General features: G+C 41.8%; 5 protein-coding genes and 3 long non-coding RNA genes across 15 annotated transcripts; 2 read left to right on the top strand and 6 right to left on the bottom strand.

The window, feature by feature from the left end:
* Nucleotides 1-43,073: 43,073 nt before the first annotated feature.
* DDX47 (DEAD-box helicase 47) lies at nucleotides 43,074-58,570 on the bottom strand. Its single transcript, XM_058743626.1, has 12 exons — nucleotides 58,441-58,570; nucleotides 57,475-57,568; nucleotides 51,496-51,684; nucleotides 51,176-51,247; nucleotides 50,826-50,944; nucleotides 49,915-49,986; nucleotides 49,703-49,819; nucleotides 49,025-49,171; nucleotides 48,341-48,478; nucleotides 46,328-46,398; nucleotides 45,163-45,292; nucleotides 43,074-43,620 (listed from the first exon to the last, which is right to left on the bottom strand). Exons 1-12 carry the CDS (start codon nucleotides 58,525-58,527, stop codon nucleotides 43,489-43,491), a joined length of 1,368 nt encoding a protein of 455 aa, XP_058599609.1. The 5' UTR covers nucleotides 58,528-58,570; the 3' UTR covers nucleotides 43,074-43,488.
* A 19,592-nt stretch (nucleotides 58,571-78,162) lies between these two features.
* APOLD1 (apolipoprotein L domain containing 1) lies at nucleotides 78,163-139,789 on the bottom strand. 6 transcript variants are annotated; one of them, XM_058743628.1, is made up of 5 exons: nucleotides 136,874-137,245; nucleotides 112,993-113,129; nucleotides 90,622-90,726; nucleotides 83,413-84,913; nucleotides 78,163-81,925 (listed from the first exon to the last, which is right to left on the bottom strand). In XM_058743628.1, exons 4-5 carry the CDS (start codon nucleotides 83,413-83,415, stop codon nucleotides 81,182-81,184), a joined length of 747 nt encoding a protein of 248 aa, XP_058599611.1. In that variant the 5' UTR covers nucleotides 83,416-84,913; nucleotides 90,622-90,726; nucleotides 112,993-113,129; nucleotides 136,874-137,245; the 3' UTR covers nucleotides 78,163-81,181. The 6 variants fall into 6 exon arrangements, with proteins under 6 accessions (XP_058599611.1, XP_058599613.1, XP_058599612.1 ...); XM_058743630.1 differs by lacking the exon at nucleotides 90,622-90,726 and adding an exon at nucleotides 119,254-119,357; XM_058743629.1 differs by lacking the exons at nucleotides 90,622-90,726; nucleotides 136,874-137,245 and adding an exon at nucleotides 139,695-139,789.
* A 928-nt stretch (nucleotides 139,790-140,717) lies between these two features.
* Nucleotides 140,718-145,875, bottom strand: CDKN1B (cyclin dependent kinase inhibitor 1B). The gene is made up of 3 exons (XM_058743633.1): nucleotides 144,886-145,875; nucleotides 144,179-144,308; nucleotides 140,718-142,089 (listed from the first exon to the last, which is right to left on the bottom strand). Exons 1-2 carry the CDS (start codon nucleotides 145,358-145,360, stop codon nucleotides 144,187-144,189), a joined length of 597 nt encoding a protein of 198 aa, XP_058599616.1. The 5' UTR covers nucleotides 145,361-145,875; the 3' UTR covers nucleotides 140,718-142,089; nucleotides 144,179-144,186.
* Nucleotides 145,876-148,104: 2,229 nt separating this feature from the next.
* LOC131519974 (uncharacterized) lies at nucleotides 148,105-148,852 on the bottom strand. Its single transcript, XR_009265892.1, has 2 exons — nucleotides 148,731-148,852; nucleotides 148,105-148,465 (listed from the first exon to the last, which is right to left on the bottom strand). It is a non-coding gene; the product is annotated as an uncharacterized LOC131519974 (long non-coding RNA).
* LOC131519973 (uncharacterized) lies at nucleotides 148,338-153,781 on the top strand. The gene is made up of 2 exons (XR_009265891.1): nucleotides 148,338-148,475; nucleotides 153,215-153,781. It is a non-coding gene; the product is annotated as an uncharacterized LOC131519973 (long non-coding RNA).
* An 8,643-nt stretch (nucleotides 153,782-162,424) lies between these two features.
* On the top strand, nucleotides 162,425-203,509 carry GPR19 (G protein-coupled receptor 19). 3 transcript variants are annotated; one of them, XM_058743637.1, is made up of 5 exons: nucleotides 162,425-162,780; nucleotides 163,862-163,950; nucleotides 181,219-181,375; nucleotides 186,137-186,267; nucleotides 201,918-203,509. In XM_058743637.1, exon 5 carries the CDS (start codon nucleotides 201,940-201,942, stop codon nucleotides 203,185-203,187), a length of 1,248 nt encoding a protein of 415 aa, XP_058599620.1. In that variant the 5' UTR covers nucleotides 162,425-162,780; nucleotides 163,862-163,950; nucleotides 181,219-181,375; nucleotides 186,137-186,267; nucleotides 201,918-201,939; the 3' UTR covers nucleotides 203,188-203,509. The 3 variants fall into 3 exon arrangements, with proteins under 3 accessions (XP_058599620.1, XP_058599619.1, XP_058599621.1); XM_058743636.1 differs by lacking the exon at nucleotides 186,137-186,267 and having other exon boundaries at nucleotides 162,427-162,780; XM_058743638.1 differs by lacking the exons at nucleotides 162,425-162,780; nucleotides 163,862-163,950; nucleotides 181,219-181,375; nucleotides 186,137-186,267 and adding an exon at nucleotides 188,940-189,738.
* On the bottom strand, nucleotides 198,795-205,231 carry LOC131519980 (uncharacterized). The gene is made up of 2 exons (XR_009265895.1): nucleotides 204,615-205,231; nucleotides 198,795-199,071 (listed from the first exon to the last, which is right to left on the bottom strand). It is a non-coding gene; the product is annotated as an uncharacterized LOC131519980 (long non-coding RNA).
* An 8,943-nt stretch (nucleotides 205,232-214,174) lies between these two features.
* On the bottom strand, nucleotides 214,175-241,599 carry CREBL2 (cAMP responsive element binding protein like 2). Its single transcript, XM_058743644.1, has 4 exons — nucleotides 241,288-241,599; nucleotides 221,217-221,414; nucleotides 219,659-219,803; nucleotides 214,175-217,298 (listed from the first exon to the last, which is right to left on the bottom strand). Exons 1-4 carry the CDS (start codon nucleotides 241,300-241,302, stop codon nucleotides 217,294-217,296), a joined length of 363 nt encoding a protein of 120 aa, XP_058599627.1. The 5' UTR covers nucleotides 241,303-241,599; the 3' UTR covers nucleotides 214,175-217,293.
* Between the last annotated feature and the right edge of the window lie 37,653 nt (nucleotides 241,600-279,252).

A 279,252-nucleotide genomic window follows, 5' to 3' on the forward strand; every position in this document is an offset into this window, starting at 1 on the left:
TTGGCTAAGACCCATAGAAGAAAAAGGACTTGCTCAAAATTTACTTGATGAGACAGTGGAACTGAGAAAAAAATACTCCTACCAAGATAAGAAGGTCAGTAAATAACGTCCATTCTCCTGAGTGCGGGAGAAATATTTGGCTTTCCAATACAAGTTGGTCTGAGGTTTTGAAAACACATATATTCTTTAACACAGCCTCCATCACGATTTCCTGAGTCAACAGAAGTAATAATGAATCACCTGAGGGGAGAAACTGGTAAGAACCAAATGCTGATTGAAGGCCTATTTTGTGTCAGAGCCCCCCTTTCAGCACAAAAGCACTAAGGAGACCGATCCATGCATCCATGCGTTCTCTCAATAAACTCATACAGAACAGCTATTATGTGTCAGGTGTGTGTAGTGTTTCAGATGAAACAGAGTCAATGAATAAAAGGACTTTGTCCAAATCAATAAATCACCTTTGCATCAAAATGCCCTCAGTCTCCTCTCCTGAGTTGGAAAATCAGAAGATTATCAACAGATTATCACCTTATCGCCTGTTCCTTTACTTGCCAAGTTTATTCAGTGTGTTGGTGGGGGACCCCAAGGAAAGTGGCCAAAAAGGCTGCATCCCCTGGGTGGTGGGGTACAGTGAGAGGGGTCCCCAGTCTGCTATCCAGTCCCAGGCCACATCTGAATTTGATTCTGGTCTCATGCCAGAGATTGTCCAATGGCTCCAGTGGACACAGGAGACTAATTAACTGACTAATTCCAAGGACAACACGGACCCAAACCAGAGTGAAACTCCTGTGGAAAGATTCTGGGCTGGCACTCAGGGCACACCCCAGGGCCCGCCAGCAGGGACAAACTGCCGTGGCAACTCCCAAGCCGCCCTAGCCGGTGGCAGGTGGAGAGCAGAACAAGGATGCCATTGGGCCCATCACTTGCCTGCCAGCCATTTCCTTATTTCTCTTGTGCTACCCAAACCACAACTGTTTGAAACACCCTTTCAAGAAACTGATGGGTGTGACCTTGGGAGGGAACAGTGTAAATAGGCACTGACAAAGGTGAGTATTGAGAAAAGAAGATGATTTTAAGGGAAAATGGGAAAAGACACAGCCACCTTGGTCTTGTTAAAGATGAGGGCCCCAGATGTCTCTGGGTAAGAGTTTCCCCAAACTAAGGCTTGTCCTAGATCCCCTGGGAAAGAACTTCTGAAGTGAGACCTAGGAGTCCTAGGAAAAGTTTATTTTCCCATTGTAAAGAAATATGGCTCTCTTCCCACAAAATAACTGTGTGTGTGTGTGTGTGTGTGTGTGTGTGTGTTACATACATCTGTGCTATACAATGTTGAACTATTAATATTTGGGGGTATGGGTAGCACTTGGCATAATGTGTTTGGCCCACAATAGACATCAGTAAACAACAGCTGTAGGTGGGAATAAGCTTGACCAATGATAAGCCTGAAGTTCAGAGAGACAAAGGGACATGGTTTAGGTCCCAAATCTAGTTAACTGGGGAGTCAGGACTAGAACTCAGGTCTCCAGACTCCCCTTCCAGGCAGCCAGCTATTTAACACCCTAAACCCACTTCATGACTTATTGAAGGATAACAAGACAGTGAACTCTTTTACATTCTGCATTTTTAAAAATCTGCATTTTTACTCCCCCCTCCACACACACAAAAAATGGAAGAAATTCCCTTGATATTCTCAAAAACCACCAGCATTCCCCATTTTCTGTAGTGCAGGGGCTCATAAACTGAGGTCCATGGACCACACACACACACACACACACATACAAATACGCACACACACACAAATCAAAGGTGGATTTCAAGTTGAAAACCCCTCTCCATTGTCAGAAATGTATTCGCATTTTCCTTGAGAAAATGTCCATAGCTTTTGTCACCTTCCCAAAGGTAGTCATGGAGGGATCAAAGGTCAGAACCACAATTAGCCTATGTCTCCTCACACCGTACTTGCCAGTGCAGATCAGGTTTTCTCTGGCTCTCACTTTTAAAACGGTGTCTCTACAAGTGACATAAAGGGTACAGCAGCGATAGACCAACAAAGTTCTGGCTGAGAAATCCAGGATCAGCCTAAGGGATTAACATTTCCCTATTTTGGCATACAATTGGAAACATTTTCTTACAACCAATAATTCTTTCTCTCTCTCTAAAATACATCAGAGAATATTCATAAAAAGGAATAGTTTCTTTTTCCTAAGTTTATTTATTTTGTGAGACAGAGAGTGTGTGCTCAAGGGAGGAGCAGAGAGAGAGGGAGACAGAGAATCCCAAGCCGGCTCTGCGCTATCAGCACAGAACCCAATTTGGGGATCAATCTTACGAACCCCGAGATCATGACCTAAGCTGAAATCAAGAGTCAGGCGCCTAACCAACTGAGCCACCACGTGCCCCAGGAATAGCTTCTTTTTAACCAGTACTATGAATTGGATGTTTGTGTCCCCCACAAACTTCCTATGTTGAAATCCTAATTCTCACACATGACAATATTTGGAGATGGGGGTCTTTAGGAAGTAATTACGGTTAGATGAGGTCATAAGAGTGGGGCCCTCCTGATGGGATTAGTACTCTTTCGAGAAGAGACACCAGAGAATTTGCTTGTGCTCTGTGTGTGTGTGTGTGTGTGTGTGTGTGTGTGCACAAAAAATTGAGCTCATGTGAGCACACAGCGAGACGCGGTCTCCTGCCAGCCAAGAGAAGAGGCCTCATGTGAAACCACCTTACCGGCTCCTTGATCTCAAACTTCCAGCCTCCAGATGTGAGAAAATGAACTCTGTTGAGTAAGCCCCCCAGTCTGTGGTGTTTTGTCACACAGCAGCCTGAGCTGACCAATACGAGTTTAGTTCCTTGTTCATGACAATGACTGCTGGCATCCAGGGTATTCAGTTTCCACAGCACATGGGCTTTCTCTGTCTCATTTTGAATCTTTACAGACACCCTTCAAAGCAGATGCCATTTTCCTCATTTTACAGATGAGGAAACTGAGGGGTAGGTGGCCCTCACGTCGTTGGACCTTCAGAAAACAGAGCAGCGCTCACACAGCCCAGCCCCCAGTCCCAGAGGCAGCCCGTCCTTCCTCTGCACCCCTCTGCCCTGGCCTCTTGGCCCAGCACATGACTGACTTTGCAGGGACACTGAGGCTGTGCTCTCTGCCATGTGTTCCCCGGTGAGCTCTGCCCTGGCCTCCCTGCTGGCCTCGCCCCGCTGAGCTCATTTGCAGCTGGTGTTGCCCTGCGGCCCTAAACAGTCTGCTTTTTAGACATTTGGACATTTAGGTTTGGCAGGGGCTGCAGATCCTCCCTTAATTTCCCTTTCCCAAGTGAAAATAGCTGACCAACTGACTTCACTGGGGCCAGGCTGGCATCTCTTAGCAAATGTCTCCATTCACAGCCTGTTTTCCATGATTCATATTTGGTGCTATTATTGTATTTCTACACATCCTAAGATGCATAACAGATCTGTCAAATGGTTGTGTCTTTATTTAATAAATAAATAATTAAACCCCCCATTTCTGGGGTTCCAGCTCACCTGTCATGTTCAGGGCTTCTGGTGGACAAGGCCAGGCTAGTCTAGGACAGGCTGGGAAGGGCATGCTCTCAGCCCCGGGTCTCCTGCCCCCAACCCCACTCCTGCCAATGCCACATCCTTCTCCATATCTCCTCTGTTTTCTGAGCACCTTCCCACTTCTAATCTGCTCTTTTGTCTTGTTCTGTTCTAAGCCAACACCTGTTGGGCACCTTCTTATTCCAGGCACTGCATTACGTGTTTTATATCCATAATCACAATCATTTTGCACTCCAAGAGGCTGATAAACACATTCATGGCAAGGGATATAGGACAGATAAGGTTTAATAAGTTACCCCTGGGGCACTTTGGCGGAAACTGGATCTATACCAAAGCATGAGGCTGTCACTGTGAATATGAAAGTATTAGTAAGCCAGGTAAGGAAGGAAATGCATGGTTTGGTTTAGTTTGGTAGCCTGGAGATGCTTTCCTGGAAGACCCTGAGTCATGTTATCAGGTGTTCATTCACCTGTTCCTCTTTTGCGAGACTGTTGGCACATATCAATACTCACTTTGATTCAGCACAATGGTACATATGAAGTACCTACTATGTGAGGGCCTTGTACTACTCTTGCAACACAAAGATCTCTACACAAAGGAGGCCCCTGAACTCCTAAAGCCACAAAAAGTTCATGAATGTCTCTTTACAATTTTCAGGAGAGAAGTTTTGTATCTTCCTGAGATTGTCAAGGTTCTTCTATGCGCTAGAGGATAAGAGCGGCTGCTTTACAGAGTTAAATTATAAGGCAAGCCCTCAGATTGTAAGATATTTTGTCAGAAAAAAAAAGTAAGAAAATAAAAACAGAACTAATATATAAACACACACCTAAATGAAGCCCCCTCTCTCTGTTACAATCTGTCATGGAGGCATGCCATGACCATGTGGAACAGAAGGACCCCGTAGCCACCTTCACTCCCTCCTCTGATGGTCACATGGCATCAGTCTGGACTCTAACAAAAGGAGTGGCTAAGTTATTCTACCTGAGGCACTTGGCTGAACTAGAAGGCTCAGGAGCTGACCCCACTCTCACCCATCTCTTATTTAGCCTTGTCCATTTGGTGTTTATTTATTGTTACTCCTTATAAATCAACTATTTATTTTTCTTGGCTAGGCTTCCCTTCAATGAAAGGAGTTCTCAAGATAAACAGTTTTAAGTACACACACACACACACACACACACAGACATTCATATTGTAACTGAAGACAACAGACCTCTGGTTTAGCCATCTGGTTCATTCATTCACGTATTCAATCAGTATTTACTATCCTACCTGGAACCAAGCTCTGGAGTTAAGGACATAAGTAAAGTAAGTCCTGTGCTTAAGGCCCTCACAGTCTAACAGGAGAAACAGACGTAGAAATACAGGATTGCAATAAAACGTGAAGAAGTAAATAAACTGGGAATTTAATAGAAAGAGAGCAATTTCTCCTGGAGGGTTAAGGAAAGCAGGAAAGATTTCACTGTAGAAATGAGCTGAAGAATAAGTAAGATCAGACATAACAAAGAAGACACTCAATATGTGTGTCTCTCTACAGGGCTGCTTTTCAGTCCTGCCTGCGTTCACTCAGCAAATACTAATCCAGGGGGCCTGGGTGGCTCAGTCGGTTGAGCGACTCTTGATTTCAGCTCAGGTCATGATCTCACGGTTTGTGAGTTCGAGCCCTGCATCGGGATCTGCACTGACCGCACAGAACCTGCTTGGGATTTTCTCTCTCCCTCTCTCTCTGCCCCTCCCCTGCTTACTCTCTATCTCTCTCTCTCTCAAAATAAATAAAAATAAACTTAAAAAAAAAAAACACCAAATACTAGTCTAACACCTATGGGAGCTATGCACTAACTTCCCAGCCTTCAACTCTGTGATGGTAATAATGCATAGTCAAAGCACCCACAGGGTGTGCCCTCGCCCCTTTCACCAGACTGTAAAAGATAATTTGTATTGCAAACATCCTGGTTAGGGTGGAGGGCACCTTATGAGCAGGGGTTTGTGAGAAGTTTATAAAACAAGGTAAAATCTACTTTCACGCCTGGCTAAGTGAAAGCCAGCTTTTGACATGAGCTACGTCAGGAAGGCCCATCTAACCCCCAAATCTCTTGCCTGAACCCTGTCGATCTGCCCGAGGAGGAGGGGCCATGAGTATTAATAAGAGTCTTACTTTGAAATGCTAATGTGCCAAGAAATGGCCAGCACATGAATCTGGCTTTTACTGCTCCTACCTTGTGTGTAAGTATAATGCAATTCTCCCGTCTGCATAGTTGCTAGCCATCTCCCTGCTTTGGAGCCCGCTTTGCCTGCACCTGTGAAAAGCCAGCCATATGCAGTCCTGATGCCTGTCCATGGCGCTGAACCAAAGTCTGGTGACCACTGACGCGTGCGGGTACGGGCGCCGGGTGTGAAAGCTCCAACTTCTTGGCTCCAGTTGGGTCAGGTCTCTTCACCCCACTCCCCACTTTCAGGCAGCCCAGGCAGAGACCGCCCACCTTCCTCGGCTCCCTCCTCTGCCCTGTCCAGCCGTCCCACTGATCTCCCCCTGGGAGCACTTCCACAGGGAGCCTGAACTACAGCTGCAAACAGAGGAGGCACGGCACCAGGAAGCCAGAGAGGGAAAATGGAAAGGCCTGGAAAATAAATCCCCAGTGCTTGACAGTGTTGCCTTGGGAAGGCCCTTTGAGGAGGAACACAGAGGCCTGAGGCAGCGTATGTGCAGAGTGACTGGCAAAGCACCAGTGTCTGGGGTTGTCATTATTGCCACTCTTCCACGTTCCTCTCTAGGCCTGTAAGTGGCCGACAACCACGGCTGCCATCCACGGCACCCTGGGACCAGGGCCACGAGCACGCTTTCTCGTTTAATCCTCACAACAACCCAGTGAGGCAGGAATTACTTGTATTCCCACTTTACAGGGAGGAAACTGAGGCTTAATAAGGTTAATAACCGGCCCAAGGCCACAGACCTGGCCAGGGGGGAGAGCTAGGACCATTCCCAAGTCTCTCTGGGCAGAGACCGGGCTTAACATCACCAGGTCAGTGGAGGCTGATGGTCGCTCTCTCCAGGGGTTTCTGTGGATTGAAACTACATCTCTGCCACAGAGGACAGCCAGAAGGGAGGCCCGGCCCCACAGGTCTAAGGCTGCACTCCCCAGTGGTGCTCGCCATGGCACCAACCTCCTCCCACAGAGCTTCCAAAGGAAGCCAAGAAGTCACATCTCTCCTCACACAACGTTTCTGATGATATCACTCCGAGGGGAGCAGAGGCCCCTCTGAGATCTGTTCTGAAAGGGGGCACAGCAACCTAATCTTCTCAGGGAGACAGCCCTGACTTGAACTGCAAGTTGGCTTTATCACCGACTCTTTGTTCACTGAACATTTCAGTAACGGTGATCTCTGGAACCTCAGCTAGGCATCAGCTTCTGTGCCAGGCCCAGGGTTACCAAGATTAAAGTAGAAACAACGGCCTCGCCCTTACCCTCAGAAAAGGTAGCGGCCTACTTTGCAGAGGACATAGGTAGGTAAACTGGGGCTACGATGTAGGAAGCACTGAAAATGCGAGGCAGTTCTGGGTAGGTTTGGCACATAAGCGCCATGCAGTTCTTTAAAAACTGTAAGCTTTAGTTTCCTCAGCAGTAAAAGGTGGATAATAGGACTTACCTCTTCGGGTTGCTGGAAAAATTAAACAACAAATATATGTGGAATGTGGAATGGAGGACTGTTCCTGGTTAGCTCCTGAATAAATGCCAACCTTCACAACATGGGGTGGGTTGACTTAACACTTTCCTCCTCAGCTGCCCAATCTGTAAATCAGGGCTAACGCATCTTCCAAACTCCTGGCTCTGTCAATCCACAGAGGTCGCCTGAAAACTCTGAGAGGGTTTTCTGGAGACAAGGGACGGAAAACCGTCAACCCTCACAGGGCTTCCTGTAAAGCTGGGAGAACAATATACACCGCATGTGTGAGTCAGTGCAGAGTTATATGGCGCCTACGTTTCCAGCTGGAACAGGGGTGGATCTGGGAGTGACCCACAAGGACTGGAATAGTAACAAGAGGCTTCCACAGAGGTGGGACCTGAGCTGTGCCCTGAAGAACTTGTAGGACTCTGTCAATCAAGGCCCCATATGGATCCAGGATCAAGCATGGGGTGTTGGTGGACAAGAGAAGAGATTAGAGTAAATCCTCTCAGGAGTCACTTAGAATATAATCTAGACCTTCTGGGTCCCCTAATTCAGTGGGTAAAAACACCAGGCTCATTCTCTGCCCTCAGTCCCAGCAGCCACCCTTGCCTCAGATGTGTCTTCTCAGGATCCCATTCCTCCAAGTAGTAGCCACTGGGGTCGCTTGTTCCCAGCTATGCTCAGATCTTCTAAGAACTATGGACTCCATAGCCAACCTGTGTCCACAGAGGATGTTTGAGAAACCCAGCTTGAAAGGGCAAAGATGCCCCAACAGAGTAGCCAATCAGATCTTACTAGTGTTCCACTTGCCAAATAAACTAGGAAAAGCAAACACTCCCAGTCTGACCCAAAGGAGAACAAATGAGGCAGCTATGAGAAAATGGAGTGTGATCCTTCGAATTGAGTTGGAAAAAAAAGCTCTCCTTCAAGGAAAATCACTCTCCTCGTGATTTTTCCCTTGGATGCAGTGATTTCTGGGGGAGCACATCTATTATTAGCCGTTTCAGGCATAAGCAATGGAACTGGAAACCATACCTCCCAGCTGAACTACCCCTGCTGAGTTACTTGTGACTACTTATCTGGTTCCATCAAATGGCACATACTAAACCTCTGCCTATATAAACAAGTAAAAAAGGCTAATTTCCTGGCAGGACATTTCTGTGTAATTAGTCAGCAACTGCAGTCCCTTCTCTGTCACTAACTAGCACCGTGACCTTTATCAGGTTCTTCTCTCTCCATCCCCATTACCATAAGCCAGGCCACTATGTCCCTCTCATGGACCACAGGAGCTTCCAACTCATCTCTGTCTCCCCCAAGTATTCCCCACCCTGGAGACCTTTAATATAGAGATCTTCCTAAAATCCCAAATCTGGCCGGCTCTTCCCTCCCCGAAATCTGCCACATCTCTTCTATTTACTTTCATATATAATTCAAACACCTCTGTACAACTTACAAAGTCAAGCTCTGGCCCCTGCTTCACATTCTAGACTCAAACCTCATCCTCCCCCATTTAGAGTCCTTTGTTCCAGCCATATTTAGCGGTCCATGTTTCTCTGTGTAATACTAACAATAACCAACACTTGCTGTTTTTCTATGTACCAGATATTATTCTAAAGAACTCTTCATGCATTGCTGATTAAATCATTACAGCACTAGTAGATAACAATTATGATGATCTCCATTTCACAAATGGGGAAACCGAAATCTGCAAAAGTTAAATACTTATCCAAAGTCACCTGGCAAGTAAATAGTAGAATTTGACTATCCCATGCTTATCATCCCCCCTTCTTATCTCCATGTCTGTATAAGGGGTTCCCTCTGCCTGGTAGGCCATTTCCTCTCTCTTCCTTTCTCTTCCCCACCATTTCTTCACTTGGCTAACTCCAACTCTTCATCTGAGCATCCCCATGTATATATCTTCTCTGAGTTTTCCCTCCACAGACAGCCCTCTCGCCTCAGTAGTAGTAGTTAGTCTCCAAAGATGGCACCCAATGAATGATCCATCCCAAAACTCCTGCCCTCGTGTAGTTCCTTCACATACTGAATCTTAGCTGACCCTGTGACTCACAACAGAGTATGGTAGATGAGATGCTGAGTAACTCCTGGTCCTCGGTAATAGAATGCCTGACAGCTTCCACCCAAATCTCTTGGAACATTCACTAGGGGGCAAATCAGACACTATGTAAGAACTGTCTCATGCTGTGAGGAAGCCAATGTAGCCACGTGGAAAACGATGTGGAACTGGAAAGATGCCCCACCAATCCTCAGCTGTTTTAGCCACTAAAGGCCATGTACCAGATATATATAAAGAAACCATCTTGGATGTCTAGCTTGGTTGAACTCTCAGATAACACTAGCCTTAGCCATCACCTGACTGCAACTATAGAAAGACTCCAAGAGGGAACTATGTCGCTAAGTCCCATCGACCCACTGAACTGTGATTTGTTATTTTGAGCCACCAATCTTTAGTGTGGTTTTGTTAAGCAGTAATAGATAACCAAAGCAATGGGGATACAGTGGTGAACAGCTGATTGTGTCTGCCCCCAAGGAAGTCTTAGTCTAATGGCAAAGATGGTCAAACAAACAGGCAAGTACAACATGGTGTGATGAGTTTGGGTGATGGAGAAAGAGTAAAGGAATGACAGTCCAGTCAGTTCAGTCCTTAGCACAACCAAGATGAAAATAGATGAAAGAAAGCGATATGGTATGGTTGATAAAAGCATGGGCTTTTGAGTCAGATGAAGTTGTCCAAATCCTGGCCTTATACTTGCTTTCTGAGCGACTTAAGGAAAATTTCTCAAACTTTCTGAGCATCACCTTCATCATTTATAAAATGGGGATAATAATACTTAGTTTAGAAGATAGTAGTAAGGGTTAAATTAAGTATTATTTGTAATGTTTATCACGTAGCTTATTATATGGTAACATGCTATATAACATATGTCACATGTAACTAAATATAGTTAATTACCAAAAAAGAATATGTTGCAACAATAACCTCGACTTGTCAAAGCTCATGTCAAACTAAGGAGAAAATTCCCTCTACACATGGAACTTACCTCCATATTGTACATTTTATGACTAAATCATTAATTATATTCCATTTTCTTGAAAGCCCATATTTGGGGGAAAGAATGAAGAGGAAGATTATGGCTTATACTCTGATGTATACTCAACAAGAGACTAGACGGGCTACTCCTGGAGGGCAGGAAGCAAATCTTATTCATCCTCATACCCCATGCTGATCATAGCACCTGCTATATGGTAGCTGCTTGCTAATATAATTTGAATGAATGATTGAATGAATGAAAAAGAGAACTCCCAATTACTGAGCACGTACAAAGTGCCACAACTAGGCTGAGTATTTTACCTAGAATATCTCTTTGACGTCTCAAAACCACCCTATGACATAGGCAATATAGTCACTTCTGATTGAAACCACTCTCCAGCATTCAACACGTAGTTTAATACCACTTGTACCATAAACTTGAGGCTGATCTTTTTCAGAAAGCAAAAGTGTGGCTTGACCCAACTGGGTAGAGAGAAGACTCACTGCCACACAGAGCTTATCTTCCAATTATTACATAACTATGTGAATACCCTTCGAAAGCTAAAATAAGCTGGTGAAGGCAACGTAGCCGATATAAATGCCCAGTAACTAGAGCAGAATGAGGGCCAGGCATGTAGATCCCTTCAAGACCATAAGTGAATTTGCAATTTATGTACTCCAGGAATCCCAGTCTGGGAGATCAAGCTAGATGTCAGGAAACAAAGAACCTCTCTACAAAAAGAGAAGGCTCTGCATTTTAGCTCCCTGCCAAAGAGGGGAATGTACCTATGTCAGTCTGGGTCCAGTCAGGAGGCAGAAACCACACAGTAATTCCAACAGGGAAAGTTTAGTTTTAAATTTAAAGACTTATGAGACTGTGATAGGAGCATAGTTATCCGATGTAAAGAGAACTATAAAGGGTACTTGAGGGCTGAGGGAAAATATCCAAGGAAAGACAAACTTGAAGGGGAGACCTCGTCCCAAAAGCTGGGCTTCAGATTTCATTGGAGAAGATCTGGTTGCGGCCTACTGGACGGTGGAGAAGTTCACTGGGTTGCCCAGGCCAGCGCGTGTCCACAGTTGCTGCACAGACAGGAAACAACTCCTCAGGGCACACGCAAGCTCAGGCTGCTGGACAGGTGTGCAGAGGGAGTTGGCGCACCACTGCAGGGCTGAAGCATACCAAGCCACATCAGGAAGGCCACAGGAAGGTGGTCACTGGGCCTGCATCGTCTCCAAGAGACTGCACATTCTGAGCACACAACTAGGACAGAACACCGCTGTCTTCACAGATCCACACCACTGACCACCCATCTAAGCAAGAGCAAGACAGGAAAACCACAAGGCACCATAACTAGGAAGAAAAGCCTACAGTTTCCTCTTCAAATTCCCTCCTTTTCCCTCTACTGAGACAATTTAACAACATTCTCAGCACGTACAAGAAATACTTAGAGTCTAGTCCATCATCACAGAGCAGGTACTGAAGGGTGCATTCAGAGCTAAGAGGCCGTAAAGTGATAACTGACATAGTACCTATGTAGGAAAGGAAAGCAAATTAATACTTCACATGGAAAAGAGAATAAGCAGGTGCTCTTTCCATCCTGTTACAAAAACACAATGAGGCATATTCTTAGTAAGACCGCTGTACCAGGGCTCTCTGACAGTAGTACACAAAAGTGGGCATGAATTTAGGTGCCCAAGTTTACCCTGCCTGACAGCAATGTTAGAGTTCTGTTTTGTTTTGTTTTTACATTTATTTTCAAGTTAGTTAACATACAGTGTAGTCTTGGCTTCAGGAGTAGAACCCAGTGATTCATCTCTTACACATGACACCCAGTGCCCATCCTGAAAAGTGCCCTCCTTAATGCCTGTCACCCATTTAACTCACCCACTTTCCTCCCTTCCGGCAACCTTCAGTTTGTTTTCTGTATTTAAGAGTCTCGTATGGTTTGCCTCCCTCTCTGTTTTTATCTTATTTTTCCTTCCCTTCCCCTATGTTCATCTGTTGAATTTCTCAAATTCTACATATGAGTGAAATCATATGACATCTGTCTTTCTCTGACTGACTTATTTCACTTAGCATAATACCCTCCAGTTCCATCCACACTGTTGCATATGTCAAAGATTTCATTCTTTTTCATTGCCAAGTAGAATTCCATTGTGTGTGTGTGTGTGTGTGTGTGTGTGTGTGTGTACATACCACATCTTCTTTACCTATTCATCAGTTGATGGATATTTGGGCTCTTTCCATAATTTGGCTATTGTTGATAGTGCTGCTATAAGCATTGAGGTGCATGTGCCCCTTCAAATCAGCATTTTTGTATCCTTTGGATAAATTCCTACTAGTACAATTGCTGGATCATAGGGTAGTTTTATTTTTAATTTTTTGAGGAACTTCCATACTGTTCTCCGGAGTGGTTGCACCAGTTTGCATTCCCACCAGCAGTACAATAGGAGTCCCCTTTCGCCACGTCATTGCCAACATCTGTTGTTCCTGGGTTGTTAATCTTAGCCATTCTGACAGGTGTGGGGTGGTATTTCATTGTGGTTTTGATTTGCATTTCCCTGATGATGAGTGATGTTGAGCATCTTTTCATGTGTCTGCCATCTGGATGTCTTCTTTGGAAAAGTGCCTATTCATATCTTTTGCCCATTTCTTCACTGGATTATTTGTTTTTTGGGTGTTGAGTTTGATAAGTTCTTTAGAGATTTGGGATGCTAACCCTTTAATCAGATATGTCATTTGCAAATATCTTCTCCCATTCTGTTGGTTGCCCTTTAGTTCTGTTGACTGTTTCCTTTGCTATGCAGAAGCTTTTTATCTTGATGAGGTCCCAGCAGTTCACTTTGGCTTTTATTTCCCTTGCCTCCAGAGTCATGTCAAGTAAGAAGTTGCTGTGGCCAAGATCAAAGAGGTTGCTGACTGTTTTGTCCTATAGTATTTTTATGGCTTCCTGTCTTACATTTAGGTCTTGCATCCATTTTGAATTTATTTTTGTGTGTGGTGTAAGGAAGTGCAACCTTAGAATTTGAAGACAGATCCCAGAATGTTCTAATTCTCCTCAGTGATTTCATATGGCTTTGTCATCACTGTTCTACCTACATGCTTTATCAAGCTAGATATAATTTCAGCCTAAACTGCCGTGCCTCCTATCTCCTTGAATGTTTCTTATGTAGTCGAAACGTATGGATGTCTATATATAGTGATGCTCCCGACAACAAATGTAGACTCCAATGTCGATTATCTGCCATTTCTAGAGTTCTACTTTGCAACTGCACTAAACTTCTGATCACTCTGGTCTACTGAAACGTGGTAGAGTCAGAGCTTCTTTATTTGTATCCTAATTGTTTTTCTGAGCTTTGAGGACTGCTTTGTGTCCAGAGAGGATTGGCTTAGTTTCCTAGGACTGCCATAACGAAGCACCACAAACGTGGATGGCTCAAAACAACAGAAATCTATTCTTTTTTTTTTTTTTTAATTTTTTTTTTTCAACGTTTTTTTTTTTTATTTATTTTTGGGACAGAGAGAGACAGAGCATGAACGGGGGAGGGGCAGAAAGAGAGGGAGACACAGAATCGGAAACAGGCTCCAGGCTCCGAGCCATCAGCCCAGAGCCTGACGCGGGGCTCGAACTCACGGACCGCGAGATCGTGACCTGGCTGAAGTCGGACGCTTAACCGACTGCGCCACCCAGGCGCCCCCAGAAATCTATTCTTTCACAGTTTTGGAGGCTAGAAGTTCTAAATCAAGCTGCCATCAGGGCTGTGCTCTCTCTGAAGGCCCTAAGAGATGTTTCTTCCTGCCTCTTGTTACCTTCTGGGGGTTCCCAGCAATCCCTGCTGTTCATGTTCTCTTACTTGCATACTCCAATCTCTGCCTCCATCATCATGTGGCCTTTCTCTTGTGTGTCTTCTGTCTCTGTGCCAAAACTCCTCTCTTCTTATAGAGACACCAGTCATTGGATTAAGGCCCATCCTTATCAAGTATGATCTCATCAACTTGATTACAGCTACAATGACCCTATTTTCAAATAAGATCACATTCACACATACCAGGGATTAGAATCTAAACACATTTTGGGGGGAGACACGATTCTACCCAGTAGACAGCACTGCTTATCCTTCTGTTTCCTCTATACATAAATATGACAAGTGCAGAAACTACTCTACCATGAATCCAGCAATTACCAGGACTGGCTGAGAAGTGGGAAAAATGAAGAACTAGAATATCCTGGGTTCTAAAACCAACCTCCGTATTTGGTTGAGGCCCATACATTGCAGAAGTGGCAGGGAGAGAAAAATGTGTGCAATCTTGAGCAAAGGCATAACTTAGTGAATAGTTTTTTATATGTGGATATACGTTTAGCAGTAAATGTAACTCCAAAAGTACGGGAGAGACTAACCAACACAATAAGCACTTGACACCATTTTTATGGGTCTATGGATTGCCATTTTCAGATTTTGTTTATTTGTTTTCAGCTCATTTATGTTGCAAGGTCACTTACTAGGTGTCTCACTAGTTCCTCTACCTTAAATGCTTCCTCTCACTTCCCTAGCTCTTGTCTATTTTAGGACCCTCCATGTCCTCCATCCTCTGTGGAATCTTCCTGAATTTAGTCTTCAATTCATTCTACAAATATTCAGCGAGTGCCTATTATGTGCTAGGCACATTGCTTGGTGTTTAACGATGAGTAAAAATGCATTCAGTCCCACCTCTCATTGTGCTAATAATCAAGTGAGAGAAATATATATCAATCAAATAACCAAATATAATACAGTGACAAGTGTTATAGCGATGCAGCAGCATGAAATCACAGTCTCCAATAAGAGGACTTGATCTGGTCAGTGATATTATGCAAGGCTTCCCTGAAGAAGGAATGCTTGAGCTGAGATCTGAAGGATGGGTGGAAGCTGCATAGGTGAAGAGGGTAGAAGAGGAGAGCAGGTAGAGAAAATGGCATGTGCAAGGGTCCTGTGGCAGGCAAGAGCTTAGAAACAAAAAAGGCCACGGGGGAGAGAGGACAAGTAAAAGAGTTGCTGGAGAAGTCAGTGGAGCCATGCAGAGCCTTGCTAAGTGGCTTTGTCTTTATTCTTTCTCCAAAGAGCAACCGAAAGACACTGAAGGTTAGGTGAGTTAGTTGTTGGTTTGTCTTTCTGACAGTTAACAAGGGTTGCTTCACCTAGATGGGAACTCTGGGAAAAGACCAGAATTAGTGACAAACATCTATTTGGGCTGACATGATCTGCCTCCTCTAAACTCATGTGTTTTGTATTATTTGTATCCCCCTTACTTGGTTTACCAACTGTGCAACCTTAAGCAAGCTATACTTGTTTGAGCTTTAGCTTCCTCTTCTGAAAAGGAAGATATTGATAATAGCTACCTTAAAGAACTTCTGAGCTTCTTAAATTAAATTCAATAATGCACATAAAGCACTTAGAAAAACATCTGATACATAGCACGGGCTCAGAAATATTAGCTGTTGTTATTTTATTATTACATCTTAAGCATTATCTGTTGATTTATTCTTTAATTACTTATGCCATAGAATCAGCACTCCAGTTTAATTTTCTTCAATCATCCTTTAATTGTGCCCTTCTGAATCTTTTTTTTTTTTAATTTTTTTTTTTTAATTTTTTTTTTTTAACGTTTATTTATTTTTGAGACAGAGAGAGACAGAGCACGGGGGAGGGGCAGAGAGAGAGGGAGACACAGAATCGGAGACAGGCTCCAGGCTCTGAGCCATCAGCCCAGAGCCTGACGCGGGGCTCGAACTCACGGACCGTGAGATCGTGACCTGAGCCGAAGTCGGACGCTTAACCGACTGAGCCACCCAGGCGCCCCTGTGCCCTTCTGAATCTTAACCTTCCCATTAAGACTGAAAGCCCCTTAAAGGCAAAAACGGGTAGCTCTCTCATCATCTACTATGCTGCTGATCTAAATACGTGTTCATTCGTTAGGTCTTCAGAGTTTGCTCTGCTTCTACTCCCATTTATTTTGAATCACAGAGGCAGCATAGGAAGGTGGAAGAATGATGTGGGCCGGTGGAAGAGGTAGAAGGGAGTGTGGTTCTAATCATGGACGTTCATCTCTAGGGTCTGGTGGCCCAAAGAGCAGATGCCAAGGTGCGCTTAGAAACGCCTCAGGACCCAGAGACAGAAGTCGTCAGAATTGACATTTACTGAATCTCCACGATCAGTACTGAATTCGCTCTTAATCCTCCCAACAACTCTGAGGGTGGTGTTATTACTATGACCCCCCATTTCACAGTAAGAGAAAGTAAAACAGTGCAGAGAGCACTGCGCAGATAAGCACCCAGTGTGCCACAGCCCTCACATGCATAGCAAAAGCATGTCATCGAAGTCAAGACAGAGGACTTGCCGTCTCTGCCCCAGGATACCCCCTAGCCTCCGGGTTCTTCCGCAGTCTCCCCTGCACTGGGCCTGCACCCCAGACAGCAGCGTGCTGCCCAAGTCAGGCAAAGCTGTGTTCTGCCCCACCTGGCTAGTGGCTTAAGGCAAATCACCTGAATCCTCTGTTTCCTCTTTCCCCATCTGACACACGGAGGGGGGAGGGGGATGAAAAGAGGGGACTTTCCTCAGAAATTTACTTTCATGGTGTAGAAGCAGGCTGTAGCTGCTCTCCCTATTAACCTCCTCTCAACCGTTGGGGTGAGGTCAGACAAGCTTCTGTGCCGTACATTTGCTGGGTTTTCCTGGCCTCCATATTCCCACTACACCTCTGGTAGCTAGTGACTTGGTTTAATGCTGTGCTTTGTATAGACTGTGCGCATTTTGGCATCTGATAAAAGTTAAATTAGAAAACCTTAATGTGGCATCACTGCATTTATTTTGGCTTCTAACTTGCAGAAGAGATCCTCATTTTAGGCCTTACTATTTTTCTAAAATCGGGGATGAAAAGGAAAACGAGCCAAGCCACTCTAAGGTAAATCGACAGAGAGCTGGAGGAGGACATAAATGAGTATTGTTAGCACTGACTACTTAGGGAACGCTTCTAAAGGAAAGTGGGATGGTCACATACCATTTAACGTGGTGGTACTCCCAGGTTCAGGTTCAACACCAACCAAACCTGTCTCGGATTTACTAGGTGTGGCAAAAAAAGAAGGAAAAAAAAAAATACTGCCTACAGGACAAACTGAATTGAAAATAATGGTATGAGTTAATTTTTTCATCTTTAAAAGAAGAAAGGGCAAAACAATAGGGACAGAAAACAACTGGGCATGGGGAAACTTTTTGGGGGTGATGGAACTGTTCTAAAACTGGATTACAGTGATGACTACATAAATTTGTTAAAACTCATCAAACTGTATGGGGCGCCTGGGTGGCTCAGTCGGTTAAGCATCCGACTTCAGCTCAAGTCATGATCTCACGGTCTGTGAGTTCGAGCCCCGTGTCAGGCTCTGTGCTGACTGCTCAGAGCCTGGAGCCTGTTTCAGATTCTGTGTCTCCCTCTCTCTCTGACCCTCCCCTGTTCACGCTCTGTCTCTCTCTGTCTCAAAAATAAATAAACGTTAAAAAAAATTTTTCTTAAAACTCATCAAACTGTGCAATAAAAATGGGTGATTTTTTTACTACATAAAATGATACTGCAATAAAACATTAAACATTTTTTAATTAAAAAAATTCTGGGGGTGCCTGGGTGGCTCAGTCAGTTAAGCATCTGACTTCAGCTCAGGTCATGATCTTACAGTTTGTGAGTTCGAGCCCCGCGTCGGGCTCTGTGCTGACAGCTCAGAGCCTGGAGCCTGCTTCGGATTCTGTGTCTCCCTCTCTCTCTGCCCCTCCCCTGCTTGCACTCTGTCTCTCTCAAAAATAAATAAACATATAAAAAATTTTTTTAAAAAAATTCTGAATGATTCCCAGACCAGAAAGAGTAAAGGTGAGATAGAATGGGAGGTGGAGAGTGGGATGGGAGGGGTGTCTAGAACAGGGCCAAAGTCAGCCTAGCATCCTGAATCTGCTAATCAACAAAAATTAAATGTCCCAAGCCATTAGGAAATAGGTCATATAACTAAATAATAAATCATTTGTGAGACATTGGCTTCCACAGATTCTCATCTCTCTTTGATATGCAATTACCATTGCATCAATTACATCATAGTAATCTGCATACTTTTCACTCCAACTAGGTTGTAATCCCCTTAAGAGTAGGCACTGATTTTGTATACTCCACAGTGCCTAGTGAGCTGAGGATAGTCATTCAATGGGTTATAGTTACATGTTATTTATTTTTTTTAATAGGTAAATTCATAGTATTCAAAACTCAAATGTTACATAAGAGTATGTGTGCGCACATGTGTGTGTTGGGGGGGGTGTGTTTGAAGACTGTCCCTTCCTCAGCACCCTCAAAATACCTGGTTTCCCTCCCTGGAGGTACCAATGTTACCTGTTACCTATTTCTTGTATATTCTTTGAGGATATTTATTATATTATATATTATATTATATATATAAAGAAGGTGAAGGTAAATATATATTTTTTATACATTAAAACAGTGATAGTATATTATACTGTACTGTACTATACCTTGCTTGGACTTTAGGCAATGACTAAGGTAAACAAGATTATAAGAAATGATGAGATTAGTACTATACTCTCTGAGGAGAAATGGTTGATCGGTTCTAATTTAGTCTCCTTGCCAGGATAGGTCCCTGGGGAGGTTCAAGATAGTGAGGCAGGCAGAATTATGTCTTAACGACCAGGGGTGATAGTCTCACCAGAAATATGGAACTACGTGGTTTCTCTTAAATCTTGGTACTATGGCTAGAGGAGGTATAGTATTGGACTAGGCTAAACCAGCCTTGCAATTAGCTCTAATTAAATAATATCTAATAGCATATGTAATTGGTATCTAATATCATTTATATATATATATAAATTTATATATATCATTTATATATATATATGGATATCATTTATATATATATAAATGATTATATATATATACATATATATAATGAGTGGCCTGGCATGGGATTGGTTTTAAAGCCCATGTTGGGTGACAGGGGTATCACTGAGCCCTGATATTGGGTCTTAAAGCCCAAGCAGGATTAGAAGAATGTCCCTGCATCATAGCTGCCCAGAATAGCAAGTTGGAAACTAAAAGGTGAGGAAAACATCCTTACGGGGCCAGGGAGGGTGAAGGGAAAGATGGTCCATCGTGAAGAAATGGAGCCTAAGGAGATGAATAGTGTATCCCCACAGAAGGATGTCACAGTGTGAGGTGTCTGAGCCAGAGCAGGGTGAGGAGGGCATATGTGTGAAGGGATGTTCACACATGGGATGTTGGGGCCAAGCAGATGCGTATGTCTATGCTGTGAGATAGGCTGGCACAAGATACCAGAGTCTAAGCTGGGTGATGTCCCCACAGAGGGAGCCTGGAGTAGGGTATTGGAACCCAAACAAGGTAGGGAAGGCATCCACACCTGAAGGCAGCCTAGAGGTGAGAAGTCCAAGAAGGGAGAAGGGAGAAGGGAGAAGTCCAAGTAGGGAGATTAAGATGTCCAAGCAGGGGGATAACCTGGCAGTGTGTGTGAGTGCCCAAATGGAGTGATGAAGTCATCTACTTAGTGGGGTTAGTAGCAGTTATGGAATATTGGTTCTATACAGAGGGATTGATCAGAAAAGGAACTAATATGAAGGCTAATAAGAGCCATCACTGTTGGAGAAGGAAGTTACACAAATAGAAAGGAACAAAACTAGAATAAACCCTGTGCTGTTAGATTGGAATTGGAAATATTGGCATGAACTCATGTTTTCCAATATAGAAAGATAGATGCAGAAATAGAGATAAATGTGAATGTATGTCTAATATATGTATATAATATATTTGTACGTACACAAACATATATTCTTTAACTCTGTCCACTGAGAGGGTCTAGGAACGGTGACACGGCAATAGCAATGACCACACATAGAGCCCAGATGTTGGTTTCTAAATGCCATTATGTACCAAAGGCCCCTTGAAGAAATGACTCTTCCTGGAAAGTATAAAATCTGCCTGGAATGCCTGGTGGTGCCAGAAATAAAAAAGTGCTCAAAGAATCTTGGGGATATATTAAAAGGACACAGAAGCCAGATGAAAGTAGGGCTCCCCTCTGGCCAAGTCTGGGATAGTTTGAGCTTCAACATAAATAATAAACAAAACAGGAAGCCATAAATCTGTACTGATATAAAGAAATAAATTGAAAGCTTCATGAAGTGGGGGTATTATAAGCTTACAAACCACCTCTCCATAAAAGTTACTAATTAAAGGGGGAAAAAAGTAACTGTATAGTGAAGAAGCCTCACAGAGACCACCATAATCAAAGGATCAAAGTGAACACAACAGTAATGAGAAAATCAAAATCAGGAGCCACCTCACAGGCTGCCATGAGAAAAACACAGCATCGATTCTCACATACTCAGTCAAAAGTGCATAACCCAAATCTAAGCAGAGGAAAAACATTCAATTCTAAAACTGAGAAATACTCTACAGAATAACTGGCCTGCAGTTTTGAATGGAGTCTGAGGATTGGGTTGTAATAATGTGTCAGTGTTAACTTCCCGATTTTGATGGTCGCATTTAGGTTATGTAAGAGAATATACTTGTTTCTAGGAAATAAAAACAAAAGTACCCAGGGATGATGAAGCATCATATCGACAACTTTCTCTCAAGTGGTTTAGGGGGAAGATGTTCCTTGCTATACTTGCCACAGTTCTATCAACTTGAAATTGTTTCAAAATTATAATTATTTTTAAAACATGAATGGGGTTGTGGAGAGTCACAAGAGACCCACTCACACCCTAAAGATGAGAATAAGGGGGCTAATCTACAAGATCACAGTTTTGTTTTGTTTTTAAATCCATCAGAAATATGAGGACACAAAGAAACCTAAATAAACTAAATTTCAGTGTTATAAGGGCTTCTTCCTAGGAAATAAGAGAACCATAGAAGCTTTCATCTCTGACAGAGTAGTGAAGGATAAAAAATCTCTGAGAGATAGGAACAGGAAGAGCAGCTGAACTTTCAATGGACTTTTAATGGCTGTGGGTGGCAAGCTACAGAGCAAATCTGCACCTACCCACCCATGTTTTCCCATGGCCTTCACCAAATGCTCAGAGGTAATAACTCAAATTCTGGGGACAGAACAGCAGAGCTGAGAGAGGTCTCCTCAGGTATGCAGGTCTTCCCAAGTGCACAACTGCATAAGAAGAAAGCTGAGAGGAATACCTCTGATGCTCTTGGCCTTCAAGGAGAGCACTGCTGTGGCCCTCCAAAGACTGAGGACAGAGCAGCAAGGCAGAGAGAAGTTTTCTAAGGTGCATAAAGCCAGTAACATGACTAGAAAGCAAAGAGAACTTCCCAGAAACATATACTTAGCAGCTGGGCTAGAAACAGAGCTTTCCATGGTTTGTGAAGCTGGTGGCTAGATATAAAGCAAAAAGAGATCTCTATGGTCTTACTAGTATCAGATCTCAAGCTCTGCTAAAGGGAAAGTCCTGATCCTGCCCTCAAAACATTTGAGGCCAATGGTGATCTAAATGAAACTAAAATAGCAAAAAGCCCAGACCCATTTAAAATTCCAGCCTCTTATTGGGTGTGTCCTTTGTTGAGAATAAACATTACTTCAATTTTTATTTTCTGTCATACATATAATGTCCAGCATACAATCTAAAATTATAAGGCACATAAAGAGGGAAGAAAATATTATCCATTATCAGGAGAGGAAACAGCCAATAATAGCAGGCATAGAGCAGGCCTAAATTTTGTAATTATCAGACAGGGACTTTAAAATATCTTTGATAAATATGATAAAGGAATAGGGGCACCTGAGTGGCTCAGTTGGTTAAACGTCTGACTTTGGCTCAGGTCATGATCTCACGGTTTGGCTCATGAGTTTGAGCCTCACATCAGGCTCTGTGCTGACAGCTCAGAGCCTGGAGCCTGCTTCAGATTCTGTGTCTCCCTCTCTCTCTGCCCCTCCCCTGCTCTCTCTCTCTCTCTCTCTCAAAAATAAACACTTAAAAAAAAAAAGTTTTTGGAAAAAATAGACACCATGTATAAACAAATGAGAAATTTTATCAAAAAGATAAGAGAGAGAGAGGGAGGGTAGGAGGAGAGAGAGAGAGAGAGAAGAAAGAAAGAAAGAAAGAAAGAAAGAAAGAAAGAAAGAAAGAAAGAAAGAAAGAAAGAAAGAAAGAAAGAAAGAAAAAGAAAAGGGGAGGGAGGAAGGAAAAGAGAGAGAGGGAGGGAGGAGGAAGGAAGGAAAAAGGAGGGATGGGGTGTCTGGGTAGCTCAGTCGTTTAAGCATCCCGACTCTTGGTTTTAGCTCAGGTCATGATCTCACAGTTCACAAGTTCGAGCCCTGCATCAGGCTCTGCACTGACAGCGCAGAGCTCTGCTTGGGATTCTTTCTCTCTCTCCCTCTCTCTCTTTGCCCCTCCCCTGTTCTTCATCATCATCATCATCATCTCTCTCTCTCTCTCTCAAAATAAACTTTTAAGAAAGGAAGGAAGGAAGGAATTGCTAAAAATAAAAAATATGATATCAGAAAGGAAGAAGTCATTTGATGGTCTTAATTATGGGCACAGCAGAGGAAAGAATCAGTAAACCTAAAGACATATCAATAGAAATTATCCAAACTAAAACAGAAATAGGAAAGAGTGGGGGTGGAATAAAACAGAGCATCTAAGATGCTGGGATGATATTAAATGGACTAATGTATTTGTATTTGAAGTCCCAGAAAGAGAAGAGAGAAAGAATGAGACAATATTTGAAGAGATAATAGACACAATTTTTTCTAAATTGATTAAAGAAATCAATCCACAGACCACAGCAGCTCAGTGAACTCCAAGCAGGATAAATATAAAGAAAGCCACACCAAGACATATCATACTTAATGTACTGAAAAACAAAGATGAAAATAAAATCTTAAAAGCATCCAAAGGAAAAAAAAGAACAATCATGAATGATGGCTGACTTCTTATCAGAAACAGTGGAAGTCAAAGGACAATAGAAAAGTTCTCTTAAAGAACTAAACAAAAAAAGAAACTCATCAACCTAGAAATCTATGTATATTTCAAACATGAAGGTAAACTGAAGACATTTTCAGGCAAAGCTGGGGGAATTTATGTTCATAAAACCTGCTTTACAAGAAAGGAAAGGATACAGATTGAAGTGTAGGTCTGCAGGAAGGAATAAGAGCCCCAGAGACTATAAATATAAAGCTAAATATAAAAGACATCTATATGTTTTTTAAGACTGTTTAAAGACTGGCTGTTTAAGCAATACGATAATGACATATTGTACAACATATAGCATATGGAAGTAAAATATATGACAATCAGGGCTCAAAGAATGGGAGTTTAGTAAGTGAAATTATAGTGCCACAAGAGTCATATATACATTGTTTAAGAACTAGGATGATGTTATTTAAAGGTAGACTGGGCAAAACTAGAGATATTTGTAATCTCTGGAAAAACCACCAAAGTAACAGGTGATGTTTAGCTAGAAAGTCAATGGTATATTTAAAAACATTCAATTAGTCCAAAAGAGGGCAGGAAAAGACAAACAGAGAAACAAATAGCAAGGACAAACAGGAACAAAATATCACCTAACCAAACTGTTTAGAATTAAACCTAAACATATCCATAGTTACATTAAATATAAATGAGCTAGCCTCCAATAAGAAAACAGAAATGTTCACACTGGGGAGAACACACCCAGGTATCTGCTATTTGAAAGAAACACACTATAAATATAAAGACACAAAGAAGAAGGGGAGACCTAGAAAATTTTAAGAAACACACTCCAAAGTGTGGGGAGTCCTGAGAAGCAGGAGGAGGGCCTGCATGGAGGAGGGCCTCGCTTGTTCAGTTTTAAACTCCTGGGCTGTCCAGGAATCATGATGTGGGATTGGTGCCCCCCACTTTATCCTTCTGAGGAACTCCCTCAAGAAAGAAGGGGAGTTGGCATGCTGGGCAGTCAACAAAGCAGCAAATGTCAACTCCATGCCCATAACTAGCTACATTTCCTTATCAGCATGAGAGGACCACTCCAGCTACTTAGTTATTTCTAACCAACACAAAGCCCTTGACCTTTAAGTTGGCCCATGCAATCTTATTTCAGATAAATATAAGACTTCTCTTAGGCTCTAGAAACAGTGAAAATAACTCACACAACTTCCGTGAACTCTTAGGGAACTGAGGAAAAATCTGTGGTTTGAAACTAGAATTTGGAAGCTGCACTAAATTCTAACAACCTATGTATCTAAAAACGTAAGAGTGGACTTATGTTTTCCCATTTCTACTTCAACCATGTAAGGAGCTTGGAAGTTGCACCCTAATAAGTTAAAGCTAAACACACTGATAAATCAACAATTCTTTTAGGGTCTATAAGAGAGGTGAGGATAATGTCAAACTGCTGCCCCCAAGATTGGAGAGAGATGAGTGAATACAGGAAGTCATGGCTTCCTGGAGGAGAGACTCAAAACAGAAACCATGGTGGAAACCACTGCCAGGGTAAGAAAACCTGAACTGTAACTGAGAGTGTGGATAACTCAGAGAGTTAAAACTCCAGGTGGTTGGAGCGGGGCACCTGGTGGCTTAGTCATCTGAGCATCCAACTCTTGATTTTGGCTCAGGTCATGATCTCACGGTTCATGAGTTCAAGCCCTGCATTGGGCTTTGCACTAACAGCGCAGGGCATGCTTGGAATTCTCTCTTCCTCTCTATCTGCCCCTCCCCTGTTCACTTTCTGTCTCTCTGTCTCTCAAAATAAATAAATTATTTTTTTAAAAGTTTGAAAAAAAAGAGGCGCCTGGGTGGCTCAGTCGGTTAAGTGTCGACTTCAGCTCAGGTCATGATCTCATGGTTTGTGAGTTCGAGCCCTGTGTCGGGCTCTATGCTGTCAGCTGGGAGCCTGGAGCCTGCTTCAGATTCTATGTCTCCCTCTCTCTCTGCCCTTCCCCCACTCGCACTCTGTCTCTCTCAAAAATAAATAAAACATTAAAAACAAATTTTTTTTAAGTTAAAAAAAAAAACTCCAGGGGGCGCCTGGGTGGCTCAGTTGGTTGAGCGTCCGACTTTGGCTCAGGTCATGATCTTGCAGTTCATGAGTTCAAGGCCCATGTCAGGCTCTGTGCTGACAGCTTAAAGCCTGGAGCCTGCTTCAGATTCTATGTCTCCCTCTCTCTGCCCCTCCCATACTCATGCTATCTCTCTCTTGCTCTCTCTCTCTCTCTCTCTCAAAAATAAATAAACATTTAAATAAATAAATAAATAAATAAATAAATAAATAAATAAACATTTAAAAAAATTAAAAAAAACAAAAACAAAAACTCCAGGCAGGCCCAGTCACAGGGGAGCCCCACATTTGTGAGATCTACCTCCAGGAGTTCAACCAGGTTCTCACAATGAATATAAGAGAAAAATTCTCCTGTGCTTCCAGCAGGGGGAAGGGAAGAAGAATGATTGGAAACACATCAGAGTATGCTGTTCTTCTTAATAAGGGCTATCTTCAAGAGAAACTAGTCAAACAGAGCCTACTAGGACGTTATCAGACCTTCAGTAATGTGGTAAGGTATAGGGAAAAGAGAAGTGTTCTATAGTCCTATGATTAGGTTTCAGTCCTTTAGGGAGCCTATGTCTCTGGACTGTGAACTTCAAGGTGTGTCTCAGTTTTTTTCCTCCCCCTTTAGATGAGACAGGATGGCTAGGGTGGGCTGGAGTTGGGTATTCCCCTTCTTCTACACAGAAAGCTAGTGTAGACTGGAGTTGAGCTTCTCCAGCCTTCTATGTAGAAGAACCTTGAAATGCACAGTGCACAGACATAAACTCACTAAAGGGCTTTGATTCAGTACATCCTATCCAGCTATCAAGAAAAAACTACAAGGCATACCAAAAGGAAAGAAGAAAACACAACTTGAAGACACAGATAAGCATCAAAACCAAACATGGCAAGAAGTTGAAGTTATCGGAATGGGAATTCAAATAATTATGATTAATATGCTCAAGACTCTAATGGATAAAATAGACAGCATGCAAAAATAGATGGGCAACGTATGTAGAGAGATATAAATCCTAAGAAAGAACAAAAATGAAATGCTAGAGATGAAAAACACTGTAACAAAAAAGAAGAATGCCTTTGATGGGTTTATAGACTAGACATAGCTGAGTAAAGAATATCTGAGCTTGAGGAAATCTTAGTACAAACTTCCAAACCTGAAAAGCAAAGAGAACACAAACTGAAAACAAAAGAAGAAAATGTCCAAGGACTGAAAAAATACAGACTATGTGAACAGACCAATATCTATTAAAGACATTTAATCAATAGTTAAAACCTTCCAAAACAGACCCAGATGAGTTCTCTGGTGAAGTCTATCAAACATTTAAGGAAAAAAATTACACCAATCCTCTAAAATCTCTTTCAGAGGATGGAAGAGGTAATACTTCCTAATTCATTCTAAGACCAGCCTTACCCCATTACCAAAACCAGACACAGACATTACAAAAAAAACTATAAATATCTCCCATGAACACAGAGCAAAAATTCTCAACAAAACATTAACAAACCAAAGTTCATATAAAAAAGTCAATTGAAGGGCACCTGGGTGGCTCAGTCAGTTAAGCATCCAACTTCAGCTCAGGTCATGATCTTGCAGTTCATGAGTTCAAGCCCCATGTCAGGCTCTGTGCTGACAGCTCAGAGCCTAGATCCTATTTCAGATTCTGTGTCTCCCCCTCTCTCTGCCCCTCCCCCACTTGTGCTCGCTCTCCTTCTCTCTTGCTTTCTTTCTCCCCCCAAAATAAAAATATAAAATTTTTTATAAAATTAAATAAAAAAAATTTTTAAGTCAACTGATTTCCTAAATATCAGCAATGAACAAGTGGAATTTGACATTAAAAACACATTTATATGAGTACTCAGAAAAAAATGAAAAGCTTAGATATAAATCTAATGAAACATATACAAGCTCCATGTGAAGAAAACTACAAACTCTGATGAACAAAATCAAAGAACTCAATAAATGAAGTGATATTCCATGTTCATGGATAAGAGACTCAATACCTTCAAGATACCAGCTCTTCCCAACTTGATCTATAGATTCCATCCAATCCCAATCCAATCCCAGCAAAATCCCCACAGTTACTACATTATTAAATCCAACAGTGTTCAACAACAACAAATCACAAGGCATACAAATAAAAAAGCATGGTCCATTCAAAGGGGAAGAAAATCAACAAAAATTGTCTCTGAAAAAGACAACAGATCTATGAGACAAAGACTTTAAAATACAGAGAAAGTCAAGAAGATGATGTGTGAACAGAATGGAAAGATTAATAAAAATAGAGACAACCTAAAAAGAAACCAAAAAGAAAATCGAGAGCTTAAAAAGTACAAGAACTGAAAGTAAAAATTCATTTGAGGGATTCAAAGGCAGACTTGAGAAGGCAGAAGAAAGAATCAGCAAACTTGAGGAGAGGAAATAGAAATTATCGGGTCTGAGGAACAGAAAGAAAAAAGATTGAAGAGTAAACAAAACCTAAGGGACCTGTGAAACACAACCGAGACAACCAACATTCACATGGAAGGGAGGAATCCCAAAAGGAGAAGAGAGAGAAAAAGAGGCAGAATATTTGAAGAAATAATGGCTGAAAACTTCCCAAATTTGATGAAATACTTAAGTATAAACACACAAAAAACTCAAAGAACTCCAAGTAAGATGAACTCAAAGAGATCCACACCAAGACTATAATCAAACTTTCAAAAGCAAACACATACACACAAAAACAAACAAAAACAAAAGCAAACACAGAATCTTGAAATCAGCAAGAGAGAAGCAAATTATCACATACAAGTGATCTTCAATAAATCCAGCATGTTTCTCATCAGAAACTTTGGAGCCAAAATACAGTATGTTGACAAAAATACAAAAGACAGACAAGATAACAGGGGAAGGGAGGGGGAGGGGAGGGGAGGGGAGGGGAGGGGAGGGGAGGGGAGGGGAGGGGAGGAGAAAAAAACCTGTCAACCATAAATCCTGTGTGTGGCAAACTGTTCTTCAAAAGTGAAGGAGAAATTAAGACATTTCCAGACAAACAAAAGCTAAGGGGCCACTAGACCTGTCCTGCAAGAAATGCTTGAGATTCCTACAAGTAAAATAAAAGGACACTACACAGTAGCTCAAAACCATATAGAGAAATAAAGATCTTAATATAGATAAATTAAGAATATATATATATATATATATATATATATATATATATATGTATGTATGTATATAGGTAAATATATGGGCAATTATAAAAGTTAGCATAATTGTGTTAGTGTAAAAGCTAAAATTACTGTTACTTTGGTTTGTAACTCCAAATTTTGCTTTTTATATAATTTAAGAGTCCAATGTATTTAAATTTTTTTTTTTCAACGTTTTTTATTTATTTTTGGGACAGAGAGAGACAGAGCATGAACGGGGGAGGGGCAGAGAGAGAGGGAGACACAGAATCGGAAACAGGCTCCAGGCTCCGAGCCATCGGCCCAGAGCCTGACGCGGGGCTCGAACTCACGGACCGCGAGATCGTGACCTGGCTGAAGTCGGACGCTTAACCGACTGCGCCACCCAGGCGCCCCCTAATAATTCTTTTAAATACATTGGACTCTTGGGGCGCCAGGCGCCCCCTAATAATTCTTTTAAATACATTGGACTCTTGGGGCGCCAGGCGCCCCCTAATAATTCTTTTAAATACATTGGACTCAGGGGGCGCCTGGGTGGCGCAGTCGGTTAAGCGTCCGACTTCAGCCAGGTCACGATCTCGCGGTCCGTGAGTTCGAGCCCCGCGTCAGGCTCTGGGCCGATGGCTCGGAGCCTGGAGCCTGTTTCCGATTCTGTGTCTCCCTCTCTCTCTGCCCCTCCCCCGTTCATGCTCTGTCTCTCTCTGTCCCAAAAATAAATAAAAAACGTTGAAAAAAAAAAATTTAAAAAAAAATAATAAAATAAAAAAAAAATAAAAGAATTATTAGTTTATGTTTTACATACAAAATGTATAAAGATCTAATTTTGTGACAACAACCAAAAGGGCTGGGGACGGAGCTATAAAGGAGCATAGTTTTTGTTTGTTATTGAAGTTAAGCTGGAATGATTTCAAGTTAGACTATTATAACTGTAAAATGTTAAATGTAATCCCCATAGTAACCACAAAGAAAATAGCTACAGAATATACATGAAAGGAATGTAAACATTTCACTACAAAAAAAAAAAAAAATCAGCTGAACAGAAAAGACCATGTAATAACAGAAATGAGAAATTTGAAAAGGGGGTGCCTGGGTGGCTCAGTTGGTTAGGCATCCAACTTTGGCTCAGGTCATGATCTCCCAGGTCATGAGTTTGAGCCCCGCATCAGACTCTGTGCTGACATCTCGGAGCCTAGAGCCTGCTTCAGATTCTGTGTCTCTCTCTACCCCTCCCCCACTCATTCTCTGTCTCTCTCTCTCTCTCTCTCTCTCAAAAATAAACATTAAAAAAAAAAAACTTTTTTGTAATAAACTTAAAAAGCCATAAGGCATATAGAAAATAGCACAATGACAGAAGTAGGTCCCTTCTTATCAGTAATTATTTTACATGTAAATGGATTAAACCCTCCAGTCAAAAGACAGACTGGCAGAATGGATAAAAACACAATGATGTCAATTAATGCAGAAAAAGAATTTCACAAAATTGGACACCCTTTCATGATAAAAAACATTAAACAAACTAGGAACAAAAGGAAATTATCTCAACGTACCAAAAGCCATATATGAAAAACCCAGAGCAAACCTCATACGCAATGATGAAAGACTGAAAGACTGAAAGCCTTCCCTCTAAGATCAGCAACAAGACAAACATGCCCATTTTCACCACGCCTATTCATCATAGTACTGGAAGCTCTAGCCAGAACAATTAAACAAGAGAAAGAAATAAAAGGGCATCCTTGGAGTGCCTGGGTGGCTCAATTAGGTAAGCATCGGACTCTTGATTTAGGCTCAGGTCATGATCTCATGTTCATGGGACTGAGTCCCATGTCAGGCTCTGTGCTGACAGTGTGGACCCTGGTTGGGATTCTCTCTCTCGCTCTCGCTCTCGCCCTCTCTCTGCCCCGTCCTTTCTTGTGAATGCATGCGACTGTGCTCTCTCTCTCAAAAATAAATAAACATTTAAAAAAAAGAAAGAAAAGGCATCCAAATTGGAAAAAAGTAAAATTATCTCTGCAGGTGATATGATCTTCTACATAAAAATACCCTAAAGATAATCCTAGAAAAACTACTAGAGTAAGTGAATTCAGTAAATTAGCAGGATACAAAGTCCAACACACAAAAATCAGTCGTATTTTCTGTACACTATTAATGAATAATCTGAAAAGGAAATTACAAAAACAGTTCCAGTTATAATAGCATCAAAAAGAATAAAATTCTAAAAAAATAAAATGAAATGAAATGAAATAAAATAAAATAAAATAAAGTAAAATAAAATTCCTAGGAATCAACATCACCAAGAAAGTAAAAGTCTCATACAAGAAAACTATATACTAATTCTAAAAGAAATTAAAGAACACATATATAAATGGAAACACATCCCATGTTCATGGATTAGAACACTTAAAATTGTTAAAATGTCAATACTTCCTTGGGGTGCCTGGGTGGCTTAGTCAGTTAAGCATCCGACTTTGGATCAGGTTTTGATCTCACAGTTTGTGAGTTTGAGCGCCACATCAGGCTCTGTCCTGATAGCTCAGAGCCTAGAGCCTACTTCAGATTCTGTGTGTCCCTTGCTCTCTGCCCCTCCCCCACTCATGCTCTATCTCTCTCTCTCTCTCTGTCAAAAATAAACATTAAAAAAATTTGTAATAAAAAAAGGTCAATATTTCCCAAAGTCATCTATAGATTCAATGCAATCCCTTATCAAAATCCCAATATTTTTTTTTTTTTTGCAGGAATGGAAAACCCATCCTAAAATTCATATGGAATCTCAAGGGACCCTAAATAGCAAAAACAATCTTTTTTTTTTTCAATATATGAAGTTTATTGTCAAATTGGTTTCCATACAACACCCAGTGCTCATCCCAAAAGGAAAACAATCTTGAAAAAGAAGAACAAAACTGGAAGATTCACGTTTCCTGATTTCAAATCTTAGCACAAGCTACAGTAATCAATACAGTTTGGTATTGGCATAAAGACATACTTATAAACCAACGGAATAGAATAAAGAGCCCAGAAATAAATCCTCACATCTATGGTCAAATGCTCTTTGACAGGATGCCAAACCTTTCAATGGGGAAAGGATAGTCTTTTCAACAAATGTTGCTGGGAAAACTAGCTATCCACATGCAAAAGAATGAAGCTGACCCTTACCTAACACCACATACAAAAGTTAACTGAAAATGAATCAAGGACCTAAATGTAAATAAGACCTAAAACAATAAAACCCTTAGAAGAAAACATAGGACAAAGTCTTCATGACATTGGATTTGGTAATGATTTCTTAGGTGTGACACCAAAAGCACAGGTAAAAGAAGAAAAAGTAGACAAATTGGACTTCATGAAAAATTTTAAAATTTGTGCATCAAAAGACACTATCAGCAGAGTAAAAAGGCAACCCACAGAATGGGAGAAAGTATTTGCAAATCATATATCTGGTATGGAATTAGTATCCAGAATATACAGAAAACTCCTAAAACTCAACCTCAAATAAAACAAAAACAAAAGCAAAAAAAAAACCAAAAAACCAAACCCCAATTCAAAAATGGGCAAATGGAGAAGCAAATGCAGTCTATACATACAATGGAATATTATCCTGCCTTTAAAGAGGAAGGAAATTCTTTAATATTCCATAATATGTATGAAACTTGAGGACATTGAACCAAGTGTAATAAACCAGTCACAAATAGACCAATACTGTATTATTCCACTTACGTTAGGTAGTAAGAGTAGTCAAAACCATAAAGACAGAAAGTACAATGGTGGTTGCCAGGGACTGAGAGTTGGGGAAGATGGGGATTTATCGTTTAATGGATAGAGACTTTTAGATTTACAAGATGAAAAGAGTTAGGGGGATGGAGATGGTGGTGGTGTTTGCACAATAATATGAGTGTATTTAATACCACATAATTCGTAACTTTAAAATGGTTAAGATGGTAAATTTTGAGTATTTTATCACATTAAAAAAGAAGTGGGAGGGAAAAACCTGCACAGGGATGTTTACAGCAGCTTTATTCATAATTGCCAAAATGTGGAAGCAACCAAGATGTCCTTCAGTAGGCAAATGGATAAACTATGATGCATCCAAACAATGCAATATTATTCAATACTAAAAAGAAAAGAGCTCTCAAGCCGTGAGAAGACATAGAGGAAACTTAAATACATATTATTAAGCGAACCCGGTCTCAAAAGGCTAAATACTGCACGATTCCAACTATATGACATACTGGAAAAGACAAAACGATGGAGCCAGTAAAAATATCAGTGGTTGCCAGGGTTTGGGGTACAAGAAGGGATGAATAGGCAGAGCACAGAGGATTCACAGAGCAGTGAAAATACTCTGTATATTATAGTGGTAGATACATTTGTCCAAAGCCACAGAATGCACAAGCCCAAGCATGAACCCTGAGGTGATCTACGGACTTTGGGTGATTATGACGCGTCAGTGTAGGTTCATTGATGGTAACAAATGTACCTCTCTGGTGGGGGATGTTGATAATGGGGGATGTGTGTGTGAAAGGAGATATATGGGAAATCTCTGCACCTTCCTCTCAATTTTGCTGTGAACCTAAAACTGCTCTTAAAAAAAAAAAAAATTAAATTAAATTAAATTAAAACAAGTCAAAAAAGGGCACCTGGGTGGCTCAGTTGGCTAAGCGTCTGACTTCAGCTCAGGTCATATCTCACGGTTCATGGGTTCAAGCCCTGCATCAGGCTCTGAGCTGACAGCTTCAGATTCTGTGCCTCTCTCTTTCTGCCCTTCCCCTGCTCATGCTCTGTCTCTCTCTCTCTCCTCAAAAATAAATAAAACATTTAAAAATTTTTTGGAAATAAAAAAAGTTATATATAGATGTAAGGATTTATCAAAGTTTTATTTAAAAATTCATTTCAGGTGTGGCGCCCGGTTGGCTCAGTCGGTTAAGCGGCTGACTTCGGCTCAGGTCATGATCTCACAGTCCGTGAGTTCGAGCCCCGAGTCGAGCTCTGTGCCGACAGCTCAGAGCCTGGAGCCTGTTTCAGATTCTGTGTCTCCCTCTCTCTCTGACCCTCCCCTGTTCATGCTCTGTCTCAAAAATAAATACATATTAAAAAAAAATTTTTTTTTAATTCATTTCAGAATGAAACATGAAATAATTCTTTTAAAGGAGTGTTGTCAGAATAATTCCCTAGAGGGGTGCCTGGGTGGCTAAGTTAAGCATTTGACTCTTGATCTCGACTCAGGTCATGATCTCACAGTTCATGAAATCAAGCCCCTCGTCAGGCTCTGTACTGACAGCACAAAGCCTGCTTGAGATTTTCTCTCTCTCTCTCTCTCAAAATAAAGTTAAAAAATAAAATAAAATAAAATAAAATTCCCTAGAGCTTTAGTCTTAACCCTTCCTGATAGTATACCTCTATTTAACGTCACTTTAACAAACTTCCATACTTGTACATATTCATTATAAATTGGTATTCCCATACTTTTATGTACTTTATAAAACACAAAAATAGAAATTAGAGGATGAGTTTAAAATAGGTACAAAAAATTCTAGTATTTTCTTCCCACACCCCAACGAACTGTCATACACTCCCCTAGATGCATGTGCCCCACCATGGAAACCACCCTTCTAGGCCATAGGGGAGAGAGAAATGAGCCCTGGCCACAGGCCACTGGCCAGTGGGAAACCCAGGAAGTGAGGAGAATGGAGGAGAAGGGGCAGGAAATGACTGTACTGCTGCTGAGTACCTTAAAACTCTGCAGTTTATGTACAGGCTATAACTCCTACAGGACACGCTTCTCCCCCTCCTTTCCTCTCTGTCCCTGCACCCTACCCAGGTGATCAACATAGAGGTGAGTCGCTCTTCTCCATTCCCACAGAAATTTCAGTCTGTCCCTTGTCCTCGTAGGAACTTTTGCCTCCTTCTAGGCTGCCCTTGGTGATCACACACGATTGGAGTTCACCTGGACAAAGATGCTGAAGAGGTGAGGTATGAATACGACTTACCCACACTCCTCCCAACACAGCACCTACAGCCTGGTTTGGGACAATACTGGCATTTATTAGGAAAATAGGTTAGGCCAATCAGGGTTTTCTAAAACACACTTCTGTCCCCCAACATCTTCCACTACTCTTCTCAAAAAAGAGACTCTAGTCTTAAGACATTAGTCCTGAAAAGCAAGTATTTTCTTCCTTAGGCAGGGATTATGAACAAAATTCCACTAGAACTTTTTTGAAGAACAGGAGTCTATTTCAGTGTCTCTCTTTAAAGAGCTATAACCTCATAAGCACAATACAAAACCTATCCAAACTTACGGGGGTGCCTGGGTGGCTCAGTCAGTTAAGCATCCGACTCTTGATTTCCACTCAGGTCATGATCTCATAATTCGGGAGATCAAGCCCCCACATCCAGCTCCGCACTGACAGCTTGGAGCCTGCTTAGGATTCTCTCCCTCTCTCTATGCCCCTCCCCACTTTCAAAATAAATAATCTGAAAGAAATACTCAAACTTATAAACATGCACATACTTTCCTTTACTCTAAGGAAAAATGAACAATCTAATCTGGTTCTTCGCCAAGATCCTCTCAACCCTAAAATTCTGATTTTGTGTGAGGTTTTGCACGTGAATAGAATGGCAGAGTCCAAATGTCAGATTTATTCATTTTGTAGGAATGTGGTGAAAATATAAAACTATAGTGCCGAGAGGCATCTTCCTCACTTCCCCCTCACCCCCAGCCCTTTGAATTCCACCACAAATCGATGAAATGGAATCAGAAGCCACAGATTAACTATGATGTAACCGAATCTCTACTTCATTTTATTAGCCTAAGCCCACCGTGCAAAAGTGCTTGAACACCCTTCGATGCATGCATGAAATCGTGGAAGATGCAGAATAAGAAATGACAAGGTTGTGGTTTTAACATATCGTAAACAAGCTTGTCCATGTTTCCTCACGAGATGAGTCATTACCTCCAGTAAATGCAGTGATATATGCCAAGCCCCTAGCAAATGCCTAGCACACAGCGGGCTCTCCACCGCCTTATGGTAAAGAATCACAAACAGACCATTACTATGTACAGAGTACGTCAAATAAGAAATCTTCTGGCGGTCCCCACTCTCTTGACCCACCCAGAAAACACAACAAGGATGTTGGCTTGAAGTTGGCGCTGCATTAAATAGGTTGGGTTAGAGTTTCTAAGAAGGCAGGTATTGAGCAGGAGTCACCCGCAGCCTCCGCCCGCAAAGGAATGCTTGGAGAAGAGCCAGCACAGAAGTGAGAGAGAGCGGAGGTAGCCCAGTATTTCTGACCACCATGCCTTCTTATGGAACCAGAGGGACATTTCCCCATCACTTGGAGCCTAAAGACATCTTTAGGACAGAATGGACAAATGAGTGGCTCACCAGCTAACCAGCACCAAGCTGATGCGACAGAAGAGGGAGGGCAATAGATAAAGCTTATTAGATGGATATGCAGTAAGATAGAGGGATACAACAGAAGGGGATTAATGGCTCAGAGAATTTACATTCATAAACACAAAGCACATGTACTGGGTAGGAAGGGGGTGAATAACAGCACCCATAGGTTACAGGCTGGGGTGTGGGTTGAGGGAGGACATAAACAGAGGGCAAGCGACTTCATCAAAATCCCAGGAGGGAAGGGCACACTTCTGTAAGAGAACAGAGCTGCTTGTAACATGAAAAGGGAATGTAGACTGAAACTGTGAAGACAGAATAGCAGAAGGCAACTTTGTGTTCTTACTACATCTGAACTTCAGCTTACTTCAGTCTCCCAAGGCCTGTCTTGTGGGTCAACCTAGATCTTGAAGGCTGAGCCTTTTACATACCTGTGGGGAGTTCTCATATGCACTCTGGCCCCCTTTCTTCACTGTGGGCCACACATGACATCAAGAGCCCTTGTGATCAGCCACCATGTCTCAGTCCCTGCTCAGTATTTATCCTTCTGCTCAGGATGAGAACTCCTGCCCATTCAGAGGTATCTTTTCTTCCTTCTGCCATCTACTGGTGGAAATGAAAATTTCATATTCTCCCCCCAGACTTCCCAATAGGTTAAGTCTGAAAGCTCATTTAGGTAATACTTATTTGCTGGTAGAAGAGATTTTTCCAAAAGAAAAAATATATATTATGGTTCAATCATTCATTCAGTAAGCACTTCCTGAATGAATAATATGAAATTATAGACACACACACACACACACACACACACACACACACACACACCACACACACAGTGTATATAGTATCAAGAGCAGAGTCCTGAAACCAAATTTTGCTTGACCCCTTATGTGCTATGTGACCTGGGCAAGCTACTTAGCTACTTTCCATCTGTAATCACAGTAACAATAATGATAATCATAATGGATAACACGTATTAATCATATGATAAGCCACAGTCTACCTCACTTAAACCTCACAACCCCGTGAGGAAGGTATATCGCTATCTGCATTTCTTCAGGTAAGACTGAAACACAAAAAGGCTGAAAAACTTGCCCACAGTCCCAAAACTTTTTTTTTTTTTAATTTTTTTTTAATGTTTATTTATTTCTGAGACAGAGAGAGACAGAGCATGAGTCGGGGAGGGGCAGAGAGAGAGGGAGACACAGAATCCGAAGCAGGCTCCAGGCTCTGAGCTGTCAGCCCAGAGCCCGACGCGGGGCTCGAACTCACGGACCGTGAGATCATGACCTGAGCCGAAGTCAGACGCTCAACCGACTGAGCCACCCGGGCGCCCCCCAAAACTCTTAAGGAGCAGATTTCACAGTGTGCCCTTACAGCTTATAATGGGAACAATAATATCTACCTTTCAGGATTATTCAAGGAACTAGAGACAACACATGTAAAATTGCCAAGAGTATGTTCCAGAAAATGACAGATATTGAACAAATGCTGTGTGCTGGGACCTATGAAATGTTAAAATTACATCCACAAATAAGCCATGGTCCCTGCCCTCTAGACAAGCATAATCACAACACAATGCTAAGACAAATCCTGAATTTACCTAAGGCTGAGTTCAGCAAAAACAGCATCTGACTTTTTTCTTCAGTGTTGTCTTCCTGGTACCCGGCACTGTAGCTGGGATACAGCAGACACCAGAAGGGAGACAACAGAATTTAAAAACACAAAACACAAAAACTAGGTTCAAGACTCTGTGAGGCAGATAGGACGGATGATCTTATTTCCATGTTAGCGAAGAGAAACTGAGGTTCAGTAAGTCCCATGAGGTCACATAGTAACAGTCAATAGGTCTTTTGACTAACATTTTGCCTATATACTGTTGCATTCCCCCATCCTTCTGGCTTCTTCCAGCACCAACATGGCACCCATAGGTTAATGAAAATATCAGGTGGAGGGATAGCTTGTAAGCAAAAACTTCCAAGAGTATGAGCAGACATCAGGGCCCACATCCTAGAGATTACATGGTCCCACATGAGCCCATTTTCTTCCTGTCTGTCTTCCACTTGGCATAAACCAGCTCTTCGCTCTAGGGTAGGCTGTTCAGTGCTACTTCCCAGAGTTCGAGTTTCTGTAGTTATTTTTAGCTGGAGTTTTAGTGCATTCCTGGGACAGGTGAGGCATGAAAAGGAATGTGGGTGTGGGTAACCCTTGAATCTCTAGTGCCAAGGTCTGGGTCTCTTGTCATTCCAACTAAAGAGATGACTCACACCCTGACTTATTATCTGCCCTGAGGCTTGATTTCACCTTAAGAAGTGTGTGGATTAAAACTTCTTGTATATTCTCTAATTTCAAGATCTTGGAACATTTTTTTTTTTTTTTTTTGATGGTTATTTAGAGACAGGGGCAGAGAGCATGTGTGTGCATGCACACAAGTGGAGGAGGCAGAGAGAAAGAGAGAGAATTCCAAGCTGCGAGAATCGGACGCTTAACTGAGCCACCCAGGTGCCCCAGAACATACTTTCTTGATGTTATTTTGTTACCTGCTTTTGATAACACGGATGCCTTCACTTTTCGTAACCAATGCCACAGGCTGTGGTTCTTTCTGATCTCCTTTTCCAGGGCTTTGAGGGAGCTGGGGTAGACAATCTCTGATTTAGACTTTTGGATATTATCTACAGATAGAAAGCTACCTGGAAAACATTTGGCTGTAAGCCAGATAGTTTTATAGAAGTCAGACAAGTTTTAGGATATTTATCACATCTTTCAGGGACTAAGAAACAATAATCATAACCTAGTTGAGTCTAGACCCTTCTTGGCAACCACTGGAATCCCTTCAGAGCACCCTTAAGTTCCAGAGTGCCTGGAATTCTGGACGTGCTTTAAGCCTGGAATAGCCTACCCAACTAAAACCCTATCCTGGGACCCTTGCACCCCTTCCTAAGGCAGAGATATTTTCCTCCTCTCACTGTAGCTCTGGACAGAGGAAGTAAAACCAAGTTAGCTAGTATCATGAAGCCATGATACAACGAATGTAAAGTGGCTTCATGATTCAGGTGAAAAATAAGGGGGAAATTTTCTCTGGGCCAGCATCACATGACTATCACAAGCTATTTCCTTTATTAAGGCATTCAAATTAGGCACACCTGGGTGGCTCAGTCGGTTAAGCCTCCAACTCTTGATCTCGGCTCAGGTCATAATCTCATGGTTCATGAGTTGGAGTCCCAAATTGGGCTCCGTGCTGACAGCTCGGAGCCTGCTTGGGATTCTCTCCCTCTCCCTCTCTCTGCCCCTCCCCCACACATGCACCCACATGTGCTAAGTAAATAAATAAACATTAAAAAAACATTTTTAATTTTTTTTAAGTGTATTTTTGAGAGAGAGAGACAAAGAGAGCACGCATGGGTGAGGGGCAGAGAGAGAGTGAGACAGAATCCCAAGCAGGCTCCATGCTCCGAGCTGTCAGCACAGAGCCCAACGCAGGGCTTGAACTCACAAACCGTGAGATCATGACCTGAGCTGAAGTCAGACTTAACCAACTAAGCCACACAGGCACCCCCTCTCAAAAATATTTTTAGGCAAGGGAATTAAAAGCAAAAATGAACTACTGGGACCTTATGAAGATAAAAAGCTTCTGCACAGCAAAGGAAACAACCAACAAAACTAAAAGGCAACCAACGCAATGGGAAAAGATATTTGCAAGTGACATATCGGACAAAGGGCTAGTATCCAAAATCTATAAAGAGCTCACCAAACTCCACACCCGAAAAACAAATAACCCAGTGAAGAAATGGGCAGAAAACATGAATAGACACTTCTCTAAAGAAGACATCCGGATGGCCAACAGGCACATGAAAAGATGCTCAACGTCACTCCTCATCAGGGAAATACAAATCAAAACCACACTCAGATATCACCTCACGCCAGTCAGAGTGGCCAAAATGAACAAATCAGGAGACTAGATGCTGGAGAGGATGTGGAGAAATGGCAACCCTCTTGCACTGTTGGTGGGAATGCAAACTGGTGCAGCTGCTCTGGAAAACAGTGTGGAGGTTCCTCAAAAAATTAAAAATAGACCCTATGACCCAGCAATAGCACTGCTAGGAATTTACCCAAGGGATACAGGAGTACTGATGCATAGGGGCACTTGTACCCCAATGTTTATAGCAGCACTTTCAACAATAGCCAAATTATGGAAAGAGCCTAAATGTCCATCAACTGATGAATGGATAAAGAAATTGTGGTTTATATACACAATGGAGTACTACGTGGCAATGAGAAAGAATGAAATATGGCCCTTTGTAGCAACATGGATGGAACTGGAGAGTATTATGCTAAGTGAAATAAGCCATACAGAGAAAGACAGATACCATATGTGTTCACTCTTATGTGGATCCTGAGAAACTTAACAGAAACCCATAGGGGAGGGGAAGGAAAAAAAAAAAAAAAAGGTTAGAGTGGGAGAGAGCCAAAGCAGAAGAGACTGTTAAAAACTGAGAACAAACTGAGGGTTGATGGGGGGTGGGAGGGAGGGCAGGGTGGGTGATGAGTATTGAGGGCACCTTTTGGGATGAGCACTGGGTGTCGTATGGAAACCGATTTGACAATAAACTTCATATATTGAAAATATATATATATATAATATTTTTTTTTTTTTTAAAGGCATAAAAATTAGATGTGGGAATTGTTTGCAATTAGGGGAGGGAGAGAGGTTGGTGGGTTATTTTGAAGCACTGTTTCTTAAATCAGGAAAGCAGAACTAAGGGATTATATCAAGAAGGAAACAGAAGAAAGGCCAGAAACACCCTTCCTACTCATGAAACTAGAGCCTCTGGTACACTGACTGCAAAAATAATTTACATTTCATTTAAAAGAATGTCATTTTAAACTTCTATACGTCTACCCATCTTACTATTTCTGAAGACCTACCTTCTGTCTTTTCTCTACTTTCTTTGTAATCAACTCTATCTGCCATTTCTATTCCACAATGCAGTCTTAAACCCCAAAGAATATAGCAATACAGAAAGATGGTCTGTACTGGATTAATAATCTCCCCCTAAAATTTGTGTCTACCTAGAACTCCAGAGTGTGACCTTATTTGGAAATAGGGTCTTTGCAGATATAATTGGTTATGATGAGGTCACACTGGATTAGGGTGCACCCTAAATCCAATGACTGGTATCCTTAGAGGAAGGTCATGTGAAGACACAGACACATGAGGAAGAAGGTTACATCGAGAGGGAGGCAGAGATTAGAGTTATGTTGCCACAAGCCAAGCAACACCAAGGATTGCCAGCAACCACCAGAAGCTAGGAAGAGGCAAGGAGTCTTCTCTAGAGGTTTCAAATGATGCATGGCCCTGCTAACACCATCTCAGACTTCCAGTTGCCAGAACCGTGAGCCAATCAATTTCTGTTGTTTTAAGCCACCCAGTTTGTAGGACTTTGTTATGGCAGCCCTAGGAAACTAACACACATCTTGATGAGGGTTTCAGCAGCAAGACTTCGCAACATTACCTTAGAGGATAAGGGAACATGAAGAACAGATCTAAATAATAGCACAAACTCACAGCTCTGTCCCCATTTACTAACAGATCACATTCATTTATTTCTGTGCCTCCTGTCCTCCATAGTAATATCTTTATTTGTTCTGTGTAGGACTCTAGCTTACAGTCTGGACCTACTAATATGCCTAAAGATGCATCATCCACATTTCTTTGCTTAGTATCCTATCGTCCCATCCTAGCAAAGCATAATTACATGTATAATTTAGAGACAACAGCTAAGCTTTAGAGCAGTTTTTAACCCTTTCAGTCTCCCCAGAAATAGGCACATACTTCAGGGGTCCACGGACCCTATGTGAGAGACTCCACTTTTTTAGAAAGTTCAGACACCTTCAGGATAATTCCAATCTCTTCTCCTTACCCACCACCCACACCCCAATTCAATGTCAGCTTGCTTCTGAAGTCCTCCAATGAATGACAACAGCAACCCTCCATTCACTTTAACCAAAGGCTCAGAGAGAAAGTGTTGCTATTATCCAAGCCACTGCAGAAAGTTCCATCTGGAAAATACAACATTCAGGGAGAATTAGCCTCCAATCATACCCACAATTCAAAACAAAGTCACAGTTATGGCCCTCACTCAACTACTTGACTCCTGCTTTTCTTCTACCCTTTTTCTCCTTTCCTTCTTTCTTACTGACTCCTAATTTTTCTAATTTAACCTTCACTCAAATGCACCTTAACGAGGAGCAATGAAATTTGGAGCAACCTAAACAAAATAATCCATGTGTTTAGATTTCAATTAATTATAAATGCCTTATCCACAGGCATTCCTCTTAGGATACGTTTCTGGCAGAATGTACCCTATATTTATAAAGATCTTCCTGCAAGTAACCATCCACACCTGACTACCACAGAGAATTTTACTGACATCTATTTTTCACTTCTTGCCAGATACTTTGACTCTAAGACGCACTTTCCATTAAGATATACATAGAAAGTTTCTCTTCAAAACTCAATCTTAAACCACTGGAATCTCTTCACCCTGGTTCTGCCAATTCAGACCCTTTCTCTTCTAATAAAATTGTTACATTTGACAAAAATGATTAGGCATCTTCTATGAGTTGAAAGTCTTCAGGGCACAAGACTATTCATGACCGTGAAGCTCACAGCTGTTTCTGATTCCATCAACTTTCCCCTATCTGACCCAGTCTCTACAGAGCCATGGTCTATTTTCTCTCCAGGAGCTGATGATCCAGCTTTACATATTCTGAGTTATGTAGCCATATAGATGGAGACAAAAGAAAAGAAACCAGTCTTCCTAACCCGAGCAGTCTTCTTCCTAACCCGAAAACAGTCTTCTTAAACCGAGCAGTCAGGGAAGTGAATGTACCTAGGGATCTAAGAGACTCTGCAGTCTTACTTAAGGCCTTTGATCCATCCCCAAGAAAAACACAACCACCTTTTAAGCAGGACTTCCCATTCAAAGCCATCCATCACCTCGTTCCTTTGCAGATCTTTAAAAATCATAAATAATGTTTACCTTAATTAAGAACAAGCAATGATTTCACCACATAACTGCCACTGTCAATTTCTTAAGATCTTACTTAAATCTGTAAAGTCCCTCAACCCGTAAAGGTTTTCAAGGAGTTTGAATCTTTTAAAAATAGTAGGTAAATTTATTAGTCCACATTTGGTCTAATGAAGCACAAGCTGAGATTGCTTAAGTATCACCAGTTTTACAAATATAGAAGCTTCTTCCCTTTACAAATACAGGTCCAGAGCTCCATCAACCTAGTCCTTGACTTGCAGCTGAAAAAGCAAAAGGTCTGTGTGAAGTGATAAAAGAACACATCCTACTCATCTCGTGACCAAGAAACCAAAGCTGACACGAGCACCGTAAAGAGCGGTGTGCAGTAATGGCACCCTACGGAAGGAAAGCAAGTGCTCAAGTAGATGAGCAGGTTCTCGACATCACTGTGACAGATTTCGGTCTGAGGAACTGTGCTGGAGGGGGCTTCATCCTCTTCTACAATCCCCTTATACGAAACAAAAGGCTGAAATCAAGTCTTTATAAAAGAAATTAACGGCCTTTCCGTTTCTTCATTTTCCCTCCAGCGACCTTGTTCCTGACACCCATAGCACCCTCCGTGTCGTCATTGTCCCCAGTGTCCTCCCGCACACGTTTCTTCTTTTCTCCATGCTCCCTTAACTCCTGCAAGAAAAGAGAAAGGATGGGATTGAAAATGAATTACTGTCACTGAGGGTAACACATCCTGCTCTCCTCTCCTTAAAATCCAACACCGGGGCACCTGGGTGGCTCAGTCGGTTAAGCAGCTGACTTCAGCTCAGGTCATGATCTTGCAGTTCTTGAGTTCAAGCCCCGTGTTGGGCTCTGTGCTGGCAACTCCTGGAGCCTGCTTTGATTTCTGTGTCTCCTACTCTCTGCCCCTCCCCCACTCACGCTCTTTCTCTCTCAAAAATAAACATAAAAAAAAAAAAAAAACCACTACATAACTCCCTAATACCTCACACTAACAAAGGGAGAAGACCAAAACCCCAATACACAAAAATGTTTACATGAAAATTAAAACAATAAGCTATTATTTACACATGGCAGGCCAGCAAAGATTTAAGAGAATGGTAATATCTAGTATTTGTCAAGGTGTGGGGACACCCACATAAACTGTTGCCGACAGCTCTTCTGGGTGGGAGAGGGAGGAATCTGGTATTCTGTATGAATTCAAATTTTAACTCCATTTACTCCTTGGCCCGACAACTAATTCTACTTTTAGGAATTTATTCTAAGGAAACGAGTACACAAAGCTGTACATACTAGGATGTCCAACATGGTACTAGTTAAAACACAAAACATATGAAAAGACATAAATATACACCCATGTAAGTCATGTTATATATTTATAATGGCATTTTTGGTAGCCACTGAGAAGTGATCACATTGCTCTATATTTGTTAAAATAGAAAAAATGTTAATCATATACAATTAGATAACATCTAATTATGGCTAAAAAAAGAAAAATAGCCAAATGTTATCAAGAGCCAAATGTTCACCGTGGGGGATAACTCATATGTCTCATTTACTATTTTAATCTTTTCCATATTTTCTGAAATTCTTTCCAATGTATATCTAATACTTTTATAAACCAAAATACCAAATGAGAGTTCTATGTGAGCAGAAAAACACAAGTCCACGCCTCAGCTACTCAGAAAGCAGCCCAGGGGCAAAGTTTCTTCATCCCCCCGACTAGAACTCTAGGGAGCAGATAGCACTTGCTAGGATTCTCTTTTACAATCTTCCCATCCTCACCATTATTATTACTGCTACTTACTGTTAGTTACTATGCAGTTCACGTTAGCTTATCCGATGCCCAAAAAACCCCTATAAGGATCAAGGTAACTGTTATTTCCAATTTACAGGCAAGGAACTGATTCCGAGAGGTCAGACGCATTGTTCAAACCACAATGTCCAATTCACAGCTGGGTCTTCTGATCTCGAGTCCAGAGGTTTTCTTGCCACATGTGAAACATGAACAGTGGCTGAGCACGTGGTCACTGTGGTCAGACTGAGTCCAGACCTCGATTCAAATTACCTACCATCTCTACACGTTAGTATGTTCATCTTAAATTTAGAATAAAATAATACTTCCTGCAGTTAGTTATGAGGATTAATCCAACAGCGTCTAGCACGTAGTTACCATTATTTGCATAAAAGTTGGTGAAAAAGTAAGTTGCATACCATTCGGGCAAATCTTTGGGCTTCAGTGACACGCTCTGTCAGCATCATAACCTCATCATCCTGTGTTGGAAAGACAGGCAGTTTCTTCCCAATTAAGTGTTCTATGCGCTGGAAGAGTTCTACATCATACCTGAGGAAGGAAAATTGGTGTGGTTTTGGCTGGCTGACAACGCGGATGTCTGTCCATTCCCAAACTACACATTATGCGGTATGAGGCAACTGACGCAAGTTTTAAACAATACTGAATCCAGAATACTGATTAGAGCAACCTTTGGTACACAGCCCACTAGAAGATCACCCAACATATTTTTACTCCCAGAAAAGCCAAAATTTTGTCTCTCTAAAAACAAAATCGGGGCGCCTGGGTGGCTCAGTCGATTAAGTGTTTGACTTCGGCTCTGGTCATGATCTCGTGGTTTGTGCTGGAGCCCCATGTCGGGCTCTGTGCTGACAGCTCGGAGCCTGGAGCCTGCTTCGGATTCTGTGTCTCCCTGTCTCTCTGCCCCTCCCCTGCTAATGCTCTGTCTGTCAAAAATAAACATTAAAGTTTTTTATTTTTATTTTTTTTAATTTTTTTAACGTTTATTTATTTTTGAGACAGAGCATGAACGGGGGAGGGTCAGAGAGAGAGGGAGACACAGAATCTGAAGCAGGCTCCAGGCTCTGAGCAGTCAGCACAGAGCCCGACGCAGGGCTCAAACTCACAGACAGTGAGATCATGACCTGAGCCGAAGTCGGACGCTTAACTGACTGAGCCACCCAGGCGCCCCTAAAGTTTTTTAAGCAAAATCAAAATAATTATTCTAATACTCTGAGTTGAGGGAAAAGTCACTACTCTCCAGCTTCAGCAGTTGAAAGAAGGAGCAGAGGTTTGTGTGTTTCTATGTGCCAAATGCTACATTAGATCATACATATATATATATATATATATATATATATATATATATATATATAGGATACATGTATATATATACATATGTATATAATCTTCATTAATGCTCTGTTAAGTAGATACCATTATTTCCATTTTACAAATGCTGAAAACAACATGAAGGAGGTTAAATGACTATTACAGTAAGTGGCAAAGTCAGGCCACCAAGTCAGTCTGCACCAAAGCTCTGCTCTTTTCTCTGCATTGTTCTGCTCCTGAAGTCAACTTACTTACTGTGTGACAAAGGTGATAGCCTTTCCAGAACGCCCAGCTCGAGCGGTTCGACCTACTCGATGGATATAATCCTGAGAAAAAAAGCATAAATAAATCTGAGTTACATAAAATTTAAATAAAAAACTATGAACACAAAGTCTTACTGCAAACTTCTGAAAGGAAATAAACTCATGTTGAAACATGGAAAAATGGACTGGGCAATTTGTTCAGATAAATCTACTTCATCTTTTTTATTTTCCTTGCAGCACAAAACTCTCTTTTCTTTACAGAAAGACAAATCTAAAGCATATCTACATGGCTGCCGACAACATGGTCTAGAGAAAAACAGCACTGGATCTAGAGGCAGACCTGCATCATGGCTCTGGTCTTACCACCTACCAGCTACACTACTATCTACAAGTCACACAGCCTCTTCGAATCTTGGTTTCTATTTATAAAACAGGGATAGAAACACATGCCCACAGAGTTATTGGGAAAATCAAATGAGACAGCACCTTGTCTACAGCAGTTAAATACAAAGCCAAGAGATACTAGTTGTTCTGGGGGCAATTCTGTCCTCCCCAGGGATATTTGGAAATGTCGGAACACATATGCGGTTGTCATAATGTCACCTATGGGTAGAGGCCAGGAATGCTGCTAAGCATCCTACAATGCGAAGGACAGCCCCACAGCAAAGAATCTGCTGGCCCAAAACATTAGTAGTGCCAAGGCTGAGAAACCCTGAGATACACTGAGAACCACAAGCTGACGACTCTGAAGAAGTAAGACTGACAAAGATCAGCACGTGCTGCATCTACTCCTGTGATCTCACACCTCTCTTTGGCTACCTTCATTCACATTTATTAATATCACATCCTCAGGCACATGCAAGATAACGAGAATAAAATAAATCAAGAGCTTTCCCAGTTTTTGATACTTAACCAATAAAGGATTAAGAAGAAAAAAAAAGGATACAGAAAACATTCCATTAAGAAACACCGTTTGGAGGGGCGTCTGGGTGGCCCAATCAGTTAAGCATCTGACTCTTGATTTCAGCTCAGGTCATGATCTTGAGGTCATGGGATCGAGTCCCATGTAGGGCTCTGCTCTGACAGCAACAGAGCTTGCTTGGGATTCTCTCCTTCCCTCTCAAAATAAATAAGTAAACATTTAAAAAAAAAAAAAAAGAATATTTTTAAAAAATACACTTTGGACGCATTGGAATATTATTCAGCCATAAAAAAGAGTTGAATCTTACCATCTGCAATAATAGAGATGGACGTTAAAGACATTATGCTAAGTGAAATAAGTCTGAAAAAAATAAATAGTGTATGATCTAACTTATATGTGGAATCTAAAAAAAAAACAAACTGAGCTCATAACATAGACAACATATTTGGTGGTTTCCAAAGGTGGAAATAATGGGAGTAGGGAATCAACTGGGTGAAGGGAGTCAGAAAGTACAAACCTCAAGTTATAATACAAGTAAGCCATGGGAGTGAAATGTACAGCATAGCAAAAACAGTTAATAATACTATATTACACATTTGAAAGCTGCTAAGAGAGTAGACCCTAAAAGTTCTCAGTGCAAGAAAAAAAACTCATATAACAATGTATGGTAACTAGACTTGTGGCAATCATTTTTTGATATATACAAACATCATACCATTATGTTATACAACTAAAACTAATCTTTTATGTCAATTATACCTCAATTTAAAAAAAAAAAAAAGAAAGAAAGAAATACAGTTCAAAACTAGAAAGTCAAGTCAGCAGGGACACCTGGGTGGCTGAGTCAGTTGAGTGTCCGACTTCCGCTCAGGTCATGATCTCATAGTTTGTAGGTTCAAGCCCCACATGGGGCTCTGTGCTGACAGCTCAAGAGTCTGGAGCCTTCCTCAGATTCTGTGTCTCCCTCTCTCTCCTCCCCCCCCATTCACATTCTGTCTCTCTCTCAAAAAAAAACATTACACATCAAATCAACATTAAAAAAATTTTTTTTTTAAAGAAAGTCAGGTCAGCAATGGGACTCACCTTGGAATGGGTAGGAATGTCAAAGTTAACAACTACATCCACATGAGGTATGTCCAAACCTCGGCTTGCAACATCAGTTGCTAGAAGAATAGAACGAGCCTTTGCCTTAAACTTATTAAGGGATCCTAAGCGTTTGCTCTGACATGATGAAAAGAAATGAAAAGAATGTTAATCTTGATAAACTAAGGAATCTCAGAATCTAAGACACACAAACTAGAAACACTAAATATAAGAACCAAGACAGAAATTTTTAAAAGGATGTTTCCCCTAAGTCCAAACTAGGCTCCACAGATCAGAAGGAAACATGGAAGCAACAAAAAAATATTTAAGACGAGGCTAGAAAATACTAACAGGAAACGGGGATTGTTTAACATGACACATAGTTGAAAAATAATTTATGAAACATCTTTAGAGACCAAAGAATCAACGTTAGCACTAGAGCTGAATAAATCAACTGAAAAGCTTCCATACCAGACAAGTAACTATGAAATCTTCTAATTTGAGCCTCTTACTATCCTAAAAGGAGGAAGTAAGCAACTAGAGCAACACTTTAAAGCCCATAAAATCAAAACAATTCTGAAAAGATGCATGAACACCTCATGTTGTTATTGTATAGAACTACTGCTATAAGCTTTACCCTTTTCACACCACGTTTCACCACTAATGATGCCAAAGAATCTTTACCTGACTCATCTGTCCATGGAGGGGAATAGCAGTGAATCCAAGATTTCGAAGCAGCAAAGCTGTTCTCTGAGTATTGTTACAGGTGCTGCAGAATATCATAAAGGAGTTTCCAGCCAGTTCATTTAGAATGTAAACCAGGTAGGTATCCTAAGTTACAAACCCAAAACAATCAATGTAAGTAACTGATCTGAAGAAAAGACTGGAGTCCCGGGAAGATAAATTATCTAAAAAACTAAGCCTATAGTTGACTCTCAATTACCCAGACCCCAGCTGCCAGTTTGCACTCCTGAAGCAGCATTATCATCTCTGTGAACCATGAATTTCACATGCCTGGAGCCAAGCACAAGGAAATCTATACTCGGCAACCAGGAAAAGTCCCTACACCAAAGCATAAAACGAGGGTCCCTTGCCTATAAAAAAGCCACATAATCAGGAGACAAAAGAAAAACTACTTCAAGAATGGGGCTGGAAAGGAATTACATCATGACTTCATTATTGTGGTTTAGCATGCTGTGAATTCCCGGAATGTTTGACTTTATCAGTGATAAATATAAGCACAGTATGTGTTCTAAAACAAACAGTAGCACAACTCTTAGCTAATCAAAAGTGGACACACTTTCAGATGCTGTAGTGAGGAAGGAGAGGGAGAGGCAGGAACGATCAAAGTAAACACTTTACCTTGAATTTAGAAGGAATAAAAAGGTAATATTGCTGTAATTTCTCAACTGTCTGGTATTTGGAGGAAACAGCACATTTCACAGGATTCTTCAGTGCTGCTCGCTGAAGTTTTTGCACCTGCAGAAAAAACCTGGAATAGTACACTGATTCCTAAATGCTGTTTTTACTTATCACTTAATAAAGAAGAAATCAGAAGTGCTAGAAAACTTCACCTTCTTGGTCATGGTGGCTGAGAAGAGAAACGTTTTCCGATCTCGGGGAATCACTTTGAGAATCTTGTCAACCTAAGGCACAAAGAAAGGATACCAACGTAACATTTAGAGTGGATATTTACAAATGCTCTTTGTGAAGCAGAGAATGAAAAACTAAATATATCACTGTGGGAATTTGGGAACTCAAAAATTCCATTCAATTCAGCTAAAATTTATTGAATATTTATTATTTGTACCATACTATATGCTGTTTTAAAAAAATGCCACTCGGGGCGCCTGGGTGGCGCAGTCGGTTAAGCGTCCGACTTCAGCCAGGTCACGATCTTGCGGTCCGTGAGTTCGAGCCCCGCGTCGGGCTCTGGGCTGATGGCTCGGAGCCTGGAGCCTGTTTCCGATTCTGTGTCTCCCTCTCTCTCTGCCCCTCCCCCGTTCATGCTCTGTCTCTCTGTCCCAAAAATAAATAAATAAAAAAAAGTTGAAAAAAAAAAAAATTAAAAAAAAAAAAAAAAAAAAAAAAAAAATGCCACTCAGAGAAAAGAACAGTTTAAATTACAGTAGAGCTAATCTAAGAGAAAAGTCAAAAGTGTTCATCAACTAAGTTATGAGTGGGTCAGCTATGATGACAGAAAATAAAAATATTTCAAGGTATACGAAAGAGGTATATATCAAATAAAATAGAAACGAAATCTGGTAGAAATTTCTCATCTCTAAAACTACAGTCAGACTATATTCTCTAGAGGATACTGAGGCACTGACAACGTGAGGAACACCAAGACTGAAAAAAAGGCAGCAGAAATGTTTAAATTAACTGATAACGATATAGTATTCCACAAAGCAGTTGTGCAATGAACCAAAGTTTGAAAGAGGGCACTTGAGATGTCCTACAATGAGGAAAGAAACTGGGTGCTCACCTCTGTCTCAAAATCCATATTCAATATTCGGTCTGCCTCATCCATAACCAAGTATTTGAGGGCTCTTAAGTTGAAACCTTTTGTATTTTCCAAGTGGTCTATCAGTCGACCAGGAGTTGCTATCAAGAAAGGTTGAAGAGAAAGGGCAATGTTTAAGAACTAGGACAAAAAGAAAAGTTACCAACCACCCGACCCACCAAGCCCCCCAAAATTTCGGAAATTAAAAAATAAAACAAGACCACAAAAATCCTTTCTTCAAAATCTTTCTACACAAATAAGTTTTATGCAACATGGACAGATCTTCTCCAATTCATCGTTGTCAGTGCCTTTTACCGTTGTCAATTACTCACCTATTATTACATGTGGTTTTTTCGCCAGGGCCAGAGACTGGGACATTGAATCGATTCCACCTACAATCACAGCTACAGAAACAAAAAGAATACAGAACAGAGACCCTCAATTTTTTCCATAGTTCACTGAATACGTTTTAAGCCAGAGCTAGATTTCTACTTAAATTTTTCTTCCCGTATAACTTTCCCTAAAGCTAAAATACCAAATTCGCTCTTAAGGTCAATAAAGTCATGTTAATAATATTTGCTTCTATTCTCCTTTTCCATTCATTTTCAACTTATGAAGAAACTCTACAGTTCCTTTCCTGTCAGACACTTACCGCTTTGCACACCAATGGAAGACCCCAGGGCTTCAAACTGCTCTGAGATCTGAAAGGCCAACTCCCGAGTGGGCGTGAGAACTAAGGCAAACAATCGCTGGGGCGTCTCCAACAGTGCATTCAGAATGGGCAAAGCGAAGGCCCCCGTTTTTCCAGAGCCAGTTTCCGCCAGCCCGATGATATCACGACCTAGGAAGAAAAAGAAAACCTCTAACAGCAAAGAAACGCTCTCTGCATTATTTCCCTTTTTCTACAATGACACAACGTGGGCACAAAGTAGACAGTGAATAAATATTTGATGAACTGGAGGGAGAGGAAGGTTGAACAGACAGAAGACATAGTCTCTGTCCTAGGTAAGCTTAAAACCCAGGGGTGACATACACAAATATGATATAATGTGATAAGGGCTTTACAACAGGCCCCTACAACATACAGTGAGAACACAACGGAAGGAGTAACTCACTGCCCAGGGGAGTCAGGAAAGGCTAACAGACCTGATGAGTAAATTAAATCTGGAATTAAGCAAAGAAAGAAAGGAAGCACATTCCTATAAGAGAACAGAGGACGGAGGCTGTAAAGAACACAGCCACGTGCAGGGAGAGTGAGAAGTACAATGCGGCAGGAACACAGAAATGTTAAGGAGGGAGAGGGAGAAGAATGAGGCTAGAAAGCCATGATAGGGTGTTTTGATGTCTTCCTGTAAGACAGAGAATTAAAGGATTTTAAGCAGGGAACATGACGATCAATGTTACTCCTTAGGAAGATAATCCCTATGCCTGATGGCATAATGAGCCAAGGAGCTCAACAGTACATGCATTTACACTGCTTCTTCTGAGGGAAGAATGCCGTAAGTAATCCCTTAAGAAGAGGTCCCCATGGTCTGTTATCACCAATCAAGCCGTAACTATAAGATTTGGAAATTAACTCCCAAACCAAGGCCACCATCTCTAGGCTGGCTGGCTGCAGCTCACAAGGTAGCTGTGCACTCCAACAGCGCCTGCTGAGATTGCTTCCTAGTGATAATGACCTCCACGGTTGATGCTCACATTGTTCCCTGACTGTATATAACTGCTGAGATTTCCTTACCTAGGGATTAACCCTACAATAAACCCCTTTTCTCCAAGGTTACCTGAGTGACTCTCTTCCTTATGACCTAAGATGACCTTAACAGAATGGGGAACACACAGGAAAGTAAGAGCTCAGTTAGGATACCAGGGGAGTTAGTATGGTGGTCTGAACTGAGGCAAGACAGTGAGGATACAAACAAGTGAGATGTACAAAGTAATGAAAGAAAATGTGGTTGACACATGGGTTTCTAAGGGCATATAGAAAATTAGCTCTGGTGAGGAAAACAATGACTCTGGTTTGAACATAGGAACTTGAGGTTTCTGCAACAGGCTCAGAGAGAAATATCTAAAAACCAGTTGGACGCACTTGTTTGGAGCTCAGCGGAGAAGTACAGGCTAGAGACACAGAAGTGGGAGCATCCTAACAGTTTTGCTCCCCCAAGGGCAGACACATCAGAATAACCTATGGGATTCTTATACCTATACATGCCCAGGTCACACATGTGGAAATTCTGATTCAGTGACTCTAGAAATCTCTACTGTTTTACAAGTAAGACAGGTAATTCTGATGAGCACTGGCTGAGACTCACTGATGCAGATAGTGTTAAAGCTTCAGGACTGGATGAGAAATCTTAGTAGTGTTTTCAGAGTGAGGAAAAAAAGAAGGATAAAGATAGAATTAACCTTACAAGGAAAAAGGAAAGGAACCAGAAGAATCTCATAAAGAATAGCTGGAAAGACAGAAGATAATACTGACTTGAAATTGAGGAGGAAGAGAGCTCAAGAAAGGAGAGTGATTGATATCAAGTAGAGCAGACTTCTCAACATCCGTCTTTTAGACATTGATCACTTAAACTAGGATCCTGCCAAGCCACAGCAAACAACGCCATAGTCTAGTGAACTCTACCATTTACCCTTCTAAACAGTAACATCGATGTTACCTATAAAAGTACAGGTGAGGTTGTGAATTATAAGTCAGACCAGACAATGCACTAATTTTGTAAAGGTCAGAGCAACAAATGACAATATACGGATAAAATTTCTCCCTCATTTACTAACTTTAATGTTCCTCTTGGTTGTAGGGTAAGTGATAATGCATTGCAACAGCCTCTACCTATTTGTGAGCTAAGGGCTTCCAAAGCCTTTTATTCCCCAACTTTGTGGGGATTCTGCCCTCCCTGCCTGGGTACAACACACCTTCTAGAACAGGAAAATAAAAACAAAAACAAGAACAAGAACAAAAACACACCCACTGGGATCTGTTCCCCTTTTCTTTCAAGGGAAGTCTTAAAATTTCAGAAGAAAGGGGTATACAAGAAAGATTTAGGGAGATAAAGGAGCTTAAGTCTCTCAATCCATGTGGCTGTAACGCCCACCGCCCACAAAGCAATATTCACTTTGTGAAATTATTTTTCTCTATTATCTCTTTTCTTCTTCTCACAACCTGTAAGCCTTTCCAGTGGTAGCATCTGTGTAGAATGAACACCCAGTAAGAGGAGCAGGAATAAATTCATTCACCTGCCACACTGCTAGCACCTAACACAACTACTTGGTATATGGCAGCCATTCAAAAAACTGTCTGAAATTCCTAGAGGACTTTGAGTGATCTCTGAATTAAAAATAAACTTAATATGGAGTGTCTGGGTGGCTCAGTCGGTTAAGCGTCCGACTTCAGCTCAGGTCATGATCTCACGGATGGTGGGTTCGAGCCCCCATCGGGCTCTGTGCTGACAGATTGGTGCCTGGAGCCTGCTTCGGATTCTGTGTCTCCCTCTCTCTCTGTCCCTCCCCCGTTCGTGCTGTGTCTCTCAAAAACAAATTAAAATGTTAAAAAATTTTTTTGAAAAATAAACTTAATACATGAAACAGATGCGAAGAAAAGCATCCTCAAAAATCATCAAAAGATTTTGCTCTCCCCACTATAACACTATAATATAGGGCCAAGAACACAGGCTTTTCACTAGAACATCCTATTATTCAAATTCTAGGTCTACTGATAGCAAGTTATGTGCACCCACCCAAGGTACTTAATCCACTGGCCATCACCAATAAAATAATCATTCCTGCCTTTCAGAATTGTTGTAAGTTTAAGAACAATGGATGGACCCAGGATGCCATAATTTTGTAGAAACTGACACCATCATTAGTACTCAAACTAAATTTTAAAGTTAATTTAAGAGAAGACAAAAGAAAAACTTTGTTAGATTATTTAAATCTCTTGCTTAGAGCCAGTGTCTATAGGTTTTTTAAATGAAGCATTTGTAAACTGCTCCTTAGAATGAGATAACCTCAAGAATAAAAATACTTTCCATGATGATTATATCAGTCACATCACTCAGTTCCTAGTAATCTTTCATGGACTCCTACTTTCTCTGCATTAAATACAAACTTTTTACTGAAAACATTATAAATAATTTAAGAATTATTACCACCACCTAATTTGGGTTCATTCTTCCAACACATGCTGTAGGGCAGGCAGGAAAATGCCAGAAAGCACCAACCCTTCTTTTTGCTTTTTAAAGCAATTCCAGTACTTCTGGCTGCCGAAACTTCTTCCCCACTAATGGTCTTTACACAATCCTCATCCTCTTAGCGTCTCTAGACAACTTGAAAGTGTTTACGACCCCCTCCCTAAAACACTCTCCCTTACCTAATTTGTATGAAACTGTCCTCTCATGATTTTCAACCTGTTATTGAGTCTCCATTTCTCCCCTTGTCATCTCTTGACCCTATGTGGCAACCTCAGCCATTTCCACAGTTTCAGCTACAACTTCTCTTTGGATGTGGTATCTGCATCCAGTTCTGGACTCTTAATCAAGCTCTGATTCCCAGATTCCACCTGTGCGTCAGTCAAGTCTATTTCTTTGATGCCCAAAATCAATTATTTCCAACTGAACTCCTCTTTCCTGAAATTATTTTTCCTCCTATGTTCCCTTTTTACACCAGTAATATGTCCTAAACACACAGGCAACGATCCTAGATTTCCCTACCCCTTGCCTTCCATTAACTAACTAGTTATAAAATCATGACTCCTTTTCTATCATTTTTCTTTCTTTCTCACTACCTCTACCCTACCCTTTATTTATTGCCAAAATTACCGCGATGCCCTCCTAATTGGTCTCCCAGCCTCTTGTCTCTCATCTCTAAATTTCCTTATAAAGCTATGAGATTAATAGTCCAAGAAAACAACTCTAAGCATTTCATTCTCCTGCTAAAAAAATAATCCCCGGGGCGCCTGGGTGGCGCAGTCGGTTAAGCGTCCGACTTCAGCCAGGTCACGATCTTGCGGTCCGTGAGTTCGAGCCCCGCGTCGGGCTCTGGGCTGATGGCTCGGAGCCTGGAGCCTGTTTCCGATTCTGTGTCTCCCTCTCTCTCTGCCCCTCCCCCGTTCATGCTCTGTCTCTCTCTGTCCCAAAAATAAATTAAAAATGTTAAAAAATAATAATAATAATAATCCCCAAAGGCACTCCACTGCCCATGGAACAAAGACCAAATTCCTTTACCCACATTTAAGTCCTGCATAATCTGGCCCCAAAGACTTTACTAATCCTTTCCCTATTCTCTATTAAGTAGTTGCAAGCCTCCACACATGCCCATGTGTTCCAGCCTCCTTAGCTTTTTTTTCATATTGTTCCCTATGCCTAGAAGGTCCTCCCCTCCCATCATGCACGAATGTCTAAATCTTATTCAGTCTTCAAGGTTCCGCTTGAATGTCTTTCCAACCTTTCCAGCCAAAAACTAAAGTTTACTCTAGTCCATTCCAATGAGTAGTAATCTCTTCTCCTCCCTCAGTGCACTTGGAATGTAACTTTCTTATGTCCCAGTTCACTTTGTAATAGATTTATAATTATCTCCTTACTAGACTCTAAGTTCTTAGAGTGGGCAGAATCTTAACTTCTGGTGCCTTACACTTGTATCAGATACTTACTATTTATAGAAGGAGCAAATGGAATTTCATAGAGTAAGTCTAATTACTTTCCCACATGACAGCTCTCCAAATCACTGAAGTCAGTTACCATATCCATCCAGATCTACTCTTCTGCAGACTGAATGCACTCAGGTCCTTTAACTATTTAGGACTATTCTTGTTACTATACCACACTCACTGCCACTCTTGGTCCCTCAAAACTGGGCCCCAGAAGTAAGCATAATATTCTAGATGTGTTCTAACCAGCAAAGGCATTTCTCTCACTAGAGCTAGTTCAAGAGTTCTTAACCTGGGACATATGGGAGAGGAATTCAGAGTGAGGGGTAAATTCTACATACGGATACGTTCATACATTTTTTTTCTTTTTTTTTTTTTTTTTTTTTGCTTGCCTGGAAAATCTCTTATACTAATGTAGCTAAGATTCCATTCATTTTCTCTATGGAACTTAATGAATTTCAGTGAACATTGCTAGGTCTCTTTTACCACCAACCCTAACACTGTGAAGCTGGGCTTTGGGAATCTAAGAGCAGGACTTTACCTCTACTCCCATGAAAGTTCACCCTGTTAGTTTCAGTCCCACTAGTCATCAAACACGTTAGCCATTCTTCTGAAAATGTGATAAACACGTCTCACAAAGCGAGAGCTCCCAACTCCTCTAGATACTGATGTGTGTTCCAGGCACCCTTATGTAAATCTGCACTTACTGATTCATAATTCCTAACAAGTTTCTTGTTCATACACTTTAATCCAGTGTGTCCTTAAAGTTAGCACCTGTTGCAAACAACAAATCTCCTTATAGAAAGTAAGCTCAGTAGAACAGAATTACTTTTTCAAAAGCCAATACGCCACAAATTTTGTATCTTTAGTGACCATATTTTTATTACTTGAAGTATACAACAACAGCTCTCAAAAGTGGTTAAGTAGTTGATTGAGTATAACTTCATACTGAACCTGTATTAAGCCACATGTTTAATTTCAACCTACCTTGTAAGGCCAAAGGAATAGCTTCAATCTGGATCTTTGTGGGCTTTGTCCATCCCAACTGGTCACAAGCTTCACACAACACATCTGTCACACCCTTAGAATTCAGAAAAATACACTTTAGCAAAGAGGAACACACACACTTGCCTCCCAGCTAATTTTTTTTTTTTAATGTTTATTTTATTTTTGAGAGAAAGAGAGAGCATGAGCAGGGGAGGGGCAGAGAGGGGGTTAACACAAAATCCGAAGCAGGCTCCAAGCTCTGAGCTGTCAGCACAGAGCCGCAGCCAGGCTGGAACCCGGGAACCACAAGATCGTGACCCGAGCCAAAGTCGGCTGCTTAACCCACTGAGCCACCCAGGCGCCCCTGCCTCCATCCTAATTAAATGACTATCGGAGCCACCCTGCTGGTGACATGTGCATCCCTCACGCTTGGATTCAAGAAGTATTGCGAGCCTACTCGGTCCGCTCTTTATGAGCACTAGGAGACAGCAGTACTTCAAGACTTAACACTTTCTACTCAAAGAGACAAACCCAAGCTCTTCACGTGCACTATTTCATTCAAGCCTCACAATTCGCTGAAGTACGTATTATTACCCCCAATTTACAGATGTGGAAAGTGAGGCACCGCGAGGTAACAACGTGCCTCTAGTAAGTGACTTGGGTCAGCATCCAAACCCGTTGCATCTTACTCCGAGGGGGGGAGGGGGGAACTTACAAATACAAACGTCGCCACACCAAAAGGGAGAAAAGCGCAAATGGGGACTCTCAGGGACGGGCAGCCCTCCCACCATCCAAACCCAGAGGCTTAGGGAGAGCGTCTGGAACCCAAGTTTCGGAAATTCTGAAGGAAACCCAAGCTAGGCCCCAGCTGCGTCTATACACTGTTAGCCGGAACCTAAGGCAAATGGACTCTGCCTGCGCCCAGTGTCAGCAGTACAAAGAAAAGCCTGAGTCATCCACGCTCACCAGATCTTTAAAAGTTTTAGTTTCCTCCTCTTGCACCGCCGGCTGAGGCGCTTCAGTCGGAGAATCGTGCTCCTCGGGCGCCGCCATGTCTTCCGCGCACTCCGGAAGCGGGTCACCGGCGCGCGGGGTGCCGGGAAATGTAGTTTTAGTTCTCCCCGGCCAGCGTGTTCTGGGCGCCCCCCTGCGGACTGGTTGGGACTTGCCGGCCGGAGGGCTGAGGCCCTGTGGAACTTAGTTTTAAAAAGGGGGTGGGGGATGGATATTAACGTGTAGGCTTGTGGAACTGAGAGGAGTGCAGAAGGCGCTGATGACCTGGGCCTCCTGTCTGTCCTTTAGGATCCTTATAAGAAGTTATTCCCACCTCTCACGCCTGTTATGTTGCTTGCTTCTCCAATCATACAGCATTGAACAGGGTGATACTGCAATATTATTTATTTATTATAATTGTTTCATTCATTTACTCAGTTGAACCCACCATATGCTAGGGCTATACTAGATGCCTAGTGGCCAGGACAGCATCCGTTGCTGTGGAGAAGACAGATAATGAATAAATGATCACAGATAATTTCAAACTGTGAAAAATGCTATGATGTAACAAACAAATAAAAATGATGGAGAGTAACCTGGGGAGGACAGGTTGTGGGGACAACTGTGAGCTTGGGCAAGGCCTCTGGGAAGCAGTGATAATTGAGCTGAGATCTCACTGGTGAGAAGACAGTCTCTTGAAGAGTCCAGGGGACAATTATTTCAGACTAAAGGAACAGCAAACGCAAAGGTCCAGAGGAAGTGTAGCCAATGAGGCTGTTCTGGGAAACAGTCTGCCACTACTGAGGCAAATTAAAAGTTATTTTATGTTGCAGGTGGCTGTGCCCAGCAAGCACAATCCTCCAGCATGCAGGTTCTCACACGGAGCCACAGTGCTCATATTATTGGAGGCAGCTGGTATGCATCCTTGGGAGAGTGGATAATTAAAACGTGTCCACGGTGTGAGCAAATGGGCCTATAACAATAAAGCTAGATCTCAAAAACCTAGTGCTGAGTGGGAAAAGTATAAAATATGTCATGTGCATTTAAAATATATACCCAGAGGGTGCCTGGGTGTCTTAGTTGGGTCAGCATCCGACTCTGGATTTTGGCTCAGGTCAGGATCTCAGTGTCGTGGGCTCGAGCCCTGGGTCCACGCTGAGCATGGAGCCTGCTTAAGATTCTCTCTTCCTCTCTCTTTCTCTCTGTGCCCCTCTCACCTGCTCTCTCTCTCTCTCTCTCTCTCTCTCTCAAATTAAAAAAAAAAAAAAAATTAGGGGCACCTGGGTGGCTCAGTAGGTTAACCATTCAACTTCAGCTCAGGTCATGATCTCGTGGTTCGTCAGTTCAAAACCCAGGTCAGGCTCTGTGCTGACAGCTCAGAGCCTGATACCTGCTTCGAATTCTGTGTCTCCCTCTCTCTCTGCCTCTACCCCACACACACTCTGTCTCTCTCTCTCTCTCTCTCTCAAAAATAAATAAATGTTAAAAAAATTAATAGTAATAAAATTTTTTTAAATATTTTTTATTTAAAAAATAATTTCTAAAGATGTACTCCATTAAAAATAAAATAAGGTAAAAATTTTGCCCACAAAAATATCACTTTCTGCTAGAGCACATACAAATAGGATACACTTCAGACGTTTGAGAACGGTTACCATGGAGAGAGAGGAACTGTGATAAAACTGGGAATGAGGGAACTGGAAATAAAAGAATACATACACAAAGCAGGAGAAGGGACTTGTGACAATGTGCCTTGACCTGAGAATTGTCAACTCAGCTCAGTGTGCCTGAGGCCCTCCCCACCACCAAGTGAAAAAAGGTCCTGACTTAGGAATCACATTGCTGTCTGCAAAAACAAAAACAGGTAGGGTGAAGTCAGAGAAGCAGGCCCAGGTCAGACCCTGCAGGACACTGTTAGTAAAAGAGTTTGGGGTTGGACGTTATCCTGAATACAAAAGGAAGCTTCTGGAGCGTACTGAGCAGGGAGGCATGTGACCTACATGAGCTAAAATATCACTCTAACTCTTTATGAAGACAGATAGTAGAGAGGAAAGGGTGGAAAGAGAAACTCCCTAAGAAGCAAGAGATGATCTTCATACCCCAAGCTCTAAGCACGCTGCCTGATGCAAAATGGATGCCCCGTAACTGCTTGGTGGGTGAATTACAACTCGGCAAAGCACCGGGGTCAAGTATGATGGCAAATCGGAGAGAACTGCACTGGTGTTTCTTTCGGGAGTGAAACTGCTTCCAGCTTTGAGATTACCTCCTGCAGAATACACTAGGGTCTTTCCTCTTTTCATATCCGTGTCTCCACCTTAAAGGGAAGGAGAGAAGACCCACAACGGGTCACCCTGAAACTGGGTCTATCATCACCCGCTTGGGCCAACACAGTCTGAGGCCTTCCAGCTGTCTGTTCAGCTACCTTCCCACCCCCCCCACCCCCCCATCCCCGCCATCCTCTCCATCTTCCCAGGACAGGCAATGAGGCCGCCTTAGGTGATCTCCAAAGCAGGTAATGCGATTTGAGATAAGGGGAAGTTGACTTATCCCAAAGAAGTTCTCCCAAACTAGCGCTGTCTCCTTTTGTAGACCTGATGAGGGTCAGCATGAGGCAGGCTGAGGGACAAAGCACAAGCTAGCACCCGCACCCGCCCCTCTTCCCCCAGGTGGAATATGTGATATTCCTCAGACACTCCTGGCTACCCAAGAACAAAGCACAGGGGTCTAAGTGCTTGCCATGGTAATGTAGGAAACAAAGGCAAATGAAAAATTAAATTCCCTTCTGCCTATAGCCCATTGACAAGTCCTTGAGATAGAAGAGTGACCTCCCTCTAAGAGCTCAGCTGCCTCCATGATGACACTTTGCTGAGGCAAAAGAGAACCTTAGCTTAACATTATCCCAACCTGGAGGATCCTGTAAGTCTATTTCCTTTATCTCAACTGCCCCAAGATATATGCTGGCAATCATACTCCAAGCTTATGCTCCCCCCCCCATATATATCTGAAGGGTCTCATGACTGAGGTTTTATTAAAGGTAACAAATAGCGTTTCCCTAGCAACAGCTAGCCCTTCAAGATCCTGGAAACCTTGCTTCCAAAATTCCTCAGAGACATACTCTATCCCTGATCCCCTCCCAAGCTGAGGGTATATAATGAGTTACCCATCAGGCCCCCAGTCCAGCTCTTCCTGCCCATGGGTCCTGTCCCCGTGCTTTTTTTTTTTTTTCAATATATGAAATTTATTGTCAAATTGGTTTCCATACAACACCCAGTGCTCATCCCAACCCCGTGCTTTCATAAATCACCTTTTTACACCAAAGATATCTTCAAGAATTCTTTCTTGGCCGTCGGCTCTGGCCCCCACAAACCCCCAGCACCCCCAAAACTTCATCAGACCTGCTGGAAATTTTGTGTTACTTGTTTGACAAGTGAGAAACTCGAGTCATATCAAGCGACATGTGACAACGCAAGGTAGCAAGAAACAAGAGGAGAACCCAGGCCTCTGGAGGCCCAGACAGTGTTTTCACCGCAGAGAACATCATCTCCCAAGACCACGAGCAGCTCTGTCCTGCAGTCACACTCAGATTCCTCAGCCCCACAGAGTTTTCTGTAAGAACGACAGAGCAGCTAAAGTATTTATTCAGCCTCTCTGACATTTGTTTTCTGATTTCATTTAAGAGGGGAATGGGGAATGAAGTGTTGAGGGAAGGTGGAAGCCTGGAAAGGGGCCGCAGATGGAAGCAATTGTAAGGACTAAAAAATTGCATATCATATAGGGTCTAAAGTTACCCAAGTTTTGTTAAAATGTGTTACAGGAAAGAAAAAAAACCTCACACAGAAGATTTGTAATGGGAAATCTGTTTAAACTACTCAGCTGCTATTATAATATAAAACTAACCTCTTAAAAAAATATATTTAAAAAGAGGCGCCTGGGTGGCTCAATCTGTTAAGTGTCGGATTCTCAATATTGGTCATGAGCTTATGGTTGTGAGTTCAAGCCCCGCATTGGGCTCTGCAGCGCAGAGCCTGCTTGGGATTCTCTCTCTCCCTCGCTCTCTGCCCCTCCCCGATTCGTGCACTCTCTCCCTCTCTCAAAATAAATAAATTTTTAAAACATATTTAAAAAAAATTTTTTTTAACGTTTATTTATTTTTGAGACAGAGAGTGACAGAGCATGAGCAGGGAGGGGCAGAGAGAGAGGGAGACACAGAATCTGAAACAGGCTCAGGTTCTGAGCAGTCAGCACAGAGCCCGACGCGGGGCTCGAACTCACAGACTGTGAGATCGTGACCTGAGCCGAAGTCGGATGCTTAACCAACCAAGCCACCCAGGCGCCCCTAAAACATATTTTTAAAAAAAACAAAAAAACCTGTCCTTTTCAGCCAAGCAAAAATTTTTTGTTTGTTTTCAGATAATTCAAGCATCAGCTATTGTTAAAACTTCCTCTCGTGCCGGCGTCCCCGAGGTGCACAGGGATGTCAAGACGACATGGCCTGCTTGCACCATTCCTTGGTCCCGGGGTGTGCCGGCAAGGTTTTGGCCTCAACCAGCACCCACCTGGGTGACACGATTCATGTCAGACCAGCAGGGTGACCACAGAAGCTTCCACAGAGAAGAACCTGCTTCAACTGAGGGCACTGTCTGCTTCTGCCTATTCCTACCAGGCTTGGAGTAGCTGGGATATTTATACTCTGGTCAGGGATATAATAGAGGTCGTTCTAGTAACTGAGCGGTGTCACATCCTGTACTCTAGAACAATGAGGAAGATTGAAGAGGAAATCCAAATAAACACTCAAAATGGTGAGGGGGAAAAGCAAGCCTGAAACAATATACTGGCTCCAGAAGGACAGGGCAAAGTGACTGCCCCCCAACCCCCACTCTGAAAGCCTTTCGCAGGCTCCCACACACTCCTGCTTTCATATGCCCCTTTCTCCACAAAAAAAAAAAAAAAAAATCACTGACAAGTATATTTTAAGGCTGCATGAGCATGAGGACAAATACATAAATATTCCGTATTAAAATAGTTCCTCTGATTTAAAAGTCCTTCCCCCCCCCCCATTTGATGTTAAAAGAAATTAAAACCTTTTTTGGGGCGCCTGGGTGGCTCAGTCGGTTAAGCGTCTGACTTCGGCTTAGGTCACGATCTCGCGGTCCGTGAGTTCGAGCCCCGCGTTGGGCTCTGGGGTGATGGCTCAGAGTCTGGAGCCTGCTTCCGATTCTGTGTCTCCCTCTCTCTCTCTGCCCCTCCCCCATTCATGCTCTGTCTCTCTCTGTCTCAAAAAGAAATAAAACGTTAAAAAAAAATTAAAAAAAAAAAAACAAACCTTTTTTGTGGGCCTCTAAAAGTATGTTGGGCTCCAGACACTGTGGCCACTGTACCTGGCAGATAAGGGGAGGACCATGGCACAGCCTCCAGCAGGACAGGGACACTGGGCTGCTTGTGGGGCATAAGGACAGCAGGGGCTCCTGGACCAAACGCAAAGTGAGCTCCCAAACTTAGAGACAAGGCTTCCGTGGAAGACGCAGACAAGAATCCGTTGCTCATCAGTTTCTGCTCAAAATCCGCCCTCCCCACTGCCGCAGCTGCATTCCCCATAGTCTGTTGTGGAGACAGACGGCTCCCATTCAGTTCTGAAAGTGTTCTGTATTCGTCAAGAAGGATCCAGTGCCAAACTTAATCAGTCAGAAAATTATGTTTAACTGATGAATTAAAAATCTGTTCTGAGTCTTATAATGTTATAACGAGGGTAAAAACAAGAGGACAGTCTACGTGGAATTCAGAAGAAAGAGAGTTGACGTACAAATTACTTAGTGACATAACCAATCTGTGTCTAGAGGAAAAAAGGTAACTAGTCCCAGTTGTTTGTTGCTTTCTTTTTCTTTTTGATTCTAGGTTGAAATTCTCAAATGCTTCTTAAAATGCAGAGGAATCGGTGTTTGTTTCTTTTTTTGTTGTTCAACAAAAATTCTCAAACATTATGTCAGACCTTGGGCCAGACATCAGGATCCAGAAGGAAGCATGAAACCTATGCTCCAGTTGGGCAGACGCCTGTTTAAAAAATAAGAAAGTTGGGGCGCCTGGGTGGTTCAGTCAGTTAAGTGTCCAACTCTTGATTTCAGCTCAAGTCACCATCTCTCGATCCATCAGTTTGTGCCCCTTATCAGGCTACATGCTGACGAGGCAGAGGCTGCTTGGGATTCTCTTTCTTTCCTTCTCTCTCTGCCTCTCCCCCTGCTCACACTCCCTCTTTCTCTCTCTGTCTCAAAATAAATAAATAAACTTAAGAAGAAAGAAAGAAAGAAAGAAAGAAAGAAAGAAAGAAAGAAAGAAAGGGAAAGAAAGAAAGAAAGAAAGAAAGAAAGAAAGAAAGAAAGAAAGAAAGAGAAAGAAAGAAAGAGGAAGGAAGGAAGGAAGGAAGGAAGGAAGGAAGGAAGGAAGGAAGGAAGATTACACAGAAAAGTAATCACAAGTGAGATGAAAGATACCGAGGAAAAAAGCAAGGGGATGACCTAATCTTTATCTGTGAATCATGGCCATTTTCCCTATGGAAGTGGCTTTTAAACTGAGACCTGAAATTGACCAGCTGTGTGGGAATAGGGGGTGGTTAGGCTTCTTCTATCTTTGGCTCTGTGGTGGGAAAAAATAAAAGATCAAATGAAGCTTACAGAGATGATAAGATGACGATTTGGGGGGAAGCTGGCAGTCTAGGTAGGGAACTGAATGTCTAGGACCATATGGGCCATGTAAAGGATCTGGCGATCTGGGGCTTTATGCTAAGGGCAATGGGAAGGAAGCCTTTGAAGAGATTTGGACAGAGACGCATTTGAAAAGATCACTCAGACAGGCAGCTGCAGTGCAGAACAGATTGGGTCAGGGGAGATGGATGCAGAAATATCACTTACCAGTTATCAAGCCAAAGATGATGGTATTTTGGACCAGGAAGGGGCAGGAGAGAAATGAGTTGGAGAGAAATGGACAAACTCAAAGGGTGTGGAGAGGTTAGATAAATCCTCATGATTGATTTGACCCAGAAGATGAAGGCCGGGGAGGCGTCGATGGTCCCCAGTGTCTGGCTTAAGCGAGGAGAAATGGGCTGGAACCTTTACATAGCTAGGAAGCACTGGAAGAGGGGCAAATACGTGGGCAGATAAAGGGAGTGAGGTCATGTTCAGAAGGGAATGGTTACTGAAGGAACTAAGACTCAAACCCAAGCAGACAGGCTCCAGAGCTCCCAATCTTACCACCACACTGTATTGCCACTAGGTTATCCTTAGTATGGCTAAGGGAGGTAGAAATATAAGTAATATGTCCTTAAATTTTTCAATTAGCTGAAGCAAATTATTCTGTCTCCTGTGTGGTGTACATACCCCAAAAGGCATCTCTTCTGTGGATAGTTTTGAATCTCAACTAGACCTTATCTCCCAATGAACATTACAACGTTGGCATCTGGATTTCTCCCCACCAGCTTCTCCCTCCATCCTCCCCCTCGCACCTCTTCTTTCCCTCCAGCCTCCGCATCAGCAAGTCCTACAGACTCCTTGAGTCCCTCTACTTCTCCCTTCCCATCACTACCACCGTGGCCCAAAATGGACTTTCTCCTTGTCTGCTGTCCCAGCAGACTATATGCTCTATAAGAGCAGCAACCACAACTGTGCTATTCCCTTGCAATGCCCAGTGCCTAGCAGAGAATAAGCATTCAGCAAATAGTTGCCCAGTGAATGAATGAGACTGGTTTGTAGATTAGTCTCCTATGAGTGAGCTTATCATGAGCAAATCCCCAGAGCCTACTTATTTCCTAATTATATGGATCACGGGAGTTTCTGAATCCAATCTGACAAGGCTGCATACAGCCGCTCCCGTGATGGGCACCACCCCATAAGCGGTGGCTAAGAGCAGCTAGCTCAGTGTGGCAGTAAAGCCACCCTGCCATTTGGTCCCTTGAACATTAGCCAGAACCCCTTGGTCTACTACCATCCTTAGGCCTTTCAGATAAGAGATTTTTATGTCCGGGACCCGAAAATAGTCTGCTGTTTCAGACTTAAGAATTCAAGTGCAAAGGACGATATTCTAAGATGTAAACAAAACATAGAAAGAATGGAATTAACCTGAAGTCGACAACAAGCAGGAAATTCAAATGGTATGTTATAATCCTTACGTAGAAAACCACAAAGGCTAAAGCTTCAAGGTCAGTTCATACTGTGGGGTGGCTGACAAAGGAAAGGCAGCTTTGTGTCATTTCCTGGTTTCCTGGCTGTTTCACAAGCCTCTTACATAAGTGTTTTATTGTTAATGCATGCACAATTTTTTTTTTCAACGTTTTTTATTTATTTTTGGGACAGAGAGAGACAGAGCATGAACGGGGGAGGGGCAGAGAGAGAGGGAGACACAGAATCGGAAACAGGCTCCAGGCTCCGAGCCATCAGCCCAGAGCCTGACGCGGGGCTCAAACTCACGGACCGCGAGATCGTGACCTGGCTGAAGTCGGACGCTTAACCGACTGCGCCACCCAGGCGCCCCAATGCATGCACAATTTAACAAATTGCTAGAAATAGAGGTGTTTTTGTAATTCCTTGGCAATGCAGGTACCATTGCCACAGTGAAATAATAATACACGGCAGCTTCCAGCTGCACTTTTAAAAACTTATTTTTAATGTTTTTATTTATTTTAAAGAGAGAGAGAGAGAGAGAGCGCGAGGGGCAGAGGGGCAGAGAGAGAGGGAGACACAGAATCCGAAGTGGGCTCCAGGCTCCGAGCTGTCAGCACAGAGCCCAAAGCGGGGCTCCAACTCACGAACCAAGAGATCATGACTTGAGCCGAAGTCAGACGCTTAACCGACTGAGCCACCCAGGCACCCCTCCAGCCACACTTTTAAATAGAAGCATGTGAATTTAAGTACAATGAGTTTGATGTCTAAATGTTTGAAACAAACATAAAATAAAACATTAACTGCTATCCTGGACATTTCTCATCCCAGTGATAGTCCAACATCTTTTTTTTTTTTTAATGTTTATTTACTTTTGAGAGAGGCAGAATGCGAGTAGGGGAGGGGCAGAGAGAGAGGGAGACACAGAATTCGAAGCAGGCTCCAGGCTCTGAGCTGTCAGCACAGAGTGGGATGTGGGGCTTGAAATCATGAACGGTGAGACCATGACCTGAGCCAAAGTCAGAAGCTTAACCCACTGAGCCACCGGGGTACAATTCATCTCCTTAAGTAGAAACCAGACACTCACTCACCCACCCTCCCTCACTGCTAGGGCACAGTCTCTACAAACAGGAATACCCCTGCCAGGGCTTAGTTTAGAACAGAGCAATGCAAGGAAGTGGTCCCTGGCATTGGCAGCTAAGGGGGCAGTGGGGGGAAGGGGGGGGGCAGAGGTCCTGGGGTCAACAGCCTGTTCAGGTCACGTAGATGCAGTCTGAGGTGTCATAGCTTAGCGACAGCTGCGGAGGAGTTTCCGCTGGTGTGGTGACGTCACAAGGTTTGAGTATTGTTCCCAGCAGCATTACCCCCAAGCCTCGCTTGCACCCCTTTGGAGATTCTGTGAGCTTCCTAATATGTTTAATAAGTTTCTTTTCTGCTAAATTGGCTGGAAGAGCCTCTATTGTTTGCACCTCAGAACCTAAGTGGCAGGACTGCTGAGAAGAAACCACGCTTCCCCGATTCTACACAATTAAAACACGCTCCTCAGCCGCCCTCTGTAAGTGGCGCCGCACGCGGCCTGGTGAGCCTAGCACGTTTCCTGTGCCTGTCTGCTGTCTGTCCCGCTGTCCTAGACATCCTCCCAACCATTCAATACACCCTCTCCCATTGTTAGTCTCAACCGATGACCTTGCTTCCTATTCGGGGAAAAATGAAGAGACCTTCCACGAGTTCCCACACCAACCTTATCACCTGCCTGCCCCACGGCCTTCCCTCTTGTTTGGAGGAGGTGCGCTCAGCGCCTCTACGAGTGAAGGCCAAACCCTACTGTGCACCTGGGCCAAACCCCGTCCTCTTACTTTCTCAAGAACACTCCTCTAAAGTCTCCATTTTCTCTCCCGCACCATCACTTTTTCCCTCTCTCCTGGATCATTCCCACAGCACACACCACACGTACTATGATTTCTCTTCGTCTTACAAAATATTTCTCATGACCCCATATCCCCCTCCAGCTACTGCCCACTTCTCTGTTCCCCTCGACAGCAACACCCTTCAAGAGAGTTGTCTGTACATGCTGTTTCCAATCCTGTCTCTCAAATCCACTTCAGTAAGGCTTTTGTCCCCATTGTTTCCACAGATAGTTCTCATGTCAAGGTCATGAGTGACCTCCATGCTGCTAAACGCAATGCCCAATTCTTATTCTTCATTTTACTTGATTCTCCAGAAACCTTTGGCTCCCTCCTCCCCGAGAAATCCTTTTCACTTGGCTTCCAAAGTTTTTCTTCGGCCCTGATGACCACTCCTTCTATCTTCTTAGCTAGCTCTCCCTCATCCCCACCAACTCCTCACTCTAAATAGTTTTCTTTTAATGTGATTTGAGAGAGAGAGAGAGAGGCAGAGGCAGAGAGAGAGAAGAGAAAGAATCCCAAGCAGGCTCTGTGCTGTTAGTGCAGAGCCTGGTGATGGGGGGCTCGATCTCACAAACCATGAGATCATGATCTGAGCTGAAATCAGGAGTCAGATGCCTAACCGACTAAGCCACCCAGGCACCCCTCATTCTAAGGGTTGGCAAGCCCTGAACTGAGTCCTTAGAGCTATTCCTTATACAGTCTATGTCGACTCACTCCTGAAGTGTCTTATCCAACCTAATTGCTCAACTGTCACCTATTTGCTAAGGATCCTTACATTCATAACTCTTGTCTAAGTCCTCCTAAAGCTCCAGACTCATTTATTCAACTGTCTACTTGTCTTTCTTCTTGAATGTCTCCAGTGTGTCAAACTTAACGTCTCTAAAATGGAACACTCCTGATCCCACTCCTCCCCACCCACAGCTGTCCCCAGGTGAGGAAATGGCAATGTCACCCATCTCAACCGTTCAGTCCCAAGTCCTTACTGTCTCCCACTTCCCACATCTAAACTATCAGCAAATCCTGTTGGTCTACCCCGATAATATACCTAGAATCTTACTACTCTTCTCCACTGCCAGCTACCAACATCTCCCACCTGCCATATTGCAGTAGCCTCCCATTTGGTCTTCTTGCCTCTACTCTCGTCCCTCTGCAGGGAATTCTCAACGTAGCACTAAAGGGATCCTTTTAGAACATAAGTCTGATCAGATCCTTGCCCTGCTCAGAAATTTCCAATGACTTTCCACCTCCCTCAGAGTACAAGTCAGTCCTCCAGCAGTCCACTCGGCTCTGAACTCATCGCCCACCTGCTCTCCTTCCCTGCCCCACTGCAGCCACGCTGAGCTTCTTCCCTCCCCAAATCACATCTAGCATGCTTCTGCCTCAGAAGCTCTGTCCTTTCTGGTCACCTCAGCCTGGTGTGCTCTTTCCTTGGGCGCCCGCATGGCTCTCTCCCACACGCCAGCGTCAGGTCTTCACTCGGATGTGACTTTCTCGTTGAGGCCTTGCAGCACCTCCCCTGCCCTTGCACTGTCTCCCCTGTCCCTGCTTGGCTTTTCTCCATGGCACTTATCACCATAGAGTAAGGAGAATAATGGCCCCCAAAGATGTGCACATCCTAATCTCCAAAATCTGTGAACACATTCTCTTACATGGCAAGGGGGAATCACACTGCAGATGGAATTAAGGTGGCTAATCAGCTGACCTTAAAATAGGAGATTAGGGGGCACCTGGGTGGCTCTGTCGTTAAGCATCAGACTTCAGCTCAGGTCATGATCTCACAGTTCATGAGTTTGAGCCCCGTGTTGGGCTCTGTGCTGACAGCTCAGAGCCTGGAGCCCGCTTGCAATTCTGTGTCTCACTCTCTCTCTCTGCCCCTCTCCCACTCACGCTCTCTCTCTCTCTCTCTCAAAAATGAATAAACATTTTTAAAAAATAGGGAGATTATGATAGACTGTCCAGGTAGGCCCAGTGTAATCACAAGGGTCCAGGAAAGTGGAAGAAAAGGCAGAAGAGGAATCCAGAATGATGTAATAGAAGGACTCAACCCATCATTGCAGGCTTTGAAGAGGAAGGAAGAGGGTCCCAGCTTAAGAATGCAGCAGCCTCTAGATGACAGAAAAGGCAAAAAAAAAAAAAAAAAAAAAAAAAAAACAATTCTCCCTTAGAGCCTCCAGAAAGAATCCTAGCCCCACCAGCTACTTTATTTTAGACCAGAGAGGCCCATGTCAGACTTCTGACTATAGGAAAATAAATGTGTGTGGTGGTTTGTGTTTTTTTTTTAACGTTTATTGATTTTTGAGACAGAGAGAGACAGAGCATGAATGGGGGAGGGTCAGAGAGAGAGGGAGACACAGAATCCGAAACAGGCTCCAGGCTCTGCGCGGTCAGCACAGAGCCCGACGCGGGGCTCGAACTCACGGACAGCGAGATCATGACCTGAGCCGAAGTCGGCCGCCCAACCAACTGAGCCACCCAGGCGCTCCGTGTGTGGTGGTTTTAAGCCACTAAGTCTGCAGCAATTCATTACAGCCCCAATAGGAAACAAATACACACTATCTTACAAACTAGATATTTACTTCTTTTCTTATGTCTGCATTCCCTATCATCATTAGACTACACGTTCCACATTCCACGATAGAAGAGATATTTGTCTATTTTGTTCACAACTCTGTGCTCACGCCCAGAAAAATACCTAGCATATAGTGAGCACTCCATAAATACCTTGTTGAATGAATGAATATCTACTTGTCTATAGGTGTGTCATGTGTCTGGGAGGGAACAAGGAAGAGGAACGACAAAACAGCCGTTCTCACGTGAAAAGGTTATATGCTTGTGTGTAAAAGAAGCAGTAAATTAGATTGCACTTCTGGAAACAGATTATATTACCCTGGGCCCAGATTGGTCATCCTGGCGAGGAGAGGAGAAGCCCAACATCCTTCCACTTATAAGGCAAGTGTGTGGGGACAAGCTCCAACCTGACCATGGTGTAGAGAGGAAAACTCTCTCTCTTACTAGCTCCCGCACACCAAAGGAAATGGTGTGAAAGACCCCACACTCCAGTGCTGTCCTGGGTGGTCAACGTGGATCAACAGCTACACGAGAAAGCTCAAAGAGCTGGTCATACTAAAGAGGTGAGAAGTGCTACCTGAAGTCTTCTCCCCTTTAGGAAACACCCCTTTTAAAGGAGGCCACTCTAGGGAGGAAAGCTTTCAGAGGTCAGCACCACAGATTTATGATTCAGTGGTGACCTAGGGCTGGGCTTGGGGTGTTTGTGTATGTGATATATATACATATATACACAACAGTATTCTATTTAGCCATAAAAAAAAAAAATATTGCAATTTGTGACAACATGGATGGATCTTGAGGGCATTATGCTAAGCGAAATAAGTCAAACAGAGAAACACAAACACTGTATGATCTCACTTATATGTGGAATTCAAAAACCACGCGAGAGAGGCAGGGGCAGGAGAAGGGGGATTGGATTAAAGTAATCAAAAGGTGCAAACTTCTGGTTATAAGATAAATAAGTAACAGGGATGTAATGTACAATATGACAACTATAGGTAACATTGCTGTAAAGTATATTGGAAAGTCGCTGAGAGATTAGTAGATCCTAAAAGTTCTCATCACAAGGAAAAATATTTTCTGGGTTTTTTTTTTTTTTTTGCGTCTATATGAGATAATGGAGGTTAACTAAACTCATTATAGTAATAATTTTGCAATATATGTAAGTCAGTTCATCATATAACTTAAATGAGGCTGTTTGTCAATTATATCTCAATGAAACTGAAAGGAAAAAAAAAACCAAAACCACCAAGCCTGCAGTTTCATGGAGGATATCCACCTAGTTCTGGCCTGAGTCTGCCCATCCCGGCTCCTCTCTCTCTGCTTTCCTCCTTCCTCCCCCTCACAGGCTTCCTCCCACCACCACTCTTCTTGGACCTTTTCTTCCTGATTCAGCTCTTCTCGTAAAGTCCCCAAACTACATCATCATTTTGTCATTAAAACCACAGAATCAAGTTCATCTTAGCCCTTCACAGTATCACCAGTCGTAGTATACTGTTAAAACATAACAAATACCACAGCAACTCAAAACCTTTCTGGATGTATACTCAAATTCAGAGTCAAGTTTTAAGGTTACATTCCCTTGGGTTGGAATATGAGAAAAATCTGTAATTCATGTAAATGAATCAAAGACTGGAGTATAGCATGAATTTGAGCAGGAAGAACCTCAAATCAGGAGAACCAGATAGAAGATGGTTGCAGGTGTTGGGGGTAAAAGCCTAGATGAGTCGTGGTAGCAGTGGAATTGATCAAAATGGAGTTGAGAGACATTTAATAGGAAAGCAATCCTTTGGCAAAACCTTATCATAGAAATAAGGAAGGGGAAGATTTAGAAATGAAGTGAGGGGTGCCTGGGTGGCTCAGTCAGTTGAGTGTCTGACTTCAGCTCAGGTCATGATCTCGTTCACGATTTCGAGCCCCACATCGGGCTCCGTACTGACGGCTCAGAGTCTGGAGCCTGCTTCAGATTCTGGGTCTCCCTCTCTCTCTCTCTCTGCCCCTCCCCCACTCATGCTCTGTCTGTGTCTCTCGCTCTCAAAAATAAATTTAAAAAAAAATTTAAAGAAAAAAAAAGACAGTGAGATTTCAAGGTAGGCGCCTGGGATTCCACTGCTACCTTTGATAGACGTGGAAGCGTTGTGAAACTGCACCAGTTTTGCTGAGGGGGAGGAGATGATTAGCGTTAGGTGTGCTGGGAAGCAATGCCAGCCAATCCATGAGGACAAAGAGCCTGGTTCATTTGTTCATTCATTCAGTAAATGCTTATGGAGCATGTCCTGTAGCAGGAGCTGGAGAGACGCCGTGGGGAAGCTTATCTGAGATACTGTGTCTGTCCTTCAAGAGCCTTGAGGTGTGCACAAATATCTCTAATAAAAGGCACCATGTGATAAGTCTGTGTAAGAGACACAAACAGATTGCTCTTAGGCGTTCAGTCAAGAGCAAAACCATGTCTGGCTGACATCAAAGTACAGCACTCTGATGAGGAGGAATCAGCTAGGGCTTTCAATTCTGCACACGCTCCTGTAATCTGTTTTCTTCCGTCAACGACCTCCACCTTTGTTTGCACTTCATGGAATACACACCAATTTCAGTTGCCCTAAGAGAATTCTTTGACACTGGTTTCATCCATACCAGCATCCACTCCAGGACTGTGAGATGCTAGGAATAAACACGTAGGACTCAGTGAAAGCCTCTATGATAGAGGCAGGTCTGTGGCTCAGAGAACCTTCGAATCTCAGGAATGGAGGAGAAAGCGATCAAGGAAGCTAAACAGAGAGACAAATAAGAAAGACCAGCATCACAGAATTCAAGAGAGAAGGATATTTTAAGACTAGGTAATCAACAATGTCAAATGCTACAGAGAAGTTAGAAAGAATGAAAGTCCAACAATTAATAGTGTTGGGAGCCTGGGTGGCTAAGTCAGTTAAACGTCTGACTTCAGATGAAGTCCATGAGTTCGAGCCCTATGTTAGGCTCTGTGCTGACAGCTCAGAGCCTGGAGCCTGCTTTGGATTCTTTGTCTCCCTCTCTCTCTGCCCCTCCCTCGCTCTCTCTCTCTCTCTCTCTTTTTCAAGAATAAATATTTAAGGGGCGCCTGGGTGGCTCGGTCGGTTAAGCGTCCGACTTCAGCTCAGGTCATGATCTCACGGTCTGTGGGTTCGAGCCCCGCGTCGGGCTCTGTGCTGACAGCTCAGAGCCTGGAGCCTATTTCAGATTCTGTGTCTCCCTCTCTCTGTGACCCTCCCCCGTTCATGCTCTGTCTCTCTCTGTCTCAAAAATAAATAAACGTTAAAAAAAATTTTTAAAAAAAGGATAAATATTTTAAAAAACAATTAATTGTGTTTACTATGCAAAATCCCAGGGAACAATGTTAAAAAAACAAGTCATCCTGGGGGTGTCTGGCTGGCTCAGTCAGTAGAGCACACCCCCTCCTAGTCTTGGGGCTGTGAGTTTGAGCTCCACATTGGATGTGGAGGTTCCTTAAAAAAATAAAATCTTAGAGGCGCCTGGGTGGTTCTGTAGGTTAAACGTCCGGCTCTTGATTTCGGCTCAGGTCATGCTTAAATAAACATTAAAAAATAATAATGGAGGGGTGCCTGGGTGGCTCAGTCTGTTAAGCGTCCGACTTCAACTCAGGTCACGATCTCGCAGTCCGTGAGTTCGAGCCCCACATCGGGCTCTGGGCTGATGGCTCAGAGCCTGGAGCCTGCTTCAGATTCTGTGTCTCCCTCTCTCTCTGCCCCTCCCCCGTTCATGCTCTGTCTCTCTCTGTCTCAAAAATAAATAAACGTTAAAAAAAAATTTTTTTTAATAAAAAATAATAATGGATAAAAAAAGTTTAAAAATCTTAAAACAACAACCACAAATCATCCACAAAGTATTATCATTTTGGATAGTTTCATGATACCTAAGATCTCATTCATACTCACACCTATCTACTCACCCACAAACCTCCAGTAGTTTTAGGCCATACAACTGCAGTGGAATTGAGTACATACCCCTAACGGGAAGAAAACCAACAAGCAGGTTTTATGGTGGTTTCAGTGGCATGACCCCCAGAAGTTTCATTTGCAGAGGTTTTTCTACAAGAGCTGGAAAAGCCTGTTGAACCAGTCATTTCTTCATTTGTGTCTGTGTGGTCTCTGAAGATGCCTTCCCGGCACATCAGCAGTTAGCAAAAAGTTCTTATTAATCATGTCCTTCCTTTCTAGACGTTTTGTTCCCAAGTATCTTGCCATGATTGGGACATCTGGGACAGCATTACAAAATATCTATGCACAAGTTTTTATGATCTAAGCTGAAGTTTGATCATTTTCAAATCATACATTGGTTTTTGTTTTTGCTTTTGTTTTCGTTTTTGATTTTGTTTTTTGCAAATACTAGCCATTTGCAAAGCTACATTTTAGTTTCTTATTGATCAACCTAATGGCATAAGATTACCCTACCTAGCTTACTGGATTGTTAGCACTGTAAGATCTAGAACACAGTCTCCGTTGCTGACAAATGACAGGAGGCAGGAGGTTGGTAGGTTAGTACTCAGTAAGTGTTTTCTGGATGAATGAATGAATCTGTCACCCTGTTGTTAATAGTGTTGTCATTATTGTGAGCTATCTCATGAATACAGTCACTCCCGGAAGTGCTAAAGAGCCTAATTCTGTAGTCAGGCTGCCGGGATTCAAAGCCTGGGCCACCTCTTGCTAACTCTACAACTTCCCACTTCCTTACTTTCTTTATCTAATAATATGGGGGTAATCGTTGCATACACTGTGTAAAATTTTTGTAAGGTAAGTGTGATAATGCCTGTCAAATTGTACTTACAACAAGTAAGTTTTCAAGAAATGTTAGCTATTACTGTTATCATTAAATATCCACATTTTTATTTATCATCTAAATGTCATTTTGTTAAGCACTAAGGAAAGTATGGTTCTTCAACGACATTTCACAAGTGCGTTAAAAAAAATTTTTTTTTAATGTTTATTTACTTTTGAGACAGAGAGAGACAGAGTGCGAGCAGGGGAGGGGCAGAGAGAGAGGGAGACACAGAATCTGAAGCAGGCTCCAGGCTCTGAGCTGTCAGCACAGAGCCCTACATAGGGCTTGAACTCGTCAACCTGAGCTGAAGTCGGACACTCAACCAACTGAGCCACCCAGGCGCCTCTATGAGTGCAGTTTTAATAACAAGGTGAGGGCAGAATAAATGTCTGCATGCCAACCAGGGAGGCTGGAAAAAGAAATTTGAACCTAAAAGAAAGATTTGAGACATCACCAACCCTTGCCTGACTCCATCTACAAAAATTTTGGTAAATTTGGCAACTGTATCCACACAAATGCTGGAATGAGCCATACTCTGACTGCTCCCGTGTACTTGGGAGGCAGAGGCCTCGGCTGTGAGTCACTGCTAAGGTTCTGGGGCAAATCAGGTCACGGGCCTGCCTGCACTCCCAGCCCTGGGGTTGCGCTGGAAATACAAAATGGGATTAAACTCCGTCCTTTGCAGATATAGCTTCGTATAGACAAGTTTTACCGGTGCAGGCAGGGGCACGTTGGAAGACCTTCTCCCCACAACCTAATGCTAATGCCAGTCAGGATCAGGGGTGCTGAGGGTCCCTAATGTTCCTTCATAGCCCCTACAGGGGTCTTGCTTCATCAGCATGATTTGCCCTCTCCTTAAAACTCTCTGTTTGTTAAAGGAACATTCAGATCTTAGGGCTCACTCTTGGTCCTATTCCAGACCACAGCAGGATTTACCTTCTCTCATTTGAGTTTGCCAGGAGCCAAAAGCAACAACATCCCAACCTCCTGTCAACTCAACAAGGAGAGATTTATTGCAATTAACTAAAAAGACACTTGTCACGACAGGAACACCATATGCTTCAGCAAAGATAGGATCCCAGCTTGTGGCTGGCCTTTGCAAACAATCCTACCAACACAGACTTTTTTTTTTTTTTTTTTGGTTGCACAGTCATTAATAACGCAACATTCAGCCCCAGGGGTGTTTCCAAGGTGGAGACTCAGAGGCTGGCACTCAGAGATCACCTCCAGGACAGAAGTTCTCAAAAGATTGCAGCAACCATTACAGACTCTTTGCTTAGATTGCTGGACCTCTCACTCGATGTCCAGCCTCCTTTTCTTCTTTGCAAAAGAATCCTAGGTATATTTGGAGCAGCAAATTTGTAGCTAAAACTACTGCATTTCCTAACAGGCCTCCCATGGTCAAGATCAGCTACTTGCAAGGTAAAATCTCCTGGAAATTTCTGGGACAGTTTTGCCTTCCTCATAGAGATCCTGCCCCTCACCCTTCCTTTCTGCCTTTTTCTAGTGCTTGGCTTTTGTGAAGGCTGATTTGGTTGATTCTAGGTTTCTTTTCAATTACTTCCCAGGTTGTAATTGTGTCCAAAGGCTTTGAAACTTGCTGAGACTTCTAGATAATAAGAAAATTCCTGTAATACGAGTTGATTACTTTTTAAAAATTATACAGCTTGATATGGAATATTCTAAGTGAAAATAATTACACATCTGCCCCTTTTCAAAGTTATTAATTCATACACAGGCAGACATGAGATTAGGTAATTAGTTACAGAAAGGTCAAGAAGTCTGAGGAATGGGTAATTTATTTCAATGAAAGGAAAGAACTTATTTTGCTACAGTGGGAAAAAAATGTGGAATTCAGAAATCGCTGCATTGAACTGTATCCCCATTTATCTCTGCGCAATGTTTTTATCTCAATGTCTCACTTCCCTCTACTTTCTTTTCGCACTAAGGTATTGAATGAGAAATATATCAAGTTGACTGACTTTAACTTATCTGATGTAGGGTGGCTTCTACAGCACTCTTCTCTTTTTTCTCTCAGTAAATACTTTCGACTTTGACATTTGCCATCTTGGAAATGACAGGTGACTGAGGGCAAATGCATCAAAGTGATTAAGATCAGAATATTTGCTAAGGACCATTTTTTTTAGAGAGTAAAACATAGTTTTACTGAATCCTTGAAATGCAGAGCTAAATAAACCTCCTTTTTTTGTGGGGGAAAAAAAACAATCCGAACAATTAGAAACCCAAGAAACTAACAGTCACACTTAGACCCGAGTACCAAATTTTTATTTTTCAAACTCGGACATTTTCCTGAAATACACTTATAATCCAAATACTCCTCTCCCTTCTTCCTTTTACAACATACCATTTCAATCTGTTTGTTTATAGAATGAAGGCCTTAAGGAAAAGCCTTATTCACATTCCCACAAAAGAAATAAATAAAAATTTATCTCTAGGATCCATTTAACTGAAATTGACTAAATCCTGGTAGAGGCTCCAATCTTTATAACAGACACATAAGAGGGTGGATAAGCTTTCATTATCGACAAATTCCTATTAATGTAGCTAAACAGTTCATTAAATTATTCAAATGCATTTATTGTGCTCCTATTATGTGCGGAGTGTTGTTCCAAAGTAGACACTCTTCCTTAGGTGTAAAGAGGGCCACTGAAATGATAACTGGGAGTTTATGACTTTGATATCCCCTAGTGATAGGAAGAACCCTAATGATAGGAAAAGCTTGCTATTGCTGCTTCCTGAAATGCCCAGTTTATTTTTAGGGAAGGAACAACCTACCCACTGGAAGACTATAACTCAAACTTAAGCTTTAACAAAAGCTGGAGTTAGGGAGTGGTTGTACCTGTGTGATATAACACAAACGACAATGCAAAGTACATTCTGGTGATCTACAATGCTAGCTATCTGTGCAAGGTAGCCTAAGAAACGACACCAGTTTAAAAAGAAACCAGTACCAACTTCAAAAGAAACCAGGATACAGAGCAATTGCAATTTGTGGTAAAAATAAAAATATACAACCACTAACCCCTTCCCCCAGCACTGAAAGTACAGTTCCTCAGACACCCGGCTATCATTTGGGAAAGATGGGGGTAGACTGGATAAATTTAAAGCATGTTAAATAATTAAATAACACAGCCAAGTATTGCGTGTGTGGTCCCAAAGACTTTTCGACATATTTTTTAACATTACAGTTGTAGGAATGGAAATTGAAAAAGTTATACGTATTTTCTTAGAGACAGCTTACAGATTCCTTACAGATCTCAAGGTGAAAATATGACACATCGCCACCATGACACAAGCTATTTTGTCTGTCATCCCTAAGACATAACTTCACAGGACATCAGACTTCCCATGGTCTGTTTCCTTCACGTGCCTCTAAATTGGGGTTCTCCCCTGAATAAAACAGGTTCACTTTTCAGATCAAGTGTTATTTGCTGGCCAACTGCCTTCAGGATAAATATGCTTGCATCATTTCTAGAGCCGCAAGTCAAACCTCCACTGATTAGCTTAAATTCGGCCCCATCTCTCTGTTCAGAACTTCCCACCTTTGCTGGGGAATGAAAGTCCCCTTTGACGGAGAGAGACTTATTCAAGGAGAGCGATGCTTTTTCCAGCTCATGAGCCACCTGACGAAGGCAAACTCAACCTCATCTCCTTAAAAGAGCGTCCATAGTCTCCCATTCAGAAGTCTGCTATTCCTATTACTTCCTAAATGTGGTGTGTTGATTAAATAAAATTAAATGCAAATAATAAACGGTAATTAAATAACAAACTTAAAATAAATTAAAAACACAATACATGGTCTGGCGGTTTTCACAGAAGGTAACAAAGGTCAATTTGCATTAAGTTCACAGCCCTTCAGGTACCAGTTTCTACAATGATTGGGCAACACTGCCCTCTAAAGGGGTTATTATGTTATATCCCTTACTTCACATGGTGGGAAATTGCCCCAGGATGCACTGACGTATCTCACGCACAAACACATTCTTTCTTTTTCACTGTCTGTCCTTGACCTTCTGTGAATGACTCTGAAGACCACGGAGCCCCTAGAGAGGCCATAAAACTTCATGAATGCCCACAAGGGGGTCGGATACCAGTATCTGCTGCGGTGATTTTCAAACCTTAATAGGTATCAGAATCACTCCCCCCACCCCCCCACCCCGTGGGCCTGCTTACACACAGGTTGATGGGCCCCACCTCCGGTTTCGGATCCCTTAAGTTGACAGTTGGGTCCAAGAATTTGCCTTTCTGACAAGTTCCCAGGTGATTCTAACGTTGCCAGTCCAGGGGCCCGCACTTCGTGAGCCAGACACTGCCCTTGGCACCTTAATCTCACTTAATACCTCGCAACAGGGTGAGGGTTTCGCATCTGTTCTACAGACCAGGAAGCCAAGTCTCGGAGAAATGAACTGGCCAAGGTCACACAGCAGCAACAGAGCCAGTAACAAACCCAGCACTGTCTCACTCCAAGCCACTGCTCTCTTCTGTACACCAGAATGTCAGTAAATGAAGCTGTTAGACACTTCATCTTCCTCGGCCTCTGCTTCTTGTTGCGAGGGGGCAGGAATTAGAGGAGCGTTTAGTTGGTTTTTCTCCCAGAGTATCTGGAGGTCTGGATATGATTCCCTCCCCTACCCAGGAAGATGCACTCTGCCCCAGGCTGGATTTGTGAATGTGTACAAGTAGAGGGGAGGGAAGGGCACATCAGTGGGAGAGGACCCTCTTGGGTCATGAGCCCTGCCCGTTCAGAGGGGGTCTGATTTGCTCTGGATTCTGGAGCTCTTTTACACTCAGAAACTCTGAAAGAGAGGTTTCAAAGCCAGTGTCTCCTCTCACAGGCATTCTGAGGACCTCAAAGCCTACTGGGGCTTGGAGAGGACCCAGAGGGTGGCTGCGTGGCACCCTCCCAACCTGCTCAAACCACCTGCGCTGTGGCAGGGACCCTGAAACAACTTTAATAGAGTAGCGCCCACCGTTGCGGAGACTGAATCGTTTTGATAAAGGAAAAATAATTTTCGGGTCACATGTCCCACAGGATATGGCAAGTAAAAAGTCCCTAGCATTCAGCCCCAGGCAGGATGTCCTAGTGTTAGGGAAAGAAGGTCTGTGACTCCCTCCTTCCCCCAATTTCAAGAACAGTTTTTCTCATCCTTTGCATTCAATTCAGCTCCTAATCCAACTTGGTGTTTTCCTGAGGGAGCTACAAATCTGGAGCATCCCATGGGGATGGTTTCTGGCCTCGGTCACAAGGGGGAAAGGATGTTCTCAGAAAAACAGCCCCGCGGGCTGGTCCGCAGAGATCTTGAGGTCGGGGCCACGGCCGCCCTTCGTGCGTAGCTGGACTCTGGACTCCAGCTGCTGGCTGAGTTCGTCCAGGGCCCCGGTGCAGGACTCCAGGCTCTCGGCCAGTTTCTGAATCTTGGCCTTCAGCACGGCCTGGCTAACCTTGGTGGCCCCCTCAGCCCGCCTGGGGATGAGGAAGCCACGTGAGCCGAAGAAGACGATGAAGTAGACAGAGTTGTAGAGGGCGATGGAGGCGTTCTGCCCGCACTGCAGCAGCTGGCGGTCCCCGCGGCCCTGGCAGCGGCAGAAGAACTCCAGGCAGCTCAGGATCTCGCGCATCTGGTCCTGGCAGGCGGCGGCGATCTCCTGCACCCGGCGCAACTCCCGGGAATTGCAGAAGATCAGGGAGAGGTCGGACGTGATGGTGACGGCCCCTCCGGCGGTGGCCACCCCCAGCCCCACGGCCGACGCCACCAGCGAGACCCCCAGGGTGAGCGGGCTGAGCGAGAGCCCCACGATGGCGGCCACGGCGCCCGCGGCGCTCAGCGAGCTGCCCGCCACGTTGGCCGCCAGGGAGCGCCGGCGGAGGCGCTCGAGGCGCCGGGCCACCTCGCGCAGGCGCAGTACCTGGCCGTGCAGCCGGCCGCGGCGGTCCAGCAGCAGCCCCTGGAAGCGGCGCAGCGCGTCGGCGCCCTGCAGCTCCCGCGCCGCCGGCCTCTCCATGCCCTGCGGGGACACAGACGCGCGGTTAGCGCGGAGTCTCGGTGCTCCCCCCACGCCCCAGAGGCTCCGCAGCGACTGCCACGCGAGGGGGAACGGGCGGGGCATTTTCCAGCGAGTCCTGTGGGTCAGGTGCGCAGGGACCAGTTCTGTACTCTGGGACAAGGCACCCCAGTTCCCGGGACCTTAAAAACGCGTATGCAATGCCCTCGTCCGCTTCTCTCCCCCCGGGGAACGCTAAGGGTGGGCTTTATTAACTGTTAAATAAGAGGTAAGCTCAGTGAGGAGGGGGTGCCGGCATTACTCTGCCGCAATACTGAGGCCTCTGCTCTGTTTAAAACATCACTTTACAGGTGGTGAGTTGTACCAGTTCGCAAAGCCCTGTCCTTACCTGAGGACTCGGATCCTAACACTTTTGCAATTCATTGTTTTGCGTCTGGGATGAGTGAAAAAGACAAGTCCCCCCAAAACTCAAAAATCACATTGTCCATCAAATGTAAGGGACTAATTTTGCTATATTAGATGCTTCCCTGAAGCAACTCTTGTGCTTATTGTTTTTCCAGGCTCTTACCTTACAATCAAGCCTAAAATGTTCTTTGGGCTATCTTTTCTAAGTCTCACTCTTTGATGGGTGCTTCATTAAAACTAAGTTCCAGTAGGGGCGCCTGGGTGGCTGGGTCGGTTGGGCATCTGACTTCAGCTCAGGTCATGATCTCGCGGTCTATGAGTTAGGGCCCCGCGTCGGGCTCTGTGCTGACAGCTCAGAGCCTGGAGCCTGTTTCAGATTCTGTGTCTCCCTCTCTCTCTGCCCCTCCCCTGTTCATGCTCTGTCTCTCTGTCTTAAAAATAAATAAGCGTTAAAAAAATTAAAAAAAAAAAAAAAAAACCTAAGTTCCAGTAAATGAATACTGCTATGTTTCTTTATTCCAAAAGCTTCCTTAAAAAATGAGTAGCCACTGAATAAAATAAAGTGTCCAACATTTTTAACAACTCACTGAGGGCTACCTAGTACCAAGTTGAGTTGAAGCCAATTGGAGATGACTAAGAGAGACAACTGTACATCTGGGGTAAAAGTATATCCTTCCTAGTTGCCAAAGATCCCCACCTTCATAACCACTGTACTCATCATTATTAGGACCTTCTTAAAAGTGGCATATAAGCCATAGCAATAGAGCATTTCAATACTGTGACATATCAGCATAGAATCATTATTCTCATCTGAAAGATGAGAAAATTGAAACACAGACACATTCTAGATACAGCTGATTCTTCACAGAACCATCTAGAATCTTGGTCTCCTGACTCCTAGGTCTTAATTGTATTCACATGCCCCCATTATTCCACTCACCAGTGATAAATTTCCAAGTAAAGAGACCTCTTAGCAAAATGAGGTAAAGTCACACAAAATATATAGTGGACCAAGGATATAACCCCCGTATTACAATCCCAATGGCAATCTTTCAGACAGAATCCTTCTAGGCTCCCCCACTTACCATTCACTTCTGGCTATCTCCAGGAAAGAAAAATCTGAGGCTGTTTCTGGATGAGCATGCTTTATAGTTCCAGAGAACCAATGATTGCTGTGGGAAAGCCTGGTCTCATTCTCAGAATTTGCCATTTCCTGTCCTGGCCCCTGCTGCCTTCAACCAGAAGGATGTGACATGGTGGAAAATGACCTGCCAGCCACACAGCACATCCCGTATCTAGGAAATGAACATTGTGTGTTCGCTTTCCCCCAAACGCAGGAAAAGAACCACAGGCTCTTCCCCAACTTGAAACAAGTGTTGTCATTCTCCCAAGGGGCATACCCTGCCTTTCCTCTCCTGAGAACAGCTAATGACGTTATCTGGGAGGACAACTAACGTACCCCAGGCTGACCAATTATAGTGTTTCTTGAGAGGGCACCATCACAAAATCATTTTTTACAAAGAAAAAGAAGAGGGAGAACCCTCTTGTGTTTGAGGTAGCTACTCATAATCCACTCCCATATTTTAAAAATCACTGTGGATCTGAGTGGTTGAAAGGCGATTCATTCAGCCCACAGCCTTAAGAATGTAAGACCACACCCACAGGAAGTGCTGCGTGCAGTTTTGGGCATCTCCAGCTGTGGAGAAGTTACTGGAGGTCTCAGAAAGGGCACACTGCAGACCAAATGCGTCAGAAAAATCAGTGGGGTCAGGCTGTACAAGGAGCTAATTATACACTTTCAACAGCCTGGATTTGGCTTCCTGGGTTTTCATTTGAAGTGGCAATTATAGCCCATACAGTAGTTAAATGAATGGATCCTATCCCTAGGTTAGCGAAGCATGGGCTGAAGGGCAATCATCTGGATAATTCAGAAGGGAAAAACACATACAGCATCTGTGGATACTTTCTGGGGCATTCAGATATGTGGTTGGAGCTCAGCCTGGAAGCCCCAAATACATCATCCTTCTAATATTCCCACCTTCGAATAAGAAGGCCAAATTGGTTTTTCACTTAAATAATTATGGTCTCAACTCTCTGGTTCATCTGGAAAGTCTTAACAGCCATATCTTTCTGGAACATAATGAATTTCTCCATCTTTATAACTATGCTTTGTATTTATCAACACGACACCATTTGCTATGACTCACAACCGCAGTCCTTTTGAACTTGATTTTTCAGAATTTGGTCCATGTCCAAATATTCCAGCTACAGCTCCTCAAAGGAGAAATATGAACTCAGTCAAGATGCCTTCAGTGTCTCCCTGTGCTTTTCAGGTAAAAGGTAGAAACATATCTTCCTCTGTCCCCATAGACATAATCACTCCAAACGGAATGTGAGCCAGAGTGCACTGGGGCAGGGGGCAAGGTGGGAATGTACCCTGGTTCTTCAGCTCCCAACTTCCCTGGATATTTCCTTGGGTGCTTGGGTTTAGAAGACCACAGTTAAGCTTGTATTTCTTGGGCGAGGAATCTTATTGGGGTACAGGAGGGTCGTCATCTTCAGAACATCAGTAATCATAGTACAGACCTATAGTGAAGAAACAGAAGGTAGAGGAGAAGGGTCAACATAAGGCTTTGAATTACTTATAACAATGGACACTTGAATATAACACTTTCATCTCAGCATTTACTTTCATATATTTAAGCACAATAAGAAATCTGAGGAATGATTGAAAACTTTTGATCAAAAGTTTTGTCCTCTTCTCATTGTGCTGCAAATCTTTATAGCCTTTACGACACGGACTTCTGTGTATATGTTATACTGATTCTTTTTTTTTTTTTTAATATTTATTTATTTTTTAGACAGAAAGAGACAGAGCATAGCAGGGGAGGGGCAGAGAGAGAGGGAGACACAGAATCTGAAACAGGCTCCAGGCTCTGAGCTGTCAGCACAGAGCCCGACGCGGGGCTCGAACTCATGGACCGCGAGATCATGACCTGAACCAAAGTCGGACGCTCAACCGACTGAGCCACCCAGGCACCCCATATGTTATACTGATTCTACTCTCTGCTTTTATCCTTTGGAGACTGGGAGACACCCCAAAAAGGTAAATGCTGTCAAGAGTAGAACTTTGGAGCTGTAGATTAGTTATGTTTAAAATGCCTACTTGCAAATCTTGCTTCTTTTGGATATCAAAATGTATTTTGTGATGTATTAAGGATACCGGTCCTGAAGTCTACCAAATATTATAGTGCATTTTAGCCTAATTCATTATCTGTATGAAGTTATAAAAGTAGCCATAGATGACTAGGAATGACGTCATTTGTATTAAACCCAGATCTATTTCTGAGTATGTGGTTCATGCTGTTGTGAAAAATGTTTTACCTTTTACCTTTGTCAGTTTGTAATGAGAGGATTTCCTTTTACCCTTTGTAGCTCAGAGAGCACCTGATGTATCATCTCAGACACAATAAACATGCTCCTGAAGGCCAAAAAAAAAGTTTTGTGTGAGTTGTTCCCGCAAAAATCTGTGGCCTGTATCCTCAAACTTCTATTCTAAATTATGTCTGGGGCACTTGTAACACATTGTCCCAGAGAGACTACATTCAAAATGGTGGCTGACCCTCAGATTAGCCTTCAGATCTGTTAAACCTATGATGCAGATAAACCATACTATGAACGGTACTAACTTGAATTCTGAGTTCTGGAACCATAAGGAAATACAGGGGAGGAAAGAAGAGAGGAAGAGAGCCTTTTTTAAGCATAGTCATTTCCAGACTCCAGTCCCGAAGAGTCTAAATCAAGAGGCCCAGAGTGGGGTCTGGGAAAACATAGGTGATTCTGATCTGTAGCCAAGGTTGTGAACCTCTGCTCTAAAAGGTGTGAATGTTCTGACTGCTGGTTACATGGCAGCAGAAACAGTAGGGCTAAGTGACAGCAGTTTGTGAGTTAGGTGATTTTTTTTGTTTTTGTTTTTAATGTTTACTTACTTATTTATTTATTTTGAGAGAAAGAGAGAGAGAGAGAGTGTGTGTGTGTGTGTGTGTGTGCATGAGTGAGGGAGGGACAGAGTAGGAGAGAGAGAATCCCAAGCTGGCTCCACGCTGTCAGCACAGAGCCAGACACAGGGCTTAATCTCACAAACCAGGAGATCACGATCTGAGCCGAAATCAAGAGTCCGATGCTTAACCAACTAAGCCAGCCAGGTGCCCCTGTGAGTTAGGTGTTTATACAGTTATTAATAGCCATTAATTTGGGGACCCTTGTTAAAACTATCACATTTTAAGATAAAGTGATGATTATAACCAGGGGTCTCCCAGAGATCCAGGGACACCTGGACCACCTCCATGTTTTTGAGGATCTCAGTGAATTAAAAAGGTAAAAAATTTCTCAAACAAGATATAAAAAAAAAATGTGGTTTCTTTTCATTGCAATGTAATGTATATTGCAATGTCAATATTTTGCTATTCACAAGTTAATCACAGGATTTATAAAATATTAATTCACAGTGCCCTACACTGGTAAAGCAACACAAGTTTAGAATTGTATGATGATAATTTTTTCCTTTTAATCTTTACCAGCATATCTTAGTGACTATACATAGAACCTCTTTTGGAGTCAACATCAAAAGTATAAAATTGAAACAATTTGTGAATGAAAGGTTTAGGCCAAAGGTCTTTCAAACTTTCCTGTGTTAATGGTCTTAATATGTACAGTCACTCAAATAAATAAAAGTAGGTTAAAATAATAACACAGATCCATCTGAGCATTTTTGCCCATCTGTTTTGTAAATGTCATGAGAACATAAGCACTCTAGCACATAGTTCTCAGAATTGCTTGTTGAATTAAACTAAAGAAAAATATTTTGCTCTCTCAAAGAAATATCATTATTTTCATAATGATTTTATGAGAGTTTAGCATGAAATTATCTCTTGGAAAATACAACCTGGTAGGTTACTCAGAGCACTTACACTGCAGAGGACTTTCAGGATATCTATGTTGCAACGATATCTCAATATTATTTCATCAACTCATGGAAACGCACAAGAAAAAAAGGGCCGAGTGAACTCTAGCCATTTTCATTTCTCCAAACTGGCCTCTGATCTTTGTTAATGTACACACTCCTCGTTAACCACTATTGTTTAAACACTGTCTGTGTTCTTTTTTCCACTTAATGTTCCTGCAGATACACACTTCGTGTTGACATAGTCCTCACCTTGTCATTTTTAATAGCTATGTAATAATCCCACTGTTTGCTTAGTCATTTCCCTATTAGACAGTTGGATGGCTTCCAGGGTTTTTTTCTTTTTTTCACTATTATAACTAGAGTTGCCGGGAACATCTGTGTACATTTCACCCATTTGGATTATTTCTTTGAGGCTATTCACAAATGGGAAAATACCAAGTGGAGGAGGAAGAACATTTTCATAGTTTTTGTTGCATGTTGCTATACTTCTTTCCAGAAGAACCACTTCATAATACCATTAGCTTTTAGGAATCCCAGCTGCAGGATTTAAGACAATTTAATTTTCTGGGGCGCCTGGGTGGCTCAGTCAGTTAAGCCTCTGACTCTTGATTTTGGCTCATGTCATGATCTCCCATTTCATGAGATCGCTGGCAGCCTGGAACCTGCTTGGGATTCTCTCTCTTCCTTTCTCTCTGCCCCTCCTCTGTGTTCTCTCTCTCTCTCTCTCTCTCAAATAAATAAATAAACATTTAAAAAAAGACAACTTAGCTTTCTTATATTAATTTGCTTGGTTTATTTCAGCTCCATGGATGTGTATTAAATACCTACAGTGTGCCAGACATCATGCTCGATTTTGAGGATAAAAAGCTAAATAAGATACCTTTCCTGCCCTCCAGGAAATGGCCATCTATTAGAGAGAAATATCAGAACAGATCATTTCAATTCAACATGGAAAGTGCCAAAGGTGTGTGCACGAAGGAAGCACAGGGAAAGTGCATGTCTAGGAAGTACCAGGGAAGAATTTCTGGAAGCACTGGTAGAAACTAGAGAGTTGAACAGATATTATATGGATAAGATTAGAAGGAAGAGGAAGACAGAATAAGGAAACAGAATGGACGAAGGCGTGGAGTAGCATTTGGGATGCTTCAGGCAGTTTCATATTGCTAAGCATAAAGTGGGAAGCTGGGAACGTCCAGGGATGAGGCTGAGAGGATGTATAGGAGTAAATCGTGATGGCTTTCTTTTTTTTTTAATTTTTTTTTTTTACATTTATTTATTTTTGAGAGAGACAGAGCATGAGTAAGAGAAAGGCAGAGACAGAGACAGAGACAGAATCCGAAGCAGGCTTCAGGCTCTGAGCTGTCAGCACAGAGCCCGATGCGGGGCTCGAACCCACGAACCATGAGATCATGACCTGAGCCGAAGTCGGACGCTTAACCGACTGAGCCACCCAGGCGCCCCTCGTGATGGCTTTCAAATGCCATGTCGGGGAGACGGAGGCATTGAAGGCTTTAATTTGTGGCTTTACAGTTGTATGAAGGATGGTTTTCAGAGGTACACAGCTAAAAGGCCAGAGATGAGTTAGAAGGCTGTTAAAGTAAATGAATGTGAGGCGCCTAGGTGGCTCAGTTGGTTAAGCATCATCTGACTTCAGCTCAGGTCACGATCCCATGGTTCACAGGTCCAGCACCACGTGGGGCTCTGTGCTGACAACTCAGGGTCTGGAGCCTGCTTCGGATTCTGTCTCCCACTCTGTCTGCCCCTCCCCCACTTGCGCTCTGCCTCTCTCTGTCTCTCAAAAATAAAATAAAAACACTTTAAATGTTTTTAAATACATGAATGAGATTATCATGGATTTATACAGTGTTGGTAAAATGGAATGGAGCAGATAAAAGAAAATATATATTTTGGAAACAAAATTGACAAGTCATACTTAAAGCCTCTCAGACCATCATATCCACTTCCATTCTATTGGTCAATCAAGTCAGGTGGCCAAGCCAACATCAATGGGCTAGAGAAGTATACTCCTGCCATAGGGGAAGGCAAGAAGAAGAAATGCAAACCATCAGGTCATGTCCCAGAATGCTTTTCTTATGGAGGAGATATGTATTCCAGGATGAACCGCAATACTACCAACCATCTCATGTCTCATATATTCTCTTCCTCCCTAGTTATTTCTTTGGAATTATAGCCTCTATGTGGATATAGAAAAAAATCTCACTCTGGCTAATATAATCAAACTATTGGTATGCGTCTGCAGGAATATGCTTGAGAGTGAACCAAGGAGGTCTGGCGAACCAAAGCTGGAAGGATATTAGCTGTTTTATAGTTGGAATAGGCTGTTTGGATGCCCTGGACCAACCCCTGTTCTTTCTTGTAGTAGCATCAGTTTAATATCAAAATTCTAGGAGTCAACCCGGAGTAGCTGAGCTTAGGTCAAGTGCCCATCCCCTGGCTGTACTGGGTAGAGAGAAGGGGAGTGAATAATTTCAGCTTCCAAATGCAACATGGTAACAGAACTTTACCCTCCCACTAACACTACATCTAGTCAGGGAGAAGAAATTTCACAGTAGGAAATTATGGTGGGGTGTTGCGGAGAGGGAAACCGATGCCTAAGGAAAAAAAGAAAAAAGAAAAAGAAAGCATCCACCATAAACATTTTCATCTATCTTGACCCACCTGGAGTTCATTTTAGTGCATGATGGGAGTGAAGCTAAGCAGAAAGTGAGAAAGCATTTATGCTTTTCTATAAATGTGTTATTTCTGATTTGTCTTGTGTTGGTTTGTTACTATTGTCTACATCTGTTTCTAGAAACTCTATTCTGTTCCACTGATCAATTTCTCTGTTTTTGATTCAATATAATATAATTTTGAAAATCACTGCTTCATAATAGGATTTTTATTTTTTATTTTTAACGTTTATTTATCTGAGAGTGAGAGCGTGCATGTGTCATGAGTGAGAGGCTGAGAGAGGAGAGAGAGAATCCCAAGTAGGCTCTTACCCATTAGCACAGAGCCCAATGCGGGGCTTGATCCCACAAACCACGAGATCATGACCTGAGCTGAAATCAAGAGTCGCACACTTAACTGGCTGAGTCACCCAGGTGCCCCAGGATTTTTATTTTTAAAGTGAGAATCTCTCATCATTGTCTTTTTCTGGAAAAAAGATATAATCTTACTTATTTTTCTGGCAAAATCTGACTGGGAGCTCTTCAACTGCCCCAATCTCCCTAAGGTGATCAATTGAAGACACTTTAATTTTGTTCCACTTCCCCCTCCACAGGTGTGCACAACACGCCTGGGATCATGTGAGTGAAACATACATTACCTCATTAACATAGAAGCATTTACCCCATGGGCTCTATTACAGCATATCTTCTTTACCACATGCCTTTTCCTCTGGTGCCAGAAAGACTGCAGCTGAGTCCACACCCTGCCAGTAGCCATAAAGATTCTCTTATCTCCCAGGACAGGACACCAGGAAACTATTACCTTTGTCTCTCTTTTTCCCAAGCTTAGTCATTATCTCTCAAGTTCTCAGACATATACAATAATCATTGCAACCTAGATTAGAGCACCTGCTGGCTTTGTATGTACAGAGGCATAATAAATCTTAAGCTCTCTCTCAACTTTTAGACGCCTTGAATAGTTTCATTTTTAGCATGTCTCTTACAGGCAAGAGAATGTTGGATATTAGTTTTCTATTTTGACTTTGCTCAAAGCCTGTTTTTTAATGAAGAATTTAGTCATTTCGCAGTAAACATTATAGTGAAGCAGGGATGTATCTTCCAATACGCTGGAAGTTGATTGTTATTGTTCTAGTTATTTGTTATTTTATTTTATTTTATTGTTATTTTATTTTAGAGAGAGAGAGAATGCATGTGAGCAGGGGAGAGGGGCAGAGGAAGAGAGAGAGAGAGAAAGACGGAATTTCAAGCGGGCTCCATGCTCAGTGCAGAGACCAATGGGGGCCTCGATCCCACGACACTGGGATCATGAAGTGAGCTGAAATAAGAGTCAGACGCTCAACGAACTGAGCCACCAAGGTGTCCCTAGTTATTTGCTTTAATAATAACAATAATAATAAACCCTTCAATGGTAGGGTTTCAACTCTATTTGCTTTTGAGTTAGGTGAGAAAATAACTTTTTAATCCACCTCTCCTAAAATTTAGCACTTTAAAAATTATTTCTGCTGCTACTTTCTATGAAAAAAAAAAAAAAAAAAAAGGTTAAATTACCTTTGAAAAACAGGCAAAGCAGATTCTATAAGGTGGGGCCCTGCATGTAGAGTAACAACATTGGCCTTGAGTCCTGAGCCTTTGGTTCCCGTATGACTTTGAGCAAATAACTTAACCTCTTTGATCCTCAATTGCCTTTAGAGGGTTTTCTTAAATGAATTATAAAATACATGTGGAATCCTTTTGAGACCTACAAAATGTGTTATAAATACATTATTAGTACCTATTTTCAAAACAGTGACTGTGATTTCTGATTATCTGTAACCTTTTAAATAGTTAAGGGGCGCCTGGGTGGCTCAGTCGGTTGAGCAGCCGACTTCGGCTCAGGTCATGATCTCGCGGTCAGTGAGTTCGAGCCCCACGTTGAGCTCTGTGCTGACAGCTCGGAGCCTGGAGCCTGTTTCAGATTCTGTGTCTCCCTCTCTCTGACCTTCCCCCGTTCATGCTCTGTCTCTCTCTGTCTCAAAAATAAATAAACGTTAAAAAAAATTTTTTAATAAATAGTTAAAAAAATGTATACTTTATTATTCTCATAGTATAGCATTTGATTTACCAAATGATTTCATTTTATATCAGTGTTTTACCATTGCCTTTCTATGGCTCCCTCAGAATATCTTTTTTACTTTTCAGCTATGGCCTAATCCAAAAGTGATTTTTAACTCATCAATTTATAATATTCTCTGCCTTATTTGCAACCGTAGTAGGTAGCCTAGGAACATATCCCCTATCCTTGATCTAGCAATATCTCTTCATCTCCTTGCAGAGGATTCCAGGATCTGTGTTCGCACTACATTGTATGATCCTGCACCACTGACCATAGCCAACTGGACCAGAGGTGGCCATCTAAACCCAACTTAGCCAATCAGATTCTTTCTCCTGGGAGGTTGGAATAAGGACCCAAAGAGAGTTGAGTTAGTCTTCTCTCAGTGGCTGCAACTGAAATATGGAAGTCCAGATCTGTGAGGCAGCTACATTTTGCCTATTATGTACACCAAAGAGCAGAAAAGGTGTGTTTGTGGGGAACAGCATAGAGACAGGGACCTGGAGGGAAACAGAAAGAATCACTTTTTCTTTCTCTCCATCCCTATGTTCCATGAGCCATCTGTATATCCTTAGTTTTTTTTTAATTTTTTTTATGTTTATTTATTTTTGACATAGAGAAAGAGCCAGGGCACAAGCGGGGGAGAGGCAGAGAGAGAGGGAGACACAGAATCCAAAGCAGGCTCCAGGCTCTGAGCTGTCAGCACAGAGCCTGACGCAGGGCTCGAACTCACAGACTGCAAGATCATGACCTGAGCCGAAGCTGGACGCTCAACTGACTGAGCCACCCAGGTGCCCCCTTAGTTTTTTTTTTTTAACTCCCCTTTTACTCCTTGAGTGATCTTGATTTGATTTCTCATCTTTGCAAACAGAGAACCCTAACCAACACCAAAGCATACAAGATCTATTCTTTGAATTTCACATTAAAATAATTAACGTGGATTTTGGGAGGTGTTTCTCTGCAGTGCCCATGAGTGAATCAACTATTTAATAATCATGCAGGGGTTTCTCCTACTTTGTCTTCACTTCAGGGATAACAATGCTTTCTTTTCATGGAAAATATAATTTATCATTATTTCCCTCAACACAAAAGAAATACTTTTTGTAACATGTTTATATAATATAAAAATGTAGAAGGTTAGAAAGGTTTCCCTCTCCATTTGTTTGCTTTCACCCTCCAGAAGTAACACTGAGGTTTATAGTTTGCTATGTATTCTTACATAATGCTTATGATTATACAAATATGCATTGTGGCTTTCTTTTACAAAAATAGCATACTGCTGTATGTATTGCTATGCAACTTTTTTTTTTCCACTTAAAAAATATAACATAAACATTGTGTTAGTCATTTCCCTACCCCCATAGATCATTTTTTGGCTTTTCTGTCTGCCCTGCTCTGTGTCCCAGCCGGCTGACCCCTGTGGATCGTTTCACCAGGCTCCCTTGCCAGATGCTTCTACAAGGGTTCAGCCAATGGGAGGCACCAGCAAGATATCCGAGCATAAGAGAAAAAAATCAGAGTGTTCCTTCCCTGCATTTACCCACTTCAGCTCTGTCTTTTTGCAGTAGATGTATCCCCTCTTTGGCTGAGTTCCACTTGTGGCCCTGCCTGTATGGTTCCAAATTTCACCGGGTTCCTGTTAATGTCTTCTCCTTTGTACCTTCAACCCCATGGATTAGCTTCCCACTATTGCTAATCTGTAGGCATTTCTCCACCTCTTCTTTGCTGGCCTAACGCTGCCCAACCTCCATAAGTAAATCCTTCCTTAAAATCCCTTCATTTGACCATCTGGGGTGAGTTCTTTTTCCTGCCAAGACCTTCTTGTATACAGATATTTTACCAAGATGATACATGTAGCTGTCGCTCAGCTTATGGGCAGGTCATGATTTATTTATCCATTCCTTTATTGATGGGCATTTATCATATTTTCAATTGAATTGTTTATTACAAACAGTGGTACAGTGAATATTCTCATATGTGGTCAAGAGTGTGTTCATGTCTATTCTTGGTGAGTATTTCGGTAGGAGAGATTCCTAAAAGTGGAATTTCTGAAACAAAGGCATACATATTTTGAATTTGATAAATATTTTTTCTCCCTCCTGGGCAGAGAGTCAACAATTTTCTCTCCTGTAACATATTTACATACAATGAGCAACAAATAACTATAGCTATGGTAAATAAAAAAGTAAGGCCCTGGTAAAACATGCATGTTTAGACCATTCATCCAAAAGAAATCATGGATATTTTTAAACCTAAAAAGAAAGTAAGTCTTTATAAAGGAGTTTCTGAATCCTGCAGCTATTCAGACAATGTAATCCTTCAATCAGCTTTATTTCAAGGAAAGAGAACAATTTCTGACTGTTCGAACTAATCTGACCAGAAAAAGTTCCAGTGGTCCCTAAGTGTATTAGATTAAGCACATGATTAAGAATATAATCCAAAGAACATTCTGATGGTAAGTTTCAGAGGACATTCGCATTATACGCAACTTCTGTTTGGGGCCCAGACACCAAGATGTCTGCTATCATGTTCTGAAGTTTAAGTTTACCGGGTTTAATTTCTCAAAAGCAGAAATAGATTCAAGGAGGCAAGACAGATGTTTATTGAACACTGTAATAAATTAAAAATAATCTAAATTTCCACCATGTAGGGAAATGGTTAATTACACTGTGGTACATCCATGCTATGGAACCCTATGCTGCAGTTTTAAAATGTACCTTCTTGATTATGAGTGAACTGGTGCACTTTTCATATCTGGGTTTTTTCCCCTTTCTGTGTCCTCCTATGTGGATTATATGCTGATATCATTTGCCCATATTTCTACTGGTTTGCCTTTTTTCTAATCCCCATGCAGAAGGTTTGCAATGATCTGGGTACTAATTCTTGTTTTGTATGTAGGAAATGTTTACTTTCATTCTGTTGCCTGTCTTTGAATTCTGTTCATGGTGGCTTGTAGTCCTAACGTCATGTAACCAAATTATCAATCTATCAATATGACTTTTTACCTTTCTGTGTCTTCTAATAATTGATTCTTCTGAGTTTTTAATACCACTTCAGTTAATATGTATAAATGGTAAGAAGTAGAAATTCAATATCTCCTTCCAAAAGGAAGGCAAATTATCCCAACATCTCTCCAAAAGACCCCGTGAATGTCTTCGTGTCTTTCATGGACCCTGGTCATGCCTGTCTCTGAAACAGTCACTGTGAAAAATGCAACTAAATAGGCTGATTAGCTTAAATCAATCAAGGTATCAACTAGAGCTGAAGATGTGGTCAATCCCTCTCAACACACTTCAGTAAGGCTGAATGCATGAGGAGTGAAATCTAAAATGAACTCTGGATGGGGCGCCTGGGTGGTGCAGTCGGTTGAGCGTCCGACTTCAGCCAGGTCACGATCTCGCGGTCCGTGAGTTCGAGCCCCGGGTCGGGCTCTGGGCTGATGGCTCGGAGCCTGGAGCCTGTTTCCGATTCTGTGTCTCCCTCTCTCTCTGCCCCTCCCCCGTTCATGCTCTGTCTCTCTCTGTCCCAAAAATAAATTAAAAAATAAAAAAATAAAAAAAACGTAAAAAAAAAAATAAAATGAACTCTGGGAAACTTTTCGTAGTATAAAATGCAGTAAACGCTGGCAGCAAAAAAGAAAAAAGATGTCCACTATATAACCTTATGACTAAGTCTCCATATTTTTATTAACTCATTTGCTTATTCCCACATGGTCTAAATTACCAAAGTCTTGGGGTGCCTGGGTGGCTCAGTCAGTTGAGTGACAGACCCTTGATTTCAGTTCAGATCATGGTCTCACGGTTCGTGGGTTCAAGCCCCACGTTGGGTTCTGTGATGACAGTGCAGAGCCTGCTTGGGATTCTCTCTCCCTCTCTCTCTCTGCCCTTCCCTGGCTCTCTTGCTCCCTCTCTCTCTCTTTCTCTCTCTCTCTCTCTCTCTCTCTCTCTCTCTCAATAAAAAATAAAAAATAAAAAATAAAATTACCAAAGCCTGACATGCTTTGTAGCAGCTGATCATACCAGATAGCAAGAAAGCTATCAAACACAACTAGAGTTATGTCAAAGGGAACTAGGAGGCAATGTTGGTCAAAATGAGACAATTTGGGCTTCACTAATAATTTGCAATGGATTGAAACTCATCAAATATATTTGAAACCATGAGTATATAATGGCTTAAAAAACCCAACAACATGGGGTGCCTGGGAGGCTCAGGGTTAAGCGTCCCACTCTTGATTTCAGTTCAGGTCATGATTTCACTGTTTGTGAGATCGAGCCCCGAGAATCACTCTGCACTGAGAATGTAGAACCTGCTTGGGATTCTCTCTCTCCCTTTCTCTCTCTCTCTCTCCGCCCCTCCCCTGCTTGTGTGTTTTCTCTTTCTCTCTCTCTTTCTCTCTCAATAAATAAATAAATAAACAAACATTTTTTTAAACCCCAAAACAAAAAAACCCCAACTAACTGGTCGTATTTGAAAGATGGAAGAAAATTAATTCAATATCTTGAAAACTGATAAATTAAGGGACAGAACAAACATTTACCCTGCCTTTCCTATATGTACTAGGTATAAGAAAGTGCTGTAAAAGTCAGGAGACGGTTGCATGACTCTGTGAATATACTACAAACTATTTAATCATACCCTTTAAATAGGTGAATTATATGGTATGTGAATTATATCTCAATAAAGTAATTCAAAAAATCAAAAGTGGTTACTTTTGGGGCAAGGGAGGAGGTTGAGATGGGGACAGGACACACAAAGGAGTTTCTGGGGTGGCTGACAAGGTTCTGTTTCTTCTTCTTCTCCTTTTTTTTTTTTTTTTTTTTTAGTTTATTTATTAATTTTGAGAGACACAGAGACAGGATGAGCAGGGGAGGGGCAGAGAGAGAGGAAGAGAAAGAGAATCCCAAGCAGGCTTGGCATTGTCAGCACAGAGCCAGCCACGGGGCTCAAACCCACGAAACCGTGAGATCAGGACCTGAGCTGAAACTGAGAGTTGGATGCTTAACCAACTGAGCCACCCAGGGGCCCCTACAATTTTTAAAAAATACAAAAAAAAAAAAAGAAAAGGAATAGAAAGCAGCTGTAGAGGAAGGAGGGGAAGCTTGCTCTACTACTTAACAAACTAATTGGAGGAAAATGTAAAATTCTTGAAGAGATTAGCCATATTAAGAAATTAAGACAGTGCGGAGCTATCCTTACAAGATGCCAGCCTTTGTAAAGAGTCATGGGGAGCAGCAAATCTGGAGGCTACTGATGGAAAGCCACACGGGTCCAGTTCTGCATTCTGTGGTGGTGAAGCAGGTTTGATGGAAAAAGAACCAAAAAAGAGAAATCTGGGAAACTGATTGCTGGCATTGCAAGGAGGATAAAAACACCAGAACATAAATCCAACTCCCTGCAATCACTCAGGCTTTTCCATCTGGCACTAAATATTCTCCAATACATTTCTTCGCCACCGGGTCAGCTTCCTCTGAGAGCAGATCTTTTCATGCCTTTCCATTCAGACTCTCCTTTGCTCTTCTGCCTTGTAGTAGGATTCTCCAGAGAAACAGAGCCAGTAGGATATATACAGAGGGAGAAAGATTTATCTTAAAGAATTGGCTCACACTATTGTGGGGCAGACAAGCCTGAATTTTGTGGAGCAGACTGGCAGGCTAAAAATTCAGGGGAAAGTTGATGTTGCAATTTTGAATGTGAAATCTGCAGGCTGGAAAGTCAAGTGGGAATAGACAGTGCAATCTGGAGGCAGACTTACCTCTTGGGAAAACCTGTCTTTGCTTTGAAGGCCTTCAACTGATTGGACGAGGCCCACCCACATTATGGAAAGTAATCTGCTTAACTCAGAGTCTATTGATTTAAATGCAAATCACATCTTTAAAAATTACCTTCATAGCAATATCTAGACTGGTGTTTGACTAAACAACTGGGCACCAAAGCCTAGCCAAATTGACAAATAAAATTACCACAGGGGCGCCTGGGTGGCTCAGTTAAGCATCCCACTCTCGATTTCGGCTCAGGTCATGATCTCTCGGTTTGCGGCATCAAGCCCCGTGGCAGGCTCTGTGCTGACAGCATGGAGCCTATGTAAGATTCTCTCTCTCCCTCTCTCTCTCTCTGCCTCTCCCCTGCTCACACACCCTCTGTTTCAAAATAAACAAATAAACATAAAAAAAAATTTAACTATCACATACCTCGTTCTCTAATTCACAATCCTGGGTTCCAGTGTGTTCAGAGGCATCACTGCTTCCTCCTGCTTCTCCAGAAAGCACATATAGGCCGCCCCAAAATCCTTTCCATTGGAGGATCCTTCAGAAGCAATGAAAAATACCTATTCGCCAAAATGTTTGCCTCCTTTTGTTCTCTCGTGTACCGTTTCAGTCCGCCATCCCTCTATCCTGACGTGGTGAGTTCTCTTCAGAGTGGCTTTCACTTTCAGTCAAACCTACTGCTGAACTAGAGACTTTTTTTAAGAAATCTCTTTTCAAAATTAATTGCGAATTGTTGCTCATTTGTAGTTTAGGAAATTGCTATTACCGAAGCGGTTATATATTTTTTTTATTTTTTTAATGTTTATTTATTTTTGAGAGAGAGAGAGAGACAGAGCGCGAGGGGGGTCGGAACAGAGAGAGAGGGAGACACAGAATCCGAAGCAGGTTCCAGGCTGAGCTGTCAGCACAGAGCCCGACGCGGGGCTGGAACCCATTCACCATAAGATCATGACCTGAGCTGAGCCACCCAGGTGCCCCAAGTGGTTGTACTTTTACTCAAATGAAAGATTTACAGAATTATGATAGGTTTTTGGGTAAAGTTGACTTAAACGTCTTTTTTTTAAGTTTTGGTTTACTGCTGTTTTCCCAGTTCCCAGTACAGTGCGTGGTACGTGATAGGAGCTCAGTAACCATTTGTCAAATGAATCTCTTAATGTAGTAGATTAGTTAACAATTTTAATTTAGATTATTCTTACATTCTAAGATAAACTTTAATTACTCATGATGCATTATTCTTTCAAAATACACCTAAATTAGATTTGCATATTGAGTGACTGACTGACTCTAAGGGATTGGGCCTGTTTCTTCTCTTGTGTTGTCCTTTGTCCTCGCTGGTATCAGAGTTATGTCAGGATTGTAAAATGAATCACATAGCTTCCCATCTGATTCTGTGCTCTAGAAAGGCTGGGATGGGATGGGAATTATGTCCTTTAACTGCTTGGAAGAATTCACTGTAGAACACAGACCACGTTGGGACCGTGTACCTTTTCGGTAGGTATTTTTTTGACAACGATTTCAATTTCTTTTGTGGTTATTGGTATATTCGGGTTTTTTCTTTATTGTGGATCCAATATTTGACATTTAGGTTATCTTCAATAATTGTCCATTTCATCAAATATATTGGCATAAATTACACATGGTACTCTGTAATAACTCTTAAAATCTCCTCTATATATCTGTAATATGTCTCTTTCTATCCCGATGTTAAGTTTATCTTTTTTTTTAATTTTTTTTTTAACGTTTATTTATTTTTGAGACAGAGAGAGACAGAGCATGAATGGAGGAGGGTCAGAGAGAGGGAGACACAGAATCCGAAACAGGCTCCAGGCTCTGAGCTGTCAGCCCAGAGCCCGACGCGGGGCTCGAACTCACGGACCGTGAGATCATGACCTGAGCCGAAGTCGGCCGCTCAACCGACCGAGCCACCCAGCCGCCCCAAGTTTATCTTTTTTAATTAAACTTTATAAAAGTTTATCTAATTGCTTTTCCCCCCCAAAAAAAATCTATCTTTATTTTCTATTTTCATTAATTTTAGAGTTGCCTGATTTATCAAATAAAAATGTAAGATGGGGCGCCTGCTCAGTCCATGGAGCTTGAGACTCTTGATCTCAGGGTTGTACTTCTGAGTCCCACACTGGGTGTAGAAATTACTTAAAAATAAAATCTTAGGGGTACCTGGGTGGCTCAGTCAGTTAAGCCTCTGACTCTTGACTTCAGCTCAGGCACTTATTTTCTGTCTTCCTTGTTTTCCAAAAAAGTGCATTTAAAACTACAGATTTCTGGGGCTCCTGGCTGACTCAGTTGGAAAAGTGTGCAACTCGATCTCAGGCTTGTGAGTTCAAGCCCCACATTGTGTTGGGCATACAGATTACTTTAAATACATACATACATACTATGGATTTCCTTGTTTGGTCCCATTCTGTGGATCTTAATATGTAATGTTCCATTCTAAATAATTTGTATCTTTTTTTTAATGTTTATTTATTTTCGAGAGAGAAAGATTCAGAGCACAAGCAGGGGAGGGGCAGAGAAAGAGGAAGACACAGAATCTGAAGCAGGCTCCAGGCTCTGAGCTGTCAGCACAGAGCCCGACACAGGGCTCGAACCCACAAACCGTAAGATCATGACCTGAGCCGAAGTCGAACACCTAACTGACTGAGCTACCCAGGTGCCCCAATAATTTGTATTTTCTATTTTGACTTTCTCTTTAATCCAAGAGTTATTTACGTGTCTCTTTTTATTCTTAATTTTTAAGTGTATAGGTTTGGGAATGGTTCTTTTTATCCTCAATTTCTAATTTTATTACATTGTGATCACTGCATGTGACTTGAAATTTGTTAAGCTTTTCTTTATGGTCAAGTATCTGCTTCCCAAACTTTCTTGGTGTTGTGGTACATGTAAAAAATGATATTTGTGCATCTCATTAGGGTAAAAGGAATTTGGATCCCCAGATTAGGATGCTGGTGGGAGTCAGGCTATAATACCCAATCCTCTGGCCCATGGGACACAGGTCCCACATGGTATACAGGTTGGGAAACTGGCCTACTACATGCTCAATTTTTGTCCATGTTTTATGTGTATTTGAAGAAAATGCTATTTCTCTGCCTGTTGGATATATATATATATATATATATATGATACATATATTTGCATATGCTTGATTAAGATTTTAATGTCTGGGGACGCCTGGGTGGCTCAGTCAGTTATGCGTCTGACTTCGGCTCAGGTCATGTTCTCCTGGTTCATGGGTTCGGGCCCGGCATCAGGCTCTGTGCTGACAGCTCAGAGCCTGGAGCCTGATTCAGATTCTGTGTCTCCCTCTCTCTCTGCCCTTCCCCACTTATGCTCTGTCTCTGTCTCTGTCTCTCAAAAATAAACATTAAAAAACAAAAAGCTTTTAATTGTCTGATTCAAATCTTCTATAGTTACTTCTTTGGCTCTGTTTTTCTCTCAGTGATCACATCCTCCTCCTTTCCTTCTTGTGGCAAACACTATCCTTTATTTGGTGCTTATCATCCTATACATTTTGTTAGGTTTTAACTACTACAGACGTATCCGGAATCAATACATAGGATTCTTGGGGCGCCTGGGTGGCGCAGTCGGTTGAGCGTCCGACTTCAGCCAGGTCACGATCTCGCGGTCCGTGAGTTCGAGCCCCGCGTCAGGCTCTGGGCTGACGGCTCGGAGCCTGGAGCCTGTTTCCGATTCTGTGTCTCCCTCTCTCTCTGCCCCTCCCCCGTTCATGCTCTGTCTCTCTCTGTCCCAAAAATAAAAAATAAAAAAAAAAAATACATAGTATTCTTCTACAGACTATCCGGAATCAATACATAGTATTCTTTTGGTTGTTTTAAACTTTCTATAAATGATATCTTACTAGGTGTATTTTTTTGCCAATTTGCTTTTTCATTCAACATTACATTTGTGAAAGACATCCCTATCCTGAAGGTGAAGCTCAAGCTTAATCATAATTTAATCAGATTTGCTTGTAGTACAACTTTTTATTAATAGAATCCGAGCTAACTACTCATTTTCCTATTGATGTGTATTTCTTTTTTTTAATGTTTATTTATTATTTTTGAGAAAGAAAGAGCGCACGAGTGGGGGAGAGGAAGAGAGAGGGAAAGAGGATCCGAAGCAGGTTCCGTGCTGACAGCAGCGAGCCTGACACAGGGCTCGAACTCATGAACCATGAGACCACGACCTGAGCTGAAGTCAGATGCTTAACTGACTGAGCCACCAAGGTGCCCTTGATGTATATTTCTAATGCAGATTTCTAATTTTTTTACTTGTACCGTGTTGCTCTGAACATTCTTGTGCAAGTCTTGTTGACTTCCTAGAATGAATCCTCAGAATGAAATCCTAGGCCTTAGGTTATGTGCATTTGTAATTCTTCTAGACATTACCAAATTGTTCTCCAAAGTGGACATACTAGTTTACCTTCCTGCCAATGGTGCAGAATAGGTCCTATGGCTCTACGTTCTCACCAACAATTGGTATCACATTTATATTCGTTTTTGCCAAACTGGCTAAAAAAATGAATCACATTATTATTTTTCTTTGCATTTTTATGAATCTTAGGAAGGTTGATCATCCTATTTGTCATTTGGTTTTACTTTTCTGTGAATTTGTTTATATTTTTGTCTTTTTCTAATGGGTTATTTATATTTTATTGATCTGTACGAGTTCTTTATGTAATCTGCACACCAATCTTTGTGGGTTATATCTGTTACAAATATCACCTTTTGGATTGTAACTTCTCGATTTTTTTTTTTTTTTTTTTTTTTTTTTTTAATTGAGAGAGAGAGAGGGTGCACACATGAGCAGGGAAAAGGCAGCAGGAGAGGGAGAGAATCTTAAGCAGGATCCACACCCAGCATGGAGCCTGATGTGAGGCTCTATCTCACAACCATGAAATCATGACCTGAGCTAAAATCAAGAGTCCGATGCTTAACCGATTGAGCCACCCAGGCACCCCTGTAACTTCTCAATGTTTATAATGACTTTTAATAAGCAGACATTTTCTACATGTTAATGTTGAAATTACCAATTTTTTCCTTTATGGCTTGGGTTTTCGGCTTCGTTTTATCCTAAAGAGCAAGACCATAAAAACATTCTCCCATTTTCTCTTCTAAAAGTTACTTTTCGGGGCGCCTGGGTGGCTTAGTCGGTTAAGCGTCGGACTTCGGCTCAGGTCATGATCTCACGGGTTCGTGGGTTCGAGCTCCGTGTGGGGCTCTGCACTGACAGCTCAGAGCCTGGAGCCTGTTTCAGATTCTGTGTCTCCCTCTCTCTGCCCCTCCCCTGTTCATGCTCTCTCTCTGTCTCAAGAATAAATAACCATTAGGGGTGCCTGGGTGGCTCAGTCGGTTGGGCGTCTGACTTCGGCTCAGGTCAGGATCTCGCGGTCCGTGAGTTCGAGCCCCGCGTCGGGCTCTGGGCTGATGGCTCAGAGCCTGGAGCCTGCTTCCGATTCTGTGTCTCCCTCTCTCTCTGCCCCTCCCCCGTTCATGCTCTGTCTCTCTCTGTCTCAAAAATAAATAAAACGTTAAAAAAATTTTTTTTTTAATAAAAAAATTAAAAAATATATAAATAAAAGTTACTTTTCAGTTTGAGTCCTTATCTAGAATTCATTTTTGGTATATCTGTGAGCTAGGGATCTAATTATGTATAAGGGGTTATCAAGCATCACTAGTATAGTTCTTCCTTTCCCTATAGATCCAGAGTGTCCATTTTGTATAAATCATTTTCATAAATAGTTTGGTCTATTCTGAGCTTCTGTTCTGTTCCTAGTTGTCTACTTGTCCATCCATGCACTAATGTCATTCTGTTTTAATAACAATAGCTCTATATTAACGGTGCATGTCTGGTAGGAAATGACCCCCATCCTTCTCTTCTGTTTCATTGGGCCTTGGAAAATCCTAAATTAAAAGTTATTGTCCCTTCTGAAAGAATGGTGGCTGCCAGGAGCTGTGGGGAGAAGGGAATGGGGGATTAGTGTTTACTGAGCATCAAGTTTCAGTGGGGATGATGAAGAGGTCTGGAGCTGGATAGATTGGATGGTCACGCAACAATGTGAATATACTTGTATGCCACTGTGTACAATTAAAAGTGGTCAAAATGCTCTAAAAAGTCAGCGTCTCTTAAAATTATGAAGATACCATTGCACCGATATTTTTTTTTTTTAACGTTTATTTATCTTTGAGACAGAGAGAGACAGAGCATGAACGGGGGGAGGATCAGAGAGAGAGGGAGACACAGAATTGGAAGCAGGCTCCAGGCTCTGGGCCATCATCAGCCCAGAGCCCGACGCGGGGCTCGAACTCACGGACCGTGAGATCGTGACCTGAGCTGAAGTAGGACGCTTAACCGACTGAGCCACCCAGGCGCCCCTGCACCGATATTTTTTAATACAGTGTTTTTGATGGGAAATCTGATGTCTGTTTGATTCTCCCTCCCTCCCTCCTTTGTAGGCATTCTGTTTATTTTGTCTGGAAGATTTTAAGGCTTTTTTCCTTATCTCTTCTATTCATACATTTCATACTATTTGTAGGTCCTTTCAATCTGAGGAAGCAAGTCTTCTCTGAATGACTTATTTAAATGCTCCGCCTCGCTTCCATATTCTATAGTCTTTCTCTCTGGAACTCTGATTAGATAAAACTGAAAATCCTAGATCTTTCACGTATCTTGATTATGTAGAGAACTTTCTAGCTTTGTTTTCCAGTTCGTTAATTTGTTTTCCAGCAAATCTGATGGAGCCCTTTTATTATTTCAACAATCAGATTCCATAATCTCTGGCTTATTCATACTTATGTGTATTCAGCGTTCACAAGAATGTGAACACAAGTCATAACTTGTTGCAAAGCCCTAATCTTCTTGCTCTACGGACTCCATTTCCTCAGGTGGAAGTTTGACCGTCTCTCTCTGTCGTGGTGGCATTCTTCAAAGTTGGACATTCTTGATTTTTCACTCATCTCTGTAGAGGGCATCTGTTAGATCTACGTCACATTGCTTTTCTTGGCCTGTTTTTTTTTTTTCTTCTTTTTTTTTTTTATGTTTATTTATTTTTGAGACAGAGAGAGACAGAGCATGAACGGGGGAGGGTCAGAGAGAGAGGGAGACACAGAATCGGAAGCAGGCTCCAGGCTCTGAGCTGTCAGCACAGAGCCCGACATGGGGCTCGAACTCACGGACCGTGAGATCATGACCTGAGCCGAAGTTGGACGCTTAACCGACTGAGCCTCCCAGGCGCCCCTCTTGGCCTGTTTTGAGGAAGGATAGGATTACCACTGGTTATACCTCGGTGGCTAGTGTTCTGGTACAGATGCTCCTCATTCTTCCCAGATGTTGCCAGACACTGAAGGTGGGGCCCTGCCTTATCTTTCTTACTGTCACCTTCCTCCCCATTTTTCTTCACTGGAGATAGACACTACCATTACTATTATCCGACGGAAGGGGTAGGAGAAGGGGGTGCTAAGGAGGGATCAAACCATCTAGACATTCCTGCTGCGGTACCCGAATCAGTCAACTTATTTGAACTTTGAACTTTTTCCTGCTGCTAGCATCTACCAGTTTGGGGCAGTGAGCATTCAGGGTGTCCTTCCTATATTTTGCAGCAAAACAAAAACAAAAACAAAAAAACAATATTCAAGTTTTGGCTATCATAGATCTTTTTCACCTGCGCCTGTATCATACAGGCATTTGTCACAATTTCTGGTCCCTGGAAATTTCCCCCTCTTGTTTCCCATGCAGTTGTGATTTTCTTCATCTACCTTTTCCATTTCTTATAGACCTTATAGAAATTTGGAGCTGGAAGAAAAGGTTGTGCCACTTTTGTTCAATCTATTATCTTCAAGTTCACCCTTTTATCATGCTTGAGTTATACATAAAGAGAGAAATAAGACAAAGAAGTGATCCATGGGAACCAAAATATCACCTTTTCTGATAAAAGTCACTGAAGGGGCACCTGGGTGGCTGAGTTGGTTAAGTGTCTGACTTCGGCTCAGGTCATGATCTCGCGGTTCATGAGTTCAAGCCCCGTATCGGGCTCTGTGCTGACAGCTCAGAGCCTGGAGCCTGCTTTGGATCCTGTGTCCCCCTCTCCCTCTGCTCCTCCCCTGCTGACTTGCTCTCTCTCTCTCTCTCTCTCTCTCTTTCAAAAATAAATAAACATTAAAAAAAGAGCCACTAGAGAATGTAGCTTAGCATGGAAGGCAAATGAGCTTACTAATACTGAACCACACAGTATTATACCGACTGAACCAGCCAAACCCAGCAGCCCCAAGAGGGGCAGATCCCATCATCTGGGTGGCCCTGCCCTGCAAATAGCAGAGTGGGTGCTTTCTTGGGCTGCCTGGCTCCCAAAGAGGAAGAAGAATGAAACCAAGCCATTCATGCTCAATTTATTATTCTGGAATTTACCAATCAGATTACATCACCCTCTCCAAGAACACAAGGAGATCTACTAAGTCAGGTTCCTTCACAGATGGAAGTGGTATTCATTCCCTGTTGGGACTGTAACAAATTACCACATTGTTACTTAAAACAATGCATCTTTATTCTCTAGTAGTTCTGGAGGTCGGAGGTCCAAAATCCATTTCACTTTTCAGAGGTAAAGTCCAGGTGCTGGAAGGGCTGGTTCCTTCTGGAGGCTCTGAGGAAGAGGAAGAATCCCACTCCCCCCCCCCTTTTTTTTTTTTTTGTCATTTTCAACATTTAGTGGCTGCCTGTGCTTGTTGGCTGTGTCTCCTTCCTCCGTCGCCAAAGCTCGTCATTCCCATCTCTGGCTTTGTCATCACATCACCTTCCTCTCTGACTCTTCTGTGTCCCCCTTTAAGTACCCTTGTGGTCACATCAGGCCAACCAGATAATCCAGGATAACCTCCCCATGTCAGGATCTTAACTTAATCACATCTGCAAAGTCGTTGGTACCACATAAAAGAATATGTTCGCAGGTTCCGGGAATTGGGACATGGATATGCTTGGAGAATCACTCAATCTATGGCAGAAGGTAATATCAAAAGTCAGTTAAGAATTATCCCCCCACTAATATTCCCTTGATTTTTGTTCTCTTAAACCACTGGTTTTAGCCACTAAGCCTATGTCAGCAGAGGTATGTGTGACATCCTCAAGAGAGGACCTCAGGAGCCTATCAGAACAGTCCTGCCCCATCTTCATGAGACTACTCCTCCCTCTTATATTACCCAACTTTGTCCCCTCCCAGGAACACTGGTGGGCAAGACAGATTTCACTCACAAAAGGTTCCAAAATAGTTCCCTATATGCATTGATTAAATAGTTCAATGCCATTTTGTACCCAAATCTAAAATTTTCATTTTTCTATTATCCGTTTTTATCATGCCTATCCATGTTTTCCACATAGCATACCAGAGGATCAGGATTGAGATTTAAAGAACATTTTTTTCCAATGTTTATTTATTTTTGAGAGAGACAGAGCGTGACTGAGCAGGTGAGGGACAGAGAGAGAGGGAGATACAGAATCTGAAGCAGGCTCCAGGCTCTGAGCTGAAGCAAGCTCCAGGGCTTGAACCCACAAACCATGAGATCATGACCTGAACTGAAATCGGACGCTTGACAGACTGAGCCACCCAGATGCCCCGGGATTGAAATTAAATGACAAAGGGGTGCCTGGGTGACTCGGTTGAGCTTCGACTCTTGGTTTTGGCTCAGGTCATGGTCTCAGGGGTTCATGGAATTGAGCCCCCGTCAGGCTCTACACTGCCAGCACAGAGCCTGCTTGGGATTCTCTCTCTCTTCTGCTCTCTGCCCTTCCCCCACACATGCTTGCTCTCTCTCTCTCAATAAATAAATAAACGTTTTTAAAAACTGATAAAACTGGGCTCCTGGGTGGCTCAGTCGGTTAAGCGTCTGACTTTGGCTCAGGTCATGATCTCACTGTTCGTGGGTTCAAGCACCACATTGGGCTTGGTGCTGACAGTGCAGAGCCTGCTTGGGATTCTCTCTCCCTCTCTCTGCCCCTCCCTCACTTGTGTGCACTCTCTCTCTCTGCCTGTCTCTCTCTCTCTGTCTCAGAGTGAATAAACTTAAAAACATTAAAATTATTTAAAATAATAATAAAATTAAAATAAAAATGACAAATGCACTATTCCCATTATAATATGCACAACAAAACCTCAATAACAAAATGCTAATAATGTTGAGGGGAAAAAATTTTAACATAAACATCTTCCCTTTATCAAATGTCTAGAGAGAAATTAAGGTCCAAGGCATGAAGTAAAAATCATGAGACATTAAGGTTCAAAGAAAGCAAGGTTCAAAACAAAATTATCCTGTTTTGGTGAATTAAAATTCAAAGAAATTGAAGTCCAAAATTCATTTCCCCCAACTTTTTATTCGAGCTGCTCTGTCTCAGATGGAGGGGATTTCGATGCTTGGGTAGAGGCAGGGATCTTTTAAGCTACATTTTAAGCTGGATCTCACTGGAATGGGGGCAGCTTCTAGAGGGCCTCCAAATTAGAAAACAATAGTTACCCCCAGCAAGTCTGTACTCTGCTTTTTCCGAGAGTCTATAGATTTACAGAACATGCAAAATGATCACAGCACCCACTCTACACACACCAGAGGCAGAAAACAAGCCAATTTTTCAAGCAAATTATCAAGCAAAATACATTCCCAGAATCAGTAGTGTGGGTCGCCAACAGTATTTTGGGTCGCCAAAAACTGTTGCAGAAATAACAGCCTCACCAGAAGCCAGTTGAGTGAGACCAAGAATCCAGAATTGATGGACTGTGAGTTAAAACCCAGTTAGGAGGGGGGCGCCTGGGCAGTTCAGTCCGTTGAGAGCCGGACTTCAGCTCAGGTCATGATCTTGCGGTTCATGGGTTTGAGCCCCGGGTCAGTCTCTGTGCTGACAGCTTGGAGCCTGGAGCCTGCTTTGGATTCTGTGTCTCCCTCTCTTTCTGTGTCTCCCCTGCTCGCTCGCTCTCTCTCTCTCAAAAAAAATAAATAAAGACTTTTTAAAAATAAATTTAAAAACCTAGTTACGAGAAATCTACTAGCTACAGGTTAATTTCCGCACAATGGCACCTTGCATTTTTCACATCCAGGAAGTTCCACCTCTGGCAAGGCATTTGAGGGGCTGCTGCCTCCTTGCCAAGTTAGAATCGCGCAGCACTGGCAACGTCTTCGTTGATCAGATCTTATCTGTGGAGCTGTCCTTTCCCACCCAGATATTAGAAACCTCTTAATTTCCGAGTCCCTTTTGAATTTTAGTTGTCTGCACTGCAGTGTTGCACTGAAGGTGAATTCCGTCCAGTGACAGAGCTCCCAAAGTAACCAGTAAGCATTTTTATTCCTGTGCTGCCGTGGCTTTTTCCACCGCCTGTTTCTGTGGCATTCCTCAGGCGGAAGAAAACCATCACCTGGGGAGGATTTCTCCATCCCATTTCCGTAACCAGTTTCTAGCAACCTCGAGGACAAGTAGAGGGAGTGATTCTTGAGCCACATAAATGCAAACTTAGTCCATCCACTTTTGCCCTTGAAGATAGTTCAAAACAACATTAAAAAGGAATCAAAATTAGGACAGTTTGTTTACATTACCCACCTAAACTTAGTACTAGCACATTGAAAACTAATCTCTCATTAGTGCTCTGCGGTCCAAAGAGAACCCAGCTGCCCCCACGGTTTAAAAACAGCAAATATTTTTCTACTCCTTCAATATCTAAAAGGGCAGTATATGAAAAGACTGTTTCTTTCTCCCTATAATTGAACCGTTGCCTCAGCTGTAACTGCTTATTAAGACCTCTTCAGCCTGCTGGCCCCTGATAAGTCTCTCTCGTGGCCCCTGTGCCATTGCCAAAGTCCTCTTACAGCCTCAGAGTGGCTTTTCTAAGGTCTTTTTTCCCAGGCCACAGCTGTTAAGAGCCCACTGCACCACCATAAAAACCTACCTGGCTCAATGTAAGACTGCCAAGATCGAAATGTCCTGCACACACACACTAAAGAGCAAGACCACAGGGCCAAGGCCAATCCCATGCCACTCCAGAAGCCTCAGTCACTCCATGGGCATTCATTCGCTTCTCCCTAATTGTGTACCTTATTTCTCCCACACCAATTTTCTGGCCAATGTATCAAATGTCGGAACACTGAAGCAGAGCCCGATAAATAGCACCCCTTCCTCCTTTTCTGAGTTCAAAACAAACTGAGATAAAGGAGTGGAAGGAGAAGGCCAAAGTCGTACCTAGTTCCTGATAAAGCTGGGTTGAGAGTCAGAAAAGCTTCCCAGCACCCAGCTGCAGAATAAAATCCAGCAGTCCAGGTCCAAGGGGGATTTGCCTTGCCGTGAGTGGAAGCGTCAGCCCGCCCTGAGAGCGGACCTCATGCTGGCTGGATTCCAAGGAGGAAAGTGGGTGGGAATGAACTGAGCATGCCCACTTTATTTTCCCCAAATCTGCCCCTCAAATCATGCCCCTTTTCCGTTCAGGGCTGAGTTAAGAAAGGGCAGAGAAAATGCAACTGCCTTCACTCGGAAGGGTGGTTTTGGCTTGAAAAAAAATTTTTTTTTACTAGTAAAAATATTATATGTATTACTTGAGTAATTAAACAGCATGACCTTTTAAAAATTTTTTTTAATGTTTATTTATTTTTGAGACAGAGACAGGGGAAGTAGGGGAGGGGCAGAGAGAGAGAGAGAGAGAGAGAGACAGAATCCAAAGCAAGCTCCAGGCTCTGAGCTGTCAGCACAGAGCCCGACGAGAGAGAGAGAGAGAGAGAGAGAGAGAGAGAGAGAGAGAGACAGAATCCAAAGCAAGCTCCAGGCTCTGAGCTGTCAGCACAGAGCCCGACACGGGGCCAGAACCCACCAATGGTGAGATCGTGAACTGAGCCGAAGTCAGACGCCCAAGTGACTGAGCCACCCAGGCGCCCCCCCTTTTTTTTTTTTAATTTTTTTTTAATGTTTATTTATTTTTGAGACAGCATGACCTTTTAAAAATCAAAATGCTAGAAGCTTCCCACCTGTTAGACTGCAGCACTATGGCTATAATTTGAAATTCTAAAGATGAGATTTCTAGGGCATTGTTAATTAGCATTAGGGAATGTTTCCTCAGTAGTTTTTCATATGTCTTTATGAAAAAAAACGTAAATTTGGAGTGCCTGGGTGGCTCAGTCAGTTAAGTGTCCAACTTTGGCTGAGGTCATGATCTCACAGTTCTTGAGTTGGAGCCCCACGAGACAGCATTGGGCTCTCCGCTGTCAGCACAGAGCCTGCTTTGGATCCTCTGTCCCCCTCTTTCTCTGCTCCTCCCCTGCTCACTCCCTCTCTCTCTCTCAAAAAATAAATAACCACTAAAAAAAAAAAAAAAAGCAAGTTCATACATTTATTAGCTGTGCACTTGAAAACATGATTTACAATTTGGAGCGAGTTTTTTTTTTTTTTTTTTAAATAGAAGGTATGGCTTCTTTTTAAGTTTTTATTTATTTGTTTCGAGAGAGAGAGAAAGTGTGAGTGGTGGAGGGCAGAAAGAGAGGAGAGAGCAAGAATCCCAAGCATGCTCTGCACTGTCAGTGGGGAGCCTGATACGGGGCTTGAACTCACTAACCCGTGAGACCATGACCTGAGCCGAAGTCAGATGCTTAACCGACTGAGCCACCCAGGTGCCCCTAGAGCCAGATTTTAATAAAAGCTTTTCTCATCACGGAGACAAATGTTTTCAGCCTTCTCAGATTCCCTCCACTGCCTCTTCTGTTCTTTCATTTTGTCAGTGCCCCACCCATGTGAGTCACTGCCCATTTCCAGACTTCAATGAAATGGCAGTGTGTGAAATCAGTTTCTGAGTGGTCACAGAGTGGCCAGACGACACTATCTAGGAGTTCAGGAGGTGAACCCTGGCCAACGGAAATGGAGACAGGAGCGTGCAGGCAGGTAAATGCCCTCATGTGTCCCTCTTGGACTGCTCTGAGGGACAGCTACTTCCTGCAGCCTTTGTGAAGGATCCCTGCTGAAAGGCCTTCCACTGGGAAGACCATTTCCGTCCCTTTCCTCATTCTCTCCATCTGAAACTATTTGGGCCGTTTGGGGTCATCCTGCCCTTACCTTAGGGCAGCCCTCAGCACTTACCGCCTCCAAGCTCCCACAAAGCCAACATTTACTGAGTGTTTCTCAGCGAAGCAAAGACAATATTACATTACATACCATATAGGAAACCTTCCTCTTTTTTCTTCATTTTCCTTTATTTTTTATTAAGTAATCTCTACATCCAACATGGGGCTCGAACTCATGCCCCCAAGATCAAGAATTGCATGCTCTACCAACTGAGCCAGCCAAGCGCCCTTAGGAAACCTTCCTTTTAAATATTTGTTCAGTTTCTATTTCCTCAACATCTCCAGGCTTATAGCTCACCCATCTCTACTGCTTATTCAACCTTCTCATCAAATTTTCTTCCAACGATCCCCCTTAGCCTGTGGTAGGTGGAGAACTTTGGTCTTCCCTCACATGTTAATTCTCTTCACTGCCAGCCACCCTGCTTAATTCAGCAAGCCCTCTAGAGTGAGCTGAGTATACAAAGCATGCATTCGTCCTGTGGACAAGAAGGGAGATATTGCCAGTACATCATTATAATACATCTTTCCCTCTGTCGCATGGGCATAAAAATCCCAAGCAGAGGGAAGAAACAGTTGTGTCAGGGGTGATGCAAGTGTGGGGCCTCGGCAGGCTCAAGTATATAGTACAATCTGGTGGAGGAAAAGGAGATCAGGAACAGGGATCTCAAGGCAGGGGCAGATACGACCTGAAATTGGGTTCAGAATGAGGTGAGTCACCTGTGCTGAAGGAGGGCAGGAGCTGGGAACGTGTTTCAGGAAACACTGGCACAGGCAACAGGAATGCAGTTTAATACACGATCTTATATCAACAAACACCCCGTATGTTTACTGCCAGGATCAGAACTGATCCCAGTGGCAATGAGACTGATCCTGAAAGTAGACAAATGGATCCCTTGCCTGGACTCGAAGGATGAAGAACCAGGAAGCCTGGTGAATATTAACATCTCCCCTCACACTTAACAATACATTCTCCTTATGTATTGGTTTCCACTGTTGCTATAACAAATCACCACAAACCTAGTGGTTTGAAACAACACAAACTTAATCCCTTGCAGGACTGTGGGCTAGAAGTCTAACCTGGGTCTCATGGGTGGCAATGAAGGTGTTGACGGTGCTGCATTCCCTACTGGAGCCTCTAGGGGAGGCTCCTTTTCCTTTCCTCTTCCAGCTTCTAGAGGCTCTGTGTTCCTTGGCTCCACGGTTCCTTCCTCCACCTTCAAAGCCAGCAAAGGCACGTTGAGTTCTCTCATCCCGTCACTCTGATGTCTTCTGCCCTCCTCTTCCACCTTTCAGGACCCTTGTGACATTGGATCCACCCAGATAATCCCAAATAATCTCCCTATTCGTGGGTCAGCAAATGAGCAAACTTAATTCCATCTGCAACCTTCCCTCCCCTTTAGCCATGTAACATATATTCACAGATTCTGGGAATTAGAGTGTGTGCATCTTTGGGGATCCATCATTCTGCCTACAATACGGTACTGAGTGCTATGGAGAAAAACAAAGCAGGGATGAGGGAGAAGGAATGACCAGTCTTCCATAGGCGTGTCTCTGACCACAGCTGCTTTTGCTTTGAAGGATTCATTTGATTAGATTGGGCCCAGCTAGATAATCCAAGCTATTCTCCCTGTCTCCAGGTCCTCAACATTAATCACATATGGAAAGACCCTTTTGCCACTTAAGGCAACACTCATAAGTTCCGGGGAATCGGATGTAGACATCATGGGAAGCCATTATTCTGCCTTACACATCTTATCTGTGATAGAATTTTCTAGGTGTCTAGGCTTCTCATTGACCCTGAAATTTCCAGCTGGAGCTCTGACAGAAGCCCTTGAGAATTCAACTAGTAGATACAACGACCTCAATTTAGTCAGAAAGCAAAAGATTCTTCCCTCTTAACTCCCTAGATTGTAAAAATATGTGTCCTCTTCTCTCTGCTTGGAAGTAAAGCAGCAGCATGATGCCACTACCACCATTAAGATACAGAAGAGTTACATCAGCCCCAATAATCCCCTGGTGCTGCGTCTTTATAACCAACGCATCTCAGCCCAAGTCCCTGACAACCAAGGATCTGGTCTCCATCTCTTTACTTTTGCCTTCTTGAGGATGCCATACAAATGGCATCACACAATCGGTAGTCACTCAGATCTGGCTTCTTTCACTTAGCAAAATGCATTTGAGATTCACCCGTGTTGCTGTGTGTATAGTTCATTCTTTTTTACTGCTAAGTAGTATCCCATGGTATGGTTACACCACAGTGTGTTTATCCATTCAATTGGGGTTTTTTTTTTTAATTTTTTTAATGTTTTATTTATTTTTGACAGACAGAGATAGAGCATGAGCAGGGGAGGGTCAGAGAGAGAGGGAGACACAGAATCTGAAGCAGGCTCCAGGCTCTGAGCTGTCAGCACAGAACCCGATGCGGGGCTCGAACTCACAGACCGCAAGATTGTGACCTGAGCCGAACTCGGATGCTCAACCAACTGAGCTACCCAGGCGCCCCATATCCATTCAATTGTTGGTGGACATTTTGGTTTCCAGTATTTGATGACTGTGAATAAAGCTGCAACAAATACTCATGTACCATTTTTTTTCACGTGAACTTCAGTTTTCATTTCTCTTGGGTAAATACCTAGAATTACTGGGTCATATGGTGTGTGTTTATCCTTGTAAGAAAACTCCACACTGTTTTCCAAAGTGGCTGCACCATTTTGCATCCTACCAGCAATGTATGGGAGTTCCAGCGGCTCCATAGACTCATCAGCATTGAGCATTTCAGGTTTTGTTTTGTTTTGTTTTAGTTTGGGTTTAGTTGGGTTGGCTTGGCTTGGGTTTTTAGCCATTCTAAGAGGCATGTGGTATTATCTTATTGTGTTTGAATTTGCAACTCCATAATTACTGATGATGTTGAACACACGTTCATGTGTTTATCTGCCATCTGTGTGTATCTCCTTTCATGATGTATCTGTTCAAAGCCCTTTGCCCATTTTTTGAAGAACAAATATTGTTAAAATGTTCATACTACTCAAAACAATCCACAGATTTAATGCAATTCCTATCAAAGTACCAAAAGCATTTTTCACAGAACTAGAACAAATAATCCTAAGATTTGCATAGAACCACAAAAGACCCCAACGAGCCAAAGCAGTCTTGAAAAAGAAGAACAAAACTGGAGGTATCACCATCCCAGATTTTGAGATATTCTACAAAGCTATACGAACCAAAACAGTATGATACTGGCACAAAAACAGACATATAGATCAAAAGAACAGAATAGAGAAGCCAGCAGTAAAATCACGATTATTTTATTATGTTAACCTTCAACAAAGGAGGAAAGATCATGCAATAGGAAAGACAGTCTCTTCAACAAATGGCATTGAAAACACTGGGCAGCTACATGCAAAACAATGAAACTGGACCACTTTCTTATACCATGCCCAAAAATAGACTCAAAATGGACTAAGGACCTAAATGTGAGACCTGAAACCATAAAAATCGCAGCAGAGAGCACAGGCAGTAATTTCTCTGACATCAGCCATAGCAACATTTTTCTAGATATGTCTCCTGAGGCAAGAGGAACAAAAACAAAAATAAACTATTGGGACCACATCAAAATAAAAAGCTTCTGTTCAGTGAAGGAAATAACCAACAAAATTAAAAGGTACCTACTAAATGGAAGAAGATATTTACAAATGCTATATCTGTTAAAGGGTTAGTATCCAAAATATATAAAGAATTTATAACACTCAACACCAAAAAGCCAAATAATCCAATTCAAAAGTGGACAGGAGACATGAACAGACATTTCTCCAAAGAAGACATATAGATGGCCAACAGACACACAAAAAGATGCTCGATGTCACTCATCATCAGAGAAATGCAAATCAAAACTACAATGAGATATCATGTCACACCTGTCAGAATGGATAAAATCAAAAACACAGGAAACAACAAGGTTGAAGATGTGGGGAAAAAAAAACAACTGCTGTGCACTGTTGTTGGGAATGCAAACTGGTATAGCCACTATTGAAAACAGTATGAAGTTTCTTCAAAAAATTAAAAATAGAATCACCATATGAGGGGCGCCTAGGTAGCTGAGTCTTGATTTCAGCTCAGGTCATGATCTCATGGTTTGTGGGATTGAGCCCCACTTCAGTCTCCACACTGACAGTGTATAGTCTGCTTGGGATTCTCTCTCTCCCTCTCTCTCTCAAAATAAAAAAACATTTTAAAAAGAGAAGGAGAAAAAGAATTACCGTATAATCCACTAATTGCATTAATGAGTGCAATTAATGTAGAAATTAATTCTACAAAGAATATGAAAAACACTAATTTGAAAAGTTTGATAAGCTCCCCTATGCTTATTGCAACATTATTTATAATAGCCAAATTATGGAAGCAGCCCAAGTATCCACCAATAGATGAATAAAGAAGAGCTTAAATATATACATATATTTATGTATACATACATATACATATATGTATGTATACATACATATATACATACAGCTCCAGGCTCTGACCTGTCAGCACAGAGACTGACACAGGGCTGGAACTCACGAGCTGTGAGATCATGACCCAAGTTGGATGTTCAACTGACTGAGCCACCCAAGCACCCCTGTAATAGTAAAAATTTAATGGCAAGACAGAAGAAAAACTTTTTTTTCAGTAAGTTCATGTCAATTATTTGTTTGGCTCGCTTAGATAAGAAAAATAGGATAAGTATCAGAAAGGCAAAAAATCAGCGTGTCTGGGTGGCTCAGTCAGTTAAACATCCAACTCTTGATCTCACCTTAGGTCTTGATCTCAGGGTCGTGAGTTCAAGACCTCACAATGAGCTCCATGCAGGGTGTGAAGCGTACTTAAAAAAAGGGGGGGGTGGGCACCTGGGTGGCTCAGTCTGTTAGGCATCTGACTTCGGCTCTGGTCATGGTCTTGTGTTTTGTGGGTTCAAGTCCCGCATAGGGCTCTGTGCTGACAGCTCAGAACCTGGAGCCTGCTTCGGATTCTGTGTCTCCCTCTCTCTCTACCCCGCCCCTGCTCGCACTCTGTCTCTCTCTCTCTCAAAAACAAATGAACATTAAAAAAATTTTTTAAAAGGCAGAAAATCACTATATATATTTTCACCTTGTAGTGTGATAAATAACAAAAGCAGCCTCTAAAATTGCTCAACTATTTGAAATTTTTAAGTTATCCCCTTAATGCTTATGTCATGGAGAAAATTCAGATTATAACAATAAAGTATTATTTAAAGATAATATATATATATATATATATATTTCACATATAGAATAAAAGAATAAAATAAAAATAAAAGAATCTTTTGCTCATTTTTAATTGGGTTATTTTCTCATTGATAAGTTTTGAAAGTTCTTATATATTCTGCACACAAGTCCTTTGTCAGATATGTGATTCGAAACTATTTCTCCTAGTCTATGGTTTGTGTTTTCATTCTCTTTTACAGTCACTTTCACACAGCAAAAGTTGTTCATTTTGATGAAGCCCAATTTAGATTTTTTTTTTTGATGGATCGTGCTTTTTTAGCTTCATATCTAAGAAACCTTTCCCTCATCCAAGTTCACAAACATTTTCTTCTATGTTTTCTTCTAGAAGCTTTATAGTTTTACATTTTACATTTAGGTCTACGATTCTTTGTGAGGTTTGGGCATATCCATTTTTACACAAGGTAAAAGGTGTAAGTTGAGATTTTTTTTTTTTTTCTTTACTTTGGCTTTTTTTTTTTTTTTTTTTTTTTTTTTTTGCATATGGTTGTTATTTGTTTCAACATCATTTACTGAAAAGACTATCTTCCTACATTGACTTTTTGCACTTTCATTAAAAATTGGTTGGGGTGCCTGGCTGGCTCAGTCAGGAGAGCATGCAACTCTTGATCTTGGGGTTATGGGTTCAAGCCCCACATTGGTGTAGAGATTACTTAGAAATAACATCTTTAAAAAATTGGTTGACAATGCATGGGTGTGTCCATTTCTAGACTCTGCATTCTGTTCCATTGATCTTTGTGTCTGTCCTTTCAATAAACACCACTCTCTTGATTACTGTGGCTTTGGTGATTAGATAAATCTATTTTTAGTAATCTCTACACCTAACCGGAACTCATGAGCCCAAAATCAAGAGTCACATGCTCTACTGACTGAGCCAGCCAGCCACCCTTAGGTATATCTATTTTTTTAAATTAATTTATTTATTTTGGTTGGGGGTAGAGGATGGGGGTGAGGGTGAGCACAAGCAGGCTAAAAGCAGAGAGAGGAGAAAGAATCCCAACCAGGCTCTGTGCTGAGCCAGACACAGGACTCAGTCTCCTGACCATGAGATCATGACCTGAACCAAAATCAAGAGTCGGTTGCTTAGGGGCGCCTGGGTGGCGCAGTCGGTTAAGCGTCCGACTTCAGCCAGGTCACGATCTCGCGGTCCATGAGTTCGAGCCCCGCGTCAGGCTCTGGGCCGATGGCTCGGAGCCTGGAGCCTGTTTCTGATTCTGTGTCTCCCTCTCTCTCTCTGCCCCTTCCCCGTTCGTGCTCTGTCTCTCTCTGTCCCAAAAATAAATAAAAAACGTTGAAAAAAAAATTAAAAAAAAAAAAGAGTTGGTTGCTTAGCTGCCTAAGCCACCCAGGAGTTCCTAAAGCTATTTTTTTAATCCAAAATTTCTATCATTCAAGATGGGTCATCTTGAGCAAGTTACATAACCTCTCTTAACATCAATTTTCTCAGCTATAAAAAGGATATTAGGGTGGCTCAGTGGGTTAGGCGACCAACTCTTGATTTCAGCTCAAGTCATGATCTCACGGTTTGTGAATTCAAGCCCCACATCGCACTCTCAGCTGTCAGCGCAGAGCCTGCTTGGAAGCCTCTGTCTCCCTCTCTCTCTCTCTGCCTCTTCCCTGCTCTCTCTTTCTCAAAAATAAACATTAAAAAAAAAAAAAAAAGAGGATCTTAGGAGTACCTATGTGAAAGAGTAATTATTAGGGCTAAGAAGCCAAGGCATGGGAAGCATGGGAGTAGAATTGTTCTGTTTCTAGCCTCCTCCTTTCTTCCTGGATTAGCATCTCCTTCTTTTGGGGAAACAGCTCTTCTTACTCACATCAAGCACGTAGTCCTATTGTAGCTGCCAATCATACTACCATGTCCCACCCTGGCCACAGGGAATGGTCAAGGGATGAACACAGGTGCCACACATAGCTAATTGGAGACTTTCTCCCCTTAGTACTATGGGAGATTGAATTCCTAGCCCTAACTTTTGCTTTTCCCTCTACCCACATACTTTACCCTGTAATTTCAGTTTTTCTGACTCAGGAATAAGTATATTTCCTTGGATTTTACCTTTGGGGCTGACCATGTGACTTGCTTTGGCAAACAGAATGAAGCAGAAGAGACAGAGTACCAATTTTGTCTAGAATTGAAGAGGCTGTAGGATCTTTCTTGTCCTGGTCAATAGGTAAGGAGAAGAAAAGTTTTTCACTTGAATGAAGATTGAGTTTTTTTGTTTTATTTTTTTTTAATTTTTTTTTAATGTTTATTCTCTTGAGACAAAGACAGAAACAGAGCATGAACGGGGGAGGGTCAGAGAGACAGGGAGACACAGAATCTGAAACAGGCTCCAGGCTCTGAGCTGTCAGCACAGAGCCCGACGCGGGGCTCGAACTCACGGACCACGAGATCGTGACCTGAGCCGAAGTCAGACGCTTAACTGACTGAGCCACCCAGGCACCCCGAAGATTGAATTTTGATTAAGCATCAAACTGGACGATTTTAGTTACTGAATTGACACTGTGAAAGAGGGTTTTTATTATACAAGAGTGAGCTAGTAAGCTCCAGAAGCCCAAGACTGAGACTCAAACAGGAACAAGTGAAGGCTAGTGACTCCCACTAAACAGACCTCGGTGGGGGGCGGGGGGGGGGGGCGGTTACCCCACGTGATATTGCATTTTTATTATACCTTCCTCCACGTCATGCTCATTCAAATATTTTTAAACCATTGCATCTTCTTGTATCTCATTCCTTATTGTCCCTATTTTATTGAACTTTAATCCTTTTCAACAGCTTTCTCTTGCCTTATTGGCACACTTTCTGTTCTCCCTTTTCTTTTAAAATTTTTCTTTTGATCAAAGCAATATATTTTCCTACTGGTGAATCTCAGTAGTAAAGAGCATAGAACTAAAATCAGCATTCTTTTGCTCCTTCCATGCAGTATTGTTCCAGGTCCTCCAAAAAGGAGCCACCAAAATATAGTTAGACATGCAAGACATTTACCAGGGGAAACATCTGTAGAGGAAGTGAAGAGGAGCCAAGAGAAGTTGGGGAAGCTGTCCAACCATGATGCATATCTGACCTTGAGTGAAGGACAGCGGGAAGGAAGGAAGGCTGAGTGAAAGTGTCTTGGATCGCAATGCGGTTGTAAAGAAAGTTCAGCAAGGCCACTGGGGAGTCCTCAAGCCAGTCACCTGAAACCCATACTTGACTTCACGTTGAGGCCATGCTTCCCAAGGCTGCCTCCAGCCAATGATTGAACGCAAGCCATACTGAAGTACGACCATACCTGGGAGCCATGAGACTCCTCTGGCTGTTCTTTCCACACCACTCAATCCATCATGGCTTTTCCTATCTTAAACCTGTCACTTCTCATACCTCCCTTTTGTGCATCCTTCCACACCCAAAGTAAGATGGTCCAGGGCCTGCTTGTACTTCTGGGGAAGGCTCAGTTGTAGGCAGTCGGTAGGAAATAGATTGAAGCACAGGAGAAAAGAGACGGAGGAAGCCACTTAAACTCGACCTTAGTCTAGGTAAAAGGAGTTGGTGTAACTCTTGAAATCTAGCATGATTTACCAGAACAGGTCATTCAAATGAGATAAAGTAATTTTATCCCGGAGTCTACTCTCTGCACATCTCCCATCTCATGGCAGTAGGCAACTGGTAGCTGACTCAGGGTTCAGAGCTTCCCTCATGTCTATCTCCATGCAGAGAATTGACCGAGAAGTGCTCTACTGATCCTCCAGAATTCCACACCATGAAGTAGAGGGAAAAGAGTTGTGGCCTGCCAAAACCAGATTGTAGCGGATGATTACCACAGCTGTGGAGACACCTCAGGAGCAGGTCCACAAAAATGTTTGCTGCTGTAAACTGTGCATCTGTGCACTGGTAACACCAGACTATGACAAGACTACTATGAGTATTAGCGGACTATACATCGTACGTCCCAATCACCTTCCTCCACACCTTGGTGCCTTTGTAGATTTTGTTCAGCCACACGGATACCCCTTCTGCTACTCTTGTTTGTTGGGTTTGGGCTCCGCAAATTCCTATTTATCCTTCAATAGTTAACACAACATCTTCTCTTCAAAGCCTTCCCAGAGCTGCCCTCTCCCACGTGTATGCTCACAGAGGGTTATTCTAACCTATCTCATTGTTCATAACTTATTGTACTGTGGTCACACATACACCTTTGAGCTCCTTAAGGGCTTGAGAGCAGGGATGATTTTTTTTATACCTAATGCTTAGCATACAGTAGGTGCTTAATACATGTTTATTGAAAGAAGGAAGGAAGGTAAAAGAAAACAGACGCAGAAAAAAAGAAAAGAAAACTGACACAGAACTTCTTTCCATATCGACATTTTCCAGAACTTTGTGCAAATGAGCATCCTCAAAGCTACGTTAGGTAATTCTTCCTCATACCAGGTGTGAGAGCCATTGTTCCTACAGTTATTTTAGCTATCTTAATGATTCAGCCAGATGACCAGAGAAGAAATTATGCCAAGCACTAATGCAGTGACATCATACCAACATGGCCTGGTTCTCATTTGATTAATTAAGAAATATTGTGCTTAGTAATGAGGCTCTACCCTAGGAAGCAGGTCTAAGACACCAGCCCTAAAGAAAACATACCTATTATTCCGAGAATGGGCCATGTGACATCAGATTATTAAGTAGTGTTACAACATGCCCTTGGCTTTGAATTGTTCCCAGCCTTCCCAAAGTAAAGAATAATGTGTGGTCAGTGTTCACTTCACACACAGCAGAGCAACTAAGGAAACCACACTCACACTCCCAACGGCTAAAACGGAATGGATAAATGTATTTATATGAATATACTATGCAAAGGGGAGAAAGCAGGGAGGAATGAGAATGGATGGTGAGGAATATCCGTGAACAGGCAAGGAAAGGATATATTTTGAAAAGTTGCCCCATGTGTGCCCCATGTGTGGGCCCCATCAGCCGTGTCCAGTTAGACCTAATATTGAATTACACTCTCATTAATAATAGCTGACATTTTGAAGCACTTCCTTTAGCCACCATTTCCACACAGTATAACAATGTTTTTATAAAGCACTCTCAGATACGTTATTTCAGTGGCTCATGTAGACCACCTTGTGGGGAGGTTATTCCTTTCCCTCCTAAGCTTAGCCTAGACATCGTGACGCGAAGATGACGACCCCACCTACAAGTCTGTGGTGGCTCATTAAGGAAGACCGTAGACTTCAGCTAATCAGATCTGCCTCTGCCCACCCAACCCACTCCCACCCCCAGCTGTGGGTATATTCCCATCCACGAAGCAACTGGCTTTCCCAGGACCTACCTCGCAGGCTCAAAAGAAAACCTAAGGCTTAATTATTCTTTACAAAATTACCTTCAAAACCCAAAGGACAGAAAACCACCCTAAGAGCTTCTTATCCACACAAATGAAATGGACTTTTTAAAAAAATTTTAAGGGTATTTTATTTTATTTTATTTTATTTTTGAGAGAGACAGGGCTCAAGCGGGGGAGAGGCAGAGAGAGAGGGAGACACAGAATCTGAAGCAGGCTCCAGGCTCTGAGCTGTCAGCACAGAGCCCCATGCGGGGCTCAAACTCACAAACCGTGAGACCATGACCTGAGCTGAATGAAGTTGGTCGCTTAACCGACTGAGTCACCCAGGCACCCCATGAAATGATCTTTTTGGTGAGTCCTCTCACCAAATTAACAAATTAGCTAACTTCACTTGGCTCTTATCTTGCTACACTTCCCCCAAAACAAGTTGGGCGGCCACCCCCCCGCCCCAGGCAAATGAGATAGGAGGTAGGAAACTAACACAAACAAGTTTAGCAAATATAAAGCCTTGGATCATGTCTTCCTACCTAACTCGCAAGGTGGCCTTGGAGAAACACCAGAATCTATATGGATCTTCAGAGGCAAGCTCATGCTTTAATAATAACCTCCCTCCTTAGGCCTTCCGAGCCTCTTTTACCATAAAATGGCCTTATCCCCTAAAAAGGGGTTTCCTAACCCTAAAATGTCCCATGGTAGTTGTAGCCTGCCACAAAAAAAAAAAAAAAGTCTACTGATCAAAACTAAGTAGCATCCTCTGTCTTCTTCCTAAAGCAACTTTGGAAAATGATACTATTCTTTCCTTGCTGAGGAGAGAGGGAGACTAAGGTGGAAGAAGTACTAAGATTTTCCTATAGTCATTCCAAAGTTTAGCAGGAGCTTTGTTTTTGTTCTTAATGAAACAATTATTAAAGATTAGGGGGTATCATTTTTCCATAAATGGCAAGACATTGCTGGCCAGAAATATTTAATCACTATACAGTCTTCCAATCTGGCAGAAAGTGAAAGAGAATGACTTGGGATCGAGTGTCACACTGAGCCAGCTGGCCTTGTTCTCATTGAGATTATTTACAAGAATAACAGGACAGCCTCTAAACCCAGGCGAGAGTCAGAAGAGTCAGCGAGACCTAGATCTGAGCCCTCGTTCAGCTGCTTAATGTGACGGTGAGCAAGAGTTAGTTCCAAAAACTCAGTTTCCTCATTGATATAGCTATTTCTCAGAATTTTTGTCAGGGTTAAAAGGAAAAAATGTAGATAAGTGGCTTAGCACACATTGAGTGCTCCATAAAAGTTGGTTCCTGTTATTATCTATCTGTAGGGAGAGAACATCTGCTTATCAGACTATTGGGGATTGTTTTGCCTATGTGCAAAATTCAACCTAGGCACTTCAGGGAGGTATAAATCAAAACCTAATATTTGCAATCATTTTTTCCCCTATTTTTTCCCACTATGAACGAGGGACAATCATAGATACTATTAAAATTGAGCTGGCATGAAGTTTGCAACAGATAGTTCACGTACAACCTACTGTTCAGTTACTTGCATTCTAATGTATTTTTTCCAAATGAAGGAAAGAGCAGGGAGACATAATTAATGAACAAGGATTTTCAGGTAACATCGGGCACATCTGCCTTTCTATGTGCAGGGAGAGAAAGACTGAAGGTAAGTGCCTTAAGGGACCTTGAGATTTGTAGTAAGCTTCCAATTACCTGTTTGAGCCGGGTTGGGAAGGAACTTTGGAACGGCCAACCCATTTTCAAGGAAACAGAGACCTAGATACTAAGTTAGCACATCTAGTTCACAGGAACGCTATGCTCTATTATAGCTATACTCTTATATTTTTATAAGCCTTTTAAACAAGAATGAAATGGCTTCTAAAAGATGTGAAATTATCTGCCCAACCTGAAGATGAAAAGTTCACTAGGAAGATGTGATGTGAAGCTTAGAGTAAGTTAATAGATTTTCCCCTTTTAGAAATTTTTAGCATATGAAATGTATCTCTACCCTGCAAGTTACTCCAAGACATATTTTTTAAATATTACTTACAGTTGCTCCCCAGGAAAGGATACATTTCAAATGTATCTTGATTAGACAGTCCCGTGTAACAAAAGTTCCTTTCCTTGAAAAAGTCTGCAGGAGTTCAGAAAACATAGTAACTTCACTTTACTGTAACACTGATACTCTTTTCCTGTGCCAGCTTTTGCCTGCTCCTTTTTAGAACACAAAGAATACCCATCTTCTCAATCTCCCTAGCTTTCAGGCCACCTGACGATAGCACAATGCAAATCACTCAGTAACTACATATTTAAATAACCGCTATAGAACAGGAGTTCAGCAGAGGTGTCCTGGGGGGAAAAAAAACGAAATCAATGACCCTGTGCAAGATCTGTATTCTCCTCATTCAAAGCCTCCCCAACTATCCGTCCCCACCTGCCAAGCCAACTTTATCTCTCTGTATGGCCCGGAACAACCCCCCCAAATCTAGCTCTTGCATAGCTACCAATCAGAATCAATCCCTTGCTCAAAAATCCTCAAGGACTTCTATATCAGTTAAGATTTGCATTTGGCAGCTAGTAACAGAGACCAGAAATAATAGTGGCTTAAACAAGATAAAAGTGTATTTTTCTTTTACTTAGAGGAATTCGGGAGATAAGCGGTACAGAGCTGGTGTGGCATCGCCTACAGTTCCTGTATCTTTGTGCTCCACAATGCACCTTCTATCCTCAGAAACAAAGGATGCCTCCTCAAGTTCCATCCATCTTATCCACCCTCCAGGCAGCCAGAAGGGGATGGACGGGCAGATGTCAAACTTTTCCTCAAATGCCGCAGATGTCGAAAACTTTTTTTCAAATGCCTTCAGGGGCCTAACGCAGTCCAGCATACTTCAGGAACACTCTTTAAATAACTGCCAGCCCCATGAATGAACAAATTCTGCGGCAGTACTCAAGTAGGGCGATTTATCACTTAGAAAACTTTGGCAAATGTTAACAAGTAGACCCAGGGCACCATATTAGAAACTATAAGTCACAGATTGAAACTCTTAAGAGAGGACACCCTGCTTTAAAATAGCTGTATAATTGGCTTTCCACAGTACTAAAATTCCCAGAGTTAGAGATTTACTCTGTTGGGTTAAGAGACTATGTTTCCAGTCAAAGGCACTGTGTTATGCTGAGGAATCAGAGAGTGTTAAAATAAGTAAAGGCAGCTTCTGACACACACAAACTTAAAGCACGCATGAAATATAACTCGAGACTACCTAGCAGCACAGGAATGCCAAAATCAATAGGCATTTCAGAGCAGGGTAAAAGGTCCATGAATGTCACTTGGTAAATGTGAGTCAAGTGATTTGTTACTGCACTAACAAGGTGCAAACAGAAGAGGTTAGTTTAGGGGAGGGAGGGAAACTGCCCCGGGGCTGCTTGGAGCGGCGACAGGTGGCTGTACTAATTGGCCCCGGGTTGCCCCTGTGCAGTATGAAGGAGTGGACCCCTTAGAAAAGGGGGTGGCTGACAGGCGACCAGAGAGGAGAAGCAGAAAGGAAAGTCAGAAACCATCTCTTGCACGATGGACAGCAAGGACGGGGTGGGTGTCATAAAACGAGTGCCGCATCAAGACCCCAGCTCTGGGTTCCAGTCCTGCCTCAGCCACCCACCCCTAGCTGGGTAACTTTGGGCAGCCGACAACCTCTCTGGGCCTCAATTTTCCCCAAAGAGGGGCTTGAACCAGATGATTCAAGGTCCCCCCAACAGCGTTAAAGTGAACGTTATTTGATAGTAAGAGCTCCTACTTCAGCCCATCCGGAAAAGGCTGTTGAAATCTACGAGAATTGAGTGTTTAAGGAGCAAGAGCAGGTTAGACAGGGAAAGACAGAACGTGTGGGAAGAGGGGACGTGGAACCAACGTTGGAAACAAAGCGCCAGACCAAAGAGGCCCTTTTGCTGCTCTGTACCACAGGCCCGAGGTGTCATCTTGGATGTGAGCTTAGGACTTAGCCCAGTCAGCACAGGGAAGGCCTCTTCTCCTATGCGGGGGCTGGGGGGGTAGGGGTGGGGGGGGGGGAGGTGGATACTCCAGAGTCGAAAAAATACTAATAAAATGGCAAACACACACATAGCTATTATTTTTATGCGGGCTTTGTCCTAAATTCTTTACCTATTTTTAATTTTTTTTCTAGAGAAAGAGGACTTTTAAATGGTAAAGACAGAGGGGCGCCTGGGTGGCTCAGTCGGTTGAGCGTGTCCGACTTCAGCTCAGGTCACGATCTCATGGTCTGTGAGTTCGAGCTGGGCTGACAGCTCAGAGCCTGGAACCTGCTTCGGATTCTGTATCTCCCTCTCTCTCTGCCCCTCCCCCGTTCATGCTCTGTCTCAAAAATAAATAAATGTTAAAAAAAAAAAATTTTTTTTAAATCGTAAAGAGAGGCAAAGCAAGAAGCAGAATTAAGGTATGTAACATGCTTGGCCCAGGGCCTGGCACGTGATAGGCACTCATCATCGTTGTTGTTGCTGACAAACCAGGGGCTCAAGGAGACGATTCCCCCCACTTCCTTCTCCCATATAACCACCCTCTATCTTCTGCAGCAGAGTAACGGGTGTCCCACTGATGATGGAGCTCCACTCCACTATCCACGGGGTTCCCAGCGCTGCTCAGGTATATATATAACCCCACCTCTGGGCCCCCAGCCACAATCTTCAGTGGAGGATATGCTACAGATAAGAGGTTACTTCCTCCTCTCTCTCCATCACGGCTGCTCCCTTTTCAGTGAAGATTTGTTTTCCTGGCAGAGGGGAGGCGGGGAGGTGAAGGGCAGAGAAGAGAAAGGAAACAAAGAGAAGGTGTAGGAGTGATTTCAGACCCCAGTGCTCCCTGGTGCTGCTATTTAGAGCTTTTGTTTTCAAGCAGTATGGAAGACGGACCCTCTTCCTAGAGACTGAAACCGAAACAACCATGACTGGGACTGGGAATTACAGGTCACTTAGATTCACTCCAAAAACACCTGAGTTGACAGCTGAAGAAATGAACAGGGAGCCGTGAATTTGCGAACCCCCCTCGCACAAGCTTAAGGGACAGCTTCTTGCTGGGTCGCAGACCGAATGAATGCAGGTGGTTCTATCGGCTTAGCCAGCAGAGGTCTCTCTTTTCCTAAGCTTCAGTTAAAAAAAAAAACAAAAAACAACAACCCAACTCCATGGGCTGTCCGTTTTTATCATCCCTCCTCTGAAGTCTCTTTCCAAAACCAAATAAATAGTGACTCCTTCGGCCAAATTATTTGTAAACATTCAATCCAGTCGCCCAGTGAAAATGGAAGACAAAAACTGTTGAGCTATTTGAAGAAAGCGATTCAGTATCCACTCCTAAACTGTTCACCTGCTTAGAAGATTCACACCACCTGTACCGGCAAACGGCAAAACACGGGCCAGCACCCAAAACAAGTCAGGCAACCAGCTTCCGTGAGGAGGCAAGGTGAACCAGCAGCTAGTGGGTGTAGGCAAAGTGGGGAGATTCACTTCTTCAGCTCCATCATTTAAAGACCCATAGCAGGCCATAGTATTTTCCAGGAGGAGGGGAGGAGTCCTGCATTGAAGCTGCAATATATTAGTTGTGGCCAGTATCCCCCCTGATAGTCCCAGGACTTCGTGTCCCCTTCATTTACTGAAGCCAGGATTTTTCTTTTAATATTTGTTTATTTTTGAGGCAGAGAGAAAGAGAGAGCAAGTGGGGGATGGGCAGAGAGAGAGGGAGACACAGAATCCAAAGCAGGTTCCAGGGTCCGAGCTGTCAGCACAGAGCCTGACACGGGACTCCAACGCACAAACCATGAGATCATGACTTGAACCGAAGTCTGACGCCTAACTGACTGAGCCACCCAGGCGCCCCAAAGCCAGGGGTTTTTTTGTTTTTTTGTTTTTTTCTTTTTAATGTTTATTGTTTTTGAGAAAGAGAGAGACACAGAGCGCGAGCAGGGGAGTCCCCAGGTGCCCCTGAAGCCAGTTTTAAAATGTGTTTTATATGGTGTATGTTTAAACAGCATCACAGAGAAACATAAAGGTGCAAGCCTACAGGTCATGATCTCACAGTTCGTGGGTTCCAGCCCCACATGGGGCTTGCTGCTGTCAGCCTGTCAGCATGAAGCCTCCTTTGGATCCTGTCTCCCTCTCTCTGTCCCTTCCCCACTTGGCTCTCTCCCCCCAAAAAATAAAATAAAAAATAAAAAGGTGCAAGCCTAAACATTCTTTCCCACCTCTTATGGAAATTTTTAAAAATTTTTTAATGTTTATTTATTTTTGAGAGAGAGACAGAGTGTGAGCAGGGGAGGGGCACAGAGAGGGAGACACAGAATTTGAAGCAGGCTCCAGGCTGAGCTGTCAGCACAGAGCCTGACGTGGGGCTTGAACCCATGGACTGGGAGGTCATGACCTGAGCCAAGGTCGGCCACTTAACCGACTGAGCCACCCAGGTGCCCCCCACCTCTTATGGAAATAATCCTGATCAAGACTAAGGGCTTTGACCAGAATTAGATAAAATGAGGAAATAAGCAAGTTTAACTGAAGCTGCACAAGTCTCTTCAAGTATCCAATGGCTTCCCATTGCTCTTAAAGTCAAGTCCAGAATTCCTAATGTGGCTTCCTTCAAAAGCCCATCTGGACTTGCCCACAGGTCCCCCACAGCACTCACTCCCAGCCACAAGCACCTTTCTTCACTTCCTCAAAGTCCTTCCCTGCCTTGGAACTTTGGACTGGCTCAGCCTGGGTCTCTCTTCTTCCCCTCCTTCCTTAGACTGGTTAACTCCCGCTCAGCCTCCAGATCTCAGCTGAAGGTCATTTCCTTAGGAGAGACTTGATAGCTGCCACCACTAGGTTAGGCCCCCTGTTTCTTTTTTTAATTTTTTTTTTTCCCAACGTTTTTTATTTATTTTTGGGACAGAGAGAGACAGAGCATGAACGGGGGAGGGGCAGAGAGAGAGGGAGACACAGAATCAGAAACAGGCTCCAGGCTCCGAGCCATCAGCCCAGAGCCTGACGCGGGGCTCGAACTCACGGACCGCGAGATCGTGACCTGGCTGAAGTCGGACGCTTAACCGACTGCGCCACCCAGGCGCCCCAGGCCCCCTGTTTCTAACGCTTACAGCATCCTACATGGCAACGACTACAACACAGGGGACTTCTGGCCAACGACAGAAGGCCCCTCGTGGAGAGACAGGTTTTTCAAGACTTGTTTCTTTTTGGTGAACACAGGCTGGCTAGGGGAAAGAATTTGGATTTCAGCCCCCCTTTGCTCTCTCAGCTAGACACCTTTGTATGGGGCCCAAACCATGGGAGCCTAAGACAGAATCTTTGAGATCCCTTCACAACACTTATCCTTCAGAACACTCACCTAAATTGCACGTAATAATCATGGCTGTGATGCCCTGTCCATCTCCTCCAACAGCCTGAAGAGGGCAATGCTCCCATTTGTTACGCTGAAACCAGAGCCTGGCCCTTAGCACGCAACAATGAAGCAGTGTTTGGCATCACTAAGCAACCATGAAGTTATCACATGCTTTTTTTTGAAGCAAGATAATAAATGTCCACCGTTCAGCCTGTACTGTTGTACTAGCATCTTCCTTTGACTCCTGCGAATATGTGGTTTTCAACCAAAAATCAGGATTCTAGCTTCCCTGGAAAATAACCTGATCCGCAGGGATAGACTACGTGATCCTGACTAGGAAACAGAAATCACAGAATTGTGCACCAGAAGGAACCTATAAATCAACTTGTTTAACTTCCCCACTTTACAGGAAATCAAGGATTAGAATATTTTCGTCTGTAAAGTGAACACTGGATGCAGTGATCTTCCATACCTGGTATTCTGAGATCCTAAGATTTGCCTCAAACCAGTCCCATGGAGAGTGACAGCTCAAGGTTGGTCTGGTTAGCAAACTAGAAATTTAAAACAATCTCCTGAGCACTACGTCCTACATAACAAAACTAAGACAGGGAGTTAGTTAATCTGTTGAATTCCGGGCAGAATCCCTGGGTGTGCCAAATCCCAAAGATCTAGGAATGTGAGGTTTGGGATAATGTTACCCACAGGATCCCTTGTGCCAAAAAAGATGGAATTGGCTCAATTTTCCATGGTTTGTTAAGATATTCCCGACTTAATGGGAATGATATTTATACCTCGTTTGTGTGCCCTGGAAAGAAAACCATATACCCAAAGACACACGCTCCTCATAATTCATATATGGATTTACTGATATCTGAAACTAGACAGAAATAGACAGAAAAGGAGGGGATAGGCATTATAGAAATGCTTGTTCTCCGCCAATGTCTGAGAAAAGAGACTAAGACACAAAGAGAAACTTATTCTGCATTAAAGAACTGTAAGGATAATTATTTTTCAAATTCGAAACATGTTTATAGTTGTTTCTTGTTAAAAACTGTTTACAAAAATGAGGTCATACCATAAATATTGCTCTGTGCCTGCTTTAATATTATTGACAACTCTCCGTATTAATGCAGATAAAGCTACCTGGGGTGTTTTAATGACTGCGATCTATGTCATTCTTGGATATACCATATTCAAATAATCAATCCCACGTTCCTATATCTAAGGAGTTGTTCAGTTGTTTACTTTTTTGTTTCTTTTTATAATCAAATATATAACTTCACAATGGTCATTCTGGTAATATATCTTTAGTCATTATTTCCCAAAAGTAAACTTGTAGAAGATGAATTGTTAAATCAAAAAGTAAACCCACAGTATATAATGTAAAATATAATGTGTGTGTGTGTGTGTGTGTGTGTGTGTGTGTGTGCGCGCGCGTGTGGGGAGGGGCATGGGAGAGATTTAACATTTTTCCCATGTGGTTGGCTATAACCCTATAACCTAACACCATTTATTCCATAATATAGTCTCTCTCTACTGATTTGACATTTTGCATTTTATCATATAATAAATTCTGCTTGAAGCTTTTCAGAGAATAGAGAAATTGAAGCAAAAGCCAGTTAAGGTGATGACTTATCAGCTCAGATTACCAGCTGATATATAGAAATTAAAAGCAGGAATGGATGGGGACAGCTGGGTGGCTCAGTCAGTTGGGTGTCTGACTTCAGCTCAGTTCATCTCACAACTCGTGAGTTCAAGCCCCGAGTCAGGCTCTGTGCTGACAGCTCAGAGCCTGGAGCCTGCTTCGGATTCTGTGTCTCCCTCTTTCTCTGCCCCTCCCTTGCTCATACTGTCTCTCTCTCTTTCAAAAATAAATTAACATTTAAAAAAAATTTTAAAGCAGAAATGGATGAAATGTGTCAAAAAGGTGGTTGTATTCATTTTAAGAGGCTGACTCAGCTAGAACTTCTAGTATGATGTTGAATAGGAGTGTTAAGAGATAATATTTTTGCTGTCTCTCAGCTTTAGTAGTAAAGCATCCAGTTTGTCATCAGTAGGTATCATGTTAGCCCTAGGTAATTTTTGGAGATGTTCATTATCCAATTTAGGAAGTTTTCTATTCCTTTTTTTGCTGAGTTTTTATCATGAAGGATGTTGGATTTTTCCAAGTACTTTTGCTGCATCAACTGATATGATTTATGATTTTTCTTTAGACTGTTAGTGTGGTAGGTTATATTGATTTTCAAATGTTGAACCAAACTTGCAAACATAAAATAAATCCACCTGGCCATAGTGTTAAAAAAAAAAAAAAAAAAAAAAAAAGGAGGCTGATTCAGGGGAATGTCTATGGGCAAAAAAAGGTGATGGCACTAAGCCAAAGACTAGCAGGTTTGGATTGAGAGGAATCTTACACTGAATTTGAAAGGTGGTCATGGCTTCCACACATGCAAACTCTTTGCTTCTCTGGTCACCAATGAAGCCAGAAAAAAAAAAAAAAAATCACTCAGCCTTGGATAGAAAGGAGGGAAGAAAAGGTTAAACTATCAAGAAAGGATGATGGCGATCTTTGTATCTGAGTGATGCTAATTGTGAATATAGTTGCCTAAACTTATGTATTCTATATGTAATTTATATCCCAATAGTTTTAAGCTACAGTTGAGTATGTTCTCATATTTTAAGAGCCTTTTGTTCTCTTTCTGAAAACTGTGTTTATATCCTTTCTTATTTTTCTGTTGGTTTGCTTTTTCTCATTGATTTGTAGGAACTTTATATTTATCAGGGAAATTAGCCCTTCAGTATATGGGTTGTGAACATTTTCCCAGTTTGCCATTGTATTTGTGTGAGTGTGTGTGTATGTTATTGACTTAGTACCACAAACAAATCTATACCAGGTCCTTTTTGAGATAATTAGAGATGGCCCTAAACTGAACAAATGCCTTACTTTTTAAGCTTTTTTAAAAATTGTGTTAAGTATACATAACAAAAATTTGACCATTTTAACTATTTTTTGCAATATATTAATTCTGTTTATTAAATATTCCATAAAAAAATTGTTCTTAAGAGTGGTAACAGCAGCAGGGTGCCTGAGTGGCTCAGTCAGGTGAGCATCTGACTTGATCTTGGTTCAGGTCATGACATCATGGTTTGTAGGATTGAGCCCCATGACGGGCTCAGGCTTGGCATTGGTAGTGCCCAGCCTGCTTAGAATTCTCTCTCTCCCTCTCTCTGTCCCTCCCCAGCTTGTGCATGCTAGTACTCTCTCTCTCCAAATAAATTTAAAACCTTAAAAAAAAAAAAAAAGTGAGAATTAAAACTGAGAAATAGGAGCGCCCGGGGGGCTTAGTCCGTTAAGCATCTGAATCTTGGTTTTGACTCAGGTCATGATCTCATGGCTCATGAGCAAGCGCAGCATGGGGCTCACACTGACAGTGCTGAGCCTGCTTTGGATCCTCACTCTCTCCCTCTCTCTCTGCCCCTCCCCCCATTCACACGCGCACTCTCTGTCTCTGTTGAAAATAAACATTTTTTTTTTTAACTGAGAAACATATTTACAAGGTTAATATAGCAGATTGTGGATGGTTACTTGAGAATCCAAGATAAGAACTGGATGTCTCTGTTAATTATATGGTTTATAAATATATGGAATGATTAGTATTTATTATATAACTGGTACTGTGGTAAGTACTGCCCATACATTATCCCACTGAATAGATTAATAATCCTGTGAGAGAGGTAAATGCATCCTCATGATATAGCCAAAGAAATAGAAACTTTAAAAGGTGAAGTAACTTGCAAAAGGTCTTATAGGCAATGAGTTAGGTAACTGGGACTCAAACCCAAGCAGTCTGATTTCAGAGCCTGAAGTGCAACCACCATACCCATGTCTCACAAAGGATTCACAGAACACTGTGTAGGAGATTCTTTTAGACAGAACATGGACAGACTTTAAAATGTTTCCAGTAGTTGTGTGCGTATGTATGTGTGTGTGCCTGTAGAAGTGTACGTAAGTATATATGCATGTATGTATGTATTTAAATACGCACATAATTTGCCACTTTAACCATTTTTTATTTATTTTTAAGTTTATTTATTTATTTTGAGACAGAGAGAGTGCAAGCAGGAGAGGGGTAGAAAGAGAGGGAGATTAAGAATCCCAAGCAGGCTCTGTGCTGTCAGCACAGAGACCAATGTGGGGGTTCGATCTCACGAACCGACCCGTGAGATCATGACCTGAGCAGAGATCGAGAGTCAGTCGCTAAACCAACTGTGCCACCCAGGCACCCCTAACCATTTTTTAAATGCATAGCTCAGTGGAATTAAGTATATTCATGTTGTTGTGCAACTATTACCCCAAGCCATTGTCTCTGACTTTGCTCTGAAAGCCTTTGCCATACAGAACATTTTTAGTCTTATGTCATTGAATTTAACAATACTATATTTAATAGATTCTGCTTTGTTTCATACCTAGAAAGACCTTCCCCGCTCTGAGATTATATTTTTGAAAAGTCCCCTGAAGTTTCTTCTAGTGTGTCTCTAATTTCATTTTTTTACACTTCAGGAAAAAAGTGTAAGTTTTTACACTTCTTTAATCCTTCAGGAATCGATCCTAGTATAAAGTATGAGATAAGGATCCCACTCCATTTTTTTTAAATGCTAGTAGGAATTACATTTCCAGCTAGACAAATTCACTTTAAAACCAAATAGGAAAAAAGTCAAGCAAAAGCAGCCAAATTCTGGGAAAATTCTGGGAAAAAAGCAGATTAAAGGGGCTGGTTGGATGTAGAATATTAGTGTTACCAGAAATAAAATTACAGTAATTAAAATAATATAGTCCTGAGTGCATAAACAAATAGAACAATGGAATGGAATAGGATAATCAGAACTTAACAGAATTTAATATAAAAGCATAAATTTAATTATCCCCTTTATCATCTTGAGTATTTCTATCCAAGAATATGGGGCACACTTTCATTTGTTCAAGTCTTCCGTTAGAGATACATCCACAGAATGAGAACCTTACTCCATCTGCCCCCTGCCTTCCTCTCCACTAAAGAGTGACAAGTAGTGAAAAGTTACCTGTGGAGGCTTTGTTTGGGGTCTAAATTGCTTCCCAGCATCATTCCTAACATATTGGATTCCCCAGTGTCTCTCTCTATTCACATAATGTGGAAAGCTGTTATCAAGTCAGATTTAATCAGACATATCTGTACCATAGGTCCATAGTCTGGGCCCAAACCCAATACTAAGTGTTAAAGATGAAACAGTAGGTGTTCGGTGTTGGCAGAATTCTTTTTAAAGTTTCCAGAGGCTGAGTTTGGGCCTTGCTTTCAGTTGGGAAGTTAGGACGGCAATTGGAAGTTACCAGCTACTCTCAAAGATAGTGCTTCAAGTGATCATAGGTGTTGGTCTAGAACAGCAATGTCTAACGGAAATATAATGGGAGTCATATATGCAAATTAAAATGGTCTAGGGGCGCCTGGGTGGCGCAGTCGGTTAAGCGTCCGACTTCAGCCAGGTCACGATCTCGCGGTCCGTGAGTTCGAGCCCCGCGTCAGGCTCTGGGCTGATGGCTGGGAGCCTGGAGCCTGTTTCCGATTCTGTGTCTCCCTCTCTCTCTGCCCCTCCCCCGTTCATGCTCTGTCTCTCTCTGTCCCAAAAATAAATAAAAAACGTTGAAAAAAAAAAAATTTAAAATGGTCTAGTAACCACACTAAAAAAAGGGGGAAAAGAAACAGATAAAATTAAATTTCATATTTTTATTTGATCCAATATATCAAAAATATGATCACTTCAACATGTAATCAATACAAAAATTATTGAGATATTTAACATTCTTTTTCATACTAATTCTTGGAAACCTGGTGTATATTTCACAGTTACATCTCAATTTGGACGAGCCACATTCAAATGCTCAATAGCTACATACGGCTTCTGGCTACCATATTGGAAGGTACAACTCTAGAAGAAATCTTCCTTGAGTGCAACTCAAGGAAAATTGCTTAATTTATTGAATATCCATAAAGTCCAAGATTGGAAATACCATATCTCAAGGGTCTAGAACAGACTTTGGAAGTAACTAACTAGTCCTCATACTCACTTGATATTTTTCCCCTGTCTACAATGTCCTTATCAAGGGGTCATCCAGACTAGTGCCTGACTCACACTTCCAGGGATGATGAGCTCACTACTTCCTGAGGCTAGCCAGTCCATCTGGGGACTTTCTTAACTCAAACAAATTCCTTACTAAGGGCACAGGCAGGTTAGTTTACGGTGGTCCAAGTTAGGTTGTGTAAGTAAAGGATTGATTGGGTTAGGAAGGACTGGAGGAGGTAAGAACTAAAAAATGGCTGGGGAGTTAAGTGGAGTTAAGAACTGTTAAGACTGAAGGCTGGGGCTGGACGTCAGGTTAAAATCATTAGTTACACTGCCACAAGAGTAAGAGACTCCCAAAATGTAGGCATATATGCTAGTTTCACTAATGTGAAAATAGAGTGATTTAGAGAGTAATTTGAATTACTATAAACTTTTGAAATTTTCACAGCAAAGTAAAACATAATTGAGTTACAATTAATGCAGGATATCGTCTCAATTAGACCCGTAATACAACCAACATTCTCCTAAATCTTAAAGTACTTTATCAAAAGAATTAATTTCCAGACCCAGAAATCAAAAGGCACTTGAAAAGTCATATTTCCTTTCTTAATTTTTTTCTCAATTTTATTTTAACATTTTCCTTACTCAAAAGCACTCTGGAAATCAAAGAGAGAAAACTTCCTTTAAATTTTTTCAATAAAAATGACAGCGACTTGGCTGAATTATGATGGAATCTGGCTGGGTAGCACTTGAAATAATAGACCTGATCTGTCTTTACATCTCCCCGGTTTCTTTTCTTTCCTTTCTTTTTTTTTTTTTTTTTTTTTTTTTCCCTCTAGGTTGTAAGGTGCTCTTTTCCGGGCCACCTTCATCCCCAGCCCCCTCCCTCCCCAAGTCTACCTTTCCAAGGCAGGGGAAGGTGCATCTTCTCTTGGGCTTCCGTCAGCGCCTCCCTAGCACCTCTGGCCAGCAGCCGGCGAAGCGGCGTGCCCCGGACATCCATTAACGTTTTATACTACATCTCTGCCCCCGCCAAAGCTGCTCGGGTTTCTTTACCGCGGCCCCACGCTCCCCCACCCGCCTGCACACTGTCAACGGCACTTTGGGGCAAAATTTTGGAACAGACAGATGCTCCGCCCACCCTCCTCCCCAGAACCAGCTGAAGCTCCCCAGTTCGGGGCGCCGAAATAGGTTTCGTCACACGATGTGGGGTACCGTATTTTTTACAAGCAAACAAGCATCCAAAAAAAAAATTCAAACTGCACCGTCGGGCCAATGGGGAAGGAGCGGGAGGTGGGCGGAGGAAGAGCGCAGCGGGCGGGCGGGGCAGGCGCGGGGGCTGGTACCGCAGGGGATTCGTGAAAACGCGCCGGGCGCAAGGTTTGGGGCTTTTTTTTTTTTTTTTTTTTTCTTCCCTTTCCTCCCAAACCAGCTAAAGCGCGAGAAGCTGGAGGCTTTCGGATCCACCTTAAATTTTCAGTGGACTCGGCGCAGGGGTCAGTGGGCGCAGCCAATGCCAATCAAGTTTACAACCACCAGCCCGGGAGGGAAAAAAGAGAGGAAAAAAATAATCTTCAAGTTCCCTAGTCCTATACACACTCGGACGGACGCACGCACTCACATACGCGGGCACACAAAAGGAAGCGGGGGTGGGGGGGGTGGAACAGGCGCCCGAGGGAGGAGGGTGGGGGTAAATGTTTGCAAAACGCTCGTTTGGGGCTCGGTGCCCGCGGCCCGAGCGCTCGGGGAAGGCGCGCGGGAAGCGCGGCCCGACCCGAGCGCCATGATGGTCGCCGCGGTTCGGAGCCCATTTTCTGGAGGGGGAGCTGCAATGATGCAATCCCCCGGCCCCGCGTCCCGGCTGCGCGCCCTTCTCCCTGCCTTTTCTTAGCGTTCCTTTGAGGCGCGTCGACGCTTCGCGCCCAACACGCATCGATTTCTTGTTGTATTTTGTGCTTTCTGATTCCTGCCTACTGTGTGTCCCCACGCGAGACAGGCCTGGGACTTGAGTGTCCGTGTAAATACTTTCGCTTCTGCAGGGTCTGACTGAGGCTGACCCCACCCCACCCCCACGCGAGCCAAGATCCGGGAGGTTTCCTCCCCCTTACCCCGCCGTGGATGAGGCGGGGGTGGGGGGGATCTAGCCTGACTGTGGGCGCTTCTTCTCTGCCGCCGCCCCCCTCCCCAGTTGCGCTTACAAGATTTTTACCTTACTGTTGGCCGGGAGGGAGGGGAGCGGGCGTAGGGTGTGGCTCAGGTAAAAGAGATGGCAAATTTAAAAAAGAAATTCGCACTCTGAAAAACAGATTGGAGATCCAGATAGGCTTTTAAAACACCTTTTTCAGTCCTAAAAAGCTTATGAAGAGCAAGTGTTACGCTCACAATGATGAAGATGAAATGGCGAAGACGGCGTTTCCCGGCCGCCGGGAAAGGTCGCCTGGCGCGGCCGGGGCGGTGGGCGCACCGGGGCCTGAAAGGCCGCGCGCCCCGCTCCCATCCTGTGGATTTCCACGGTCCCTTCTGTCCCCCAGTCATGCCCCTGGCCCCACGTTTTCCTATTTCTTCCCTGCCCCAGTCCGACGCGTTGGACAGCTGGGGATGCGATGGGGGGTGGGGGAGCTGGATTTTGCAAAACGGCTGTAGAGGAGGAAGCGACCCCGCAAGCGGCTGTGGCGCTCGGCCCCTCCTGCGCGTCGCTGCGGTCCTCCTTGGCCGCCGGCGAGCCGGGAAGCCTTTCGAAATGCGCGGGGCTGCGGATCATTGGAGCCCAGGGTGGGGGTGGGAGCGGGCTGCTGCCCCGGAGGGTCCGCAGATTCGGAAAGGTTCTCCCCTTCGCTCAGATCCCCCCACCGATCTGGAATATGGCAGGGTGCTTGGTGTAGAGGGTCTGACTGTGGAGAGAAGTAGGGGCTTCCGCTTCTTTCTCAACCCAGAGGAGAGATGATGAGGGAGGAAAGTTTCCGAGAAACCGCCCCGCGCCGCTGCGCGGGCCGGGGAGCAGCCGCCCTCCACGGCCTGCGGGGCGCCCCGAGCGCGGGAACTGCGCGCAGCCACCCCGGCGGCGCGGGCGCTGCAAGTGGCAGAAATGCAGCGAGACTTGATGGCCTTTTCGTCGCGGGGCGCCAGCCAGCCCGACGCCGCAACTGCCGCGGCAGGCGGGAGCGGGGCTTCGGGGCAGTTTGGGGAGACGACGGCGCAGTGGCCGGGGTAGCGGAGCAGGGTTTGGCTGGCGCCGGCTGCCGCGACCCCTCAGAGGGACGCCTGCGGCGGGCCCAGCGATCCGGGGCAAGGGAAGGGACGCTCCGAATCTCGGAGACGCACTTGGAGAGTTGACACAGACGTGTAAAGGATCCACCCGGTGACTTGGGGGCTGCGTTCCTGTGAACGTGCCTGGCGCGGCCAGCATCCACTTCTTCCTGGCCCTACACTCCTAAAACGCAGTCTCTAAAAATTCACATTAAGGATGCCGCTTGAGGGAAGGAAAATAGGGTGCAGGCAGCAATTAAGAGGATTTTTTTCCTCTGTTAGAGACACTTTTTAAGTACTCTTTTTGGTTCAGAGAAACTAATTTTATTTCATTATTTCCTGACTCTCCATTCCTTCCTCCGCATTTTGAATTGTTTTTCTTGCTTTCTCAGTGTCTTCCTGAAAAACACCCTGTATGCGTGTTTTGAATAGAATCACAAAAACACCTTTAGCCTTTAATTAAAATAATACCTACTTGGAAGATGTAGCTCCGCCACCAAAGGACCTTCTTTTCTCCTTCCCGGCAGCCCAGCCGAAGAGAGTCAACTCTGCTTTTTTTTTTTTTTTTTTGCTTTGCTTTCTTCTTTTTTTTTTTTTTCTTTCTTTAACAGCTTCAGGTCAAAATAAGTTTTAAAACTGTCTTGTGTAGAGCCCCCTTTGGGGTGCAATAATGTAAATGCTAGTATTTCAGGTAAACAATTTAACCCAAGTTCAAATGTTTGCGATTTAACCATTTGCAGAATCCTAGAAAAAAAAATTTACACCTTAGCCACATTTTTAAGAGAATGTGTAATAACAGGAATCATTTTTAGTAAATTTGACTTTAAAATACCTTGTTTAAGTTTTTCTTATTAAAGTAAAAAATATCTACCTCTGCCACGTCAACATGGGCCCCAAACCCTCAGATTTGGTATTTAGATTAACCAGTCTTAGGTTGTGTAGATTATAACCAGGAAATTTCAGAATTGAAGGATTTGTTATGACCAGTTTGAAGAATACCTGTTCCGTCTAAATTAGTGTGGAATTCCAATTTCTAAAGGACCTATATATATCTAAATATTTTTGACAAGAGGTGTAGATTAGGTGGTCTGAACAATCGCTCTAATTTCCCATAACACTTGCATGTGTAAATACAGAATTTAGAGAAGTCACCATGTTACTTTCATTTTCAGTCCTGCAAATGCATGAACAGTCTACACTTATGTAAAAATGTTTGAGTCGGACACATATCCTAGAAGATATAAATATTGGAACTAATGGAGATTTGACAATCTTATTTATATGAAAATGTGGCTTTTCCACTTTCCACGTCTAAAGCTTTGTTCACTCATACAGAACTAAGTGGAAAATACTATCACATTCAGAACCACATAGACATCATCTGAGATGTGGGCCTAAATTATCAAGATATTTGCCACTTCATATTATATTTGTGTAAATACACCCATAATGCCAGGTCAAATACCTCAAAGCTTAGTAAAGCACATTACAGTTCAACTCGATAGCTATGGAAGTTTTCTTTATTGATTGCTTGATGTGTAACAATAATTGGCATCTTTTTCACACATTACAAAAAATTATACTTGGCTCAGTATGCAACCTTTTAAGCATAGCCATATTATTTAACAGAAGAAGGGAAAAAATCTATTCTACCCAATACAGCATTTACAAATGCACAAAACATGCCACTTTGGCTTGTATATGGTCTAGATTAAAAAAAAAAAAATCTCTTTTTAACATAAATAAGTTAGTATAATTTTTCAGTGTCTTTACAGAGTTATGTACACAGGTACACTTCAAATGGTTTTGTTTCATACACATACACAGGCAATGTAAAAATACTGTTTAAAGATGTAGTATCCATTTCAGTAATTCCACGTATGCTTTTCTCTATATGCACTTTCCTTTAAAAACACCATTTCCTTGGGGCAAATTAACAAATAAAATGAGAACCTTTAAATTAAAATTATTTCATTATTTTTATGTGAAGTTACTGAAAGATGTTTAAAAAATATCCAAGGTATTAGAATTATTTTGACTGTGTCTACACAGCTCAAAGTCCAAAGAAAATTAAGAAATCTCAGCAAACCTGATAAAAATTAGATGGTTAAATCTGAGCATTTAGAACTCCCCCATACACCCCAGATATTTGCCCAGAATTACCTGAAAGGATTACCTAACTGCTGAATAATTAAATGGTAAATTCCAATTTTAAGAGAAACTGAAGGGGGGGGGGGGGGGGGCGGGGGGAATAAGAGGATAGTTTTTTGTTTAAAAAAAAAAAAAAAAAGCCATTTGCCACTACATAACGGAATCATCAGAGCTCCCAAATGAGAAAAAGCTTCATGTACAAAAAAATTAGCAATTATTTGCAACCAGTGTTCAAATTTGGATGATTTTTTAAAAATGAATTATCAGTTTTCACTGAAAGAGACATTACATCTTTAAAGAAAACAATTCAAACCCTTCCCCAAAACTGCTTCTCTTCATGCAAGTCAAATATTTTTCTCCTTGCTCTAAATGGAAGCAAGCTCTTCAGAACCCCCCCCACGCCAATTCCTCAGCCCCACCCTGCCGTCCCTCCCCCCAAAGTTTATGTGCTACATAAAAGGTAAAAACTATATACACAGGTAGTACAATGAAGCAAATAAGGAAAAACCTAATTGCACAATGCTACATCCAATGCTTTTAGAGGCAGATCATTTAAGAGTGCCTAAAATTTTAGTGTTATTGTGTTGTTGCTTTTCAGTGCTTATACAGGATGTCCACTCCATGGAGTCAGAGATATGTATTTAAAATTTTTAATTTATATCTTCCTTGCTTCATCAAGCAGTGATGTATCTGATAAACAAGGAAACGTGCTCTTAATTCTGCAAAAGAAACAAAAAGAAAGAATTAGGAGAAAAAGCACTAGAATAGCATTACCAATAAAGTACAGGAATTATTTCGTCACTGTCTTAGTTGTGAAATACCTGAGCAATGGAAAAGAAAGTGTGTACTAAAAGCTGATGACCATAGTCCTCTCCATCCAACGTTTCCTTCACTGGATTTTTTACTTTTCTCCGTGTTGTTTATTTTTGTTTAGAGGAGTGGGATCTCAACAGTGGGGAGATTTGTCCCCCAGGGGACGTGTGGCAATGTTTGGAGACATTTTAGGTTGTCACACTGGGGGTGGGAGGTTGCTACTGGCATCTGTTGGGAAAGGCCAGGGCTGCTGCCAAACATTCTACTAATGTACAGGACAGCCTCCCACAACAAAGAATTATTCAGCCCAAAATGTCAATAGTGCAGAGGTTGAGAAACCCTGGTCTAGAGAATCGGGGTCAAAGACAGTGAGAAAGAAAGGAGAATTAAGAAACTGTAACACTTAAGAGTATCAAAGTTTTCTAAATTTGAAAAATAAGTGGAACTGTAACTTATAAATGCTCTCCAAAGAAAATTCTATTAACTTTTTTTTTTTCAAAATATTCTTGTTTCTCAGTCATATGCAAAATATACACAAGAATGCTTTTGAGGAGGTCCTTACCACTATTTCTAGTATTCTCTGAACTGGCAATGTTTACTAACAAATGCCTCTCTCTATGTCAGAATGGGACCAGATCAAAATCCAATAGGTGTGATTCACTGTGGCTCATCTGATGAGCTAAGCTTCAGGTCACAAACCACAAGTCCCAAGCTGCAGGTGGCTTCAGAAAATTTTTTTCATCTACTTTTCCCACTTCGTATACAGCTGTAATATAGAAGTCCTATAGTGATGTTTTGTATAACCTTTGAAAAATGTCAGATGTGTGTGAAGAAGTCATATATATGACACTATGATTTAAAAACACAACAAACTTGAATCTCATCTTAATCTCTAGGTTCCTTTATTTTTTTTTTATAAATGAGGATTTTTAAAAGCCAGGATCAACATGTACTAAAATCTCTTTATGTGCTAAGCTATGAGTGCATTGGGGGGGGAGAAACACGGTTCTTATCAGTAAGAAGTTTACAAACTATTAACATATGCACTTTGATCATTATGGATAGCCAATCCACGGTAAATTGAGGGCTGAATTATTCAAATTAGCTGTCCATATTGACCAGATTTTAGTATATGGAAAAAGTCTCCACTTCTCTTCTGTGGGGTAGACCTGCCCTTGCCGGCCCTTATGACTATTCACAGTTTCCCCTAAAATATCCAAATCATCCTGTTATAGCACAATTAGCATACACATGCTGACGTGTTCCTGGATTGCTTACTCCAGCACAGTTAATTTAACTTCTGCTTTGTGACTTCGGAAGTTATCATCAGAAATTCTGTAGGAACCTTAGTATTTTTGAGGTTTCCAGTTTGGTTTTTTTAAATACACAGTGTTCCTTTCCTGTTCCCAAAACTTGTAAGAAAACAGGGAAAGCGGTAGTTTATGAAAATGACAAAAATAAAAGCATGTAACCATTGGGTTAACCAAATAGGAACCATTTGTACCTAACTTTTCCCTCAAATTTTAATCATTTACTTGCCATTTTCCCCACGTATGGCTCGAAATCTGTTACAGACTCAACTTGAATCCCTGGGAAATGAATTCTCATGAAGTGAGACTGGGGCATACCCCAGTTCTTGTTCAGAAGAAGTTAAGAACCTACTGTTCCCCAACATGTTTTGGTGGGATTCACAGGGAATTGGCCTTCTATCCATTGGGCCTTGGTCACAAGTACTTGCCGAGGACACTTGGTCTAGTCATTCCATGTTTCAAGGGAAAATTATGTCAGGACGTGGAAAGCGTGAAGCACCACAGTACCCCGGAATCCAGTGATGCCCCAGCTTTTCCCATTCCTATTTTTTGACCTCACAAAATATAAACAAAAACAAAAACCCACAAACTCTATAATCTGCCAGCAACCACTAAGATCAGGTTATCTTGGGGTTTGAAAGCCCAATTCGGGATGTAAGTTACTTGCGCCTAGCCATCAACCCACCGATGAGTTTACGTTTGACGTCTTCTCAGGCCAGGCTTCTTGGGCGTCTGCTCCACTGAACCCGCGTTCGGGGAACCGTCTGAGACATTTTCTTCTGTTCTGTTGGCTCTTTTGTTTTGAGGAGAGGAATCTAAGGGCAGGAGGGAATTTTAAAAAGAACACACAATCTTTATTAGAAAAACAATGGCTGACAGAAGTTGGCACAATAGGTAGGGGATGAAAAACCCACACCTCCACCCACAATCCTGGATCCGTCATTCCCAGTGGCCTTTAAGGGCACAGAATGAGGTTGTTTTCACATAACAGAAAGTGTATTCTACGCCCCAAAGCTCTCTGTCCATTGCGAAGACGGAGGCCGTGGATACACATCCCAACGTTGTCACAGACCCACCGCGGGCTAGCGGAGAGGAACTGCCATGTTTTCGGTTAGAGAAATTATCAGATAATACCATCTCAGGCTCCTGACTTAAAAATAATAAACAGGCAAGCAGTCAGCCGGATAGCATTTAAAACCCAAGATTAGGCCACTTCGCTCCCCACAAGCTAAATCAGAATACGCTACAAAAGTAAGTAAATAAATGAATAAACAAACAAACAAATAAATAAATAAAAAGCTGAGGTTAAGACCCTCAAGCAGGCAAAGCGGTGCCCCGGACAGACAGACACACAGACAGACAGACATTTTCTACTTGGGGAAGGGTCATTACCATCTGTAGCAGGTCGCTTCCTTATCCCAGGGCACTGCTCCGCTAACCCCGTCTGGTTGTCCGATGTATCAGTCTTTTGGTCTACCAAATGTGTGTCCTCTGTGTTTGCCTGAGACCCAATTAAAGGCACCGCCTGGCGGTTCCCGCTGACATCCTGGCTCTCCTGCGCCGGCACCTTGCAGGCGCCTTTGGGTGGCCGCGGGGGTCTGTAGTAGAACTCGGGCAAGCTGCCCTTTTCCACCTCTTGCCACTCGTATTTGCCCTCCAGGGGCTTGTGATTCTGGAAATCAAAATTCCACTTGCGCTGGCTTGCCTCTTCCATGTCTCTGCAGTGCTTCTCCAAGTCCCGGGTCAACTCTTCGTGGTTGACCGGGCCGAAGAGGTTCCTGCAGGCGGAGGGCTTGGGGTACTCCGCCTGTCTGGCGTCCATCCGCTCCAGGCTCGGGCTCCCGTTAGACACTCGCACGTTTGACATCTTCCTCCCGGGTCTCTACGACCGCCTCGCGCGCGCTCTCCGAAAACAAAACTGAACAAAACAAAACGCCCCGACCCAGCCCGAACCCCTCTTATAAGCCCTGCGACTGCGCTCCGAGCCAAGAGAAACAAACACGGACAAGTAACTGCCCGAGCGTCAGGGGCGCGCTGGCTCTGGGGGAGGGGTGAGGGGAAGCCCCGGCCAGGCAGCCGAGAGCCGCCGCCGATCAAGTGTACCGGCGAGCGGGAGGGCGGGGAGGGGAGGGGAGAGGAGAGAGGAGGGGGGTGGCAAAGCCAGTCCAGGTCCCGGGCTGCTGCGAGCCCGCGGGTCCCGCCAACCGAGCGGCTCTCCAAACCTTGGCGGCGTCGGAGTCGCGGAGCGGCGAGGCTCTGGGGACAGGGGAGGGGGAGAAAAACACCCCGAAAAGACGAGCCCCCTTTTTTTAGTTGCCCAATATGGCGGTGGAAGGGAGGCTGACGAAGAAGAAAATGATTGACACCGCAAGTCTATTTAAACAGAGGAGGAGATCCATTGGTTGCGGCGCCGGGAGCCGCCCCGCCGCGGCTGGCAAGCCCGGCCTTAAGGTGGCCCGGCGCGTCCCCGCCCGCGCGCGCGCGCGCGCCGACTCCGACAGCGCCGCCCGGAGATTGGCTGAGTCGCGTGACTGCCGGAGGTGCGCCGCTGCCAGCAAACCTGCTCCGGCTGGCCTCGGAGAAATTAAAAACGAGACAAACAAACTAGCCAAACGGCCGGGGAGCCGGGGAGGGGCGGGGGCGGGGGCGGCGGGACCTCGGGTTCAGGTCACCGCGCTGCGCTGGCTGGCGCGCCCACTCCGCGCCCGGGAAACCGAGGGGCTGGATCAGATGATCTCCAAGGTGGCTGGCGGCTCGTTTTACGCCTCGGTGGCGATCGTGTTTTCCCGGCACTCGCCGGGCCGCGGGTGCGGGCCACTGGGGGCGGAGGCGGACAGTGGGAGTTCTGCCCCCAGCTGGGCTCTCGCCGGTGGCCCCAACCTCTGGCCCTGCGGGGCTGGGGGCGGGGGAGCCTTCGTCGAGGGCCTGGGAGCCCCCCTGCCTGGGTGCCTCGGCTGTGGGTGAGCAGTGGTTAGCTCACCCTTAACCTAGAAGTCTCTGCTCTTCTGGGGGTGGCGGGAGGTTGGGGAAGAGGCCAAAGCGAACGTGGGCGCAGCATTTGTAATCTAGTCTGAACCCAAGCTCTCTCCCTCAGTAAAAATAAGGATTTCAAGATCAAAAACTCGACTGGTCTCCCAGGTCCCTAATAAAACCTGTAGCTGTCTCAGACACAGGTTTCAAAAGCGGGGTCACACCCCTGACCCAGGTTCTTGCTTCCCGAGCACATTTAAGGCCACTGACATGGGCTGCGTGTGGGAACTAGTCTCCTCTTTGTATTTTTCACTTCTTTCCCGGGTTGTAGCAGTTTCCTCTACCTGAGTCCCGCCGCCAAATACAACAGCTCCTTCCTTCCTCCACCTTTCCCTCCCACTAGATTCACTGCTACAACCCACCCAGAGCAAAATTTAGATGCAAGTGAATGCCCTTACATAGCTACAAATCGTTGAAGGGTGAAAGTAATCTGAAAGTCCAGATTATGAAATGATTCATAAAACCACAGCAACCCTGTCCTCACTTCTGATACTATTATTTGGGCGTTTCTCTGCTCCCCGTTACAACTTGCAATTATCTATCAACATGATCCTGAGCAGGATGGTGAGAGTTAAAGATGTATGGGGAGGGCTGTCGTTTCTGAGACACCGGACTCCACCACTCGCCCATACATATAATCTTGGTTTGGGTCAAAGTGGATACATTTTACTGGAAACTAATCTCCTTCACTTCTAATAGTACACAGCAGCAATGTTTTCTTACGCATCTATGCTACAGATGAGTTTGATTTTTAACTTTTCTTAACCACGTATTGTTCCAAAGTGTGTTCCACTTTGTGTGCCTGCCTCACCTCGGCACTCCAGAATGTAAGAGCTGGCAGGGACCTTCAGAACCCTGTGGCTCAAACCCTTTCTTTCCACCACTGAGGAAATTGAGAGCAGGAGAGGTTTCCTGTCCAGGGACACACATCCAGTAGACGGCAGAGCCAGGTCTCCTAACCCTCAGGCTGGTTCATTTTCTCTTTCTTTCCTTCCTAATGGTTCAGGTTTTGCCTGGATTCGCCTGTGCTGTAGTCTGCAGATCCTCCTCTCTTACAAGGGATTCAAAATGGCTTCTGCTCATTCCCTGGGCTGCCTGCAGATGTTTCCTAGATGTGGCCTGTGGTCACTGATATTTATATACAGCTGTCATGGGCCTTTGGTATCACTATGCACTAGTTCAACTAAAACGCAGATTCCAGAAGGCCAAGGGTGATGATACCCAAGAGAGCAGTGAGAGAGGCAGTGCCCAAAACTAGTTTCAAAGTCAGGACTTTCCACCTGATTGACAGAAAATATTTCACCTGCGATCCACATGAGAGGTCTCACCTTTATTTTTGTACACCTAAGGAGCTATACTTAATTTCCTGGATTAGAGAAGGGGGGAGAGGGACAGGAAAATTAGGGTAGGCCTCAAAACCATATTTTATACACTATTCCCGGAATTATATCACTGTTGACATTTTAACATAATTGCTAGACTACCCAGGAATTCTGTATTATACATAAGCATAAATCCACATGTATAAATACACAAACTACCACATAGATGTAAAAGGAGATATTCTAGAGTATTACAACATACCACAAGAGTTTGATTTTATTCATGGAATTAATATCTTACATAAAAGTAGAAAATTAATATTTCTCTCCCCTACACACCCTGAATCTTTCTTCAATTAATATGTGGGAGCACCATTTTGTTGCTTTGTTACTCTGGAAGAGTAAATGAGTCACAGTCACGCCACCTTAAGAAAGGCTGTGCTTAAATCGACCTTGCTGCGATCTGAAAGCGTTTTGGTTACAGGCAAGGCACCGGAGATCGGTAAGGCAAATAATGAGTAGTAGCGACGAAGCGTGAAAAAAAATACTATGGAGTCCCCAAGGGAAGAGGGAACGCGAAGATCTGAGCGAGCGCCATCCTCCTTGCGGAAAGTGGGCGGCTGCAAAAGAGTAAGCCAGGGTGAAAATTTTCAGAAAAACACTGCGAAGGCGGAGCTTGGGTAGAAGACAGAAAGTTCCCCTCGCACTGCTTTAAAATGGGCTCTGCTTCCCCAAGACCCAGAATCTAGTCCTGAGCCGTGTTTTTGTCGTTTTCACCCCTGACGGTTTCCTACTTAGAGCTGAGAAGTGTCGCGTAAACCAGCCAAGATTTCTGTGTCCTTCACAAACTGACACAGAAGCAGACACCAAAATAACTTTAAACACCTGCGTAGTAGACAAGGGTCCAAACGGGGTGGTAGGGCCAGCTCGCCTCCCAGATGCAGTCCTAGGGGCGAGGATGGGGTGTGGGTACTTGGGCAGCCCCGAATGTTTCTGCGAAAGTCCGAGTTTCCTGGCCCAGTTGCCCCTCCCACCACAAGTACGAGCTTTTAATCCTTCCTGGACGATGTTGATAATAAGGCAGCTTTCACTCAATTTCACTATCCTCCTAAACCCACATACTTTTACAGTTTGAAGATTTCACGGTCATCTGTTTCTGACGTTTGCATTCAACTTAACAAATATTTATTAGGCCCCTTCCATTAATTTGCTTATTCTTTTTTTCTTTCAACAAATAGTTACAGACTGCCTTGGATATGCCAGGCCTTATCCTAGGCTCTGGGGTAGAGAAGTAAACAAACAGATTTAGACTAGGATGAAGCTTACTTCTAAGTAGGGGGAGGGGAGACAGAAAATAAACCCCAAAATACATGACTAAAATACATACTATGTAAGGAAGTGATACATGCTATGGAGAAACCCTAAGCAGAGGAAAAGAAAACAAAGGGTTTGTGAAGTCCCTGTGCGAACAGAGTGGCAGAGAAATGCCTCATCGAGAAATTGGCCTTGGAGAAGCTCAGAAGGCTTGAGAAAGCAAGCCGTGCGGGTAGCTGGGGAAAGGGTATCCCAGTAAAAGGAACAGCAAATGCAAAACCCCTGATGTGAGATCTTTGTCCGATGTCTTCCAGGAACAGCAAGGAGCAAGGGGAGAGTGGTAGCAGAAACTCAGGTCGTACAAGACCATGTAGGCCTGTGTGGAGTTTTTATCATGGGAAGCCACTGGGACACTAGGGAGTTCTGAGCAGGGGAATGATGTGATCTTACCGTGTTTAAGGTATTCCCCATGGCATTATTCTCAGCAGCAGTGGGGGTAAAAGGATGACTTAAGTCACAAAGCCTGCCTTTAGGGAGTATACTTCATAGGTGTGGGAGGCCACCAGGTGCACAAAAAGCTACAGAGGTAGAAGGCAATACATGGAAGAACAGAAAGAGGAAGTCTTCAAGGAAGTGTTCAAGTCAGTTCTTGATAAAATAAGAAAAATGTCAAGATTATAAGGATGTATTGGTGGGGCTGGTAGTTGGGGGATGGGATCAGACAGTTGGCAGGCCATGGATGGCATGCTGAAAAAAAATCTGTTTATTCAACAAGCAAGGGGAACTGATAGAGCTTTTGGTGCAGTAAATAATGTGATCACTGTCCAGGCTTGTCTCTTGAACAAGAGCAAGCCTGGGCCCTGAGAGACAGTGTCCAGGGACCGAGCTAAATGGAAAGCTGGGTAGACAGCCCCATTATGGTGTTAATCCAAAGGAAGCTGGTTGTTGGGCAAAGTGTAATGTGAGGCAGGAGGGTAGAAGCATGGACCATGAGACCAGGATGAGAGTATTTGGAACAGAAGGTGGGAGGCAATCTGGCATGATCACCTGAGCTACAGAGGCATAGCTCTAGATGCTTTGTATGTGGTGATTACAGCCCCCAGAGTAAGTGGAGACGTAAGTGTTAAGGGGCCCAAACTATCTTGAACAATCAGATCTCTGTATTAAGAAGTGGCATCTGACAAGAGTAAAACATGGGTCCGATGAACCTGGAGAGGCTGACTCAGTGAGGTAATTTTGGAGCCTGATTGCAGTTGTTCAAGCAAGAGACACAACAGCATTAAGCAGGGCTGTGGAGGAGGGAATGAAATGTACAGAACGAATGTAGGATTGCCTCGGTAGTTAGAAGGGATAAGGAGATTAGAGAAAGACAGAGAAATGGAGGACAACTTTAAGGACTCAAGCTTGGGTATTTCAGAAATACTGTCATTAACGAAGAACAGTAACACAGGGGGTCAATGTGACACAGACTGCTAGCTGTCCACCAAAACCCATTCTTTCTCCCTTAGTATCAGAATTATAACTGGGCTGACAGCTGCCCAGCCACAGTAAATTTCCCAGCCCCTGTGCAAATAGATGTGGCCTTGTGGATTAGGTATTTCCCAACAGAATGTAAGAAAAAGGGATATGTGTCTTCCCGGCCTAGCACATAAAACCTGTCACATCAACCTCCTACTTCTGCCTCTCTCTCTTTCCTTTCCTATGGGCTATGAAGGTGAATACTACCGCAATTTTGGAAGCCACATTTTTTTTACGTAAAGCTCTGCACCCAATGTGAGGCTTGAACTCATGACCCCAAGATCGAGTCACATGCTCTACCAACTGAGCACCCCTGGCAGCCACATGTTGAAGAACATAGAACTACATCAGCCTGGGTCCCTGGCCTGACTTGAGAAATAAATAGATAGATAGATAGATAGATAGATAGATAGATAGATAGATAGATGATAGATAGATTTCTATTTCGTTGAAATTTTGGGTCTATTTGCTATAGCATTTTGTAGTCAATTCTAATTAACGTAGAGGGGGAAATCAGGGAATAAGGAATAGGGAAGATTCAGAATTTGATACAGTCAGTGTGTGCATTGAAACTGGATCCCCCGAGAAAAGAAAGAGAGGCTGTGTTCCTTAAGAGGGCAACAGAGGGGCGCCTGAGTGACTCAGTCGGTTGAGCATCTGACTTTGGCTCAGGTCATGATCTCGTGGTTCGTGGGTTCGAGCCCCGCGCCGGGCTCTGTGCTGATGGCTCAGAGCCTGGAGCCTCCTTTGGATTCTGTGTCTCCCTCTTTCTCTCTCTCTCTGCCCCTCCCTTCTCTCTCTCTCTCAGAAATAAATAATAAACTAAAAAAAAAAAAAAAAGAGGGCAACAGAGATGGTATTAGAAACACAAATCTGAACCATAATGTGAAGGGGTGTCATGGTTGGTGGGGCTCTGTAAGACCCGTCCATATTTACAAATATGCCATTAACCATATGGCCACATCAGATACTTTGTTACAAAGGTATGGGAATAAGGATGCATGTAGCTTCTCGATCCCTTGATGTCTATGTCGCACTTGAGGTGTGCAACACTGTTTCTTCACTGCCCCAGGCTCTCTTCTCAGAGAGTCTGTCCTCTTACTTAACCTCTTCTGCAGAGGGACAGCAGATTATATGACACTGTTCCCATTCTGATCCTGAAGTTGACCAGATGAGGGGAAAGCAGGTGTCCTATCTGACCTAAACTTGGCCAAATTCCTCTAATGAAAATTTGGAATCAGGTCTCAGAAACCGGTTAGTAAATTGTCAGTCAGAGATTAATAAAGTGATGCAGATTCAGAGTTGAAAGAGTTGTTTTAAGAAAGGAATCTTCAGGGGTGCCTGGGTGGCTCAGTCGGTTAGGTGTCTGACTTCAGCTCAGGTCACAATCTCACAGTCTGTAAGTTCGAGCCCTGCATTGGGTTGTGTACTGACAGCTCAGAGCCTAGAGCCTGCTTCAGATTCTGTGTCTCCTTTTCTCTCTGCCCCTCCCCCACTCACACTCTGTCTCTCTCTGTCTCCCAAAAATGAATAAGTTTTTTAAAAAAATTTTTTTAAAAAGGGTATATTCAGGAGGCACCTGGGTGGCTCAGTCGGTTAAGCATCTGACTCTTGATTTCAGCTCATGACATGGTCTCACAGTTCATGAGATCCAGCCCCTCCTCAGGTTCTGCACTGACCCCACAGAGCCTGCTTGGGATTCTCTCTCTGCCCCTCCCCCACTGTGTGCCCCCCCCCCCCCGTAAATAAATTTAAAAATTATTATTTTTTTATTTAAAAAAATTTTTATGGGGGTGCCTGGGTGGCTCAATCGGTTGAGCGACCGACTTCGGCTCAGGTCATGATCTCACGGTTTGTGAGTTCGAGCCCCGCGTCGGGCTCTGTGCTGACAGCTCAGAGCCTGGAGTCTGCTTTGGATTCTGTGTCTCCCTCTCTCTGCCCCTCCCCCACTCATGCTCTGTCTCTCTCTGTCTCAAAAATAAATGTTAAAAAAATTTTTTTTTTTAATAAAAAAATTTTTATGTTTATTTATTTCTGAGATCATGACCTGAGCCGAAGTCGGTCGCTCAACCGATTGAGCCACCCAGGTGCCCAATAAAAATTTTTTAAAAAGAGCATTGTTATAAAAAAAAAAGAGAGAAAGATATCTTCAGCCCACATGTGATGGAGATGCAGATAATGATCTTCTGTAGAGTTCCAGAAGAAAGAAACGGACATGCAAGGAGAGGCAGTGAAGAGACCATGGGATTTAGAAAGACAGATAACCCTTAGCAACCAAAGACTCCCCAGGTTCTGGATCCTGCAACTCATGAGGTTCCTCTCCCTGGACTTAAGTTTTGTGGGACATCCCTATGTTTATAAAACAATTTCCCCCTTCTTTTCCAAGCTAGTTTGTTATGGGTTTCTGTTAGTTGAACCTGAGATGTTCCTGATGAACTCAATGGTTTACATATTTGAAAGCAGCTTCTCTGGTGTTACCACATTTGGCCCTTATAAGACAACCGTTACGAGGCCAATGCTATCATGTTGTCTTTCAGATGAAGTCCTAAGATGGAAGGCTGAGTGTTCCAAAGCTAAGGAAGAGAGTGAGGAAGGTACTAGAAGCAGCATGCCTGTTCTCATGAAGCAGAGTCCAGAGTCCATGGTGACGATACTTGAAGAAGATGCAAGGACTCCATAAATTTTATGACTGAGGCATCATTGCCTTAATTTACCTACAATGCACTACACTCCCCCCCATCTCTGGGGGAAATGAAAGTTAAATTCCTGGAAAGAAAAATAACATCTTTGAAAGAAATTGGGTTGCAAGAAGGGTATCAAACTGATATGGTGGGGTCATTCTTTAAAGAAAAAAGTGCATCAAGCATTTCTACTTAGAGAAAAATCTTCATTTTCAAGTAAAATATGGTAAGCGAGGGCAGATTTACTAGTATTGCTGGTTTCAAAAGAATGGGAAATAAATAGAAAAACCTGGAGTCATAACCACATACCTGATTTACATGATTTATTTACCTGATTTATTCAGCTTCCAAGACTGGAACATAAGTGGCCAACTTCTGTGAGTAGAATATGGAATTTGGGACAATAAATATGTTCACCACCAATTCACTGTTTTCAATTACATTCTATTCTTTAAATTGAGAAAACATGATGGGGAAAACCTCCTTCGATTATGATCTGTATTTAATTTATGCAAAATTACACCTAAAAAGGGAGGGGAGTGCTCTTTTTCTACTCCTGATCACTCTCTGAATAATTATTCACATGAATATTTGTTCATTCCTTCATTCATTAAATTTTTAATGAGCCCTTACCAGATGCCAGCCTTTCTGGGGACACAGTGGAAAACAAAGATAGCCAAAGTCCTGCTTTCATGGAATTGAGCTTACACTCAAGTGTGAAAGGCAGACAATACACAAACAAATAAGCATAGTGTGTCATGTTGTTACAAGTGCTAAAAGGAAACAAACTACTTTAGGGTACAGAGAGTAATGACGGCAGATGCAATATTAAGAGGAAAGGATTCTTTGATAAAGTGACATTTGAATAGAGACCTGAATGAAATGAGGGCATGTACTATGTAATTTTCTATGTTCCAGGCAGAGGAAATAGCAAATCCAAGGGCCCTGAGGTAGGAATGTGCCTGGAATGGCTGAAGAACAATAAGGGAATGGTAAGCCAGAAATAAAGTAGGGCCTGGGAGGTAGGAAATGAAATCAGACAGTAAGTAGGAGCCCAGATTAAAGATTTTAGATTTTATTCCAATCAAGATAAGCCATCTTTGAGCTGAGAGTTTTGATTGGACTTTGGCTAACTTTAATCACTTTGCTGAGTGGGAAGCACTACAAAGAAGCAAGAGAGAAGCAGAAAGACCAGTGAGCAGACCATTGCAGTAATCCAAAAAGGAGGTCATGTCATTTGAGACCAGAATGGTGGCAGTGTAAGGAGAAAAAGGATAGACTTGATAGATGTGTTTTTAAAGACACAGCCCATGGGATTTGCTGAAGGATTGGAAATAGAGCGTGTGCATGAGCGAGAGGAGTCCATAATGATGCCAAGGCTTTTTGGCCTAAGCAACTGAAGAAAAGTTTGGCTATTTACTGAAACGGGGTGGGCTGAAGGATGGACGAATTTTGCTTTGTGTTAAGTCTGAGATATCCATAGACATCCAAATGGAGAGGCTGAGTAAGTAGATGTATACATGAGTCTGGAATTCAGGGGAGAGAGGTTTGTGCTGGAGATACAAATTTGGAAATTTTCAGCATTTAGATGATGGGACTAGAAGCCACAGGACCAGATAAGATCACCAAGGGAGTTTAGACAGAGAAGAGAAGAGGCCTGAACAGTAAGAAATCAAGAAGATGGGGAGGATCCAGGCAAAAGAGACTGGAAAGGAGACACTGATGGAGTAGAAGAGAGCCTAGGGAGAAGTGACCCAGAGAGCAAGTTAAAGAATGTGTCTCAAGGAGGAGAGAATTGCTGGTTCAAATGGTTCAATTGCTGCTGACAAGAAATAGGACTGAAGACCTACCACTAGATTTAGCCATGGAGGTCACTGGTAATCTGGACAAGAGTAGTTTTGCTAGACTGGAAGATATGAAAGCCTGACTGCTATCTATCCACATGAATAAAATATGCACACATGTACCTAGTCTAAGCAGAGGGTAGCTAGGTTCTAATATCAGGCATCAGTCTGGAAGCAGGCCAGGGGTGGGGTCTGAGCATTGGCAGATGGGAAGTAAACATATTATAAGGGTGCCTCCCATTGCTTACCTGCCCTACTTATTTCTTTGTATGGTTTCACAAGGCTTCCTTCAATATCTTTTCTTAACTTTCTTAAAAATTATCACGTCAACAAACTTCCTTAAACTTCTTTGAAAGGAATAGCTTTGGGAGCCTGTGCTAAGAGAATTAGTATGGAATTAGCTTTGCTTGGGAGTCTCATATTTCAACTAGCTAGTGTTCTGCATAGAAATTCATTGTACAACAGCATCTTCTGTTCCCATCATAATAGACTGTCTTATTTACCAAATAAACAATGTAAGGCTCTAGTATAAATTCTTGGCGTATCAAAAGGGCAATGAGTTGCATTTTTATTTATTTTTGACAAAAAGCCTTTCCTTACTCTGTCATAATGGTATTCTACAAACCTCAATAATCTGCTTAGGATATTCCTGTGTCAGTGGAGTAATTAGATCTCCAGTGTCAAATGCAATTTGTTACCTTTTTCCTTAACTCAGGATTAGATTTTCTGACCTAGAATGTTTCAGAGTAGTTTTCCATCTCTTCCTTTATTGAAGAAACAGAAACATTCAGAATAGTTAGGCCCTCTGTGGCCACATGAGGACAGAAGAGGGTAAGTAATAAGATAGAATTCCCCCTCGCCCCCCCCCCCCCCCCCAACCAGCATTCATCAGGCAGGAATGTAATTGACCTGCTGCGCTATTTAAACAGCACAGGAGGGCAGCACAAGGCCAGAACTGTCAGCCCTAATCCTGCAACTATGCCAAACCACAACCATATTTGTAATCTACTTTTTTTTTTAATGTTTATTTATTTATTCTGGGGGAGAGAGAGAGAGAGACCAAGCGCATGAGCAGGGAAGGGCATAGAGAGAGGGAAAGAGAGTATCCCAAGCAGGCTCTGTGCTGTCCGTGCAAAAAAACCCAACTCCGGGATCCATCTCGTGAACCGTAAGATCATGACCTGAGTCAAAATCAAGTCAGAGGCTTAACTGACTGAGCCTCCCAGGTGCCACTGTAATTTACTTCTTAAAATGCATACACAAGAGTTTCAATCCCCACCAAATTTAACTGAACTATAAATTTACATAGATCTTATTAAATGTTTTCAGATTATTTTATGTATTAATAATACATACATTACACAGTGATCTGAATTTAACTTTTATCAAAGCAGAGTGTTTTAATAGCTATGCAATCAAGGTAAGTATTATAACCCTTAACAAGTGAGGAAGTACAATAAAGATAAAAGGTGACTTATCTATGGTCACACACAATTAGGCATAAGGTCAATGTAACAACTTAAATCTGATTCTTTTCTACTAAACTTAGCTCTTTCAGAAAGTCAGCCTCTCCAACATATAAAAACGCATGTACTGGCTCCATGACATATTCACCTTGAATTCAGATATAAATTGACAGCCTTTTTTGTGTCTCCAGTGAGGCCAATTCTTATGCTCTAAACAAAATAAATGCAAAGTAGATAGCACCCAATAGGTATTAGTGACCAATACGCATGATTCCAGTATAGCTCAAAGAGATACCTCCCACTGCATTCTAGTAGGGGTCCTAGATACGGTAGTTATGGAACCCATCAAGTCTACAGCCCCACCAAAGGTTATGGCATGGGCTCCTGACCAAGAGCTATGGTTTATAATGGGGCCTGATACAGAGAGCTCTGCCTGAAAGAAACAAGATGGTAATTAGCTAAGTCAATCTTATACTTTCACTCAAGATTTAGAACAAGGAAGTATAGCAAGAACCATAAGGTCATGGTGAAAAGAGAACAGACAGATGCAGAGAGAAGACATGTAGGGACCCTGTAGTCACTATGTGCTAGAATGACAGGCCATGGACTTCCTAGGCATACGTGTCTAGAATTCCCAACATCCCAAATGAACTTTTGATTCCTGTTTACCTGGGACCCTTTCAAGGCCCCACAGTTTTGGCTTTGTAGTTTCTAAGGACTTGGCAGTATGGCTAAGAACATGTGAACACACATGCACACATATCCCACACATTCAAGGTAACAAACGGGACTGTTCCTCACAACCAAAAGACTATATACCATCACCCACAGATATTCTTCATAATCAATATAAACCCACATTTAATCCCAACCAGGGTCACACGGAACATATGCTTATATGATCAAAGCTGTACTTCATTCACTCAGTATCTATTGATTATTTATGACATGTCAGGCATTATATGAGTGCTGGAGTTACAGAAAGAAATAAACAACAGAGACAAATAAGGCAAGGTCTCTACTTGAGGGGCTCCAAGCTCAGCAGGAAAGACATAGGAAGATTATACAAGAAACAAATTATACAAAATTTGGAAAAATTGTATACCGATTGCCTAAGTGGTAGATTCTCTTTTGCTTGTTTGTCATCCTGATAGGGCTCTTCTATCCAAGTCCAGTTTATCAGTTAACACAGATTTGTGTCAGCATATTGTACACCCAAGTGAATAGATGAGAACAGAATTAAATCATCATTCTTGAGTGCTTTGCTCATTGGGATGTAGAATGGTGTAATTAGATGGACACGGTTAATAATTACTAATTTCATCATGACCATTATTTAACATGAGTGCTGGCTTCTCAGGAGTTTAAATGTGGTTTGATGTTTTAGATTTAAGAGTTAGACAACCCTTGGGGCACCTGGGTAGCTCAGTTGGTTAAGTGTTCACCATCTGCTCAGGCCATGACCTCACAGTTTGTGGGTTCGAGCTCTGTGTTGGGCTCTGTGCTGACAGTGTGGGGCCTGCTTGGAGTTCTCTCTCTCCCTCTCTCTTGCCCCTAGACTTCTCGCACACACACACACACACACACACACTCTCTCTCTCTCTCTCTCTCTCTCTCTCTCTCTCTCTCAAAATAAACTTTTAAAAAATTCAACAAATATTTAAGTGTGTGTAATTTTGTGAACCATAAGGGCAATCACTAGAGGAATTTTGAAAAGTGAACAAAATACAATCACTACCTTCAATGGGGGGAGTTTTATTCTATATATACAAACAAAGAGACAATAACATTAATGCAAAGCCAAATATGTGTGCTTTAAAAAGATAGTACAAGCAAAGTGTTAACGAAGTTTTTAGAGGAGATCAGGGAAGGCTTCAGAGGTTGCTTTTGAAATGGGTCTTGAAAACTCAATGGGTTTTAACTAGAGGGGGGGGGAGTAACTGAATTAATCAAATGGTACAGTTTATTAAATGTTAACTTGGTAACTTGAAGAGTCATTTTATTCCCCCATTATTGTTTATTGTCACTGTCCAAGATAGCTCACAAATTTACCAATCCTTTAAAAATATAGGAAATTCTTTCTTCGTTTTGCCTACTGACAATCTTATTTCCTACCATAAAAGCTTTATATGCTAGATATAGTCACTATTAGCACATTGCAATTGGTAAATAGGGAAATAATGTCAATATAACTCAGAAATCATGTTGGTTCATGGGGCACCTGGGTGATTCATTCAGTTAAGCATCTGACTCTTGGATTCTGCTCAGGTCATGATCTCACGGTTCATGAGTTGAAGCCCCAAATTGGGCTCCATGCTGCTGCTTGAAATTCCCTCTCTCTCTCAAAATAAATAAATAAACTTAGAAAAAAGAATTATTAAGAAAAGAAAAGAAAAAAGTAGACAATTTCTCGGAAATGCCTTTCCTTAGGATAAATAGAGGTTTGGTAGCTTCAAGAGTCTTTAAGTTTTTCACAATAGTAACATATATGGTGAAACTGCACAGTGTAAATGAAAGTATAAAAGCATTTTCTCCTATGTGTGTGTGTGTGTGTGGGGGGGGTGCTGATTGAGAAGGCTAAATCTTGGATCACATATATTTTTTAATGTTTATTTATTTTTAGAGAGGGGGAGGGGCAGACAGAGAGGGAGAGAGAATCCCAAGCAGGCTCCACACTCAGCAAGGAACCCAATGTGGGGTTCGATCCCATGAATCGTGAGATCATGACCTGAGCTGAAATCAAGAGTCGAACGTTTAACCAACTGAGTCACCCAGGCACCCCTTGAATCGTATTTTTAATTTTGATGAAACTGCTTTTAGTTGGAAGCAGCGTCCTCTAGGACCTACATGTTACAAGAGGGAAGCCCATGTCCCAGGGTTAAAGGTTCTAAAGAAATGCTATATAATAGAAATATGAGACACACATACAATTTTAAGTTTTCTAGTAGCCACATTTTTAAAAAGCAGAGTAGAAAGAAACAGGTGAAATATTTCAACATATAATCAACATGAAAACTATTAATGAGATATTTTACATTCTTTTTTTCATACCAAGTCTTTGAAATCTGCTGTATATTTTACATTTACAGCAAGCACATCACAATTTGGATTAGCACATTTATTTTTAATTTTTTTTTGGATTCACACATTTAAATGCCCAAGAGCCACACATGGCTAATGGATACCATATTGGGCAGTATAGCTTTAAAGGATGACTGTGAGGTTGAATACAAAGGCCAGTGGAGATTTAATTGGTATTGTTTTTTATTAGCATAGTAACTTTTATTGTCCTCAAGTAACAAAGTTGCGTAAGTTTTGAGGGTCTGCTCCTAAACCTATATTTTCTCTAAGTCCTGTTGTTTTTTAGTACATCACTTTGAAGAACCTTGTTTTCCCTGTACATGGTTTCTTAGCCTTCCTCTCAGCTATGGGTACTCATATGATACAGTTCTGAGCAATGTAAAGGGAAGTCTGTTAAGTCACATGGGAAAATGTTTCACCCTGATAAGAGAGAGGCCACAAGGAGAAAGCTTACCTAGCACCCCCACCCCACCCCAACCCCCACCCCATCCCGCCATATCCCTTTCTTTTTGTTTGGAACATTTGATAGAAGAACATGATGTTTGACGCTATGGCAGCCATCTTGTGACTATGATAGACGAATCTTTAATATGTTGAGGATGGCAGAACAGAAAGGCATCTTTCCTTATCAGAGATTAAAATGCAATGAAGCAGCTAGCCATGCAAATACGGGGGTGGGAGGGAGGTCGGAGCAGAGTCACCTAGCAGAAGGGTGCTTCAGTAGAGAAGATATCCTCAATGGGCATTGCTTAATATTCACAACTGAAGTTCACCCTTTTTTCTTCCATTTCCACCCCCCTCCCTTTTTAATCAGTTCCTTCTGATGAGAACATTCTTGTAGGTATGACAAGAGTGCTAAAATCACTCCCAACACTGAAGAGTGGAGAGTTAGAAGCAGAAGCAAAATTTCCTTGAAGTCCCTTATTTTATCATTAAGGTTTCATGCACAAACACTGCAATTTGGCTGTTATATAAGTATTTAACACTTAAAAAAAATTCTTACGGTTTTCTATCCTGAAAAAGATTTCCATCACTCAGTTAATAAGATCATATTCTTTTGATTCAACCAATTTTGAGTAATTGGTAATGCATATCAGATTCATTGTTCATCAATTTCTTATGTGTCTTGAGGTCACAATAATTCAAGAACCCAGATTCACAAAAATACGTGGATAAAAAATGACAACAGTTTTTCACTGCTTTATAGTGTCAGGGTAGTTACAGGACACACTGCCCAGAATACTGCTAAAAAACTTTTTTTGTTTTAAATTGTATGGGTAGCTTTTTCAGCTGCTGATTGTGGAAATTTTGGTAAGTGTATTTCCTGAGTCATGTGACAGACTGAATGGATAACCAACCGACTAATGACTTTCTTTTACTCATCAAAGGATTTTTTTCCGGGAACAAAGATGAAACTTTATTTGACCACTTACCAGTGTTACACTAACATTTTTATCACATGTAAATGAACGAGGAGCCTCAAAGGATTCACAGTTCTTTATCAACTCTTCATCCAATTCCCATACTTAATTTTCATTAGAGCCATCTCATCTAGTGCAATAAAAGTATTCAGTTTGTTTTACAGTTGTTGATTGCCTTGACAAAGTAAGCGAGCCGTCTTTATGACTCAGTCTTAATCATTAAGGTGAACAAAGAATCAATTCACCTTATCTACATTTCTTTTCCTTCATGAAGAAAATGTCAATTCAATCCTGGCTTCGAAAACTGGTTATCACCTTCCTCAACCAAATAAGTGTACTTTTAGATAACAGAGCAGGATTTTGAAGTCACTTCTGACTTTGGCACAAATTTGCTTTAAAAGGTAGAGTATCCAAACTAACAAGATTTACTAAATTTTACTATCATTTTGAACATAGAAAAATCCAGGGGCCAGCTTTTTAAAATGGAGGTTCTATGTGAACCTTGCTGGAAACTGTCCAAAGCCTTCAAAATTTGGCCGCACCTGCACACATCCATACGTTTTCCTCTACTTAATTTCATGCTACCTAAAAATCACACTTTCCTTTCTAGAAATCTTCTTCTGTCCCAAATCCAAGTCTTCAAATTCATCACTTAAAACTTAACAAATAGAGCGCAATAAAGTTGCCAAATTACTAACATCTATGTTTTTATAACAGTTCTAAGATTCGGGTTTAGCTCAATCTACCAGTTATGTAAGTTTGCATCTGAGCACATTAAAATGCATCGTTAGAAATTCTTCCATAAAGATACTTAAAAAAAAAAAAATCAGCTTGCTTGCCTTTTTTTTTTTTTTTTCTCCCCAAACAGATCCAGTCATAACATTAAGTTCCACCAGGTCTTCTCATTTTTTTCTTAGTATCACAGACTTCTAAACCATCTGAAACGGATTCCGAAGGGAACTTAAAACCACCTTTTAACATTTGGCTATTGGTTTGTGCTTTTGATGGCTATTGCTTCTAGAGTTGCCTCTCTTTTTGGTTTCTAAATTTGCATGGCTGCCTTTTGACTTTGCTTCAAAAGTCAGTCTTAATCCTGAGGCATTGCTCGAGCAAGACAGCCTTGGGGCTAGGTTTATTTGCATCTTTTCCATAACAGAGCCCATATTTTAAATATGTACCTAAATACTACCTGAGCTTTTGGATTTACTGTTGCTGCCTGTCACTTCTCAGTAATGGAGAGAGTGCTGCTGTCACCTTCGTCACGTTCATTCTAAAGCTCTTCCACGACAGGTCTGACAAGGCAAAGATTTCTAACTTTCAGGGTTTTCATTACCGTTCGTATTTTCGCTAGTTTCGGAATTACACTTAAAATGGCCTGTTCTTAACTTCCAGTCCGCCTTCCTGACTGAAAACATGACTTTCAGTATGAATTACAGATCAAGACTAAACGCCGGCGCCCAGGAAGCGGGACAGAGCGGTCGCCCGAGTTGGTAAACAAACGCCGCGCAGGCGCACTGACAGCAGGAGGGTAAAGCGGTGGCCTGGTAGCCAATGGGGGATTTTTCGTATAGCGAAAAGTGGAGAAGCAAAACAAAACGCAGCTTCTTGAGGTGATAAACTGGTTGGCTTTTTCTATTTTTATTTCTTTCTGGCTTTGGTTCCTGAGTGTCGCAGCCTTGGGGCCTTGCAGAGAATTCCGTAGAATACCTCGACCCCCGAGAACTGCCGCTAGCGTGTCAGCTAGTTATACCGGCTTCATTTGTTCTCGCCGCAGTTTTGATCTTCTGTACACAACACTAATCCACCCGGCTTGGGAGGGTTTAAAAAAAAAAAAAAAAAAGGCCTCACAACGCCGCACAAAATTTGCTATTCTTGGGCGCTTCCCCAAACAACGCGAGATCTGCCCGAGAGTAAAGCGGCACTTCCAAGGGCACGATTGCGCATGCGCCTGACTAAATCCTTTTTCGCGGGAACAAGGTTTGAAACTTGGAAACTTTCTGTGGGTTAGTAGTAAACCAAATTTGGCCCTCCAGAAAGGTCCGAGGGAGTCAAGCACACACCGCTATGTTCTTCAAGATTTTGCAGTCATAACTCTGTATGACTGCGTAGTCGTCCCTTCTTTCCCTTGTATATTGGGTGTGAATTCTGTGTGAGAGGAGGGTTTCAGCGAATCCAGTAATAAAGGAGTGGGCGTGAGAGAGCGGATCAAGGTTTTAAAATAAGGATGACTTTTATGTGTTTGGAAAGATAACCCGGGGAGCGACTTAAAGGAATAAATCTGAGGGGGCTAAGATTTTTTTTTTTTTTTTCTTTACTGGAACCCATGGGAGACTGCTGAACTGAGGTAATGCAGTGGGAAGGAGATGGGAAAATTTGAGAGGTAAATGAAGGCAGTAACTATACAGCACACGCGAGAGGTGAGACTAGAAAGACAGGACAATTGGCAAGGAGAAGAAGTTTTCCCGAAAATAGTGTGAACCTGTGCATGTTTGTAAACAGGCAGAAATGATGAGGCCGTGATTCGTAAGGTGAAAATTGGGAAGTCCCTAAATGGGTGGAACAAGGAGGATTCTGAAACGCGTAGCCGTGAACAAGGGCTGAGGTTAGGCTTAGAAAGAACAGTTAAAGTAACAGGAGTCAGGAATTTGGGAACTGTCTTGAGAGAACTGACTAATCTTACCTCTTTCTCAGGATACATGGGACACCTGCACAAGCATTTGATTTTTGTCCTGCAACGTCTGAAAGCTACCACGCAGACACCTGCAGGACTCTCTCTCCCAGTAAGTCCCCTGGTCCCTGCCACCTCCCACCCACCCTGTATGTCAGCCGGGATGCAATGTGGATTTCATGGAGTGACACGGTGGAATGGAAGTACTTCAATAAAGAAGTAGACCCCTGTTGGGGCGCCTGGGTGGCTCAGTTGGTTGAGCGTCCAACTTCAGCTCAGGTCATGATCTCACGGTTTGTGGGTTCGAGCCCCGTGTCAAGCTCTGGGTTGACAGCTCAGAGCCTGGAGCCTGCTTCAGATTCTGTGTCTCCCTCTTTCTCTGCCCCTCCCCCGCTCATGCTTTGTCTCAAAAATAAATAAAAAAACATTAAATTAAAAAAAAAAAAAAAAAGTAGACCCCTGTCAAGGAGCTCTCCCTTGGAGCACTTCACTTCATTTTGGCAGCTTAAAGTATAGCCTAGTAGCTGGGCTATATGTATGCAATTCATGGAAAAATGTTCCAAGAAAAATTCATGGATGCAATAGAATAGTATTTCTGGGATAAAGCCTGGGTGTCTTATTTTAGGGAGTGGGATCATCCAGCTGTAGGAGGCATTGACATCTCAGTATGGTGTCACAGAAAGTGTGTGGAATTGGAAATCGGACCTGGGGTTTGCCTTAGTCGGTTATGCAACCTCCCTGTGCCTCAGTTTCCCTGTTTGTAAAATAAGAATAACAGTGCCTACCTCATAGGATGATTGTAAAGATGAAATGAGGTACTGTTGAGATGGCTGCATGAATTACTATATAGAACATATGTAATTTATGATCATCAAATGAGAATTTCTTCCCTGAGCCTCCCACATTTATGCATGTCATCTACCCCTCAAATATGGAAGCCCTATGTAGCATTGGGCCATCTGTATTTAAGAGAGGTTCTCTATGTTGCTTTCACATTAGAATCATCTGGGGAGGTTTAAAAAAATCCCGAGGCTTCATTCTAGACCAATTATAAATCAGAATCTCTGGTAGTGGGGTCTGGACATCAGTACTTTTTAAAGCTCTTCATTTTGCTACTAAAGTTAAGAACCACTGCTTTAAGGGGCACCTGGGTGGCTCCGTCAGTTGGGCGTCTCACTTTGGTTCAGGTCATGGTCTTGTGATTTGTGGTTTTGAGCCCCACGTTGGGCTCTGTGCTAATGGTTTGGAGCCTGGAGCCTGTTTCAGAGTCTGTGTCTCCCTCTCTCTCTGTCCCTCCCCCACTTGCACTCTGTCTCTCTCAAAAAATAAATAAACATTAAAAAAGAAAAGAACCACTGCTTTAAGAGTTCTCTCTAGAAGAAAAAGAAAATTAGACTTGTGGTTTAAGACTACCCATCTGTATAGCTATATATTTGAAAAATTTCTAGAGGAATAAAGGCTAGTGCCTGAGATGGGCAAATGAGTAGGGCATAGTGAGCTATATTCAGGAAAGAGGACACTATGAGAAGAGTGTGGTAAGCATCTTGATTTGGGGAGAGGAAAGTGATGAGGTCAATAATATAGGCCCCAGGAATAAATGGGTCTTGCTGTAGAGAGAGAGGACTTCGAGCCTCCCAAGTTGATTTTTTGATCTAGGACAGGCAACGCAGATGATGATGTCTTTATTGCTTTACCATGTGGTAAATCTTGGGCTGATGTCTGTAGTGGGGTGGGGTTACCTTCCTGACTCTGCTCCATTAGTTCGGGGTCAGGGGGGCATCATGGCCTCACTGAAGTGTATGATGTGAAGGTGCATGTGGGGAAGTATGCAGCAGGCCATTGGCCATGAATCCTATCAGGGTTGTGGCTGCTTTGACTACACAAGTAGTTTTGTTGGTAGTAACAGATGACAAAGGTGAGATGTAAGCCTATTTTTGTAGCCTTTTAGTGAATAGAAAATCACTTGGAACAGGAGGGATGGCATGTCTGGGTCAAGAATTTGAGCTTCTAAGAGATAAGTGACTTTTTAGTAGGACAACTCTTGCTTCTAGGGATATAAGTGATTCAGAAGTTGAAACCACCTTATTACTTCAGTCTTTGGATGGCTAACTCCAAATGTAGCAGTAATGGCCAGAAATATCTTCTGCCACATAAGGTAACCTGTCTTTAATCGGGTCCCTTTTCTTGAGAAGCAATTCGTTTGTCTAGTCATTTGCAAGAGCATTGGGGAAATGGCTCAACATTATTGGCTAGGTAAGGAGAGAAGGGAGTCAGAGACTCTCCAGGGGTCAATAGAGGTTATGAAGCAGAAGCGAGGAGTGGAATGGGGTAGGAGGATAGGGAACTCTGGTTAAGGAGGGAAGTATGTTGAAAGTTAGAAATAGAAAAATCCCAAGCAGTGACAGTTTAGTCCAACTGTTATAAAAATATGTGAAGGGGCACCTGGGTGGCTCAGTCGGTTAAGCGTCCAACTTTGGCTCAGGTCATGACCTCATGGTTCGTGGGTTTGAGCCCTGCGTTGGGCTCTGTGCTGACAGCTCAGAGCCTGGAGCCTGCTTTGGATCCTGTGTCTCCCTCTCTCTGTCCCTCCCCCACTCATGCTCTGCCTCTGTCTCTCAAAAATAAATAAACATTAAAAAAAGTTTTTTTAAATATGTGAAAATAGGAGTGCTACCTACCTGAGATTCTATGACAAGAAATACCACAGACAGACCACTCGGTAGGGCTTCCGCAATTTATACGGGGGTGAGAATGGATTAGAGTATTCTGGAATGCTCACCCTTATCAAGGGCATAAAAAGGCAAGGTGGTGACTGGGAAAGGGGTCTCAAAAAGGATATTTGAGTGAAGTTCTTGGAATGCCGCTAGACAAACAAATCAGGGAGAGAGAGGTGGCACACTCTTACCCAAAATGTAAGCTTCCCTATCTGTAGCAGGCACAAACAGGGGGGAGGGGGAAAGCCTGGACTTTAAGTTAAGGGGCAAATCGTGACTAATATACAGGACTGGATATTTTAATTGCTATTTTTACCTAAAAGAGAGCAGAAAAAGGATGGGACTGCCCAGGTTTTCTTTTGGGGATGGGAGAAGACCCAACCCCTGCAGAGTGTTTTTAGATGGACAGTGGAGAATAAAAATTAAGTTGTCTTAAGTCAGTCCCCAAAAGTCATGTTTGTTCAATGTGCTGGAACATTATTGTTGAGCACCTACTTTGCTTTTAGATTTTTATTTTTTTAATTTTATTTAAATCCAAGTCAGTTAACATACAGTGTAATAATGGTTTGAGGAATAGAATTTAGTGATTTATCACCTACATATAACACCCAGTGCTCATCCCAACAAGTGCCCTCCTTAATACCCATCACTCATTTAGCCCATTCCCCCCCACTCAACACCCCTCCAGCAACCCTCAGTTTGTTCTCTGTATTTAAGAGTCTCTTATGGTTTGCCTCCCTCTCTGTTTTTATCTTATTTTTCCTTCCCTTCCCCTATGTTCATCTGTTTTGTTTCTTAAATTCCACATATGAGTGAAATCATATATTTGTCTTTCTCTGACCAACTTATTTTGCTTAGCATAATATGTTCCAATACCATCCATGAAATGGTATGATTTCATTCTCTTTGGTCGCCAAGTAATATTCCATTGTATATATACCACATCTTCTTTATCCACTCATCAGTCAGTGGACATTTGGTCTCTTTCCATACTTTAGCTATTGTCAATAGTGCTGCTATAAACACTGGGGGGGGGGGGGGTGTGCCCCTTCAGATCTGCATTTTTATATCCTTTGGATAAATACCCTGTAGGGCAATTGCTAGGTCATAGGGTAGCTCTGTTTTCAATATTTTGAGGAATCTCCATACTGTTTTCTAGAGTGGCTGCACCAGTTTGCATTCCCACCAGCAGTGCAAAAGTGTTTCCTTTTCTCCACATCGTCACCAACGTCTGTTGTTTCCTGAGTTGTTAATTTTAGCCATTCTGACAGGTGTGGGGTGGTAACTCATTGTGGTTTTGATTTATATTTTCCTGATGATGAGTGATGTTGAGCATCTTTTCATGTGTCTGTTAGCCATCTGGATGTCTTCTTTGGAAAAGTGTCTGTTCATGCCTTTTGCCCATTTCTTCACTGGATTATTTGTTTTTTGGGTATTGAGTTTGATAAGTTCTTTAAAAAAAATTTTTTTTTAACGTTTATTTATTTTTGGGACAGAGAGACACAGAGCATGAACAGGGGAGGGTCAGAGAGAGAGGGAGACACAGAATCTGAAACAGGCTCCAGGCTCTGAGCAGTCAGCACAGAGCCTGACGCGGGGCTTGAACTCATGGACCACGAGATCATGACCTGAGCTGAAGTCGGGCGCTTAACCGACTGAGCCACCCAGGCGCCCCAATGAGTTTGATAAGTTCTTTATAGATTTTGGATACTAATTGTTTGTCTGCCATGTCATTTGCAAATATCTTCTCCCATTCCATCAATTGCCTTTAAGTTTTGTTGATTGTTTCCTTCTCTGTGCAAAAGTTTTTTATCTTCATGAGGTCCCAGATAGTTCATTTTGCTTTTGTTTCCCTTGCCTCCAAAGACATGTCTAGTAAGAAGATGCTGTGGCTGAGTTCAAAGAGGTTGTTGCCTGTTTGAAGTCTGGAATTGTTTTGCCTTCAGCTTTGTTTTTCTTTTTCAACATTACTTTGGCTATTCGGGCTCTTTTGTGGTTCCGTACAAATTTTAGGATTGTTTGTTTTAGCTCTGTGAAGAATTCTTGTGCTTTTTTGATAGGGTTTCCATTGAATGTGCAGTATAGACATTTTAACAATATTTGTTTCTCCAGTCCGTGAGCATGGAATGTTTTTCCATTTCTTTGTGTGTTCTTCAGTTTCTTTCATAAGCTTTCTATAGTTTTCAGCATACACATCTTTTACCTCTTTGGTTAGGTTTATTCCTAGGTATTTTATGGTTCTTAGTGCAATTGTAAATGGGATTGATTCCTTGATATCTCTTTCTGTTGCTTCACTATTAGTGTATAGAAATGCAACCAATATCTTTACAATGATTTTATATCCTGCGACTTTGCTGAATTCGTGTATCGGTTCTAGCAGTTTTTTTTGTGAAATCTTTCAGGTTTTCCATGTAGAGTATCATGTCATCTGTGAGGAGTGAAAGTTTGACTTCTTTGCCAATTTGGATGCCTTTTATTTTGTTTTGTTGTCTGATTGCTGAGGCTAGGACTTCCAACACTATGTTAAACAACAGTGGTGAGAGTAGACATCTCTGTCATGTTACCGATCTCAGGGGGAAGCTCTCAGGATGTTATTAGCTGTGGGACTTTCATATATGGCTTTTATGATGTTAAGTTATGTACTTTCTATCCTGACTTTCTTGAGGGTTTTTATTAAGAAACGATGCTGTATTTTGTCAAATGCTCTTTCTGCATCTATTGACAGGATCATATGGTTCTTATCCTTCTATTAATGTGATGTGTCACGTTGATTGATTTGCGAATATTGAACCAGCTCTGCAGCCCAGGAATGAATCCTACTTGATCTTGGTGAATAATTTTTTTAATATACTGTTGAATTCGATTTGCCAGTATCGTGTTGAGAATTTTTGCATCTGTGTTCATCAGGGATATTGGCTGTAATTCTCCTTTTTAGTGGGGTCTTGTCTGGTTTGGAAATCAAGGTAATGCTGGCTTCATAGAATCAATCTGGAAGCGTTCCTTCCGTTTCTACTTTTTGGAACAGCTTGAGAAGAATAGGTATTAACTCTGCTCTAAATGTCTGGTAGAATTCCCCTGTGAAGCCATCTGGCCCAGGACTTTTATTTGTTGGCAGATTTTTGATAACCTATTCAATTTCTTCGCTGGTTATGGGTCTATTCAAATTTTCTATTTCTTCCTGTTTGAGTTTTGGTAGTGTGTGAGTGTCTAGGAATTTGTCCATTTCTTCCAGGTTGTCCAGTTTTTTGGCATATAATTTTGCATTGTATTTTCTACTAATTGTTTGTATTTCTGAGGTGTTCGTTGTAATCTCTCCTGTTTCATTCATGATTTTATCTATTTGGGTCCTCTCTCTTTTCTTTTTGAGAAGTTTGGCTACGGGTTTATCAATTTTGTTTATTCTTTCAAAAAACCAGCTCTTAGATTCATTGATCTGTTTTGTTTTGTTTTTGGATTCTATGTTGTTGTTTATTTCTGTTCTGATCTTTATTATTTCTCTTCTGCTGGCTTTGGGCTTTCTTTTCTGCTTCCTCCTTTAGGTGTGAAATTAGGTTCTGTATTTGAGACCTTCGTTACTTTTTATTTTTTAACATTCATTTTTGAGAGACCGAGAATGCAAGTGGGGAAGGGGCAATGAGAGAGGGAGACACAAAATCCAAAGCAGGCTCCAGGCTCTGAACTGTCAGCACAGAGCCCGATGTAGGGCTCAGACTCACACACCGTGAGATCGTGACCTGAACTAAAGTCGGACACTTAACCAACTGAACCACCCAGGTGCCCCAGAACCTCTCTTACTTCTTGGATTGCAGTGTATCTTAGGCCTGCCTGTGCTGCATCCCAAAGGGTTTGGACTGTTGTGTTTTCATTTTCATTTGTTTCCATATATTTTTAAAATTATTCTTTAATTTCCTGGTTGACCCATTCATTCTTTAGTAGGATATTCTTTAACCTCCATGTATTTAGGGGCTTTCCAAATTTTTTCTTGTGGTTGGTTTCAAGTTGTGATCTGAAAATATATATAGTATGATCTCAATCCTTTTATATTTGTTGAGGGCTGTTTTGTGACCCAGTATGTGATCTATTTTGGAGAATGTTCCATGTCACTTGAGAAGAATGTGTATTCTGCTGCTTTTAGATGGAAAGTTGTGAATATATCTGTTAAGTCCATCTGGTCTAATATGTCGTTCAGGACTGTTGTTTCCTTATTTATTTTTCTGCCTACGTGATCCGTCCATTGTTTTTTGTTTTTTTTTTAATTTTTTTTTTTCAACGTTTTTTATTTTTGGGACAGAGAGAGACAGAGCATGAACGGGGGAGGGGCAGAGAGAGCGGGAGACACAGAATCGGAAACAGGCTCCAGGCTCCGAGCCATCAGCCCAGAGCCTGACGCAGGGCTCAAACTCACGGACCGCGAGATCGTGACCTGGCTGAAGTCGGACGCTTAACCGACTGCGCCACCCAGGCGCCCCGATCCGTCCATTGTTGTAAGTGGAGTATTGAAGTCCCCTACAATCACTATTATTATCTATACATTTATTTATGTTTGTAATTAACTGATATATATATTTGGGTGCCTCCATGTTGGGGATGTAAACATTTACAATGGTTAGATCTTCTAAATGGATAGACCCCTTAGTTATAATGCCCTTCTTCATCTCTTGTTACAATCTTTGTTTTAAAGTCTAGTTTGTCTGATATAAGTATGGCTATTCTGGCTTTCTTTCGCTGTCTAGTAGCATGATAGTTCTCCATCTCCTCACTTTCAATCTGCAGGTGTCCTCAGGTGTAAAATGAGTCTCTTATAGGCAGAATATAGATGGATCTTGTTTTTTTTATCCATTCTGATACCCTATGTCTTTTGATTGGGGCATTTGGTCCATTTACATTCAGGGTGATTATTGAAATACATGGATTTAGTGTCATTGTGTTATCTGTAGGTTTTATGCTTGTGGTGATATCTCTGGTCCTTTGCAGCATTCCACTCACAGAGTCCCCCTTAGGATCTCCTGCAGGGCTGGTTTAGTGGTTGTGAACTCCTTCAGTTTTTGTTTGGGAAAGTCTTTATCTTTCCTTCTATTTTGAATGACAGCCTTGCTGGATAAAGGATTAAGTATGTTGAATATTTCCTGCCACTCCCTTCTGGCCTGCCAAATTTCAGTGGACAGGTTTGCTACTACCCTTATGTATCTATCCTTGTAGGTTAAGGCCCATTTGTCCCTAGCTGCTTTCAGAATTCTCTTGTTATCTTTGTATTTTGCCAGTTTCAGTATGATATGTCATGGTGTTGACCTTTTTTTGTTGTTTTCGAAGGGAGTTCTCTGTGTCTCTTATACTTGGATGCCTGTTTCTTTCCCCAGATTAGGAAAGTTCTCAGCTATAATTTGTTCAAATAAACCTTTTGCCCCTTTCTCTCTTCTTCTAGAACTCCTATGATATGGATATTATTTCATTTCATTGAATCGCTTAGGTCTCTAATTCTCCCCTTGTGGTGTAGTAACTTCCTTTCCCTCTTTTTTTCAGCTTCATCATTTTCCATAATTTTATTTTCTATTTCACCTGTTCTCTCCTCTGCTTCTTCTGTCCTCACTGTCACTGCACCTAGTTTATTTTGCATCTCATTTATAGCATTTTTTAATTCATCATGACTATTTCTTAGGTCTTTGATCTCTGCAGCAATAGATTCTCTGCTGTCTTCTATGATTTTTCCAAGCCCAGCTATTAGTCTTATGACTGTTATTCTAAATTCTTGTTCAGATATATATTTTATATGTTTTAAGCAGTTCTCTGACTGTCATTTCTTCCTGGAATTTCTTTTGAGGAGAATTCTTCTGTTTCATCATTTTGGCTAGTTTTCTGTCTTTTACATGCTTTAATAGCTTGTTATATGTCCTGCACCTGCAAGTAATACTATATTAAAAAGGGGTCATACACTGTCCAGGGCTTGGAACTTCAGGAAGTATTTTTGGAGTGTGTCAGTGCTCTCTGTTGTTGTGTATTGCCTGCTCTATCCCACTGGTCAGTCTTCTACAAAGCTCCTCCTTACTCGTAGTAGTGGATTGTTTAGACTTTCCATCAGGTATGCTTTAATTTTTTGTTGAAGTAACTCTGGAAAAAAGGAACGGGCAGGCGACCTGATCTCATACGAGGAGAAAAATGAAAGGGGCAAAAAAAAAAAAAAAAAAAAAAAAAAAAAAGACCAAGCAGAGAATCAAAGAAACTTTAAGGCTTAATCCAGAGAAAGGAAAATAAAGAAGGAGGTATAGAAGAGGTATAAAGGAATAGAGTAAAAATGCCTGATTAAAAAAACCAACAAAGAGAAAGAAAAAAAATAAAGAAAAAAAATATATAATAAGAATTGACCAAAAATCAAAGCAGAAACTATGAGCCTGATTCTAAAGGAAAAAAAAAAAAAAAGAGAGAAGAGGGTAAAAAGAAAAAGAAAAGGAAAGAAAGAAAAGAGGGAAAAAAAAGAGCAACAGACTAACATACAAAACCACAGGACAGTTGTCTGTTGGTGCCTGGGACCTGCGGCTGTGCTGGTCTGGATGAGATGCTGCTTGGTTTGGGTCAGTGTCAATCTCTCTAGGAAGCAGGTCCCGCCTCCACTGGGGGCTGCTGTCCTGTTCTCTGAAGCCCCACCATGTTGGTAATGGAGATAAAAATGGTAACACCCCAATCTCTCCTCCCTTGACCAGTGTCTCAAACCACACGGTTTAGGCGGTCCTCACAGAGTAGTCCCAGTGGTCAGCCTATCCTGCTCCACAGTCTCCCACACCTCCTAGGCAGTGGGCTGGGATTCAGCACCTGTTTTTAAACGATCCTGCACCATGCAACCCCGTTCTGGGGTAGCGCTACTCCACTCTCCCAACATGTTGGGCGCCTGCAGACTCTTTGGTCCTTGGCGGGGCAATAACCCCTCTTCCCACAGTACTCCAGGAAGGGGATTATTCTCTTCCAGTGTGCCCCTGAGATTGCTACCAAGCTCTGGGGCTGGCTCCCCACCCCTAGGTGTTGTTTGGAGAAAATCGCACACTTTTGAAAATTAGGATCTTCAGCTCCTAAGGCTGTTTACAAAGTAAAGACTGGTACTCTGTATTTCTCGTTCCTCAGTCTGTGATCTGGAGATGTTTTTCTCTCGTCCTAACACACAACCACAATATACAGCTTCTCTTTCTCTCCCCTTTGTCTCTCCACATAAGGGGATCCCTCCCCTCCGTGCCCACTCTGTTATATGTCCCCCAATTCACCTACACGCACCTCTGTCTGGGCAAGCTGTCTCCCTCCACCTGTGGAGATTTTTCTGTCACTCTGCAGATAGATTTCCTGGGTGTTTCAAGTGTTCTGGCCTCAATACAGCTGTGTTTGAGGGACGAGGGAAATCCCAGTCCTCCTACTTCTCTGTCATCTTCTGAAGTCTGTATCATATTTTCTTTATCCATTCATTTATTGACAGACACTGAGATTGTTTCCATATCTTGACTACTGTGAATGATGCTTCGTGAACCTGGAATGCAGTTATCTTTTATTTATTTATTTATTTATTTATATTTATTTATTTATTATTTATTTATTTATTTATTTTATTTATTTATTTATTTATACTGATTTTATTTCCTTTAGAGATAGAGATATTCCCAGAAATGGGATTGCTAGATTATATGGTAGTTTGTTTTTAACGGAAATTGGGTTACTTAGATAGGAACATTGAACTGGTAAGGTTGTGTACATTTCAGAGCCAGCTGGGCCTGTTGGGACCAGCCATTTGGGGGCCAGTAATGCAATGTAAAGCAGGATGAACTGATACCAAAAGAGAAGCAGGTGTGGGGCACCTGGGTGGCTCAGGCAATTAAACATCCAACTCTTGATTTCAGCTCAGGTCATGATCTCACAGTTCGTGAGATTAAGCCCCACATTGAGCTCTGTGCTAACAGCATGGTGCCTGCTTGGAATTTTCTCTCCCTCACACATGTGCACACTCTCTCTTTCTCTCAAAATAAATACATAAATACGAATTTTAAAAAAGAGAGAAGCAGGTGAACATAGCTGATGATGAGAAAGTAAGAGATGATAGGCATTGTAGCCTCATAGAGAAAGAGGTAGAGTCGGTGCCAGTCTTGGCTCTGACAGCTTTCTGGTCACTTGTTTCAGTCCCGTCTTAGGTCTGTCTTCCTGTTCTAGAATTCCCTACAGTTCTTCTGAGTCTTTATAACCTACTTCCATCGACTTAGCTTTTCTTCCCCCAGACAACACTGTTAAGTGGCTAATTGTTTCTCCCCTTCCTAGTGTCTTGACTTAATGAAACCACATAACTTCTGTATAAGGAACATACACATATGTAGTAGGGACACTTAATTTAACTTATTAATCAGCTATGCCAAGAAAGAATAGGTATCTTGTTTTTTCCAGAGTTTTCACTTGTGTATTAGTTATCTATTACTATATAACAAAATACCTCAAAACATAGTAACTTGAAACAATAATAAACATCTCATAATTTCCATGGGTCAGGAATTTGGGAGCAACTCAGCTGAGCAGTTCTGGCTTCGGGTGTCAAACATGGTTGCAGTCCTAATATTGATGAGAACTGCAGTCACCTGACTAGGGCTGGAGGATCTGCTGCCATGGCAACTCACTCATGGTTGCTCCTTGGTGCTGGTTGGTGAGAGGCCTGTTTTCCATATGTGGGCCCCTTCATAAGATAGCTTGAATGTCCTGACATGGTAGCTGGCTTCCTCCAGAATGAACAGTCCAAGTAGTTAGCGAGCCAGGCAGAAACTATCCTTATTATGACCCGGCTTTAGAAGGTACATAGAATCCCTTCTGCCACATTCTTTTCATTGGAAATAGGCTACTAAGTCAGGTCCACATTCAAGGGGAGTAGTATTAGGTATCACCATTTGAAGGGAGTCCTATCATATTTTAAAACCATTGTTAGGTTACAGGGAAAAAAAAAACCCTAAGTGTCTAATTCAGTCTCAGATATAGTTCAATTTCATTGAACAATTCCTTTAAGTAGTATAAGTCTCCTTTGGATAGAATATGTTTCATGTTTCACAATGCCTTCCAAGGAGTTCTTGCATCTTCTCTGAAGATAACGTCCATTTGTATGGGGGGTGGGGAAGGGTAACGTACACATTCTTGTGGAATTGATGAGAGATGGAATCCCCTGGCTTCATTCTGGATCTAGAGTATGTACTGGCAGTTTTCTGGCATGATGTCCCTTGTTGGCCTGATCACCGGGGAATCTGCTGGCCTGTGATGCTGAAGCCTGGAGCTGGTGAATTCATGGCCCATTTTTGGCTTCAGGCAAAGTTCCCAGGGAGTACTGGCTACCTCCCCAAGCTTCTTCTTGGCCCATGCTATGGAATCACCTCATCTGTCCATGGTAGCCCCCTGGCTGTTAGTTCAGCATCCATGCTTCAAGGGAATAGGAACAGCTTGGGATAGTTGACTGCTCTATCTCTGTCTGACTACACTGTTGGAGACTTGCCATTGGCCCAAATAGCTATGGAAAGTGCAGAGTGTGGTATGAGGGACCTGGGCAGTGGTCCCCAAAGAGGAGCAATGGTAGAGATCCTCTCAACATGGAGGCAATTCACTGTGGTATGCAGAATAAGGGCTCCCTAATGATGTCCATGTCCCAACCCCTGGAACCTGTGAATATGTTACCTTACAAAGCAAAAGGGACTTTGTAGATACAATTAGGTTAAGGACCTTGAAAGGGGAGATTATCTGAGTGGGCCCAATCTAATGACATTGGTCCTTAAAAGAACCTTTTCAGTCTGAGGTCAGAATCAAAGGGAGATGTGACTGTGGAATAATGGTTAGAGAGGTACAAAGTTGTTGGTTTTAAAGATGGAGTGAGAGGGCTACGAGCCAAGGAATGTGGGGGGCTGGAAAAGGTAAGGAAATAGATTCTGTCTCTGTAGCCTCCAGAAAGGAATGCAGCCCTGCCATCACCATGATTTTAGTCCAGTAAGACCCATGTCAGATTTCTAAGCTATAAAACTTTAATATTTGTGTTGTTTTAAGCCACTAAGTTTGTGATAATTTGTTATAGCCACAGTAGAAAATGAGTACACTCATATCCAACTTCGTCCTAGAAAGAGGTCAAGTCCAGTTTTCTGACTGCTTTATTCTCCTTTATCTCACTTTCTTTCTCACTAAACCTGACCTGGAAAGGGACAGACTCCATGTGGCATGTCCTTGTTCTAGCATAGAACAGTATTTACTACTTTTTTATTCAGATGACAAAGTTTAAGTACAATAAACACCCATACACTCTTCCCCTAGATTCACCAATTGTATTGTTTTGCCATATTTTCTCACATTTTCTGTATATATACATACATATATTTTCTTGTTGTTGAACTATTTGAAGGTAACTTGCATTCGTCTTGACACTTTATCCTGAATACTTAAGCATTTCCTAAGAATAAAAAAATTCTCCTATAAACCATTTCCTACACCTAATATAAATAACAATTCTGTGATGTCATCTAATATCCATTTCACAATGGAAATTTCACCAATTGTCCCCAAAATATTTTTAATTAATTAATTAATTTTTATTAGAGGAAGAGAATGGGAATGGAGAAGAAGGGCAGAGGTAGAAAGAGAGAAAGAAACTCAAGCAGTCTCCACACTAAGCAATCATGACCTGAGCTGATATCAAAAGTCAGATGCTCAAGCTGACTGAGCCACCCAGATGCCTCCCAAAAATATTTTATAGCTACTTATTTCCATTCTCTCTCCCTCCCCAGTCAGCACGTCAGCAAATCATATCCTTTGCAACTGTGGTCTTTAGTCTCTTTTAATCTGTAACAGCACACCCTTCAAGCAGCACACCTGTTTTTTTTTTGTTTTTGTTTTTTTTTATTTCTTTTGAGAGAGAGCATGTGTGCACAAACAGGGAAGGGGCAGAGAGAAAGAAAGACAAAATCCCAAGCAGACTCTGTGCTGAGCCCGATATGGGGATGGAACTCATGAACTATGAGATCATGACCTGAACCAAGATCAAAAGTTAGATGCTTAACCGACTGTGCCACCCAGGTGCCCCTGTTTTATTTTCATTTCATGACATTGACTTTTGATAAGTCTAGATAAGCTCCCTTGTAGAATAGTCTGTATTCTCGATTTGGCTGATTATTTCCTCATAACATCTTATGACTTGTTCTCCAACGCCTGCCCTTAAAAAAAAACTAGACGCTATGAATAGAAGTTTGTTTAGATTCAGGTTGAACATTTTATGAAAGAGTACTTCATTAGTAATATTGGGTAGTTCACATTGCTTCATGTTGGCACATAATTGCAAGTTGTTTGGTGGCATAGTCAAGATGGTGACCAACCCCCCCCCCCCCCCCCCGCTTCCAGAATACATTTGCCTTTGCAGTTTGCAAATCATCTACAAACAATCTGTCCTCATTTAATAGTTTGAATACCCATTTTGGTCCTTTACTGAATAGGTTATTTCATTGAGGGCTGCTCCTAACTATTATACTTTGCACTCATTAGCTGGCATTCTTTTGTAAAAAGAGCTCTGTTTTAAGAAAACTATTTTAAAAAAATTTTTTAATGTTTATTTTTGCTAGGGAGAGAGAGACAGAGCGAAAGCAGGGGAGGGGCAGAGAGAGAGACACACACACAGAATTGGAAGCAGGCTCCAGGCTCTGAGCTGTCAGCACAGAGCCTGACACAGGGCTCAAACTCACAAACCGCGAGATCATGACCTGAGCTGAAGTTGGATGCTTAACTGACGGAGCTACCCAGGTGCCCCTTAAGAAAACTATTTTAATAAATCTCTCAGACAGTTGGACAGTAGTTTGCTTTCGATTTGGTTTAAAGCAATCAGAAAGTTCATGATTTTTTTTTAAGTTTATTTTTATTTATTTTGAAAGAGAGAGAGCATGCAAGCAGGGGAGAGGCAGAGAAAGGGAGAGAATCCCAAGCAGGCCCTGTGCCATCAGCACAGAGCCCAATGCAGGGCTTGATCCCACAAACCATGAGATCATAACCTGAGCCAAAATCAATTGTTTGATGCTTAACTGACTGAGCCAGGTGCCCTGGTCTCAAATAATTTAAAGCAATCTTTTTAATTTCTCCTGTCAGAGGCCCTTAGTAGTGAATCACATTGCAATCAATTGACAAGTAATTTTAGTCTAGTCCATTATTCATGATGCAGAATAGTATAGTATAGTGTGCCTGCTCTGGAGTCAGATTAAATAGTTCCAAATCCTTATTCCCACGCTAAGTAGCTGTGTAGTTTGGGGCACATTACTTATCCTCTTTAAGCCTCAGTCACTTCTATAAAACAAGAAAGTCTGTAAGAGTACCTGTCTCATGGTTTGGGAGGAGGATTAAATGACATGTACTAAATAACTGGGACATGTTAAACATTAGCTGTTTTTCTTGCTGTTCTCATTATTGTTATTGACTAAGAAAAGATAGATGATATCTAAGTCACCGTCCTGCTGGCTTTCTAAGAATTTCTTCAAACACCTATCGGCTTTCCTGATAAATGAATTTTCTGAAAGCTTACAAGCATTAGAATTAGCCAAGTTGAAATTCTCCGTCTTATTTAGAAAAACGAATTAACCTGGCTCTTCTCCTAAAATAAAAGAAGTAAATACATCTTAAGCTGTGAATGTTGAGCCAGGAAGGAATTTTGATTTCTTGAAATTATACTCCAGCTTCCTTGTGCAGCCTCTTTTTTTTTTTTTTTTTTTTTTTAACAGAGTTTGCATTCCTGCACATTAGAAGTATTTCTGCCAGGGTGCCTTGGTGGCTCAGTCGGTTAAGCATCTGGCTTCGGCTTGGGTCATGGTCTCACGGTTTGTGGGTTTGAGCCCTGCATCGGGCTCTGCACTGACAGCTTGGAACCTGGAACCTGGTTTGGATTCTGTTTCTCCCTCTCTCTCTGCCCCTCCCCGCTCACACTCTGTCTCTCTTTCAAAAATAAACATTAAGAAAATTTTTGAAAGTATTTCTGTCCCCCAATATAAATATCTAGAATTGCCATGGTAAGGACTCTGAGTTAGAAACAATCAGTTATATGCCAGCCTAATGACATAAACGTAGAGCTTGCTTAAATTCCTGGTGGAGGTAGCCCAAATTCTATCCAAAGGATTGACTTTAATCAAATTTATTTTTATTTAATATCATTCAGCAACTCACATTCAAAAATATTTGTGCTTTCTCCTATAACATTGTAAAACATTCACAAATTGTTCCTTGTGTCAACAATCAGGTGTGGTTGTAAAGTTAAGGCTGTTAGGACTTAAGATGAATGGCTTTGTAAAAATCAGAAGTCCCAACCTGAGAAAAATATAGATTCCTGTGTCCTTCCCCCAACTCTGTGATGGCACTCCACAGTCACCCTGTGAAGCTGGCATTTTCATTCAGTTGCACCTAAATAGATTTTTAGGGAAAAAAGCAGAGGAGTATGGAGGGAGTTAGCATCACAGTGTCCATACTAATTTCTAGAATCCTTTTAGGATTTAGGGTCAGCAACAATTTAATAAGGAAAGGGCCCATTAGGTAAATTTGGCTCTGAAAATGCTAATTGAAAGTCCTCCTCAGCAATTCAGTCCTTTTTCCTCTTCCTTTCTTTAGTCAGCAGGGTCCCATGGTGACCGGTTCTGAAAGAAATCATCCCCTTCAGCTGTTACCTAGCACCATGGCAACAGGGACGTCAGCAAAGCAGGATAGACCCTGCACAAAAACAGTTTCTACTAGGCTTCCTCCCTGCTTCTCTAATTCAACCCTGCCTGAGGCCTAGGAATGGGGGGCTAAGGACATCTTGATATACACACTTAAGAAATCCTGTGTGTTTCTGTGTTTTATTTTGTCTTGTTCATGAGCATAGATATATGGGTGTATAGTAAACTATGTTATGAGAATTTCCCCTCCCCCTAAAACATGGAGCATATCTAAAGGGTGGGGATGGGTGATGGGATGGCAACAGGGAGGTAGGTACGCATGGGATGGTCTTTGTAATGATATGTAAAAATTGTATTTATAAAGTAGCAATAAATTGATAGTAGGAAACATCAGGACCCTAAATATGTGGTCTGACTTATATTTAGACACAAGACCTCAGGGAAATATTTTTAAAATATTTTTATTTACCTGAGAATGAAGTAGACAAATGGCTTTAATGAACGCCAAAGGGGGTGCAATGCTGTCCTTGGTGCTGAACACTCAGTTGTCTCAGTTATGCTAAGTGGGTTCCAGACGGAGGTTAGGGAACACCTTGTCACATTAGGGTATTGATAATAAGAAAGAAAGGGGCTGGGAAGAAAGCATCATTTCCCTCACTACCAAGCAACTCTGAATGTCCATAATAAAACGTTCAGATGAGAAATAAAACAAAAAAAGAAAGTGGAGAAGGCTGGAGGTTTGGTTGAGTCTTTTCCTTTTCATATGGAGATTTTTGGTCAGAGCCAATCAGGTCGGAGATTTCTGCTGCTTTGCTCCTGAAAGGAAAAGTGGGGGAAGGGAGATAGAAGATGGCCACATTCCCCCCTTGAACCACATGATCCATTTCCCATGTGACACATTCCAGAGCCTTGGAAAGGATAAGGGAGGGGCACCAAGAGAGTGGGGCTGGGGGCGGGAAGATGGTTTAACCGTCAACCCAGTACAGCGTCATCTTGTCTTCATACCAGGAAGCAGGCTACGAGCCAAGGGGAAGGCAGAGGACAGAAATGAATGTGTTCCCAAGCTTTCCTGGTGGTTTATGGAATTCTCCAAACTCCTATGCAAGGGTTATGCCTGACGGAGAAGACCAAAGGAGACCATCCCTGAAATCAAGTCCAGATGAAGGTATGCGCTAGGGATCCTGTGGTATCGCGGCTGAAATTTGGCTTAGAGAACATAATACCTTTTTTTTTCCAGGCAATTTAGAGATTTTTGTCATGGCTTAGATGTTGGTTAGGGGCTTTAGATTTGTTGCAGGTTTAGAAAAGATGCCTAGATAGTTCTGTAAAAGGAACAATTTACCAGAGTAAGTGCCTGTTGAAGAAAAATTGATGGAAATTTTGTACAATGATAATTAGTAAAACAAAGTACTAATTGATGAAAACGATTTTTTCTTTGAGTCCTGGAAAGAAGAAAAAAATAATATTACTGAAATCAACTAGATTTCATTGTCATGGCAATAAAATCTTGTTTCCTCCCTTGCTTATTCTGTGCCCATGTTCCCAGAGGTTATTGGCAGTGGCTTAGGGAGCCTGAGCGGGCAGGCGTGCTGTTTCTTTGTGCTGTGCAATTGTCTTCCTTCTGATGTTCCTGATACAAGGAGAGCTTATGATTATTTCCAGCTCTGGTTTTAGATAGTAGAGTGCTACTGACTTCCAAATCTTACAGAATAGCCATCAATAAGGCTCCCAGGAAGTTCTTAAAGGAATCTTCTAAAGTTACAGGCTAAAATAATCTGCTATGTACTTAAATCTTGGTATCTTTGACCATTTCTACCTAGCACAAAGAGGGAAGTTAGCAAATTTAAATTTTATTTCATCTTTTAAAAAATACTTACAAAGTTATTGCTATGTGCAAGACATCATTCTAAGCACAAATAATCAGTCATTTAATCTTTATAATAACCCTCTGAGGGAGGTATTATTAGTACCCACATTTTGGTAATGAAGAAACTAAGGCACAGAGAAATCAGGGAATATTCCCAAGATCATACAGCTAGCAAACCCTAGAAATAGGGTTTGGAACCAAGGAAATTGACCCCAGAGTCCATGATTTTTAACTACTAAACTATGCTTCTTTCCTGCTTGTGTTATTTCAAATGATGTCAACAGTTGATTTGGCTACAAATTTTGTTCAGCTGATGCTACTAGAAGATCAAATTAGCTTGCCTGGCTAAAATAGATCCCCGGTGGAATCTATATTTAATCTTGAATTATCCCAATAGTCATATTCTATACTCCCAAATAACCAGTAAGTAATTGCCTGTTCTTCTCTTCCCTTTTTGCTGTATAGATATTTGGTAGTAAAGTACTGTGTTACTATGGTGACCAAATGATGTCTAAAGGCAAAAAAAATCTAGAATTACCTCATGGTTGATTTTTTTTTTTTTAATCGAACTGAACATATTTTCATCCTCTGAACCTAGTAATAAGACCAGTCTAAACATGTTATCTTTAAAAGGACTTAACTTGGTTTTCAAAATAAAACAAAGAGATTAAAAACTTTAGAAATTATGACCACAAACTACGGTATCAAACAGACTAGATTTATTGCTTTAAAATAATATTATCATACTGCAAGGTAATAACAGATCACTCTCTTTACAAATTATTTTAGGTTTTTAAGGGAAAAATAAGTTTTTCCCTTAACTCTTAGAAATTTCTGAAATATAAAGATTTCCTCTTTTTGTCTGTGTAGTTTCCCTTTTGGCTCTTGACAGTAAATGATGACTGATCTCATACTTCTGTGCTATGGAAAAACTACGAGCAATTACTAGGTCAAAGATACAAAGAGGAAGAGAAGGGATAGAAATCTAAAATTTGTAAAATTCTTCACTAAATGAGGTATTCCCCTTCAGGGTTTCATCGAAGAATACTTTGAAGAGTGATTGTGTCTCCTACGATACTGAACTTTAGTCCTTTATATTAAGCCTTGGATCCCTGCTAAAATCTATGTTTCCCTGGGACAAGTACCACTTTTACACTATTATAGTCATCTAAAATGAGCTCCTTGAGTGAAGGGACCGTATCTTCCATCACTGGGTTTCTGGCACTTAGCACCAGGCCTGGTTTATGGTAAGCTCACACTATATATTTGCGAAAGCTCTAGAAGCTTTCTGCTGGAGCCAGTTTAGGGGCCCACGTCTATTTTATGCTGCATGTGCTTGTAGAGAGGACAGTGAAGAGGTGAATGTGTAGTGGGAGAGAACTTAGCAACTACATATAGTCAAAACTATGCCTGAAATTTATATACGCTAGTCAGGCTGACCCTGAAGCAGTAGCACACTAGAGTTCAAGAAGTATTCATAAATTCCTACCTGGGGATATCCAATCCCCCTGACATTTTATTTATCTTTAGAATGAGGTTCTCCTGATATTTTTATTTGTGTCTAGATATAGAGGCACCCTAATGGTCTCATTTTACTCTGATGCTTTGCCTGGCATCATCTCCCAACACTGAAATAGTTTATCTTGGGTTGAGGCTGAATGTGATGAGAAGGTCAGTTCCTGCCCCAGGCAGGCCTCTCCTAATCAGCTGTGGCTCCCTGTCCCCAGAACACTTAGCCAAGAGCTCACACGACTATAGGACCTCCCCCAGAGAACCCTGGGATCTTTAGTGTCAGAGTAGATTGGAGCCACAGTACTTTTTCCAAACCATGGCAGTTAGGACTTGAGTACAAAAGATTGTCTCAGGTTATCTTGAAAGTTTGCTTAGGATTTGAATTCAAGTTAGCAGGGTAACTAGGGTTTAAACAGTCATCCCTCTTGGAGTACCTGCCTGGCTCAGTTGGTAGAGAATGGAACTCTTGATCTCAGGGTCATGAGTTTGCGCCTCATGTAGGGAGTGGAGATTACATTAAAAAATAAAAATAAAATAAATAAAATAGTCACCCCTCTTTATAATATTCAGAGACATATCCTATTGTTCCCATCTAATTCAGTCATTAAGGAGAGGAAGAAAAGGGTTTGTGGATAAACTTCTCCTCCTTACCGCCTTACCTCCGGTGTTACCTGCTGAGTGAGTTGTGCAGAAGAAAAGCTGTGCTGGAAGCACTGCACAGCCAGGCAAGTGCAGCATGCCCACCACACTCATGCAGGGCTTCTCAGGTAGGTAGGGCTGGTGTGCTCGAGAGGCTTAGGTTTGGAAACCTAGCTGGGCTTCCTACTCATCCCTCTCAAGTCTACCAGCTCTACTCTCCCAGCTGAACAGGAGAAGGTGGAACAGAGAGACAAAGCAGAGAGGCTTCCCCTTAGGGAGAGGCCTTGCCAACCTGGAGGCTAGGAATGGAAGAGGAAATAGGAGGCGGGACACTGAGCCTGGGTGAAGGATATGAGAAAGTGAGACCGGGGCCCTGCCTTTCAGTCACAGTAACTTGCCCACTGCTCGTAAACCCTGCCAAATGAGTCAGGCCCTGCCAGCCAAATTACTGAATCCTTTCCTAGCATATGTGTATATAGGGAAGGGGAAGGAATAGAAGGACGAACCAGAATGTGGATGCAGCGTCTCCTTTATGAACCAAGGCCAAAAATGACACGAGATGGGAGGTCGTCTCTCTAAGAGGACAGTTTAAAAAGCAAAAGAGGCGTTAGCATGATGAATATATTTTCCTGTTTATGGAGTCATTTTTCCCTGGCTAAACTTTTAAAGCGGTCATCTCATGGAACCTCTCATTCAGCATACTTTCCTAGGCACTGGATGTCTGTCATGTGTAATCCTGATACAGACTCTGTGACATAGGTTATTAGCCCCAATTTCTGATCAGGAAATTGAAGCTCATAGAGATGGACTAACCTGCCCAAAGTCCCACGCAGCAGATAGAGCCAGGATCTGAATTCTGTCCTCTTTCCGCCATATCACAAGTAAAGTTCTTTCCTCTGCATTCTTTAAAAATATAGTATATGTTTTTGGATATTAGGTTAATATAAATACAGTTCTAGGAAATTTGGAAAATATGAAAACTATAGAACTGTAATGAAAATAAAAATCAGTCATGATCTTGCCACCTGGAAACAACCCTTGTTACAATTTTGTTATATTTCTTCTCAGTCTTTCTCAATACATACAATGATAACAGAAGTCAGTGTTTGTTGAACACTTGCTTTGTTCCAAACATTGTTCTTAGCTCCTTTCCTGCATCATTTATTTTATTCTCACAACAAATCAATAAGGTGGGTACCATTATTATCCTAATTTTATTGGTAAAAAGCACTCAGTAAGGACAAAAATGTTAAGTAACTTGGTAGAGGCTACATAGGTATTGAGTGATCTGAAACCCAGGCAGGTTGCTTTATAGCAGGGTTTCTCAACCTCAGCACTATTGGTTTTTGGGGCCAGCTAACTCTGTGTTTGTGGAGGGCTTTCCTACATTATTTTAGAATGTTTAGCAGCATACCTGGCCTCTACCTACCAGATGTCAGTAACACCCTCCTCCCCCAATTGTGACATCAAGAATGTCTTCAGACATTGCTAACTGTCCCCTGGGAGGCAGAATTAACTGTGAACCACAGCTCTAAGAGCCCACGCTCCCAATCACCACATTATACAGCCTCTTCATATTTGAAATGTGTGAAGAGTCATTTTCTTCCACATCTAAGGAATGTAACACAACTTCCAAGTTTGGGTGTAGCCTATGAAACCTTTTAGAATGTCAGTGGCTTTATAGATCATGGGTAGGAGATTAGTTACTTCCAGAAAAAATGCTCATTGGTAGACTTTTATAACAGGTTTATCATATCCCCACCATTGCCCAGTTGGGAGAATAACTATGTTTTTCTTCCGTATAGTCTTTTCTCTGGTTCTCTGTGACAGGCACCCTTAGCCTTCAAGAATTCAGATTTCAGGGGCACTTCGTTGGCTCAGTTGGTTAAGTGTCCGACTTCTGTTCAGGTCATGATCTTGCAGTTCGTGAGTTCGAGCCCCGCATCTGTGCTGACAGCATAGAGCCTGCTTGGGATCCTCTGTCTCCCTTTCTCTCTGCCCCTCCCTGCACATGCTCCCTGTCTCTTTTTCTCTCAAAAGTAAGTAAAACATTTAAGGAAAAAAAGAATAAAAGAATTCAGATTTCAGGTGTACATTTACAGTATATAGCATGCTCTTATCAACTATGGTGTCAAAATATATGCCAAGCAAAGGATATCTGTTGCAAATAATTGCTTGCTAATGTATCAAATACCAAGATTTGCCAGTGATTAATTTTTTAAATTAATTAGAATAAATTTAAGGATATCTACACAATTATTTTCTTTTCCACATGATTTCTTAGTTGAAGACTCAGTTTTGGAGTTATAGGTCAGGCTCGTAGAGTTGCACATAATTCTGGATACATCTGTAGGGGTGTGTCACATGTAAAAACACATTTGTCACATCTGTCTCTGAGGACGAAAAGCTAAAAATGATTGGTGTAGGTGACTTGGGTCAACCATGGCTGATGTACAGAGAGGATTAAAGTATGAACCAATGAGAAATGATTAGCATCGTTTTAACTTATAAAATGTCTAAAAATATATGGTACTAAAATATATATTAACCATGTGAAAAAAAGCAAATACATGTCAAACATATTTTCAGTGACAGCTGGCTACATATAGTTGCATAATTTGTCCATGAAGAATGCACATTAATGCAAATTCAAATCTAAGTTCTGCTCCATGAACTTATAGGTTTGCTTTCTTGGAAAAACCCTGATTGAGGACAAAATTTACCCAGAGTATTGATGTTAATTTGATGTGAGACAGAATATAAATGCCTCTGAAAAACAGAGTTCTTAGTAACTCTGTTCAGTGTTTGCACTCAGTTCTTAAGGAAAACCATCTTCTTTTCAAATGACTGTAAATCGCATCTACTGTATCGTTCTGTGCTTTGAGTGTAATGCGTCTGGTCTTTGCCTCCTCCTTCTTTCCTGAGTTTCACTAGAGATTTTGATACTGAAATCCAAGCTTGGAAATGAAACTGAACGCTTACCTCCAGAACAACTGCTCGCCTCTACTTTAACTCAGTGAGCACCCAGCAGCTATTCAAAAACCATTTGCTGCAGTGAATTACATTGAATTTGGGGAGGTGCAAATCCCTTGGCCAAATTGTTTCCTTCAGAATTTGAAAGACTCCATACTGGGAAGAGAGGTGTGGGAAATTGGTAGAGGATGCTAGTAAGTTCTTCTCCCCTCTGAGAAGCTTGGTTTAGATAGAATGGAAGGCAAACACATGTGGCAGGTCCTCCCTGACCCATCACTTCTTGCAGGGAATCTTCAAGAGGTTGCTGGCTCTTCCAGGATAATTATTGGAGCACCTGGGGGTGGCAGGGGCAGGGTGCTTAGCTGGCCCATAGGGGAAATTCATCTCTTCTTTGGAGACCCATACTGTTCTTGGTTATCAGAAGCTCACAGAAGCCTCAGCAGCCCTAACCAACTTCCCTCTCCTCCCATCAAAATGCCCTCTTGGGATGAGCTCTCTGCCGGGTGAAAGTAGTGGGTTATATATTAAATGAATGTGTGTTGTTCCTTGAAACATCTATCAGTTTTAGTTCATTACACTAAAAGGAACTTAGAAATCATCTAGGCCAACTCATTGATATTGCAGACATGGAAATGGAGAGTCAGAGAGATTGATTTACTTAAGGTCCTTACAGGGATCTAAAAATAAGACCTGTTTCTCATGACTTTCTGTTCAGTGCTTGTGATCAGAATCAGAGCCCTGGTTTTAGTCCCTGGTCCAATCTTTAAGGTAAAATACACTCTTTAAGCTTTTCAAGGTTTCTACTAATCTAGATGCTGGTGGGGTAGTGGAAAGTGATAGTGTTCACACCCAGTTATCTAAGAAATGCCATATTGAATTAGTTCCTATTACTGCTTAACAAATTAACACAAATTTAGTAGCTTAAGATAATAGCTATTTATTATGTCACAGTTCTGCAGGTCAGAGGTCTGGGTGGGTTGGCTGGTTTCTTTGCTTAGAGTCTCACAAGGCTGAAATCAAGGTGTGGGCAGGACTGTGTTTCTTTTTAGAGGATGATTCCCCTTCCAAGCTCTTCTCAGTGATTGGCAGAATCCAGTTCTTGTGGTTGTAGGACTAAGGTCACATTTTCTTCATGGCTATCAGTTGGGGACCATCCATCACTCCTAGTGGCCTCTCTGGTTGTTGCACGTGAGCCTCTGTATCTCAGAGCCAGCAACAGCATATCTGCTTCCTTGTCATGCTTGGAATCATTCTCTAACTTCTTTTGCCTCATCTGTCTGTCTTTTTTTTTTTTTTTTTTAATGTTTTATTTATTTTTGAGACAGAGAGAGACAGAGCATAAGCAGGGGAGGGGCGGAGAGAGAGCGAGACACAGAATCCGAAACAGGCTTCAGGCTCTGAGCTGTCAGCACAGAGCCCGACGCTGGGCTCGAACTCACAAACCGCGAGATCATGGCCTGAGCTGAAGTCAGACGCTTAACCGACTGAGCCACCCAGGTGCCCCTCATCTGTCTGTTTCTAACCAGAGAGGATTCTCTGTTTTTAAGGGCTCATTCATTTATGAGTCTCTTTTTCTGTGTGGCATGGACATCTTTGGTGGGGGGGGGGGGGCATTTTGCCTCCTACATATATTATTTCCTTTAAATAACGGCAGGGCTCCATCCTACCAGGCTAAGTGGAAAAGTCAGTGACAAACTTTACTGGGACTGGGAGTGGGAGTCTCTTTCTCTTCCTACGTCATGGGGTTCTTACAGCAAAATGTATCGGATGGTCGCTCTAGCCTTGGATCCCTTCTGATTATAGCAGAAATGTAATTATGATCTGGGCCACCACGTGTCCTTGGAAACTGGTAGATCTGTGTTGGTACCACCCCTGGGGCAGTGGACTTTATTCCCAGCTAGGAACTCTATGCCTTGAGTCCACCCTGCTAGCTGCACTCCTCTATTACCACTTGTCAGTGGGGAGCAGTAGGGAAGTGAGTGCAGTGGGGAAGTGAGGCAAGGGTTCCAGGCCAACATTGTTTTTTGTTTTTTAACAACTTTATTCATATACCAAAACATTCCCTCATATTAAGTGTATAAGACAGTGATTTTTGTTATATTTACAGCATTGCACAACCATCACCATAATCAAATTTCAGAACCTTTTCATCATTCCCAAAAGATCTTTTGTGGCCATCTAGGCCTGCCTTTCACATGACTCCAGGGGCCACAGCCACATCCTGGTTCAGCCATCCTTGTTTTTCTCTCCTACCCTCTATAGAAGTCCCCTCAGAGAACTCAGCCTCCAGAAAACAAAAGCCAAGGAAACAGTGTTGTCTCAAGTCCGGTAATACAACTCTCCTGCAAAATAAGGCAGAACTTAGGGTCTGGGGTCATTCTCAGAAGGGGACAGAAAAAAAAAAAAAATCTCAGCAAAGAGCACAGCACAGATCAATTCTTGAGTGACTTATTATCTTGCCTCCGTACAATGCGGTGGAGTCTTCCAGTTGCAATTATCAATGGGCAACACTGACTCTGTGGAACAGTGACCTGCATGTGAGTGAATCAGGCCTCCTCTTTTCCCCCTCCTCTAGGCAGAAATGAAGGCATTCTTTGCTCCCTGCTTAAATGACCGGGTGGGGACATATTGTGGAGTGGGATAGGCGAATAGGGGAACCAATCTGGTACAGAGTCAAAGGAAGTTCCCGGAGGCACTTAGGCCCTCTAGGCCCCGCTTACCCCTTTTTCTCTCTTTCTTGTCCCCCACCCCCTGTGAGATAGGTTCTTTTGACTGCAGAGAAGTCTGAGTTGCTTCAAGGAAAACAGCCTATCACAAGTACTAAGTCCAGGTCTTAAGGAGCCTGAAACATTGTTCAAGATCTGGAAGGTAGCTGGGGATCCAGGGCAGCTTAGGGACTGGGTTTTCTTGTCTTGTCATCTGTCTGCAGCAGGAGTCCTAGGGAGTCTACTAGCAATGGCTTGCTCTTCTCTGTCATGGCTGCTACTGCTTCCTTTGGTTCCCCAACCACCCAGCCCTAAAGAAGGTCCTCCTACCATGCTCTGCTCTTTTCTTTCACAGAACTCACTACAACTTACTGGTTTTATTTGTACTTATTTATTCCTCTTCTCTCCATCCCTCCACAGCATAGTCATAATTAGACTGTGAACTTCCTGAAGGTAGGGACATGGTTTTATTGATCATTGTATACATAGTTCTTAGCACAGTACATTCTGGCACATAGTATGATCTTAAAATGGATTTATGGAATGATGAATGACTTAATGAAAATGGGCAAAGAATCTCAATAGACATTTCTCCAAACTTAATCTATTTATCTGACAACTGGATGTCTCTACTTGGGTATCTGCTAAGAATGTAACTCACCCAAAATAGAGTTACTGATTTCCAGCTCCCCAAACTTTTTCTTCCTCCCCCCCCTCCCCCCATCGCAGACCCTCAAACCTGGGAGTCATCCCTGTTCCCCTAACCCCATCACACACCAGCAGATATTCTTGGCTCTGTCTCCAAAATATTTTCAGTAGCCATCTACTTTTCTCCACCTACATTGCTACTAGGTCTAAGCCATCATTATTACTTAGCTTATTGTAATAGTTTCTTAACTGGTGCCCCCACTTCTCTCAGCCACCTACACAGCAATTAAAGTTGTATTTTTAAAACATAAATCAGGTCATACTCCTATCACTCTTTTGCTTAAAGCCTGCAGTGAGTCTCACTGCAATAAGAATAATATCTGTGCCCTACAATGCCATATGTGATTTAATCCACTGCCTACCTTTCTGATTATATCAGGTACCATTTTATTCCACATTCATATGCTCCAGCTACATAACAGGCTTATTACTGCCCCAGGGTCTTTGCACACATTGCTTCTGCCTAGAATGTTATTCTGACTTTCCTGTGGCTGGCTTGCCATCACTGGAGTTTCAGCTGTAGTATCACTTCTTCAGAGAACTGTTCTCTGGCCACTCCATCTAAAATAAGACCCTAGGGGCGCCTGGGTGGCGCAGTCGGTTAAGCGTCCGACTTCAGCCAGGTCACGATCTCGCGGTCCGTGAGTTTGAGCCCCGCGTCGGGCTCTGGGCTGATGGCTCGGAGCCTGGAGCCTGTTTCCGATTCTGTGTCTCCCTCTCTCTCTGCCGCTCCCCCGTTCATGCTCTGTCTCTCTCCCAAAAATAAATAAAAAACGTTGAAAAAAAAAATTTTTTTTTTAAAATAAGACCCTATGTTATGATGATTTTAGAGGCAAGTAATAGAAAACTCAAAGGGGATTAAAGCCATACAGAAACATTGCTTATTTGAGAAGCCTAGTGGTGGCTGTTCTAACATTACCTCAGTGTCAGGACACTGGGTAATATCTTTTTGAGTCTCAGGACTTGCCCTGCCCTTATTACTGGGTGATAAGATACCACCCAGTGCCCTGACCTCTTCACATGACAGTTTACAAAGGTTAAGAAGTAAGGGGCAGCCAGGCCCACAAGATAGAACACTTTCCACGTGCTTCTTTCCTCTTACCAAGAGAGAAACATTTTCTCAAGAGCTTCCCAATATCCACCTAGAGATTTCCTCTTGTCTCAGTGCCAGAAGCAATGATGATGTGACCATCCCTAGCTGCAAGGGATGGCAGAAAGTTGTTATCTTGCCTTTTCATCCTCTTGAGAGAGGAAGGCAAGGGAGAAGTTGGGAATGGCCATTGGGTAACCAACCAGTCATGTGCCATCCCATTTTTCATGGATGCTTGGTCCCTCATTTTGCTTTATTTTTCTCCCTAGCACTAGCCATTACTTTACTCTTTATGTATTTGTTTAGCTGTTATTTGTTTTCCTTACTAGAGGTAAGCTCCACAAAAACAGGGACCTTGTCTGTCTAGCTGACTTCCATATTTTTAGCAATTAGCACAATCCTGGTTCACATTGAGTGATAAAAAATACTGGGTAATTGTATAATTGAAGACTATTTTGCATATACCATTGTAAGAAAATAGTCATTTCTTAGGGTGATGTTTCTTGATATTTCTTCCCCCCCCCCCCATTTTGTCTGATTTTATAGATTTTGTGTGAACAGTAGAGAGAGGGAGAAGTTCAGTATTATTAACCTTGGAGCTGCATCCCTCCTGCACAGAACTTTACTAAATGGCAGTGGGGTGAGAGAGATTGGCTAGTGTCCTTTATATGCACCTATAGTGAGATGCCAGGGTAACCTAACATTTTCTCCTGCAACATTGTTTGTAAAGAATTTGGGGAGGACTGCAGCTCATGACCAACAGAAACGTTCATGTGGGGTAGAGCTTGGGTTCCTTTCTGTTATATTCTTTTGGGTGTGACATTTATTCCAGTGCTAGCCATCCCTACACAAAACTGTCAAGTAGGTGCTTCTTCACCTTCAGCCTTTCACCCTTCACCCACTCCCTCCCATAATGGCACCCCATCTTTATTCTCTCAGGTGTGACTGTCCTCAAGACTTTTGTTTTGGCACCTCTTCTTTTTTCCTTCCCACTAAGATCATTGATCTCAGAGATAAAAGGGGTCTCTTCTGCTTATAATAGTAAAAATATTTACTCTTTAAGAAGCATTTACATTTTAATAGGGACCTTGACTTTAAAAGAATGATGCTCTAATGGTAAGAGAAGTTGAGAAAGAAGCTTTCCTCATTCCCAGAAATCACTCCAAGGATGCTGACTCTGTTTATTTCTGATATTTTAGAATTCATGTGAAGGACAAAGAAAGGTAAAGGTGGTAGAAGAGTAATACAGGTCCATGGACAACCAGTATCCAGACACAAAGATGGTGTGCCCAGGCTGCTCTTAGGACACTGCTCGATCCCAGGCCGGAAACAGATTGAAAGGCACAGAGCTGGAACTATTATGGAGGAATATTTATATGTTATATGACATACAATAGAAAAGGGGGAAAGGGCAGTAGAGAAAATTCCAGGTTAGTAAGCATGTGATACTGGGGGTCTCCGATGGTGGAGGAGAAACTGTTTCACTGGAAATATGAGGTTCTTTTGCAATTATTCACAATTACTTAATGGAAATAATTTAAGTGGAGTAGATTTCACATGTTTTTGAGAAAGACATTCAATTCATTGTATTACATATTTTGGTTTAAAGTATAGAAAAAGGTTTTATTTGGCTAATCTGTCACTAAAAAAAATCATGCCCAACTTGGAGAAAGGTTGTGTTGATTTATTTGGATCTCAATGATTTTTCCCTTAGAATCAACAATGTGAATAATGATTAGGTGCCAAGGCCCCTCTGCAAAAGCCATTCACTCTTAACACAGTTAAATTATGTGACTGATGTTAGTATTATCACTACAGTATGAGATGTGGTTACTAAAATTTGCTTGTCATATGGCTTTTGAGACTTCCATGGGCTAACAGTAGTAAGAGTGCTAATTTTTTTTAAAGTTTTAAAAAGTTGATATTTAAATTCCGTTTAGTTAACATACAGTATAATGTTAGTTTTAGGTGTACAGGATAGTGATTCAACACTTCCATTCATCACAAAGTGCTGATCAGAAGTGCACTCTTTAATCCCCATCACCTAGGTCACCTGTCGCTCCGGCTCCCCTCTGGTAACGATCAGTTTGTTTTCTATAGTTGAGTCTTTCTTGGTTTGCCTCTCCTTTTTTCCTCTTCACTCATTTGTTTCTTAAATTCTATATATTGTGAAATCATATGGTGCCTGTCTTTCTCTGACTGATTTACTTTACTTAGCGTAATGCTCTCTAGCTCCATCCTTGTTGTTGCAAGTGGCAAGATTTCATTCTTTTTTATGGCTGAGTAATATTCCATCATATATATATATACACATCACATTTTCTTTATCCGTTCACCTATCAGTGGACGCTTGGGCTGTTTCCTTAATTTGGCTATTGTGATAATACTGCTATAAACATTTGGGGTGCATGTATCCCTTCAAATTAGTATTTTTGTATTCTTTAGGTAAATGCCTCATAGTGCAATTGCTGGGTTGTACTAGTTCTATTTTTAACTTTTTTAAGAACCTCCATAAGAGTGCTAATTTTTTAAGCACTTGCTATGTGCTAGACACTGCATTAGATCATGTATAGACCTGCACAAGGATAAGGCTTATTGACAATTTTCCTCATACTAGGCAGATTGGTTGGTATTAGCTCATTTAACTCCTGTGCATATATTATCTCATTTTATCTTCATAATAATCAAATACGATAGGAATAATTATCCTTATTTTACAGATAAGAAAACTGGAGTTCAAGAAGGGTTAGATCATTTGTCCCGGGTCACACAACAACTTAGTGAGCAACAAAGGTGGAATTTACACTTGAGCTTTCTGACTTCAAAGCCTTCATACATGTACACTTTGCAATATTCCTATATTGTGAGATGAGAAGATTTTCAGCACAGGATTATGTTCTGGGTGTAGGTTTGCCAGATTTAGCTAATAAAAATATAGGATACTAGTTAAATATTGTATGGGATATATCTATGCTAAAATATTGTCCTTTATCTGAAATTCATCTTTTACTGGGGATCCTGTATTTCATCTGGCAGGCATATCTGGGTGGCACATTGTGAGAATGTGTCTTATCCTCTCTGGTTTTTTTGTTCCCCCACCACAGTCTTGCTGGTGGCTACCTGGGCCTTATGTAGTTCCATAAAGCACTGAGCTCAGTGTCCACACCAAAGCCATAGCTCAGAGCCAGAAAGCAAGATAACCATTCAGGAAGCTTCTGAAGAGCCTGTGTGGCCTCCTTAGCCATTTGTAAACTCAGGGATGTAAATTCAGGGCTTCAGGGTATGTTGCCCTGTAAATCCTGCCCTACTGGAGGCAGTAGGCTGGTAAATGTTTAACATCTAGTTGAGCAGGAGAAGAAAAAAAAACAAAACCTGATTTGTGGTGTTTGTCAGTTTCCATGGTGTGAATATTCCTGCCAAGGCTGATTTATACCAGCATGATGTCATTGAACTTGGAGTTGCGAAGAAATGTGCACAGCTGGCTCTGGGGAGCTCATGCAAGCCAGTCACCCACTACTGTTTTGGGTATTTCTTATTTTCACATATACAGCCTACTAACAATGCAAGGTTTAAGAGAAAATATCTACCACCATGGTATTTTCTAAGTTACAAAAATTAAAATTTAAAGGAGACATTTCCCTACTTGGGGCACTACCATTGATCAAACTTTTCCTCACTTTCAGTTCAAACGGGTTTAGAGTTCTGCTTTCATCCTGTGTTTAAAAGCCAATAACGGTTAATCATGTGTTATAATGAATTTCCAATCGTCTCACATTTTTCATTCTGAAGAAAGGCTGTATTTCCAGACCAACATGTCTTACTGTACTTTTGATGCCAAGCCTCTGTGCAGTATATGGTGGGAGTGATTTTTTTTTCCCCCAAATGTTCACTGTGTCACATATTTCTGAGCTAGCATATTGAACAGATGTATCTGTGGGTAGGCAAGAGGCTGTGGCGGAATAATTTTACATTCCTGTGTTTGAGGAGTCAAGAAAGACCTATCCATGTACAGCCAGTGTGAACCTCTGAATTCAGATCCAGCCTTTTGTGGCCTCCCTAGGCATGAAGCCCCAGTGGTGGTTAAGAGCATGGGCTTTGGAGTGAGGCAGTCCTGGGGTGACTACTTTATAACTATATGATCTTGGGGAGGAACTTCAGTTTTTTCCATTTGTGAAACACGGCTATTACCTACCTCAAAGGGCTATGTGTATGAAGTACCTGACATATAGTAAGCACAAAATAGATATCAATTCTCAGTGGTGTTAATGCTGTAACTACTGTCATAATTGTAATTAGTCTTACTGCTCAGTAGTAAACAACCTTATCTTATTTATCTGCTTTGGTCCAGCAGAAGCTTACCATGGTACAAGAAAATGTTTCAGGTTGGTTTTTTTTTTCCCCAACCAAATCATGTAAAAAAAAAATTCAACATTATAAAAATTCTAGTTTGACATTAAATGTTTAAACAGATTTCAGAAATAAAAATGGTCTTTCTATATTGTAAGAATGCCTGTGAATCTTTATAATTCCATGAGGGAAAAGAGATCAGTTGTTAGGGTTCTTTGAATCTAGAAGCCGAAGCAGCAGTTGATATGCTTGGCAAAGGAATGGCCCCTGGTACAACCCTGAAGTAAACCAAGTTTGTCAGCTGTGTGCCTCTGTTCCTCTTTTGGTCCTTTTGTTTGTTTCTCATCTTTCATGCATTCATCCACCTATCAGTGTGATTTTCAAAAAGCTAAAATCATGACTCACTCTTACACAAATAGGGGATGAACGTAGGTCAAAGATTTATCAACTTGCTACTGAAGAAACCAATGAGGTAATAGGGCTGGTTCTAAGAGCATTTGAATAGATGGGTATTTATAGGGTTTTGTTATTGTTATTGTTTGTTTTTTTAAAGAAGATGGACATAAGATTGCTAGACAGACACAAAACTGATGTCCTACAGAGCAATAAGTTCATAACTCTTGGAGTTATTTTTTCTGCTAGACAGAAATCTGCAAGTTGACATGTACTTTCACAATGTCTGGGATTTAGTCATATAGTAAATAGCAAAATCAAGCACAGATACATTCTCCCAGAGAATTAAATAATTCTTTGGGGGAACCCCCTTTAACAGTGTCTTAGCATGACATTAAAAAGATATGCTATACTCTCTTTGCTTTATTTTCAAGTATTGGGTACTTTTTATTAACACATTTATCCATTTATTTATTCAGTAAACTTTTAGTATCTATATGGCCCAGGGATGCAGAGATAAAAACACAGTCCTTGCCCTAAGGAACTCATAACCTTATGAAGCAGAGCAACATTCAAAATAAAAGTTGCAGGGTGCCTGGGTGGCTCAGTTGGTTGAGCATCTGACTTCCGCTCAGGTCATGATCTCATGGTTCATGAATTTGAGCTCCACATCGGGCTCTGTGCTGGCAGGTCAGAGACTGTCTGGGATTCTCTCTCGCCTTCTCCCCTTCTCAAAGTAAATAAACTTGAAAAAAACAAAAACAAAAAACAAAACAAAATAAAAATTGCAATATACAGTGACAGGCATTTACCCCAGGCTCCTGAGGGGGGGATGGAGGTCCACCCAGTCCCTAGCTCTATACCATGTCAACCCATCCACCATTTCCCCACCTGTATATTGCAATAGCTCTCCTAGAGCCTGATAGATGAATGATAGTGTATAGAGATATATTCTAATAAGGGCCTTCAGTGCTCAACTCAGTGGGGTGTATCACGTGGCAGTCTCAGAACTGAAGGGGAAGAGAGAGGTGGAGCAGGAAAGAGGTGAATAAGTTTTTCCTGTTTTGTTAAAATTACTGCATATGGATAACCCAGACATAATAACTAATTAAACAACCCTTGTATTTCAGAAACACTCCCCTGAAGAAGGATTTATTTCCAAATTAATGGGGTAGGCGAAATTTTACTTTGGAACCTGAAATTTTACTTTGGAACTCTAGAATTTAGTCATAACATGGCAGACTATTTTTTGGGGTTGGGGATTGCAGAAGCCTGTCTGAGGACAGACGACGTCTCAACTACCTTCACTCTCCCTTAAATGAGAATTCTACTGCATGTAGCAGTCGATGGAGGTGACTTTAGTTTCACAGTCTGTTTTCCCTGTCTCCATGGTCACCAGTGTTTCACCTCCATGAGAAGACACAATGACTTTCTATCTCTGGGTTTAATTCTCCTAGCAGAGCCCCCTATGGTAGGAGTCCTACATTTCAGTTCTTTGTCCCTATGGATTTGATTCAGTAAATATTTAATGGGCAATTGTTAATGTAAAGACAAAGAATAGCATTATTCACCTGGGAGCCCACAGTTTGATGGGGGAAGTCAGAAACATGAAAGCAATTCTGAAGCAGGGACTCCTGATCTTGGCTGCACGTTAGGATCACCTGGGGGGTTGCACTCCAGGCCAATTCAATTAGAATCTCTGGGGGAGGACCAGGACATCGGTATTTTTTAAAAGCTCCCTGAGAGAGTCCAATGCGTTGCTAAGCTAGAGAACCATTGTTCTAAAGGAAAGTACACTTGGAAAATGCTGCAATAAAGGACTAACAAAGTGCTGTGTGAACAAGGATACCACAGCCATTCTGGCTTTGTTCATACTCTCATCCACTGTTGACCACATTTCAGCCCATGAATGCAGAAAATGTAATCTCTCACTGTAACCTTGGGGAAATTTTAGGTCAGTTTGATTGTAGGACATTTAGAAACTGTGTATACTCTAGGAGATGTGGTTTGTAGGAAACTATGTCCCCTAAGGGAAAGGGGACCCAAAAAAAGATGACCCCCAAATTCATTCCACGTGCTCTCTCTCTTCTTTGGAATGTTTTTTTCACTCCCTGTCTTCCTAAAGAAGTCCTAGTCTCTAAATCCCCAACTCAAACATCACCTCCTTTGTGAAGTGTCTCCTTTCTTTTTCATATCCCATGCAAAATTGGGTCCTTGTTTTTCTCTGCCACTTAGCTGCTTGCCTTTTTAGCATCAATTATAATTATTACAGAATTTAGTTATGTCAGGCAGCTGTTTATCCATTTTCCCTCTTACGGGCTTTACTTATCTGTTTCCCTAGTACCTAGCATAGTGTCTTGTCTTGGTTTATTGAATGAAAAAACAGAGCCGTAGCCGTTGTACGTAATGTCCAAAAAGTCGTGCCATCGTTGGGGAGACCTGGACTCAGGACCTCCTCAAGGCTCCCTCATCCGATTTCTGAGCTTTAGGAGCCTCTGCTTCCGAGTGGTGGGGCTAGAGAAGTGGGCAGACACACTCGCTGGTGTAATACAGCTGGAGGAAGTGATGGAAGGCCTCCTGGTGCTTTAGTTGTGGTGGTGAACTTGAGTTTCATCTCCAGAATTTTGCTACAAGGGAGAGAGAAACAAAAGTAAGTTCACAGGTTCAAAGTGTGTGTGTTGACTACGGAGAAGAGGCTGTGCCACCAAGTCCTGTTTTATTTACGCTGCAGGCATCCCCCAAAAGTTGAGCACAGCCTGGGAAGATTCCTCGTCTGTTTTACTTTTAAACTTTAAATCTTTATTATATTTTATTTTATTTGTAGGTAATCCCCACACCCAGTGTGAGGCTCAAACTCCCAACCCCGAGATCAAGTCACGCACTCTACCAACTGAGCCAGCCAGGTGCCCCTAAAGTTTAAATCTTTAAAAAAATAATTTTTTTTGGCATTTCGTAGGTTTTACACATATAAAGGTGAAGAGATCATTTCAACTTTATAAGTACAAGGGTTATGCATTCCATATTTTCTAGGGCATTGCTAATTTTAGATCTTATATTCTGTTTTCAGACTGCATATCCTGATTTTTTTTAGATGGAGAGTGTGGTTGGTATTCTTATAATATCACACAGCCAGCCATGCTTAAAGGCCTTCTAGTAGTCAAATTTCTAATTATCTTACATTTCTTTTGAGAAATCACGTAAGGCTGCCTTATGGACAAAAAAGCCTGAAGGTAATATGGGACTGGCATTTACTACATCACACTGAGCTCCAGATTTTTGTTGAATGTGGTTTCAGGGTGAGAACAGTATATATTAACACTCATCTCCCTACCACAAATTAGTGCAAAAGTCCTTCAAGGAAAAGTGGGCCATTAAGAACTGTTCTGCCGTTAAAAACTGTTCTTTTGGGGCACCTGGGTGGCTCAGTCGGTTGGGGGTCCGACTTCGGCTCAGGTCACGATCTCGAGGTCCGTGGGTTCGAGCCCCGTGTCGGGCTCTGTGCTGACAGCTCAGAGCCTGGAGCGCGCTTCGGATTCTGTGTCTCCCTCTCTCTCTGCCCCTCCCCCACTCATGCTTGCTCTCTCTGTCTCAAAAATAAAGGTTAAAAAAATTAAAAAAAAAAAAAAGAAAAACTGTTCTTTCATTAAGAACTGTTCTTGGTAGGGACCTGAATGGCTCAGTTGGAGGAGCATGTGACTCTTGATCTTAGGGTTGTGAGTTTGAACCCCACGTTGGGTGTGGAGATTACTTAAAAAATGATATCTTTAAAAGAAAAACAATAACGAAAACTGCTCTTTAATCCCACCTCTAAACTTCAGAAACGCTTCTGTGTGAGGCTGGTCAACAGGAGCCCACCAACAGGGACACGGGGCCCCGCGGGAGCTGCCGGAGGGCCCCCCTGCTGTGCCACAAGCTACATGGGACTGCTCTGGTTATTTTGGACATAGATGCTTTGTTTTCTCTTTCTGCTTAATAGATTCAGACCAAATTAGACCTTAATAATCCAACTACAACCAAAGTCATGCCAATTTTAATTGAATAGCCCACAATTATATAATTGTTTTACCTATTAAAAAGTATAACTTTTATTGTCGCCAAATAGTACCCTAAAAAGTTAAAGGCTAAATTTATAATAATCTTCTATATCTAAGGATCATAAGCTTTTACTTAACTTATTTTTTTAAATTTGTTTTGAGAGAGACAGCATGAATGGGGGAGGGGCAAAGAAGAGGAGAAAGATAATCCCAAGTAGGCTCCACGCAGTCAGCACAGAGCCTTATGTGGGGCTCAAACTCACAAACCATGAGATCATCTGAGGTGAAACCAAGAGTCGGACACTTAACTGACTGAGCCATCCCGGCGCCCCAAGGATCATAAGCTTTTAAAAAACCAGCTGAGGGGCACTGAGTGGCTCTGTCGATTAAGTGTCCGGCTTCGGCTCAGGTCATGATCTCACGGTTTGTGAGTTCAAGCCCCACATCAGGCTCTGTGCTGATAGCTTGGAGCCTGGAGCCTACTTAGGATTCTGTGTCTCCCTCTCTCTCTGCCCCTCCCCTGCTCATGCTCTGTTTCACTCTGTCTCTCAAAAATAAATAAATGTTTATTTACCCAGCTGAGTAACAGTTACAGTTGGCTGGTTTTAATCATCCATTTGCCACAAACTTTCTAGTAATCTGGTTACATTCTATAGAGAACATCTTGTATGTTCTTTAGTCAATATGTTATTCTATGAAACAGTAACAGCAGAATAGCCTCAAGTTACATCATTTGTAAGTAGCAAGCTATTAGAACAGGGATCATGTCATCTTTTGGAAGAAGCAAGCTATTTTCAGATGTCATTAAATTAGAAGCTACTTCTGGCTCCTATGAAAGCGTTACATACAGTTGCTCCGTGCCTTTCATAATGCTTCTGTACTGGAAATTCTGCATAAGTAAGAACGGGGCCATCTCTGGGAACCAGCCAGGCTGTCTGCACAGATTCCTGTTAGCTGTTTCCATAGCTGAAATCCGTGTGTTTCCATCTGTCCGAGTCTTCTCGTCGCAGCCTCACTGCTTTAGTGTCCTGACATTTAGGAACTTCTCACCTGTTTGCCGTGCATTCCATTTGGGAGTAGCACCCTTACCATGAGCCAGATTTGAGTGTCTTAACCCTTTGTGGTCCCCAGTGGGTGAAGGCAACAAGGATATGTCTAGGGGTGGGGCTGGGCAGGAGTTCTACCTCACTTGAGCAAGGGTTGAGAAAGGGAGAGGCCAGGGACAGCCTGAGCTGGGATCAGCCAAAACAGCTCCTAAAACAAAAGAGAAGTGGAACCAGAGCTCTTTCTGGATGGTAGTCCAGGGTTCCTGCCAGTCCACGGGTCCTACTCACTGACAGACGACAACAGTCTCAGTCTCCGATAAGACTGTTAGCCTTAGGATTCGCTCTTTATAACACCATTTTAACAGGAGGCCTCATTCTTCTTTTCTTATCCAGAACTAAGAGGAAAAAAGTGAATATGGTTTTTGCTCACAGAATGGATAACAGCAAGTCGCCTTTGGTCATCCCCACGCTCCTGGTGCCCCTCCAAAACCACAGCTGCACCGAAACAGCCACACCTCTGCCAAGCCGTGACCTGACAGACTTACATGGGGAGCACGGCTGGATGAGCAACAGAACGGACCTGCAGTACGGACTGAGACCCGGGGAAGTGGCCACAGCCAGCATTTTCTTCGGGGCCCTGTGGCTGTTCTCTGTATTTGGCAACTCCCTGGTTTGTCTGGTCATCCACCGGAGTAGGAGGACACAGTCCACCACCAACTACTTTGTGGTCTCCATGGCATGTGCTGATCTTCTCATCAGCGTCGCCAGTACGCCTTTCGTCCTGCTTCAGTTCGCCACGGGGAGGTGGACACTTGGCAGTGTGATGTGTAAGCTGGTGCGGTATTTTCAGTATCTCACCCCGGGCGTCCAGATCTACGTCCTCCTCTCCATCTGCATAGACCGGTTCTACACCATTGTCTATCCCCTGAGTTTCAAGGTGTCCAGAGAAAAAGCCAAGAAAATGATTGCCGCGTCGTGGGTCTTCAATGCAGCCTTCGTGACCCCCGTGTTCTTTTTCTATGGCTCCCACTGGGACAGTCATTGCAATTACTTCCTCCCTGCCTCTTGGGAAGGAACTGCCTACACTGTCATCCATTTCTTGGTGAGCTTTGTGATTCCTTCTGTCCTCATCATCTTATTTTACCAGAAGGTCGTGAAGTATATCTGGAGAATAGGCACCGATGGTCGGACAGTGCGGAGGACGATGAACATTGTCCCGAGGACAAAAGTGAAAACTATCAAGATGTTCCTCATTTTAAATCTATTGTTCCTGCTCTCCTGGCTACCTTTTCATGTGGCTCAGCTGTGGCACCCCCCCGAACGGGACTCTAAGAAAAGTTCCCTTGTTTTCACAGCTATCACATGGATATCTTTTAGTTCTTCAGCCTCTAAACCTACGCTCTATTCCATTTATAATGCCAATTTTAGGAGAGGAATGAAAGAAACTTTTTGCATGTCCTCAATGAAGTGTTACCGAAGCAATGCCTATACTATCACAACCAGTTCAAGGATGGCCAAAAAAAACTATGTTGGCATTTCAGAAATTCCTCCCACGGCCAAAACTATAACCAAAGACTCAATCTATGATTCATTTGACAGAGAAGCCAAGGAAAAAAAGCTTGCTTGGCCCATTAATTCAAATCCACCAAATACTTTTGTCTAATTTCGCAGAGTTCTGTCAATTATTGTTATGTTGCCAGAGATTAAAAAGCTTTAACTCTAAAAACAGAAGCTATTTATATGCATTTTTTTTTTCTGTCAACTTTCTGAGGGAAATGTTTTATTTTGTAAAAATGCATTTAACTATTGATTGGAATTTCTGTGGTTTTCTTTTGGTTGCCTTTTCTTTTAGGGGAAGCTTTCACCTTGAGCTATAGTTAAGAGTTCTTTTACTCTATTAGTTACGTGCATAAAAGAGAGAATGCGTTCCTACTTTTTAGTTACCATTAGGTCCAAAAAGCATAAACCATACACACAGCCTTTGATTAATGACTCAAATTTGTTTTATTCTGTCTCCTTTTTCTCCTCCCTACTGAAATTTTATAACTATGGGCTTCTGTTCCAAATGAAATCTTCTGTCACACACATTTCAGAGACTTGTATTTCTGCGACTAAGTAACATTGAGGGAGTGTTAATATTGTATATGTTTTTACATTACTTTCTTCCAAGTAATTGCTGTCCGGATCTCCTGTGGAAAGCACCCCGTATGATGGAATACACTGGAACTTTCTGGGAAGTCTTCTGTGATTAAATTTGACTCAGGATTCTTAGAGAAAGAAAACTTATAAAATTGCCTAATATCTCTCTCCCTCTCTCTTTCTCTCTCTCTCTCCCCATCTCTCATTTTCATTCTCCCTTAACCTAAGCAGTTGATGAGGTCTTGAAAATTCCGAGGTCAATATGTTTTTCTCACATCTGTGTCCCATCTGGGCTGTGTCTAGGATGTTTACTTCCCTTCTATGAGTTAAACTCAAGCAAATGAGTAGGTGTCCTTGCTAGGCAAGCCCTTTAGAAAATGCCAGTGGGAGAAATGACACATGGCGTTTCTCTGTGCTCTGCGCTTCAGGCAGAGGGCTTTGGCTGCCTGGCCCGACCTCTACAAATAGATATAGCAAGGATGAGAAGCACCTGCTTCATCCTCCTTGATACTCTGACCTGAGGCCATACGTCCAACCAGCGCCTTTTCCCCCTCATCTCTCTCCAGGATACATCTTCATAGCCTAGCCAAATTCAGACTCTTCTTTGCCTGTGCTATCTCTAGGTTTTCTTCTCTGCTTGTCAGCTTTCTGTTGTTTCAAATCTAGGTCCAGCACATTTTAAAAATGTTCCTATTTAAACAGTAAAGGGCCTACATGGGGCACCTGGGTGGCTCAGTCGTTAAGCGTCCGACTTTCAGTTCAGGTCATGATCTTGCAGTCTGTGGGTTCGAGCTCCGCATCAGGCTCCATGCTGACAGCCCAGAGCCTGCAGCCTGCTTCAGATTCTGTCTCCCTCTCTCTGCCCTTCCCCCACTCATGCTCTCTCTCTGTCTCTCAAAAATGAATAAATGTTAAAAATAAATAAAAATAAATAAACAATAAAGGGCTTACAGACAAGACAGTATGCATTTTCACATCCCAGTTAAGAGCTGCAAATAATAATTCCAGTTCTTCAGCAATTTTACCCGCATTATCTTATTTTATCCTCTTGGGAATTCTGTGATGTACTTCTTGTCATCTGCGCCTCATAGATGAGAATCTGGAATGCTATGTTTTGTGACTTGCCCACATTGGAATGTGACAGAGCTGGTATTCACACTCAGGGCCTCTAACTGCGTGTATATCACTCTTTCCTTGACACTACAGATGTCTCTCTAAGGAACACACGAGTGGCCAAACCCGTCCAGGCCTCCGGGGGTCTTCTGGCTGCTGCTTTGGTAGAAATCTAAGGTCTAAGAGAATCCGCCCATTCTTAAAAGGAGAGTCTAGGTGGAATTTAATGAGCTGGCCCTCACCTTTTCTTTGGCTGTGGATAGGTTGTTGGACTTTCGCTGAATGTCAGAGATACAGACAAAGGGAAACGAGACAAGACTGGGTTCAATAATTAGGACAAGGAACAAGAACAAGAAAGCGTTTCATCTACGAAACATCTACAGAGCCGGTGTTTTTAAATGGAGCTGCTTCCTTCAGTCAAGTTCAAAAGGCAAAAAGAACATCTCATATTTTCCTTTTTCTTTTTCCTCCTCACCTTCTTCTTCCTTATCCCATCAGCAGATGGCACTCTAAAATGACAAAAGAAGCTAGACATTTCTCTCACTTAGCCCTCGAATTCTATGGTTCAGACTTGTTAAAAAACAGAGAAAACCCTTGCATTTTTGTCCATTTTTTGGTCCATACTGTTGGTCCATTTAAAAGGAATATTTTTAAAAGATTGTAAAAAGTTAAATTTAATTCGTCTCAATTTTGTTTATATTTTTAGGTTTTAGTTTAAACTAAAAGAGTTCTAAGCTCCATTCTATCTATAATGTTCTGTGAGTTTATCCTAGTCGGTGGAAATTCAGTGAGACAGTTTCATAGCTGAATTATTATAGGTCATGAGACTGATTTGGTTGATACTTCCAGGTTTTTTTTTTAAAGAATCTCCCAAATAATGACAAATTAAAAGTGTCAACCAAATCATAGTCTCATGACCTATAATAATCCAGCTATATTCTCTGAGCATGTTGATAATTCACTGTATTTTTGTTTAGTCTGTTTTTAAAAAATTTTTTTCAATGTTTATTTGTTTTTGAGAGACAGAGAGAGGGAGACAGCTTGAGGGAAGGAGCAGAGAGAGAGAGAGAGAGAGACAACAGAATCCAAAGCAGGCTCTGGGCTCTGAGCTCTCAGCACAGAGCCCAATGCAGGGCTCAAACCCATGAACCATGAGATCATGACCTAGCTGAAGTTGGACACTTTACAAACTGAGCCACCCAGGCGCCCCTAGTCTTATTTAATATTCAGGATTCCTGTTGTCTCACTTGATCCTGAAATAGAGGAAACTGGATATAATTCACAGATTGATGAGGCTTTGTATAAGTCCCAACAGTACAAGAACAACATTTTCCATAACTCATATCTGCCTAGCAAGAATCAGTTAAATCACAGGGAGGCAGCCTATTGGAGACAGTAAAAACATCACCCCAGTCTCCTTACCAGGTACATATGAGGCGCGCCATGAATCTGGATTCACGTAGCCTCCAAAGCGGAGTTCAAGAAAAATGATAGTGGGGAACAGGGTTCAGAGTAGAGGTGATGCTCATACCTGGCTCCCAGAGACTGTCAGAGGAAGGGACAGGGACGCATCCTTTAAGGTGGAATTCAAGTTGTTCCTTTTCTTCTAATCTTCAGTGAAAGCATTAGTCAAATCAGCCTGCTGCTGAAAGTCCACAAGCACATCCTGCTCATATGTGCTTCTCAGTTGACCTGACATGCCAGGTTTTTACCCAAGATGGCTGGAGCTGATTCCCTGGGCCAGAATTCCTTGCTCAGGAAGGACAATTTTACCCAGGGGGACCTCAACCAAATATGTGGGAGCAGTCATTTGCCAGATAAGGTGGGCAGTTTTGTGTCTTGGGGTGGGCACAGTCTTTCCCTTTTCCCTTCCAGTCTTGCTGCCCCCTGCTCAAACTCACTGTGAAACAACATAACTGAGATCTATTGGAGCTACTGGACCAGGATCAGCTTCGAGGATGAGCTCCTCTGGAAGAACTGCATGTAAAAGCAATGAAGAATTACAGATTTTTGGATTAGAAGGGACATTGAGAGACCTAGCCGATGCCCCTTATTGTTTAGGAGAGGAAATTACAACCAAGGGAGGTCAAATTAGGGGTAAACTAAAATGCCTTCTACCAACCAGTCCAACATCCTTTTATATATATAAAGTTTGTTTGTTTGTTTGTTTGTTTGTTTGTTTTGAGAGAGAGAAGAATGCACACTAGTGGGGAAGGGGCAGAGAGAGAGGGAGAGGGAGAATCCAAGCAGGCTCCATGCTGTCAGTGCAGAGCCCGACGCAGGGCTCAATCTCAGGAACCGTGAACTCATGACCTGAGCTGAAATCGAGTCAGACGCTCAACTGACTGAGCCACCAAGGCGCCCCCCAGTCCAACATTCTTTTAACTTCACCATTCTGCTTGCCGTGGCATGATTCATTTATTGGAGAAAAAATCCTCCCTGTGTGCAGAAGTCTATGAAGAGAATAAACAATTCCCCACTGTTCAGTTAACCTGCTAATTCATCTGGAACAGAGACTACCTCGGCGTACTCTAATTAGAGAACAGGGGAGACAAACGGACTTTGTCTAAGTGTTTTGCAGAATGACCACTTGGCGGCACTGTGGCTAGTAGGTAGAGCCCACCACCTCTTCCTGATGCCTGTCACAAGGGCAATTTCTGAGAGGTCCTGGTCTCCTAGCAACAAGTCAGGGAAAATTGCTGAGCACAAGAAGCAGCTGTAGATTAACTGATCAATCAGTGTGTTCAAAAGACAGAGCATCTAAACATTTGGAGGAAATTCCAAAATAATTAATACTCTTTACAGACATGAAATCACTTGTCAAAATATTATTTTAAATCCATTTTGCAAATGGCATCACTTTCGCAAAACCCCATCAGACACCAAACTGGCGGGAGTGCCACCCACACTTACCAAGGCCTCTGTCTTTTCTGTTCCCTTTACCATTTGACTCTGAGAATTCATGGCCCTTTTCATAGAAGTGCAATCTAGACTTTTCCTAAAAGTAAATGTCCCTATGCTCCTAGGCAGTTAAGTTTATTTTAGGTTGAATTTATTTTAGGGCCCTCTCATTTCCCTCAGACCGTCTTTAATTTTTTGATCCCCTATAATCTGGGCCATTCTGCACTTTTTGCTCAACCGAACAAAGCTCTGTATTCTTTTCCAGAAGAAGCCTCTTTAAAAGATTGCCTTTTAAAACTCCCCATCAACCCTGAGTTATACAATTAGGGCTATACAATTAGGATTCACCTATAATTTGAAGAATGTGTGATTTCACTTCTGCAGGAAAATGACTCCCAAAAAATCCTGGCCTCTGCAATGAGGGGTATATGTATCTCTGGTTCCAGGATTATAATGTAGGTCTGGAAGCTTGCGAATATAATCTGGTTTTCAGCAGGCAGCAATAAAGTAGTCCTGGGTATTTGCCCACAATAGCTAAATACAGATTAACACTCCTCTAAGGGAATTTTTTTTTTTTTTTTTTAAGTCTGCAATCTAAACTGTAGCTGTAACATTCCCTGATTCCCCTTTAAGTGTTTGAGGATTCTGGTTCTGGCAGCCTGAAATTTTTTTTTAAGTTTTATTTACTTATTTTGAGAGAGAGAGAGGGAGAGAGAGAATCTCGAGCAGGATCCACATCATCAGTACAGAACCCGATGCGGGGCTCAAACTCATGAACCATGAGACCATGACCTGAGCCGAAACCAAGAGTCAGATGCTTAATCAACTGAGCCACCCAAGAGTTCCTCTAAGGGAATTTTGAATGAATCTTCTCTACTCTCCTTCCCTGACAGGTCTTCCAAAGAACAGTCTAAGAAGACTATATTCCCAGGGCACCTGGGTGGCTCAGTTGGTTAAACATCTGACTTTGGCTCAGGTCATGATCTCGTGGTTCATGAGTTCAAGCCCCGTGTCAGGCTCTGTGCTGCCAGCTTGTAGCCTAGAGCTTGCTTTGGATTCTGTGTCTCCCTCTCTCTCTGCCCCTCCTCTGCTCATGCTCTGTCTCTGCCTCTCTCTCAAAGATAAAATAAAACATTAAAAATTTTTCAAAAAATGAAAAAGAAGACCGAGTAGTCTTAGGTCTTCTGAGGTCTTAGGTATATTAACGTTCTGCTAATAGGACCCTGAGCGTGCTGGATGAGGACATGGCAGAGACACCTGGACAACAGAAAAGTAGATGCAGGATTTGTATGGTAGAGACAACGGGCAGCACACTAGCTGAGAAGAAAAGATACATACTCTGTCCATCAGTCTAGATTCATGTACACTTCTGGGCTATCTGATTGTCCAGGAAGATGTATTCTACGCTATTCAAAGCGTCAAAACGACGCTTTGAAAATTAGGCACAACATTCCAGCGATACATCCAGCCAGCAAAGTTTTCCTTAGTCATAAATAGTATTATGGTTGCTTTCAAGGGCTCGGAAGTCAACTTCTGGGTTGAAGTTTGGATTCTGCTTACCACCCGTTTACCCAGAAAATTATTCTCAAACCCCAGCTTCTCCATTTTTAAAATGGGGAATGTAGTGGTATCTACCTGTACTAGACTTCTCTAGAACCCTAATGACAGAACTAATAGGATGTAGTTAGATGATAGCTAGCTAGCTAGATGATAATATTTGGAGGAAGTGGCTCAGGCCATTGAGGGGACTGACAAGCTTGAAATGTGTAGGGCAGGCAGGCAGGCTGGGGTTGCAGTTTATGAAATCTATGGGCCGGGCCAGCAGGCAGCATTTGATGTTGTAGTCTTGAGGCAGAATTGCTTCTTCTCTGGGAAACCTCATTTTTTGTTCATAAGGCCTTTAACTGATTCAATAAGGCCCACCCAGATTATCAAGGATAATCTTTATTTAAAGTCAACTGATTGTAGATGTCAACCACATCTACAAAATACCTTCACAACATCTAGATTAGTGTTTGATTAAATGACTAGGTACTATAGCTAGCTAAATTGACATGGGAGACTAACCATCACACCACCTTACAGAATTGTTGCAGTAATAAAATGAGCCCAAACTCATGTAAATCATCAGTGTATTACTGAACACATGTGAAGCCCTTAATAAAGGTTTTCTAATGCTATTTTACTTTAGTCACTGCTAACCCGGTGAATTTTCCCATTTTTCAAGTTACTTGGCACCTATTGCCATGTGTTAACATTAGTAGAAATGGGTTTTTAATGTTACTGTCAAATTGTGGCATTGTTTTCCTTCTGTAGCTTTTTTTTTTCTTTTTTTTAAGTTAAGATTTTACAGACTCAAGGTGGAAGGAACAATTGGAAGCAGGAACTTGAATGGAAGGGACATAGGTGGTAGGGCTACTTCACTACTCACCCCAAAGGAAACTTATCCCCCTGAAAATATTTCTTAAGAAAGAATGGTCCAGGGGGTACCTGGGTGGCTCAGTCACTTAAGCAACTGACTCTTGATTTCAGCTCAGGTCATGAGCTCACGGTTCCTGAGATCAAGCCCAGGGTCTGGCTCTGCACTGGCAGCACAGAGCCTGCTTGGGATTCCCTCTCTCCCTTGCTCTCTGCCCCTCCCCCGCCTGCATACTCTCTTACTCTCAAAATAAATTAATAAAATTTAAAAAAGAATTTTAAAAAGGAGGAATGGTCCAAAACAGGATACACAAAATACTTGAGGATGTAGACTTTTATTGTCACCCTTCTGTTGGGATTTCCACTTTATACAGAAGAGAAAACTGATGGGGGTGGAGGGGAATCAGTTTTGCCTGTTAGTTTAACTATCATTCTAGCAGAATATGAAAAACCAGTGAAACGGACCCAGGTCACTCTTGGTCATAGTTAATCATATGCAACTGTGTAGCTAAAACATGTAACAGTTGTACATTTTTGGTTAAACCATATGAATTATACTATAACTAGAAATCAATGAAATTTCAGTGAAATCAAATTTCAGTGAAATCAAATGAAAGCGAAATGAAGGTATTGAAAAAAAGCTTCTTGGTAACTGGGGAGTTGAAGGGGAAAGAAACACAGGGAAAAGCCATAGACTCAAACTTATGAACACAAACATTGTAAGCAACATTTAAGTTTATTTTGAAGAAAAATTTAGCAGAATGGTTTATGGCTTAAAATTTTTTTTTAAAGAAAAGATATATGGGTTTACTGTTGGGGATGTTTATGAGAGGATTAAACCAATGGTGAAAGCCAACCTACTGACAAGAACCTAGAGCAGAAGGAAATATTGTGTCTTTAATGACTTTAAATGTCTTTACTGACACTGTCAAGCCACTATAGCTTTCAGTCTCCTTATTGTTTATACCAACTTCAGTCGGGTATTTACTTGTACCTGAAAGAGTCCTAACAGATTCCCTATTCTCGTTCTATATAGATTATCCAGTGGTGTGAAGGTGGCTCATACATGTTGCAAGAGTCAATTTTTAAATTTTCAAAAATGTTGGTTGCCGACTGACAACATAGTAGCATGAAATCAATCATGGTGGGAATATTTCCACCCCAGAAATGGGTAAATACTACAAATCGGACCTCCCCCAGCCAAGAGTCAGTTGTTAAACATCTACCAGCACACAACTGGCTACTTCTTTTTACTCAACAAAAATGTTCCTAAAAAGCCATCTTACTCAGAATGCGATTGTACATATTACACTTGTAGAGATATTCTATTTTCATTTTATCTGATAACAAATGAATGAGCACATTTCAGCTTGATGTTTTTCTGTCACCCCCAGGTATAGAATGATGTGGTTAATGATCTATGAAACATTTATCTCACCAAAGGAGTGCTAATGTAAAGGAACTCCATGATGAGTCCTTTGTATTTGAAAAAGAACCTTCTCTCATCTCATGCTTCCAGCAGCTCTAGCTGGGTACTGCATTGTCCTCTAAATGAGTCAGCATCTCCGGAGCCCAGATGTGTTGTGTTTGTGTGCTTCTGATTTGTACTGAAGACTCCTTTCCCCAGCAGGGCTGGCCCTCTTCGCTCCAGGAAGAGTGATGCTAGTGTAGCTCTGTTTAAAGACACTGCACTGGCTGCTGCTAGGTAGAGTTCCTACTCTGCCTCCCTAAAAAAAAAAAAAAAAAAAAAAAAAAAAAGGCTCCAGGGCACATGGGTTTTCCTTTTTCTGTCTGGAGTGGGAAGAACACGGGGCTACTCTCACAAGGGAAGAGGCACTGCCAGCTTTCATTTTGTACTTGACGTCAATGAGAATGCCTTCTTCTGGGAGAAGGCTTGGCCATCATTTTTTTTGGATTTCTTCCTTCCTTTTTCAATGCTCTTTCTTCCCTTTTTGTGGCACTTGGGGCTCAGGGCTGTCCTGACCTGAGGTTTGAGGGGTATTATTATTATTAGCCATAAATCCTATACTTTCTTGTCTTGTGGTGCTGGGAGGCATGGTCTTCATTCCGTTGAAGCGGTACGATCCAAAAGTCAATGTGGGCCTGGAATGGCCATTTAGCCTGTTTGGTTCTGGACTATCCAAGTCTGCCCAGTGTACACATAGTTGTCATTTTCAGCCTGCTAACTTGATTCCATGTTGGGTTTGGGGCTGTGAAGCGCTAATCAGGCATTGCTTTCCTTCTCAGCAAAGGGGCACTGAGGCATGGCAGGTTCGGAATCGGTTCTGTTGGACCACAGGAGAATTTTCTTGCTCAAATATGTATCTTACAGAATCAAAATGGCCTGCAAGCCAAAGCTCACTGTCCCACTCCAGCCCAACCCCCAGCCAAGGAGTGTTTGGGGGACCTGTCACAGCACAATAGGTGAAATTAGTTTGTCCACTTTGACCCCAGGGCTTGCTTTAAGAATCCAGCTGATTTACCTCTTAGTCATTTTTAGAGTTGGGCTGGGTATCTCTCTGCAATCCTTAAGTTTCTAAGTCACAACTATCATCTGTCTCGTGAAGTACAGTTGATCTTTGAATAATGCAAGGGATGGGCTGCCAACATTCCACAAAGTCAAAAATCCACATACAACTTTGGACTCCCCCAAAACTTAACTGCTAATAGCCTACTGTTGACTGGAAACCTTACCACTGATCACATAAAGTCAACACATGTTTTGCATATTATATTCTCTATTCTTGCAATAAAGTAAGCTATAAGAAAATGTTAAGAAAATCAGAAGAAAAGTGCGTGCTGTGCTGTATTGAAAAAGGTGTGACCTGAACAGTTCAAACCTGTATTGTTCAAGGGTCAACACAAATCTGAATTTGATATGGACATCTCCAAGCTGCCTACAGACTTACAAAAAGAGCACTTCCAGCTCCATAGGACTTCTAGCCATCTATTTTCCAGGCCTCCAATATGCCTGGTTGGGCCATTCTAGCTTATACTAGGCCTTTTTCAGTGGTGTGCTGGAAACCAAGTCTGGCAGGGGGCGGGGATCGCTGATTTGTAGCATTTACTGATTTCTATGTGTCAACACTCCAATCATTGCCAATTAAAAGCTACGAAGTTGATGTCACTCAATGTGGAGTTGAGAAGAGATGCACACAATTGGCTTTCCTCTGGGGAGCCTGCCATAAGCCAGCTGCAGCACAGCACTGTTTTGCATTTTTAAAAATGCACCCTCTGGGTGGAGGAATTAAGAAAGGTTCCCCGCCCCCCCCCCCCCCCCCCCCCCGCCAACCCCGTGAGGTCCAATTAGAAAAAAGCACCTCTCTGGGCAGACCAATGCAAAAGGTGCCCTGGTGAGCAGATAGCAGGTGCCCTTTCCTCTGCACATGGCCTGTTGTAGGAAATGTGAGCTAGATTTTAGATCCATTCACCTCCTCAACTGGGTGCCTTTGTGCAGTGCACAATCAGCCCAACCTTACATGGCAGTCTTGGCTCTGACTCAGGACTACTCTATAGTTAAGTAAAATGGATGGAATAAGGGAAAAGAGAACCAAGTTACCTAGCAGTCTGAAAACCTGCTTTATGTAGATTATAGGATTACTAGTTGGAACACTAACTGTTCTTAAAATTAGTTTAATTAATCGAAGGCTATTATTGCTAAAAATGCCTTCCAACTACACCATTCCAGGGATAGACATAGTGATAAAGCTTAAAAGACTTCAGAAATGTGATACCTACAACCCTACATGTTTAAATTCCAGCTCATTAAATATATTTATCTTCCATGATTTAAATCCTTACAATAGTCAAATGCAGGCATATGCTAATATTTTAAATTTAATATAGTTCTTTACTACTTAAGAAGCAGTTTCTCATATCTCCTATTTACCCTGCCAGTTACTCTGTGAAAGTTACCCTCCCCCCTTTTTATAGATGAGGAAAACAGGCCGAGAGATCAAAGAATTCAAGGTGACTCGAAAAATGAATCCAAGACCAGTGCTTCTGCCTAAATCTCACTCTTTTTACTGTTCTGTGCTCACACAAACATATTTCAGTATTGAGAAACAGACCACTTGAGATTTCTCTGGTGAAGATATTTTATTTTTCATAAAAATATAATTGTACAATGCTCTTCAGAGAAAGAAAATACCCTCAATGCCCCCCAATACCACATGGATTAATAATCTTCCTCTCTTTCAAAACTAAATATGTAATTGATAATATGCAACTGATTTCTTGTGAAATATAGCAATGATGTTTTAAATTTCTTTGCCTTTGTTTGAACTAAAAGTAAATCCAGTTTAAACCTATGCTTTTTGTAATGAGCCAAATCAACTCTATCATAATTCAAAGATGATGAAATAAAATGCTAAATGGTGATGCTGATAAATACTGTCAAGTAGCTGAAAAACAGTGATATGAATTTGCTGCAGTAAGACAGATTCTGATTTAGATACAACAGACAGGTTTTAGACGAAATAGAAAAAAAAAATTTAAGAACATCAACTATCTCCTAAAACGTGACCTGGCCAAACTTATTCCATCTTATATTCAGTTGCTCTAATATATGGCAGGTCTATGCTAGGTTAATGACAGAATATGACTGGTCTAAATACACAAATATATACTTTCCCTTTACCTTCCTTTCTTTGGGAACAACAACAACAACATTACTCTTTTTACTCAGGGAGCAAAGAGAACAGCGCTGATCCAGAGGGACCGAGCTCAGTGATTCTCTCCCCCTCTTCTCTTCTCTCTCAGCCTGTATGTTGTCATTACAGAAAGTGAGAGATGCTAGGATTTCAGTATTGCTGCTTTTTAACTGGAATGGGAAAAGAAATGCTCCAGCTGTTTTAATCAGTGACATTTATTAACATGCTTCAAGTGGCCAAAGCGTGCAGCCAGCACAACACCCAAAGCAATCAAAACATTCCTTTTTAAGACCAAGAAACTTTGTCTTGGTATGATCTACTTTAAAATACCAAAAAGATAGGTTTAGGAATAAACTTTATATAAGTTGTAATTTACTTTCATCCAAAATTACACATCCTCTACCTGAGGACAAAGTCACTGCTCTTGTAAAGATACTGGGGGTGGGGACAGAGGGTAGCTCAAATGACCCTGTACTTTAAAATTACAACCAGAGAAGAAATACTTCAAGCACAATGGAGACATTCCATTGAAGAGCCACATTCATTTTGGAATGTTTGCTTTGAAAACAACTCTTCTGGGGAATTCAAAAGGTACTGAACAAAAAGCAACACGTAGTAAATCTTGGGTTGTTTTGCAAAATAAAAATATACATTTGAGTAGACCAGATGGCAAAACCATACCCATTACAATCTGAACACTATATTTAAAACACTTAAACTCTGAAGGTCTGGATATTAACAATCCTCAATCTATCTATATTTGTGATCCTAAAAAGACATTAAATACTCTTAAACCCCCAGTCCTCCAAAACACAGAGAGACCCAACAGGTTGGGCTAGTGGTATATCAGTAGTCACACAGGACTAGACTAGATCTGAGTTTGCAACCTACACACAAGAGATCTTCAGGAACTTAGGCTAAGGGGAAGCACTTTATTGAAACATGGCCTAAGAGAAGAGGGGAGAGTACCTTGTAATCTGAAACTATGTGGTCCATCTCTTGTTCCACCTCAGTCTAGAGTGTGATGCCTCCTCTTAAACTGCCATTTCGTAACAAAACATACTGTGTAGAAGCCAAATATTTGCCTCAGTAGAGCAAAGAACAATTATAATTTAGCAGCAACAGAGAACACAATTCCTGATTTAACTATGGGACAGAGAAGAAAGAGTGATAGGGTGTCTCACTGGGGAAACTGAAAGATACCTAGTCTATTTGCATGTAAAATATTATGAGCTTGATTCCTCAGCCATTGCTCTGTTGGGTAGTCAGGAAGAAGGTCAATGTAGCTGTAACCGGAGCTGAAAAGAACTACTCTGCCGTTCTGTGCTCCCACCAGGCCATCTGGCCGTGGTGCTGTGACAACTCTAGCTCAGTGCTTCATTCCAGAGTGTAGACACGGTCAGGGCTGAACCAGAGGCACACCCACAGTGTGTTTCTTCCTGGCTCAGAACACATTCATCACGAAGCTCATGTCAGGGGAGAAACTAAGTGTTCTGGTTATGCCTACAGCCATTAGATCTACCAGCAATTTCTCCCTCATTTTGTTCCAGATCTCTTGAGGCAGAAACTCGATCTCAGCAGCTAATTTCATCCTATTTTCTTTAGAAAAAGTGTCCGAGTTAGTTGACTACACAAGGAAATGTGTGTGAACATTCACTCCTACCCTCCCCACATACATATATAGACATACAATAGAAACACATACATACATACATTCTCTAAGTTGTCAAGATGGTGTATGCTGATGAAATGCCTAAAGGGTTACTTCTTGCTTAAAAAGAAAATTTGACTAATTATTCTCCAAGTATGGATTAGGCCCTAGCAAACTTTTATAAATATAGTTCGAGAAGACAGCAACGAAAGTTTTAAATAGAGGCTGTCTTGAGGGCTTTCCTGATGGATTTTGTTAACACGTACATTATTCAAAACAGGCATATCATTATGGATTATAAAAATAGAACTGTATATATTTGTTAATACATATTCACAGCTTATGCTGGAATGGCTCACAGGAGAAATCATGGTTCATGCAGAAAATAAACATTACTCAAGTAAATATAAACAAATAAGATTAGGTCCATTAAGGCTGAGAACTTAATAATCAGCCCATTTGGTTTCTCTTTGTAGGGCAGTCAAAAACATAAAAGAAGGTGACACCTAAACATACATACACATACAATGACATGAAATACATGGAAAGAATATAAATTAACCAATAAAGCAATGTGGAGTTAAGGTGCAAAAATACAATCTTCACCCACTTCTCTCTACTCCTGTGTTTTCAAGCATTACAACATGTTAACTGCCACCGGTGGCAATACCAACCAGAACAGGTCTGAATGTTTATAAATTTTCTAAGTGTTGAAAGTTAAAGCAAAATCCTTTGGGATCTATGATCACACATTTTGGTAGAAACTGCAGATTTACAGAGATGACTACTGAGCAGTAGGTAGTAAATGGAGCCAAGAAGTACAATCTTGCCCATTCATCCTCCATAGGAATCAGAATATTGGCTTCAATCAGCTACTCATCATTTTATATAATCTTCACCCTAAAAAATAAATCATAGTTACCAATGTAAGAATGTTTGTAAGTCAATGAAGTTTGTTTAATCTGTTTTAAAATGTATGAATTTTTTGTTTGTTTAGGATCTACAGAAACGCTTTTTAAAAATACAGATTGCAAGAAAATTGAGCTGATTTGGCTTTTTTTCATTAATTCAATTTAGATTAAAACAAATGTTACCTCATGTAATAAAAGCTATCAAAAACCAAACCGTTCGCTTTTACAAAAATATTTTAAAAGATAAAAAATTTACAGCATTTTCTTATAACTGTTTCAAGTGCTCCCAAAGCAATCACAATGATAAAGAAACCAATCCATGACATCTTCATTATAAAATCTTTACAGTGTCTTCAACAAATGGTCCTGGAACAATTGGATATTCACATGCAAAAGAATTAAGTTGGACCTCTAACTCATACCATATAGAAAAATTAACTCAAAATGGATCAGTGACCTAAAATATAAGAGCTAAAACCATAAAACTCTTAGAAGAAAACATAGGGGTAAGGTTCTTCATGACCTTGAATTTGGCAATGAATTGTTAACATATGACACCCAAAGCCTGAACAACAAAAGAAAAAATAGATAAACTGGACTTCATCAAAATTTAAATGTTTTGTGCACCAAAGGACACTATCAAGAATGTGAGAAGGAGTGCCTGGGTGGCTCAGTCAGTTAAGCGTCTGACTTTTAATTTTGGCTCAGGTCATGATCTCATGGTTTGTGAGAGTGAGCCCTGCATCAGGCTCTGTGCTGACAGTGCAGAGCCTGCTTGGGATTCTCTCTCTCAACATAAATAAACTTTAAAAAAAAAAAAAAAAAAAAAGAATGTGAAAAAAACAACCTACAGAATGGGATAAGGTCTAGAATCTGGGAAAAATATAAACTCCTACAACTCAACAACAAAATGAAAAACAACTCAATTAAAACTTGGGCAAGGGACTTAGACATTCATTCAAAGAAGATATACAAATGGCCAATAAGCATATGAAGAGATGCTCAACATCATTAGTCTTTGGGGAAATGCCAATCAAAAACACAATCAGATACTACTTCACATCCTAGGATGGAAGGCTATAGTTTTTAAAAATAGAGGGGCACCTAGCTGGCTCAGTCAGTGGAGCATGCGACTTTTGATCTCGGGGTTGTGAGTTCAAGCCCCATTTGGGTGTAGAGATTACTTAAAAATAATTTTTTTTTAAATAAGGGAAAATAAAAAGAGTTAGCAAGATGTACAGAAATGGGAAGCTTCATATGCTGCTGGTGGGAATGCAAAATATATCAGCCACTGTGGAGAACAATTTGTGGTTCCCTTAAAAGTTAAATATAAAATTACCAGAAGACTCAGCAATTCCACTTCTAGGTATATAAGCAAAAGAATTGAAAACAAGTACTCAAACACATACTTGTACACTCATGTTTCATATCATACTGTTCGGGAGAAACAAGCATCAACAGATGAATGAACAAATAAATTGTGGTACACATACCTAGCAGAACATTATACAGCCATAACATGGAATAAAGTACTAATATAGGCTACAGTGTGGATGAACCTTGAAAATATACTAGGTGAAAACAGCCAGACACAAAAAGTCACATATTGTATGTTTCCATTTGTATGAAATATCCAGAATAGGTAAATTCATAGAGACAAGTTGCCAAGGGCTGGAGGGAGGGAGTAAGAACAAGTAACTACCTAATGAGTTCAGGGCTTTCTTCTGGGGTGATAAAATGTTTTGTAACTAGATAGAAGTGGTGGTTGTACAACACTGATTGTACTAAATGCCTCTGAATTATTACTTTAAAATGGTTAATTTTATGAATTTCATATGAATTTCACCATAATGAAAAAAAAAACCCCTGCAGTGATGGGCTCCTGTACTAGATACAGCCTGGACTAGGTGAAGACAGGTTTTTCCCATTATAGCTGTGTGACCCTGGGCGTCTTAACCAACCCCTCTGCTATTTCTTCATCTACAAAATAAAAAGTGTAATTCCTTAACACAATTATTGGAGGAAAAACATAAGATAAATATAAGTGAAAGGATTCTTTAGGCTGTAAATCAAAATACAAATAAAATTCTTATTAACAATAACTAGAATGTATACTCCCATTTATGGACTAAGTTTACTTTAAGAATTTTCCATACATTTTTCAGTTGCTGTTCATCGAGCCCATGTAAAATTCATCTCAATATTTAGAATCTAGCACCATTTCACTTGCTTATTAGTATATTACAAATGACATCAACATTTTATTTAATGACATAAGGAAAGTGGTCAATGGAAACCCTACCTTAAAACGCTCCTCTAAATATAAACTCTCCCACTCATGGTACTCACAGGAATTGCTGTTAGCATCTGTCTTCCCAGCTTTCATGTGCCTGCTTGAGTTCTGCTGAGATTTGCTCTGCTCTTCTCCAGTGAGTAGGGCCTTTATTTCAGAAGGGATTTTTCCTTGGTCCATTGCCATGCACCACTGCTTGTACTGAAATATGTAAAATATATTTAAGTAAAATTTTACTAGCCAGAGTTCAGGAACCAGGGGTAGAAATCCCAGACAGAAGAACTCCCATAACTAGAGGTCACACTGGCTGGTGGGAATCCTATCCCTCCACTGTATTTTCTGTTTGTAACCTAGGACATGTATGAGGCCTGCCATCTTTCAGAAGAGGGTAGGAAACTGCTGCTGAATCTTCTAGTGATAAACTGTGGGTAGTGCTCAGATTAAGAAGGCCCTTCTGGGGAGGTGCTTGAGTGGCTCAGTCGGTTGAGCATCCAACTCTTGATTTCGGCTCAAGTCATGATCTGGCTGTTTTGTGGGTTTAAGCCCCGCATTGGGCTCTGTGCTGTGTGTGAAGCCTTGGAATTCTCCTGCTCTCTCTGCCCCTCCGCTGCTTACACTCTCTTGCTCTCAAAGTAAATAAACTCAAAAAAAAAAAGAAGGCTCCTCTGGTTAAAAGATTCTCTCTTCCCAGTGTGCCACTAATTAGAATTCATCTCTTTTTGCTGTCACATTATCATTTCTACTCCTAAAATAAATAATTTTATAATTTCCCTTCTCTTTCATAAACATTCACTAAACATCTGCTTTCTGCCAGACTGTGTAGTATGGACTTTGACGTATACAAAGATCAGTCAGTTCAAAGATCATGCCCTCAAGTAGCTTACACTGCAGAAGGTAAGAAATAACTTGCAGCAGGAGTCAAATTCAATATATATATTTTTAAATCTATTCAATAGTGTTTATCTGGACTCTCTTCAGACCCCAACCTTATTTTCTTACCATTTAAAATGCTGAGGTCCTAGTTTTGTGATGATCATAGTAGTATTCTCTCTCGTCTCCAACCTGTCACCTCCTCCCCTGAGCTTATAGTGAGATTTCTATTCTCTTTTACATTTCTACAGCCACCACCCAAAGTCTGGATGAATAAATGACCAAAACATGACAAATAAATAAATACGTTGAAACACAAATGGTATATATACTATGCATATTGTTACATATTGTTATATTGCTTTTTCCACTTAGCAATATATTGTAAATGCCTTTCTACATTAGTAAATATACATGTGCATTGTGATTTTTACTGCCTGCAAAGTAGTCCAATTTATGAATGCAGTATAATTTAACTAATCCCCTATTATTGTACATTTGTGTTATTTTCCATTTTTTTCCTTCAAAAACAATCCCTCAGTGAAATAGTCAGGCACATTCTGCTCCCACCAGCTACTATGCAAAACTGCTTCCTTGCTTACGTCTTGGCTAACAGACTAATATTCTTTCCTGTATTTGTCAAACACATACGTGAAAATTGGTACCTTCATATTTTAATATATATTTCTTTGACTACTAAGCTTAGGTTGATTTTTTCAGGTGTTTACTGGCAGACTTTCTTACCATTTCCAGTTCCTCTCTGAGGGCACATATGGCTCTTTCCCGACTGGATACCAACTCTTCCAAATACTGGTATCTTAGTTTTTTCCTGGCCCGGCATTCTCTTGCACTCTGCCGGCTCCTCTCAAGTTTTGCCTTCAAGTCAATTTTGGCTGGCTTCCGACCACGTTTGCCGGGCTTCTTAACTTTACCTCCAACCACCTTCGGCAAGAGAGAGAAGAAATGGTTTTTTTCTCTCAGTTCTGTTTCTAGGAAAGTGACTATGGCTGCACATTAGCAAGGAAAACATTTACAAATAATACATGAAGCCAATGAAACTAAGAAAGCATAATCCCATGACATGCCTCATGAGTCTTTGCTTCATGTTATTGTTTTCTTTCTGATACTTCTAATACTATGAGTGTGAGAGAAGAAATTCTGTAAGTTTTCATTATTTCTTCAATGATAAACTTTAAGTCATTTAACAGTAAATTTTATGAACCATGTATGACTAGATGCTACAATCTAAAAGATGGCCGCTGAATATTGTGTTCACAAAGAATTTCTGACTTGTGAAAATAATAGGTAGAAAAACCAATATTTAAAATTGTAGGGGTGCCTGGATGGCTCAGTCAGTTAAGCATCCGACTTCGGCTTGGGTCATGATCTCACAGTTTGAGAGTTTGAGCCCCATGTCGGGCTCTGTGCTGACAGCTCAGAGCCTGGAGCCTGCTTCAGGTTCGTTCGTTCTCTCTCTCTCTCTCTCTCTCTCTCTCTCTCTCTCTCTCCCTGCTCCTCCCCCATTCATGCTCTGTGTCTCTCTCTCTCAAAAATAAATAAACATTAAAAAAAAAGATTTAAAAATTTTAAGTTCAGTGTAATCTCAACCTTATAAAACAACACATAGAAGAAAGGATGTTTATTAAAAATTCAATGAGGATTTCTTTGACAGCTTTCTCTCATCTATATTTTTTATTATTTCTAAATGTTTATAGTTAGAAAACAACATAAAATTTGTACAAAAATTGTGTACAAATATATATACACACATACACACACACACACATATATATATATAAATGTATCCTAAGAAATTTGGCTATGAATTCCCTCTTCAACATTGATGAGCCCAAAGGAACACACAGAAGTCCCTGACATCTTCAGGATAATTCTCTCCTGATTTTAGAAGCCTATAATTATAACCTTAGACTGTCTCAAGAGATTTCAACTTGCTCCCACTGGTCATAAGACATCTTTTCAATATCTCTGCTATTCATTTACCTGCACAGGCACAATTTTTTGGTGACTAGCAAAGTAATTTAATCTTCTTCACTGTTTAGCTTTGGAACCTCCCCAAGTTCTTACACAAGATGTAACTATGAGGTAAATGTGATGATTTTTTATTTATTTTTTTTTTTTTTAAAGATGGTCTTTTCTCTTGAAGGCAAGGATTCTACAGAAACCTGACAGATCACTCCATCTTTTTTTTTTTTAATTTTTTTTTTCCAACTTTTTTTTTTTTTTTTTTTTTTTTTGGGACAGAGAGAGACAGAGCATGAACGGGGGAGGGGCAGAGAGAGAGGGAGACACAGAATCGGAAACAGGCTCCAGGCTCCGAGCCATCGGCCCAGAGCCTGACGCGGGGCTCGAACTCACGGACCGCGAGATCGTGACCTGGCTGAAGTCGGACGCTTAACCGACTGCGCCACCCAGGCGCCCCATGATTTTTTAAATACACGAACCTGAACTTGTACATCAAATAAATTTTCTTTAAAGCAATTACCTTGAAAGGGGTTACATTTATTCCAAAGAACAAGCTTTTTGGGAAAGTGCTTTTAGAGCTAGTTTCTTACAAGCTACAATACAGTCGAGTTGGCCTCAGATTATTTACTTTATCTGACAAAATTCTGAATTATGGTCTAGTTCTTTCTGAAAACTACCCTCAGAAAATAAAAATGACATAACTTCAGTATTTTGAAAGGAATACTGCTGAGGAATACTGCTGAGGCTTTAAAGGCAATTATAAAAGAGAAGATGCAAAACTCAAATACTGACAAATCATTGGAATACAGTAGGGGCGCCTGGGTGGCTCAGTTGGTTAAGCATCTGACTTCGGTTTGGGTCATGATCTCACAGTTCATGAGTTCAAGCCCCGCGTTGGGCTCTGTGCTGACAGCATGGAGCCTAGAACCTGCTTTGGATTCTGTCTCCCTCTCTCTGCCCCTCCCCTGCTCGTTTTCTCTCTCTCTCTCTCTCTCTCCTCTCTCTCAAAATAAATAAACTTAAGAAAAAAAAAAACTCTTAAAAAAAAAAGTAGAAGCATTCCCAGTAACAAAACTCAAACGCAATATTCATGTGGGTATAAAAACTCTCATTTACTTGTTTGTTGCGATCACTATTAATATCACACATGAACAATGCCCAATACCCTATAAAGATCAGATCATTACTAAGTATAATGGTTAGGTTGAAAACCAAACTGTAAATATGAATGAACCACTTGACCAGACCCTGTGTCATGTAACATGATGGCCAACCACTCCATCAAGCATTTTATAAGGCAGCTCTGAAATGAGACTGAATTCTCCAAGACTCTGGGGAAAAAACTTTCTTTTCCACCACTCTTGTAAAGCTAGCTGCTTCAGTACTCCCAAATTAGTTTCAACTTTTCAAAAACAGATCTTTTAAGCTTTTTATATTATATACCATGTTTTTATTCCAACATAATAATATACACCTCAGGAAACTGCACAATTTTAATAAAATATTTTGAAATCATCCTACATTAAACCAAAGTATATTTGCTATTGCTACAGTTTTTAAAAAGCAATATATTTACAGCATAAACTCGAGTCTACAGAGACATAAATGATAATCATATCTATTCTTTATGTAGTAAAGTGAATCGCCAATCATACAACACTGTAATCTAATACCTCGAATATTGCTGTTTTTAATTAATTCAGGAGAGGCTGCCTTTGAGAAGCCAGCAAGAGGACACAGTGTACTTAAGAGACTTCAATGATTTTTGAAACAAACTGAGCACAGTCATAAAAATCAAACAAAAGTTATATCCTTTTGTTTAGTTTTCATGATAGTAAAATTATTTCACTACCTTTTTTTGAATTAGAAAGCAGAGTAAATGAATCCAGGGTTCCTGTATTTTATGTCACCTCCTGTAAAATTACGTTAAAACCGTATGTTTAATTTTTCCTCAATGGTAGACTGAATTTTTAGCTTTTGGTGTCAGCTAAAATCTGATTAGTATACCGGTTTTCAAGCGAGGTACATTGCAGGATTACTGTAAGTCTTAAGTATAAAAGCACCAGGTAAAGAAAAAGGTATTATACAAATGTGGGTTAGTAGACTACTTGCCTTAACAACTGAACTTCATATATTCATAAGCCATAATGATTAGGGGAAACTTAGGAGAAGTTAGTGAAAGGAACCAGAAACTAAAACTGAAATCAGTCTCACAAATTCCTTAAATATCTCTGGCCAAAAATCATTCTTACCAATTTTCATTAAATTTTCACAAACTCAGTGACAACCATATTGTCCCTTTGCTCTCCTATTTCTTCTGTGAGGAAGCACATTAATGTTGCTAAGTAAAAGTACTGATTTTTATGCACCAACACAAACTCCAAAGAAAACTATGAAAATGATATAAGATTTAGCTTTTTCTATTCTAGTCTTATTTCTATTGACATAGAGCCACATGAAAATATAAATAGCTGTCTTTAAAACAGTGGAACCTCTTTATCCATTACCCATTTTACTTCTTTTTCCTCCCCCAAACACATTTGTGAGCTGGAAATAGGAAGCCCCAAGGGAAACACTCAGAAAGTCTGTCTCCCTAGCTCTCATATAAAGTAACTTGCCAGCCATTGATTTTTTTCTTACTCTCCAGAGAATTTATTACACGAAGGTAAAACAGTAGAGATGCTAGATTTCACTAGGGCTTTTGCAATACCACATCTGTCTTCGTTATTATGTTTAAAATGTTCAAGTCTGTTTATTATAAGCAAGTAAGAGTGAAGGTCCTACTTTTATGTTAACTACCTGTTTTTTTATAAACACTTTCTCCATTGAGACAAGCTAAAACTGGATGTTCTGATTTTTAGAAAGTAAGCACCAGGGACTGTCATATAATTCTTAGCACACAGCAATAACTATCTAATAAATATGGCAGATAAAAAGACAAAAGACATTCCTAAGTAACTAATGGGTCAAAGAAGAGATCACAAGGGAAATTAGAAAACTGCTTTGAAATGAAAAGAAAACACAACATACCAAAACTTTATGAGATGCAGCTAAAGCAGTGCTCAGAGGGAGCTGTAAATGCTTAAACTAAAAAGAAGATTTGAAATCAATAACCTAATTTTCCACCTTAAGAAACTCGAAAATGAAGGACAAATTAAATCCCAAGCAAGCTGATGGAAGGAAATAACAAGTATCAAAGCAGACATAAATAAAATAGAGGATGGTAAAACAATAGAGAAAATCAATGAAACCAAAAGTTTCAAAAAAATCAACAAAATCAACAAACCTTTGGCTAGACTGGCCAAGAGAAAACATTCAAAATACTAAAGTCAAGATGAGGGGCGCCTGGGTGGCTCAGGCATCCGACTCAATTTCGGCTCGGGTCATGATCTTGGGGTCGTGGGATTCAAGCCCTGTGTTGGGCTCCGTGCTGTTAGTGTGGAGCTTGGTTGGGATTCTTTCTCTCCCCCTTCTCCTCCCCTCTGCTGCTTGTGCTTATACTCTTTCTCTCAAAATAAATAAACTTAAAAATAAAAAGACTGGGTTTAAAAAAAAAAAAAAGACTGAAAGAGACATCATCCTTATCAACTTTACAGAAATAGTAATGGTTACATGAGATACTATGAAAAATTATATGCCAAAAACAAGATAACCTAGAAGAAATGGACAAATTTCTAGAAAGACACAAAGTAGCAAAACTGACTCAAGATAAAATAGAAAATCTGAATAGACCTATAACAAAAAAAGAGATTGAATTAGTAACAACAACAACAACAAATTCCCACAAAGAAAAGTCCAAGTCACTTCACTGGTGAATTCTACTAAACATTTAAAGAATTAACACTAAGTTTGGTCTCTCTATGTCCCAAAAAAAAAAAAAAAAAAAAAAAAAAAAAAAAAGTTGAAAAAAAAAAAAATTAAAAAGGGCGCCTGGGTGGCGCAGTCGGTTAAACGTCCGACTTCAGCCAGGTCACGATCTCGCCGTCCGTGAGTTCGAGCCCCGCGTCGGGCTCTGGGCTGATGGCTCGGAGCCTGGAGCCTGTTTCCGATTCTGTGTCTCCCTCTCTCTCTGACCCTCCCCCGTTCATGCTCTGTTTCTCTCTGTCCCAAAAATAAAAAAACAAAAAAAAAAACGCTGAAAAAAAAAAAAAAGAATTAACACTAAGTTTGTATAAACTCTTCCAAAAAACAGAAGAGAAAACAACATGTCCCAATTCATTCTACGAAGCCATTATTAGCTTGATATCAAAACCAAAGATACCATAAGAAAACTACAGACCAATATGTTTTCCGAATATAGATGCAAATATCCTCAACAAAATGCTAGCAGATTGAATCTAACAACATATAAGGAGGATTTACACCATAGCTATGTGCAACTTATCACAGGAATAATGGTAGGTGTAACAACCCAAAAATCAAATACTGTAATAACAGATCATCTCAAAAGAAAAAAAGGGCCAAAGTTACATTTTCTTCTCAAAAGACTCAGAAAAAGCACCTAACAAAATCTAACACCCTCATATGATAAAAAAAAAAAAAAACACTCAACAAACTGAATAAAGGGAACTTCTTCAACCTGATAAAGGGTATCTATGAAACACCCACAGCTAATATCACACTTAAAGGTAAAATATTGAAAGCTTTCCCCGCAAAGATCAGGAAAAAGACAAGGACCTTGCCTTCTCTCATTACTTCTATTCAACATTGTATTATATTAGAGGATCTAGCCACAGCAATTAGGCAAGAAAAAGAAAGAAAAGTCATTCATACTGGAAGGGAAAAAATAAAACTACTTTTACTTGAGGATGGTATGATCTTGTATGTAGAAAATCCTAAGGAATCCACAAAAAACTATTAGTGCTGATAAATGAGTTGAGCAAGGTTGCAAGAGACAAGATCTATAAACAAAAATTAGCTCTGAACAATGAACAATCTGAAATGAAATCATAAAGACATTCATTGAGAATAGCATAAAAACATACCATTTAGAACAACATTTTAGGGGCACCTGAGTGGCTCAGTCAGTTAAGCATCTGACTCTTGATTTCGGCTCAGGTCATGATCTCACGGTTCATGAGATCAAGCCCCAGGTTGAGTCGGGCTCTGTACAAACAGTGCGGAGTCTACTTGAGATTATCTCTCCTTCTCTCTCTGCCCCTCCCCTGCTTGCTCTCTAAATAAACATTTAAAAAAGGAACAGCATTTTATTGAGGGTATTTGCATCTATATTCAGAGAACATATTGGTCTATAGTTTTCTTATGGTATCTCTGGTTTTGATACATGCTACAATATTGGCCTCATAGAATGACTTAGCAATAATTTAACAAAAAAAACCCTGCAAACCTTATGCACTGAAAACCACAAAACATCATTATAAGAAACTAAATATCTAATAAAAAGAAAGACATTACATATTCATGGATTGAAAGACTTAATATTGTTAAGATGACAATATTCCCCCAAATTGATCTGCAAATTCAACAAAATCCCAGCTGGGGTTGCCTGGCTGGTTCAGTTGGTAGAACATTTGACTCTTGATCTTGGGGTCATGAGTTTGATCCCCATATTGGGTGTAGAGATTACTTAAAAAAATACCAGCTGCCTTTTTGCATAAATTGACAAGATAATTTAAAAAATTATATGGTCTCAAAAATAAATAAACGTTAAAAAAATTTTTAAAAAATGCTCTGCCTCTGTCTCAAAAATAAATAAGTGTTAAAAAAAAATTAAAAAAAATGCTCTGTCTCTCTCTGTCTCAACAATAAATAAACATTAAAAAAAATTTAAAAAAATAAAAATAAAAAATTATATGGTAATAGAGGGACCCCAAATAGCCAAACAATTTTAAAAAACAAAAAGGTGGAGGGCTTGACTTACTGATTTCAAAATTTATTAGAAAGCTACAATAATCAAGATAATGTGGTACTGGCACAAGGGTAGACACACATATCAAATGAAAAAGAATTGAGAATCTGGAAATAAACCTTAGATTTATGGTCAAATGATTTTCAGTAAGGTGCCACAACAATAGAGAAACGGGAAAAGAACAGTCTTTTCAATAAATGGTGCTGGGACAACTGAGTATCTGCAAGCAAAAAGAATTAAGTTGGACTCCTACAACATGCCATATACAAAAATTAACTCAAAATAGAACAAAGGCCTAAATGTAAGAGCCACAATAACTCTTAAAGGAAAACATAGAGATAAATCTTGTGACTTTGGATTAGGCCACAGTTTCTTAGATATGACATCACAAGCATACTCAACAAAAGAAAAAAATTGGACTTCAAAATTAAAAATTTTGTGCTTCAGGGGCGCCTGGGTGGCTCAGTTGGTTAAGCATCCAACTTTGGTTCAGGTCATGATTTCACAGTTGGCATGTTCATGCCCCACGTCAGGCTCTGTGCTGTTAGCTCAGAGCCTGGAGCCTGCTTCAGATTCTGTGTCTCCCTCTCTCTGCCCCTCACCCACTCATGCTCTCTGTCTCTCAAAAATAAATAAACATTAAAAAAAAATTTTTTTCTGCTTCAAAGAACACCATTAATGTCAACACATAGAATGGGAGAAAATAATTGTTAAGTCATACGTATGATAAGGTATTTGTATCCAGAATATACAAAGAACACCTACAATTCAACAAAAAGATAAACTGTCCAATTAAAGTGTAGGCAAAGTATTTGAATAGACATTTCTCCAAAGAAGACATATAAATGACCAATAAACATATGAAAAACATTCAACATCATTAGTCATTTGGGAAATGTGAATCAAGGCCAAGAGATACCTCTTTATACCCACAAGAATGGTTATATGATAAAAAACAGCCAATAACATGTGGAGATGTGGAGAAATGGAACCCTTATACATTGCTGGTGGGAATATAAAATAGTGGCCACCTTGGAAAACCATTTGCATGTTCCCCAAAATATTAAACCTAGAATTACCATACGACCCAGCAGTTCTGCTCCTAGGTATATCCCCCCAAAAGATGAAAACATATGACCACATAAGAATTTGTACAATGCATGTTCATAGTACCGTTTTTCATGATAGCTTTTTAAAAAGTGGAAACAACCCAAATGTCCATCAACTGATGAGTGTATAACAAAATGTGGTGTGTCCATACAATGGAACATTCATTATTCAGACACAAAAAGGAATGAAGTACATGGTTCAACACAGATGAACACTGGAAACATTATGCCAAGTGAAAGAAACCAAACACAAATGGCCTCAAACTGTATGATTCCATGGAGCTAAAATGTCCACAAAAGGCAAATCGATAAGAGATAAAAAGTAGATTAGTAATTGCTTAGGGCAGGGGAGGAGAGAATGAGGAACGACTGCTAAAGTGTTTCTTTTGTTCTTTTTTAAATTAACATAGTTTGCTTTTCAGAGGTGTTTTAGGTTTACAAAAAATTAAGCAGAAAGTAGAGAGTTCTCACATATCTCCTCTTTCTCCACTTTCCCAGTGTCCCCTATCATTATTTTTTTGAGAGAGACAGAGAGACAGACAGAGACAGGGCATGAGCAGGGGAAGGGCAGAGAGAGAAGGAGACACAGAATCTGAAGCAGGCTCCAGGCTCATAGCTGTCAGCACAGATCCCTATGTGGGGCTTGAACCATGAACTGTGAAATCATGACCTGAGCCAAAGCCAGATGCTTAACTGACTCAGCCATCCAGGCATCCCCCAGCGTCCCCTATTATTAACATCTTGTAGGGGTGCCTGGGTGGCTCAGTTGGTTGAGTGTCCAACTTCAGCTCAGCTCATGATCTCGTGGTTTGTGAGTTCAAGTCCCACATTGGGATGGATCTCTGCTGTCAGCACAGAGCCTGCTTCAGATCCTCAGTACTCCCCCACCCTTCCCCCACTCCCTCTCCCTCTCTCAAAAATAAACATTAAATTAAAAAAAAAATCTTGCATTAGTGTAGTACATTCACTATAACTGATGAACTAACGTTGATATGTTATTAATAAATCCATAGTCTACATCACTCTGTGTTGTATGGCTCTCTGGATTTGACAAATGCACATATCATGTATCTGCGATAAAGTATCATACAGAATATTTTCACTGCCCTAAAAATCCCATGTCCCACCCCTTCTTTCTTCCTCCAAAATGCTGGCAACCATTTATCTTTTTACTACCTTTATAGTTTTGCCTTTTCCATAGTGTCATATAGTTGGAATCACATGGTAGACAGCCTTTTTAAACTGGCCTCTTTCACTTAGCAATATGCAGGGAAGTTCCGCCATGCCTTTTTGTGGTTTAATAGTTCAGTTCTTTTTATTGCTTGATAACATTACTGGGGTGCCTGGGTGGCTCAGTCAGTGGGGTGTCCAACTTCGGCTCAGGTCATGATCTCACGATCTGTGAGTTTGAGCCCCGCGTTGGGCTCTGTGCTGACAGCTCAGAGGCTGGAGCCTGTTTCTGATTCTGTGTCTCCCTCTTTCTCTCTCCTCCCCCGCTCATGCTCTGTCTCTCTCTTCTCAAAAATAAACATTAAAAAAAAAATTTAAAAAAAACAATATTACATTACATGGATATACCACAGTTTGTTTACAAGGGTTTCTTTTTAAGGTAATGAAAATGTTCTGGGAAGATAGCAGTAACCATTGCACAACTCTGTGAATGTACGGTTGGCCCTTGAACAATGCAAGGGTTAGGAGCACTGATCCCCAAGCAGTCACAATTCCACACAAAACCTAACTCTTAATAGCCTACTGTTAACTGGAAGCCTTACTAATAACATAGTTAATACATATTTTGCATATTATATGTATCATATACTGTATTATTACAATAAAGTAAGCTAAAGAAAAGAAAATATTATTAACAAAATCACGAGGATGGGGTGCCTGCATGGCTTAGTCGGTTAAGCATCTGACTTCAGCTCAGGTCATGATCTCAAGGTTCATAGGTTCGAGCCCCGCATCAGGCTCTGTGCTGACAGCTCAATGCCTGGAGCCTGCTTCAGATTCTGTGTTTCCCTCTCTCTCTCCCCCTCCCCCACTCATGCTCGGTCTCTCTTTCTCTCAAAAAATAAATAAACATTAAACATTTTTTTTAATTAAAAAAAAGAAAATCATAAGGAAAATACATTTATAGCATGGCACTGTATTTATAAAAAACAAATCTGTATGTAAGTGAGCCCACATGTTCAAACCCATGTTGTTCAAGCGTCAACTGTACTAATAAAAATCACAGAATTGTACACTTTAAAAGGATGAATTTTATGGTATGTGAATTATTTTTCAATAAAGGCATTATCTTAAAAAGACAGCTGTTATTAAAAAAATATGTGAACCTTAAAAAGCGGAAAGAATAATAGAAAAGGAAGAATCAATGTGGCATAGAGACACAAGCTTATGAGGAGAAAGAATATTACAGAGGGGAGGGGTCAAGCATAAGGGTTCTAATTTTGGAGCTTAAAAAGGCTGAGAATTAACACACAACGACTGGATCTAGCCAAGAAGGAGTTCCTGATAATTCTAAATTTAACCATTACAGAGAAAAAATAGAACTTAGCCTGCAAAGGCCTGAGTGTGGATGGCACAGGCTTCCCAGTCAACAGGTTTAACTTTTGTAGAAAGAGGAGCTGCATGCTCTCCAGGGGTTCTTATTAGGAAGGCTCCAGTGTCCAGATTAAACCCTATTCCAAAGATTCTTGGATCATTTTACTTCTAGCTTTTTAGGAGCTAACAACAAACACTTACACTCAAGGCCAAACTGGAGTATGCAGGAAGAGAGCACTCACCATGGACAAGGCCTTGAGTGAGGCACTCTACCTGTTACCTCATGTTATTTCACACCATTTCAGTGAGGGAAAAGCCATCTTCTTCAGGTAAAGAGGGGAAAATTAATTCCTCTATTCAACAACCATTTACTGAACACCTGCCATGTCCCCAAATTCTGTGAAACTACAGGAATATTGATATAAGAACATAGGGTCCTAAACTGTAATGTATATAGACTCATAAGACGCAGAAGACATGAAAAAAGCAATAACATAATAAAAGACAGGATATCAGGATATACAGGAGTGATGGTGGTAGGAGGATACATGTATACACAAACATACCCACACACAGATATGCACAGTGATCTCTTTTGTTTTATAGATGGCAACATTTTAGTTCAGAGAATTTCAGTGTCAGAGCACGGTCTAGGACCTAAGACCCCTGATTTGCATCATAGCAACTTGTCACAAGGTAACTCACTATCATAAGCATAACTATTCCCCTCCAGATTTCATGGTAGGACTCATTAACTTGATCACATCATGCCCTGCAAAGGCTCGAAAACTGACAGGCGCTTTATAGGCACTGCTCTATTAATGCCATATATCTTTCATTTACTCCAGCTCACTGTGGCATTAGGCACTTGATGGAGGGTGGTGGTGAGGAGGTTAACTAACAAACTTTCTCATTTTATGCTTCCTTGAAATCTCCCTCTACTATTGTGGCTCTCCATACCCACCAACTGAAGTCATGCCAATCTATTCCTTTATAAAATCTGAGTTAGCTCTTCTTCTCTCCTCCTACTGCCTATATTAGTCAGAGCTCTACTCACAGATTATCACAATAAGTTCTCAGTAGGGCTCCCTACCATCTCTCCTTTTCCACTCCCACCTTCCTAGTTAATCCATCCTGCAAAGAGCTACCAAATTAACCTTTCTTTTCAGTTTATTAAAATAACGTTGGTGTATTTTCCTTCATTGTAAAAACGCAGTTATCTGATCATTACAGAAAGAACAAACTCCCTTTGGCCATGTCACTCTCCAGCTCAAGAGAAGACCTCTGACTCAACACTGCTTACTAGGTCACTATATCCAGTATATCACTTTCCTGTGGCTGCTCTAACAATTACCGCAAACTTGGTGGTGATGAAAGCAATAGAAATGTATTCTTTCTGTTTGTTCTGCAGGCCAGAGTCTGGAAGGATGGCACTACTTCTGGAGAGCACAGGGGAGAATCCATCCTTGCCTCTTCCAGCTTCTAGGAACTATCAGCATGCCCTCATTTGTGGCCACATCAATCCAATCTCTGCCTCTGTGGTCACACAGCCTCCATATCTGTCTGCCAAATCTCTCTCAGCCTTACTCTTATGAGGACACCTGTCATTGGATTTAGGCCCCACACAGATAATCCAGGATAAATTCTTCCTCTCAAAACCATTAATTTAATCACACTCCCCCCCCACCCCCACCCCATAAGGTAATATTCACTTTTACCATATAAGGTGATATTCACAGGCTCCAGGGATTAGGACACAGATATTTCTTTTCAGGGGCCACTAGTCAGCCCACTATATCCAGGCTCCTGCTAACCAAGGCAATCTTCTCTTTCATTATTCCCCAAAGGGGAATCATATCTAGTCATGCCTCCTTAGGACCTTGCCTCATCCCCTCCATTCCCATCTATTCAATATCACCATTTCTCTAAATGTTCCCTCCACCTCTCTACCATCCAGAATGGCAAATGTTATGCTTTCTTTGGTTAGGGGATCAGCTCTAGCCTTCTTTCTCTGAAGCTCTCCCTGACAATCACCGTCTTCCCATATGTCATTTTTCTTCTCCAAATGTCTGGAACATATACTGAACACACTGAATTTATGTTATATTGCTTTTTGTTTGTTTGTTTTTTAGTGGCCTCACAGATTTAAGTTCTATCTCCTCCAGGTAACGTGAGCTGCTCGGGCACAAAAGCTGTGTTTTCTGCTTTCCCAATCTCCACTGTATCCAGCCCTGAGACAGGCTAAATTTAAGAGGCATTTATTAAAAGACTGATAATTGAATGAATAAATGCAAAGAAAAATTAGGACTATTCAAAACTGACTTAAATTGATGTCATTATCAGGACTGCCAACTTATAGAAGCTATAAAAGAAAAAGAAAAAGAAAAAAAAAGCTCCCTCGTAAGGGATATAAAATCTGAAAAACCAATGAAGAACTCTTAACTATTTTACCACCCTTTTTGCACTTATTTACTTCCTAATGCTCTAATTCTTAAGGCAACTCATAAAAGTTTCAAGCTGTTAAGTAAGTCTAAGAGGATTATTGCATGTACATGAAGTGGCAGCAACAGCCCCAGCTAAAGACAAAAAATAGCAAGGGGGTTCACTTCACTCTTTTTAAAACATAAAGTGAAAAGTTATCTCCAACTGATTAAAGAAAAATAAGATAGATAGGAATGTACCCAGCTACTGCTCTTTACCACTTTAAAGAAAAAACAGGTAGCTGCATTTTCATTTGGTGTTAAGACTCCCGTAACTTCCTTCACAGCTGTGGGTTAGGCCTTTTATTTACCAGATCTTCAGAAACAAAAGTCTAATCACATCTTCCTGCTGCTAACCTTTCTGCCAGTTTTTCTAGTCAACGGAAGGAGAAAGAAGATAAAGTAGGCCTCTCTGAACTGAGAGTTAACTCCTGCCTCTCCTCTCCCAACACCTATGCCTGTTTGAAGCTAAATATAATACTACATAGATTTCAGCAATGCCTGAAACTGTTACAAACTGACTCACTAGGAGCGGGTCTATACCTAACTGTCTTTGCTTCCCCGCCCACCTCTTTCTCAACCGCTACATTTTCCCTTCTACCCTATCACTCCAGGGAAAATTCTCTTGCTAGAATAATCCCCTATTTTCCAAATAGAACGGATACTCCTCCCCAACCCCCCCCCCTTTGCTGTTTACTTGACTTTTTTTGTGGCATCTCATATTAAAGTTCCCTCTTTAAAATTTTCTCTTCCCTTAGATACATGGCAGAACTGCCTTCCCCCTTTTTTTTCTGGTTCTCCTGGATCACTAACCCTCTTTATTTTGCGGAGTTCTGTTCCTCAGCCTCTTCTGATCATTCTAGTCCAGGGTTCTGTCTTTTTAACTCTCTCTTCTGTCCACATTCTTCATCCTTGAAGGATTTTATGCGTGCTACATCAACCACAACCCAAATTACAATAGCCTCAATATGGTCTTCAGCTCAGGCCTTTCTTACGAGCAATCTAAACTGATGAGGGGCCAGAAAGGACTAGCATTTACTGAGAACCCGTGATGTACTAAGTTCTTCTGATATGGACTCACATATATACAGCTGACTCTTCAACAATGCAAGGGTGATGGGTGCCAACTTCCAAACAGTCAAAAAACCATCTGTAACTTTTCACTCCCCTGCAAAACTTAACTATTACTAGACTACTGTTGACTGGAAACCTTCTCAATAACACAGTCAATTAACACACATTTTGTATGTTATATGTATTACATATTGTAATCTTACAATAAAGCTAGAGAAAAGAAAATGTTAAGAAAATCATAAGGAAGAGAAAATATATTTACAGTACTATATTTATTTTCTAAAAATCCACGTGTAAGTAGATCTGGGCAGTTTAAACCTATGTTGCTTAAGGGTCAACTGTTCATTTTTTAAGTAAGCTTTATGCCCAATGGTGGGGCTTCAACTCACAGCCCCAAGATCAAGAGTCACATACTCTACCAACTGAGCTAGCCAGATGCCCCAAAGGTCAACTGTTATTACATTTAATTCTCACAATAATTCATTAAAGTTTTATTAATCCATCCAGTGAAGAAATTCAGTTTGGAACAGATTAAATAATCTGTTCAAAATCATAACAGCTTGAAAGTGGTAGAAATGAGATCTGATCTTTGGTTATATGCCAAAATCCATGTTCTTCCCTAATCGGACCCTCTGCCTCTAGTCTTATGCTGGTTCCTACATCTTTACCCTAATCCGTTCTCCATATAGCCATTAGCATTTTTTCCTTTAAAAACACAAATCTGATACTGTCACCTCCGCTTTAAAATCCTTTGATGGCTCCCCAACATCTATAGCCTTGGTTTTCAAACTGCGGCAAGCATATGAGCCAGTCAACTGGCGAGCCTAATTAAAATTCAGATTCCCACGCCCTATTCCCAATATCCTGGGTCAGCAGGTGTTTCTTTATTCCACATTTTGAAAAAATACTGACCAAAATGTGTTAGCTTAATTTGCCAGGCATATCATGATCTGGCCCCAGATTATTTTTCCAATCTTATCTCTGCCTACACCTTTACTTATGCTTTATGCTCTAGCTTGGGAGTCAGCAAACGACAGCCCTGATGGAAAGCAAAGCCCAGCCGATTGACTGTTTTGGTAAATAAAGTTTTATTAGAACACAGCCACACCCAGTCATTAAATCTGCCTATGGTTACTTCTGTGCTAAAATGGCAGAGCTGAATAATTGCACCAGAGACCACATGGCCAGCAAATAATTACTATCTGACCTTTTACTGAAAATTTTTTAATTCCTGCTCTAACTTCTACCATAGTACTTATTCAGTGCAATATGCTTTATTTAGTACAGGCATCTACTCTTACCGCTCCAAAAGCACTTTACCTCTATTGCCCTTATTTTTTACCTCACTATATTGTAATTATTTTTCTTTATGTCTGCTTAGCCCACTGAAATGTAAGTTTCCAAGAATAGTTATAAACGTTATCACCTTTGTGTCTCTGTCTAGCACAATGCCTTTACATATTATGTGTCCAACAAATATTTAATGAATTAATGAATAAACAGACTTTTCTGAAAACCTTAGGAGAGTGAATTGTTCTAAATAAGGATATGTAAACTTAGATTTCAGCTGGTTTCTGTAGTATTAAAATTACTCCTTAGGGTTAAACCATCTTTTGAGGTACCTTAGTTAAAATATGCAGGCAGTATAGGGGTGCCTGGGTGGCTCATTTGTTTAAGCATCCGACTCTTGATTTCAGCTCAGGTCATGATCTCATGGTTCCTGAATTTGAGCCCCACATGGGGCTCTGTGCTGACAGTGCAGAGCCTGCTTAGGATTCTCTCTCTCTCCCTCTCTGTCCCTCCCCTGCTCGTGCACTCTCTCTCTCTGCCTCTGTCTCTCAAAATAAATAAACTTAAACATTTTTTTTTAATCTTAAAAAAATATATGCAGACAGCCTAGAGAGGAAAGGAAGGTACATTAAATCTGTCAGAAATTTGTTTAGTAGATGAGCTGGCTCTTCTGTTTTAGTCTCGTGGAAAGCACTGATGAAGAGGAGGGAAGAAAAAGCAGAGAATGTCTGAGTTTTGTGCCACTGCTCAAGGAAGGTGGTTCCAACTGTAGCAAAAGATGGATAAAGGGTCAACAGGAGGGACTTCAGGGGCCAAAGGACAGGTCCAGGAATGTCAAAGAGATTCTTTGGCCAAGTTAAAATTTTTGTGAGAACCAACACTACTCAGAACTGAATGGAACAGAAGACCTTGTCTTCTTACCTAAGAGGTAAGGAAGGTGTAAGAAAACTCATTTTTAGAAAATCGTGTGTAATACAGGTAGACAGGAAGAACGAAGGAGAACAGTATCCATATTAGCATATTGTGGCCAGTGTCTGACCCACTCTCTTGTCAGTCACTCAACTGAAGCTTGGTGCCCTAAACTGTCAGGCAATATAATATGGTAGTCTATTACCAGCTTAGTCTGAGGCAGGGACATATCTAGTCTAGGATATTTCAATTTATATTAGTCATTCATTCAATAAACATAGAAGTCAAATGTAAAATAAAAAGTAAGAACCTTCTATGATCAAAGCCTCTGAAAATAACATACGTTAATTTTCTTTGTAATTGAATGCAGCAGATCAGGAGGAAGCTTTCATAAAAACAAGCACTTTTTACTAGTAGACATGCAGGTGGGCTCAGGAGACTATCCTTCTCACACAATCTGACAGTTAAATGCAGAGTTTAAGTTCATTTCAAGCCCCATCCCATTGCCCTGTCCCATTGGGGGCATAGTTAGGAGCAAAGGGTAGTGTAGGTATAAATATAAACATAGCTCCAAATGTTATGCAACAGCGTGCAATTAAGAATTGCTAAAATGAGCATCTCAGGTACCTACTGCACTGTGTCAACTACCAAGGAAGTCACTCCTTGGCAATGATAACATTTTTTGTGCTTACTATATGTCAGACTCTGTATTCAATGCTTTATGATAATGTAGTACCTCTAATCCTCAGCAAAGCCTGTGAAAAAGGTATTGGCCATTTAACAGATAAAATGGAAGCTCAGAAAGGTTAATTAGCCAAGATTTTTCCTTCCCAACTAGCTTAGTAGAGATCTACTCAGTCAGTGTTCGATCTCTGCTACTTAACACTTTCCCAAGCCCCCACTTTTAGATGCCCAATCTATCTCTTGCTTTCTTTTTGCTATTTGCCATTGTCTGTATACTCTGGGTGGTTGGCTCAATAAAGCACATGGATTAACAAAGCCCAGGTACGTCAGGGCAATCTCCTTAATGACACTCTGTCCCCACTTCCTCCAGTCACTATTAACAAGTACTCTATGCTGTGTCAGGCACACTGCTAGTCGGTTGAAAGGCAAAGCTGCACTCCCATTCAAATCTGTCCTACTCTGACTCCAGAAAGCTGGACGGCAGAATGTGGAGAGCTCCTGGCACACTCACTCGTTGCCACTGATGAAAACAACTCAGAATACAGAATCTTTTTAAAGGGAGGTCCTCACATCATCATCGTCTTCTCCTGACCTGCTCATTCAAATACTGTCTCTCTAGAACTGCAGCTCCTGCCCACTTCATCCTCTTCCCGTTCCCCTGGCCTTGCTGTTGGCCAGTCTGTCATCCTTTCTGCCCTCCTGTCACCACAATTCCAGGCCCCAACTCTCACCTTCCCTTATACAGGAAAAAAGGGAACCTGAGACTCCATCACTTAAACATAATGTGAGGGGAAATGTGTTTTGTGTGTAAGTACACGTATATGCTAGGAGGAAAATACAATTTTGCAGGACTGTAACAACTAGAGCACAGAGAAAGGCAGGCCTGGGAGCTGCCAAAGACTTGTTTAAGGGCTGTTTCATACTGCCTGACTGCTGGAAGAGCGGTCCAGTCTTGCTGTACATGGCATTTAAATATTACTCATCCACAACTACGATATGTACTCAAAGTGAAAGTAGTGTATTTACAGAGGCACTATCCATCCAGAGACCTCTGAAGGGATTTCCTTCTGCATGATCATTAAAGATTTAAGAAACTGCTGGTTTCTAAATACTCTCACAAAAACAATCAATTAAAAAGACTGAGAACTGAGTTCGTTTTGCTTCCCTGTGAACCCTATAGGAAATAAATTATGGATAGTCTACCCCCCAAATTTAACTTCACTCTTTTAGGGAAAACAATACAATTTTATACCCTCCACCACAGTTTGCTAGTTTTAGAAATAACTCCTATGTGATTTTATAGGCAAGTCAAATAACTCAAAATCCAATGTATTTTTCTTGGGACTTAATTTGAGATTACCAACGACTTTGAGAAAGTTATCAAATGTTTCAAAGGTCTGAAAAGTAAACTAAAAATTATGTAGAATATACTGTGAGAGCCTCAAATTAAGGAAATTAAAGAACGATGTTATTTTAGCATCCTTAAAGAGCTGTAACATTATTTTCTACAAAAGAGAAGGGATACGGTATTCAGATTTACTTTCAAAATCAATACTGAACAGTCAAGCTAGCAAGACTTTTATGGAAAATCATTTTCTAATGTTCCTGGAAAACTTTCAGAACTCCCTCTTTCTGTCTTGGAAATATCACTTCCTATTAGGGTTTGCTACTTCACAAGCAAACTGTTTCTCTAGGTGAGTCTCAATTTCAGAGTACTGCAGTGGGCTTTCCCTTCATTTATCACTTTTCTCAGAGCCTTCTGCAAGAACGGGAAGAGGCGATAATGTAGACTAACACAAACAGCACAGAGAAGCGAGAAGTGTTTTCATTCTAAGGATGGGTGAAACAAAAATGTGACCGCAGCAAAGTGTTACTGGTTAAGTGGAGGGGGACAAGAGCACCCAAACAAAGGAAAAAGCTAGCACGAGCAATATGCCAGAGCCTGTGGAAAGTAGGACCCCTGAAAGGCAAAGAGAAGGAGTAACTTCTACTTCAAAGACTGGCAAAGTCTAGCAGTCTGAGTCCTTAAAAAAAAAAAAGTCCAATTTCTTAAACATGCCAGAACATCAGTAAGCTGATGAGTAATGAGCTGACCATCCCTATATCTTCATGAAATAAAACTGGACAACACTAATGTGGATAGACAGAAAGACAGGGTATACATAAACTATGTGAATTACCCAATTATGAATAATGCCTGCTAGAATCATAGGGATAAGTGATTTTTTTTTTTTAATGGCAAAAGACGGATGGAAGTGGGATATTAAGATACATTACCAAGAAGGAATTCACTACTTTTCCTAGAGAAGGCTTTCTAGAGGAGGTTAGATTCTGGACGAATAGCAACAGGAGCTTCGCAGAGTGTTCCAACCAACCACAGGAAAATAGCTCATAGGGGGAGTGAACTGATTATATGAATGGGGCATTGAGTAAGGGAGCCTGAGAGAAGAAAGGGGAACCTTCAAGGGGAATAGGGCTGGTCAGGGTGCCCTAATTAAGGTCTCCACACCGGAGAAAGTGTGGGAGAGGGCCGGGGAAGGCAAAAAGAGAAAACACGGTAGTTTCTTCACTTATCTCGCTAGGCAAGTCAAGGACTAGGGTTTGCGCTACCTGGAAAAGCTGACAAACAGGCTTGTCCGGGGAGTGAAAAATTTCCAGAGGAGAAGGCCCTTTCTGGAAAAACACAGCCCCCTGTTCCCTGAATTTCTGGCTGGGTACAGGGGGTAACAACTGGAGGCGCAGGGATGTCTAAGGCAGGTGTTTCCCGGGTGTTGGCGAGGCTACCAAGCTGAGGTTCAGCGGCGAGTCTAGCACTTAGCGACAAGCAGGCGGCGGCGGCGGCAGCAGCTGCGCGTGCAAACCACAGGACTTACCTTACTGTCATCCATCTCGGCGGACAGGCCGGCCTGGCCAGGCGCTCCCTCCCCCTCCCCTCTCCCGGCTCAGCCGGCCTGGCCGGGCCCGGCCCCCGCCCCGGGGGAAGAAGGGGATATGGTTCTGACTGTCTCCTCCTCTCGCCTAACAGTTCGCTTCCCTGAGGCCACAGTCACGGGGACGAGGGACCAGTTCAGGAATGACAGAGCGGACCCTGGAGGCGGCCCAAAACGCCTCCCTTTGCCGCCGCCGCCTCCTCCTCCCCCTCCATGACAGTCTCTGGGTGTGTTTACAGACTCCCTGGAGAGCCGCCCGGACGGGAGGGTGGGCGGGAGTACTGCACGCGGAATGGCCTCGTCAGTTGCCGTAGTCGGCGGCATTCTGGGGATTGTAGTTTTCCCTAACGCACCGTCTGCAAGGCTGACTAGGAAGAAAACTACAATGTCCACATAGCCTCAGCAAGGCGTCTGTTTTCCTCTTGCTTCTGAACGCGGCGGAGGAGGGGCTAGCCAGGAGATCAGACTACGTTTCCAACAGTGTGCTCTTTTGGACTTCCAGAGCTCTGGGCGCCGGTGGCGCGAGTTTGAGGCCCTGCAGAGGCGTCCCTGAAGGAGGAGCATTGGGAGCGGGCCCTCTTTAGGGATACCGAGGAAACACTTAAGGTTCTTTATTAAAACAAAAACAGAAAAACTAGTAAGACACGGTGCTGCTGCTTTGGGAAACAATTTGCAGTTCCTCATAATATTAGACATAGAGTTACCATATGGCCAACAATTCCAGACAAATGAAAACATACCTCTGCGTGAAAACGTGTACACCAATGTTGTATCCTACAAGCATTATTCATAATAGCGAACAAGTGGAAACAGCCCAAATGTCCCATCATTGTATGAATGGACAGGACAGCTGACTGTGGTATATATGTTCAAAGGAATGTTAGAAGGCCATAAAAAGGAATGAAGGACTGATACATGCTGCAGTGTGCATGAGCCTTGAAAATAGGCTAAGTGAAAGCCTACATATTGTAGATTCCATTTCTAATGGAAGGTCTAGAGTAGGTACGTTAAAGGAAACAAAGCAAGCAGTTGACCGGGCAGGGTTAGGAACAGCAGGGAGGTGGGGGCATGTATGGGGGGAGATTGTTAATGGGCATTGGTTTTCTTTTTTGAGGTGATGGCAATGTTCTAAAATTAACGGTGCCTGGCTGGCTTAGTTGGTAGAGCATGGGACTCTTGATACCAGGTTCTGAGTTTGAGCCCCATGTTAGTTGTAGAGATTGCTTACAAATAAAATCTTTTTGGGGCGCCTGGGTGGCTCAGTCGGTTAAGCGTCCGACTTCCGCTCAGGTCATGATCTCGCGGTCCGTGAGTTCAAGCCCGCGTCGGGCTCTGTGCTGACAGCTCAGAGCCTGGAGCCTGTTTCGGATGCTGTGTCTCCCTCTCTCTCTGCCCCTCCCCAGTTCATGCTCTGTCTCCCTCTGTCTCAAAAATAAATAAATGTTAAAAAAAAAAAAACTTAAAAAAAAATAAAATCTTTAAAAAAAAAAGAAAATGTTCTTTTTTTTAAAGTTTATTTATTTATTTTCAGAGTGAGAGAGAGAGAGCAGGGGAGGGGTGGAGACAGAAGGAGAGAAAGAATCCAAAGGCCCTGTGCTCTCAGCGCAGAGCCTGACACAATGAACTGTGAGATAATGACCTGAGCCGAAATTGAGTTGGATGCTTAACTGACGGAGCCACCCAGGCACGCCAGAAAGAAAATGTTCTAAAATTGATTTGGTGATGTCTGCACAACTCTGTGAGTATACTAAAAACCAATGAATTGTGGTGCCCTTGGCTGACTCAGTCCGTGGAGCATGCTACATCTGATCTCAGGGGCTTCAGTTCAAGCCCCATGTTGGGCATAGAGCTTACTTAAAAAACAAAACAAAACAGAACAAACAAAAAAAAAACCCCACTGAATTGTACATTTTATTTTTTTTTAATTTTTTTTTAACGTTTATTTATTTTTGAGACAGAGAGAGACAGAGCATGAATGGGGGAGGGTCAGAGAGAGGGAGACACAGAATCTGAAACAGGCTCCAGGCTCTGAGCTTGTCAGCACAGAGCCCGACGTGGGGCTTGAACTCACGGCCACGAGATCATGACCTGAGCCGAAGTCCGTGGCTTAACCGACTGAGCCACCCAGGCGCCCCTGAATTGTACATTTTAAATGAGTGAAATTTTTTTTTTTAACGTTTTATTTATTTTTGAGACAGGGAGAGACAGAGCATGAACAGGGGAGGGTCAGAGAGACACAGAATCTGAAACAGGCTCCAGGCTCTGAGCTGTCAGCACAGAGCCCGACGCGGAGCTCGAACTCCGGGACCGCGAGATCATGACCTGAGCCGAAGTTGGCTGCTTAACCGACTGAGCCACCCAGGCGCCCCTTAAATGAGTGAATTTTAAATTATGTGAGGTATAGCTCAATAAAACCATCAAAAAATAAGAATGTCTTTGTATCCTTCTGATTTAATAAAGTTAGTGAGCTTTTTGTTGTTTTAGCTTAAACCATTGAGAACCTCACAAATTCATTAACGTTCATTAACGTTATTCTGGAGAACTCATTGACCGAGTCCTTTTCAAGACCCTTAAATCCCAAAATTCAACTGAGGTAGAGTTCCTAGATTTAGCAATAAATATACAGAACACTCACACTTGATTTTAGGATAAACAAGTACCTTTTTAGTATAAGTATATCCCATAAAATACTTAAGACACACTTTTACTTAAAAAAAAGTATTTATTGTTTATCTGAAAATCAAATTTAACTGAGTGACTTCTATTTTATCTTCCTTTTTTAAAGTTTATTGAGAGAGAGAAAGCGTGTGCAGAGGTGGGGAGGGGCAGAGAGGGAGCAAGAATCCCAAGCCGACTCCACCCTGTCCATGCAGAGTCTGACATGGGGCTCAAACTCATACTGCAAGGTCATGACCTGAGCTGAAGTGGGACGCTCAACCGATGGAGCCACCAAGGCACCCCTGTTTTATTTTTTAACTCCAAGTTGAGGAAGAATAATATAGGCATCCCTTGTTTTACTGCACTTCATTTTAGTGCGCTTTTTACAAATTGAATGTTTGTGGCAATGCTCCTTGAGCAACTCTGTTGATGCCATTTTCCCCACAGCACTTTCTCCCTTTGTGCCTCTGTGTCACATTTTAGTACTTCTCATAATATTTCAAGCTTTTTCCTTATTGTTATGTTTGTCATGGCAATGTGATTAGTGATTACAACTTGCTTGAAAGCTCAGATGATGGTTAGCATTTTTTAGCAATTAAAGTACCTTTTCATTAAGGTATGTACACTTTTTTTTTTAGACCCCATGTTATTGCACACTTCATAGACTGCAATATAGTGTAAACATAACTTTCACAAGCACTGAGAGCCCAACAAATTCATTTGACTCGCTTTATTGTAGTGGTCTGAGAACTGAACCCACACTATCTCTGAGGTATGCCTGTAACAGGAAAGTTGAGTCATCTCTGACTGATCTATATAACGCTTCAGAGGAACTAAAGCAGGTCAATTCCTCCAAATAAAAACCACAGAGCCAGGTCATGCCGTTGGTAATGGGTCTGTCATGCTGGGGTTTCACCAGTAGGGCCCCCAGGTTTCACCGGTTGCACCTGTAACCCCCAAGCTGCATTCCTGGAGGTCTCAGAGACACCTAGCCACTTCCTTTCTGATGATCATGGGAGCAAAAGTCTGTGCTCATACAGGCTCTCTTCCTCTGCCTCACCTAATACCCCTTCTGTTCTGCTCCAGGGGCTGCTTTCTACCCCTTGCTAGCTTCCTTCTACTGTGCCCAGCCTGGCCTCAGTTCTGCTTCCCTAGCTCTGCCCTTGTCACTAAGTCCTCTTCTTTGAGGTGAAACTGCTTTTCCCTGGGTTAATCCTCCACCACTCTCTCTTCCTGCATCCTGGCTGACAAAAGTGCGTCCAGTCCTCTGTAATGGCACTTATCCACCCTGTCCTTACAGAGAGGCTGTGTATGAGTGGTTTGCAGATCCCATTGCCAGCCCCTCAGGAAGGAAGACTAGGACCTTTTGAACGATGCAGTGGAAATCTATAAACATACAGGGAAGTCTGTACACCAGCTTCGGGAGAGTGATTTTCTCTAGGAAGGGGGAGAGAAGGGTTTGGGATGGGGAGTGGTTAGTTGTATATTTAACTTTTTTAAAAAAATGTTTATTTTGGGGAGAAACAAGCGGGGGAGGGGCAGAGAGAGGGGGACAGAGGATCTGAAGCGGGTTCTGAGCTGACAGGCTGATAGCAGTGAGCCCAATTGTGGGGCTCAAACTCACGCACGGCAAGATCATGACTTCTGTGCTGAAGTCGGACGCTCAACTGACTGAGCCACCCAGGAGCCCCTATATTTAACTTTTATTTATTTATTTATTTATTTATTTATTTATTTTTAAATATTTTTATTTATTTTTGAGACAGAGCATGAGCAGGGGAGGGGCAGAAAGAGAGGGAGACACAGAATCTGAGGCAGGCTCCAGGCTCCGAGCTGTCAGCACAGAGCCTGATGCGGGGCTTGAACTCACAGACCGTGAGATCATGACCTGAGCCGAAGTCAGATGCTCAACTGACTGAGCCACCCAGGCGCCCCTATATTTAACTTTTAAAGAGATGAAGAGGCGCCTGGGTGGCGCAGTCGGTTAAGCGTCCGACTTCAGCCAGGTCACGATCTCGCGGCCCGTGAGTTCGAGCCCCGCGTCGGGCTCTGGGCTGATGGCTCGGAGCCTGGAGCCTGTTTCAGATTCTGTGTCTCCCTCTCTCTCTGCCCCTCCCCCGTTCATGCTCTGTCTCTCTCTGTCCCAAAAATAAATAAAAAATGTTGAAAAAAAAATTTTTTTTAAAAATAAAAAAAAAAAGAGATGAAGCAAATGTGTTAACTCTGGAAGTGGAGTGTGTGTTGTATTTTTGTCTTTATATTTCTGTATATTTGAAATATTATACAATTAAAGTAGAAATTTAAGTTTAAGAATTATAAATAGGCTCACTTTAGAAGGTGTGGAACTACTTTAATTTTTTTTAATTTAATTTATAAAAATAAATCTTGGGGCGCCTGGGTGGCGCAGTCGGTTAAGCGTCCGACTTCAGCCAGGTCACGATCTCGCGGTCCGTGAGTTCGAGCCCCGCGTCAGGCTCTGGGCTGATGGCTCGGAGCCTGGAGCCTGTTTCCGATTCTGTGTCTCCCTCTCTCTCTCTGCCCCTCCCCCGTTCATGCTCTGTCTCTCTCTATCCAAAAATAAAAATTAAAAACGTTAAAAAAAAAAAAATAAATAAATCTTAATCACATCATAAAATAAGACTTTGTAAAGGAAAGAAATTCTCAAGGAGAAGTATTGTGTAGTCATATGTTAAACATTTGCTGAAAGTACCCAGAATTGGTAATGAAGAGGGGAGGAAGAACAAGAGAGTATTAGTTTTTATAAGTATAAATCCTCAAGGACTTTATAATCCAAGAAGGAGAAATTCACACGTATAAGGGACTTTGAACAATCACCGAACAAGGCATCCAGTGAAAATCATACAGACCAAGTTTAATATCCAGGTGCTCAATTGTTCGGAGGGGGTAGGGAGCCCCGAGCATCAGACTGATCCCTGGAAAAAGTAAAGTGAACACAGCAAATGCATTTTTTTTATTTTTGAAGGAGCACAACGAAGCTTAGAGGAAGAATCTTTTCTCAGGGTGCTGGGCCTGCTTTGTATTCGTGGTTTTCAATCTTTTCTTCCTATCTTGCCTTCTCAGAAGGAACTTCCGAGGCATGCAGTTCCTTCTAAAAATGCATATAATTTTCTCTTCCCTCCCCTCCACACTCCTCCCTCCCCAGCACACACACAAGCACATTTCATATACTCCCAGACACCCCACATAGAGGCACTGCTGGCCTATGATGCATCAAGCCTCTGCTGCTGTGGAGTTTCTTGCAGTGAGTTCCTAAGCAGCATGGCACACACCCACTGCCACTAAGCGTGCATGCCTTCCATGCCCTCATCTCTCTCTCCCCTGTTCCCCTTACCACTAGGCTAAAAGAGCACAGGTGTCTAAACAGAGCCAAGATGATCAAGTTACTCCCTGAGCCACATGGGTCTGCTTGGCACATATCCCCTGGGGAACATCAGAGCGAAAGGAAGCTCATTAAAATAACTTGTTAGGCTCCAGCTGGCTTCCCACTAAGTTTGACACACGAGTCTAAGAATTTAAAAATTATCCAGCCCTTTCCAAAGTTTCATTGGGAATGAAAATTGTTTGATTCAGTTCTGGCATGGCGATTTTTGCTGGACCCATCTCCAATCTAGAAATAGCAATAATTAAAAACAAAGGCTATCAAGAGAGAAACGAAGGTGGCCATGAAATCTACCATGGTAACTTCTGACCCACCTTAACACACACCATACGTGTGGGGAAGAAGGTATCCCAGAGTCAGCCCAGAAGTGACCCATTGTGACTTCTCTGTCCCTGGCTTGTCTTTTCAAAGAGTTGATCATCTGTGGCCGAATGATAAAGATTTTAAAATGCAGCGTGGTTGTACAGTGAATTTGTGGGTAGCTCCAATTATGACACGGGCTGAGAGAGGACAGGAGGATCACTATTCATTCAAAGGAAAAAACAAACCACTGATTGAAGAGAGGTAGGGGGTGGCATGAGATTAAGTGAGGAGGGCAAGGGAACAAAAATTAACCTTATTATAGAAACCACAAACAACGGGAACAGTACAATATTCTACATTCAGGAATGCCATGGCTACGTTGATATGTAAATCTGGCACTTGAACAACAGAGTATTATTGCTGCTGATATGGTAATCTTCGGAGGTACAGAGAAAAAGTGGGTGGGTCATGTGAAATTCATGAAATGCTTGAGGTGAACTCACTGCCGAAGTATTAGTCATGTTTTGTTTTGTGTGTGGTTTTTTTCCAATTTATTTTATAGATAAGTATTCCTCTGTACTTTTTGCTTCTGAAAAGTTGAGCTTATTTTCATGAGGCTATAAAGTATTCCAACTCAGAAGTCGGTTTCTGTTCTTCAGGCATTTTGCAAAATGCCTCCCCTCCTTTGGCCTACACGGACAAATATGTCTACATTTGCATACAGCACAGTACCTATTTACTCTTCACATTGGCTAGAAAGCTCAGAGGCAAGAACCTAAAGGAACATTTTAAGAGTGAGCGCATAATTCAGCCTGCAGCTTGTCAGCAGGAGCAAAATAAATAAATAAGGCCAAGAAGGACTAAAACAGTCTGCTGAAAAGGAAGGACAAAAAGGCCTAATCAGCATAAAAATAAGGAAGAGAAATCAGAGCTCACGGAACCAAAACCTTCCACGTTCAAACTTTCCCTTACCTCTTCCCCTTCACCAACATAGAGAACTTCTCTCAAAACAACAGCTTTTCTTAATATGTCCTACCCTCCATTTCTACTTAAATACCGTTGCTATTCCTAAGCCAAAAGTATACCTTACCCAGCAGGAACAAATCAAGTGTGTCCTTATTTGAAGAAATATGATAATTATTTGGCCAGCAAGCAACTGTTTAAAGCTGAACTGCTCTTTGTAAGAGATGGCTTGCTAAGCATCACTATTAGTCCCTTACACTTTAGTGTGAATGTACCTCTTTATTTTCCCTCTTATTTGCTACCTAAAGATTAGTTTCACATGGGATTGAGATGTGGGGGAAAAGAGGAATATGTGCTTTTGAAGGATAGGTGTTGTAAGAGGGGAAGAGATCTGGGTAGATCTGATTGCCATGGCACCGGTTTGAGCATTTAAAAAGCAGCAAATGGCTAATGAGGGTTAGGGCAGTGGAGATAGGAGAGCGATAAAGAATGAAGAACTGACCAAGGTACCTTCTTTCACAATTCTGAGGGCTTACCCAACAGACACACATAAGACAGGCACATTTTACTCTATTGACTCAGACCCGTAGAAGTGTAAACTTACCATGACACATGTAATGGAGTAAATAAAAAAACTCAACCTGCATTGAAAGCTCAATGCCTTTTTTTTTTTTTTTAAAACAGCTTTCTTCCATCAAAGTTCATTTTTGACGTTACTGTTTCTGGCATAAGCTTTGGTAAAACTAGAGTTGTTTGCTGAATGGAAATTTGACAGGGCTCCTTTTCTGGATCTTGCATTCTTAAGGAACAATGACTCCTGGGTTATCCAGGAGGAAGCATGGCTTTGATACCTGGAGATTCCAGGAGAGCAGCCGGGGAACTACCTCTTGTTTTATGAATAGCCTTAACTGCACCAAATTTTGCTTCAGTCTTCTCCATTTCTTTTTTTTTTTAAGTTTATTTATTTATTTTGAGAGGAAGGGGGAGGGGAGAGAGAGAGGGAGAAAGAGAGAGAGAGAAAGAGAGAGTCCCAAACAGCCTCCACACTGTCAGCGCAGAGGCTGACATGGGGTTTGAACTCAAGAACCGTGGGATCGTGACTTGAGCCGAAATCAAGAGTTGGATGCTTAATTGACTGAGCCACCCAGGCGCCCCAATCTTCTCCATTTCTTCTTTTTTTTAATTTTTTTTTTAACGTTTATTTATTTTTGAGACAGAGAGAGACAGAGCATGAACAGGGGAGGGACAGAGAGAGAGGGAGACACAGAATCTGAAACAGGCTCCAGGCTCTGAGCGGTCAGCACAGAGCTCAATGCAGGGCTCGAACTCACGGACTGTGAGATCATGACCTGAGCCGAAGTCGGACGCTTAACCGACCGAGCCACCCAGGCGCCCCTCTTCTCCATTTCTAAGAAAAATAAAAAACAAAACGCAACCTGAAATTTACTATTGGGATCCTATCAGACCTACTTATGACCCTAAAGATATTTTCAAGAAGGCACAAACAATATTTATGACAATGTAAGTGTTAACAATATTTTATGCATCTGCTTAGATGCTATCTGTTGCTAGATGTAAATACTTTTTTTAAAAAAAATTTTATGTTTATTTATTTTTGAGAGAATGAGAGACAGATCATTAGCAGGGGAAGAGCAGAGAGAGAGAGGGAGACACAGAATCCAAAGCAGGCTCCAGGCTCTGAGCTGTCAGCACAGGGCCTAATGCGGGGCTTGAACTCACGAACCTTGAGATCATGACCCGGGCCAAAGTCGGACGCTCAACCGACTGAGCCACCCAGGTGCCTCTAGATGTAAATACTTTTGATTCTTTCTTTCTGGTATTATCTCTTTTAATATTATGGATATTTTGAGTTTTCTGTTTGGTATCATAGATCTTCATTTATTTTTTGATCATTTACATATTTAGGTTAAGAATTTTTGTGAAGCATATTTTCAATTCCTTTGACTTTAAGGGTTCTCTCATCTGTGTAAGACTTCCATTCCAGGATATAGCTTTAAACTTTTCTTGCTTATACCTAGAGTTGTTTCCAAAAACATTTCAGTCTGAAGGTGGCTAATGTCAATTTCTTGGGTCAAGACGATGTTACCTGAACGGCATAGCACCTAACATTTTGTGTGATAACATATAATACTCGTAGTGGTAGTGTCACCTGACAGTTTCCAAAAAGGTCTGTGTGGATATTATCTGATAAGAATGAAAGTCTTACCACATGGAATCCAACCAGTTGTGCTAACAGTATTTCTCCCACCAACAGCAGTCCTTTGGGAGAATGGCATGTTTGTTCTAGCTAAGGTTATCCTTCACAGTTAGACAGCAGGGTTCTGCTGGGTAGCCCTTTCGGTCTCTGTCATTCGTAAACGTGTCCAAATCAGTAAAAGATTTCTTTCCATGCTATGTGAGATAGTCCTTTTAAAAAGTGCATTCCAGGGACACCTGGGTGGCTCAGTCAGTTAAGTGTCTGACTCTTGATTTGGGCTCAGGTCAGAATCTCACAGTTCATGGGTTTGAGGCTGTGTTGGGCTCCGCGCTGACAGTGCAGAGCCTGCTTGGGATTCTGTCTCTCCTTCTCTCTCTGCCTCTCTCTCTCTCAAAATAAATAAATAAACATTTAAAAAGCATTTTATTTATTTTTTTAATGTTTTTAATGTTTTTACTTATTTTTGAGACAGAGAGAGACAGAGCATGAGCAGGGGAGGGGCAGAGAGAGAGGGAGACACAGAATCCGAAGCAGGCTCCAGGCTCTGAGCTGTCAGCCCAGAGCCCGACGCGGGGCTCGAACTCACAGACTATGAGATCATGACCTGAGCCGAAGTCGGACGCCCAATAGACTGAGCCACCCAGGCGCCCCTAAAAAGTATCTTAAAAATTAAAAAAATAAAATGTATATTCCAGAGGTGTCTGGCTGGCTCAGTCCGAAGAGCATGCAACTCTTGATCTCAGGGTCGTGAGTTTGAGTCCCACATTGGGTGTAGAGATTACTTAAATAAATAAACTTTAAAATAAGTATTCTAAATTTATCTCAATCAAAGTTCAAAGGATACCCTTTGATCCTTGTATTGTAAATAAGTCTATGTTGATTCTACCCTCACTGTTTATGATTTTTACAGATTCACACTATGCTATTTCTCGGTCTTCACCTATCCAAGATGAAACATGTGGTTTTAAAAAGTCTTTCCCCGTGCCCGAGTCCTGTAGAGTTTTGCAGTGGCCTTTTTGGAACGGCTTCTGATGCCGTCACCTCTTCTTCAGGACATCAAGACATCAATAACATCCCCTGTGTGTGGATGTGTGGAGGAACCAAAGTTGTTCTTGTTTGTTTGTGTTTTAATCTGATTGAAAAGTTATTCTGTTTTTATTTCTGTTCTGGACTTGATTCTGCCCTACATTTTCTGGGGCCTTCTACTGGAACTTTTAGGGCACATAGCCACATAGCTGGGTGATCTATAGGAACTTTGCATAGACATCTATATATTTTCAATGCAAATATTAAGCTCTTTTTCCCCTTTAAATTTCTTTAATGTTTATTTATTTTTGGGGGGGGGGGGGGACAGCAGAGAGAGAAGGAGATACAGAATCTCAAGCAGGCTCCAGGCTCTGAGCTGTTAGCACAGAGCCTGACGCGGAGGTTGAACTCACAGACCAGGAGATCATGTCCTGAGCTGAAGTCAGATGCTTAACTGACTGAGCCACTCATGCGCCCTTTCATTTTTTCCCCTTAAATTAGATCTTTAGACAGCCACCTTGTGTCTCCAACCAGATAGTATTATCAGAACTGAGAGTTCATACAACTATTCTCGTTTCATAATTCTCATTCTTCATTTTAGGAATGTAAAAGTCTTAAGAATTTGGTGGTAGAGCCTCTTCTGACCCTCTTGGTGCCTTTATGAGATCAAAACACAAAAGTAACAACATCCTCCTCCCACTTTTTACCAGGAGTACATACATGTCATTGTGAATTTTATACGATTTGCTTTACATCTAAGCTGTGGCCTCTAGATAGCTTTCTAAACTAGGATAGAAAGTCATTTTGTCTTAAGTAATGCTGCCTTCCTCAAATAAGCTGCCTTTTTTTTTATTAAAAAAAATTTTTTTAAGTAATCTCTGCACCCAACATGGGGCTCAAACTCATGACCCCCAAGATCAAGAGTCACAAGCTCTTGCAAGTGACCCAGCCAGGCGCCCCTCAAATAAGCTTTTTGAGTTGTCCCGGTGCCAGTTCAAGATGGCCTTGTGCTGGCTGACGCACATGCAGCTAGGGATTGTGCAAGTAACGTTGATCTTTTGCTGCATGTTTGTACCTCAATTGTCAGCCTGGACTCTTACCCTCTTCCCTCTGTGCTTGGCCCTCTCCCCTCTTCCACATGGCTCTTGTGCTGTGTTGTTTTTGCCCTTTTGTGTTTTCAGACAGCAGGTTCTGGAAGAGGGTTATCCTTTCCCTAATCCTGTAAGATTTTCTCCAGTCTGTTTTGTCTAGAAAACTTCAGGCTTTCTGTTTCCCTTAGATAGCCTCCTTTCCCACTCAGCATGGAATTTGTCTGTTGACCTGGTCAGTTCTGGCGGCTTCAGGTGAGGTGCAAATACATGCCTGCTCCCTTGAACCTGGCCATGGCTTCCAGAGGACAAGATCACACCTTCTCTTCATGGTAACCCCTCTCCTCCCTCCCCCTCTCCCACCTACACTGTAGGATCCCTCAGGAAAGGAGAAAGTAGGGATGGCTGGCCCAGTGTTCTGCCCTATAGCTGTGTTTCCTCCCCATTTCCAATGTCTTCTCTCATTCACACTTTCCTCCCTTGTTTCACTCCTAAATCAAGAACACTTCTCTCCTTGCCACGGACGCAGCACACTTGGCCGCTCCCCCAGCTCTGCCATCCTTCAGGCTTGGGAAGAGGTCCCTGAGCAGTTTGCCCAGGTGCCTGCAGGGCAGCTCAGTTCCCAGCCAACCAAAGTGCTAAGTAAGGTACCCAGCACGGCGCTTCTCTTATTTCCACAGGTGCTACTGCTAAGCTTGGAGGAGGCAGTTAGTTTGTTGTGGGGGAGGAGGCTGGCTGGGGATGGAATTAGAGCCCCCTCGGCATTCTTCAAGGGAGCTGCCTCCCCAGATTTCCCTGTTTAATGTTTCCAGCAAACAGGTGGTCACTCCACTGGAGGTGAATTCCTGGATATTTTTACCCAACACCCCATAAACAAAATGACAATGTTATTGGACATGTCATACAGCCAGGCATGAGTAATGTCCCCATTAATCAATTTGCCAAAGAAAACAGGTTGCTATCTAAGCTTGTTGGGAGAGATGCTAGTTATGTGAGGGAAGAAAAACTTGGGCATCTGCTTAAAAGTACACTGTCAAGATTAAAATGATATATACTTGGTGACTTGTGTTTTTAAGCTAACCTTTCCCTATGCAAGACTGCACCCGCAAACAGCTGACACTCAAGCAATTGTTACAAGAACGTCACTATAATTACTTCGGTGGTGCCTGTTCCACTGGGGTTGAGGTAGAGATAAGACAGAATCCAAGAGAGATGTGACTTTATCAGATTTGTCACTATACTATTAAGAAGTGTCATGCTACCAAGAAATCCTTCAGTTGGAGTATGATTAATTCATTGTTTAATCCATCCACTCATTTAGAAATGTACTGGGCAGGGGCACCTGCGTGGCGCAGTCGGTTGAGCGTCCGACTTCAGCCAGGTCACGATCTCGCGGTCCGTGAGTTCGAGCCCCGCGTCAGGCTCTGGGCTGACGGCTCGGAGCCTGGAGCCTGTTTCCGATTCTGTGTCTCCCTCTCTCTCTGCCCCTTCCCCGTTCATGCTCTGTCTCTCTCTGTCCCAAAAATAAATAAAAAACGTTGAAAAAAAAAATTAAAAAAAAGAAATGTACTGGGCAGCTCCTTCTCACCAGGCATTGTGCCAAAAGCTAGATACACAAAGACCTGCCCTCTAGGAGCTTACACACTAAAGGGGGGTTCATTTGCATACTTCTCTAAAGTATGTAAATGAATGAGTGCATGACAGCGCATTAAGTGTAGTAACAAAGGTATATATAAAATATAAAGAGGATCTAGGGGAAGTCTTTGCTGAAAGGGCTGATTTCTGAGCCAGGTCTCAAAGGGTGGGTACGCGTTTTTCAAGCAGGCAAGCAAAGAAACATTGGCAAAGGCATACTGGTTACCTTGTAACTTAGGCACCTCAGGAAACGGGAAGAGTAGTGTCGAGAGCTAGGGCCAAAGGGGCGCCTGGGTGGTTTAATCGATTAAGCATCTGACTTCCGCTCAGGTCATGATCTCGCAGTTTGTGGGTTCCCGCACGGACTCAGGCTCTGTGCTGACAGTCTGGAGCCTGCTTCAGATTCTGCGTCCACCTCTCTCTCTGCCCCTCCCCTGCACGTGCTCTGTCTCTCTCTGTGTCCCTCAAAAATAAATAAACGCTGTGGCGCCTGGGTGGCGCAGTCGGTTAAGCGTCCGACTTCAGCCAGGTCACGATCTCGTGGTCCGTGAGTTCGAGCCCCGCATCAGGCTCTGGGCTGATGGCTCGGAGCCTGGAGCCTGCTTCCGATTCTGTGTCTCCCTCTCTCTCTGCCCCTCCATGCTCTGTCTCTCTCTCTGTCCCAAAAATAAATAAAAAACGTTGAAAAAAAATTTTTTAAATAAATAAATAAATAAATAAATAAATAAACGCTGAAAAAAAAAAAAAAGAGCTAGGGCCAAAGAAGTAGACGGGAGAGAATGTCAAGAGGGGGTACTTAATTTGAGGGTGTGTGGGAAGCACTCAAGAATTTAAGCAGGAGAGGGGCGCCTGGGTGGGGTCAGTTTAGTGAAGCATCTGATTCTTCATTTCGGCTCAGGTCATGATCTCGAGGTTAGTGAGATGGAGCCTTGCCTTGGGCTCTGTGCTGACACCGCAGATCAGGATTCTCTCACCATCTGTCTCTCCGCCCCTCCCCCGCTCACACCTGCGCGCGCTCTCTCTCTCTCTCTCTCTCTCTCTCTCTCTCTCAAATATAAATAAACTTAAAAAAAGAGTTTAAGCAGGAGAGTAATAATTAAATCTGGGGGAACGTGGCTCTTCCACATGCAATTGACACCTCCTTAGTACTTTTTATTTATTTTAAAACATTTTTTATACTATGTCATGCCATACTTGTAGTATATGCTATATGACGGTATGGTATATGGCATATGGAATTTAATATTTGAGTATGACGGCCTGGCCTATACTCTTACTATGTGATGACCGAATGAAGAGTCTGACATAAGTCTCTCACTCTTGGTCAGATGTGAGTAGTATTAGCAGAGCCGTAAGCCAAACCGCCTGACTCGATAGGCTCTATCATGCACAAGCAACAGGTGACAAAGAAGTGTTGGGATGTCTCCATCGCAGCTACACGACCATGCCAAATGTGTGTTCCAGAGATTACTTTAACCCCTCTGTCACCCAGAATTTTATTTTATTTTTTTTAAACTTTTTTTTTTTTAACATTTATTTATTTTTGAGACAGAGAGACACAGAGCATGAAGGGGGGAGGGTCAGAGAGAGAGGGAGACACAGAATCTGAAACAGGCTCCAGGCTCTGAGCTGTCAGCCCAGAGCCCGACGCGGGGCTTGAACTCACGGACTGCAAGATCATGACCTGAGCCGAAGTCGGACGCCCAACCGACTGAGCCACCCAGGCACCCCTGTCACCCAGAATTTTAATTCAACTTAATGTTATATCTCTGGGAAAGGACAGAAAGTTTGGAAATGTTAGTAAGTCATGGAATTCACTCCAGAGAAGCCTTTTATTCCCAGCTTTACTGAACTATGTCCATTTTGCAAGGTGGATGATACCTATAATGACCATATAGAAGACAGATTAAACATTATCAATGCTCTTCAGTTCCCCACGCCATGCCTATAACATGTACTACCAACAAGTGACGGATGAGCAGATGGAGGCATAGATTAGAGAGACTGAATTTAGAATCTTCCATTTATTCATTAGAGTTGAAAATATATTAAAGAAAGGTGACAAAATAAAAGAAAACTCAATGTTCTCTACACAAATTTTCCTTAACCAGGTGGAATTTCTCTTTTTCATTTGTAAAAGTAAAAAAAAAGTTAGCTTTCTATTGCAAAAGTAGCATGTGCTCCTGATAAAACATTCAAGCGAGAAAGTTATAAGGTCAATGGTGAACACCTCTACTCCATCTCTCTGACTCACTCGCCAGAGTTAACCACTGTATATCTTTCCAGAAAGTTTCTACACACTACAAAAAGTATAGGTATCTCCCTTTCATTTTAATACAAATGGAGTTTTTTTTTTACTTGAGAGAGAGAGAAAACGTGTGCATATGTGCACATGCGCACACGAGTGGGAGAGGGGCAGAGGAAGAGGGAGAGAAACTTTTTTTTTTTAATTTAAAAAACCTTTTGGTTTTAATTTAAAACCTTTTGGGGCACCTGGGTGGCTCAGTCAGCTAAGCATCCGACTTCGGCTCAGGTCATGATCTTGCGGTTTGTGGGTTCGAGCCCTGCCTGAGGCTCTGCGCTAACAGCTCAGAGCCTGGAGCCTGCTTTGGATTCTGTTTCCCTCATTCTCTGCCCCTCCCCCATTTGCACTCTGTCTCTCTCTCTCTCAAAAATAAACATTAAATTTTTTTTTAACATTTAAAAACAGTTTTATTTATTTATCTTGAGAGAAAGAGAGTGAGTGGGAGATGGGGCAGAGAGAGAGGGAGAGAGAGAATCCCAAGCAGATTCCATGATGTCAGCACAGAGCCCAACGTGGAGTTCCATCTCACCATTGTGAGATCATGACCTGAGCCAAAATCAAGAATCAGCCACTTAACCGACTGAACCACAGATGGTGCCCCACAAATAGAGTTACATAAAACACACTGTTGTGCATATTTCAATTAACAACATGTATTGGATATTATTCCTTATCACTGTGTGTGAGACACTATCTTCTTCCTTCAGCATTGTTTTCTTTCCTTTCAGAATTTACTTTTTTTTTTTTTTTATTTATTTATTTATTTATTTATTTTTGGGACAGAGAGAGACAGAGCATGAACGGGGGAGGGGCAGAGAGAGAGGGAGACACAGAATCGGAAACAGGCTCCAGGCTCCGAGCCATCAGCCCAGAGCCCGATGCGGGGCTCGAACTCACGGACCGCGAGATCGTGACCTGGCTGAAGTCGGACGCTCAACCGACTGCGCCACCCAGGCGCCCCCAGAATTTACTTTTTGTTCTAGTTTCTATTTTTACTAGTTAAACAATGCAGAAATATGCAACTTTAAATATAGATCTTTCTGTTCTTGTGTGAACTTTTCCATAGGACAGATATCTAGAAGAGGAGTCTCTAGGTCAAGTATATGTGCACTTGAATTTTGGCAGATGTTGCCAAGTTTTCTTCCAAAAGGATAACAAAATATAATCTTCTACCAGTCGTACATATCTCCCTACTTGCCAGACAATGCGTTTTATCAAACTTTTAAAGCTATGCTAATTTGATACATTAAAAATGGTATCTTGGTGCTATTTTAATTCGCATGTATTGAATTAGCAGTGAGGTTAGCTATTCTTTGTGTGTGTGTGGTGGGGCATTCATATTTCTTTTTCTAATGACTACCAGTTCATGTTTTTGCTCATTCTTCTATGGGTGGTTGCTCTTTTTCTTATAGATTTCTTAAAGCTGTCTATATACTAAAGGAATTACACTGATATTATATGTATTAACCTTTTTTTTTTTTGCCCAGATTGTTGACTTTGTTGATTGTTTTTTTTTTTTATTCAGAAGATTCCATTTTTAAGTAGTCATATTTGTTAATCTTTTCTTTATGACTCCTGGATTTTATGTCATACTTAGAAAAAGTCTTCTCCATGACAAGATTATTTTAAAAATTCACTGTTTTATTCTAGTACTATTATGATTTCATTTTTATATGTCTTTTGTCCACCTGGGATTTATTTTTGATGTTCAGAGAAAAGTACAGATCTACTTTTATTTTTCCTAAAAAATGAACAACTTATCCCAACACCATTTATTGAATATTTTTCCTATTTATTGGGAATGCTTCTCTTATCATAAACTTATTTTGTTTGCACTTGGATCCATTTCCAGACCATCTACCTCTTTCCATTGATCTATTTCAGCACTATATCAACTATTTTAATTAGTGTAGCTTTATAGTACATTTAAAAAATCTAATGGCTAAGGCAGTGCAAATACCCTGTATGATATTATAATGATATATGTCATTATACATTTGTCAAAACTCATAGACTATACAATACCAAGAGTGAACCCTAAAGTAAAGTATGGCAATTGGGTGATTATGATGTGTCAAGTAGGTTCTTCCCTGGTTAAAAAAAAAAAAAAAAGTACTATCCTGGGGGTGCCTGGGTGGCTCCGTCAGTTAAGCATCTGACTTGATTTCGGCTCAGGTTGTGATCCCAGGATCGTGGGATCAAATCCTACTTTGAGCTCTGTACTAACAGTGCAGAGCCTGCTTAGGATTCTCTCTCTCTCTCTCTCTCTCTCTGCTTCTCTCCTGCTCACTTGTTCTCTCAAAATAGATAAATAAACATTTTTTTAATATACTGTAGGGTACAGATTTTTTTTTTAATAAATAAACATTTTCTTTAAAGATGTACTATTCTGGTGAGTGATGACAATGGGAGAGGCTATGCATGTGTGAGAGGTAGGGGTATATGGGAATTCTCTGTACCTTCCTCTCAGTTTTGTCGTAAGCCTAAAAACTGCTCTGGACACATAAAGTCTTAAAAAGCTAAATGAAATTAAAATTTAAAAATTCTAACAGAACTAATTCCCTTTCATCATTTTATTTTCATGTTTATACTTCCAGATGATCTATACTCAAATGCCAATAAGAAACGTAATTGTATGATATGTTTGTACTGAGTAACAATGGATGGTGAGATAATTTAATGATTCTTTAAAAATTTTTTTTTTAATTTTTATTTATTTTTGACAGAGATAGAGAGAGAAAGAGCAAGCAGAGAAGGGGCAGAGAGAGAGGGAGACACAGAATCCAAAGCAGGCTCTAGGCTCTGAGCTGCCAGCACAGAGCCCAAGTTGGGGCTCAAATCCACGAACCGTGAGATCATGACCTGAGATGAAGTCGGATGCTTAACCGACTGAGCTACCCAGGCGCCCCCGTAATTTAATGATTCTTAATAGCCCATGTGATTTTTATGTTGTTTTCATTTCCAATATTGCAGTATAAACAACATTGATTCATATCTATTTTTCTGATTTGACATATGTATTATAATTTCTTCTTGTGTAAATAAACTTTTGGCTGAAAGTCCTTGATGAGATCCCAGTGCTTATTCCACCACCATACTGAACCCTTTAAAATTCATGAAAGCAGGCAGTGCCTACTGAAAATTGGAAACTCTAGATCTGTGCTAGAATGTGGATAAAAAAAGCTCACGTTCTTGGGGAGCCTGGGTGGCTCAGTGGGTTAAGTGTCTGACTTTGGCTCTGTGCTGACAGTTGGGCTCTGTGCTGACAGCTCAGAGCCTGGAGCCTGCTTCAGATTCTGTGTCTCTCTCTCTGCCCCTCCCCTGCTCACATTCAGTCTCTCTCTCTCTCTCTCTCTCTCTCTCTCTCTCTCTCTCAAAAATAAATAAAAACTTAAAAAAAAAAAAAGAAACCTCATGTTCCTCATGTTTCTTACCCCACAATCCCAGTAAGTGTAGGGTCCCAGAATCAGCTTTTGTTCACTATCTTCTCCATACCAGGTATCTCCCATCTGTGTATTTAGTTAGAAGTGCAGATTTTTAGCCTTGGTAGAAGACAGCTTTACTAAAATGCACAAAGGCACCATCTGAAATCTCAGAAACTGCAGTCACTGTGGCCAAACTGTAACCCTTATGTGGTTTATAGGCTACATCCTCCCTCTTGAAGTCCACAGACATTCTGAAGGTCTCTTGAAACAGCTCTGAGTTACACTTAGGAGGTTCAGAAATGCAAAACCAAAAAGTTCAGAAATTACAACCTGAAGGAAATGACAAATAGCTTCTTGGCAACCTTTGTCTTTCCTCATCATCATTTCCACCACCCCTCTTTCCTCTCCCCTCAACAAAATCTGGAAGTTCAAAGCTAGATATTACCTCTACAGGATTGGCCAAGAGAATTTCTTCATTAGGCTTCCAACTTCTAACTCCCATTCATCTTGAAGTTTCAGGTGGGTACTATTGTAACCATTATCCACACAAGAGCTGGGGAAACAGGAACAGATAGATTCCCTCATGAAACAGAGTAAGAAGTAGCTTTGACTGTTTCACACGACCATGAGGGCAGGCCAAAGCCAGTTGCCTTGTGAAGTCATGAGCTCTCCCTCTAATTGCCTTCCGCCTGGATTCCTTAGATAGACTTCCTGAATTGGGCCAGAAGCTGAAGTAACTGATCTTTGAGTTGGGGTGTGTGTGGCTCATAGAAAGCTTCCCCAAGAAGATGGCAGCTGAGCCAAATCTAGAATGGGATTCAACTAAGCACAAAAGGAAGGGAGAGGAAGAAGAGAGACTAGCATCCCAAATGGAGGGAAGAATATAAAGAAAGGCATAGACATGCGATACAGTATAGCAGGAACTACAAATACTTCAGTACTTTATTTTTGGAGCAATGAATCCCTGGTAAGATATGGTTGGAATGATGTTGGAGAAGTAAGGGGTAGTTAGGTCCTAAGGGTCCTGGTACGCCATGATCAAAAACTTGGGTTTTATCTTACAAATGTTTGAAGGGTTTTTAATGTTTATTTATTTATTTTGAGAGAGAGCATGTGAGCAGGAAGAGAGGCAGAGAGAGAGGGAGAGAGAGAATCCTAAGCAGGCTCCACACTGTCAGCACAGAGTCTGATGTGGGGCTCGACCTCATGGACCATGAGATCATGACTTGAGCTGAAATCAAGAGTCAGATGCTTGACTGACTGAAGGTTTTTAAACAGATGAATGATATATGGTAACTGGAATAGCCCCCATATAAATATCGTAATGATGACCTTACCAAAAAAATACAAGACAATTTTGAAATTAGCCTAATTAATGAAAGCTGGTGGGATTTTTGCCATTTATATGTTAGAGGATCATCACACCTATTCTAAGATTAAGTCTCTACCTAGCTTCTTAAACTGGGTTTTGACATAGTTGGATTTATGTACTGGAAAGATCATCCTGGTAGCCTTGCAGGAAAACGTTTTAAGGGAATTGAGATTGGAAGTAGGGAAATAATTTAAAGCATTATTGTAATTGTCTAGGTAAGCAAAGACATAGGCTTGAACTAGGAAAGTAGGTAGAGGTATCTGTTGAGGACAAAATCAGCAGATTTGCTTGAACAGTTAGTGTAACATAATAACATAATAAGGCAGCAATGAAATTGTACCTCTCAGAAAGAATCGCAATTGATTGATAAGCCCAGCTTCTGTGGTCTGAAGCCCATCACTGCTTCTTGCTTAGGTCATGCTTCTAGCAGGCTGCTTTATTACTGAGTAATGGAGGGATACTAAGGCAGGCCCGTTCTTGGGAGATGTGGGGCTTGTCTGATAAGCAGTTTTAGCTCCAAATGTTCCATCAGCTTTGCTGAACTTTCACAGAACTGCACTGCAGTTTTTTCCACTCAACCAATTTCCACTCAACCAATCTTCCACTCAACCAATTTTTCCACTCAACCAATCTTCTATACTTCTCTCCCTCCTCCCTTCCTCCCTCCCTGCCCCCTTCCTCCCTCCCTCCCTTCCTTCCTTCTTTCCTTCCTTCCTTCCTTCCTTCCTTCCTTCCTTCCTTCCTTTGCTTCTTCCATGATTCATAAGGGTCCAACCTATATCATAGTTTGATGCTCTCCCAGAGAACCTGGACCAAACTTATGGTGGATAAGCTTTGAGGCTCCAGAGTCACAACAACTTGGGTATGAACCTGGTCGTATCATTTCTAAATATGTGAGTTCAAGTGAATAATTCAATCTCATCAAAGTACCAGTCTTCTCATCTATTAAATCATGATAACTGCTGTGAGAACTAAATTAATCAGGCTTATAAAGTACTTAGCACAACATCTGGCACATAGCAAGTGCCTGTTAAGTATTAGCCATTCTTATTATCAGAGATGGGGGATGAAGGAGAGGAAAAAGTCAGGGTAATTCTTAGGTTGCTGGCTATTTATAATATATTAACTAATCATAGTATTTTCTCAAGTTAATTCTCCTTTTGCATACAACAGATAATCCTTTTGAGTACAAAAGAGATTAGGAAAACCTTGTTCCTCCGTATTCCTAAATTTCTTGCCTCCTCCAGATTTCATGGCTAATGGAATATAAATCACTAAATGATACATCAAAATGGACATAAAAAAGATTCCTTTACTCTGGACTTGAGAGGGTGGCCCTTCTCTACATTATCCCAGGCATAGTTCCCCATAAAATACTAGCTGTGAGAATATTCTTTTGCCCTGTGGAGGAAAGGCTCATTCTAAAGCTCTTTTGTGTAACAAGGGAGAAAAATTATCCATCTTCCTTGAGGATCTAAAAGATCCTCCAAATTGAGTGCTTTTTATAGAGCTTTATTTATAACAATTGAGCTATTAAATATGACACCAAGCACACTACAAAGTGTGTATTAGCAAATGATCCTCCCCTTTCCAAAACACCCTTAGGAAACTCAAGACGGAACCAGAATTCAAACCATAGACTGAAATATGGAGTTAAAACTATTAAAAAAAAAAAAAAAAAGGAATGGAAAAGGAAAACGTAAACTCCTGAACAAAATTTTAGAAAATTTATGGTATAAACCTGGGGTGGGAAAAATCTAGCTGAGGAGTGTTTATATGAAAAATACCATGGGCTTTACACTAACCACTAGTTCCATGGAGCCAACAGTGCAATTTTGGCTTAAAAAGAAATGAGTATAGGGGCATCTGGATAGCTCAGTTGGTTAAGCATCTGACTCTTGATTTTGGCTTGGGTCGATCCTAGGGTCATGTGACCAAGCCCCATGTTGGGCTCCGTGCTGAGCATGGCACCTACTGAAGATTCTTTCTCTCTCTCTCTCTCTCTCTCTCTCTGCCCCTCTCCCTTACTTGCTCTCTCTCTCTCAAAAACAAACAAACAAATAATAAAATAAAATAAAGAAATGAGTGTAATCTTAGGCTGCATGCCTTAGTAATGAAAATCTTCAGTTTCCTCATCTGCAAAATTAAGGGCTGGATTAGATGGCTTCCAAGTCCCATACAGCTCTATTATTTTATTAGTATATGACTATGACTTTCAAGTTCTAAACTTGAATTCCTACATTTTCAGGTAATGAACATGGAAAAGATTTATAGGCTTGATGAAAACAGATAATCCATTTCTCTGATTAACTTCACAGTTTGAATTATCTCCAGGAAAAAAAAAAATAATCTTTTTGTGTGAAGAGACCCACAGAGAGCTCCCAAAATGAGTGTGGCAATGGAATAAACTTGTGTACATCTAGTTCACATCATGTCAAGCTTTATACAAAACTATTTTTCTTGAGGTGGCGAGCTTGAGCAACCAGTTTTTCCTGAAGTTTGCCTGATAAATATGTTTATGATGAGCTGTACTGTCATCCTTCTATCTTGCCATAGCCTCAGAGGGCCCCTCCCAAGCCGACCGGCTGCTTACTGACTTTGGTAATCAAGGATTTCAGAGGCAGAGATCAAGGTCAATATGGGGCAATGGCAGAAAGGACTAGAGAGCCCTCATACCCAAGGTCCCCTTACTAGGCTCCGCTGTATGAGGGCTGAGGGAGGGTATGGATCTGAGTTTTAGCCACAACATCCTAGGTAACCTATGGATTACCAATGAGCTCCCCCACTCCATCCCTGCTGCTACCATTCTCTTCTGGACCCCTCATCTGGCATTTTCAGGCATTTCAAACATCTTTTGAGAAAAAGGCAGCAGAAGAGACCAATTGTGGGGACAGCAAAGCTTTAATAAAAATAGAATTCCAAATATTTCAGCTGGGAGCCCTTTGTCTAGCTAAGAGAGATTTAGACAGTGGATCAGAAAGCCTGAATCTCCTTCTAGTCCTGCAATTAAGCAGGTGCATGCCCTTGGGCAAGCCACTCAACAACCTTGGGCCCTGTTTCCTTACTTGTAAATGGTGAGGAACCCTACCTAGCTACTTCCAAGAGCCTAGGACCCCCGAACTAGGACCAGCTTGTATCCTGAGCAGGAAAGGAAACGTATGTAGGCTTGGAGGTGATCTCTGTGAGGCCTATTAAAAAGCACCCTAGAACTTTAAAAAGAAGTGTCCGAAAAGCAATACACAAGAACTGAAATCACAGGACTCCCAGGTTCTTGTCTCACATCAGTCCCTCCCAGGTATTGGCTGAGTTGCTCTGTGTCTCACTTTCTTAATTCTGTCAGGCAGAAGAGGTCAGAGAGGGTGGGGCTATGGCCAATGGATCATGTTCTCAACGTTCTGGAAAAAGGACAGAGGTAGCAGAAAGTCCAGGAGAGGAGTTTCCACTGCAAATTGACCACAGTCCATTCTCTTTCCAGATTGGAAGGGAGGTAAGAACTGCTATAGCACCCCTGACTTCTTCAGTTACCTTCATTCCCTCAGCTGCACAGCCACCAACTTGGGAAATCGAGATCTTGGACAAAAAAGGGTAAGTCCAAGAGATGCTAAATTAAATGGACTTTTGGAAATTTTTGTGGGATCCACAGACAATTGTTTTCGGGGGCGGGGGAAGGCCTTCCTTTTTTTTTTTTTTTTTTTTAAACTGTGGTACAAGATACACAACCTGAATTTTACCATTGTAATTGGTTTTAAGGGTACATTCCAGTGGAGAAGACTTTTCTGATGACTTCAGTTCTCTCCCCATACTGATGTAGACTGTATAGTCCTTTGCTAGCAAATTTCTTCAGGGTCAGATCGCAGGGGCTCCTCAGTTAAGCTGGGTTAGTTAGCTCCTGCAATAGGGAAATCCTCAAAAATACCAGAAATGTGACAGGAAATCATTCAGGGGTCATTTCTCCTTGATGTGAGGGAGATCTCATTTCTTGCTGTGTCCCTTTAATTTTTTATCTCTCTGCCTTGGCCCTAACAACTTGTCCAGACCTGTGGCTTGCCCTTGGGCCTGCTTTCTTTTGTTACGCTGCATTTTTGTTCTCTGCAGACTCCTGGCTTATTCTGACTCTGAAAAACCTATTTTCCTTGGGATCTGACTTGTCTGCCCCTTCAGTGGTCTCGCATAGCTTATTTGTCAGATGTGACTGACAGCTTCTGCTCTCTACCTGAGCTTCAGCCCCACACCTCTGACTGCCCACTGGTCATTTCCTCTGGAATGTGCCAGTCATTCTTCTGCCAACCAGATTGCGACATGTTTAACAACCTTCATTTTTTTTTTTTTTTTTTTTTTGCCACAAACCAGCTGCTTTTATAACCTCTCATTCCCTGTCAATAGTCCATTAAGTCATTTAGACCAGAAGCAACATCCTCTCTGATTTAATCTCCCTTCACTGCCCTCAGCCATTCATTCCTTAAGAACACTCAGATTTTCCTTCAAATATTGATCATTGTTTCTGTCCTTCCTCTGCCTCCCCCCATGCCCATTTTTAGGTCCTTACCACCTCTCATATCATCTAGTGCTCACATCCACTCTTTCCCCCACTCAATTTCCCGTGCCAGGCCTAGACCTATCTTTATTAATCAAGTCATGCCTGTTCAAAACCCTGAAGTTCTTAACTTGTCCTATCATACGGGTTTCTTGTCCTTTTCAAGCTATTCAGGTTTCCTCTAATTTGCTCCCATTCTAGACAATCTTTCTGCCAGGCAGCTATGTTGTAATGGAAAGTTTAATGGACTTGGAATTAGTGGGCCTGCTTTCAAATCCCATCTCTGTACTCAGCAGAACCACCTTGGGCAATTCACTGACTCTCGGAGCCTTGGATCCCCATTTGCAAAATGGGGATAATAATGGTTCTGTCATAGGGAACTTTATGAGGATTTAATGAGATAATGTGTGTGGAAGCAAATTAACATTGTGCTTAGAACCCACATTTAAGTTGACTCCCTAGGTTTGAATTCAGGCGTTTCCGCTCAATAACTATGTGACCTGGAGAAAGTTCCTTAACCTCGCTGGGCTTCATCTTTTTTGTTTGCAAAATGGAGATATTAACAATGTATATGTCATAGTCCATAGTGATGATTAAATTGAGACAATATATTAAAGTGCTTAACACAGTTCCTGGCACACTATAAACTTTAATAGGTGTAAGCTATTAGGATTATGTGCAAGAGATTTAGTACAGTGCTGAACACCTAATCAGGCACCTAAAAAATATTTGCTAACTTTGTTGATGAATTCATCACATCTATATGATCTCATTTCCCACTAATTCTTACTATGCACATTCTTGTCACCCTTCCTCCAGACCGACTATCTTGGTTTTCCATGAATACATCTTCCACTTCTCTTGCCTTTGGTTATAGTATTTCTCTTTTCTAGAATGTCATGATTTCTCTTCCCTGCCTATCTAAATTCTTCCTGTTTTTTAAGGTCTATTCTAAATCTTGCTTCCATAAATCTTTTTCTTAGTACTTCTTTAAAAAAATTTTTTTTAATGATTATTTTTGAGAGACAGAGACAGAGAGACAGAGAGAGAAAGAGACAGAAAGAGACAGAGTGCGAGTGGAGGAGGGGCAGAGAGAGTGGGAGACACAGAATCTGAAGCAGGCTCCAGGCTCTGAGCTGTCAGCACAGAGCCCGATGCCAGGCTCGAACTCACAAACCATGAGATCATGACCTGAGCCAAAGTCAGACGCTTAACTGACTGAGCCACCCAGGCATCCCTCTTAGTATTTTTGTACTTAACCAATTTCTCACTCTTTTGAACCAGTTACCCTTGATTTAGCATCTGGTACACTTAGATACTATTTCCTGTATATTCATTTTGTGTCTTCAACTAGTTTGGAGAATATTCCTCTAGCATTGTTTCAGTATACACAGTATTGTTTCAGCATTGTTTCAGAAGACACAGTAAATATAGTGAATATTTAATCTCCTAGACTACTGTATCAACTCAGCCCACCTCTTGGGAATCACATTCCTTAATTATATTTAGGGTAGAATTTGGAGAGAGGGACACACACTTTGTTGTCCAAGGGTGAGGAAGGATCCAGAATTTTGAACCAATTTTTCAGACTTAGAGTCACTTATCAGTAGTGTGCCCATGAGGGTGGGCAGATTGGGGGTAGATGGTTATAGAGATAAGGAGTTCCCACTACATGGGACAAGGTCCTATGGCCTCTGGGGTCAAAGTGTTGAAGAAATACCTAAGCATGGCATCTCAGCAGGTAAGGGGCTGGAGGCAGACTAAGAGGTGACTAAGACAAGGAAAGTGTCCCCATTCAAATCTGGTTCTTGCTGTGACAGGCTTTGCCTTTAACTAGTTTCTCAAGCTTCTTACACCTTACACAACACTTGTCCTATTGAGAAACTGGTTTTGTGTGAAACTTCCCATGGCTTGGAGCAAGTATCCATGACGGTGTTTGCATACCATTGGGGTTTTACCCCTCCCAAGTGTGCCAATAAAGATGAGGCGACATTCAGATGACATGGTATGAAGGGAATCACTGCAGCCTCCAAAACGGAGCATGTTTGAACTATGCGAAAGGTTCATACCAGCATTTCACAATGACAGAGAAGGCCAAGGAAGACTAGTGCAGGATGCAAGGTAAAGAACATGGTCTTTGCCCTAGTTCTCACGGGGCCTTCTCTGTCCTGTAGCCTGTGAAGATCTTCCCATCTCTGGGCTCCTGTACTACCTATTGTCTTGACCACACAGTTCAGTCCTGCATTACACATTGTCTTCTGAACATTGCTTTACGAGTTGTGTCCCCCAGCTCAGTTTCTTGAGAATGCAGACCATCTCTCTGTCTTTGGTGTCCCCTATGGAGCCTCTCGATACAATTTAACTCTTTGGGCACAGCAAGATTCCCAACAATGAGTGTTGATGGATTTGTTTTTGAAAATGTAAATTCACAAAAAGTAGCTCCTCTAGGGGGAACTTGTTTCTTTTTTTTAAGTGGCAGGTGTTGGCAGTCCCCGCATCATTTGTGGTGCAGTCCTCAGTGGCAGCCTCCTTTCAGAGGTCAGGGACTCAAGACATACAGGTGGGACACATGGTCCCAGTGCTTTCCCACTTAAGAGAAGGATGTTCTGCCTGGTGCCTGAGACCCCTTCCTGACTCCCCATTCTGCTCCCAATCACAGAGGCCATATAGTCAGAACCGTGAGGGACCTTGGGAGATCATCTGACTCAACTCCCTTATTTTGTAGATGAGGAAACTGGGACTCAGGGAAGCATAGCTGAAGGTGGTAGGAAGAGGATGAATGGGCATTGAGTCAGGTAGAATTGGACACTAATCCCAATGCTGCCGCTTTCTAGCTGTGTGATTGTGGAAGAGTCTCTTCACATCTTGAAAGCTCAATTTCTTCATCTTTGAAGTGCGGGAGAACAATGCCTGGAGTTGTGAGAATTGAGTGAGATCATACATATAAATGCAGTGTTTGGCAATAAGAGATGCTTCATACTTGTTGGCTCTCTCTCCTTGCTTTTTCTTGAGTGTCCTGCCCAAATTTAAAGTGCTGGCCTCTCCTGTTTTTCAAGTTAAATATATTTTTCAGTCACATACTAAGGCTGGCCTTCTACCTGCTGGAAAATTAGGATCAGCAATTAAAAGTGTTTTGTAGTTATCTTCACTGAGCATTTGGACCAATATATTTTGAGCACATTTATACGACTTAGAGATGAAAGAGCTTAAAAGACAGGAATACTGAATTTCAGAGTGAAATTCAAAGGTGTTGAGGTTTTACCCATTTTTCAGCTACAGTGTTTGAGCTCCTGGTGTCTTAAAATAGTACTGATGGCCTTTTACCCCTGAAAAAAATTCCATTCTCTGATATATTTACATGCTTTGCCTTGCAACGTGATATTTTTCACCTGTCTTTCTTAAGACATACTCTGCAGTCCATTAATCATTAATTGGAGCTAAAATGAAAACATGGCTGTTGAGGTTCTGGTAAAGATATAAGAAATGCACTGGTAATGATCATGGCAGACTTGTGAGGTGGTTTAGTCTCAGAAATGGAATGGACATTCATATCATTTACAAAATTTAATACTTGATGGTGAACGTTTCTTTCCCATGCTGAAGAAGGTTTATGAGGATCATTATTTCTCTTAAAAATTTTAGCTAAGGGGCACCTGGGTGGCTCAGTCGGTTAAGTGTCCAACTCTTGATTTTGGCTCAGGTCATGATGTCACAGTTTGGAAGTTCGAGCCCATGTGGGGCTCTGTGCTGGTGGTGCAGAACTTGCTTGGGATTCTCTCTCTCTCTCTCTCTCTCTTAAAATAAATAAGCTTTTAAAAAAATGAAAAAAAATTAAATAAAAATTTTAATTAATATTCACTGTGTTTGGCTGCAAATATATCTTTGAATTAAGCAGAATCAGGATTAGACCAGAAGAAAAATCTTAACATGAAATAATCTCCTAATTATGACTATTACAATTACCAAATTGTGATTGATGATTCATTATTTGGTGAATCAGTTAGGTCCTACAAGGCAGAGGGACAAAGCAGGGGAAACTTCCCTGAAGTTTTCTTCATTGAAGTTGTGGTAAGCAGAATAAAGATCCCTCAAAGTCCTTGTCCTAATCCTCAGAACCTGTGAATGTTAGGCTACATAGCAAGGGGTGGGTTGAATTAAAGTTGCCAATTAGCCGACCTTAACATAAGGGGAATAGTCTGGATTATCCAGGTGGGCCCAATGTAATCACAGGGGTCCTTGATAGGGAGGAAGGAGGGACAGAGGAGACCCAGAGAGAGGGTTGGTGATGCAAGAAGAACCCAATCGACCATTGTTGGCTTTGAACATGGAAGAAGAGCCCACAAGCCAAGGAATGCAGGCAGCATGTAGAAGCTGGAAAGAATAAGGACATGGATTTTCCCCTAGAGTGGGAAATAGCCTACTGACACCTTGACTTTAGCCCAGTAAGACCCCCTTTTTTTTTTTGAGAGAGAGAGAGAGAATAGAAAGAGAGAACACATGCATGTGTGTGTGCATGTGAGCCAGGGAGGGACAGAGAGAGAGGAGGGAGAGAGAGATTCCCACAGGCTCTGCACTGTCAGCATGATGGAGCCCAATGTGGGGCTTGATCTCGCAAATCCATGAGATCAGGACTTGAGGCAAAACCAAGAGTCAGTCACTTAACCGACTGAGCCATCCAGGCACCCTGAGACGCATTTCAGATGTGTGAGCTCCAGAACTGTAAGAAGATACATTTGTGGTGTTTTCAGTTACTAAGCAGGTGGTAATTTGTTTAGAGCAGCCATAGAAAACCACAACAGTGGGTTTCTCCAAAGGCTGACAGACTATCTTGCCCCAAAGATGCTGCCTCGCATTCAAGGATTTCACACAATCATAGGCAACAAGGTTTCCAAAGGGCCTGAGAGGTAGGGAGAGGCAGAAGACCATTGTTAAGGGGGCAAAGTGATCAGCAGTTAGAAGAGAGTGCTTCTCATGTCTGGCACCACAAGGGATGGATACAAAATATAAATACAACTCACAGCCTCCTGTCTGTGAATAGCCATACTCACTATTTACATCACATCTTATATGCCTTTATAAAAGACTATGCTGAAATAGTCTCATTTAGTCCTCCCACCAGTCCTATGAGATGGAAACTGGTATTATTCCGTTTTGTAAATAAGAAAACTGAAGTTTAGACTGCTACTTCTCCTGAAATCAGACAGGAGTAAGTGGAAGAAAAGGGATCCAAACAGATCTGGCTGCAGAGCCTAGGCATTTCACTACTTTGATATCTGTCCTGCCTGGAGCTGCGTGGCCAGGAAGTCAACTCACGTAGGGGCTGTGCATTAGTCAGGGTAGTTTCTACTAATAAATGGAGGTTGTGGGGAGAGGTGCAGAGAATACTTAGCAGTGAACATCCATCCTCCAGATGTCTGCTTTTCATGAATCTTCCTCAAATATACCTATTGTCAAAAACATCACTGGCCAGTAGTAGTTTCTTGCAAACATTTTTAATTCACTGTTCACCAAAAACCTAAATTTGACATGTTTAAAATATAGCTCAACCCACCTCCCCTACCCTAATCAGACCTCCAACCGAGACTTTCCTATTTCTTTTTTTTTAAATGTTTGTTTATTTTGGGGCACCTGGGTGGCTCCGTCGGTTAAGTGTCTGACTTCAGCTCAGGTCATGGTCTCATCGGGCTCTGTGCCGACAGCTCAGAGCCTGCAGCCTGCTTCGGATTCTGTGTGTGTGTCTCTCTCTCTGCCCCTCCCCCACTTGTGCTCTGTCTCTCTCTCTCTCAAAAATAAATAAACATTAAAAAAATAATTTAAAAATATTTATTTTGAGAGTGAGAGAGAGAGTGCACACGCGTGTGTGCAAGAGCAGGAAAGGGGCACAGAGAGAGAGAGGGAGAATCCCAAGCAGGCTCTGTGCTGAGGCTGGGCTCAATCTCACCAACTGAACCATGAGATGACCTGAGCCCAATCAGGAGTCAGCTGCTTAACTGACTGAGCCACCCAGGTGCCCCTCTTTTTTTTGTTTTTAAGTTTATTTATTTATTTTTGAGAGAGACAGAAAGCACACATGCAGGGTAGGGACAGACAGAGAGAGAGAAAGAGAATCCCAGGCAGGCTCTGTGCTGTCAGTGCAGAGCCCAATGTGAGGCTTGATCTCACAAACCACGAGATCATGACCTGAGCCAAAATCAAGAATCAGGTGCTTAGCAGACTGAGCCACCCAGGCACCCCTCTAGTTCTTTTAAGAATGTCATTGTTAATCCAGTCATCTATACTCAACAGCTATATAAACAATAACAGCTAACACTTCCTGAGAACACATTCCAGTTATTGTGCTAAGCATCTTAGACATCATCCATTTAATCCTCTCAACAACCCTATGAGGAAGGTACAATTATTAGCCCCATTTTATAGATGCGTAAATTGAAACTTATGTAAACCGCCAAAGGTGACACCTTAGCATCATCTTTCATTACTCATCTCCACCCTCCATAGCAAATGAATCACCAAGTCTTCTCAATTCTCTCTCTGTACTATTTCTTGCATTTGCTGCTTTCCTTCTCTGTCCATTGCCACTGCACCAGTCTTAGCCCTTTTTGACTTAGGTCTGAATTGTTGCCAGTGCCCAATATGGTCTCTCATGTTCCACAATTTCCTTCCTTAGATCTTTCTAATATGCTTTGGTCAGACTAAGCCACCTAAAAACCCAGTTATCCCATCCATTTCCAAGTTCAAACCTTTAAACTAGAGGACATATAGCCAAATGTCCCCAGACATCATCCTTAGTATGATGGTAGCAATACTTTTTTTGAAAAATTAAATAACTTTATTAGATTACAATTAAAAGGGAAAAAATGTTACAATTTTTAGGTTGAAATTATAGGACAAGATACAGCACAAAGATAAGCAAACACTAGTTTAGAGAGTTCTCACTAGTTATCTGACCATCCTAAATATACAATTCCATTTTTTAGAGACAAGCTTTTGCACAGTTAGTAACGTAGTAACATAGTACTAACATAGTAGTTATGTAAATATGCTTAGTGTTTTCCATGTATTTATAAACATCATTATTAGTATTAAAATAACTGATGTACATGGTAAAAGAAAAACTGAAACACAATACCACCAAAGGATATAACAATAAAAACATTTCTTTCCCAAGATTGAATAAGGTGATTTGTACTTCCTTCTTCACACTTTTCTGTAACTTACAGACTTTTAGCAATGCACAGGTACTGCTTTATAATAGAAAATAAAGCTAATAAAGCATGATTTTAAAAAGGAACCACATTTTCCATCATTCCCTGCTACTTACAATATAAAAGCTAAATTCTTTGGCTGAGGCCCTATGTAATCTGGCTCCAAACTGCTTTCCAGGCTTATTATATACTACTCAATACAAATGTTCTGCTTCAGTTAAACTATTTTAAGCACATTTTCCCTGCTGTGTCTCTGACTGTGTGTTTTCTCTTCCTGGAATGAGCTTTCCCATTCTCTTTTAATATCCCAATTCAATCTATTGTTCCAGATCTAAGTGAGTTCTACATACAGCTTTTCCTAAAGAGGAAGGAATCAGTAGTCAGTATTCACCATGTGGGCTATGTACTATATTTGGTGCTTTATGTGGTATTCATTGGAACCTCACAACAGCTCTTGACAGTTGGCATTAATTACCTTCATTTTACAGATGAGGAAACTAAGTTTCCTTCAAGTCACCCAGCCAGTATGTGATAGAGCTGGAATTTGCAGATGGCTGTCTCTTCCCCAGCTCAGGGAAATCTCATTTGTTCCAACTTTTGTAGCACATTATCTAAGTTTGACCAGTAATCACAGACGTGCATTCCAAGATGGTGGCATTGCTCATAATACTATTTTGAATTACTTATACTTTGCATTTTTGTTTATCTTCTCAGCAAAACCTCCTGTGAGAAAACTTCGGTGTGAGTTCTCACTTGTGATTTCCTAGCTATTTGTCTTTGAGTCAACTCTTTAACTTTTCTCGACCTCAAGTTAGGTAATAATAATACCTAACTCTTAGGGTTGTTGTGAGAGTTAAAAACTCAATATATACCTGGTACAAAAGAGCTGATTGTTGTGCATTTGACTTAACATGGTGATATTAATTTATTTTCAAATTCCACTTAATTTCTAGTTTCTTTATACTAGGGGTTTGAGATATTCCTAAGACTCAGTGTCCTAAAGAGGACTAGACCTTTTTCTTTAATACAAAAACTGGCTTTACACAATTTAAAAAGAATTTTTCAATTAAAACAGGATTTTACAGGATGCCTGGCTGGCTCAGTTGGTAGAGCATGTGGCTCTTGATCTCAGGGTTATAAGTTCGAGCCCCACGTTGGGTGTAGAGATTACTTAAAAATAAAATCTTGGGGTGCCTGGGTGGCTCAGTCGGTTGAGTGTCTGACTTCAGCTCAGGTCATGATCTCATACTCCATGAGTTCAAGCCCTGCATCGGGCTCTGTGCTGACAGCTCAGAGCCTGGAGCCTGCTTCAGATTCTGCATCTCCCCCTCTTTCTACCCCTCCCCTGCTCATGCTCTGTTTCTCTCTGTCTCCAAAATAAATAAAAACATAAAAAAAAATTTTTTTTAAATCTTAAAAACCCATTATTTTGCTATTTAGTCAGAATATCCTTTCTTGCTGTTTAATCAACATTGAACAAGAAGTTCAGTTACTGGTTAAAAATTGTTCCTAAAGGTAAGGAAAAATAAGTTACAAACAGAGATGGAGGCAAACCATAAGAGGCTTTTAAATACAGAGAACAAACGGAGGGTTGATGGAGGTGGAGACCTGGGGGGGTGGTGGGGAAAATCGGAGATGGGCATTGAGGAAGGCACTTGTTGGGATGAGCACTGGGTATCGTATGTAAGCGATAAATCATGGGAATCTATTCCTGAAGCCAAGACTACATTGTATATACTGTATGTTAGCTAACTTGACAATGAATTATTTAAAAAAATAAATAAATGAAAAATAATAAATAAAAATAAATATAATAAATGAAATTTAAAAAATAAATAAATTTTATAAATAAATAAAAATGTAAAAAAAATTGTCCCTAATGGTAAATGTTTACATTTATAAACAGGAATATTGTTATTGAATGTTGTCATTTTTAGTCCAGAGAGCCACTGTGGATTTTAAAATTGAGCACATTGGGACCTGAATTTACTCAAAAAAAAGGGAAAACCAATTAAAAATTGCTGGCCTTCAAAAACAGCCTTTTAAAATTTTTTACTATTCTTTATATCAGAGAAAAAGAATATCGCTGTATTTACTCCAACTATTTTCCTTTAGGGTCAGATGAAAAGAAGCAAAATTCACAAATACTTTCTAGCCTTTTATCTATTTAGTTACTCCCTACTACCACCATCATTTTTCGGTGGTTATAAAAGAATTTTTAAGCCTTTTGAAAATAAGTACATCTGGTGTTAGAAATGATACATCTTTTATTCTTAATATATTCTATTTCACATTTATTAAGAGTTATCAAAACAACGTTGACAACCCCCCCCCCCCCCCCATGTGTGTTCTACATAAATGGAAAATAAAGTTTGGGCTATAACTAGCAAAAGTCCATCTACAACTTTCCTGAGCTCACAACAGAGAAGTTTGCATCTCTCAGAGTACTTCTCTACCTGTTGGTTATGAATTGTTTGATTAAACAAAACAAACAGTCTGGTTATCACATCATTAGGATCTTCATCGGGTTTACATGTCTCGCATCTGTCTATAGCGAGGGATGATCCTCTTTTCCGTAAGTGTCAAGCTTCTTGTCAGAATAGATTCTATTCCACTGTTTCTATTTTCTTCCTTTTCATTACCTTTTCAAGTCACTGCAATCTTGCCTGTGCAGGACTGTTTTCAGTGAAACCACCTGTCCATGGTCACTTTATTGCTAAATCAGAGACTTTTTAGACCTTACCATCGGGACTTCTCTGAGCATCAACTCACTGGAAGCATACTTTTTCCCTGCTTGAAACTCTTTTCTTGACTTTCTGTAACAGCCGTGGTCCACTGCTTTTCTTCTTTCCTAGTTTCTCCTTCTCAGCATCCCTGTGAGCTTCTTTTGGACTGCCTCTTCCCAAAACATCAGTAATTACCTTGATTCCCAACATCTTTTTTCTCTCACTTTCCATTGGCCATGACTGTGACTAAAATATGGCTAACGAATCCCAAATCTTTATCTCCTGCCTGGACATGGCCTCTGAGCTTCAGACTCATGAATGCAACAGTCTATTCCTCTTCACTTTCCATAGGTACCTTGAACTCAACACGCTTATAATTCAACTTATCTTTCCCCTGGTGATGTAAGTAGCCCTGTCACCCATCCATTTGCTTGAGTCAGAAACCTAGAAGTCATCCTAGATACTGCCTTCCCCCTTAACGGTTCAGATCTAACTGGTCACTGGTCCTTTTGATTCCAGTTTTTTAACATCTCTTCCATGTGTCTTCTCTCCATTTATATTTAACTCTCTAACTTGTGCAAGTGTCCCTTGTCTTGCTTTACGTCATCCCTTCCAAACCATTTTTTATGCCACAAAATGCACACTGGATCCTGTCATTTCTCCTGCTTAAAATCTTCCAGTGGCTTCCTCACTGCTTGCTTTGAGTAGAGTCCAAGCCCTTTGGCATAGCTTATAAGGCCTCTATGATCTTGTTTATGCTTAGATATGTAGGACATGTTATACAGATTGCAGCTCTTCCATTTACTGTGTGATTAAACAAGTTAACTGTAAAATGGAGGTAATGGTAATTGTGAGGATTTAAATGAGATCATTTGCAAAAAACGTTAGCTGTTATCTTAAATTACAGTTAATATCCTTATTTGTAAGTCTATGGAAAACAGTACTATCATTTCCTGAAGATAAAATTCTTAAAGTAGAATTGCTGGGTATGCATTTTTAGACTTTTCAAAGCATATTGCCAAATTGCCCTGCAGAATAGTTACACCAATTTATACTTTGACCAGTGACATTGAGAAGGCCTGTTTCACCACACTCTTGACCTAATCCTGGGGTTACTCATTTAAAAAAAATCTTTGCCAAATTGATAAGTGAAAGGTCATCTAGTTTTTATAGTTAATTATGTCTATTTACATATTTGCTACCGAAAGATCAGATATACACTGATAACAGTGTTATTGCTATTTACTTTTTCTCAGTTCTAAGTCTTAATTTGACATTGAGGTTTTTTCACCTCTTTCATGAGCTGGGATTTTATGTTTTTGAACCCCTTTACCTCCTTATTTCCTTCCATTTCCTTAGTAAACAGTATGTATTTGCTTAATTTAATCGAATGAAATTGAATTCCTATTAGACTTTTAAGTACTATATTTGGTGCAATTTCTTTGTTTCTTTAGATGAGGAGCACAGACTGCTGTACTGAGAGTTGGGAAACCTGTTTCTAATCCCAGCTCAGTCCCTGACTAGCTGTGCATCTTTGGGCAAGCCACTTAACCTCTCTGGACCTTCGCTTTCTTGTATGTAAAGTGAGGGGGATGGTACCAGGTAATGTCTTAGGTAACTTCTACTTCTCATATTACATAGCTAAAATGTTTCTTTCATGCGGTCTTCAGGCGCAAACTCTTGGAACTGTGTAGGACCTTATAATGCATAGCAAGGAGTTCAAATTCTATCCTAAAGAATTTAAGCAGGTTAGTACATGATCTGATTTATGAAGCCTAAATATAACTAAGCCTAATAGTTTGGTTTTGAAGAGAGAGTTTGAATAATCTATAAATAGTTATTTAATCTGGCAGCTCCCTTTCCAAATAGGAAGGAAGCATGTTTGATAAAAATGCTACAAATACTGTGTCTCCTACTCTGCCACAAATACTGCTCCCCTCCAGGACAGTGTCATCTCTTTGAGGCAAAACTTGCTGCTTTACAGAACTATGATTCATTTGTATAGTGCCACGAGCCCCAGGACAATAGCAGCCACCACCATCCAAAGTCATAGCCAAGACTTAAATGTAAAGTAGGTCGAATTTGTTTTTGTGGGGTGTGTGTGTGTGTGTGTGTGTGTGTGTGTTGATAGTCCTTTAAAAATCTGTTGAAAGCTAGGTACTCACAGAAAAACCCACATAAGAATATATGCACAAAATTTTAGGGGCCTCCTGGACCCTTGGAAGCCCATCCATATATTACCTAGCAATACATGAATCCTAGGGTACGAACATTTATTGGGACATTAAAGGGATCCCTGGAGATTAAATAACCAAAAATGCTTCCTTTCTGGAAAGGGAGCTGCCAGATTAAATAAATATTTATAGATAATTCAAACTCTCTTTTCAAAACTAAACTATTATGCTTACTTATAAATACCCTCTTCATAAATCAGATCATGTACTAACCTGCTTAAATTTTTTAGGATAGAATTTGAACCCCCTTAGCATGCATTATAAGGTCCTACACAGTCTGGCTCTTCCCTGCCCTCGTTTTATATTTTTGAGCCCCGCTGGCCTTTCTTTTGCTCTGGAAACATACCAACCCTCTCCAGGTCACTCTGCTTCCACTGAAGTTTCAGAATGACCTCTTTCCTCTGCCAGGACCCCTTTCCCTGGTTGCCATCCTTCAAGGATGAGTTCAAATGTCCTCTCCTCATGAATGCCTTTCTCAACCACCTTTGCCCCCACCCTCAATCCTTTGCTATCCCATCACCCAGTTTTCTCCCCACATAGTCAGTGCTATCACTGTCCTGGCCATTGTTTTTATTTGCTTGTTGTCTTCTCTCCCCAGTAGAGCATTAGTTCCATGAGGGAAGGGGCCTTGCTTCTCTTATTTATAACTGAACCCTCCGAACCAGGCACAGTGTCTGGCACACATTGGTAGCAGGCACTCAATTACCAATAGCTGAAGAATGATTAAGCTTCAGCCAGGGGTGGATTAAAAACTTAAGAGGGTCTAGGGGCACCTGGGTGGCTCAGTCGGTCGGTTAAGTGTCCGACTTCGACTCA

Source organism: Neofelis nebulosa, chromosome 8 (assembly GCF_028018385.1).
Source record: "Neofelis nebulosa isolate mNeoNeb1 chromosome 8, mNeoNeb1.pri, whole genome shotgun sequence".
NCBI lineage: Eukaryota > Metazoa > Chordata > Mammalia > Carnivora > Felidae > Neofelis > Neofelis nebulosa.

Excerpts from the sequence above, each read along its gene's own strand:
- DDX47 (XM_058743626.1), bottom strand. The coding sequence starts at position 58,527 with ATGGCGGCGCCCGAGGAGCACGATTCTCCGACTGAAGCGCCTCAGCCG. Across the intron at positions 49,820-49,914 it reads CAGCCACCATGACCAAGAAG|GTGCAAAAACTTCAGCGAGC; the intron begins GTGAAGTTTTCT and ends TTTTTTCTGCAG. Across the intron at positions 43,621-45,162 it reads CCCAAAGATTTGCCCGAATG|GAGTTAAGGGAGCATGGAGA; the intron begins GTATGCAACTTA and ends CTTTTCTTGCAG.
- CDKN1B (XM_058743633.1), bottom strand. The coding sequence starts at position 145,360 with ATGTCAAACGTGCGAGTGTCTAACGGGAGCCCGAGCCTGGAGCGGATG. Across the intron at positions 144,309-144,885 it reads GAAGCGACCTGCTACAGATG|ATTCCTCTCCTCAAAACAAA; the intron begins GTAATGACCCTT and ends TCCTGCCCTTAG.
- GPR19 (XM_058743637.1), top strand. The coding sequence starts at position 201,940 with ATGGTTTTTGCTCACAGAATGGATAACAGCAAGTCGCCTTTGGTCATC.
- CREBL2 (XM_058743644.1), bottom strand. Across the intron at positions 219,804-221,216 it reads TCAGAGAGGAACTGGAAATG|TACAAGCAGTGGTGCATGGC; the intron begins GTAAGAAAGTCT and ends TACATATTTCAG.